The sequence below is a fragment of the Anoplopoma fimbria genome, chromosome 1 (genome assembly GCF_027596085.1).
Source record: "Anoplopoma fimbria isolate UVic2021 breed Golden Eagle Sablefish chromosome 1, Afim_UVic_2022, whole genome shotgun sequence".
Classification (NCBI taxonomy): Eukaryota; Metazoa; Chordata; class Actinopteri; order Perciformes; family Anoplopomatidae; genus Anoplopoma; species Anoplopoma fimbria.
This window is the reverse complement of record NC_072449.1, coordinates 16290657-16523440: the sequence shown is the minus strand read 5'-3', so window position 1 is coordinate 16523440 and position 232784 is coordinate 16290657. Positions and strand designations below refer to the sequence as shown.

Below are 232784 nucleotides of genomic sequence, written 5' to 3'. Positions count from 1 at the left end.
TTCCTGAGTCACAGTGGCCTACATACAAATGCACAGACACACACAAATAATGCAACCCCCATCAATCAATCAATCAATTAATCTGCACTCCATCTGTACTCTATATTGAGTCTGCTCAGCTAGAAACCCGAGAGGAACACACACATACACACACTCCCATCAGTAATCCATCAACGGAACAATCAGTGTCAAGGTTTTGTCAGACTTTTGGATGAGGATGGAGGAGGCTTTTTGCAGTTCGGGGTGACTGAAGTCGCTTTTAACAGCCTGTATTGCCTCATAAAGAAATGTATTTTTGGGGGTCAGATCGGGGGCAATAACCTGCACTCATGCACACATTCTTGTGAGAGAGCTCACCCTTAATGTGCACACAAACACATACTCCTGCCAACACATACAGAGGCACTGTGGTGGTCATTGTGTGTTGTCTGGTTAATTCCATCAGCTATTCACCAGAGTAACAGTGGGCAAATTCATGACTGTTCTACACAAACAATCAACAACACACACTACAGTGGCACACACACACACACGCACACGCACACACACACACACACACACACACGTCAACACACACTGCAGAGCTCCTTTCTTTAATGTGCCATGTCTTTGAAGATAAGGAGGGAGTGGTTCATTACATTATCAGGGCAAAAATGACTTCACTTGATTTCACCTTCCATCATTCATAGGCAACCACAGGGAGAGAGGGAGAAAGGGGAAGGGCAAAGGGTGAGGACAGAGGTGGGGAGACAAAATGAGAGGAAAAGTGGCTGAGGAGTGCTTGTGCATGAGAAGAGAAGGTGGGGAGGGGGGGAGAGAGAGATATGAAGTGAGAGTAAGAAAAAAGACAGAAAAGAAGATGGCGAGAAAGCGAGACGGTCGGTGAGAAGCAGAGGGGGAAAGTCACAATGAAAAAAAGATGGGATATGGGGATGTTAATTATGAGGCAAAGAGAAATATATATCCAGTATATTGAAGGTCATGTTAAAGGGAAAGAGCTCCGCTGGTGTAGTGGTAGCTGATGCAGGTCTCTCTGTACCGCAGAAAAGTGGTTCCTGTTTTGTAACACAATCAACACACATATCTTACAGTGATTCTGACGCATACATTTACAGTAATGTACCTGTACGAGAAGGGAACAAGATAGCAGTTGGAGTTGGTGGATGCGATGTAAAATCTATATCAAGATAAATGCTTCCGATAGGTTTGTCCTGTTCAATTACACTATGACAAGTTTAAAGTACCGGGCTGTTGGCTGATTTGTCTTCAAAAGCTCTAAACCCTGTATGTGTCATAATTCATATTTGATGGATGGATGGATGGATGGATGGATGGATGAGTATATAGATTAGATAGCAAGATAGATAGATAATCACATTGCAAATCAATTCTGTGGAGAAATGCACTGCCTCTTTTCAGCCTCATTAAAGGCATCTTTAATTCAAGCCACATAAAACAAATATATGCGAGACAAACCAGCTCAATATGTAAGCAGATGTGCTGAGACACAGACAAAACACTAAAGGGGCTCTATGTGTCGCTCTGGGAGAGGAATTATTAGTATCCAACAGCCAAATACTGTGGTGCTGTGGGCTGAGTGTTTTGAGTGTGCCAGCCACATTGGCGGGGGGGGGGGGGGGTTATCAAATATATTCAGTTTTTATTCTTGGAAGTATTTTTTTTAAATTTTGGCAGCTGACAAATGAGATCTTACAACTTTAATATGACCGGAGTGGTGCATCATCACACACAGTGGGACAGGGCAAACCATAGTGGTCTCTGCAGCCTCAATTATGAAAAGGTGTGTATGTGTGTTTTACAGACATGATATGACATGTTCAGGGCCGGTCTGTGTGTAAAAAAAAAAAAAAAAAAAAAAAAAAAACAGAGCATAACTGGCACTGGGGGGAATATATGGTAATTAAGAGAAAACTGTGCAGAGGTTCACAGCAGGGTAATTGGCTCTCGTGCATCTATTTCAGGACAACACACACACACACACACACACACACACACTCATGCAACTTAAAACACATCCTCTTGCACACACACACACACACACACACACACACACACACACACTAGTGCCAAACAAGCTATAGGGGACTGTGGTCCTTTCTCAGCCCATACAGAATCAATAAGTCGGTATGAGACACGGCTCTGCCAGCATGTCTCCTCAGTGTGTTTGTAGCTTTTGTCAGCTCATCCTTTGATGAAAACATGTGACCCTGGACGGACTGAAGGTCTTCCCTCTAGAAAAAAAAGCATCACAACGTGGAGAAACGAAAGCTTTTGTTTTGCAGTGTGCGGGACTTTTGTCTGTATGCTACATAACACATGCACACGCCTGTGCACTACAACGTCTGGGTTAGTTATACTATAACGTTGCTGCTATAAGTTAATACTGCTAATGTACATATTTAAAGTTATTTATATTAGAAATACAACACTATAATATAATAGTGACATTGTGTGGCGCTTTGTACAAAAACGTCTCGTGTTAGCCCACCTAGCGCGTTCTAGCTAACGTTAGTTGACGTTTGACGGCTCGCGCTACAAACGTTATGGATTCACATTGATGTCACTAGGTTACCGTTACTGACCAACCTAGCTAGCAACCGTTGCTAACGTTGGCTCGCGAGTATATATATATTCTTCCCCCTTTAACGCCCCGCAGCCTCAGACGGCTCACTGTATGGTCAACGTCCACATCTAGTGTTACTGTTATCTGTCTGTCATTGTCTGTACAGCCCCAGCTAGAAGACATAACGGACTCTGGAAATCACTCACCTTCCTCGGCGGCGGCTGCATTTTGGAGTATTGACATGAATGTTATTTCCCTTGCGAGAAGTATTATAATTCCAAGTGGAAATCCCCCCCAAAAAAAAAAAAAAAAAAAAAAAAAAAAAAAAATCAGTGTGGGACTAATATATTTTGTCTCCTCAAACAAACAAAACATTAAAAAAAAAAAAATCCTCCCCTTCAGACCGACAGGGGGGAAAAGACAGGGAGTTAAATTTGTACTCCGGCGGCCATGATTGATGATAAATGGCTAGTTTGTTACAGCGCTGGAGCTACGAGGAGAGGCTGAGCACGCTTGTGTTGGCTGCTGCCACTACTAGAGAGGACTAGTGTGTACTGTACTGTGTGGGGAAGCAGGAGGGCAGACAGGCGGGGAAGAAAAAACAGAGGGAAGGGATGATGGAGGGGGCGGGGGGTATTAACGAGGAACCCCTTCAGCGCGGCAGCTCAACGGCTCCCCAACGTGGCGAAGCGCGGGACAGCGGCCTGTACGCGGTGGAAACACAGCGAGCAGAAAGACGTCTTTTTTATTGTTCTGCCGTCGAGAGTAACCAAATGTTTCAAACCACATAAAGGGACAAGGGAGGGGGTAAATACTGAGTGGGACTTGTTGTCCTCTGGGGCATTAGGGGGGGGGGGGCTCCATCCGGCTCAGGGAGAGGAGACTGACAGTGAGAGGAGCCTGCGTCCGGCAGACCTGCATAGCAACAAGAAGCCGCAGTCGATCATGGAGAAATCGATGGCGGTGTAGGATGAAAAACTGTGGGAAAAAAAGAAAATAACAAAGACACACATGGAAGAAGAAATAAAACAATAAAAGATCACATTTAAACGCTTGATTGTTAATAATGATAATTAAATTATGCAATACTAAATAATAAATGATTGTGCAATACTATAACTATAATTATTCTGTCTGTATTTCTAAGATTCTTTTTATTATTATTATTATTTTAGTTATTGTGGATTTTTTTTTTCTTACTTACTTACTTATTTAAAATACTTGTTTGTTTTTTCTACTATGTACCTTGTTTGCACTATATCTATGCTGCTGTAATCCTGTAAATTTCCCCGCTGCGGGACTAATATAGGATTATTTTATTTTATATTATCTTAAATATATATCATTTTCTGCCTTTACTCCGAATTCAACTGAAATTAGCATAGGCTCTTAGGCATTATGGTACACATAAACAAATAAACAAATATTTATAAAATATAATGCATTCGCAAAAGGTTATTTACTGTTGGCTATTTTGTGATATCATTCAGTATACTGTTATTTGAGGACTTACTGTGAGCTACGGGGAGTAGACAGGTTGAAATGGGGTCATGGGGTTCATTGGAAGTGGATGCTGAGGGAACAATTACAAGGATACATCACAATAGAGGGTGTATGAATCCCTAGAAAAGAGTTGCGTGTAGCCTTCATGTGTATGTGTGGGACGTGTGGTTCTGGATAGATGATATAATATAAAACAATAATATCAAACTACAAAAGATTGTTATATGGTTTTACAAATTAGAAAAGTGAGTGGAACAAATATATGACTCTCTGGAAGCATTTATTTTGGCTAGATAGAAGACAAGGAGCAGGTCAGTCAAGGACTGTATTTCATGCTTTCTACGTGCCATGGTCAAGGTTAAGGCTAAGGGCCATGTAATCATTAATACACAAAGTTTCTGGAGCAGGTAAGACATTAAGTACTCTTTCTCACCTCTCCTCTCAGTATAACACTTAAACTAACACACATATCCACACCCATGCACACACACGATCGCAGTCAGGGAAACCAAACACATGTATTCACACCCACACGCATAACTTTCTGACAGTGGCACAGAAAAAAAATGTCTGACAGTCATTGTTGGATCATTTTGTATTGGTTAGGATCCTGCCAGGATGCCTATGGTTTATGATTTATCTTATGTTTCTGTGTCGGAAGAGCTTCTATATTTCTTCAGGCATACTAAGGTAAGACATTTTACTGTAAAAACAGTCAAGTACTTGAATTAAAAGTACAAGAAGCAAGAACTGGTTGATTCACTCATTGCATATTTGCCTGAAATGTGAAAAATCACATTTAATCTTTGGAATTGTTTGTATATTGCTGTTGTGAATGTCAGGCCAACTATATTTCCATGGGGACCCAAAGGACCAAATATTTATATTGTTTATGCATGGAAGGAGATCCCTACTTGCAAAATATTTATGCTAACAGCTGTGTGTTTTTTTGTGATTTACCTGTTCTAAAATTGCTTTTGTTTTTAGTATTGGTGTTCAAAAAAGGGAGAGAAAATAACAGCTAATTGTAATAAGATTTTTTTTTTAATTCCTATGCCTTATTAAAGCTAGGTAACAAAGTAAATAAAACAGGTTAATGTTGATAGCCTAAGTATATAGGTCCATACTGTAGATCAGTGATGATTACATTTAATAGTCTCAACAGGACTGAGAATTATCTCTTTTTTTCTTCTTTTAAAGTATACCATAATGTTTTTCTTTAGTTTACCAAACTGAAATCAATATTTGGACAGGTTAGAACAAGGTGTTGTCAGCTTTGTCCTATTCACTGTCCATTTGACTAACACACAATTAACATCTGAGCCCCGGGCTCAACCGCTCTCGACCGGCGTGCAGGCCGGAGCTTGTCTGACAGGCACACACCTCCACAGGTTATTCACCCACTGAAGTATCTTAGGCATGCATTCAGCCTGAAACAACACATTCACACATACACAGTACTTCTGCTCGCAAGAATGAGGATCCCACAGAATGGTCAGCACATGTCTTTGAGAGGCAGTAGCGTTCGTTAAGTGTGAGTAAATTTATAAGTTTTAGGGGCTTTGTTTCCAAGGAAGAAGGATTTATTGTATATTTCCTGGGATGAAATGTGGTTATTTTTGTAAAGCCATTTTAACAAAAAAGTATACAGATTGTAGATAAAGCAATGTAGTGGACTACAAAAGGGGCCACTCTGTCTCAAGTCAGTTAAATCAGTTAAATCCAACCCAGAGCTGTTTTGAAGAGAAAAAGGAAGTGAAGACATCTAAGGGTACAGAGCGAGCAAGACGCATCGTTTTTTATAAAGAAAAAAACGATGTCAGAGAGAGAAGAATAAAAGAGTAGGTTAAGTCATCAGTCAGCTACTCTCTGATTTACATGCAAGTTTTTAAGGCACCACTTCCATCTTATTGCATGACTATGTTTTTAGATTTATACAGAAAGGGGAAATGAACTGAGGTTAACAATGTGCACGCCAGTGAGTAAAACATAAAGAAAGGTCTTAACATGTTCTCTAAACAAGGTTCGGTTTGAGTTTAAAGGTTTTTCTTCTGTCTCTCCCTCTCTCTGCCGTGAGGTTTTGGAAAACATTTGCATGCAAAAGTGCCAGAAAGAGTGTTGTTTTTCTGCCTGAAAACACAGCTGCTCTTAAAGTTTTGTAAAAAAAGTTGTCACCACAAAGGTCCGTGTGAATCTTTGTGTGAATCTTCTGCAGCTCAAACATGTTAAAATATATATATTTTTTTCTTTTGAGGGAGAGAGGAGAGGAAATACGGTTAGACAGATAAGTATTTAAATAATCTCCTGAGACAAGGTGTCAACATGTCTCTTTGGGCCAGGTGGTGGAACAGGTATAACTTGTAACACACATATACAGTACCACCCAATATAACACCCATAAGACACACATATTCACTCACACACTTCCACCAGAAGGATATAATCATGATTTAAGGGGTGGCCACCATTTAAGTATCCTCTTCTCATCTCTCTTCTTCTCTCATTTCCTCAACCACCCACTCAGAAAGAAAAAGGCGATTAAAGGACGTCAGCATTAAAGTGATTTACATTCTGTAAATTGCACAATGACTTTAAAATGGGATGACTCAAGCTAAAAGCATGATTGTGTAAATGTATTGCGAAATGACAATGGACCAGCTGATTATGCATGAGCTCTGCATGCCAAAGCGATAGACTTGGGGCATCCTACAATGTAATCTAGGTTGACGTCACTTTCTCCCAATTATATTCATTTCCTGTACCTCCCCACCCTCTATTTCTGTGTATATGATAACTTAAAGTGAAATGCTTCCAGGCTCAAAAGCAACATATTCATAATCCATTCCTTTTCCCTCAGGTGTTTTCACAACCGAGATGGCCTTCTTTGACAACAACATGACCAGCCCTACCAACGTCAGCGCCTTCTACTGCCTCTTTAAAGAAGACTTTAAATATATCCTCCTCCCTGTCAGCTATGCCCTGGTTTTTGTGATTGGCCTGGCGCTGAACGCCACAGCGTTGTATGTGATTGTGTTCCGCACTAAGCGCTGGAAGCCCTCCACTATCTACATGTTCAACCTGACCATGTGCGACACTCTGTACGTCCTCACTCTGCCCTTCCTCATCTACTACTACGCGGATGAGAATGACTGGCCCTTCAGCGAGCCGTTCTGCAAGCTCATACGCTTCCTGTTTTACACCAACTTATATGGTACGGAGATGGCATGGCACAGACTCATACAATACAACAATACAGAGAGTTTGATATATGATATGTTCCTGTTAAGGCAGCATGATATACCACAACACGATACAACATTATACAAATAGAAAAAAAAGAGTATATTGTATATTTATCACTCTGCCAGGTTCAATTCTGTTCCTGTGCTGTATCAGTCTGCATCGCTTCGTAGGCATCTGCTATCCGGTCCGCTCCCTCTACTGGGTCAGCGCTCGTCGGGCCAAACTGGTGTCTGTGGCAGTCTGGGCCTGTGTTTTACTCTGCCAGGCACCTATTCTCTACTTTTCAAGAATAAGGTGAATTAAATTTGTATATTTGTCTGTCCCCTCCTTCTTTTCCCTTTATTACTCCCATACTAGTCTCTACCAAGTCACACCAAGGAACCTATCTTAGGTTGCCTTAATGGGACACACTTAAATGAACACTCCTTACATTTCTCTATGATTCAGTGCCAAACAAGTCAGCACTAACATTTAATAATCCTCAACAACTGTAATCTCCTTTTCAGGGATAGGGAGAATGCGCGCATCTGTTACGACACAACTAGCCCAGAGCTCTTTGATGACTTCCTGGTGTACAGCTCAGCCGTGTCAGTGCTCATGTTCGCCCTGCCCTTCATGGTGGTGATGGTGTGCTATGGCCTCATGGTGCGGAAGCTTCTGGAGCCTGGCTGGGGGTCCGAGGGGGGCCAGAGCGGGGGCATGTCGGCCCAACGGACCAAGCAGAAGTCGGTTAAGATGATCATCGTTGTGCTGGCAACGTTCATGCTCTGTTTCCTGCCCTTCCACCTCACCAGGAGCCTTTACTATTCTTTCAGATACCTAAGGCAGGTGGATCCATCACAGGTGAGGACAAACACTTTTATAATAAATGTGTTCTGATAACTTTAAGAGCTCGGTGTTTCACATTTTTTAAATGTTCACCAGATCAGCTGTCAGTTGCTGGAGGCCTCCAGTGTGGCCTACAAGGTGACCCGACCTTTGGCCAGTGCCAACAGCTGTGTGGACCCCATCCTTTACTTCCTGGCTGGGCAGGACGTCCGCAGTAGCCTCTCCAAGAAGATCAGGTCCACTTCATCGAGACCAAAAAGAGTGAGAAAACGCTTGACAACTCAACTCTGATCCAATACCTGAAACTACTTAGGTTTGGTTCAAATGATAAAGTTTGTGGGGACAAGTTCAGTAGTTATTGCTGGTCTCTTGTGGGAGATGTGACAAACCAACACTGACAGACGCTGCATTCAGATCTCCATCTTTGACCAGTAAAACTGCATGTTCAGATTTGACCAAATTAAATGTGGTCAATACAGTTATGACTGAAAAATCATGTAGCACATTTCTAACTTAAGGCATTAATGGTCATAAAAGGATTTTAATTTGTTTTGTTATGTTTGAACAGTTCAAATGTATGGAAATAACTAATTTACATAGTGCTCAATAGATATGGCTTTTGTTAATGATTCTCCTTGACTCTATTGCTGCAACTGATGTTTGTACAGGAACAAGTGGGTTTTCCTAAACTCACCGGACTTTCTGTATATCAGACAGACCGAGGAGGGTAAACTTGACCACTTTGTGGCCTTTACGACTTATGTTGAATGTGCTGCAGCAGTGTATTTGTGTGTATCACTGTGTGGTAAAAAATGTGAAGGAACTTAATTTTTTTTAGAATAAACATGTATAAATGTTAACAAAATTGTTGGGGTGTTACATTTTTATCATTTTCATGTACTTTATTATATTTGTTTAATGCCATAATTTGTATCAAGTGGCTGTAAAATGAGACTCACTATAGTTCTGTGAGACATTTTCTGAGAAGAGCAGCTGTAGAAAAGTGAATGTTTTCCTTTAATTTCTGTTTATTGATTCTCTCTTATAGGTAGGGTCTGATTATACAGCTTTAGCAGGGCATTTGAAACCAGTAAGTTGGTCATGAGTTTGGAAAGAGTTAACTGTGATTTTATGGGTTATTAACCTTAGTTGTAGTGTAGCTGAGCCACTTGGTAAATGTCATTGGTAGTGGCTCCACTTGATTTACGTTATCTGTCGTCATTTTATCAAATGTACACCAGACACCACTAGAGGGCGACACTGTCAAACAAACAAGCCAGTCCTCTACTTATGCTGCTTTTAGTTTCAACAACTTCTTTGGATTTGTTCCCCAGATGTTCACTCACACATTCACAAACAACAGCAGACAAACGGCAAAAATCTACATCATATAAACAGCAAGACAGCATTTAAAATACACTTCTTTATTTCAAGAGTAAAAACATCATACAGAAAAATGTAATATTATAAATGCAACCTACAAAGTTGATGAGATGAATTTTTCCTTCTTACCAGCAAAACTTCAGCTTGAAAACATTTAATAATAATCCTAATAATAGTAATAAAAACAGATAAAAAGAAAATGTGTAACTGCTGCAACCAATAAATATCCATATTGTTTTCCCTGTAACTTAACAAGAAATATGAATATGAGTAGATAAATATAGTAAACTCTTTAAAACCCATGAGGATGTAAACTGAAGCCAAGTGAGCTGCATGACTTTGAGGCATCTCAACCACTAATCCACTGCAGCCACTGGTTGGGTTATTTAATTAAACTGTAAAAACTAAAAATGTGTGTGTGTGTGTGTGTGTGTGTGTGTGTGTGTGTGTGTGTGTGTGTGTGTGTGTGTGTGTGTGTGTGTGTGTGTGTGTGTGTGTGTGTGTGTGTGTGTATGTATTTATGTGGGAGTGGTTCCTTACAGTTATGGAGATTGCATAGCTGGAGTCTGGATATGTGTACTTGTGTGTTTAGGTTTATAAATAAAACACAAATGTTGCACTCAAATGGAAAAAAACAACAACATATATTGTGTTGAGTTTAACCAGAATCAGTTTATATTTATGATGGTGTGAGTAGGTGTTTCCTACTTTTATTAAAAAAGAAAAGTAGAGTACAAGTGTCACTTATTGGTGCAGTGTAGTTGTCTTTCACTTCATACAAACTGTATGCTAAAATTATAAAAGCCAGAACTGTTTTTTATACACCCACCCATATTTACATATGTACATTAATTTACACGGTCTATTCTACAAAAGTGATATCTACCCATCTAACTCCTCCACCCCAGGACCCAAATGACAATTGGAGTCTCTAACTGCCTTTAGGATGCAGTGGTATAAAAAACACGTTTTGACCCCTGATCACCTACTTGGATATTGCTTAATGGTTGCAAATGTTAATATTAATGCTGACTGTGGGTAGGTGTACATCACTGAGTGAATGTTTCTTAAACTCTCAAAGGTTCAATGAGCTCAGTGAGTGGATGTTCTGTTAAGACATTCAACATATTCAAGGTTTAGAACCCTAATTCACCTGCAAATGTGAGCAGAAAAGATGAGCTGGATAACTTAACTTGTAAAAAATATTTAAAACAACAAAATGAGATGGAATTTGATAACATTTAGTCCTCCTAAAATATATATTATACTAGTACTGCTGTACTTCTAAATCAAGTGTCTTGTGACCAAAATCATGTAGGTTTTTATTTTAGTCAAACAAGATTTTCTCAGACTGGTAAAGACAACTTTGATACTTTTAGTTCATATGGCACTTGATCACAGACAACTTGGTTTGACATTTCCTCTTTTTTTCGTACCCGTGTTTGTTTCAGTAGCACTGCTGTTTGAGCTTTTTGAGCTACTGGAGTATGTGTTCACCTATGTGTGTGTTTTACCCCTGTTTTTTTTTTACATGGGAGCACAAATATAGGGGCTGAGAATGCACTTTTTTTATGATCCAAACTTCTCTTCTTTGTTTTCTCCCTCCCTCTGTCACAAAGTTATACTCTTCACTCTCTTTGTGTATTGGGCTAGTGGAGCAGCTGTGAATGGAGTTGAACTTCTACGATGTTACAACTGAAACATCTGTAAAGTACAATATTGTTTTTATGTGATAATAAATACAGTTATATTCCTCTCATCGCATAATAGAGACATCTTCCTCCAGCACGAGGTGGTCCTGGTGGTTTCATGGTGTCAGTCTTCTAGAAAACCCCTCCTTGCCAGCTGTCAAGTTCATGTCAAGGTCATATTCAGCTGGGTAGCGTTATAATACAGTCTCTCTGTCTCTTCACCTGAATGAGAGAGTCAAAATGTCAAGGACGTAGCAGGATGAGGACATGAAGGACAGATGGAAGAAGGAATTAAAACAATTTTCCAGATTTCAAAGAATGAAAGAAGTTGTGACAAATAAATAGCTTTTGAGCCTTTTCTTAAGATACTTAACTCATTATTCTGCATTTGGGCTGATTTCAAAGCATAAAGCAATGTCTACTTGAGGTATTTTTTTGTATAGGACATGAAGGAAATTAATCCAACAGATAGTTTTCACAGCAGGCAGGGCCACATGGTTACTGTAATAACATGTGTTTGAGCAGGCAATAGGAAAGAAGAAGAAGAAAAAGCTCATTACCCAAATCATTTTAGAGACACTCGAAACTGATTTAAACTGATCATACTTTATATAATATCCTTTCCCAGTCAAAAAGACCACATAATTCAGTCCTGGCCAGAAGAATGTAGCTTTAACTAAGAATAGTTAAGGAGGAATGAAATGGAAATGGGGAGGAGAGAGGTAATTACAGGGAGTGACGGGATAGAAGCAAAGAGAGAGCGCAACATTTGTGTTGCAGGTTTTACCTCCTGATGCCAGATGTTGAAGACAAGCAGAATGGTTTCCCTACGAACAGGGAGTTGCGTTGCTCCTGGGATGATGTCTTGGTTTCCACGGTGACAGGCTTCTGCTCAGGGATCTGAGCGACTTGAAACCTGGCGGTAAAGAAATGATCACCGTTACATTCATGGCAATCATGGAATCGGTAAGTAAGTAAGTAAGTAAGTAAGTAAGTAAGTAAGTAAGTAAGTAAGTAAGTAAGTAAGTAAGTAAGTACTTTAAGTAAAAGGAGCAATACCACAGTTTCAAAAATACAACATTGCAAGCAAAAGTCCTGAATTAAGAGGTGAACGTATAGAAGGGATAACCAAAAAATGTACATAAAGTATGATAAGTAAAAGTACTGATCATGCAACAGAAGCGCCCCTGTCATAACAATACAATGATATAGTTTGTAATAATTCAGCTCTAACTACTCATACTGAACTAATAGCCTACTGTATTTGATCTAGGTGGAGCTCATTTTAAGTATTTCTACACTTAAATCTACAACAATACATCATATTTTATCAAATTATCATATCTTGTGTAGGTTAAATCTATATCCACAAGGTAATTAATAACTAGCACTCAAATTTTTTTGTTAAAAGCTTCTCTGAAATGTAGTAAAGTTGCAGTAAAAAGTAGCAGAAAAAGTGAAAAATATTTGCATTGCATTCCTAATTTGTCATGTCAGATGTGTGTTGAGTATTCAACAATATGGACGTGTCTCACCTCCCCACAGATAAAACTATCAGCTCTCCGTCCTTCTTCTCCTTCACTTCGCTCCCTTCCATCTTTTCCTGTACAGTATTTGGCACAACATCTTGCGTGTGGTGGGTGTCTACAAACACCCCCCCAAGCAGCGGCCTCTTCTGCTGGTCGTTGGATTTGTTCAGGCAGGGAAGGATCAGGCTCTGGGGAGGCTTCAGGGGATCTCTGAGAGAATCCAGGGGAGGTATGAGGACAGGGGGCCATTTCCTCTGGGCGCAGCGGGTGCAGCGGTAGCCGTGTTTGGGGGCCAGGCCGGAGAGGCCAGAGATAGTGTGGAGGTGGGACTGATGGGGGCACAGCCTGGGGAGGGAGCGAAAAGGGGACAGAGGAGACAGCATCGGGAACCTGGGAGGAAGGGCAGGAGAGGATGAGGAGGAATTATGATCAGTTACATTATTGAACTTTAACCAACTTTAAAAAAAGTGGTTGCTATGTCAGTAAATGTCATTTATACTTGATGTCCATTCAGTGAACAGTATAATATTAATCTGATATTACCTATACTTCCATGAATTTCTGTACACATATGCACAAAAACAAAAAATGTCGGTCTTTCACTTACAAAGACCACGTCAATAAAGGTATGGGTTTAGAATATATTATTACATATTATAGATGAAGGAGAGCCAAGTTGATGTAGGCGGTGGGGATGGGGGCGGAAGGGATGGGGGTCAATCCATGAGTTTTTGTGTTTTTTTTGTGTTTTTAAGTAATTAAGCATAATGCTAAGATAAGTGAGTCTTTTAAGTTAGAAAACCTCAAAAAGATTACCTTCATCTCCACCTTTGTTTGTGAGTGTGTAAATGGAAAATCAATTAATAATTGAAATCTAAAGTTGTATCTCTTTGCACCCAGGCCTCTTTAGTGTTTGCCTTTCCATTGTTCTTTTTTTGCAGAGAAAAGCACGGCAAAAGAGGTGAATGCAGCTGTGTGTCCCTCTGTTTTACTAGTATGACCTGTAGTGACCCCCTACAGAACCTCCCACCACACACACACACACACACACACACACACACACACACACACACACACACACACACACACACACACACACACACACACACACACACACACACACACACACACACACACACACACACACACACACACACACACACACAGAGGATCTGAAAGCTGTCCAGATTTTGGTGTGCATATTGTGTGTGCGTGTCAGAATGTTCTCGAATCTAAAGCTCACATGTTACAGCTGCACACTGCCAGAGGCCCCTGAGACCTCTCACTATTGTAGATGTATGTACATACATACTGGAGTGTAAAGGATTAAATTACCATCTATATGATACTGTTAGAGGGACAATTTTGAGTATGAAGATTACGTCTCTGTCCTCAGCTGATTAAGGAAAGCCCAGTGGTGTAGACTGTGGTATAAAGCAGCATGTTGCTGGATTTGTTAGATTAGCTTGGGCACTTTAACGGCCGCAGATTCCAACCAAAATTCCAACCACAACTACAGTTTGGTTATGTTAACGGTGGCTTCAAGCCATGTGACAGCCAATAACCTTAGTGACAGATTGGCTGTGAAAGCGTCATGACTGAAGAGACAGCGGTTTACAAACGTGTCAGACATTCACTTCAGACATGCGGGAGTGAGTCATTGCCAAAGAATCAGACCACTCCAGAGCTGCACTGAGGAAATGTAGACTACATATGTTCCGCTTTGAGAGTAGCTTCCTTTGTTTTTTGTTGTAAAAAAACCAAAACAGAAGTTAAAGTTATAGAACCTGTTTGCAAAGGAAAATGTTACAAAGTGTTATATCAAGTGGCTCTACTGGGAGCTTGAGTCAAGTCATAATATTTTCTTTTAGAAACACCTTTAAAACTTTAAAGATGTTTCTGAATCTATAGGTTTATTTCATTATTCAGCTTTTTGCTTAAATTTCTGTAACTTTTGGCAAGGTTTTCTCTCTTTCTCTGCCTCAACATCCTGCCTTAAACACACATCACACACACACACACACACACACACACACACACACACACACACACACACACACACACACACACACACACACACACACACACACACACACACACACACGTTCAGGACATTGATTTGGTTATTAGAGCCTCTTGTCAGGAGCCTCCTTCCAAAACTGACTGAGCAAAAGTAGACCTTGAAGGAACAGTATATATACTGTATATTGTGTGTTAGAGTGTGTGGTCTCCTACTTGATTGATGAGCCTTTGCTCATGGCCAACTGTTTGCTCTCGTACTCCAGCAGCAATTCTTCCAGTGCAGCAGCATTTTCTGAAACACACAGAAAAATTCAGATGAGACTCAATAATGCGACAGTGCCAGTGAATTCAGTAAATAAGAATAATCAGACTTGTCTTCTGGAATGTCTATAAATAACATTGAGCTTTTTGCTTATTGGTGATTGATTGGAAAAAAATTACTTCCCTGGGAAAAGTTCAAAATACATTAACTTCTTTCACAGTTTGTTCTACTTTTCATTCTTAAGGAAATTTGAATTCCCTTTCAAAAGCAACCAATGTCTCTTTCAACTGTGCTGTGTTTGCATTTCTAACATCAACCATGTAGGATGGAGATAAGGACTGGCCAGTCTGAGCTTGCAGCAGGTTGCAAAGTGTCTGTGACATACTTTGGTGACACTGTGTTCCCCTCTAAAGCCTCAAGAAACGAAATTACTCTGACCACTAGCTTGTGAGTGATGTCACTGCTGGTAAACACCTACCTTTCTTCTCAGTGATGAGGCGAACCAGAACACTGATGGTGTCTTCATTCAGGTCGTCAGATATGTAGGGACAATTGTTACCTAAAGCACACAGAAAGACGATGTATATTGCATTTTAGTATATTGACATACGTTATGACATTCATACATATAAGACAAATACAAAAACAATGTCTATATTAACAAGCGAAATCATCTTAATATGTATTGCACTGTACAAAGTATATTGTGTTTTCCATATCAGAGAGTCAACATAAATGCCTGAATACCATATTTCGGTCACATGATGACAACTGAGCCATTTCCATGACAACCAAGAGAACTCTATCAGGTGATGAGGAACGTGAGATGCAGTTAAAATCTAGTAAGCGTGTTACATCTCGAAAATCTCAGTTTTGTTTCTCTTTGTTCTCAATAAATGCAAGTGCATTTATTGAGAACAAAATATACAATACAATATACAATAATATGAATTTAAGATTGCTTTGTCAAACTTTATTGGAGAAAATGTGTCACACATATTTGTTATATTTTGGAATATATTCTTGAAGAAGAATGGCATGTATTTCAAACTATTCACCCATATTCGCATATAAAACTTGAACATATAAACTTGTATTTATGTATACTTCAATGTACTCTATGTTCCTCTTGTCAGGGCTACTTATATGTTAAGATAGAATTAACACAAACAACGGATGGATTTGCTTTAAATGACCCTTTCAACAGAGTGAGACAGAGTGAGCAAAGTTCACACACATGTGCACACACGACGGGACTGATAGAGATGAATGTGGATGACTGAACAGAAAAGAATAGATATGCCTCCATGGAGACGACCCCCCCACCATCCCATAATAGCACAGCACAGTGAGGCAGCTGAGAGGACAGCAATGAAGGGCACAGGGGGCCCAGAATAGCTCACTCAGCGATCACAATCCATTCAGCAATGTTGAAGCACACGGGGCTCTATTTGTGTGTGTGTGAGCGTGTGTGTGAGCGTGTGTGTGAAAGTGTGTGTGTGTGTGTGTGTGTGTGTGTGTGTGTGTGTGTGTGTGTGTGTGTGTGTGTGTGTGTGTGTGTGTGTGTGTGTGCAGTTGTGTGTCACAGAGCAAAATGTGACTGTTGCCCTTGCCACATTTGTGTCTATGTGTCTTCTTGCATAAGCAGTCAGAGGCTGTTGTTAGGTTATAACAATAGCTGTGTCTCCACAGTGGCTGTTGCTATGCGAGGATAACGGCATCCATTTCACAGTGTGGCATTCATTCTCTTCTATATATTCATTCAACAGAGTCAGACCCATGCATTCAGTGTTTCAGTGTCAGCACCATTAAGTCACCAGTCAGTCACCTTGTATCTCAGATGAGTTTCAGTTTGTTCAGTTTGAAGTTGAAGCTTCAAAATTAAATAAGAGAAACAGTTTAAATTCTGTAGCCCTGTAGCGCTAACAAGGCTGAAAGTGAAAACTGTAGCAACTAAACTCTACTTTTTACTCTGCCCTTGTGGCTGAGCAGGCTGAGTAATCACAAAGTTGCAGATTGGGCTCACGACATTATTTGTCCTCTCTGTTTCTCCCCTTCAGCTTCCCTGTCACTTTGCACTGCCATAAGTCAAACTTTTCTCTGTCTGCAGCTCTGCGTAGTCAGAGTTACCTCTGCAGCGTCTGATTTCAGCTCTGCCAGGTCAAGCTTGCCCTCGCTGTAATTCATCCCCATGGGTGTTCCCCCTGAGCGGAGATGGTGAAAAAAAGTGCTGGGGTAAGAAGTTTAGCTCTAACGTTAGCCCAGTCGGGACTACTGCAGGTGGACAGATAGACAGCACCCTGCAACACTGATAGTTACATAACCACAACAGAGGGGAAGATGGAGAGAGGTATATTTTTCTCATGCAGCATCCAAAGCCACCTGTTGCCGTCTGATCATCCTCTTATTCTTCACCTTTTTACCTCCTTATATTACTCTCGTTCTGTCGTCTCTACTAACTTTATTTTGCTTATGCTCCCCTCTCTCGTCCTCTATCGGTCTCACTCACACATGCAGACTAGTTCATCACTGCACCACTGCATCATCTCTCCTCAAAGCTGTACAGGAGGAGAGAAAGAGGGATGCTGAGAATGAAAGGGGTTATAAGGTGTCACTCTATTGTTATCTGTATAATATTCTAAATTAAAATGCTTCATTTTGAATTAATCAATCATTCAGTCAAACTCACATTGAGACATAACTTTTCATGCTAAATGGTTTCATTTAGATAACACATAGTTATTTTAAGTAGAAGACCCTGAGAAGCTCTAGAAATTGACATAGCAGATTAAAAAAAAGGGATATAAAAAGAGGAAGAAGACGAACATCGCAGATAGAAACAAGGAGAGGAGAGATGAGTAAGAAAGAAGAGACATAAAACAAGAGGTGAGTACTCGATTGAATTATTGATCTTGCTGAGAAAGGAGAGATGAGTGGATAGTGTCATGTTCATATGAGTGGGGTAGGAGGTTGTTAGGAGCCAAGAAATCGAATGAATGGAGAGTAGACGGATAAAGAGAACTGAGGGGGAGTGGGGGTTCAGGGAGTTTCCCAGTGGGCGCAGGGACTTGTTAAGTTTCACAACAAAGTGCTCGGAGAGGAAGAGACCAAGTCAAAGCTGCAAACAGAAGGCAGTGATCTTTGACAGAAAGACTGTTGCTATGACCTCTCGGAGGCCCGAACTCACAGCTTCACAACCCTCCTCTTTGTAGCAAAAAGGCACAAAGTACAAAGCAGGTTCAGTCAACTACGGGTGAACAGAGATGAAACGAATCCCAAGTAAAGGATATTTTGATATTTGCATCTGTGAAAAACATTTCTGAACGAAACTTTTTAATCCTAATGATGTGATACTATACATTATCATAAGCAGCAGGTGTTTCGCAAATGCAAACAGTATCTTGACGTGGGAAGTGACAACAGAAAGTCTGATCTGTTGAGGCGGTAGCTGTGCTCTGAAGCTCCTGATGCCTGGCACAATGTATGGCTACTTGGCTGTCACCCAGCTTTCCTCTGAGCCTCGCACCATCAGGTGATTGAGGGGAAAGCCGGCTTAGCCTTTCAATCTGTTTAAATGCTTATACACTAAATGACAGTAACTGATACACAGACAGTAGCACAATAGTAAGGAAAATAACGTTTGAAAGTGTAATTTATTGGTTGTTTAGTGTGATGAGATCGTTATGTAGCCTCTACAAGGCAATGGTTGTTTAAAGGAATACACTTATGTGCTTTATTACCGAGAGTAAGATGATAAGATGGATATCTATTTCCAAACAATAAAGCAAGGGGAAATATTATCCTGGCTCTGTCCAATAATTACAAAATACACCAACCAGCATCTGTTAAACTCACAAATTAAAACGTAATATCTTATTTGTTTAATTTGTGTGAAAATGTCAATTAATTGTTTAACATGTTAAAAATCAAGCTTCAGAGGTTCTGTTAGGCAGCTCTTATAATTTTCTAATGGACAGAGTTAAGCTAGCTGTGTCCTCCTGTATCCAGTTTCTCTGTAAACTAAGCTAAGCTAACCGGCTGCTGGTGGCTGCATGTCTAATGAACAGATATGAAAGTGGTATCCATCTAATCTTACGCTCTGTAGGAAAGCAAAAAAGCACATTTCCCAAACAAACTATTGCTTTAAGCTATGTCTACTTTTTGCATGAGGCAACCAAGTGAATACAATAGTTTTCAACGTTTGCGAAATTGAATGAAACCTCTCTGACTCACATTTTAAGTTTGTGCAACTGTAAATGATTCCAAATGCCTCACTGCAGTCAGTTTATCAAAATGTCACATGATCGATGTGGAAACGTACCAGGAACACTTCCCCCCCAAAAAAGCTGCTTGAATCAATGCTATAGTAGATGATGTACACCATGTCAATTGAGGGTTTAGTTGGTATTCAAGCCTGAGAACCACACAGGTATAGTACATCACATGCAATAGACACTTAAAGGAAACATGGGTGTACTTGAAACATTGTGTGCACAGCAATGCAGGTCTATACAGAGAGTATCGATGTGTCCGCTTTGATATCAAGATTATACCCTACAAACACAGAGTTTCATTTGGGTCAAAGATTGAAGCACTCCAGCTCTATGAAGAGTCCTCCAGGACAATACGACTTTACACAAGGACAGGCATAACGAGTTCTCACGTTACTCTGAGACTCTGCAAACCACTAAGAGCAGGAGTGTAACCCAACACTTGTGTCTCTCTCTTTCTTTCTCTGCGCTCTCTTAAGATTTCCATTAATTGATATCAGTCACTGTTTCGGTTAATACCACCCCCATCCTTCTGTCCCTCTCATTCCTCTGCCCTACCCCGCCTCTCTTCATACTTCTTTCTGTGTTTACCCAAGTTAGTTTCTTTCTTACGTCAGTAGGGCGAGTGAGTGGATGGGAATGCTTTTTTTTCTTCCCCTTTTCAGATAGGAAAATTACAAGGATAGCAGTGCATGCTTAGAAAAACACAGCATGCTCAAGAGTAATGACCCCTGTAAGGTCAAAGTTCAAAGAGAAAAAAAAAAAAGCCTCGTAGCCATGTAGACTTGCGTGCAGTCACATCACAGAGCTACATGGACTGTGGCTGCACACAAATACACTTCGCTTTGGGCTTGGCTTGGCTTTGACCTGACTCTTGACAACACTAAACCACATCTTGTGCATGCGTGTGTGCTAATTTGGCATTTTTATGAGCTAACTTGACAACAACCTGAACATAAATGACAAATGACAGTGTCAGTAATCATTCACTCTGCTCGCCCTACTCTCTGCTATTTTTTACTGACTTTTATTTTCTTCCTTTTCTCTTCATGTCCTGTCTTTTTGCAATAAGATAAGATAAGATAAGATAATCCTTTATTAGTCCCGCAGCGGGGAAATTTGCAGACTTACAACAGCGTAGAGTAAAGATACCTGTCATTTGATCGCTCTCACCTTCTTTCTGCGGCGTGGCAGTTTCTTCATCCCCTCCCTCTTTGTCAGCACTGCAGCGGTATCCCTTCTTCTTCAGGATGTTGCAGATGAGGATACCCAACAGGCCCATCACGCAGAAGATGGGCACCAAAGCAAACACGGCGTACTCTGCTGTCTTCTCCTCAGCGCTTCGTACCACTGTGCCATTGACCACCCCTCCTGCACCGCTGGATGGACCTTTACCCACCGTACGCACTGCTCTGACACGCAAAGATGCTGAGAGAAAGGAGAAAAAAAGATACAGAGAAAATGTAAGAGCATGGTCTTATCTACATGAAGAACAAATGATGATTGTAAATTGAATGATTGACTAGCAGCATGTGAAGTTAAACACATTTTCAGACACATACAATAGGATACTGCTTACATTTCACACACAGACTTTGGGTAGAAACGTCCACTTTGGCAGTGTCGTGAAACCTGCAAATGTAAAAAAAGAAAAAAAAAGAAAAAATGCACAATTAGGGAGATGGACGGAGAGAGAAAAAGAAAGTGGAGGACCATTCTACAATTAAAGATTGAATCAGCACTTTTAGCATGTGGCATTTAGTGTCCTATTGTGCTTGATGTCGCCTGCCCATTGTGGTGAATGACGTGGTGTGTTATGTTTCATCTTGTTTTGAAGACACAGAAAATCACAGGATTTTTTAATTTAGAACCAAAAATGTTTTTACAAGGTGCATGTTCGAACAAAACATTTTCAAGCCAACAGTTTCATTTAATTGTGGGTAGATCAACAAGCAGACAGGTAGGTCTTACCCAGTCAGACAGGCCCCGCAGACAGCATCTGAGATCCCAGTGCCAGGGGTTGCAACCTTACGGCTGAGGATCTTGCAGGATGCGTGTGGGCGGCAAAGCTCAGAGTCAAATGTGTCTGAAAAGCTTCCAGGTGGGCACAACTGACATTGTACTTCCTCTGTTGGACTTTGGATCTGCTCACAAGCCTGGAGTGACAGAGAACACTTCTAAACTCAAGAATATTACGTAAAAGCACAGAATGAAGCATCCCTCTAAAGTTGTCTAAGGGTTTCTGTGTTAACTGGAATTAAAACAAGACATCTTTATTCTTACACTTAAATAGCTTCATTGACTTTTCCAAAAAGAATAAATACAGGTATGCAAGTAATGAATGTTAGTTTTGTTTTGTCAGTAATAGCATGTGATCTACTAAAACTTCATAAATACAACCTGCAACAAAAGAGAAACATGACACACCTTGATAAAAATCCCCCCTTTGTCATACACATTTTCCATCACTAAAGATTGATTTATGGAGGCAAATAACTTGGTTTACTTTGAATGTGGTGACTCTAAACAGAAATTATAAGGTAAGACAGGAAAATAAAATCTCTGGTTGGGGGCTTTATAAAGTTAATAGGTAGGTGATGGAAATTAACCACAGTGATCATTACATATATATTGCTATATAACTATACATACATACATTCAACATTTGGCTGTAGCTGACATGACACAACTCATTTGCACTCTCTATACTTTACTTACTTTACTTAACACTGAATCCCTTGATAGCAACAGATATGTTAACAGCAGAGATATGTTGTGACAAAAATGTCCCTCAAAGTGGGTTGAGTTGTTATGAATCATTTTATTTCAGTTTGTAGTCTCACCTTTGAAGGCTCCTGGCCAGCAGGGCATTGCAGACACACACATCCTTCCCCCCACCGACACTGCACTGCTGCAGTCCCACCACAGCCAAACACCTGGAGCGCACGTGCACACACATGCTCATGAGTCAGTGGAGGTTTGCAGTAAAACTGAGTGCACACACTTACTAAATCATGAAGCACACATGCCACCTGGTCTATAAGGAAACACAACCTTTTTTCTTTTTTTGCATAAACACACAGGTGCACATATTTACCGTGAGAAGGACGAGAGCTGAGCAGCAGAGGTGGTTCCTCATCTTCTTCAATGTATTCTACTATGTTCATATGATCTAAAGAAGAGAGATGACAGGAACATATTAGAGACTTTATTCCATTTTAAAACATGGTCCGGTTCGTATAAACATGGGTTTTAAAGTGCATTATAAAAATCAACCTTGTCCCCTCAGTCAAACACAAATGTGCCCTTTCTTTCAACATCATTTATTGACCTCTTAAGGACGTAGGAATATTTTATAGCCCTGTACGTATGACATATAACAATATGACATACCATAAAACAACATAATAGATGACATTACAATACTTCTGCCACGCCGACACACGGTGCATAAGCATGCACACTCACACTTTGCCACACACGCTCACAAAAACACCTGAGTCATTTTTTGCAACACATTCAAAGTGCAGGGACTCGAGTGGCAGAGAGGTAAGGAGCAGCTGTAAATGCTGTAAATAACATTTAACATGAATCAGATTCTTTTTATGGACAGGAATGAATGAACCAGGGCTTTTCTGTGGCTATTTTGGGGCAGTAGGCACTCGCATACATATTTAAAGAAATGATTCATGCAAACATATTCATTTGCCAACTCATGCCTACTTTTTCAATGCTTGAATGCTTGCTGCTCCTGGTATGAGTATAACTGGTCATTAGGGTAGGTCCAAAAAACGTTTTTTTAATTTATGAATGTAATCAAAACTAAGTGATATAATGATAGAGTTAACAGACACATGAAGAGATGAGGATGATTGTACTGCTTCATTTTGCAGTGTTATTGGAAATAAATCTGAGGAAAACCTCAAATTTGAGTCAGATTGTATGACAGCAATGCAATGTTGGTCGGCAAGGTATTTATCACTGCCCCTTAACTGATGCTTTAATATAACTTCATGGACAAAGATAAAATCCAACCTGAGGTCCCCTATCAATGACAAATACTTGGGTCCATTTATAACAGTCTGACACTTGTACTGTCTCACCTTCACATTTGAGTTTACATAATTGCTTAATGTAACATGCCAAAATCATGTAGTGTCAACATATGATATTTTGTTACATTAAAAGGCAGCAGAGCAGTCAGCAGGTTGGCCAACATACATGCGGAAATATAAGATACAATTTCCTAATCTCCATTTCCAAGACAGACAATCCAGAATCCTAAAAAAATCACGTTATAACAATTTCTCAAACTGCTGTGACATAAAAATTATTATCTGAAATCCCTTCTTCCAATGGGTGCCCTACAACATCCTATTAATAAAGCAACCGTCAAAATACATGTAACCAAGACCATTATTATCAGAGAGGCAACAATGTAGCTGACAGATTGGTTGGACCCAATTTGGCTTGTAAGAATCAAACATAGTAAAACAGCTACTGACCCAAATGAAAACATAAGAAGCATTTGGAACATATGAAACAAAAGAGAAGATAGGAGAAAATAACACACAATGATGGAGAAAGACATTATGGCTAAGGCAGAGTTAAAGAAAGTAAGAATACAAGACAGAACAAGAAAATGGTAAAGAGAGGAGAAAGACAGAGCAGCATACTTACCCCAGACTTGCAGCTGATTGGCACAGTTGCCTTGGCAACTCAGCGTGGATGCTGTATATGCTGCTAGAAATGCTGAGTCAGGACCAAACTCAAATCTTTCTTTCTCACAGCTGTCTACACAAACACTTTATAAAAGTCCTATTTGGTGCCACTTGGACACTCGCAACTTACTACTGGACTTCACTACTGGACTTCACAGCTACAAAAGTAAAATAAAAAAATCAGAAATTACATAAAGTTCTAAATGAAAACAGAGTTAACACTAAAATGCAACTTGAGAAGTCAGAAGAGTCACACAAAACTCAAGTCCAGTGTAGCTGAATGGAGAGTTAAATGTACCTGCCTGTGTCTTATACTGTCACTCTGACCACAGACACACCCCTGACATCCTTGGGACATGCCCATTGTATCACAGCTAAAGTAGCATGTGTGTGTGTGTGTGTGTGTGTGTGTGTGTGTGTGTGTGTGTGTGTGTGTGTGTGTGTGTGTGTGTGTGTGTGTGTGTGTGTGTGTGTGTGTGTGTGTGTGTGTGTGTGTGTGTGTGTGTTGTAAGTGTGCGTGACAAGTGAGGCCACTTTTAATGCACCTCATGACTACGCAGCAAAAAATAATGTGTTAAACATTAGTTAGCAAGAAATCAACGCGTCTCCACTCTAACCCATTCATTCTCTTTCATAAGTGTGGTCAGCACACAAAGACACACAGAGCATGCACCTATGCAGCATGTCACATAATTTTTCACACTTTATTTGCGCACTAATTTATACTTCTTTATGCAGGTAACACACATACAAACATACGTACACACACAAACACATCTGGAATGCCATAACATCCAGCCAACACCAAGCTGTGCCTTACACAAACAAGAAAAAAAATAAAAATAACTAGTTTATGATTTTGGTACAGCAAGGCCCTCATGCCAATGACAGGCTACTGAAGCATAATTTCAGGGAGGAGGAGAAAGATAAAGCAAGGACAGAAAAAACACTAGTTTGAAAAAACACTAGTTTGAAAAAACGACTTGAGGGACTGAGGGACCGATAGAGCTGTAGAGGAGGAGAAGAGAGAGAAGGACAGAAAGAGGACAAAGTAGTAGGGAGTGCTAAATACTTAAAAACTTCAGCCGGATAGCATGATACAGTATATATAGAAGCATTTATTAAAATGCCATACAGAACAGAGCAAGAGGCTAATTACATGGCATACACGCGCTCATTCATATGCACTTATGCAAACACACACAAGCACAAACAAGAAAAAAATTATCAATAAAACGACAATGATAGAGAGAGCAAAACTAAAATGGGACCTACAATTAAGTATCACTGTTTTTGGAAAGTGTCAAGTAACAAATTGGACGGGGTTAGAGGGCTAGAGGAATGTTGGTTTTCCCAGAGGACCTCTCTTGACCTCCAGGATTGCAGTGACTGAAACCAAACTCAAAGTCCATCAGAGCAAGGTGAAACTGATTTGTGCATGTTAATCCAAAGTCATTATCATACAGCACACTGACTTCACAATTGGCCTGTTTGAAAAGGCTTTCACATTCCAGTATGGGCCACAAAAAAAAAGCAAAATTGTACCCCAATAAGAGTAATTGTAGACCAGCAGAATTTCCCAACCATTTCCCCTGTCTGCAATCCACAGGTAAAACCAGTAATCTTATGCAAAGCGACACATATAGTGAAATGTGTTGGGGTTTTTTTTTAAATGCATGTGAAAGCAGGTCCAAAAAAGTTTGTTCAAACATGCCAGCTCCCTGACCGCTGCTCTCAGAAGTTAGCAGTTCACAACCAGTATTGTCTGCGTGTGATGCATTTGCATTTAAATCCAATTTGTTTGAGGTTTTGCCCACAAACCCACTACAGAAGTGACCGCCACACGTGGAACTACCACTGGACCTACATGGCACATGACCACCCCAGTCCGCATTCAAACACCCATCCTTCTCTACCACCAGAGATAAAATGCTGCTCGGACAAACAGCAGAGCAGAATTCTTCTTAATCTTTTAATAGTTCCACATTTTGGAAATTAAGTTTTATTGTTAAATGTAAAGATTGTGACCACTCATCTGAAGCTGCAGCAAGAAGCCAGTTAGCTTAGCTTAGCATAAAGACTGAAAACGGGGGAAAGAGCAAGCTTCGTTCTGTCCAAAGGTAACAAAATCCACCTACCAGACATTTAGGCCCAATAAACAGACACACACATAAAATCACAAAAAATACTTATAATTAAATTTGCCTTAGAGGTGCTGGTAAGCAGATTTTATTACGTTTAGACAGAGCCAGGCTGGCTGTTTTCTAGTGTTTGTGCAAAGCTAACTATCTGCTGGAGATTACTCTCAGCAAGAAAGTGAATAAGTGTATCTACAAAATATCTCCTTATTCTTCAGTTTATAATCCCTCCATTCACCATAGTTCATAACTATCCAACAGCATCTCTAAATTGCATTAAATCATTTCCCTTTCTGGAAATGTCTGCAAGACCTTTTGTCTGAGCTCATGGCAAAATTTAGCCCAAATTGACCTTTCTGATTAAGTCTGAGCACTTAATCTTTATCTAGTGCGAGTGATGTTGAGTAATGGCATCATGTTGTGGCTTGGATGTGTTTTATAATGGAACAGGCAAGCGTTACCCTATACTGTAGTACTCTTGCGCTGTCAAATCCTTTGGTTTGGAGGCTGCAGTCAGAATAATGTGTGGGAAGAAGCAGTAGAGCTAGACAGAAAGAAAGGACGAGAGACAAACAAAAGAACAAGAACAAAGGGAGAGAAACAGGAAAATCAGACTATAACAGGATATTAACACCTCTCAGAATATCCCAGCGTACACAAAAAGAAGCCCAAAGACACCAACACCCACGATACTTTCGTCATTTTATGTGAAAACAACAAAACAGGTTTAAAAATTCTAAAACACCTCAAAGGAAAGGATGAAGAGCGTGACGACTGTTCCAAAACTCTAAAACAGTAATTACCCAAAAGCCTCGTTGCTGTTGTTTGACACATTCAAATAACAAGTCGCGACAACATCAGATGACCAGTCACATCTTCTGTTTTGTTCAGGGGACCTAAAAATAGCAATAATAAAGAAGTAATGGCAAAGGCTTGACAAAAACACGGACACTGTTCTGTGCTGTGGTGGTTTTTGGGCCGAGGACCGGAGCTAATGTGTTGTAGAGCTTTTTCTGGCTCCTTGATGTCATGTAGAGAAATCCTACTGGATGAAGCTCTGAACGAAGGAAGGAACCACAAAAGAGGAAACACAAGAATGAGTGGGAGTCCTCTCCTTGTGTGAGGTGACTGAGCAGCAGGAAGGATAAAGTGTGAAGTGGGGTCAAGCTGTCACATTATTGGCTTCTAAACAATGAGATGTGTTTATTGAAGTACACATGAATCTGGTTAGACATGACACTCGCTATCTTAGTGTCAACTATACAGGCACAAAAACGCATGTCAATAAATACGGATCGGACCAAAATTTAAAGCTTCACCAAACAAAGTCTGATCAGGAAACGGTGAGTAATGAGCCATCTGCTGAGTCAGCAGCTTTAATGATGCATCTCAAGTAAGGGTATTCCAGATTAGCAGTGGTCTCTCTTCATCTATCAAATAAAGGCTTTTTTAACTGATCTCTTTGCAGAATAATAGTTTATGATATTTGGGCATTATACAATACAGTTGATAGGAAACATTTAAGGCCTTAGCCTTAAAATGAACATTTAGGAATGTATTTCCATGTGCATGATATGCCACCTGTCAATTTTGATACCTGTAAAAACTCCTTTCACTTCACCATTGCCCTTTAAAGAGAGGTTCAGTAAGCCAACCCAGATGTATTATGGGAATACAGCCAACCTGTTTTCACTCCCAATGCATCAAGTTAACTTGGTCAGTGTCTCTCACAGAGCATATATGACCTTCTCAATTCCTAGAAGTTTACATTAATCTTATCACAGCAGATATTTGGGAGTGACAATGACAATCTGCTGACGCTTTATTTTGACCAGGTTAAGCCAGACCAGCTCAAGTTTACAGTATTTTTGCCACACAGAAGTAAACACTACTGACTTCCTGTGTCCCGGAAATATTTGACTAGTATGAATAATGATGACAGTGCACAGAATCCGCATATCTTTGTCACTTGCTCAGTAGGTGGGGTGATGCAACGTCAGAGGAGAGAGAAGCTCAAAGGATTATTTTCTTCTCTGCAGGTTGAGAAACAACCCGATCATAAACCTTTAAAAGGCCATTAGATTATCTCAGAAATGCAAAGTCACTAAGCTCAAAACAGGGTTGTTTTTCCTATTTCCTAATAAGAGTTCTAAACCCACGGCAAAGACATTATGGTCTATGGTTTTATGCCAGAATACTACTTCCTTGTTTCAGACATTATTAAAACAGATTTATGCTCATCTTGAAAAAATAAATTAAAAAAAACACACTGAATGTTCTTTTGGTGTTTCAAAAAAGGCTGATGAAACACTTTCAGAAGGACTTCAAAAGACGTGGATTTCCCTCTCTGTCATGAAGTAAAAAGGCTTGACAAAGAAAAGTCAACCACCAAGTTCCCATGCAGATAATGGCTACCTATGAAGCCCACCAAGTCACGTAGCGTGTCCGGCCTTGGGGAACACCTCTTTATTTAACGGCCCATGTAGTGAAATACAATAGGAAAGAACTGAGACGGCACAAAAAAGGTTTAAGGTAATTATACTCCATTATCCATCAGACATTTCGTGGACTGAGAGATAATGCGCACGTGTACGACAAGGACGTGATTGGGACAACCATACCCTCTGTTTGACTTAATGGAGGTGCCCATTATCGGCAAATGAAAGGCTGATTTACGCCAACACTTTCTACGTTAGTGCTCAGACAATGTCTCATTATAGTGAGCGTGTCTGATAACTGGGCTGGTGTCGCCTCTCCAAACATCGTCTGCATTGCGTTTCTCTCGCTGTCTCTTTGTGTCCGTCATTCCTCCTCTCTGTCCTTGGGTTGACGTGATGTTCGGCCGTCACGTTTTCCAGTGGAACTTTACACCAGAAGAAACTTAACGGGCCTCTCTTGTGTCTCTACACTGTCCGTCCGATATCCACGAGATGGAACAATAAAGGTTGAAGTGACCGGAGGCTATAGAGAGGGACGCAGTAAGATGTTCAGCTTGTTTACAGCCAGAGTAACAACTCCTCAGCAACCGGAGATCCCACGATACAGAAGGTCGAGAATACAATGTTCTAATTTACAGTCACCATGAATAGGCTACATATGCATACAAAGGGAACTCTGGTAATGCTTCCTTTCCTTTTGTTCATTAGAAACAGATGCCATATCTTGTGGTTAGTCACAAATTCACACATGCTTTCGGCTCTGCCCCCACTTTTAGTTTCCCACCACTGTGTCCAACCTTCTTTCCCACCCTAAAGTCAAATTACATAAGTGAGAGACACTGATTCCGTTTGCCTCAATTTCCCTGATCATCAATTGGGCATTTTCATATTGCTAAGACTTTTTAAGTTAAAACTTTAAACTAAACAGTGTTTAAGACCATTTTGTTTTCATTAATTGCACTAATTCCAATGACAGTTTGCTATAATTTAAACCCACCAGAAGCCAACCACAAAGCTATTCTGGCTACAAAACAACCCTAAAAAGAATCTAAGGTGACAAAAGCAGAACATGGGGCAATCCAAGTTGCGAAAATGAGTGTGGGAGTAAATATTTTTAAGTCTGGTATTTTCCTCTACATCACCAGCATCATTAATGGTGGATGTAGATAAACTCTCTATGTTCACAACACCTTGAATTATAATCCACAACCCATACACATGTACCAGCTCTATATAAAAGTCAGCACACAGAAAAGCCCTATCATAAAACAATTCCCATTTCCACACACAAACATGCAGATACGCAGTGAAAACAACACTTTCAACATGTTATCTCTATTTGTCAAACACATACAGAGGATTTATATAATTACTGTTTGAGTTACTGGAAAAATCTGCTGTCTATTATATAAGGACCTGAGCTCAGGTTGAGGAAAACATTTCATCCAGTCTGTACAGATTTCATGTAGGCTATTCATACAACTTGCTTGCATTTATGAGTATTGAAAAGAGCTGTTTGTTGTTTTGATTGGAGGCTAAATTATAGATGTCCTCTCTGCTCATAGGAACAAGTCTTCACACTGTCTCCTGCTCTCAGGGAAAACTGAAGTGATAAAGAGAGTGTTGACTGTTTTCAGGGAGATGTAAACCTTTAAGAACCGTGTCTTGTTTTCAACAACTTCATTTAAGGAGTTTTACATTATAATAGCATGTATACACATACTCAAACATACCAAACTCATAAAGACATTACCCAAACCTTCTCCCTCCCTATCTCCTCTGGGACCATGAGCACACTCAGAAGGAAAGAACTATGAATTTAGGCAAAACTAGCAAGAATTGTCATTGTTTTTTTTATGTTCATATATATACAATATATATTTCTGTGTAAAAAATAGTTAACGTTTATCCTTTTTTATTCATTGTTTATTTCTCTGTTTCTGTGTACCAGTGAGCATGTGAAACCAGAGTCAAATTCCATGTATGCCTACGCTTACATGGCCAATAAAGCTGATTCTGATTCTGAATAACATTTAAGAATTATGTCTAAAGAAAAACTTGTGCAGCGGCCGTTTGCAATGTGGCCATTTGGAGCAGGCCAAATGCTTCACGTTCTCCAGAACCGATCATCGCTCGTTGACTCCAGGAAAGTGAAGAAAGAGTCTGGTTGTAAAGTTTGTAAATCTAGTTTAAAAAATGAACTTCAGTCAATTAACTGTGGCCTGTAAAGGCCCACTAAGGACAACATGCTTGACTCAGTCCGCAGAGCTCTGAAGACCCCACACTGCTGCACAGAACGCTGTTTACTTGTTTATTTAAAGTTGATCAATACTGAACAAGTCTTATGTCCAAATTGCACCAATTTTGACATTGCAACTGTGCGTGAAGTAAAGTGTGAAGTAGATGGGGTGAATGGTTCTCCAGATATGAAAATGATACTTACAAACATACACCACATACATACAGACAGACAGTCAGACAGAGATTCCTTGCTTTAAATACATTAGCTCCATTAAAAGCTTCCACTCACCATAACTGTTGCCACTATGGTATTACCAGACTACCAGCCTAGACCTGAGGTAGTCATTGCACTCTGCAAAGAAATAGTCTATTCCTGAACACTGTCAATTTTACACTTTTTTTTCAAAGTCTGAACAAACTGTCAAACTATTACTTTAATGGACGGCTGGGTCAGTGAGTCCAGGTAGTGGAGGCCAGAGTGAACAATGTGAATCTTAAACCGACCTCTGAGAATGTTAAACATGTTAACAAGTCCATATGTGTACTGAGCACACTGCAATAGTGTGTACATATGTGAAAGCATAGCTTACGATGTATGAAAGTTAAAGAAGCAGATAAGCAACTCTTCAGTTCGCCCCAAACATGCAAACCCAAGCACAGAAACACAGATACACATATATTTATGGATCTAAATGTGAGTTTTATTCAATAACTCTAACTATAAGAGTGCTGCTCCAGATTAGAGGTTTAATTTCCTGCTTTGTTGGCTACATCCTTATTACTCAGCGGTTGTTTTGAAACAGGGCATGTCTGTAGCAATCCTCACATAAGGGACTGTGTGGATTCTCTCCAAAATATGACACACACACACACACACACACACACACACACACACACACACACACACACACACACACACACACACACACACACACACACACACACACACACACACACACACACACACACACACACACACACACACACACTAGTGCCTTGTCACAAAGACATTGACACGAAAGTGTGGGATTTGTTCTGGCAACTAAAAGCCAGCGATTGGTTACTGGCGAGTTCAGCTAGCAGATTGCGGTCGTCTTGCAGATCTTTCCTCCCAGGGAGCCGGCCTGTGGGCCAGCAAATGTCTGCAGTCTCTTGTCCCTCTTTTCTTAAAGCTTATTTTTAAGACTGTGTCATTAAACAGTACACAGTGGGGGCACTCGGAGCAGTCAGAGGGGAAAGGTTATAAACTCGGTCCAAGCAGGGCGAGTTACTGAACCAAATCTCATGGAATGTGACTGAGCAACCGCTCAAGAAATAAAACACACACAGATAAAGTATGTCAGTTTAAAGTAGGAGTACTGGTGGAAGAATTCACACAATTCTAATAGTTGCAGTACACCTCCAAAAAAATACTCCAGGATGACGATGACCTTTGTAAACTTCAGAGACAAAAGATCTAAAACATCCGGGAAGTGACTCTTTTTAGACTTCCTAACTTTGAGTGAACTCAACTGATGGAAGCTATCTGCAGCATGACTTTCAGTTTGCTCAGTTTACTGTTAAGGCATGAGAGTGAAGCTGATAACTATTAAAAAGAGACAAGGGGGTTTCCTGAGGAAGAATGCATGGTGTACATTTTTGTCCTTCAAATCCTTCTATCCCATTTAAAAAAAATACTTAGAATTAAGCTTAGGTGTGTATTTTGTACATGTATATTGTAATTGTAAATTGTTTTTTGCACGCTCGTGCCAACATCTTTCCAGGTTTTCTTTTACCAGCCCCCCCTGTAATCATCCGATCCATTCTGCGTGTGCAAAGTGCTGAGCCAGCTTGGATCTGGATCTGCGGTCATTGAAGTGGGAATTTCTTTGGCACAGAGTCTCCTGGCTGACATTGGAGAGGCAGGCAGGCAGGCTGCTGTGGCACGGGGACTAAAGACTGTCTGAAGGCTTTCCCAACCACTCTGGTTGGACGGACAGATTGAGGGCCTAATTAAAGTATTTTAGCCTCCACATGCTCATACGCTCAAATAGAGTCAAGCCTGTTAAATTAAACCCATAATCCCTACATGTAAGTTTGATATCAACTCCAAACTGCAACATACACTCTTAGATATTTCTGTCATGATCCCTTATGCCTTTCTCTTTTACTGTCTGTTCCTATCTTCCTCACTCCATCTTCCTCTCTTTTCCCAATCCCTTTTGTCCCTTCTTCTATGGTCTCTTCTCTCTCCCTTTTTTTATTCCGTCATCTTTCCCAAAATGATGAATACATTCAGTGTACAATAAATGGTGGGTGGCTAGAGCATAAAGGGGGGCTTATATTTGGCTCTGGATAGTTAAGGCTAATGAATGCATTTGTGTGTGTGTAAAGTATAATTACAGATGTTAGCCCCATGAGCAGTTAACTGTAACATCATTTGAGCAGACCATATTATGGACAAAATATGACTTTCTGTCAAAATGACACAATTTATACAGCACACTAGACCTCCTTGGTGAAAATGAATCTGTGTATAAACAATTTAATGGAATTCAAACAATTATATGCCACTATGAAAGGAGGAAGAGGTGTGTAAAGAGACACACAGATGTGTTCAAAGCAGTTCAAAACATGTTAAAATCCTGTTTGGGAAAACCCATCAACTGTCACATACACAAAAACTTGTGCATAGGAAAATATAATCATGCAAACTGACCTATGTAGTTATATTTTTTCAAGCATTTTTTGACTGTAATGATACCACAGTAATGTTTTGGAGTTGTTTGAGGAAAATAAGACTGGCTGAAACCTGGTCCAACAGATGGCACCTATAAACAGAGAAGTGAGAGCAGAAGGATTCACTTAGGAGAGTGCGCAAACTTGGAAACATTGGATCAAACCATCTCCTCTCTGCTACTCTGCAACTCCACTTTTGTGATACAAAGTGCTCCGGCCAAACCAAGAGAAGCCCAGGGACAACTTGTTCCCCACCCTCACCAATTACACTGTACATATCCAGGCCCATTTACAACATATTTTTCCTATAAGAAGGGGTGAAAGAACTTGACAGGAAACAGGAAGTTTGTCTTGTCGTAAAAAAAGACAACATTAAATATTAGAAATCCTCTCTGAGCTGTATATTGAATTCTCTGTTGACACGAGCTGTGACAAGAAAATACTGATGAATAAACTTTGAATATCCTGTAAAATTCTTTCTTAAGATACCTGCATCGAAATTAAAATTAGAGACGAGCCAGTGAGACTGTACATGGCCCTCTTCTGGTGGAAGTGTGTTCGCAGTGTGATGTGTGAGAGAAAGCCTCTTGTTCATACAAGCGTGCAGGTATTTGGTCTCAGACAAAAGAAGCTCTCAGCCAAAAAATACAGACTTGTCTTTGCTCTTGTGTGTATGTGTGTATGTGTGTGTCTGTGTGTGTGTGTGTGTGTGTGTGTGTGTGTGTGTGTGTGTGTGTGTGTGTGTGTGTGTGTGTGTGTGTGTGTGTGTGTGTGTCTGTGTGTGTGCTTAGGGAGTCTCCCCTCATTGCTCAGACTGCTCATTCTGCAGAGGTACATCCTGCCAAAACTACGGCAGTATGATGCGATATAACGATGGTGATAAGACACAACTTAGATTGAGCACAGAGGCAGGGTTACAGAGAAAAGTGTGTAAGAGACACGTTAATATCAATACTGTCTACTTATAATGTGACATTTTCACAGTTTCGTCTCCTATCTTTATCTCTATGCAACATGCTTTGACAATGGGTATCTTTTTAGTTTTGCATAATATCATTTGTCTTTACTGAACTGACTTAATGTATCTCCATATGATATCATAAAAAAAATGTATACAACAAGGAAAATAAAGCAGCAGAGCCAGGACTCAGTTCACTTCATTAAGAAGAGAGGGGGGGATCATGCTACCAGTGAGGTCATCACGTACGCATGGCAGTGCGTAAAGCATGCTTCCACTCCTCATTAGACAGGACGACACACAGTGGTTCTAGTTATAATAACCATATTGAATGAATAAAAAAGGTATTCGGCTGCATAGCAGTATAACAAAAAATATTGATATATTAAATGACCAAAACCAACAGCTGGTAAAGCTTCCAAGCCATCACAGTCACCGTACGAACATCACAGCAAATCCCTAAAAGTCTGTACTTTAGTTTGATAAATCAAATAATTCAATTCAATTCAATTCAGTTTATTTTGTATAGCCCAGAATCACAAATTACAAATTTTGCCTCAGAGGGCTTTACAATCTGTGCACATGCGACATCCTCTGTCCTTCCCTCACATCGGCACAGGAAAAACTCCCCTAAAAAACCCCTTTAACAGGGAGAAAAAAGGAAGAAACCTATGGGAGAACGACAGAGGAGGGATCCTTCTCCCAGGATGGACAGAATGCAATAGATGTCATGTGTACAGAATGAACAGTATAACAGAGATACAACACATTCAATGTATATGACATAAATGATTCATATAATAAGACTACTTATAATAACAGCAGCAATTATTACAGTAGAATTATAGCCATGAAAATAGGGATAGTAATGTGACTAATAATAATAATCGAAGCAGCAGTGGGTGTCAGTCGGCCCACAGCAGGAGGCACGACCACATAAGCAGCCACAAAGGTTGCTCAGACAACTTATTCAATTTGGTCCCTTAAAATAGTTATTGTCTTGTGACATGAAACCAGCAGCAGGGACTCTGTTTGTCTCACAGCCTGTAGGTATCAGTAGGTGCCATAATAATGAACCGTTTGCGCAGACGCACTCATATGAACATAAGGACATATGTCTGATTACCGCCGTGCGTAAAGGTGGTCATGACGGTCGGACAGGCTTTGCGGCGAAAAAATGTCCAACACGAGCCGGCAATGACTGACACAACTAAACTACCGGCTGGAGCAGCCATTCAGACTCTTACTACGAGAGGAGAAGAAGAAGAAAAAAAGTTGTCGGACTTACCGGTTTGGTGAATAAAAAGTCGTTGAAATCAGTGTTCAGATAGGAGCATCATCAGTGGACCCTGTTGGCAGGTGTACTTTAAAAGAAGAATGAATGAAAACCACAAAGCCGGTAAACGAGGTTCCCCTTCTCTCTCTCTCTCTCTCTCTCTCTCTCTCTCTCTCTCTCTCTCTCTCTGTGTGTGTGTGAGCTGGCTCAGTGAGCTCACAGTGCGTCACCGCTGCAAGATGAAACTCCCGTAAGTGAGTGTGTGCGTGAGTGTGCGTGTGTGTGCGTGCGTGTGCGTAAACCCCCTCTGTGTCGGCCGCTGTCTTTCCCCAGCAGGGACTGCAGCTCTCAACCTGGAAGCTGAAGCTCATAATGGCTTTAGGTCTTCTTATAATGAGGTGCCAATACACGGCCCCAAAATGGAAACCTAAAAACGTTCAAAATTAAACAAATATTCTAAAATGATGACATCTAAACAAAAAAAAGAGAATTAATGAAATAAATAATCTTTATAAATAAAAAAGTGTTTGAATAACCACAAATACAATTTTAAATATCTTCCTTTATTGTTGGTCATTTGTATTCCAGCAGTCCCTTTTCCCTTTTGATCGCACATAATCAGTATGTGTATCTTCAAAGACTCTTCCAACCATCTGGGTGAAAATATTTGATCCTCTGCACAGTATGAAAGATTTGACCTGGTGTACAAGCTTTTGGTTTGTCAAATTAAAATAAATGTTTGTGATTATCGGTGCTGTCTGCATCAATGTACAGTTCTCCAGCACCTGTGTGGCATTAGTAGTAACTACAGTGTACCTTGTCATAGAAGGAAAAGTACAGGTGTTACTAATATCATTAACGATGGCTCTGTTCTCGTCAACTGACCCGGTGTGACACTGAGCCAGGATGCTCAATACTGGATACAGTCATCATGTATTTTATCATTTACCCCTGAGCTTTTCCTATTGTGATGTTTCAAAATGGCCCATTGTTGTACACTGAATGTTAAAGTGATGTCTACTAAATAAATAGTCAATTAAAATGTTAATTAAAGTAGTTAAACTAAGTGAGTGTGTCTGTCTGGGAGTGGAGTAATAATACTGCAGTGTGAGCCCACTATACAGGTTTTGTAGGATAATCGGTGACCTTCATAGCGGCCTGGGGAAAAAAACAAGTGACTGAGGAGTGGATCATGTGTTAGCACTATGTAAGATTTTTTTCAAAGGAGATTGTCTAATTACACCCACAAAATACTGTAAAATGTATTAAACAGTGAATGAAGGAGATTTCCACGTGCCCAAGTTCTCTAGTCAGTGCGAGTCAATGACTCACAATATCAATCAGTCATTCTGGTGACACAGATGCATCTCTGTGCTGCTGTCTTTACTGCCTCTTTCAGTCATCACACAGATCTTCACTGTTTAATGCATCATTTGAATACTGTGTGTGGATGCACTGTGTGTGTGTGTGTGTGTGTGTGTGTGTCTGTGTGTTCATGAGGGGGGAAGGAGCAACATTTGTATTTGTGTGTCCTGAATGGCCTGCATTCATACGGTTTCCCTATATATATACTGCAGGGCTATCATATCACAATACACTTCATTGTGGGTTAGTGGGCTCAAGTAATGTGAATAGTTGAGTGACACTGAAGTGTGCTGATAAAAAACCCCATAAAAAAACACAGCTGTAACTGTGTTATGGTCAGGGCTGCTGGCTGAAGGAGGGCGTCATAAGACCTGAGTCCATTGTATTTATATTTATTCAATATCCATTTATTTTTTCTGACAGTGAAGAATGGAGGGGGGGAGAGGATTTTTATTATACAGCCTGCAAAACAATGATTACAAACCATTCTTCAACAGACCGTCCTAGGCTTCTTTAAGAATCTCTGACTTTTGCTTTTAATGTTTGGTTCCACCAAGTAAAAGATACAAGTTTTTTTAACTTTATATTAAGGATTGTGTAAAGTGACTACATGAAGTTGTGAATTTTAGTTCTTTCTACCAGCAGTGACACAGTTTAATTAAAGTTTTGGCAAAAGAAGGGCTGCTACACACAATTATTTTGATTATCGAAATATTTTAAGATTTTTTTTTTCAAACAATTAATCAACTACTCAGATAACTTTAAAAAATGAAATTATATATAATAAAAAAAATTGGCAGATTAAAGCCCAAAGGGTTTAGTTTCAATTATTTAAGACAAAAAAGCTGGTACAAGTATAATTTGTCATTTAAACGGGCCAGTCTGAAGGATTTGGCTGCATCTAGCGGTGAGGTTGCAGATTGCAACCAACTGAAACTTTCTCGATGTGTGAAGCAGAATTACAATGATAGATGCAAAAAGAATGAACAGCGAATATCCCATCTAGAACCAGTGTTGGATTTTTGCTCATTCTGTGATACTCCAGAAACAAAGTGACCGGTTTAAGCTGTACAGGGCTCAGTCTAAGGTAACAAAAACACAACAATTTAGATTGTTAGGGGATCATACACACAAGAAAACATACCTGTTAATACTACATTACATTTCTGTCAATAGATCCCCCTTAATGCTACACACTGTCCCTTAAAAAAAAGTGTCATTTTAATGATTGAATCAATACATTTTCTAAATTATTGCCGATTAGTTTGCTGTTGATCAACTAATCAATTTACAATAAAATGAAAATTTAAGGCACATTGGCATTCTATGAATGCATTCCTCTGTATCCTGTTTATGTTTTGTGCACCTAAGCATCATATCCTGGTTTAAGAAACCTAAATATGATGAGTTAATCAGCAGATAATCGGTTAAACCTTAATATGATAGATTATGTAACACATTTCAATAGACCAACTCCTCACCAGTTGAAGAAAGAACGACATAAACCGGCACCAGTGAACTGATTTAATTACAAAGAGGAACCCACAGTGACAAAACGAGAACAGCTACATACAGGACGTAACTTTGATAGACTGTAACCATGACAACTGCGACCAGAGCCAGAGAAACAGAGTTGTGACCAGGTTGTTTTTCCTTCCTTTAGACAACTGTGACAACGCACACATACGTTTCAGAGCTAACATGGCCTCCAGTGAATACCTTTCAGGCCCAAACTCAATCTTGTCGTCCTGGCAACAACAGAGGCCTTCTTGTCTTCTTTTGGAAAGATCTACGACAGTTATAATTTAAACGTCACTGACAGCGCATGCCAGAAAGGAGGAGGAGGGGGAAAAAATCACAAACAAAAGCAAAACCTTACACAAATATATAAAAATATGCCATTAGATTCATATCAACAATTGAGGACCGTGGGTGCACTATTTACAGAAAAAGGCAATATATACCAATATTTACAACAATAAAGACTTCTTTCACATACGGACATGAGGAAGATACTTACAGGTTTAGTGAGAGTTACAGTGATGATAGGATGTGTTGGATGTGATGGTGAAAATTAAGTGTAAATCTTCTGGTTCATTCTCTCAATCCTGGTCAAATAAGCATCCAGATTTACTTCATATCTAAGACGCGGTGTGTTCGTGTGCATGCTTGTGTGTCTGTAAAATGAAGAGAGTATAAATAATTACACTGGGCTCAAAACCTAAAATGCAACTGCTGAAAAATACTAATTGTCCAGTCATTAATATGTATGACTGCCAAGAAATTGTTATAGTATATGCTTTTTTTTGGAGGATTTTAAAGAACATCTACTAACTTTCTGATTCAGATTTGAAAGTCATTGACTCCAAGGTTTTGGTTTCAGCCCAGGACACTAAGTAATTTAGTTTTACCCAGAACTTGAAAACACAGTGAAGTGGGGACCCACCGTTGAGAGGCTGTGACCCCGTTTTGTTTCTACACTCACAGTTTTAGAAACGCTGCTCCAAAAGCGCTGGTACCAGCAGAGATAGCACACAGATGTTCCTCCACATCATTTCTCACATAAAAAATAAGACTCCACTCGAGGAGCTATCCATCGCTCCACAGCCAGCATAGATATACAGCATTTTCATAGGTGACTTGACAGCTCTTGGCACTGAGAACACAAATATAACATTTTGTTGTGACTTATACAGAACATAAAAAAAACGTTATGTGCTACCTTAACCTTAGAGGACGTAAAAATGAATAATTAAACATTTTTGGAAATAATCTTGTTCACTTTTGTGCTTAGTGTTAGATGAGAAGATTGTGGTGTCAATCTTTTCAACAAAAAGCCCAAAAAGTGTATTTCCCAAAATGTTGAACTAGTCCTGTAACATTTGCTAAAATTGTCCAACTTTCCTCTGCTGTATTCTATACATGCTACCACAAGCTAGCTATAATTTAGCCTCAAGTTTGGGCAATAAAAAATCACAAACAATGTCCCTCTAATGCTTTTTAACTGAATAACAGAGCACTTGTGGAGGTTGCACACACACTAACACACACGCCTTTACGCTTACAGAGGCAAAGAGCTCACTAGCTGCTATCATATTAACCAACCAAATTCCCTTTACTGTTGAAGAGTTAACCTAATGCGTATGCGTATGGGAAGTGGGAAAGCTCAGGTGAGTGCCCAGATGGCTGGCAAAGTGCAATGAGGTTTTCTAGGCTTGAATGGATCAAAGACAATCACCCCAAAGGCCGACACTAACATGTGAGTGTGTGCAAGGACAAGTCAGTGTCACCGTTCACTTCCCTCAGACATCTGCTGTAGTGCGAGTGAGAGCTGACTTTCCACTATGTGTGTGTGTGTGTGTGTGTGTGTGTGTGTGTGTGTGTGTGTGTGTGTGTGTGTGTGTGTGTGTGTGTGTGTGTGTGTGTGTAGTGGCTTAACTTTTAGGCACGTTTGTGTGCTCAGCATTTGTCCTTCTGACCTACTTTGTATCTTGGGTACTCTCGTCTCACAAACACACCACATGCATCCTTTTCTCCAACAATCAATACTGAAATCAGCGTTTGTGCATTAGGGGTGTAACAAAACACTTCTGACAAAAATGCCACAATATGCACCGTGAAGCTGTCAAATAATGGAAATTTTGAGCATCTCTTGCATTCAGCGCACCAAACAGATGACTGTCGGTTCAAGATAAGGATCGAGCTACGTTCAGAAACACTAAGAGGTGAATTTTGGGATCAGTTTGCAAGAATCAGTTTAGATGATTAGACATGTTTTGTCATAACAAAAAAAAATAACTTCTAGACAATTTACTTTTTGGGTCTGTTTCTCTACATTTGGGAAGTCATACAACTCCGAAACAAGAACCTCCTATTGTGAATTGTACTGAACCATCAGTGGACTGTTTCGTTTCACCCCCGCTGTGAATATCTGTCTGCCTGAACCAAACCATGCCTAGTTATCTATTCCGCTACTCAAGTCAGGCCGGTAAGTCAGGACGCTACTCAGGCCTCCTTGTTCTTTAACTCAAAAAAACTAAAAGTGGAAACTACATCTTCTATAAATTAAGTGCTGAAAAAGAAAAGGCGCTAAAATCAAAACCATAAATACTGTACATAACCGTCGCTATCTAATACCATAGCGTCACAGAAGTCAGTAACTTCAGCTCCTGATTTCTGCAAAACAAACATGTCAAAACTCTAACACACACACACACAAGGCTTTGGCATAGTCATGTTAAGGAATACTTTTTTTTTTACTACTCCACTCCAGTAGCAGGCCTCATCTACGTTCTTTTCATTTTATACCGACAAAGAGAATTAAATAAGAAAATCTGATACAAAGTGATTATCTGTGAAAAACACACATTTCAGTTTTTTTTCACAAATATCTTCCTATTCAGTGAGAGGAGGCTGTGCATTAATGTGTGTGTGACTGTGTATGTGTGTGTGTGTCTTCCTTAATACCCTTGCCAGATATTGCACTTTAATGATAATCACTCTTCCTCTACAGGGAAAAAAAAAGTGATTTTAGCAGTCTTATAAGCAATGCTTGCGGAGATATTGTTACAACCCTTCTAGAACCAGAAATATCTGATCTAAGATCTGCCATTAGGGGTTGTTTTCCACACAACAAAAATAATTTGTCTTTGACGTCTTCAAAGCTCAGTCATCAACTGAACCTCTCTCTCTCTCAAGCTTGAGCTCCAACTGCAGAAATAAACGCAAATTCAGAATATCCATCAAACCACAGTCTGTTTGTTTTACTTAGTTTCCATTCATATATTTTTACATGACATTCACCTCTGATCATCAGGAGGCATTCTGTCTGCAGTTCAGGCTAAGATGAAGTGATGATGGAGTAAAGGGTTGATGTCCAAGTCCCCAAGAAAACAGAGAAAATTTCAAAGGACAAGCACATGCTTCACTTAGATGTCCTGTTTCAACCTCCTGTGCAATGACATTCTGTCCTCTTCTTCACAGTCTAACCATACATCCATGTGTGAAAGTTTCATTTTCCCCTTCTTGTCTTCTTCCGTCTCCTTCAGTGAAGACTTGACTTTAAAGACACTTTTTCTAGACAATATTTTCAGATGCCAAAAAAACAAAATACACAAGCACAGACACCACTCAGTGAGCAACAACGCACACCATCAGAAACATTAACACGAGAAAACTGGCTTTTGAAGTGATCATATTCATTAGTAAGTCCAGGTAGGGAGTTGGCAGCCATATTACGCACATAGAGACTGGTGGACTGAGCAGAAGACCAAAACAACAACATCAAAAAGTGAGGAGTCCGATGGGGAAAAGGCGAGGAGCTTGTGCGCCGTTTTCAGCTAGAGGGAGGTTTGGGCGGGTTGTTCAAACCAGGTGTCGATTGTCTCAGACCTTCCAGAGCAAAAGATGGTTGGTACTGTCGTCCCGTCCGACCGTTTCACTGCTATTGGTGAGTCTGAAGTCCTCATAGCCGTCGCCGCCGGAAATGACTAGATTGTTGGTTTTTGATGGGATGAGGGCGGAGGCTCGGCGCCGCGCGGAGTCACGCCTCTGGAGGTTCCCGTCCACTGTGCTGCTGCTCTGAGATTGGTTGCCTAGAAAACAGAGAAGAGGGATTAAAGGTCAAGGGAAGGCACACGTGATGATACAAATTTGATTCAGTTGTTCAATTTTTGTGCTGCAAAAGAGTGAAAATAAAAAGAAAGGGGGAAAAAAGCAATAACTACCTGTGGAGTCAGCTGTTGAAGGAGGGAAGTTCATGTCAAACCCTTCCGGTAGTTCAATTGATGTCAGGAAGCGAACGTGTCCCGTGTGTCCATGAGCTGAGCCCATTGGCACCTGAGGAACTTTCAGTGTCCCGGCCACAGTTCCTGAGCTCACTGCTGGGACCACCAGCGTAAGGACCACCCCTGTAGAAGAACACCAAGATCTTAAAAACGTACTTTCTTTTTTAATCAAAAGACTAGAAGTACCGTCCTGCAATTCCTTGTAGATGTTCCTGAGATATCACATTCACAAAAAAATGTTCCGCACATACAGACAACCTGAAAACATAAGGGCCACCGGCCACAGCTGATGCCAGCGCGGAGGCATAATAATGATAAATGTAAAATTCCTAAATTCTACAATTGCAAAAATATACACTACGTATTACATAAACATAATGTATTTTGTAATGCTTTTTTGCAATGATGTTCGCGAGTGAAACAAAACGGTACTTGAGTTTCATCATCAGCTTAATGTGTTTTTGGATGTGTTTACCTGCACTGGTGCCGATCCACAGCAGATCCTTACAGGCCAGCAATGCTGTGATTCTCAGACAGGCAGCTTTGTGCTGTCTGATAATGGCGTCTGCACCTGAATGGAGAGAAAGAAAAGAGACAATGGGATGTAGGTGAGAGGAGGGACAGTGGTGAGGATGAAGGGAGGAGTAAAGTGAGGGACAGTGGAGAGAGAGAGAGAGAGAATGAGTGAGGTGGTGATTCAAATTTAGGGAGGATAGAGAGGACAGGGAAAATATTTTGCAATGGGAATTAATACGATATAAATATGTATAAACGTTTCTGTTACTCAAAAAATCTGTATGTGCTTGTTTTCTTTGTGTGTTTACCTGCGAGCATCTTGTGCACAGCGGGCGCCACGTCCACCTCTGTCAGGCTCTCCAAGGTCTGAGCGTGGTAAAGTTTGACCTGTGCACTTCCCTGCAACGCCAACCACACACCGTGACCGTACGCCACCATGCAAGTCACGCACCGACTGCTGTCTGTGCCCACCTGGAACCAGTGCTGAGCGGGAGAGAAGACACACACAAACACTGATTGTTTTGTCTGCAATGTCGCTAATTCGTCCGTACACAAATTCGTTAACCCTTCTACCTACCTCTTGTACCAATGTAGTTGTGTTGATAATAAGCACTCTGTTCTGTGAGCCACACCAAAGCTTTCCTCCCACAGGAACCATTTTGGTGACAGGGCTACTGGGCGTGCCCAGAACCAACGTCTGAGAAGACTGAGGGTCCCAGAAACTACCTGCAGATTGAGATAAAGGGGGGGGGGGGGGGGTTATACAGAAAGAATATAAAGGATAGAGGAACATGAATAATATAAATACTTAAGTGGTTGAAGCAAGCTGAATTAACGGTAATGTCAGCACTCCCAATAGGTGCTGTACAGTAGCAGCATGTTAAATAAAAAATTTCAGATTTCAGCAACTCAGCTTCCACAGAAACACTTTTGCTCCAAACGCCATTTTACCTGCTTCTCTCTGATAGACGATCACCTCTCCATTGGCCAACGCCACAAACACTTTGTTGTCCAAATACCTGTAGGAGGAAACAAAGACAAGGAAGGATGTCAAGGGAAGCACACAATGAATGACATAACAATACTAAAAATACAATGCCTTTTTCATTTTGCAAAATCTCTACAAGAAAATATCCAGGTGGCAGAGACAGGAAAGTAGAGGCCAACAGGGGACAGACCTGACAGAACACATTGGAACCCAGCTGCATCAAATAGCTTTCCATCATTGTGGCTTAAACATTTCTTTTTGTCTAATGCAGCATAAATTCCAGTATTATTTTTTGTTTTTAAAGGAAAAGTAGCGGAAAAGAAGGGAACTCACAGTATACAGAGGATGGAGGCCGAGTGTTGCATCTTCATGCTGTTCTTACGGTTACGGATGTTGTCTGAGGACTGGTACACGTGGATGCTTGCAGGAACAGAAGCATTATAGGAGGTTAGGTGAAGAAATCAGTACACTAATAACCAAGGAAACTTTTTCTATGTGAAAACAGAAAACCACAGTTTTTGTATGTGTAGGTTTATTGTTGTGTCCATAGGAAAATGAGCCACAGGTCCATACAATCTCTGAAGTGTCATAACTTCACTTGGGTTTACTTTTAATCTGGACCGAAGGTTTATGGTGTGTATGCGAGTGAGTGTGTGCATTACACACCATCCGTCCTCTGTGCCCAGCCACACTGAGCTCTGGTAGGCCTCCGGGTCGATGCTGAGCAGGTCCTCCAGACTCGCCCTGGTGAATGAGCCCCGAGAGGAGCGGCGCATGGCGCGGCCGTCCATGGGGCTTTCTGTGTGGCCCCGCCCTCCTCCGCCAACTCCCAACATCCCGGGAGCTCCGTAAGAGCTCACCACAGGGAACTCCTGCTCCTCCTCACTGCTGGTGGTCTCTGTAGCCATCTCCTTGGAGCCTGGGCCCTCGTCATCTTAAGAGGAGGACATGAGAGTATAAGTTTGAAGTGTGAACAGTAAGTGTGTGAGTGACTGGAGTGTTTCTTTACTCACTGCCATAGCTGGATGATATGGTGGAGTGACTGGCCTGACTCTGTAGAGTAGAGGAAGGGCTGGGTGAATCCTCGTCATCCGTGTCATCACTGTCAAAAGGAACAAGCTCCGCCCCTGGTCCTGGAAACAATCAGTTCATCGTCAAAATATCTATCCAATAGAAAACTGCAGAATAATCAAGTCAATGCCGTTCCTAAAGGTTATCAATAGGATAAGATTAGGATTATACTATAGCTGCCAGTCACATTGTAATTATGGACTAACCTGTGGGTCGCTCTGTCAGCTCCACAGATGATTGACAGATAGATATATGGAGCTGCTGCTGGGTGTGACCAGGTGCTGTGGAGGCAGTGGTCAAGGTGGGCTCTGATACACGCTCCCTACGAAGTTAAGAGTCATTGGTTAATGGTACAGAATATAAATGAAGTCAGGGATAGAATCAATGAACCAGTGAGGTGCAGCTTAAGCTGGGTTTTTTTTGTGCAATTGTGTGTGTGTGTGTGTGTGTGTGTGTGTGTGCGTGCGTGCGTGCGTGCGTGTGTGCGTGTGTGCGCGCGTGTGCGCGCGCGTGCGCATCGTGTCCAGTCAGAAAATGCTCACAGTAACTTGTTGTAGCTACCAGGGAAATCCTGATTTTACTACACGTACTGTATGCTGCATAAATACTGCAGTGTGTAGTATTTCTCAGATCGCACTACTGCAGTTCCAAATACACACAGCACTGTTGTCGTCTAGCAGTGCAGCTGCGCTCCGTGCTTGATAGCATCATTCTCAACAAAATGATCATCTGATGACAGACGTGGGTGATTGATTGAGTGTAAGATATAACGCTGAAATGATTAGTCAGTGTGTGTGTACTGACCTTCCCTTGAGTCCGGGTACGGCAGCAATACATATGATCCTCGCTGAGCAGACAGCGATACAGGCCTCAACTGTGGGCTCATCTTTGATGTTCAACAGACACACCTGGACAGAGAAAAACATCATCATCATCAGTCAAGTTGTGACGGCAAAAGGCAAAATAGTTTTTTTTTCTCAACAAGAAAGCACATGGAATAATATAATAGGTTCTCACCTGTCCAACGTATCCATCACTGTTACACACCCACACCTCACAGCCACTGTCAGGACAGCTGTGGCTGGGAGAGGCACACGAAAACTGGAGACAAACAACAATGCATGAGCGTTGATAACTTTTGTACATTTGTAAAGAGGGCTTGTCTACAGGTGTGAAAGTCATTCAAATGAGATAAATCATTTATTTATACACAGATTAGACGGCAGAGACTCTGTGCTGCTCTCACCTGCATTCCACTGCGTGTCTTCATAATAGGAATAGCCTTCAGAAACTCGGGGTCCCACTGGTCCTTATTCATTGCTAAACACAACATTGACAGTTAAACAAATAAAGTAGCTTGAGGCGCAATGAATCCTAGTCAGCATCATTTACAATAAAATAATAATTGTAGTATTAAAATTATAAAAACATAGCTTTGGAAAACTGCAACAAAAATACTTTTAGTTGCTTAATGCAGCTGACCCCAGAGTTTATTGTTAACCTGAGGGACTGTACAGATTGTAAAGCGCCTTGAGGCAAAGTTGTGATAAATTGGGCTTTATAAATAAAATCAACTTGACATGTTGAAATGAAACCATTGCATCCACATGCTGCTGCTGATACCTCCTTTGTCTACTGTAGCGGACAAGCTACACTACAGTAAAAAAATATTTAACTTCTTACTCACCTAACTTCTTCTTGGCATCTTCAAAGGCCTGTTCAAAGTTGGAGCGCGTGTCAGGCGAAGAGAACTCGAAGACGAAGCTGCTCTCGGCGGAGGCTGTGGTGAACTCCAGCTTTGTGGGCAGGAAGGTCATGCTGAAGGCCAGAGACTGCTTCTCCGACAGCTCCCTGTGCACGGACGCCATCAGGTCCTTTATTACCTCGTCGAGGGACTGAGAGAGATGGAAACAACAAGAAAAAAAAAGACCATTAGAAGTTGCACCATATCATAGAACAGAAGACAATAAGACAGGTCAAAATAAATAAATAAATTCTCATTGTGTACAAAAAAAGAAAGGTAAGATACAGTAAAACATGCGGCTGCTGTTTGCATGGTTGTGTGTGTGTGTGTGTGTGTTGGTTCACACTACCTGATGTGGGAAGCTGAGGGTCTCAGACATTTTGCTGATCTGACCCAGAGTGCTGAGATCCTCGTCTAATCGACTTATCATCTTCTGGATGCTCTCCTTGTTTGTTGCCTGAGTGGAGCCTAAGCAGAATTTTTCTTTTTTTAATAAAAAAGCAATCATAATGAAAAAACTAAACATCTCAAAGAAAAGAATGGTCGTGTCTAATTTTGATAATTGATGAAAGATCTGATGAAAGATTTCCATCATCTACCTGACACACAAGGCCCTCTCTCACCTGGAGAAGCTGGGAAGCACTGTGAGAGTCATGTTCTTTGACTTCTCCAGTGCTTTCAACACCATCCAGCCCTCCCTACTGAGAGAGAAGCTGCTGGAGATGAACCTGCACCCCGACACCACTTCCTGGATCACAGACTACCTCACAGGCCGGCCACAGTACGTCAGGGTGGATGGCTGTGTCTCTGAGTCTGTGATCAGCAACACCGGCGCACCCCAAGGAACTGTACTGGCACCGTTCCTCTTCACTCTCTACACCTCGGACTTCCGCTTCAACTCTGGTTCCTGCCACCTCCAAAAGTTTTCCGATGACTCCTCCATTGTTGGATGTATCACCAGGGACAACGAGGAGGAGTACAGAGGACTGATTGAGAGCTTCATCACATGGTGCAGCAACAACCACCTGAAGCTCAACATCAGCAAGACCAAGGAGCTTGTGGTGGACTACCAGAGGAACAGAAGCCCCCTGTCCCTGTTTTCATTCAGGGAGGGGAAGTGGAGAGGGTTGAGTCCTACAAGTACCTTGGGGTGCAGATAAACAATAAACTGGACTGGACACACAACACTGATGCCCTCTACAGGAAAGGACAGAGCAGGCTGTTCTTCCTGAGGAGGCTGAGGTCCTTCAATGTGTGCAATAAACTGCTCAAGGCATTCTACCAGTCTGTGGTAGCCAGTGCCCTCTTCTTCGCTGTGGTGTGCTGGGGTGGTGGCATCAGGACTGGAGATGCCAACAAACTTAATAAGCTGGTGAGGAAAGCCAGCTCTGTGGTGGGTCTGGAGCTGGACAGTCTGGAGTCAGTGGGTGAGAGGAGGATGAAGGCCAAACTCGGAGCCATCCTGGACAATCCCTCTCACCCTCTCCATGAGGAACTGTGGCAGCTGGGCAGCTCTTTCAGCCATCGGCTGATTCTGCCAAAGAGCAGGACGGAGCGCTTCAGACGCTCATTTGTGCCCACTGCCATCAGACTGTATAACAACAGCGGAGACCACAGTCTGTCAACATGCTGACCAGGCCCCCATGTGGATATACTGTACATTTTTATTCCTGTTCTATCTTTATTTTGTTGTATAGTATGTGTATTTATTGTCTGTGTCTGTGTAGTTGTATAGTATGTGTATTTATTGTCTGTGTCTGTGTAGTTGAGCTGCTGCAACACTTGAATTTCCCCCATGGGGATCAATAAAGGAATATAATAATAAGATCATATTGATGAACAGGAACATTTATTCTTTTTTTGTTGTTGATATAAATCAATAAGAAATATCATTATGTCACCAGAGGTATTAGAGGTTACTCAGGGGCATGAGAGTCACATGAAGAAAACATTTAACTGACAGGATGCCTATGTGTTTCATAACATCAGCAGTGAAAGCTCTAAAGATGGAGTCTTACTTTTCACCACCTCCACATCCTCCAGGGGAAGCTTCCACAGGAACTTGTATTTACTGGAGGTATCAATCATACTTGCAGCGGAGTATCTGATGGAGAGAGCAGCAGAAGAAGAAGAGATAGAAAGAGAAAGTTTTATCAAACATTGTAGGAAAAGTGGCCTTTTGTACAACACCAGGGGGTTTAGAACTAAATTATGATGGTGAGTGTTTAACGTGTGCTTGTGTGTGTGTGTGTGTGTGTGTGTGTGTGTGTGTGTGTGTGTGTGTGTGTGTGTGTGTGTGTGTGTGTGTCACATACAGGCTCATGGAACTGCGTCTTAACGAGCCAGACTTTCTCTTGAGAGTGGTGCAGATGATCAGATCACTGAAGAGGAAGAGAGAACGGTCTTTCTTCCCACCAACTGTCTTCTACAGAGAGAGAAAAGAGAGAGAGGAAGAGCTCAACTAATCTTAACTTGGACTCGGAATCAGTTTTAATACAATATAATATTTATGAAACAGTCCCCGTTCAGCCTTTCTATTACTTTTGACTTCTTTTCCTTGACATGAGACCAATATAGAAACCTTGTTAGGCTACAAATATTTGTCAACTCAGAAAGTACTTCTTACCGCCTCCATGACCATTTCCTGTCTCAAGAACTTCCTCTGGGGGTTTAGAATCTAACAAAAACACACACAGAAAAAATGAGCATCACTTTAAGCAACTGTAAGGTGTTGTCACTCTTTAAGGATGGAATGAAATAGCTGTATAAAATCCATTAGCACTGGGAAACACTGTAAAAGACACAATGTGATGGGCATTTTTCCCCATTTTCTTATATCCTATGATGTTAAATGAATCAATTAATCAAGGGACAATCTGCTTATTAATCAACAATGAAAACAGTTGTGAATTTTATCTTTACAGTGATAAATATCTCACATGTTCAACTCCCTCTATGTGCGCCTCGATCTCCTGGATGACCCTGGCCTCCCTCTCTGCCTCCTCGGCAGAGCGACGGCCCTTATTGATCCTCTCAGCCAATCGCTTGATGTCTCTCTGGGCGTCCAGTAAGTATGGGTGGTCTGGGTGATCCTCTGGGGTGTGCTTGAGCAGGTCCTTGAACAAAACAAACACAAATACATTAATCTCCCCATACACGAGCTTCTCGTCACTAAACACAGGATGAGGCTACAAAACAGTATACAAAAAGTAGGCAGATACATTTTTAAATGATTCACCTTCACCAGCAGCTCATATCGAGGAATCCTCTGGACCGGTTTAATCATCAGATCCCCCAGAGCCTGTTTCTCCTTGTTCTCACGCATGTTATGCTGTAAGGGGTGAAGGCAGGAGTAGAATGGAGACAGAGGATGGATATAAGAGAGTGTGAAAGACTCATGTAAGCACAAGAAACAATATGTGTTGCAAGTCAAGTCTCCACCACAGGATGGCGTAGTGGTTGCACTCTAAAAACCCCGTCTGGCGTGGAGCTCTCTGTGGTCGAAAACTGAGAACAGGACGAGGACATGGGAGGTTTTTGTGGTGCCTGATAATATTTTCTACATCTGTGCTTCTGTCTGTTATTCCCATACATATATTTCTGGTGGCACACCACAGCACATTAAAGTGTACAACAGTGGTCTACCATATCTAACTGGACATATTGGTAAAATATTGCGGGGTTTTCAAGTCAGATTATCTGGTTGAAAGAGATGATTTAAGACAGTAATTAGTCCTTAATTATAGTTTCACACCCAGAAAGATAACATGAATAAAAATATAGATATTTACTGAAAGACAAAATAAATTTAAGTAGTTTCCTGGCATTGTGAAAACATTTAAGATCCTTCAGATCTCCTGAGCAGAGGAAACAAACCGTTCCACACAATGAATTTGACATAATCAGATTAAGAAATGAATGTATTTGCACAAAAACTTGATATTAAGCCAGTATGTCCAACACATGAATTTTCATTTTGCTCAACAGTGTAAAATCTTTTTCATAAACATTTATAAGTCAATTCAAAATATGTATCCTAACGGCCTGTAGAGCAAGAACAGTCATGTGTCCCTCTTTCCAACTCAGAAACAAGAATACCTTCTTCAACAAACTGGACTAACAAGACAGGAAGCACACACACACACACACACACACACACACACACACACACACACACACACACACACACACACACACACACACACACACACACACACACACACACACACACACACACACACACACACACACACACACACACACATATTTATTTTAACTTTTATTTTAACAAATATGCTCAACAAAGCACCTTTAAGGCTCTAAAAGCTGGTCAAAGGCTCTTCCACCAGACATGAAAATGTCTAGACTGGTTTCCAGTTTTCCAAAAAAACACATAAGAGCAGCTGCCCGGACAAAACAGGACATCCTGTGACTCAGTCCAACACTCACCTCCAGAAACTTGTGAAACGCTGGCTTGGCCTCCTTGGCAATCCTCACAGCATCTTTGGCATTGAGAAAGTTGTCGATGTACGCCGAATACATATTAGCTAGGGTCTCTTTGGAGAACTGGAGAAAAGCAGAAGAGGATATTTAAGTTAATATGTGTGCACTCCTTTTCTGCGGTCTATCTAGACCCTAACCTATCCTTTGCTATGGTTAACTTGACCCCTCTTAACTCTGGTTTAACTTCCCCTCATGCAAGCTTATCCTAAAAAGTTTTACCCATAACCCTTCTTATGACTAATCTTCTGTTTCTTTATCTACAACAGTAGATAAGTTATCCATTTTAGATAAAAAAACGAATTCTCTCTTTTGGGGGATTGGGCCATGTCTGACCTCAGCATCACTGCCCCTCTGTTAGTCGGCTTCGCTATGGAATCCAATCGCCAAAGACTTTGTATTATTCATTTCTTGTGCATTTGTAATCAATTATTGAAATCTCTCCTGATTGAAATAAATGTTAGGATTTGCTGCTTTATTCTGTTTGATTAATTTGAATATGTTGGGGGATTGGACATAAAATAAGACCTGTTATAATGAGTATTTTTTAATTCTTGTTTTTTAACTTTTTATGACAAAAATATTGATAACTAATGGCTCAAACTTGTTGAAAATAATATTCACAAGCAATATAATAAAATGTCACAAGCGTATTTACTTTCCACCAACAACAAAACCATCTTCCCATAATTCCAGGATTAATATTTCCCAGGTACATTGTTGCATTTGGTGAAACAATCAGGATAAAAAAAAAAACACAGATAAGAGGAAAATATCCCAGTACTGCCATTTTGGTTCACTTTGCGCTAAACATGTGCTGAACAGTCAACATTGAATATGTGTTGTTTTTGTTTCTGTGTAAATGACTCATAATAACAGCCAAAGAGCTGGAATGGAGAGGTTCCCTTTGTGTTTACAATTGGTTTAGGCTGGCGTTACAAACAATTAGAATAATAGTTATTTCAATCCATCAAACATACAAATAAACCCACACATATGATTAACCCTGTCCTGCTTTCTTTTTAACGATAAAGGGCAGGGCACAGAGAGAGACTGAAAATTCAAAAAACAACAAATGAAAAGGTTTTAAGATATGGACAGTGTGAACAGACATAAGGCACAGTGTGGGACCCTCTTCTGTTCCTCCATGTATTTCTCTTTTATCATCCATCTCCCAGTGTCCTTTCCTCGCTCCCTCTTGAGGAACAGTAAGAGGACAGACAAATAACATCTGAGGACAACGTGAGGATTAGTCAAAGGAGAAGAGAAAGAGAGAGAGAATAGGTATGCGCTGTTAAATATATCATCAACTGATCTAGTCTTAGCTCTGTTAATCGTTTGTCATTACAAGGCACAGACGGAGCAGGAAGAAGACAGAGTTGGTTCATCTGTGTCTAAAAACACAATCAAATCAGTTATCAGAAATACCCCCGACAAAGCCAATCTGCTTTATTCTCTAACCCTATAAACAGACAAAACATGTGCCCCGTGTGAGGCTCGAACTCACGACCTTCAGATTATGAGACTGACGCGCTGCCTACTGCGCCAACGAGGCCTGAGATTTCTTCCTGCTGCTGGAGGTTTAAAAGCCGCAGCAGAGAGAGGGGGGAGGAGTGTAAAGTTCAGAATGAGCAGCGTGGAGGACCTATCACAGCAGAGAGAGACAGGGGGGAGGGAGCGTGAGGCTCGGTATGAGCAGCGTGGAGGACCTATCACAGCAGAGAGAGACAGGAGGGAGGGAGCGTAAGACTCGGTATGAGCAGCGTGGAGGACCTATCACAGCAGAGAGAGAGACAGGGGGGAGGGAGCGTAAGACTCGGTATGAGCAGCGTGGAGGACCTATCACAGCAGAGAGAGACAGGGGGGAGGGAGCGTGAGACTCGGTATGAGCAGCGTGGAGGATCTACCCCAGCAAAGCGAAAATCTTAGTTCTCTCTCTTGCTTGAAACCAATTAATCCCAGGAGGTATGAAGTGTTATAAAAATGAGCCAAAGTAACATTTTGGTTTTTAGGAGCAGCAACTTTTCCTCAATCTACTACTTCAACTGCTTGACTTTCACTTGGAAGCTTCCTGCATTTCACACATTGTCATTGTGTGACCGTTTGTGTCTCCAGTGAGAGTTTGTGGTACTGATTAATTCATGCTGTGAGGTGCTAAGAGGGATAACAATAGCATTTACATAGCAAGAGCGTGAGGTTTTTTTCCCCATCTAAAAAAACCCCCAAAAGCTGTGGCAGCACTGCATTCTGGTCTAATGGCCTGTCTATGAAGAAACTAGATTATGTGCTTCTTCTGACTTTATGTATACTGTTATAGCCGTTACAGCTGAAAGTAGAAGCTATTTATTCTTTAATTCTCCTTCAACCTGACATTAGGACCAACACAGATTTTTTAGTGCACTATTTTTTTTAAAGTCTAGGTTGAGAGCCACCCTCGGGTCATGGGAAACTTTAAATGGGTCGACAAGAGGTCACCGGGAAAACAAAATGTTAAAAAAATGTTGCCAACTGTCTCTTAATAGAAACAGCTTCCTTTCAGTCCACTCTGCCGTCAATAATGCTTTTTAAAGACTGTTTATTCATTCAAGCTCTGGTGTAGTCGAAATACATTTTATATGTCTGTACAAGTTGCTTTAGTGCTGCACCACAGTAGATCAGAAAAGTCCACGAGAAATTCATAGAAAATGTGTGCAATCAAACTTCTTAATCAAATAATATATAAATATCCATCCATCATCCATAACCGCTTATCGCCAGACTATCGCAGGCCTGACATAGACCCACTCACATCCACACCTAGGGTCAACTGAGAGGCTTCAATTTAACCTAAGCTGCATGTCTTTGGACTATGGGAGGAAGCAGGAGAACACAGGGAGAACATGCAAACTCAAAACAGAAGGCCCGATTAGCCAGGGAATTGAACCCGGGCCCTGTTTGCTGCGAGGCGACAATGCTAGCCACCACACCAACGTGCAGCCCTAATACATAAATATTGAGTCAACTTCTACAGTCACTCAAATTTAGCCTCTGCTTTATCCCATTCTAGTATAAGGAGCAGTGGGTATTCTAAGGCAGGGGAGCAGTTTGGGGGTCTATAGCCTTGCTCAAGGGCACCTCCGTAGTCCCCAGGAGGCTAACTGACAACTGACAATCCACCGGTTCCTAAGCAAAGTCCTCCAGACTGAGAAACTACGGTCTTAAAGCATGTACTAGAACCTGTGTTAAACTTGAATGCATTTGAATAATGACTAAGAAAAAAAAGGGAAGCCCGAATTAGAAAACCGCAGTTTTACAGAGCTGAACAACAATCTGCTGTCAAACCTTATTTGAAATTCTTTCTTTAGCTTATCTTGCAGTGATAATAAAATCAAATGTACAGTGAAACTATAAAACCGTCCCAGAGAAGCAAAGTGCACTGTATCTTTTGTCAGTTGGCTTTCCACTGTAACCTGGTCTCTTTAACATCATGTAAACAAAAAACCTGATTTCCCCAGCTAGGGAATTTTTTATCTACCATGTTTAAGGGTGAACAGATTTTTAAATGGCTTTTTAGCCATGTGCAAAGAAAGTAACAGCAGAGCAGCTGGATGACAGGAGATAGCATTACATGTAGTAATGCACCCTCGTATTCTAACTAATGCCATCCAAAGTAAAGACAGAAAGGGACCTTCAGAAATGTAAATTAGCTGGTCACCCAACCTGAAATGTCCAAAAACATGAGTAGACTCATATGAAAAATATTTCTTATCAGTAAAAATAGAAGGTGAGGACACTTGTTTTAATCTCTACTCACTGATTGGATGAGGAAGTGTCCGACGGTCTGCCTATCGTGCCATTGGCTGACGCATCCGGAGACCTGCTCCAGGAAGTGCTCATGGTGTTCCAGGATCTCAGGGATCTGGTAAAACATCTCGTCCACCAGCAGAGGGTCCACTATGGAGCCGCTGTCCGGCTGCTTGAGAGGACGCAAGTAGCCCTGAGGGGACAAGGCAAACAAGTTAGATACAGACCGTTTCAAATCATTTCAACAATATATGCACAAGGTTAGCTGTGGAGGCAATGTGTTTCTAGCACTGAGAGCTATGAGAACTAATTATTGTTATGGCTCCTTAAAATGAGCTGAAATGAGTTGTATTAGTGTTAACGCTGGATTCTATTTAGATGTAACCGACAGTGATGACTGCAGACATTTTGCCACAATTTCGATGGTAATGCTGTGGTTCTTTTCACTGAGTGGGATAATATAATTATAGAAGTCAGGCATCCCTGATACCTCCAGAATTACAGTTGACGTGAACGTGGATGCTCTTACAGTATAAGCGATGTGAATAGAGTATCGGGCATATTGATGTAAATCCCTGTTTCCATCTAAAAACACATTTCATTTCTGTTGAAATATGAAATATGAATTTACACTTGAACTCACTCATCACATACTGATGGATTCTTTCTACTTACTTTTGCTGCATCATCTAACTTCTAATGGTAGTCATGCCAATAGCATCACTCAATTATATTCTTTTTCATATGACAATAAAGAAAAATTAAGAGTGAATGTTGCACAAGCTCTTATTTGAGTAAAAAGTCATTACTAAAACATTTATGTGACTCAGTTGGGAGGGATTGCACACAGAAGGCTACAACGCTACCATGCGGGCTATTATCAAATTCTATGTCCCTGCATGTTACAGTTACTACGTCTTTACTCAAGTATACTCATGTTGTCTGTTACCTGAGTTTGGTAAATACTCAGTTTACCTGTTGAAAGATGACGTGCTGAGCTTTCTTCTACTCTACTGACGTTCGTTTCTGAGGCCAACTATAATGCTTAGAGCGCCCTCTGCTGACAGGGGAGGGCTTAGCAGGAATACAAAAAAAAAAAAAAAACACATCCCAGTAAAATACCTAATAACAGAATGATACAGGTAAGTGACAAAGTAAAGTACTATGTTTTTGAGACATTCACTAAATTAAAATAATAAATAGGGTGGGGGCTAATATGTCACTGTCTTCTCAAATCCCCTGTGCCAAACTGATAGGAATTTAGAGATTCAAATAACTATCTAAAATATACTCAGTAAGATTTGACCCAGAAACTCCAGAGACTTCATGGCAAATCGGATGTTTAATCCAATTTCCAGGTTAAAACATTTGTATTGAAGACAGCTGAGAGAAAGAGGGTTTCGAGACATTTTAAAAGCAGCAGTGATTCAGCTTGATTCAACTGTCTTTCTTTTGGAAACACATTACGTGTGGGGGTTCTCTCTGGGTTCTCCGGCTTCCTCCCACAGTCCAAAGACATGCAGCTTAGGTTAACTGAAGACTCTAAATTGCCCGTAGGTGTGGATGTGAGCGTGAATGGTTGTCTGTCTATATATGTCTGCCCCGCGACAGACTGGCGACCTCTCCAGGGTGTACCCTGCCTTCGCCCATTGACAGCTGAGATCAGCTCCAGCACCCCTGCGACCCTTAACTGGATAAGCAGGTTACGGAAAATGAATGAATGAATGAATTACATACGAGCTCATTATCTTCCTGAAATTGCAAACTTTAACATTAATCTTCAGCTGGCAATGAAATGTATTGATTCTCATTAGTGAAAGTATTGTACAGTGGTGTTGTTCTTTTCCAGAGCACAGAGAGGAGAGGGTCAGGTCAGGAAGATGACAAAAGTGTGAAAGATGAGAGAGATCGCTGTGTGGGTCACCATGAGTCAGATACTGAACAAACTGATGATGTGTCACCCTTTGTGACGAGTTGAGCACAGTGTCCTATACAGACACTTCATTCACAAAGTCCACATATGATTTATCAGGATTACAAAAGAATATCAGATGTGTTTATCTTACACACAGTAAATATGATTTCCTTTTTCTTTCCTAACTAACATGTAGATTGGTCTACCTTTCACTTTATCTCAGGTGAAACACCCAGTTGGTCTATTTTTTTAATTTAATTGGGTATGTAAAAATAGTTTTGGTAGTTCTGATCATTCTAATAAATCATTCCATCCTCTACTCTTAGTAGTAGGAGTTAGGCTGAAAGAGCAATGAGTTCAGTCGGCTCAACACTGATCATGTCACATATTCATTCAAGTCAAATATTAACTCTTTTTTCGTCTCTCTTTTTGTCTCTAATAGCTCCCGAAGGAAATATATGTCTCTTTAGCTGCTAGATGCTCAATTAAATTCACCAGCTAGTCTTTACCCTTGTATGCTGTTTGTTGCTGAGCAGGTGGTGTACAGTGGGGTTTTAAGATCTCATTCGCTGAAAGCAGTTGCCTGCTATGTCTGGAAACACCAAGAGTAAACCAAAACAACAAGCTAAAAGATAAAAAAATGCTCCGTTTGGTTGCGGTGGACTGCAGACCTTGTAATTATAACAGTATGTGTGTTCTTGACAGTATGTCTGACATCTTTCACATACATGCAGACATTTGATCGATTGATATTATTATAAAAACATTGAAAAGTACAGTTCATTTTTATGAACTATGCCAGTCCAGGTATCTGGTCCTACGTCAACTGACTGTGATACAAAAGCTGAATATGTCTGTTCACAGAAACCTTCCTAAGTCCCCCGAAAATAAACTGCAAAGAGTCAGATTTCAACTTTGCCCAAGCTGCTGCAGAGCTGTCTTAGCTAAACCACATCTGAGACCCTCCTTCAGGGATCTCACTGCAGTCACCGTGGTAACACTTACTTTCCCTGTGTCGCCATGGGAACACAGCCCAGGATTATTCACTTGGTGGCCACACACACACACACACACACACACACACACACACACACACACACACACACACACACACACACACACACACACACACACACACACACACACACACACACACACACACACACACACACACACACACACACACAGAAACACATGCACAGAGAGACGCGCAGAAAAGTCAGCGTGCATGCGGGATGTGAGCGCGCAATCACACGCACATATTTCTCACAGATGTATGCGAGCACACACACGCTGTACGCCCACACACATGGTGACAGGTTATACAACAAGTAGGGAAGGTGTGGAGTGTGTGTGTGTGTGTGTGACAGAGAGAGAGAGAGAGAGAGAGAGAGAGAGAGAGAGAAAGAGGATGCAGCTAAGATTTGGGGTAAAGGTTAGTTAAGTGTTGGAAGAGATAGGTGTCAGATAAAGGTGTATGTGTGTGTGTGTGTGTGTGTGTGTGTGTGTGTGTGTGTGTGTGTGTGTGTGTGTGTGTGTGTGTGTGTGTGTGTGTGTGTGTGTGTGTAAATAATGCTGATGACAGTGAGATGTGACAGGGTTAGCAGATTAGCCCGACAGGCTGAATAGCAATAAGTGGATTACATAACACCATTGTTACCTACATTTGTTATTCACGTCCTAAGCAATCTGTGAATTCACAATGCTGTGTTTCTTTCTGTGTATGTTTGCATATGTGTGATGGTAAAACACTCAGTAAGACTCTGTGTGTTCATGTGCTATAGCTAAAGTGAGAGTGTGCAGTTGTGTGTTACCTGAATGAGACTGCGTAGCGACTCCACATATGACTGCTCTGTGTCCAAGAGGGTCATCATCACATGTTTCCTCATGTCCTGTGAAAACAGAAGACCAATCATTAAAGCATTTAGATGCATCTTATTCAGCTTTATAATGTCATTAAGATCATTCTGCTAAAGGATACACAATGTGGAGAATACTATTTTTTTCAGACACAGAAGGGCACCCACACACACACACAATCACTTAAATGCACATTTCTGTATCTCAAATGGTAATAAATGTTAATGAGTCTTAATATGAACCTGAATAAAGTCAAGTGGAATGATCCTTCTTGTAATAGTGTGTAACCTTGCTTTATTTAGGTTTGGTTAAGTTTACAGTGTGTGAGAATCAAATGTCAGGTTTTTGTGTTTCAGACATTACAGAGGTCTCACAGGTTTTATTATTCAGTATTGAATTAATGTTTTCTTTTTTATTATTTCAAATCGCACACTATTGTGGTGTCCTGGTGTCCTAGTCGATAAGATAATTTCACATAACTGCAAATTCCCTGAATCGATTCCTATTGAAACATGTGTTGCACACACAATCCTCTCTCTTCCACTTTGTGTCCTGTCTGTACATTTACAGTAACAACTATCCGACAAAATCAGTGATGATTCCTGTCGTTTATTTTTAGGCATTTTTCTTTTCTTTTTTACAAGATGCAACGACAGAAATGAGATAAGTTTCATTTAAAGTCACTTCAGAAAAAACTCCTACATCCTACATGTCCAACTTGATTTAATGAAGAAGTTTCCAAGATCCCATCATTACGGGTGATTGTTAAGTTGTAAGATTCAGGGTTTAATGTTTTGGAAGCCGCAGCCTTGATTCACTTAATAATGTGAGACTTCGATGTGTCTTCCAACTGCTGTATGAGGCTGCATGACAGCAAAATGTAAAATAACTTGCAAGACATTGGGTAGATGCATAAAAAAAAACTGAACACACCCACACACAAATACACACACACACCAACACAAACGCACGCACGCTATATGCAGGTCTCACTTCTTAAACCACATCTTAGATTTTTTTTAAATCCATTGTTGGTATAATTTGCCTAATCTTCTTGGAGAAGCAAAGTAAACACAGAGTACTTTCTGACTTTTTGGTTATACTGCTTTAAGTCCCTTCAACTGTTTGATTGAAATATTAGATCTTAAATATCATAAAGCTTTATTAAGAAGATTATTAAGAGGGGGAAAATACAAACAACACTGCAAAGATGTTACGACACTTGCATATTAAAACACACACACACACACACACACACACACACACACACACACACACACACACACACACACACACACACACACACACACACACACACACACACACACACACACACACACACACACACACACACACACACACACCAGTTTAGGGGTCACAGGGGTCAAGGAAGTCTACAGAAGCAAAATTGACTCAGCTGTTCACTCTAACAATGACTCATGATTCCTGGTCGCAAGTGAATGAGCTGCTCTGACTCACAGTGGACAAAAAGCCCAACACATTAAAGCAGAGAGGGAAAGTGGAAGAGACAAAGAAAGACAGATGAAGGGATGAGTGGGCAAAAAGAGAAAAATCTTACATAAAAAGCTTAAGTTGATTTTTAACTATAATTTAAAATGGCCCCATGGCAATAACTGACAGCTTTGTGCTACACAAGTCTTTCCCATGACTTGAGACAGGCTGTGTGTGTGTGTGTGTGTGTGTGTGTGTGTGTGTGTGTGTGTGTGTGTGTGTGTGTGTGTGTGTGTGTGTGTGTGTGTGTGTGTGTGTGTGTGTGTGTGTGTGTGTGGTAAGGGAGAGAGAGGCAGGAGAATAACAAAGGGAGTTTAAGGACCATGGAACAAGTCAGACATATTATCTCAGGGGTCTCAGGGGAGACTCCCAAAATATTCTGGTACAGAACTAAACATGACTTTTAAATATCAGACGGAGCCACAGGCAAAACCCTATGGTGCCTATGTAACCACACTGTCTGTCAGTGTCTTTCATACACACTCACACACATTTACAAAGGCCACAAAAGCACACTGAGGAGTTTTTTTTCTTCTCCAATTCCCCTGCTCCTCTCTGCCAGCACCACTGTGTCCTATAAATAACCGTAACAATAACTTCCCGGAAGGCCATTTCTAGTGTTTGGCATCTGAAGGCATCCCATGGGCGCTGTGGGGTACCACCGGAGGGTGAAAGGTGGCCTTTGGATGGAGTGCACTGACTGTGTGTGTGTGTGTGTGTGTGTGTGTGTGTGTGTGAGATACAGGGAGTGCATGCAAGTAATTGAGTGAAAAACCTGCCTTTTAAAATGAGAGAAAAACAGTGTAGTTTTTTTGTTAGTTTGACATTTACATGCCACCATCTCTTTTGTCAAATAATTATTCTTAAGATAAATAGTGTTTGCTGCTTTAGCGATTCCTCTAGTCTGCCCTGAGATATAAACATAAACAGAAGGGAGTAGACGGAATAAATACAGGGCTATACATGGCTAGAAAGGGAATGACAATACCACAGTAATCTCCCTTCATATAGGACCACTCATCTATTCAAAATAAATCTTGGCTCAGTCCCCTGATTCAGTGAGCAGCAGCTCTGCCAAAGTGTCCCGAACCACAGTTTTGCAAGTGTTGGCTAACTAGACTTTTATTGAAAGGACATCATAGTTCAGTTGCTGATCTTTCTGAGTAAATTTTACACCTGGAAATCTGAATAGACTTATTTGACATCCAGGTTCGATTCTTTTTTTGGCTAACCCCAACAGTATATAATTAAGTAATAAAATAAAAAATGTGAACAGCAAGAAACCAGAAAAGACTTAAGAAAATATTTACAATAGAAAATGTTTGATATTTAAATTTTTCTATTGTATATATAGTAATATCATTTTCATTATACAAGTAGATAAAATATAGATATTGGCATTTTATTATTAATTAACTATAATTATAGCTTAGTAGCAAATTTAAATATTGGAACCAACAAATGTTTTGTTTGATGAGTGTTTAAAATGTTTTACCATATTTGCGGCCTGTCAATTAATTTCCTAATCAAAGAAATGACTAATCATTTCAGCATTATATCTTACAATCAATCAATCACCCACATCTGTCATCAGATGATCATTTTGTTGAGAATGATGCTAGCAAGCACGGAGCGCAGCTGCACTGCTAGACGACAACAGTGCTGTGTGTATTTGGAACTGCAGTAGTGCGATCTGAGAAATACTACACACTGCAGTATTTATGCAGCATACAGTACGTGTAGTAAAATCAGGATTTCCCTGGTAGCTACAACAAGTTACTGTGAGCATTTTCTGACTGGACACGATGCGCGCACGCACGCACACACACACACACACACGCACGCACACACGCACACACACCTGCCTCCTTCTGCGTGAATGTCTCATTGAAATTAAATCTCATTTACGATGATCAAACTGATGAATGCAGATCCACTCTCTTTTTCTCCCGACTGTTGAATCATTACTTTGATGTCAACCTGACAAAAGGAGTCATCACAAGAGTGACTTGGACCCTCACAGAGCTGTTCAGATGGTAGTGATGGGAACAGGAGGACGAGGATAACTCATGTACGTGTGCGATGGTGAGATAAAACAACAGGGGAACTGTCCCTGACGACCGTAATGTTCCTCTGTTCTGTGCTGGTGGTCTTTATAAGATTACCAACACCTACACACACATCATCAGAACATGGTGAAATGCTAGTTTCGTTTTGCTAGCAGGGTTAAGATAGTAAGCTTAGATGCTGAATGGTTAATGAGTCAAGCCTCGACCACATAGTTAAAATGGATCCAGTTTAATAAAACCACAGTCACAAAATATAACCGAGGTGCAATGATGACAAAGGCTGAGTCACTGTTTGCCATCTAATCTTTCTCCCACGTCGCTCACCTACACAAGATAACTCTAATTAATTATTACAATTATTTATTATAATTATTTATTATAGCTAATGTCTTGCCTCGTCTTGCAAATACCAAAATTAGACCAAATGTGGTATTTGCAAGACGAGGCAAGTAATAAAGATGATGAAACAGGTTGTAATCTGGTCAAACCGTTGGTTGTTGACAGGTCAAAATTTTTGCCTGATTTTCTAAACCACTTTATTTGGAGGTAACATTTCAGATTAAAATGAGAGCACACATAAAAAATGTCAATAATAATACTGTAAATACTGTACGGGTACGGGTACTACAAAGCGGTTTCTAATAGTGAGGGATGCTTACAACAGACAGAATGTGTAATCATTTTACCTTCTGAAATCTAAAAATCTTGAGATCACACCTTCAAATTCATTGTAATCCAATAACTTTGATCTATTTAACCACCCAGATCTCAGGAATGATGTGGCCTGACGAGCAAGAATGTGTTTGTGTAATTTAATCAGGCCAAAACAGCCAAAGATGTGGCACAAAGAGCACAAACATGCATTGATATGTTAAGTATGGTGATTCTTTGAGTCACTTTCTCAAACGTTGCCTTTGGAACAGCAGTAAATGTGACAGAATGGATGGTTCACAAGATTCAGCCCGTCACTAATTAACACGGAGGGGATTGGACAGGAAACCCACATGTGTGTGTGAGAGATAAATGTCTGATCAAGTGTGTGAGTAGTACAGCATGTTCTCCCATGTGCCTCTGCGAGCTCTGGTGTCTCGATAATGGTGTGGACACAGGGGGTCCATAAAGCAAGTTATTCCTCACAACTGCAGCCAAACATTACAGCATGACAGCAAAGAAAACATACACCAGAGTCAGAGCGAAGATAGCTTTGTCTAATGTCATTCTGCTTAAATACTTAAGTTGTGGTTTCACGTAGCAGAGGTCAGGCTGTGTATCAACTACGTACTGTATTTCTGTCTTTGAGTGTATGTTGTTCTGTCACGCTGTACAGCTACTACTGCTGCTACCACTCAATCGCTTTCAAATTGGTTCCATCAAAGTTTTTGTTTGCCACTTTTTTTTCTCTCTGTGAGCGACAAAAAGACAGGGACACAGCTGTGAAGCATACGGTCTCGCACAAATAATGATATATTGCCAACAAAGTTATTTTTCTGCCATGTTTATTCTTGTATGTCGGTCTCTATTTTAACAGAATGTCTTAAAACATCTCATTTTGTCCTGCTCTAACTAATGCAATAAAGCCAATAGAAGAGTCAGGGAGATGTCCCTCATAGTCTGTAAACTGTCTTGAGATAAGTCGTAATTGGCCAAAATGATCAAAATCACCTGTGTGAGTTCACCAAGGGTGTGAAGGGCCTTAGTAGTTATTGTGTGTGCTGGAGGTAAGTGTTTCCCCATGTCCTGCACTGGCATCTGGCAAATGGAAGTGGATGCGAATAAATAAACTTATAAAAAAAAAAATAAGGTGGTGGAATTATCAAAAAGCTCAAACTGTAGTATCAAAATAAATGGTAAAATGAATGGTATGCACAGATGTATACAAACTGAAATTGGCAGCTTCAATAAATAAGTTGTAAAAGGAATTGTTTGTCATCTTGGGATATAAGCTTATTTGCTTTCTTGACAAGTGAGATGAGACGATAGACTGCACTCTCATGTCTGTATGCTCAATATGAAGCTGTCACTAGCTTTACTGCTGACTTAAGTCGCTTTTGGCCACTTTCCTATAATGAAAACTGAGGAGGAAATGCTGAATCTGTGACGTTATTGTTTTTTTCTTTCAATTCCTTGTATCTTCATGTGACCAATTTACTGAATAAGTACGTAAACATCAGCACAACGCATCATCAATATATAAAAAAACGGGCTTTTAGTTCCCTAAAACCTATACTGTTTGATGTCGACAAAAACACAGCTCTTTCCTCTCATCTCATCGCTGTCGTCACACCTCTCCACCCCTGCTGCCTTCATCCCAACTCCCCGACGACTGTATCCCCTGGCAACAGCCTGGCGAAAGCAGCAACAGGCAGCCTCTTAGCCCAAAGAGAAAGCCTCCTCATCACCTAGCTTTTACTCCATTCATCCAAACACCACTGTAAAACAGACTGAGTTCCACATCTGCTTCATGTTCAAGTAAATCCTTCACTTTCTGTGATTCTGGCATGCTGATGTAAGCGACAGGGTGTGGGTGTGTATGTGTGTCTCTATCATAGGCTGTTTGATCGATATGTACTCCTCAATTGTCATTTTGCATGCCACTGACTTCTCTGACCTACTCTACACTGATCAATAGTTTTGTCTCTCTTTCTCATGTGCAAACACTGGCTATTGATCCACTTCCCAACTCCTCCATCATCATCATCTTCTCTATTCCTTACCTCTAACTCTCTAATTTCTAAAGCTCCTCACATTTGTCTCACCTTACATTCACACATTCAGTTAATACAATAATATATGTTGAGGTTTGTCATTAGTCCTCGGCTGCTGCTTCTATATTTCCTTTATCAATATCACAAATGGGTCTAACAAAAGAAGCAGTATTTTGTTCTTATACTGCATTACATAGACAGCTGAACAAATTACTCGATTATTTATTTGTTCATTGACAGAAAGTGGGATTAATTAAGCAATTATTCTCTAATGTGAATATTTGCTGTTTTTCTTCAGACAACACAAAACAAACAATACGCTGTTTAAAATTGACATTGACATTTTTTAAATATTGTTTCATAGATTTTATGGACCAAAAACAGGAGGGGTCAGAAATAAGAAAGACTTGTGTCCTTGCTACGGTAACTAGTTAGCTATCATTTTCTAAATTTAGGGGGGAATTGCTTCCGAAATTTAAAAACATTGGTATCAGAAGAAAATTTAGCTCGGCATTAACATAGATTTACTTCACCCTCCCACATATAAATACACTTAAATCCTTGATGTGGATTGAAGATCTGTTTTAGTTCAGCAGATTAGCAGAACTACAGCAGTTTTATGTCTGCAGTGAGAATGAGTTTGTGCATTCATATATGGACGTAATCTGAAGCATATTTGTTGCCACTCAAGCATACATAACTCAAGGTATACTACTAACACACAAAATAAATTGCTGCTCGAGATGCCTTAAATACATTTTACACCTTAATAACTAACAGAGATATCTACGCACAGATCATCAAAACACTGGACAATGAGTGGAGACTCATGAACGAGTGCAGATGGACAGACAGTGAGACTACAAAGAGTGGTGTGAGTGTTTGTGACGGTAGGTGTTGGAGTTAATCGTGTGATTCACTCAGCTCTAATTCTGTAACAGAGAGACAGACAGAGGAGGATCTGAGGGAAAGAGACATCATCCAAGGAAGACGGACATGTTTAAACAAAGAATGAGGTTACAATTATGAAGGGGATGCACAGAAAAACAGAACAAATAAACCAAGAGTTCAAAGAGAAGCAGGATCTACTGCAGCAGACGAATAAGGAGGAGATCACAAGAACAAAAAGGAGGAGGATGGATGGAGTGAAATCTAAATTGAGTTGGAGCGGCAGGTGATGATGTCCTTGATATGCAGCAAAATCACACAAATCTTAACTGCAAAGAAAAGAAAACAAAGTCTACCTCTCCGTGGGGGCTTCCAGCACAAAGTCCATTCCCATTCAAATTCCCGCTGGAGTTCCGATTCCTGTTGTTGTGTCTGAACTGATCCACAGCATCTCTGTCCACCACCTCTTCTCCTCCTCCTCCCTCATCTCCTGTATTCTCTCCATTCTCATTCATTTCCTCCAGAGCGATGCTGAACTGGGCAAGGGTTCGAACCATCTGCAGCATACGTAGCGGTCCCTGTGCCCGAACGCACACTTACTTTGGCACATAGACACCCGCGAGACAACCAGAAAACACCTGCAGGGTTTGTTTACTCACACAAACACGGTCTTCATTTCCGCAGAGTAACGTCGGATAAAATAAAAGACGACACTTGCGGGGTCGAGGCGATCACCACCTTGTCGCTTACTAACGACACGAAACAAACATGTTCCTTTTAGTTGTTCTTTCTATCTTCTCTTCTTCTGGCAACCGATGCTTTTGAATAATTCAGTCCTTCAAAAAGCAACCTCTCGGCATGCAAATCTTCTGCTTTTCCATAAATTCAGTCTTGTGTTTCAAAGTGTGCGTCTTGTTCTGTAGCAGGTATGCTCCGCAGCACACACACGCACACATACACACACACACACACACACCGTATGTGAGAGGAAAAGGAGAACACTTCAGCATGTAAGCATGGGTGTCTGATCTGTTTCTACTGCTTGGATGATGTAAGCAAGACCTGAGCGTATGTCGAGGTGTGTGTGTCTACGGGAGAGATAAAAAGTGTGTGTGTGTGTGGGTGTTTGTGAGTGTGTCATGGCCCTCCCCCCGGGTGTGTAAAATGAGAGGCAGCAGGCAGGGCAGACGCTTACAGCGCTCAGCCCCATCCTGCTCAGCCAGACACGACCAATCCCTCCATAAGTAATCGATCGAGGCATCTGAGGGATGAAAAGAGGGAGGATGACAGAGCTATCCAATCCATCCATCCATCTCTCTCTCTCTCTAAACTAGCTTTCAAATGATCTGTCCAACATCTTCTTCATGTAACAACAGTACCAATTATTTAACGTTCTGTTCTGTGTCTGTGCAGGAACACTGAACAGCTGCAGCCCCCAGATAAACATGACAACAGTGAGCAACGATGTCATTAACTACTAATCACGCACACTGACAATGATTTTTACAAGCATGTTGCAACTTTTTTAGATGTATTTCACATTTTCCGATTTTATGGCATAAACATCAAATTCTAAGACAATCGATTAAAGGGACACTCCACCAGATTTACACACCAGGTTCAGTTTACGTGTCTTGAGATGTGAAATACAGATGTGAAAACAGTTGTTTACTGTGATATATGGCTATGGAGGGTCATCCAGGTTATATTGGCTTGGGCTCAAGACTCAAAACTTGCCAGTTTGAAAATCTGGAGGTGTGGGGTTTGAAAGAAGTTGGCATTTAGAAAGTATGCAGAGTCCAAAGAAAGACACTGTTGAGTTCCATTATGGGATTTGTTGATCGTGTTTTTGAAGCTTGACCCATACTTGGGACTAGGATCTCTCAGCCTCTTCTACTTGGATTTTTCTCTCTCTCATAAATAGTAACAGCAATGGAAAACAGAAAGGCTTCTTCTCTAAATGACTATTAAAATACATACTTATTAAGAGTAAATTAGAAATAATGTGATAATGCGATTTCATACTTTCCAGCTTCTTTTGTGCTGCTTTTCTCTCTTTAACTGGCATTTTTCATTATATGACTAAACAAACACTTAAAGGCTACTCCATTATTATGTTATAATATTGTATTGACTAAACAGACACTTAAAACACTTAAAATTGCACTTTATGAAAGTGCAATACTAAATAGCATTTTGGAAATAAATAAGATCACACTGAATTTCCATTCAAGTCATTGTGCTGTAATACAGGTAAGGATTATTTAGTTTTTTTCTTTCCTGAGCTCAGCTGTTATAGGCCATTATTTGAGTACTGGCTTCATTTATTTATATTTATATGCCTTTATTCGTTTTTGAACAAAGTTATATTTTCATCACATGGTTGTTGAACCAATTTCCACTGTCTTGCACACACTGTTACGGTCAGTTTTTCATAGAGTTTCTGTTAGCAACCGCATTACCACATAAAGTTAATGACCTAAAACATGCACAACTACCAGTATGGTCCTTTAACAATTCATTAAGTACAGGCACCCACATTAAAACGCAGCAAGCCAAGTACACACCCTTTATCATACACATGGGGAAAAAAATCTGTCATCAGAGCATAAAGACGGAAAAACTGCCCTTTTGACAAAATGGTAAAAAAGGATTAGTTGTGCGAGTGTGCACACATCAGCTGGATCTAAAATGCAGTTTTAATGAAAAAGTTTCATAAGTAGAACACGGCACAGCATGTGGGTTTGAGCAGCTTTAAAGTAACTGAGAGAAGCAACAGTGGTTTAAAAATACAGTCCACTATGCAATATCAACACAAATAACAAGCCTCATGTGTTTTGATGTCAACCAGCTCAATACAGAGTATTTCTACATTGCACACTATTATAGTTTGACCAAATAACAAGCAAACAAGAGTTTCCTGTTCAAACTAAGCACTGTATGAGGTGGCTTTTGTCCAGCGTTAAACCCAACCACACTTTCGGTCTTTCGCTCCAACTGAGATCAGTTGGTGACAACAGAAAAAGGTCACAAGGGACATTTAAAGGTCAAACTCGTGGCAGGTAATTGGCCTTTAATCCTTGTCGCCATAGAAACAACAGACGAGTTTGAAGGTCTGGTGACAGAGATCAGAGATGACAATCTCTCAGGCATGTTAGGAGTCGGGGTCGCAGAATTATTTCAATACATATACTCCGTTCTCTGGGCCATACATGTATTTATTTTCTATACCAACAAAACCACCTTTAAAACAAAATAAAGGCCACTTGAATGACACAGTAAACACTTTAAACTAACCTTCCTCTAAAGTCTGAAGCTTTAAAGTTCTGTAAAGAGTAAACAGGGAGGTGTTTTCTTTATATTTCTATTTCTATGTTCATTCGGTTGCATAACCCACCTAGTCATGCTTCACACCTCAACAATCGAGCTCTGTGGCACAGAAGAATAACCCATGGCTTTGTCTAACCTGCAAAGACAATACTTGTTAGTCGGATCATTCATTCATTGGTTTTCTACTTTTCGTGGGATTCTTTGAACATAAGAAATACCTTGAACACTATCAGACACGTCTTAAGATACACAAGAGCACACAATCGTCATCTGACCAGTTACATCAACATCCACAGCATCTTGTTTCTATAGCAACTCCAGAGTGCTTACATCCTCAGCATTTCCTGTTTAGTTTTGGATTAAAGCAGTTGCTAGATATTGCAGGAAAAACAGTTATAAAGTGTATGTGTGTGTGTGTGTGCTAACATGCAGAAAACAGTGGTCAGCCTGGGGATGGAGTGTTCTCCATGAATGAGATACCTCATAGCTGGCTGACCCAGATTTCCAAATGCTGTGCACATGCACACGCACACACACACACACACACACATTGACGGAGAATGGTACAAACTGTATGCATGTGCAGGTGTGTGATGAGAAATCTGTTTTGATCTGCATGGGCAGTCATGCGTCCATCTCTCCTGAGGTCTCTCTCTCCCACACACACACACACACACACACACACACACACACACACACACACACACACACACACACACACACACACACACACACACACACACACACACACACACACACACACACACACACACACACACACACACACACACACACGATCAGCTGCAGGTCCCCGCCTCCTTTTCTAGAAATGATTAGTGTGGTTTTTTTTGGGCAGATTGGCAGAGGCAGTGAATTATGATGAAACATAGAGGGAATAAACAAAAATGATCACAAGCCCAACTCTATTTCACAACCTGACCTTTTAGTCTACAGATCCACCAGGAAATATGATCTGTTGCTTGATTACAACCCTTCATTATCAAAAAACAAACTAAATTCCTTGCCGTTTTCATCACATTCAACAGCATTTATAAATAAAACACGCCAGGATAAAATAGTTACACCATGCCAGGTACGCATATGTGGCCGATCATGAGTGGGCTGTATTTGTAGCCGTGGTTCAACCTCTTATTTCCTCCCCACCCTGCAAATAAATGTGTGTGTGTGGTTTAATTCTTGCCCAGCCGCCCTGTCTGGCTGTCTCAGTGACTGTTACTAAGTGCTGCTAAATGACAGCTGTGACATCTGTATCACAGCCACTGAACCAAGATCCCCAAACAAAAACTGAGTCAGCCTGGAGTGAGTCTTTAGATAAACATGTAGGAGGACTGATGACACCTGTCAGCACACCCACAGCTCCACAGTTGTGTGTGTGTGTGTGTGTGTGTGTGTGTGTGTGTGTGTGTGTGTGTGTGTGTGTGTGTGTGTGTGTGTGTGTGTGTGTGTGTCAGAGAGAGAGAAACCTTAGGAGAGGTGGACACATGACTACCCAAACAGATCAAAACTGATTACTCATCACACACCTGTGCATGCATACAGCTTGTACCATCTGTGTGTGTGTGTGTGTGTGTGTGTGTGTGTGTGTGTGTGTGTGTGTGTGTGTGTGTGTGTGTGTGTGTGTGTGTGTGTGTCCAGTTTTCTATCTGCCGTTTAATCACAACAACCCTCATGAAATGACCGATATACAGGCTGTAAAAGACAAAATAAATCACATGTCATTCAGGTGTGTGTGTGTGCAGCAGGTGTGTGGAGCTCTGTTGACTCCCCATGTCAACGCTGGATAACAGGATAAAGACTGACTGATCTGGGAAAAAGATGATTCCCACTGCTACCTACAACATGAGAGATAAGCTCTGGCTCATAACACTGTGTTTTAACGAGTCTTCTCTTTTGCGTCCAGGTTCACCTAACCCTGTCTCACCCTCTCTCCAATCTATCTGCCTCTTGCTTATAATAAATACAAATGTTCATATAACGAATAAAATACTGTGTGCCGAAATATATTTCTCACGTCACATATCAATGTCTAGGATTTAAAGCTTTATCATAATTTAATGTTGTGTTTTAATGGTTTTTTTGTACCTAAATAAAGGTAACTAACAAAAGCATTTATATACCCTCCCCCACACACACACACACACACACACACACACACACACACACACACACACACACACACACACACACACACACACACACACACACACACACACACACACACACACACACACACACACACACACACACACACACACACACACACACACACACACACACACACACACACACACAATCCACAAGGGGGCAGTACTCATATTGAAAAATCATTACAGAGTTGAACAGTTTTTTTTTGTCTTCCTGCCAGAGGGTCACAGTTTAACATTTCTAAATAGGGCATTAATGGATTTAATCAGAAGCCATCTAGCATCAATAGAAGGGCCCCCCAAACTAGAATAAGGAACATTTTTAAAAAAAACATGAAATACTTGGTTTTACTTCCGTTCCGGCCAGAAGCGGCAGTCAAAAAGAGTTTAATGAGCAACGTAAACAACAAGTGGCATCTAACAGAGCTGTAGTTCTTTTTGAAACTGTAGCATCTGTGTGTAAGAGCGAGAAAGAGCACACAGGTAATCAGATATACTTGCTCTCCAAATACGCCCTTATGGGATGGTGTGGATTTGTGTGTGTGAGAGAAAGAGAGACAGAAAGAGAGAGAGAGAGACAGAGATACGTGTGCTGTGAAAAGAGTCTTTGTCCCTGAGAGGTGAGGCTGAGGCAAGGACACGATTGAGGCTTCAGCTAATATACACACGTGCACAAACACGCACATGCTGGAGGCACCCAAGAAGAATATTCTTCCGCTCTGACTCACACGCGAAGACACCTAGAACATAATCTTATATATGGACAAAACCACAAACTGAACTGACGAGGAGAAACTCCAATGCCATTAAAAATATTATAATGAAAAAATACATTTTCGACCTACTGTTTTGAAAAAAATATTCTCAGAACTAGACTATATGTTACATTAGTCTAGACTACATTTGATTTGAGGATTATTGGAAAACTATTAATGTTGTGTAAAGCTGCATTAAATGTCAGTAGATGATTAGATTTTCCAATGACTTTCAAGGCATTGGTTGACGGCCACAAAGTTTGGAGTGAGTGCTCATTTATTACACTTCGTCTCATCTTTTCAAGAAATCCATTTAAGTATGGATTTTTCCATAATGATGAGTGTGGATCAGGATGAAGATTGAAGAATTTGGGTACTTCATTTTTAAACCTTTTATAAATCTAATATCCACAAACTTTAAGGTAGTTCCAAGACAAAAATACAGACTGAAATGGACATAAATTAAAATGTCAGACATGTTTTTCAAAAAGACATTTGTGAGTTTAGTGCCCTTTTTATCTTTATCAGCATCCTCAACCAGGCAGCATAACAGGCACACAGTAGGAGGAGCCTTCAATCCTATCTCTCTACATACATGTCCTCAATTTCCGGCCCCTGACAAGCTGAAATCTCATCCACTTCCTGCCCAGCAACCTATCACACAATTCAGATTCAGGATTCAGAGATAGCCATCAGCCAGAGAGACTAGTCTTAACCCCGACACCACTCCGGAAATACCTTCTCTGTGTCTCTGTCTCTCCCGCCCAGTTTGTCCTTTATTCCACCCTCCTTCATCTCTTTTTCTCTCCCTGAGCATTTTTTGAAAATCCTCCTATCTCTCCAACACTGCCTCCCTCACAAAATCGGAATAATAAAATCCTATAAAAAATGTTTGGGGGGGATGTACTAGTTATATAGAGATCTTGAAGAGAGTGTCAGTTGTATTTCAAAGCAGGGAACTGTGTCTCATAAAAGATGCACACAGTGATAACGCTGGCTCTTCAGCAGCACTCGGACATTAATCATGCACACACACTCCCCCCCCCGAGCACACTGATATGTTTAGTACTTTGAGACAGAGTGGGAAAAAGGGAGGAGGAGGAAGGAGGAGGGAGAAATTACAAGCAGAGATGAAGAGGATGTGAAGGCAGATAGCAACAAGGGAGAAATCAAGACTGCGAGGGCACTTAGCAGACAGTTAGTCAGCGTCTTGCCCAGCAGATTGTACCGTTATAATACCACAATTTAGCTGAGACTAAACACTAAACTGTGGATTTAGCCAATCTCTCCTTCCCACTTCATACTTCACTTTCTTTCTCCCCCTTTTTCTAGTCCCTCTTCCTCCCTCTTTCTTTCCATTTCCCCTCTTTATCCTACATCCACGACATTCCTGACCCCTCGCAGCTTAAAATCCTTGCTTGTGTGTATTTTTTGTGCTTGTATAGGTCGGTCGGCTTGTAAAGCTACAATAAATGAAGCGTCTTATTCCAGCTTAAGGCAATCAAAACATGTGCCGGCCTTTTTAAAAGTGGCAGAATGGAGCTAAACCTTTCCAGGAAAATGCTGTCAGAGAATATAAAGCAGCTGGGAGTAGATTTACAATAATAAAAAAATATATATAAAAAAAAGCCATAAACACTGTAGGGTATACGTGCACCACAGGCAGCAGAAAAAGCCTGCCTGAACTCAAACAATGAGTGGTCAGAGAATAACACATCCAAACAGGGGAGTGACTGCAACAATGCACCCAAACAAAGACTGATCTCATGAGACGGTGCAAGAGGGTGGAGAAGAGGTAACAAAACCCAGACAATAAGGGCTTGAAGAAGGAGAGAGATATTGCTGTATCCTTGTAGTCTTTCTGAACACACAGGCCCCGCTCACACAAAGTCACATCACTCGCATATGGTTCAAAATCATAAGCAGCAAGTATTTCAATGGGAAAGTAAGTATAACACTGTTTTGAAAGGAGGGACAACATATCTGCTCTGGCCTTTATGGGTTAAATAGTCTCTTAAACCACTGAAAACTCCCAACATCCCAGCTGGGTGTGGTCAGGTGTGGTCCGTTGTACTTGTGACCACACCCAGCTACGATGTAGCCTTTTACTTTAGTGCCACGCTACGTTGCAGCTGCACAGGTTGTGAAAAAACGCATGCTGTCAGCGCAAGTTGGCAAGGCAGGGCAGGAATATTAGATTGCAGATACTCGGTGTAACTTTTCTTTCTCTTTGCAGCCAGAAGGGGTCAGTTTGTTTTGTCACAAAGCATGAAGCATGAAAAGAGTTGAAAATAATTTAGGTTTTCAGAAGAAGCAGAGCGGATAATTTTTCAAACTGCATGTGTTTTGATTTATTACAGTTCAGACAGAAAGCCAATTTCTCAAGAAAATCTGACAGTGTGGCCTTATAAAATGGGTGCAAATCCTCCGTATTCGCACCCATTTTATAATTCACAACTCTCTCTCATGACGCTCCCCTTTGTCTGATCTCTGCATCACACTCACATCGTTGCACACTTGCACACCTGGAGACTGAAAAGCAAAGCAGCTGCCCGCTGAGCAGCTTCTCTCATGCTGTGCTAAAGTGAATAACTTGTGCAGTGGCTGAAGGAGCTCACATAGATTTCCCCGGCAAGTTCAGGAACTCAATCCCATGTAAACCTGCTCCTCTAAAAGCGTCGGAAGAGGAAATGTTCAGTGATGAATGGTTTGATTTTAATGACTGAAAGTATAAAAGGCCTTTACAGACCAGAAAGATTGAAGTCGTCTCTTCTTTATAGTTAAATGAGAGCCTGGTGGTGATGTTGTCACACAGGCAGTGGCAGTCACCGCCTGTATGTGAACCAGCATCGATTTCCACTTTTTGTTCCTGCTGCACCCCTGCGCTTTCAGCTCTGTGATTCTTAAGATACATATGAATGATCAGCTGCTGCGCTTGTCACTTTACCCTCTAAAAGGGGCCTTAAGGATCAGTAACTGCCTAATGAATGTGCTGCAGAGCGTCTCTTTTGAGACTCTTTCAGTTTGGACAGGAAGGCAGGTGAGTTGGGGAAAGAGAGAGATGGAGAATTAAAAAGGAGATATATAGCTCGGTCTGTTGCTATGCAACACTGGTTGCCACAGAAACATCTGAATGGAAGCGAAAGCATGAATGAGAAGGAAACAACCAAGCAGCACAGGGCACCTCCTGATCAGCACCTACACAAAAAAATTTAGCCTGCAGTGTCACCCTACAGAGCTGCATCACCAGTCTCCTAGCAACAACATCTGGCATCATCATGGAGGTCCAACTGGATAACTGTCTGTGAACCACTGTTACACATCAGGCCAGAAATAGAAACATGTAACTCTCTTGTCTTCAGAGTCTCTTTACCAGAGCAGATGTAGCTAATAAAAGGTTCAGCTCAAGGCTTTTTCTTCTGTAACTGAGTGTTAAAATGTCCTCTATTTAACAAAAGGCCTTTTAGTCCACAAATGATATGCATAAGCCATTAAGCAAGGGCTGTTAGTTAGCTGACCAAATACTACAGTAAGTTCAAGAGCTGACTTTAGTTAAACACAGTTTGATTAGATACAGCCAAAAGGAGTCAATGTCAAAATAATCACTTCTCGCTAGTAGTGCATTGCAACAATGTCAAATTTCACATGTTCAGCAAGCACACAAGCCTGCATAAAGCTATGTGCTGAAAGAGTGATGTCAAACACAAGAGCTCCTCCATGCTCGTCATTCTTCTGAACAGAAGAAGACCTGATTGAGGACCACCCTCCCATGAGTTTTGCTCCCAGTGCGACAGAACTAAAAAAGGTAAACATCGTCTTTATCTCCACTACAGACACACACAACCGGATACTCCCAGGATCGTTTATAACTGCTCACATTCCACTACATCTGCACACACACACGCACGCACGCACAGAAGCCCCAGGGAGTGCTCTCTGTCATCTTTACTGTACACATTAACCACTGCTTTGTCAAAGTATTCACTAAGTGTCAAACTGAACCTTCTGACTCCCCATAAACACACTGTAGGTCCAAAAGAAGCTTGGTTTGGTTTAAGGAAACTAATAATGATCGTAACATTTATCGTGACTGTGGGATAGACATCAAGGTTATACCAACCAAACCAACACAAAGAATCAATATTTCAAACAAAAACAGGCCCTTTGGAGGTAGTTTCCTTGAAAAGACGCCGCTGATTCAACTATTCATTCCAAGTATTGTCGGTTTCCCGCAAGAACCTCATATTGCAAAATATTGATATCAGCTGCTAAATTGCTTAAAGTGGTTTTACAACTCCTGGGTGAAGCCAAACCACTGAAAACACACTATGAAATGTCAAATACACGTGGGGTCCCCTGCATTTTGAAACATAATGTGTCTGCAGAAAACGAACAATAACAATGGAGTGAGAACAAACAGCCAAGCAGAAAATAACTGCATTTGTCACATTGTAGTTGGAGTGGAAATGCTCCTTTGTTTGCTTGTACTCTAGATTAAAAACTGACTTATTTCCTAATGGCCTTACACTTCTGTGAACCATGTTTGGACTGGGATAATGTCTATGGTCTATTTGAACAGGGGTTGGCGAGCAGTGGGACATTTAGTTAATGTTTACTCATGAGTAAAGCCAGAGAGGAAGGGAAATGTTTAAAATGGTATATAGCGAGCCCTTTCCAAAAAACTGGGTGTGTACCGTCTACTGAGAAAAAAAAAGAGACAGTTTTGGACATGGAGGGGGAGGGGGGGGGGCAAAGTATGAGAGTGGGTTAAGAGAGCAAACTAAAACGGAAGATGATAGCATGAATACGAAAGAGAGCTGCCAGTGAACTTCAGGATAGCCAGAGAAAATGGGAAAAAAAAGGAGAGAAGAAAAGAGACCCCCTGTTTCAACCCGGCCTGATTCCCTCTCACTCTCTCCTTATATGGCAGTGTTGCGTGTGTGTGTATGTGTGTGTGATACGGGCTCGGTCCCAGAGTTGCTCTCAGAGGGTGCGATTAGATCAGCGAGAGCACACTGCCTAAACTCCAACTTTGGGTTCCTTTCTTTGCCATTCTTACACTGCCACCGAGTTTTACCACTTTCCAAAAATCCAGACCCATTCATCCACTCTTTAAAATATCTATGGCATTCAAAACACACTTAAATAAAGTACTTGGAATATTGTTTAATGTCAGTTGCCACGAACTGATTAATGCTGTAGATACCGTTTAGTTCATTAACATAAACTCTCTTGGTTTATGTTCTCAGTCCCTTGGGTGACAAATTATGAAACATTTCTGGTCCTGAGCATTTAAGAAAAACTACATTTTGTGAAAAGGGTGTGGAGAGGAGGAAGGGAGAGGAGGAATGAAGAAGAAAGCAAAAAGGACAAGAGATTACATCACAATCAGCTTGTTTTTGGCTACGGCTCCTCAGAGGGGACAAAAATAACCCCTGGGATCTCTGCCTCAGAATGGAAGGAATCATAAGAAGTCAGAATCCTCTCGATCATTCTTTTCCTCTCTTTTCATCTTTCCCTCCCTCCTTGTTGCACCAGACTGCTTCCCATAATTCTCTGGCCTGAGCCCAAATGACAGGAATGCAGGAATCAAGGTGGCATGTCTGCATGAACACACACACACACTAGACACAGACGCAGACAATGCATCCATCCGCACATACTGTACATGGAGGTCTGTGTACTGTACTGCGTAAATACACATATATCAGTACAGACCATAAACAGTACAGACCATAAACAGTCAGTGAAATGTGTGACTTTAAGGTCCAAAAATAGTTGGGAGTTGTGTAGACACTGTGCACTTTTATTAATCCTGTATATTTCGTTAACATGCGATATATATATATATATATTGGATTAATACAAGTTTTATTCACCCTTAAATAGAGAGAAAGGCAGCTTTACTTTGTGCAATTTTAGTTTGAACAAAAAGCAAGAAAAAGATCAATTTGAACCCATAGACAACTTAGAAGACAAGATGTAGAGGCTGTCAAAACCAGGTAGTCAACAAAATGGTTGCAGCTAAATTCAATGACAATAATTCTCTTTTCCGCTTGGAAAACACCAACCCCTCCCTTCTCTCATCTTCTCTCATTCCTCATCTTCCTACCTCTTCCCCTTATCTTGTCATTTTTCTTTCCGTCCCCATCATGTCAGTCCTATCTCACATGGAGAGGAAGAGAAACAGAGAGGGACAGAGGGGGAAATAAAAGTTTGTTTTTCTGGAGAGGACAACATTCCCAGGCCTGAACCATTCCTCTTTCTATTAATAGAGCACAGCACATACATACACACACACACACACACACACACACACACACACACACACAAACACAACACACACACACACACACACACACACACACACACACACACACACACACACACACACACACACACACACACACACACACACACACACACATCCAACCCAAACACAAGCTCTCCGATCACGATAGTAACTGTGGAAAACACAAGCACAGTCCCATATCTCTATGTTGTGGCCCTAACTGCAGGATATTGGTACAATGACCTCAGATGCAAAAGAGACAGAGAGACTGATATTAAGGCACCAGACTGACATGAGTTTGACATGATTCACACTGAGCCTCGTCCATCACTGTCATTCATTATAAGTATCAAATTGGGCCTCAAGCCTGATCTCTGATTTAGTCCCACGGACTCCCACTACACTGTGAAGGAGTCAATGTGCCACCCAAAAGGTCAGCCAGTCAGACAAAGCTCTCCCCCTCCGCTGAGGTTAAAAAAAAACTTTCTTTTTTTTCTACCCGGACTGTAGCCGGTCATTAGGAAGATAAGATCCTGTCATGTAACTAGCTGTTAACTCTCAGTTGGGTTGATACTTGTAGCAGTAAGCAGCTACAGAGGTGAAGGATGAGAGGTCAAAAAGGTCAGGTGTCGGCCCCAGAGGATGCTCTCCTCAAACTGCAATTAGGAGAGTTTTTCATGGCTCAGGGCCTGAGGGTGTTGTCAGGTTTATGATGTACTTTGTGCTCGGCGTGTCCATTTTTGCCATCCCAGTTACTTAGCAATGTGTCTTGCAGCAAAAGAAAGCACAAGGTTGTGTTTTATTCTTGGTTGAGCCGATTTGCATTTTCACTCATGCAGTATTTGTGAAATATAAGTCTTATGTGTATGTTTGGTACCTGACACTTGAATAGTATGCATTCAATGTAGGCTAAAAGAAATTGCGCTGTACAATCACACTAGCAAAATATCTCATGAAAACCTTTCAAGTGTAGCTTTAATGTATAATCTGCCATAAATGCTTAGCTGAGACTGACTAGAATGTCAGGGTTAAGAGGTTCAGAGGAAAATGTTAAAGCTGTAAAGACAATCTAAAGCTTTGCATTAACACAGTTGGGGACTCTTAACAGTGCACAACCCATTTTAGCTCAAAGTTTCCGGAGAAAAACTTCAGAATTGTGCGTAATTATAGGCTAAGTAACAACATCCACAGCTACACTCCCTTACAATACACATGATCATTATTCAAAATCTCCCCCCAAAAAATGAAGGCCGGACTCGCTACACCCAAAGATGCAGAGGTTAGGCTCTTTGTTTTATTAATGTTATCTGATTCATATTGGATAGTTTATGTTAGTTGATTGATTAGTAAAAGATAGAAGACATTTTCCAAGCATCAATAAGAAAGCAACCACAGTATTTATAAGCTACTACTTAGGAAACATTTTAAAGTGTTGAGTGAAACAGTGTTATAATAATAAGAAATCAAGAGAGCATCCCTATTAGAAGATATATGACCTGCTCCAAATTGAAAATGATAACTGCTTTACAGTTTAGCTTGTCAACATGTATGGTCCCTTTTAAACAACTGCACACCTTAGATAATGTTCTGAAAAAAATATATATTTGTGTGAAATTATATTCAAATCTGCATTATTCACGGTATTTTATCAAAACACCTGATATTAAAGGCGTAACAAAAACTAATTGCAGACATTGCTGATGATTCACTACGTGTGAATGCATGCGCGGTTTGGTGAAATCTTCTTTTCATCGAGAGGCGTTTATATTTAGGTCTGCCATGCTTACCCAAGCACACACAAGCAAATACGTATACACAACACACAACACACACACACACACACACACACACACACACACACACACACACACACACACACACACACACACACACACACAACACACACAAAGTCCAGGGAGTCTTTTATGGCTGAAGGGCTGTTCACTCTGTCAATAAGATCCAGATGTGAGCTCAGTGGGAGAGGGGATAAAAATAGAGCGAGAGAGGTGAGGGAGACAGAAAGAGAAAGACAGACACAGGGTCAGAAAGCAAGAAAGAGAGAGACTGACGTAGAAACAATGATCTCAGTGAAAAAAAGTTGGGGGCTGAACGTATGACAGAAGACAAACTGATGAGGTGAACAGAAAGGTGGGGACGAGATGTAAACTTGTTTTATTGTGCCGACATTTTTTCTCTCCTCCGTCTTCTTCTCTCAAACAGAAACGCTAGCCCCTCTGATGTCACCACATTCCTACGGCAACATACACACACACCCGTCCCACACACACGGTTGCCATGGGCGAAGAAGAATACACATAGGGGCAGCCATCATCTTTCTAAAGCCCAGAAATCTGCAGATCTATCACTATCTATTCTAAATACAGTGTTGGCTTTATAAAGTTATCTGGTCTTCTAAAGCAGCGGAGCTCCCACTGTCTTTTTGCTCTGACAAACACATTAAGGAAGATGCAGGACGGAAATGTGTGTGTATGTGTGTGTGTGTATGTGTGTGTGCGATGGTCAAAAATGCCTCCCCCAAACCCACTTCCTGCCCTGCCCTCTCAATGAAGTCAATTATGGTTCCTGCAAGAGGGATAACACAGAAGAAATAGTTCCTTAAAAGGCAGGATCCATGTTGTTTTCACCTCTGCACACATTTTTCAAATTAAAAGCCAATACCGCATGTCTTTCAAATATAAAGAATAGGTTGTTCAAGTCTGTATGAAGGAGTGCAGAGCTGAAGCCATATATTACGGGGATGGCAGTTTTGCCTTATTAGAAAGCAGTCAGTGACATAGATCACAGGCTGGGTTTCAAAGGCAAACAATAAGTTTTTTTCTTCTGAGACATAATTATGCTGCTGCAACAGCCTTTTCTTTCACATTAATGATATCATGACAGATACCTTAACTGCACTAGATAAATGTCTAAAGAAGTCAAAAAAGTCAAAAAGGTGTCCAAATATAACAGCAGATGGAGAAACAACCAGGCCAATCAGAGAAGTCATCGACAAACACAGCTTTAGAGGTTGGTCTAAGACAACTTAAAGAGATAACAGCTCTTAAATCTGCATATTTTGTTGTCAGACATGACAAACGTAAATGCTCCTAGCAACCACTACTGCATCTTCCCATAAAACCCTTCTCTGAGTAAGTTCACAGAAACGTGCTTGTCTATCTTTACAGAACTATAATTCACGCTTGGACACAGATTGAATAGTGAAGTGAAACAAACTGGCAATCAGTTCTTTATCAAGCTAAAGTGAGGTTGTTTAAATTGTTAACAGTGTCAAATGATGTAAAAATGTTGAAGAAAAGAAGATCATCATTAAAGTGATAAAAACACATTCAAAACGATGGCTACAAGAACGCACTACTCCCGCCAAGCCTCGACAAATGGTTTGAAACTTCAATGTCAGATTGTGAACTATTTTTAGGAACACAAGCTCTTCTTATCACAACTGTTTTGTCGGCTCAGCCTTCATTCACAACTTCAACCTTTCTTTTTAATACCTTGGACTTTATAAAAGCCAATCAGAAGAGCCAATCAAATGATGCAAAGCAGGCAGTTTTTCAATGTGTTGCTGAAATCGCTTCACCGGAGTTGTGAATCGTGGGTCTAAAGCTCCTTTTAAAACAGCCTGTTCAAGGCGGGAACGTCGTGCCGTTATTTTACCTTGTATAAAAAGGTACGGACACGGAATGGGGGTTTATTTACAGGTAGACAGCCAGCATGGCGGGACTACACACCCACTAGAGGCTGTTGTTGTTCTGTCTGTTTGGTTGAATGTAAGAAAACAAAGCCGGTGTAATAAGGGTTTTTCTTTACAGCAGCGTTGCAGGACCTCTGGAAAAAAGGGGCTTTTGAGAGAAAGGGAGAAAGGGGGGAATATGGTGCATATGTTGCCTGCAAATAAAAAGTTATCAATTCATGATACTTTCTCATCTCTTAATTTAGATACTTAATATACAAAGTTATTAACAATGAATAGAAAAAAGTAGGTAGTGTAGGTGTCAGACCCACCCCTATATTTTCCAAAGTCACCTGTGGTTGTTGAACTAGTGGGTTAGGACCCTGAAATTTTACCACAAGCAGGTTGTTTTAGGTCCCTAAATGGCAAAAAATCCTACTGTTTTTATTACACTGGAGATCGGTTTCCAAGATTTAGTCCTAGTCTGACAGTCTTCCGAGTAAATATGCGCTCCAGTGACGTTTAATGCGAATGGCATCTTTGTAGCGCACTGCGAGAAGCTTAAATAATTTCTCCTTTCACAATAACATTTCAGAACCACACAATTGAAATGCCAACTGGTGAATAAAATGTTTGAACGGGGAAAAAGTCGAGGCCCTGTTGAAAATAAGAAGCCTATTGAGGAGTGAAGAAAGACTACATTGTTTTGGGAAAGACAGGCCCGATTACCCACAAAACCTCTAGCTGTCATTGGGTGATGGTAGCTCTGTGTGAGCCCTTCAAACATACCTTCGGACACACTCACACACACACATACCGCCAATCTCCAGATAAATGGCAGTCATCATAATCAACCATCATTATTGCCATAGTGATTACTGCTGTTATATTTGGCAAGAGACAGCTGAGGGACAGCAGGTCTCACACACACACACACACACACACACACACACACACACACACACACACACACACACACACACACACACACACACACACACACACACACACACACACACACACACACACACACACACACACACACACACACACACACAAATTATGCTGAAATTTACACTGCCCAAGATCAGTTACATAAACAGTGACTGCAGATGGTGTAACCGGAAATGTTTTAATACTGTTGGTTCTGGTTCAACTATTTCAAATCAACAGCAGTTTTCATGCCAAAATTAGATGCATCTTCAACTCCATCACTCATGGTGACACATGGTTTAACTCGCAGGACTGATTCGTTTGGGATCAAATGCCAAACTAGCATTTGTGCATTCATAAATACTCTTGAAATCAGCTAGGGGGATCACTTCTTATAGCAGTGGCTCCCTGATGCCACATCTAAAGTTGACCCGGCCTCTCAGATTGCATTTGTCTATTGTTGCAAACAGTCCAACCGATCTTAACAGTTTCTAGTGGCCTGAAGAGGTGAAACTTGGAAGAACATTTTAGAAAAGTCATTTGTGTAGCAGATTTATCATTTGGGGAACAGTCAAACGCTTTTATACTCTTTTTGCAGAGAATTATATCTAAAATTTGCAGGTTACAGCCCAAAAAGATCTGAAGCAAGAGAAAAAGGATAGACTGTCTCCGTCCAAAGGAAACAAAATCCACCTGCCAGCACTTTTAAAACCAACCAGATTCTACCACGATCTCCAATCACACAACGCTGTCATATTTTCTCGTCTCTGCTGCTGTCAGTTGTCCTTTCAGTACGAACCGATGCAACCCTCCTCCAACCAATTCACCTCCAGTCTCCATCTCTGGTGCTTAGTCCTGCTCCTCATCAAATCATCGGATCTGCAGCAACTCTCTTCACCACCACCACCACCAGTGTCTTCCAGGGAGAATATTCCTGATCTAACCACAGCATCACTACCCCCTTTTAAAATACTACGACATGGAGTCCATTACCCCAAACTCTTCACTATTCATCTCATCATGTGTGTGTAAAAAAGAATTGTTTCACTCTAAATGAAGTCTCTCTGGATTTAAATAGCTTGTTTATTTAATCTGTGTAAAAACAAAGTGCAATTTACAATCCAATGCAAAACACACCTCTTAAATCCACCCCGTTTCCAAGAACCTTAACCTTATTAAGTTTATAGAGGCTTTAAAACCTCTATTAGAGAAACACTTTCAAACTCACCCTTATAAACGCAGTGATACTTTTGCTCTTTGCCACATGCAAACAATACAAAGCATTAGCAGAAAACATGGGGAACTGATATGTGTGACATTGTAACGGCTTCTTATCACACATTTTCTCACAGTCACTGAAACCAAGTTTAATTCACACACACGCACTGATTAAACACCAAAACATATTTCTGTGACACAAATGTTTGTATACACAATTGTGAAATTCAGTTTTCAAATAAAATAATCCCAGAAGGAATCATTTCACAATGTTTAAAGGGTCAAAAGCCCAAAATGTTGGGACCACGAATTAATTTGACATTGACGGTGATAGTTCTGTTTTTATGAGCTTGTCAAACTCTTAAATCTATCTGTTAGCAAAACAACGGCACATATACGAGGAGTGACGAAGGGAAAGTGAAGGTGAGAGTCAGACAGTGAGAGAGACAGAAAAAGAAAGAAGGAAGACAGAGTTTAAAGCCGCTTCATATTTTCAAAAATATTATTTGGCATCCCTCCCATGCCTCTGTCTACATCTGTATTTATCCCATTCACAATCTTACAGCAGCACACACACACATACAAGTTTTCTCGGTTGAGGTAAGGTCAACATATTTTCAGGCTGACTCATAGTTTTGTGAAAACTCATCGAGTCGGGACAAAATGTTTTACTTAAGTACAAAGGTCGGCAGCGGCGGCCAGAGTGATCAAGCCTCTCAACACTCACCTGTGAGAGGTGCAGGGAAGGGAAACGGGTCGCTCTTTTGGACTTTTTGGAATTTCAAAACAAAGACTAAATATATTCTACGTACTGATTGATGATTTGTATAATACATAATGTTTACAAAAGGAAATTAGGGCTCTATTATTAAATGATCTGCTTTAATCTTACAATAATAATACAATAATTTATTCCATCAAATGATCTTCAAAGCAGACACACATGTAGGTTTCTAGTGTCAAAAAGAAACAACGATTTTCTCTGTAACATGTACATAAGACCTATAAAGGGTTACAATTATAATAAATCCTATAGCCATGTATTTACAACGACAATTAACAGCTCGTAAAAACAAAAATATTCAATGCCAACAGGCTGCCATGTGGAGATCTTGTCACTCCCCAGCACTGTTCCAAGATTAGGTACATTTGCAAACTGTGGGATTGACTAGAAGAAAAGAGAATACAATCTTTGCCTCAATATTCTGTCATCAATGGCGAGTGCATTCTCAACACTAGCACAAGAAAGAAAAGCCTTAAAAGGCAGCGTAAATAAAGAAATGAACTGCAAATATGCAAAAGTTAGCTTGTGAACAGTGTATAGTATGCCGTGTTGCTCCCCAATAAATTGCAGTGAGGTGTAGAGGGGAATTATGAACAAAGCTGTACAAATATACTGACTAGTCATGCCAAAACGTCTGTACAGTGATTAAAGTATATCGCACATTGCTTTGAACTCAAGCATTAATTTTGCCTACATAAACACACACATTACGATTTTCCTGGAAGTGAACTACTACCTGTAAAAGTTCTGCGCTTTTCTTATTTTGTTCAGGCATGGTGGCGGCTGCTGATAATTCTTTTATACTAAAGTCTCATAATTTACTGCTTCTGGAAATACGCCATCCACCACTTTCTGTGGAGAACCAGACACAGAAAGTATATATGAACAAAGGAAACAGTAAATTTGGTTTAGGTTTTAGTCTTCAGTCATCTCATTTGACATCCATACATGTGCAGGGGTCAAACCAAGAATAATTTCATTTCTAAACCATTCTAAAACCTACTTTGGACAAATGCATTGCTGCATTGATGTATTTCATTTTCTCCTCTGCTTATCCTGAGAATGGTTTGAAAAACTGGACACCAATGAGACTAAATTCCTACAGCAAAAGCACAATCTGAACCAAAGGGGTAGGTCAACTTGACATAGCCCTGGTGATGTCATCTGCATACTGTGGATGATGTAATGACGCCATGGATGTGCATCATGATGAAATCCACATGAGAGGGGTGATGTCACTGTCAAGCTAACAAAATGGCAGCAGAGCTAAACATTACAAGGTTTATCTAACCTCACAAAATACATACACGAGTGAAATTTGTTTTTAACATTTTTTACTTAAGTTGAAATAAAAAAAAAAGGGCAACCCAGGGTCTTTTCGATCTTTCTTTCTTCAAACATATCAAGACTAATGTGAGTAAAACGAACCGACGTGACTTAAACTGCATCCCATACAAACACACAGAGGACCAACACCACCTGCCTGTGAGGCTGCTTTGTCCTTAGCTGCTCCCGTCTCTCTTTTCCAAACGTCCTCCTCTCCCTGGGCCTTAATCCGGGATCCCAGCAGCCACTCGGGAACAACGCTCCGACTTTTCCAGTTTCTCCCGTTCCCATTTTGACGAGACTTTCTCAGCTGGCAGCTAGAGCATGATCCAAATCGGCGGACTGATGCCATAAGGCAGATGAAGGAGAGGGTGAGAGGAAGACAAGGACGGAAACAAAGATGGGAGGAAGAAGCCGAGTGTTTCTACTGTCATGTTTCTCTGGATGACAAAAGACAAGTGAGAGAATAGGACTCAGCAGCCCAGCAACCCACAGTTAGACCTAGGCCTAAACCCTGTATACGAGTGTGTCTGTGTGTCCGACCACGCTTTAAACTATGCTATGCTACACGTTGCACTGGTGACAGTTGTACCATTGTGTGAGTTACAAGGGGAGACGCACTCAACACGTAGATATGCGCATACACAAAACCATACCAGCATATGTATGAATAATAATGTGACTTTAGGCTGTCCACTATGTCCACTGCTTTTTTGAGTGTGTTCATTACAAAGTTATGGCATCTGACTAATACTATTTGAAAAAATATTTTTCTTTGGTTATCCAAAAACCAACAGTTTTGATTGTCTAGTACCCTGTTTGATTGGGGTTTTTTTTTACATTGAAAGCAATCAAAATACAATATGCTGATCGCAATGAATGCCCTGACTGATCGACAATACACACGGCAGAGTACATCAAACAGTAATCCGTTGACTGGTTGACAAAGTGAACTGTGATAAGAAGTTGTTGTTGGGCATCCAAATACTGGACTTTGCGGTAAAAGATATAAAATAAAAAGTAAAAGTTGCTGTTTACAACCCGAATCACTCCTTCATGGTCCACAAATTCACAATTTCAGAGGCAAGTCTGAATGGTAAGTATTTCATTAGCTTTATAAAAAGATTAGCATTTCTGCACAGCTAGACATCTTTCACTGGCTAACAGCTGGCAATTAGTTTGTTAGGGTGGTGTAGGATGACAATAATGCAGTTAATTGCCATTTCTAACTTCTCTCTTTACCTTGCACAAACATAATAAGTCTGGTGCTCACCAGACTATTAAATTAAATGCTGACAGGAAAATCTAATGGACCCAATCTGTGAGTTGTTATCCCTTGACTTCTTCTATGTATCTGTAATGGATCTTTTGTGGCACGATAAGTATTTTGTGGCATTTTAACAGTAGCTTTTTTTGTTCTTCTTTCCTGTTTTCGAAGAAACCAATTAGCACCCGCTGTAATTTAAACCTGTGGGGATTCCACTAAGAACATGGCAGCCAACAGTGCATCCTTGCATTAGGTGAATCATCAACGAAGCTCTCAAATTAGACATCTTTGTGGCCACGTGGACTATAGATGTATGACCTGGACAGTAATCTACAAGAAAGACTCTGAGGTAAACCCTGCCAAAGATATACCCAGCTGTGCATTTATGACACACACCAACGGTTTTCAACAGATGACCCTATTTTCAAAGAAGCGTATAAACCTAGCCCCATTATTCATCAGACATTATTTATGTAATACACACACACAGAAACACACACATACATTTTAGTATGCAGAAATCTGCCTGTGCACACAAAAAAAAGCTGAAATGGCAGCTGTGCTAGAAAGTGCTGTTTCAGAGGAGGCTTTCCTTACATAAGCAAACTGCTCTGTAATTACACTGGGTGGATCCACACAGACTGAGAGAGTTAGAAAGAGCCAGTCTGGAGGGGAGCGACTGGGACAAGAGATGAGGATAACAAAGAGGCAAAGGAGGTTGAATAAGAACCCACTCCTCACAGGTTTTAACTGTCATGCCTTTCCACTGGCGAGCTACACTATCCTTAAAAGGGAAAGTTAAAGATTATCAAAGCATTGCAACTGTCACCAACCAAGGGCAAGGACATCCAGAACAGCTTTCCCACAGAGTTGTTTTCCCACTGTGAGAAACCAGATGGAGTCTCAGGTCTCATGTGATTTGTTTTGCAGTGACACTACATCTCAGTTGAGTTGAGCACTTAGTTCCACATTTAGAGAAATATGCTACATTTCTCTCTTGATAAGAGTTAGATGAAAAGATAGATACGACTCATACCTATACGTATGCTATGTACTTTAACTGGAGTCGGCAGCTGATTAGCTTAGCTTAGCACAAAGACTGAAAAAGGGATAAACTCTTAGCCTGGCTCTGTACAAAAAGGTAACAAAACAAGCCACCAAGCATGTCTAAAGCTCAAAGTGTAAAAAATACATTTTGACATTTTACAGGGGGTTATGGCTGGCCTTTTTCTTAAGCAGGCTGCAGGAACTTACTGTTCGTAACCCCTGTAAATCCAAATTTTTCTTCGTCTTTACCCTTTCGTTTTTGTATAGATTAAACACAAACAAGGCATAACGTATAAATAAGTTAGATTTCGAGTTGCTTGTAAGTGGATTTTGATACATTTGTACAGAGCTAGGCTAGCTGTTCCCCGTCGTTTCCAGTCTTTATGCTAAGCTAAACAAACCAGCTGCATATTTACGGCACTGACACAAGAGCGGTAAGCATGTCTTATACTTCTACAATGGACAGATGGAGCGGCTGAGAGTGAAAAGTGTGTTACAAGAAACAACATACTGGACTCTTCCTCAGCAAGGAGCTTTTGATTTCCACTTGCTGCACAAATGTTAACAACAAACAAACCATTGGTTAGAGCTTTCTATAAAATAACTTCAGCGTCTCTAAAATTGCCCCCAAATCAAACCAAATAGGTCTATTATTAAATAACCACACACACTAACTCATACAGGAATGCTAGGAACACAAAACATTTTTGTTGTGCCTGCCCCAAAAGCAATATTGTGTGTGAGAGAGACAGAGAGACAGGCAAAATATTTTTCATGTGAGTAGAGGACAAGATGGCTGGAGGAAGGAGACGTTCTCTCTCCAAAGTTCTCTGCTCAAAATGACAAACGCTTGAAAAGTTCAATCTGCTCAACCATTAAGATCTACACATCATCACATTTTCTAAACAGAATCACACCATACTCCCAGTAAAATGATCCATCAAGCTTTAAGGTACAGTTTTCTACCTCCACTGGCGTAAGGAAATTCAAAATGTCTATAATCAGAGGTAGCCAATGTGTCACTGAAGCCACAGATATCACCAGTGTGGCCTTTTGATCTTCTGATTCATCCCACCACTTCCTTCTCACCTGCTTAGTCATGGCGACCTTCAACCAGAACAAACCACAACCTCATCCTTTCATCTCACCTTCCCCTTTATCTCGCTCAGCATCCTTCACTTTTTGGACGTCACTATACCCGGAATGACCTTTGCATGTTAGAAAAGAACCCCTAACACCTACACTGTGTCCTTTATGTGTGTGTCCATGCAGTGTGTCCTTTAACTTTACTTTTAAGTCTGTGTTCAAAGGAGCAGGTTATTGGATAAGCTCCTACCCCTCCATTGATCACAAAATGATGTTTGATGATGCAATTTGATTACAGAATAGAGGTCCATTAGCAGCCCTGAAAGACATTTTATTCTATTTGAGAGGGATGATATATTTAAGACATTTTAATTTCTCCTGTACAGTAAAAGCTCCTTTTGATTACTTTCTGTATTATTATATTGAGCCTATGCCTTTTCTGCACATGCCCAACCAAAGCATGATTTTGTGTAGCTAGCAGTTTTCCCCTCAATGTGATTTAACCAATGATGTAAGTAATTCACCAAATAATGAAATCACTGGATTGTTTAACTGAGATTGCCTAAACACATCCATATTCTAAAAAGGCTATTTTAGCACCTCAGTAAGTATTTAAAAACTGTAAGTCAAATGCAAGTCAGCTCACTGCTTCAGTATTTCTAACTTTACTGCTCCTCTCCGGCCCAGCTACATCTGGAGAGGGGTGGGGGTTGTAACAGGGTGGTGAAAGAAAGAGGACCAGGCAGGGAGAAATTATTTGATTCTATGTGGGTGGCCTGATAAAACAAAGTCAGTCATAAATCGGGAGATATAAACACTTTTGCTTTTAGACCTAATCCATGCAGAGCATAGCACAAACCAACCTGTCTGTCTCCTTCCTTTCTCTATGGATTTCGGTTTCCCGTTCTTATTTTATGAAAATCCTTTTTTATGAAAGAAGAAAGAGTGTGGTATGTAGACAGCTGCCATTGCTCACGTCAAGGATATGCAAGAAGCACATAAAATATTACTATGGCTGGGTGTCTTTTTTACCATCAATTGGTAATTAATGAGTGACCAGATTCTTATTCACTTCATTTATTGTTGATGTTAATTTTGAGTAAATTTGAATACTTTAGTAAATCAAAACATATAAAAATGGCCAATGATATTTAGATTTTTGTAAATATGAACTACCTCTGTTTCAACTAAAAAACAGCCTTTTTCCCCCATCGTCTCCCATTACCTCTCATTCCCTAACTCCCCCTCCTTCAGCCACCGTTTCATTCTTCAGCTCTCTCTCAGTTCTATTTTGATCCTGTAACCTCTTTTTAAGCCAGCAATCGTTTACTTCCAGCTCTCTCTCTCTCTCTCTCTCTCTACCTCTCTCTACCTCTACCTCTCTCTCTCACTCTCTCGCTCTCTCTACCTGACATTTGGCACCGCAGCCTGCCTCACACCAGGACAAATTTTATGACCTCACTTCGCTGCAATGTTCCAGAGACACAAGAAAGACAGCAAAGAGCAGAATAAGAGAACATGGAGGACTGCTGGAGAATTAAGACACGTGGAGATGGGGCATGAGCTGAAAATGCTACATGCTGATAGTCTTATAAGTTAAAATGAATGACTGATTTTGATGTCAGACTGCGTGCACTGTGCTGAGGGTGAAACAAGCCACGCTCCAGTCTCCAGAAAAGGAAAAAAAAAAAAACTCTCCCTTTCTCACCGTCTTTCTTTCCTCCTTCCATTCTTTCTCAGAACTTGTCTGTGCTCCATTTTAGCTTGGCAAGATTGTTATTACATTCAGTCCAAATCTCTCTCTCACACACACACACACACACACACACACACACACACACACACACACACACACACACACACACACACACACACACACACACACACACACACACACACACACACACACACACACACTCACACTCACACTCACACTCACACACACAGCATCTCTGTGCACCAGAGCTGCAGGGCAGTGCTCTAAACACAATGTGTTGGCAAAACTCTGGGCTCCAAGCGTTTAAACAAGCCATTGATATATTCCAGGCAAACAACATTCTCACACACACACACACACACACACACACACACACACACACACACACACACACACACACACACACACACACACACACACACACACACACACACACACAGAAAGAAAGAAGAGGAAAGAGGAAACCAGTTTATAACACACACACACACACGCTGGCCGGTAATTCTGGACATCATCAAACACTTCAGTAACCACAACAACTTCCCATTTCCCTAAACCCATTTCCTGCCTAGTGAGGTTACTCGCCAGCTACTGCTACTGTCTCTACGGCAACAAAGGAAGGACAATAGGCCAAAGGATTAAACAATCAAAAACTAATAAATACCAGGGCAATAGATGGAAATAATATAAGTCAAGATCAATGTGTTATGACCTGAGCTCAGGATGGTAATCCCAATGTTGCTTTTACTTTCTCCACACCTATTCAGAATCACACCCATGACTGTATAATAACTTTGACTTCAGGCAAAGACCCCCAGGAGAGGTAATGTGTGTACGGCAATGAATAACACGGACATTGAAACACACAGATGGACACATGTAATTCCCACAGTGCACTGTTACACAAGCCAACCTGCTACAGTTAACAAACCTTACAAAATAAGAGTGCATGCATTCAGCTGTATTTAGGTTTTTACATTAGTTTAGGTTTATAAAAATGTTCGAGCAAATTGTAAGTTTATCATATACTTCTTATTCTACCTAGCGGTGGTTTAAACCACATTCATTTATTCTAAGTTATTGTTCAGTATAATCTTCATTGATTTTTGGTCAGAGCCCAATCAGTTAACCTGTATTGCTATGATAGAACAAGCCAGAAGCCTCCCAGTGTTTAGACACCACTGAGTGAATTCAGCATCAAATACACATCCACACACACTGTGTTTGGGTGAACTGTTTATTATATTCACTCTCTATGATTCTGGCGGAGAGACAATCGATATAGGATGAAACAAATAAATGAAAACAGACACACACACAGCAGGCCTCGGTGCACTCCTTAATGCCCTTTGTCTGGGATTTGTTTAATCAAACTAATAACATCCTCTGATGTTTGTTTAACACTGTTCAGCCTTTAATGGCTTCTGTATTTTAGTACTGCTTCTAAATGCACTCTGAAATTTACCATATGGGTCCTGATTCACTTCACTTCATAAAAAGCACAGCTATGAAACCATAAACACAAGCCAACTATACAGGAAAACAGTATGGGCTGTTCCAAGTTGGTATCACATCTAAACCCATTTATCTTCCATTATTACAATAGAAAATCCAGTTTTCCCACCATATTTGAGACATAAAAAAACTGCAAATCGCTTACACCCCCTTTCTCTCTCACTCAACTACAAACCAAATTTTAAAACCATGAATCATCAGAACTTAAAGCGACTAGCAACAAGAAAGCATTGAGCATGCCAGTTCTGAACTTGCACACACGCACACGCACATGCACATGCACACACACACACACACACACACACACACAAACACAAAGCGTTGAAAAAGTTTTGTTTTTAAAGTTGACTCACCACTCTGGGCTTGGTCGTCTGTGGAGTAGCTGTGGATGCTGTGTCCTCTCTGCTCTTCTTCTGTGGTCCAGCTTCTGTAATTCCACTGGTGCTGGTCTCGCTGGGCCCCTCCGAAGCCAACACTGACCCTTCTGCTTCATCCTTAGCTGCTGGAGGAGGACCCGGACCCTCAGCAGTGCTCAGTTCTAGAATATATTTCTGGGTCACATCCTCCAGAGATGGGGCCTCGTCTCCTGGAGGTTTACTTGAGGTCGGAGTCTCTGCAGTGGGTGGGACTGAGAGAGAGTCCACTTCCTTCAGTGGCTGGAGTTGCGGAGGTGGGGGGATGGGGAGGAAGGTGGCAGGTTCGCTGGCATGGCGGACATGCTTGGATCTCGTTTTGGGTTTGGATTGCATTTGGGGAAGGGGAGGGGTTAAGTCGGGCTGTTCACTGATGTCCTCCTGCTCCTCTGAACCCACTTCTGAGGGCTCAAATGGGTCCTCGTGAGGGAAAAAATGAGCCAGCCTATTTGGACGCTTCCTCGTGGGCCGACGAACCAGTCTGGGAGACAGAACCTCAGCCAGCTTGAGGTTGAAGTTAAACTTCTGCACCTCTGTCTCTTCTTCACCTTGGTCTATTACATCATCATCGTCCTCATCATGCTTGTCAGAGTGAGGGATGCTTTCAGACCGGGAACGGGCTTTGACTTTTTTTATGTCCGGCTGTGTCAGCAATGCGTGTTCAGGCTTCCCTTCTGGCTCCCACAGTTTCTCTCTCTGCACACTCAGGATTGGCTCACTGCTGGAAGGTGGAATCTGACCGGGTTGATCCGGCTCACTGATTGGCTCAGTGCTGCCAGTCTGACCTTTGAATTGGGGGTCAGTATGGGAAAGTAAAGGGGCATCGCTACGGCGACTGGGGTCACTGAACGACTTCTTCTTGGGAGCTTTGCCATTGCCGTGGTCATCCATCATCAGCCTGTCCATTGCACCTGGCTCAGCTACAATGCTCCTGATCACCCCACTGTAGTCATGAACGGCATCATCCCGGAGCCCGCTATCACTGTAAACTGACAAGTCACTGGCCGCACTGCCCTTATATTCAGACAAAGTGGCCACAGCGGAGGCATCTGGATCACCACCTCCACCTTTGACAGAGAGGGATCCCAACAGGTTGCTGTCGACCGAGGAAAAATTGTTATTCCCTTCTTCTGTCACAGAACAGTGCCGCTGAGGCATGGGGTCACTGAGAGAGCGGTAGACTGTGGACTCCCCATTTCCAACAGCTGCTATTGTTGACTCTGCATTACTGCCATTACTGGAATCAGAGCCTGCGTTGTTAATACCAGACGGGGAGAACTTGCGCCTTCGACGGATAGAACTGGGTGTCGCAGGGGCTTCAAGTCCTCCTCCTGTGGTGCCAGCTGATCTTTGCGACACAGCGCTGTTGGTGTTGATCTCCTCACTGGCAGTGTTGACATTATTTATACCAGCAGTGCTGCTCAGCTCCATGATGATACTGTCACTCTCGGCCATGCGGGCAGGGTGAGGCAAGGAGGGAGGTACGGTGACTTCGTTGAGACGATTTGTACAATTCACGCTGTTCTCTGTCATCTCTTGTCTTTCCTGCTTAAACTCCTCGGGCTGATGGAGAGCCGATTGCTTCCATACGGTCACAGGTTGACCTAGCACATCCTTAGCAATTCTTGACCCCAAATTAACCCCTGCTGAGCCCAGGAATGACCTTTCAGAGGGGTCGCTGGGGCCCGTCTCCGGCTCTGTTACAATCCCTTCATCTGTTAAACTCGACTCATGCCCCGAAAGTTCATCCACAGAGCGGTCGTAGAACATGCTTTCCTCCGAGTCGCCCTTCAGCAAGGCTCTCTCCGTCTCTCTGCTCTGTCTCTTTGTCTTCTCCCTGTACTCTGTGCCCCTGCTGTTTAGCTTCTCCAAGTGCATACTTTGTCCATCCCTCTCACTCCTCTCCCTCTCCCTGTTTTCACTCTCCCTCTCATGTTTATCCCTGTCTTTTGTGTTCTTAAACTCAGCCTCTTGATCCGTCCTTGCCGGATCTTCAGCACACCCTCCTGCTTTCTCCTTTTCCTCATTTGTTTTCTTGACCTGGAAACACTCATCTTCCAAATCATCGTCAGTTCTCCTTACGTCTACATCATCATCTACTCTAGTGCTCATCTGGCAGATATCTTGAATGACCTGCCTGGCTTCCTGAACATACCTCTCCTGCAATGGAGTTGGCATCCCTTCCTCGTCATCATCATCAAATCCATAATCGCTCATTCTTTGTCGTCTCCCAACCCTAAAATCACCCCCATCACTTTCTACTTCCCTCTCTGTCACCGACACCCTCCCTCCGTCACCCTCTCCATCCAAATCAAGCTGCTGCTCAGAAGAGCTCCTCTTCGTGGCGCCACCTGTCAAGTAACACCTCACTGCTGTAGTGGGTTTATCTGAATAAGTGAAGGATTTTGCACGCCTCAGGGTGGCAGTCAGGTCTTTCAGTGAGGGCCGACGACCAGAAGGTAGCAGAGTGCCGCCGTGATTTCGTGAGCCCATCCTGTACACTGGGGACCCCTCCGAGGCCCCAGATTTGTCTCCGCTTGTTTTCCGCACCTTGAGCTCTGACAGGTCAGATTTCAGGAAGCTTAAGAGGGACATAGTTTCTGAGGTGATATCAGGGTTGGACATGGATATTTTGTTTTTATTATTATCATCCACCCCATCCCCACTTTTTGTTCTGCTCAATTGCGTAGTCACACCACTCCTAATTCCTGCCGATGCTCCACCTTCTCTGGCAAGTACACTAGATAAGGGTGTGACTGTAGGCACAATCTTGGGGCGCACCCGTGCAGGGGTATGAGAGAAGTTATCCCCATGGCCAAAGCTTGGGGAGCGGTACATGGTAAAATTCCCATGGTATGTTTTACTCAGCATGGACAAGGATGCAGTTCTGCTAGTGTTGCCTCCTTTTCCACTTGTGTTAAGAAACACATTTGCTGCACGGTTGGCGCAGCCAGCCTGGTCTTCCTCCTTCAGTGTCTCAGTGCTGGAGTATCGACTGCTGCTACGTGAACCACCGGGACTAGAAACAAAAGGGGGAATATTGACCTTTGACACTCGTGATACACCAGGAAGTGTGGTGGAGGTCACAGGTGAGGCGATGCGCTCCCATTGCTGCACCCTGGCTCTGTTGCTGTGGCTGCTGGGTTCTCTTGCATTGTGGCTACGAGATACTGTCCCCGGTAATTCTCCGCCTGTGTTTTGGTGGTGGTGCTTCTCTAAGTGCTCCATTGTCAAGGCCGTGTCACTGTCGCTGTCTTCTGATTCGCCGTCATGATCATCGCAATCATCACGGCCTGTTGCAAACGCAGCTCCACTGACCTTCTTCTTCTTTCTCAGCGAGCGGCGGCGCACTGCCTCTCGACTGTGGGGGCCTAAAGAACTAGGGCTGTCCTCCTCACTGCCTGAGGACCTACCGATGCCCTTAGCACCCCACCAGCCATTTTTACTGCGGGATAAATAGCTACCTCCTCTTTCAGTGGTGCCCCTTTCTCCTGCTCTGCAGGAGACGGAAGGAGCTGGGCCAGAAGGAACACTCCAACTATCTCCTCTACCTCCTCTTATTCTCCTGGTGTGCTCCTCCTCTTCGTCCCCAGAGCTAAACCTCCAGCGGGAGCTGATAGAAGAGACAACTCTTGCTGGGGCTCTTTGCTCCGTGGAGGGAGGTACAGTAGAGGAGGAGGTAATGGCTTTATCTGGACCTGGAGCAGAGGAGCGGGAGGAGGGGGTGTGGGCTGGTGCTCCAGAGGAGCTATGTGAGGAATGTAAACTATCCCTGGGCAGCCCGACCCCCTGTCTATCCCTTCTCTCCCTCACTGTCGGCCGCTGAAGAGAGGAGGAGCAGGAGGAGGTGTCCAAGCTCTCTGATCGACTCCAAGACGAAGTAGCAGGGGGTTGAAGGTCAGGGCTGGGGTCAGATGTCGGCCTTGTCGTCCTAAGGGTCTTGTGGGCAGCCTCTGACTCAGTGCTTGGACTATGAGATCTGTATGGAGATGGGTTAATCCTCTGGTAGCGACTACCCCCAGTGCAACTACGGCTGCTGCTACCGCTTTGAAAAGCGTTTATGCCAGAAACTTTGATGTTATTAGAACTTTCTATCTTTAAGTCTGCCTCCTCGTCATTCGAGTACTGCTGGTGGTCAGTTTTGGAATAAGAGTCCATACCGTGATAAAAATGATCTTTAACAGTGCTGCATTCTCTGCTTTGAGCTCCAACTATGCTTTTGTCATGCAAAGACAGGACACTTGCTTCATTAGCAGAGCTGCAAGGCGAGAGTTTGTCACTTCTATCGGAGAGAAGAGCACTCTCACTGGGGCTGAGCTCGTGTAAATGTCCTCTGCAGGCTGCTTTTAAATTCTCAGAAGAGTCAGTCTTGTGCTTTGTGCCTTGACTCTCATCGAAAAGTTGTCTAATTTTGGTGACACTGGGCCACTTGTCAGAGTGCAGGGGAATAAATTCACTGTGGTGTGTCAAGGCATAACTTCTGTGAGATTTACAGGGTGGGGGAACCCCTCTTATAGCAACATCCTCTTCCTCGTCTGTAGTCAAAGTCTTTCTAGGATCAGAGGGACATGCATTGATTTGTGAATAATCTCTCTTACCAAAGTTTCTGTCGGTTGATAAACGTGTAAAAATCCGCCTCTCACTATTCCTCTCTGAATCCGAGCCTGAAACGGAGTCAGTCTCGGAGTGAAACTTTTTCACTTTGTTGTCTGTCAGTGACTCTGCAGCAGCAGCAGTAGCAGTAGTAGTAGTAGTATATCACCATCCTGCAAACATCCACCCCCGCTGTCCTCGTGAAAAGATTTACGCGACGGTGACCAGTCTCTCGTGGAGCCCCTGGCCCGAGGAAGAGTGCTGCTTCCCGGCGTCACTGCTGCTGCGTCTCCCGGTGAGGCTCCGTGCGTCCCGGCGGAGCGGCTGCTGCTGCTAAACTTCTCAGTGAGCTGTCGGATGGATGGAGAAATAGAGGAGAGAGGCGTAGAGGAGTTTCTCTTTGGATCTGCGGTCGGGAGGCCGGCAATGGTGGTGGCAGAGATTTTGGAAACTTTTCTTGACACACTGACATTACGCGTCGCCAAGGGCTGTTCTGCCTTGCTGGGCTCCGTTGGAAGGGCGACGCCAGCTGCATCCAAATCCTCTGATTTGTGTGGTTGCTCTTCACTCCTGTTGGCGCTCCAGGACCCCAACTTTTTGAAAGAAACGCTGCGATACACAGCCACATTCTTTCTCTCTCTTGCTGCCATTGTTCATGTCTTTTCTTTGTTAGATTTCACGCACACATTTTAACAACTCCACGGGTATAACAGATCCAAGCACCTTTTTGGAGTTGTGGTCCATTTCCCCCCACCACACACACCCCTCCACCACCTCTCCATGTAGCCTAACGGCGTGAATACCCAACCACAACAATCCACTCTTTAAAAAACGAAACTGTGAGGCAACACTGTAACGAGGTGAATAAAGTGATAACTCACTAACACTTAGTAAGTAGGCGAGTGCTGCTCTGTTATCAAAACTTACATGTTGTCGATTCCCGAAACCGCATCCGCGCAAGGAGGAAAGCGCTACTTTTGTTTGCCCAAACTTTCACAACCTGTTCACAAACACAAATATCCATTGTTAATCCCTTTACTATTTCCAAACTTTACCCCCTTTCCAGGTTAAGCAGGCTTGCACAGGCCCGACGCATCATCCACTGCTAATTCCCCCCAAAAAAACGTTTGTGGATTCCTTATTTTGGCATGATTTGGTTTTCCGTGACTTATGTTGTTTTTTGCATGTTAATGCCTGAGATAGGGCAGTGGGGGTGGGCGGGACTAGGGGTAGAGGGGCTGTCATAGCCCCCTCGGGGATTGAGAGGAAAAGCTTTTTTTTCCCTTCTTTTTTTTTGATAAAGGCCAGATACTGTGGAAAAAAATATAATTACAAGACCTTTCCTTGCAAAAAAGACAGTAGCATTGTCAGGGGTATTAGACACAAAACGCACTCAGGCAAACATTTTTGTAAATATCAATAGAAACATTATGCAAACACAAACACTATGCATTTCCAAGATACAGTATAAACTCAGTATTTCTGTCTCTTTAGAGTGAAACGCTCACAGAGGAAGCCAGAGAGGGATCCACTTTATGTCCATACTACATTGGCAAGTGCATGTTGTACCAATAGCTCAATACCAGGTTGTGTTATGATGATGTTAGTGTATTAGAGTGTCAGCATTTAAGGGGAGGGGAGAAAAACAAAGAAAGAAAGTTTTCAGTCATGCCCAGTAAACCCTCTGTGGTGCTTCCCGTGAGGCTGTCTGGTTACCAGTTCCTTTTGTCCCAGAGAGGAATTCTGTGTCACTTTCCCTCAGAGAGGAGCAGATGTTAACTGCAGCGCCCTCCAGAGTCTGACCTGTTAAATGCCAGGTCACTGGTGGTAGATAAGGGACCTTTGCTGACCTCCCTACACAATTTTAAAAGAGATTTATTCAACATTCTGTACACTAATATAGCAGCAAACAACTATTTGCAATGTAAAGACATAGTGGAGTAAATTCTACCTTAGCAGAGAATAAAGTGGCTTTCCCTCTTTGTGTGTGTGCATGCTTGTAAGTTCATGGTTCGTGCATGTGAGCGTGCACCACTGGTTTTGCACTGCTCTCATATGGGGATTACAGCTGTAAATGCTGTCCTGAACAATAGTATCGTCGTAGTAGTAGCACCCTCAACCCGGTTCCTCCTTAGGTAAACACCATAAGCTCTGTCAGCACTTTGGCCTTTGTTAGCGCTGTTATCATCATTAGCCGTGAGCTTCTGGCTTGCCTTCAGCCATGTTGAGAGCCGTTGAGAGGTAATCAAAATGATCCAATTAATATATCGTAAAACTTAATATTACTACATTTTCAGAGTTTTCGTTTGGATGCTCATATTCAAGTTTGGGGATAGTTCATTTTTTCCCAATAAATTCCAAGGTGATTTCTACTAGACATGTTACCAGGTAGAATTGTGTTATCCTCTAAATTGGATAAGTCGACTTGTGTCAGGAAATGTGATGGTTGCAGTCCAGGAAGATGTGAGTAGGTTAAAGAGCAACCAACACAAAGTTCATGTTGTGAAAAAGATAATATTGACAATATAGTCACTGAATGAAGAAGTAGAAGACATTCATGACAGGTTGAGTGACTTTTTTAATGGCTGTTTTTCAGTTACATTACAACAACATCCATAACATCCATAACAGTTACACAAGCAACTATCTATATATAAACATAAATGTTACTTTTTCATCAGCAAAATTGTATCGATATAACAAAATAAAATTTCTTGATACTACTCTGTGGTACAATATTTTACAAAAATAAGAATTCTTCTAAATAATACTGATTGACAGAACTACGTTGGCTGAATCTCTTTAAACTGACCACACACGTGTTTCAGATAGACATGGAGAAAATAATAAGACATTCAAATATTCAACTTAACAGACAATCATACATACAACAACAAAAACTATGCATTCACATTTTGCTGAAGGCAGGAGCACAACATACTGTATATTACTACATTACTAAATATACACGTTGTACACACACACACACACACACACACATACATTAAGAAGAGCCCAACATTTTAAGCACATGACCTCATATTGTGGTCAAAATTCTACTTGCATTTGAAATGCATGACATTAAATGTTCACATTTAACCAATATACACAACATTTCTTCCCTCATGGGTTCAAAACTCAAACCATAGTTGCATGTTTTAATCATATGTTTAAAGCTGCCTACAGGTTGTCAGTTACAGTGGCTTCAGAGCGATTCAAAGCTTGTTGGCAAATTAAATGTATTAAAAAAAACTGTGTTTACGATTACTTTAGTGATATAAGTTTCATTTTTATATCAAATTGTCAAATCAGAGAGGGCTACATGAGTGCCTGATCCTAAGCTGGGACATATATTCAAAATATCCATTGTTTTCTTCACAGTGTTGACATATTACCAATTCACAATCTCAGTAACTCAGTTACTTTTTTATAACTCCATTAGAAATAGGAAGTACAAGTTTATACTGTGCACATTTAGACTGTAATCTTTCCAGTGAGAGCTATCAAAACAGTACTAAGTACTAAACAATTAATATGTGCTCTAGACTACCTCTTTAAAAACACAGAGACCCTTTGCATAAATGTCTCTATCCCCTATTATTTAATCTATTATCTTTATAACATCAAACTTCAATCAGCAGAGGTAATTTCTTGGAACAGAAATCCTTATTTCATGGGAAGGATCATACACTAACAGGAAGTGGAAAACTGCAGGCTGAGCCTAAATGTAACCCTGCCCTAAAGTCCATATATAGCATTTTTCCTTTCCTCTAAGTATCTCATGCATCAGATAACAACTCTTAAACGTATAAACATTGGTAAATACTTTTCAATGGATTCCCTTTGCTCACTGGATAAATGAAAGAACCGTAGACTGATGGCTTATTTTCGTGTGGTATGAGGTGGATATTTAAGTTGTTTTGGCATCAGTTTCTCTCTGATTGTAGTAGCTGGGATCTTGTCCTTACTGGTTAACATTTTAACAGTTGTACCAGTTTTAAAAGGAACATAGCCAGCATTTCAGTGCAGTAGGGTTGCAGCAGTGGGGTGCACTCACCATCCAGTGGTGAAAACATGCAACACCAAGTCTTACAACATTTAGGGCAGAGACCGTAGAACTCTTCATATGAAAGTGTAATACTCCATATAAAAATGCACATTTCCCCACACAAGTGCTTCATGCAATTCATACATGTAGTCATAAACATTAACAATTGCTTTGAGCATTTTACATGGCTTTACGCCATAGTGGCATTTATTCCATAAAATAAATATATGGATCTTTCTTTTTCTCTTTCAAAATTCCTTTTTACACCTCCACATCAAACATATCACAAAATCAACTTTCACCTTTAGTTCTCACAAAATCAACTTTCACCTTTAGTTCTAACCGCAGAGGCCTGCTAAAGTGGAAGACACTCTTCGTTACTTAATAATGTTAGAGCATTATCATTATATCTTTATCTCTCATACTGCAGCTCACAGTGTGAACCAAAAAAAATACATAAAGGTTTCTCCTTTACTACCCAGCGCACAGCAGAGACTGAAAGAAAACAGTTATGGGGAAATGGGGACAATGCAGGACATGAATGCCCTTGTCTGCTGACGGCATGTATAGTATATGTACAGCTCTCTGGATTCTCAATTAGAAGTGCCCCAAATGCCTGAATTCCCCAGAGAAATATTTGCTCTTTCTCAGTCTTTGTCTATCTTTCATATTGCAAAACCTTCATTTTACTTTTCAGAAGTCCTCTTGACATCTTAGTACAGCTAGATAATTTGTAGACCCTCTTAGGAAGATTCGGTTCTTCGTTTGCTGTGAGTAGTAGGTAAAAGCATTAAGGACTTACATTAGAACATGCACAAGGAAACTCAGCAACCAATACATGTAGCCTCCTAGGATCCACCACTGGTGTAGCAACTAGATTTGAAGAAATACTGTTGCAGGACTTGATCTTCTGTCGGCTCACACACTGGTGCCCTTGTCCCTGAGTGTGGTGACTCTGAGCACAAACCTTCTGGTGCTCTGGCGGTAGCGTGGCTGGGTGAAGTAGAACAGAATAGGGTCCAGGAAGCTGTTCATGCTGGCAAACGGCCTGGTGCTTTTATAGATGATGGAGAACAAGTTCCTTGTCTCGCAGGGCGCACCGGGCAGAGTACGCACCACCAGGTACATGGTCTTGGTGAGGTGGAATGGCAGGAAGCTTATACAGAACACTGCCGCCACCACGATGATCATCCTCACCGCCTTGTCCCGTTTCTCCCCGGTTGCCATGGAGACACCCTGGTAGGACACCGGACGGCAGAGGATGTGGGCCATCCGACAGTAGCACAGCATCACGCCCATGAAAGGCAGCAAGAAGCCGAGGCAGGTCAGAGCCATGCCGTACGGGTAGTAGTTTAACGAATTAGTTGGCGTACTTAAATCATAACACACTGTGCGGTTTCGCTGGATTCCTGTCGCAGCGAAGTGGAAAGTCGGCGCGCACAGGACGAGGATCACCAACCACACGCCTCCGCAGATACACCACGCCAACTTGCGACCACCTTGCTTCGGCCACATGGCCATTGGATGGCAAATGCCCACATAGCGCTGCACACTGATGCAGGTGAGGAAGAGGATGCTGCCATGCAGATTACTAAAACAGCAAAATGAGAAAGGAAAAATACTGTTTAGTCAAATCTTATTAAGACCATTATTTTGTATTATTGTGAGTAGGACCACGTCCTCTTATTAAACTGAAAAGTTTGGAAATTATGGAATACTTTTAACGCACAGATGTATACAGAGATTATAAACCAATATATTGAGTATCTCACCTGTAGAACTGAAACCTGACCAGTTTACAGGTAAACTCCCCAAAGGGCCAGTAGTCATGACTGCCGTAGTTGTAGATGAGCAAGGGAAGTGACATCACATACAGGAAGTCAGCTATGGCTAAGTTGAGCATATAGATGTTGTTTTTGGACAGATTGGGCCGAGTCCTCCATATCTTCAGTATGACGGCAGTGTTAAGAGGGAGTCCAAGCAAGAAGACCAAAGTGTACACAGCAGGGAGTAATATACGTTTAAAGTCTTCCTTATAGGTGCAGCGAAGGCCGCCTGACACGCCGATGCTGCTGACGTTGCCGATGAAGCTGTCTGCTGCGTACGCCTCTGTAGGCCATGCGCTGGAAGAGAAGGAGTCCGAAGAGAAGGTTTTTGAGACGAAGGTTTCCGTTGGGAAGGACAGTGGCATCTTCACTTCCTAGAGGAGACAGAGAGAGACATGAGGGGGTCGTTACTTTGATCAAAATGTCAGTGTGATATTGACTGTATGCACAGATTAATGTGATTTTGACGATCTATTGGAAATATTAAAATTTACAAGAGATATTCCCACTTAAAATAAACTTCTAGATTTGTATGGATGTTACAGTCCACACAGTAGTACCAACCCGAATAATACACATGTTTTACCTCAAATAAATTACACCTAAAGGATTACTTTCAGTGTATTTAACAAGTACAATGCGGATCAACATTATTAAATTGAAAGATGTACTGCAGCAGATGCTTTTAAATACAGCTTAAATCAAATCAGCAAACATAAAGATAAGATAAGATAATCCTTTATTAGTCCCCCAGTGGGGAAATTTACAAAGTTAAACAGATTTAGTACAAAGCAGTTATCTATATATATTGAACATGCCTGTATATGCATTCAAAATGAATGTTTTTTTGAGTTCTTCAGTGCCCATGTGATATATTCAAGTTTAAGTAAACACAGGCAGAGAGATAAATTCTCCACCAGAGGGCACAAGAGAACACTATTTATTTAATTTATGCCATCCACTTCTTCAACATCAGAGGGAAGCAGTCACTTCTGAGCCCTATAGACACAATATTATTTAACTAGAATGTAGGTATATAAGCAGTAGCAATGAAAAGTAGTTATAGTATATAAAGTATGTAAAGTAGTTCATGTGGTAAAAGTAGTCAATGTAAAGAACGAACCCTTCATAGAGTTAAATTATTGCTGCATTAATATTTGGGAATTTCATTGTTGCAGCTATAAAGCATGTAATGTCAACTCTGATTACTTTATATGCTGTTCAAAAGTGTGACCAGTGTTTGCCATAAGGGGTTGCAAGATAAATCTGAGGGGTCACAAGGTGATGAAAAGGAAAACTGAGCTACTTGTGATTTACTGAATGATTTTATCTCCCCGGGCCTCTAAACAATATTCTATATACTATATATGATATAAAATAAAATAAACACTCTTTTGGTGAACTCATCCCGACTGGCAGACATATGCAAGCTGTGACGAAGGGTCGCGATAAAACATTGTTTCTTTTAAATGGGTAACAAGCTAAACACTTAAAATAATCATTATATATCGGGTCACCGTAAAATCTTGATCTGCAAAATAAAGTATTGTACTATTGTACCAGTACATTATAACTGCTTTTTTTAGTACTTAATCACTTTGCACCTGTGATAGTTATTACAAGGTGGTCACTAGGTATTTAGCAGTGGTAAGCAAGTTACTATAAAACTGCCTGAAAATAGATAATGGCCCATCCAGCCCATTGGAGTAAAAAATGTAATCCTTCCAACACTTAATAACAAGTGGAAGCTGGACAGCTGCACATTTTGAAATGAAAACCACTGCAGACTGTCTGGTCTAACACTCACAACTCCCACTGTCTGGAACAGACTGTCATACACAGAGATTAATCAAGAGTCGTATTTACTGCTCTCACCACCAGCATCAATCATGTGCATTTGTTTCCTGGCAGCATGTGGGCGAGTAAGTGATTGTCTTACGCCATTTCCTCTATAGGCTTGTTAGACTGTGATGCATTCACAACTAACTCCTATGTGTGCGTAACAGTGCGTACCTGTGCGGTGTCTTGTTTAAATGCTTAGAATTGTCTTAGTTAGTTAGCTTCTTTATGTGGGTGCTTGCGTTTGTTGTAAGCAACGGTGACGCATGATTTCATAATTCCTGGCAGAGTAAATGAAGGAGAGGAGGAGGGTGAGGGAGCAGAGTGCCAGCAGACCATAAAACGTTTCACTACGGTGAGCCAATGAGCAGGCAGAGAGGAATAAAAACGGTTTTGGAGAGTGCACTGCAGTCAGCTTTATTTGCAGATGATTCATTCACAGTGTGGTTCAGATTTTTTGATTTGACGTCCAGCCTGTCTCAAGAAATCTTAAAGCCCAGCGACGTCATGACAGCCACTGAAAGCAATAAGCTCTCTGAAGACACTGCACTTAAGAAAGTGATTTCTGATTAACTCCATAAATGCAACATTTTTTTATGATGTAAGGGGGCTCTTGTTTTGATTGAAGGTGCCTCTTATGGTCAGCTTTTCATGATCAGGCCTGCCTTTAGTGGACTACCCATGCAGGAAAATCAACTTATAGATTCAATCGCAATTCTCTTTTGAAAGAATATGTCTTGATTCAAAAGTTAATGATCTGATATTTATACCTGTTCCTATACCTGTAGGGCTGAACCAATTGGATGGTGAAACCTAACAGCCGTGAACATGTGCGTCGTGTTTACATGCTAAGCTAGGCTACTTCCTTGAGTTTTGGGAGGAGGACCGGCAGAAACAGAGATACAATACCAGCCAAATGTTTTTGTTTTATTTTTGCAGACAGTGATGCACACACCCTACAATGAAACCAAAACTAAAGTTATGGACTTATGGAGGAAGGCGGGAAGGATAATGGTAACATGCTGCTACAGGCACACTTTTGTTTCTTATTCTATTGGTTCTTTGCATTGCTGGGAAATATGTTGGCAAATGTAACCTTCCAGGTGACACATCTTTTTTTGTTGTTACTACTATTGTATTAATAAAAGATAATGGAAGTTAATTCATTGGTTCATTTTAATTGTACAAATACGCTATGTTTTAAGTACTCACACAGTAACAGAAAATAAATAATGTATAGAAACACAAATGAAGTTGTGTCACTTTGTATTTGGTTGTATTCATAGTGTTGGCATGCATGCAGCATGTATGCAAGTCAAGTGTCAAAGAGCAGGCAGCGACATGAAACCAAACATGTTATTCAATTTACCAAAGAACTAAACTGGTCAATGGCAGCTTTCCTTAAGTTTCCTAATATGGAGTATTTCTACGAGACCTGGCAAGGAAATTGTTGTTCCACAAAGCAAAGCAGTTATAACAGCTGAGATCCGGTGCAGCTCAGATTCCCATATTGAATATCTGCCCCTCATTATCTACACTGTGGTGCAGATTATCATATATCACTGAAGGGAGATATTGTTCATCTACAAACAATAAACTGTTGAGTCTTAATTCCTTTTTTTAAATGAATGAGGGAGAAGAGGCAAACAGAAATGTAAACCTGCCTACTGAGATATCTTATTTTTAGAATATATTTTTAGAAGAATTAAGTTTAAAACATGTTATGAGAGTAACACGTGCAAAATGTTATTAAAAACTGTAATAAAAAAATGATCACATGGTTAATCCCTAATGGGTTTAAATGGAAATATTCACTGGAAGAAAAGAAATATACACCCCAGATTCACCTTTCCCTTTCAATAACTGCAACATATTGTTTATGTGTGGCTTTAATGATAACTGAATATATGTCAGTGCTCCTAAAATATGAGCTGTGTAAGTATGCGTGTGTTTGATATGGTCATGTTTCCCATTTTCACTCGAGAGAGCAAACAGTAATCACAGCCCTTCAAGTGGCCATATCCGCACTGTGTGTGTGCGTGTGTTTGTGTGTGCCTCTGATGGCTTCTGGGTGAAGTGTTTGCCCACAGCTACCCTCCAGGCCGAATCCTTTTCCTTATCAGCATTTATCTTAGTTTAATAGCAGTATTATAGGGGAACAATTTAAAAACACAACAGGAAAGAAACACAGGTTTGGACTATTTTTTTGATTTAGAGACAATATTCTCAAAAGATAAAAATGAAAGTTGTAATGAAGTCATTTCAAGTCACATGTTTACTGCATCGCGACACTAACAGCAAACACTTATTAAGCATTGCTCATCAACCTTTGCAGGAATTAATTTAGCTTTATCACAATGGGTGTGAAAGCGTCCTCTACTTTTGCTCTATGACTCAGTGCAGCTCTTTCTGCCCACACAGTTGTAGTATCTTTGGCAAGCTCCTTGAAACTTGTCCATACATCTTCTCTTCAAACTTTAACTGTTGAAAAACACTGGAATGTATTCTGGAAGCTGTTAGTTACTCCACCTCGACGGGAAAATCCTGTCATGTTGTTCTATTAAAAATATAAATGTTTTTATTCTCAATTAAGCATTGAAACATAATCAGTATAAATAACATCAACTCAAATTATAAATGGATAAAGCGGAGCTCTAGTAGTAAGACACCATTTACACTGGTCTTAGAAGGAAAAGCCCTTTAAATGCTCAATTATGTTGAACACAACTACTGCAGATTAAAGATTACCTACACTGCCCTGCACCAACTATAGCCATTCATCCGATACCTGGGTTAAAGCCAACACCGCATTTTTCATGCTGTGTCCACTAGTACATGTTATAATCTGCAGAAATTCTCTTGCCCTTAAATGCATAATAATATACGCGCCCATTGCAAAAAAAAAAAAACCTGGAGAATGCGGGCATCGATCCCGCTACTTCTCGCTTGCGCCTGCTATGTTCTGCCTGTTCCGCCAAAGTCAGCCCAAAGTAAGCCCAAAATGAGCCAATCACGTTCTTCCTTTTGGAAAGTAAGCCCAAAGTAAGCCCAAAATGAGCCAATCACGTTCTTCCTTTTGGAAAGTAAGCCCAAAGTAAGCCCAAAATGAGCCAATCACGTTCTTCCTTTTGGAAAGTAAGTAATATACGCGCCCATTGCAAAAAAAAAAAAAACCTGGAGAATGCGGGCATCGATCCCGCTACTTCTCGCATGCTAAGCGAGCGCTCTACCATTTGAGCTAATTCCCCGCTCTTGTCGTACGTGCTAACACATTATTAATAGAGAAGTACCCACCTACAATGATGTCTACGAGGTTAATGTTACCGGTCTAATGTTACCATGCTATGACATGGACGCTCACGCGCTCTGCATACTGTTTATCGGTCACTCTCTCTTTCACACATGCTTTGACTAGAGATATGCTGCTGCACACTGTAGCCTCAGGCCTGCCGAAAGGCAGAGCTGAGGGTGACGCAAAATTATTTATATACCACCATTGCAAGAATGTGAAGGTAACTCAGGACGAATATAGGAGATTAACACCTCAACATAACCCAGACAGGATCATAAATCAAACACCATGTATCAAGTTTTAATGATTGATCAGCATGTAGATTTGGTAACGTCAGGACCTTTGAGCCCTGTAAAAGGTAACATGAGTCAGCTGAGGGTATGCACAACAATTTTCGATTAATCCACTATATACTGAATAGCACTAAACAACAAATAGACACAGTGAGTGACTAGCAGTTGAACATAGTGGAGCATTTAACAGCTAAATTGAGAGATGCTGGTAGTGGAGACCGAAAGACAATAAAAGAGAATGAATATTGGACTTTCATTTATCTGGTGGAATCTAACACAGCTCACAACTATACTTTTAAAGACCCCAAGATGACATCATTAAATTGCTTGTTTTGTCGAGTGGACAGCCTCAAACCAAAAATAATAAATGAACAGATTGTAAAACAGCAAACGTTTTAGCTTGATGTGAACTATTAATTGACTTGTTTGAGTACTAAATGTTATCATTAAACAATAAGTAATTTTGCTACTACTACTTTTTTTATTAAAAATATACAAATATGACTAAGTGCAATAATTACAAAACTGTTCAAACAAGGCACCCCTACCGTACACAATACACACCCTCAGATATGCAATAACCTGGATTCTCTCACTGTGGCAGTGACTCTTCTATCTGCCTGGTCGGATTAGGAGATGTTGCCATCTATGTAAATTAATGGAGCCGGAAATGTGTGACTGGCAGATAAGGAAACATAACAACAATACTGTATTCTGTACACACAGACAGCCTCTGTCGCTGTTATAAACACACAGATGAATAGAAGAAATGTTGAGTTGAGGAGAGAGATAGAAGGGAACGATTCACCTCTCGTTACTTCTGTGATCTCTGTACTGTCCTTGCCCATGCTAAGCAATGATTCATGCTCGCTGATACTCATTCTTTGCTACAATACAGCAAACACTCATTTACTGACATGCAAACACACACACAGGGACATGTGTTTACACACTGACACTTTGGCTGTAATGTCTTTAAAAAACAGCCCACCATACGAAAAAGGAAGGAAACAAAAGTCAGTGTCACACAGGGTGACAGACTGCAGACACACACAAGCAGTCAAGCACCCAGCCACAAGCACACACACACACACACACACACGAAAACCGACTCAAATTCAGCAGTAAAGCACATTAATCTTCCTTTACAGACAATTACAGATACATGGAGTCGCATGAACCAAACATGTTTGCACACGTCATCACACAAACACAAACATCCTCTTTACTGAGATAAAGAACATTATTACCTTTTCCCAACATAGACAGATGCAGCTGCAGTGGATAAACACAAACACACACATACACACACATCATTGCATGCTGCAGATGCCACAGCTATTTGTCTTAATTAGGGAAAAACACTTTACTAATTATCTTAGCTAATATGTTGCAGGCTAAAACAAGACGATCAATCGTGAGGACAGGCACTGTGTGTGGCCATTACACAGGAGACATTTAAAACTAATCAGCTGCACCATAAATAGACACATGGGTGTTGAAGGAGGTTGTGTGCAACAGAAACACACGCCCACACGCCCACACAGCCACATGCACAAACACAGTGGAGAAAAAAACAAGTGCTTGTTGCATGGGCCCCGGCCACATTTCAACTAATCCTCAACATTCTTGGACCTGCTTTCTCTGGAAAATGATGTGTGATCACTGAGTGTTTGATTTACACACAAGAAGTGTATACATTTTAGGTACAAATATGGAGTGAAGAATTTAGCATTAATCCCATAAATAATTCCATCCTGGCAAAGCCAAACCAACAGCCAGTCACTTTTAGTCCACTGAAAAAGTAGAGATGGACACGAGTTCCTTCTAAGGTGGTGTGTATCACACACATGGCTGCAAGGTGACAGTACAAAGCTCTCCGTTGGTAATAATTTGTCCTAACTTGTAGGTAAAAACATGTTGGTTCTTGACGCTGTGAGGATTTGGACTGAGGATTTCATCAGACATGTAAAGACTGATAGGCAGGCTGGTCTCTGTGTGACTCTCGTCAAGCTGTTGCCACAGACAGCGGGAAGAGGGAAGTGAATGCAGCTCTGATGAAACAAATAAAAGAAAGAGCCAGAAGAGTAGAGCATCGGGCACTGAAACCTTCTAGGTTCCTTCTTACATGATCATGAGACTCAGTTGGGGTTGTGTTTCACTTCAATCACTCTTTCTGAGAAAAATCTGACATAAATTGTAAGTCGACTTTTTCATTCATATGATAAGTGCATTCGTGAACCCCCGACTGCCATTAATGAGCACAATGCCAGACCTGCTTAAATCACTGAACAAATAAAGAGACTTCCAAAAAACAACACTGGTTAGAAATGTATGCAAAAGGTTTTTTGGGTTCATACACACAACATACACACATGCATAAACACAGATGCAACAACAGCAAGACAAACAGGTGACCTGGACATTTCTTTTCTTATTTTCTTTACACATCTCTATCATTATAATAATAAGAGCTTACTGATTATGCACACATATCCCAGCGACACACAAATATTTTCCACTTTTGTTGTCGCCCAGGCACATATTTTTGCTCTGGAATGGTTATTGTTGTAGATTGTTTTTAATGTTGATAGAAAAACATGTTTTCCCAAACATAAGCTGCTGTAACAGCTTGATACACACCTTTGGTGACGCAAAAAGCTTCCCAAAAGCTCAACAGAGTGGCAAGTAGCTGTTATCTCGTGCCCTTTTGGTGGATGTTGTCATGGGTTTGTGGTGCAGAGGCCATGTGAATGCAGCTCTGGTAAAAGCAGAGCCAGTAAGCAATAAAGACGGGACAAACAAATGTCTTTACTGACTGCTTCCCCGATGCAGCTCTGATCTTTAAATCCTACTCAGACCAGAGAAGTCAGATTTATCTTGGGTCATTCACATTAAATTACCAATTTTAAGGAGACGCTTGGCTGGCATGCTTGGCTTGGCTGTCTCTGATCTTTAAATTATTTACTCTGGGAGATAGTACTGTAAACAACTTTGGCCGTGTTTCTCTATCTCTGTCTGTGTATCTATTGACCGGTGCTACTTTAGGCTGCTCACAGGCAGACTGACAAAACACCTACAGAAGCCTGCCCATCGCCTGGCAGAAAGGAATCTCCACTAAAAACACGGTCACTATGTCTATCGGCGAGTGTGCCAAATCTTATCACTTGACAGCCCATCCTAAAATTCCCGGTAATTACGTTGGCGATCTGGCAACTTATTTCGGTAGAGTTCGGTAAAAAGTTTTGTGATATGAGTTTACCGCAAAAATCTCACATCACTATTTTTTATACTGGTGTCATCAACAGCAGAAATGACATGTGCAACAACTAACAGGGAGCAATGATATGCTTGTAGTACTAAAACAAATAACCAAATGACAGGACTTAATTAGAAGCAAGTCATATTTTCAAGCAATAATGCAAAAGAAAAGACAAATTTACAACTTCTCAGCAATGAGGATTTGCTGTTTCTCTTTTTCTCTCTCTTTTGTGACATTACACTGCATATTCAGAGGTCTTAGACCGCTGGTTGGACAAATCACCACATTAGAAGAAGTCACCTTTGCCCTGGGAAACTGGGATGGCTATTTTTCACCACTTTCTCCCAAAACAATTATTAAAGTAATTGAGGAATGTATGAGTTAGTGGGAGCATTATGCTTACAGCTATCCTTTTGTCACCTACAAAGCCTGTTTTGATTTCATTAAGCTTCTTCCTGTCTCTGAATGTTCTCAGTGACTATAAACTTAATCTCTTGCTGCATTAAGATATCAATGTGAGCCCAGTGTTGTGAAACGTTGCACTGGGTATTCTCACATGGTTGATGCAGAAATTAAGGTTGGTCTGTTGAAAAACACTGCTCGTTGTCATAACAATCCAGTCATAATGGAGTTGCTGGAAAAAAAAAAAGGCATTTATCAAAGCCATTTATCTTGAAAAACAGAATGTCTTGATGTCTGTTCTGTTGTTCTTATTGCTCCTAGCTGTAATGGTCTTGTAAAATATGCATACAATGGTCCACTTCGATTTAACATGAAAAGACGAACAAATGTTTCAATATTCGCAAATATGTACAAACTTCTGCAAACAAGAGATTATTTCAATTTCTACGTGTTTTCTAAAGCTGAAAAACCAACAACAAATTCATGGGAACAGTGGAAGTTTCCCACAATGATTTTTATGGCCTCGTTTTGTGGCTCGCGACTAATAACTCATTTGTCTTCATTTTTACTGTGATGGTTCTGCAAAAGCAAAGCTTCACAAATATTTTCACCTAGTATGTGCACAGTCAAAACCTAGGGTGCCCTGAGGCAAGCAACTGTGCAGCTTGTATCAGGTTAATGCCTGAGGGCAACATGGTTCTGCTTTATTTGATTTCCCTGATTTGGAATGAGCAAGATCGAGATCACTGAAAAAAAGAAAAAAGGAAAGCAGCAAATCTGATGTCATCACAACGAGATTTTATCAGAAATACAAGACACAAATCTTCCTCTGCCACAACAGATAGATATATCCCAGGGTTAGTGGGTTTGTGGAACGTCTCAGTGACTTGTTTTAGTACCAGAAGCATCCTATTGTTGTTGTGTGTGATGTGGTTCATTCCAGTCAGTGTCAGTTTTCCTCTTGCAGAAACATTTCTTAAATCACAACAAAACTATAAAACTGTACAAAGAATATAATTTAGCAAAAGAGGCAATATTAATGTAAACAAAACAAAAAAAACACTTACCCCGATTGACGGCAAAACAAATAAATAGCTGGCAACATCAACAGGTTGACTCCATGGTATGTTACAGGACTGGTCCTGCTGCTCTCCTCTCTGGAACGACAAAGACAAGTTAACGTGTGGGGGAAGGACACCGTGTGTGGAAAACAAGTGTAAATAAATCACAATCAACACATGCAAAGCTGGTTTTCTTTTTTAATCATAAACACCGATTAATCGTGTTGTTTAAACTCTGTGTTTCTCTATTTGCAGACCTACCTGCCGGGAAGTCGCTCCGGTTCCTGCGCTCTCACTTCACTCTCTGTTACTGCCGCTGCTGCTGCTGCTGCTGCGGCACGGCACGGCACGGCACGGCACAACGGCGCACGCTTCGACGGGGCCACGCACGCGCAATGAGACTTGCACCACATAACCTGGGAGAAGAAAAAACGTGTTTGTGTCATCATCGGCTTGCTGGTTGATGTACTTACAGCGAAACGAAAGCACAATAATAGTAGCAAGTTGTGCAGGGGAAACTTTCGTGGCTTATAGGAGGAATCTCTCCTACAGAAACCTTCAAATCAAACACAAAAGGCATATAACTAACTGAAAGTATACAGCAACAATATTAAGTTATGCCAATTTGCTTATTAACTCACATGTTGAATTCAAGGCTTTAAAGAAACTTCAACAAGTATCCTAGTGTTAAATTAATACTTTGAAAAGTTTTTAACCCCTTTGGTAAGTAGTCTTTTTTATAAACATGGCCGGTGTTAAGGATTTCATTGAAAAAGGATCATGAAATTAAATCATGACACCAACTGGCATGGTGTGTATGTAACGGCTTGCTGCTCATTGACATTATGCAACTTCTGGTCAACATCACTGACAGTGATAGAGCTGCTGCCTCTTCTCATTTGGGATTTTATGATACTGCTATTGTTCTCGTATTTGATTTGGGAGCATTGCCGTTTCCTGCTCAGCATCCGGTCTCCATCACAGTATAGGCTGTAGAACCATCTGATAAGATGGAGCTACTAGCCACACAACAGAGACACACATTTGAGAAATCACAACACAACTTTATTTAGCTGTTCCTTTGAGCATCAAAAAGCAATAATTACTGAGTGATACACCCATAAAGAGGCTGTGTTGAACGGAAAGGGTTGTCAGTGCTGCCTCAGGTATTTATTTCCCTTCAAATTTGCATTAGCCTTCCTTTACAAGGTTAGAGTGTTTTGAAAAAATATAACTGGATATGTGTGGCGTGTTTTAGATATTTAACTTTTGAGTAACCATGTTATTGTAGTGGTAAAGTAGAGAATATAGCTGGTAGGTCTAAGAACAGCCAACAGCGTATTACTGAAATAGTGGCTGTGTTTTGGATCCCATAGAGATTAAGAGACTAAGGTCTGAAGGAAACCACTGTTATCCCAAGTATGTGCCTTAAAATAATATGAAAAATTGTTGTAGGCCTAGGCTATTGTCTTTGTATTCTTGCTTTTTCTTCAGTTTTGTATCCAGTCACTTACACTGAATCTGCCTAACTGTTTATTATTAACAAACTATCAGATGTAAGTCTACTAGTCAGTTTGTTCTCATTGTCCCTGAGCTACCCTCCTCTTTGTTTTATTTCTTATTGAGTTTGATTATGAATGATTGATTTGTCACATGCAAAGCTCAGGGCAGTAACACTGTGGTTAAGACATTCCTGAACAGAGAGTGACAGATAATAAAACATTAATGTGGATTGAATCCAGTGTTAATTATGAACCCCCCCGGAAATTCCAGTTTCGAGTTTTTGTGTTTATAAGCTTGAAGCCAACCTAGTGTTAACTGGATTTAAACACTACTGGGACTGTGAGGAAAACAAGATGATTTATAATCTGTCAGATGCTTGTACAGAATAAATAAACAACAAGAAGTTGGCTACCATTATCCTCGACCACACACTGACATAACTTCACAATAACTGGTTGCTTTGCAAAATGAAAACTAAAACATCTGCACTTAGAAATACTCTGAACTTTGAACTGATGTTGCACTTAAGTCCTTCACAGGTATAGAAATAAAATATGGATTTTATGGCCAACTGCAGCAAACATGAAGCATGTAGGACAACTGATAGAGAAAATAAATAAATGCAAGAGGAACAAGTCCCTTAAAATATTACATTTCTAAACAGACACCTGGCTGACCTCATTTTCTTTGTAAGTCATGTTGAAACAAAGACATGTGCAGACAGGGAAGTAAGTTAATTTCCCTTCAGAAACTAGTTGCCCAAAGCTTAATCATCAAATTTCGTAATCATTATTGAGTATCCGAAGAGCCTCTCTGATCCAAACAGGTCATTTTAGGCCACCACCCTTAATTTTCATCTGCAATAGCCTGGCTTGAAACGCTTGAACATCAAACACAAGTCACACTTACACACTGAATCTGGACTGGATCTTTATTGAGCCAAAGAAAAAAATGACCTCAGTAGTCTTTCAGTGTGCTGCAAAATATAAACCTGGAACATTTCAGACATGAAAGTTACATTACACTGCAGCAATATGAATCTTGTTTTAGACGCATTTCTGAGTCACACCAAAATATTTTTATTTAAAATGTAATTCTGCAACGCTCACCCGACAACTGTCCAGTGATAGTTTCACCCGAAGATGATCCAGTCCTTGTGTGGGGTTTCCCACAAAAAAGACTTTTCCTGGCAAATTTTCCAATGACCCTAAAGCTTGTGTACACCACTTGAGCTAAAGTCTTCATTTCAAACTTTCTCACGCTATCAGAAGCCTGTAAATGCCCTCAGAATTCTCCCTGAAACAACTGTCACAAGACAAAGCTTAATGTTGTGTGACTATGTGTCCATGCACAGTATGCCCAGTACTATTTAAGACAGTCGTCTCCAACAGGATGTTATGATTTGCCTGTTGTCTGTTTAAAGAGCTGTGTGTATTTTGTTTCTGTAAGTTGAATATTCCTGCGATGACAGCTTAAACATCTATACACTGCACTGGACCTGGTATAGTTTTGAACTAGTTCTTATTTAAGATGAACCACAATAAATCCAGAGGGGAAATGACACAAAAATGATTTCAAGATAGTGTCAGAACCTTTCAGTTCTTATAAGATGTAAATTTGCAGGATGTGGTGTTCCTTTCTTCTTATTATCAGATATAGGAAGCAAAAAGCTGACTCTACTGTCTGTACTATGGGAAAATAGAAGTGTACAAAGGATAAAAAATAAAATAAATTGTTATTTATTAAAGGTGATTGTCACATGTTCTCTATTGGGAAGTAAAGATTGTATAAAGATATGCTTTTGGCTCTACAACAAAAACAATACTTACAGTAATCACAAAAAATCATGCACAAATGAAAAGAAAAAAAATATGCTGTGGTTTCATTTAAACACCATATTTTAAATGGTTGCAGCAGAGACAAAGCTGCAGATAGGAGCAATAGAACCTGCACCACTGTATTCATTCATATTAGCCCCGTTTGATATATGCTTTTACATATATGAACATGCCTACATCTGAAAATTGTTTGTCTTTAAATAGAGACTTTTGAATTAAGAAATAACATCTTTCCTCTTATGAAGGAACGGTTGAATTTAGAAGCAATGAACAACACCTTTTCTCAAAGAGCTGCTCTAGCACTTCATCCCATATTTATCTCTTGTTGTAACAGTGACTGTTGTTCCACAGATGTTATATAGTCTTGCTTTTGGCGCATTTCTTGTATAAAAAGTGTTATTTAAATAGTTTTGATTGATGGATCGATCATATTGTGTCATTGATTAGAGCTCAGGTAGCCTGCAGGCGTGTGGGATTGGAAGCGTAGGGAATAAACCAGATAAGACTAATTAACAGGGAAATGGCAGTACAAGCACTTAGCACGGCAATCAAATTGTAACATAAATTTCTCTGTTATCCGACTAGAAAAATACTTATTTGAACATGCACAAAGGTTTAATATATTAAATTAACATATTAACATTTTTCTGATTACTGTCAAATCAGACTGCCTCTTACAGCCTGCATTCTAACCAGCAATCAATTATTATACATGATAAAGATATGAGACTGTGTGCGTTTGGTGGGGCATTGTGCATAAAAGAGGTGCGTCAGTGTTTGTTCAGTAATGCGTTTATACGTATGAATGGTAGTTGGTGTTGCTCAACCCAGTCGGATGTCTGCTGATGGATGTAGGGAGAAGTGAAAGACTGAGTGTTCTTTGCCGTCGGCCTTTTACGGCCACAGAGGAAATAATGTTTTCCTGGTTCTTCTATTTGAACTTTTATTTTAACTTTAACTTAACAGTGTCGGTGTCCTCACATCAACCTGTTCCTGAAAACGGGACAAAGGGATGTGAAGACTACAACACTTAAATGTGTCGTTAAAGGAGGATTCTAAAAGATGATTTACGTTTCACTACTTAATAATTTTTGGCCATAAAGTCATTACTGTGATGGGGCTCGGACATGCTTGTTCTTGCTCTGTTGCAGGTTAACATTGGTTAACATTTCACTCACCAACACCTCCAGTCATTATAAACGTGGTCACCTCAGTCTCTTCAAAGACACTCTCTGTTGAGAAGACTGAAGTCATGTCTATTAAATATTGTATTTCTAAACAACCTTTATTTGCACTGGTTAATAGGGAGTCATAACTCATACATACCGAAAACGGTTTAAAATCATGCATGATTTACCTTTACATTTGCGTCCTTTTGAAAATGGATCAACTGAGAATAAAGTTTATTCTTGAACTTTAAAAACACCTAATCTCAACCTAAATGATAAACTAATCACCATCTATGAAGCTACTCTAGCTTCCCGTTTGTCACCCTGAGCCATATACTTTCAGGGGAATATGTGTAGGAACTCTGTTAAGGTGAGGCTCAGATTTCTTTGTTGTGGTATTTTATTAATTTCCATGGAAGGAGTTGTTGTGCAATCACTCCCATAAATACAAAATAAACAGGTTCACTTTAGGATAACATGACACGTCGTTCAGATAAGATTAAGTAAACATTTATATTGGCTTTTTCTCTGTATACTGGGATGAATTCCAGAGGGTAGCTGTTATAACATTTGTTAGATTTTGGCAAGAAAATTGGCAATAAATTGGCAATATATTCTGAACAAGAAAAAGGTCAAACACACATCTTCCTTTTATAGGAAAATTTTAATAGTTATTCAATGTTCTACATTTTACAGTAAATATACAATTACAAACTTGGCTTAGTTATAGTACTAGATCACTAACTGATCTTTAAAAAAAAAACCTCAACAAAATAAAATAAAATCATAAAAAAAAAAATGATAACAAAAATTAAAAACAGATTTACACTTCATATCACAAGCCTGACGCTGGTCCTTCACTCTGGACCACATAGCTAACATACAGTTCACTTCTCTCAACGCTGAACAGACGTTGGGCTTCAGTTTTAAACACAACCTTACGGTAACAGATATACCATAGCATGTGCAAACTGGGTACCAAACTAAAACTTCCAAAGATGGGGTTGTTCCTAATACTCGTTCCGGGGGGTGGGGGATACAAGTATGGGTTTTTTTTTTCGTTGGAAGACAAGGAATTTCCACTTTTTGCATCACATTTAGTGTCAAATTAAACGAAGAGATATCTCTGACAAATTCAAATGAAAAAGCTGCAGCAGAACATCGAAGACATTTAAGAGCCTACTATTCACTGTGATAGTAGTGTTTAATTTATACTTGTGAAATAAAAACTAAGACTTAGCAACTGCAAGGCAAAAAAAAAAAAAAAAAAAAAAAAAAGAGAGAGGAGAGGGAAGATGGAGGAGGGGAAGGGTGTTATGAATGGTTCTGGTTGCATTAAAGTTACCACCTTGCAACGTTTAAAAATGTCAGCGAGGACAGAGTGACGGAGGAAAACAAAAAAAAAGACCCATGATCAAGACAACTTTGCACCCCCCCCCCTTCCCCTCCCCCTAACATCAGTGTCCAACTGACCATTTTAACTTAAGTGCAAATTAAAATAAATGAGAAGCAAGGAATGAGGTGAAATGAGGGAGCAGTTTCACCACCTTGAAAAACAAAAATCGCTCTGTGGAAGTCGTTTCCTTCTACGATCCCAATGCTCTGTGGGTCTGCCTCTCTACTGAGCCTCCACATTTAAAACAGGAATTACAGTTAAGAGCATTGGTCCACAGCCCAAGACAAGAACAACACTCTCTTATTAGCAATCAAATAAAACCTTATTTGTTGTCTAAAACTGTCTGGGGGAAAAAAAGGACATTTAATTCTGAAAAGAAAGAAATATCGATACTCAAAGATCTGACGTCCAATTATGATTCTTAGATGTAAATGACACCCATAAATTATGAATTTTAAGTGTTGGCTCAAAGCCTTGAACCAGTGATGCCACTTCCAGACTTTGTCGCGGGCGACATCTAGTGTTTAAATTGGCTCAGTGGAGATTTCACCATCACCAAAAACTACAATAGAGCATGGTCATTAGTGACACCAATTTAAAGACTATCATACAATTCAGTATGACTGCTACTGAGACAGGATGGTGAGGGTTGCAGAGGTCAGACTGATAGCACATCAAGGCTAAAAAACACAGAGCAGAGGTTTAAAGGAGCATGAGAGGGAGCAGAACGTATGATCTGACATCATGTTGCATCCCTGAATGAAATAAAAACGGAACGGTTGAATGGTTTGAGGGATGCAAAATGGCCTCTGAAGTGAAAATAGGATAAACAGAGAGGATAGAGTAAGATAGAAGTGAGAAAAGCAATACGCATTAACAACAATGTGAGGAATAGGACAGCAATAGGAAAACACAGATTCACAGGAAGCTAGACATAACAAGGACTCAGAGCTCACCAGTTACTTAGGAGAAGAAACTAATATTTACTTAACTGTCGTGGAATATGGCACAGCACAAAGGGGCATGGAGGCTGAGGGTTTTCATTTGTCATTCATTACATCTTTGAAACCACAGAAAAGAAACAGACAGCAAAGATGGCCTCCAAAAGCATCAAGGTGACCTTGTTTAATTCAACAACAAAAAGCTATCCATTTCAGTTCTGTCATTAATCCCTTGCTTTCTCAAGGTCTGTAAATTCAGGCAACAATTAAAAACGGGGGATTTGGTGACGAGAATCTCCACAAGTTTGTTGTCAGACCTCGTGTTAACTTCTCCCCCGTTTCAGAGACAGATATGTAGAGGACAGAGATGCAGAAGAGGTAAAAATATATAGATATTAAAAGCACAAACAGTAGCTGCCACACTGATGCAACCATGCTTAGCTAGAAATACATTACTGTACCAGTTGCTGTATAAATATACTGCATTTTTTTTTTTTTAAACTTAGAGATCCAATGCTATAGTGAAATACACCTGAATAGTATGCATACCCATTACGCTCAATTGACCAGAGGGAAAGAAGAAAGAAAAAAAACCATAAGACTTAATTGAGAAATATTGACAGAAGTAGTGGCTGGTTAAATAAATCCTAATGACGAGGAACACTACTGCTGTCGCAAGAAAACTAATTTATGTATTCTTTTCAATTGAATTGGCTTGAATTCAAATGTAAAAGATCCTTACGTGGTGGGAACACTTTATGACCCAATAATATTTAACCACTTTCTCTTCTAAAATACAAGGTTTGTTTCAAAAATAAGGCTCAAAGATCGACGGTTTTCATCCGACAGCGGCTTTATGCAATATTTTCTTGAGAATTAACCTACTAGTGTACAAACATCTGGACTAAGAATACCTCAAACATTCAACCTTATTGTTTTATATTTAATTACAATATAAATTGCTTCTTCCACCCTCCTGCACTACAAAGCCTAGGTACCTGTTACTTAGCATTATAGTCAAGTTTTTTGTTTTTTTTGTCTTATGTTGTGCAATATTTCCTCACAAAGTTATTCAATACCCAAATTTTTGATATGTTCTACTTCACTTCTTAGCAGTAACTGTAACAAGTATTGAATGGAGGCTGCATACAGAGCCTGTAATCCATATTTAAAGATTACAATGATAAGCATTTAAAAAAAAAAAAATCAATTCAAAACGCTGATAATTACTGTATGTTAACAGCTGGAGGCATTCCCTCTTATTTTATTGCAATATCAAACCACTTCATCTATATACCTGCACAGTAAATGCTTTTTGTAATACAAATCTGTACTCTACTGATCATGAAGTCGTTTTAGCAGTCATTTTTTTTGTGTAAATCCTGAAATAATAAAATATTTATGACCTAAGTATTACCTAAATATTAAACCCCACCACCACCACTACCTGTTATGTTTGTAGTGTTAAGATGGGTCATCATACTGCCTTTGCACATAACTGCCTTTACATGTATGAGCATAAAAAGGTAACAGAAAATGGCTGTATATGTCTTAACGGCTCAGATCGTATCCTCATCTGATGACCATCAAGGTTATGCTGGACTTTTTAAAATGAGATCTACGTTTAAAATGCAGTCAGTCAAAGCAGATATGTTTCCTTTTCAGTAATGTGAACAAACAAAAAAAATAAGAGAACAAAACAGATTCATCTTTTACATGAAACTGCTTAAAAGTCTCAAAAGTCAACAGGACTGAAAACTAAGTGACACTGCATCATCATGGCTCTGCACAGAACACTAAAACCAGCACCTTTCGGACTACAGTCCTCTTGCAATTTCGCATTGTAATTCCCACAAAGTTAAAATGTTGACCCAAATTCAGAGAACAACAAATCATCACCATGACACGGACCGGCCAGGCGAACACACGTCAATGCTCTCTCTCTGATTGGCCAACATGTCTTCCTAAATGTGGTGCACAACCACGAGTCATTGGTTTGGTCGTTTCAGCACTCGCACAACTGTGGAATGGACTTGTGGATTGAACTCTATCCATCTACCAGCACCCATGTATTTGACTGGTCCATTATTAACTGTATGCTCAAGAGTCTGTGTTTCTTTTTGTTGAGTGTTTGGTTATAAAGTCCTTGCCTGGAATAAGGAAGGGAGGAGGAGGCCAAGTAATCACAGTGAGGAATCAATGTACAATACATGTAGTGCAAAACGGCCGAGTGTTTCTGTGGTCTCTTGCAGGTGAGATGTAAGAAACTCAAATGTCTTGTACCTTGAAATGAATGGACCGGACTGTGAATATGTGATCTCCTCCTCCTCCCTCCCTGTTGTCTGATCTCCCCGTCTTGTCCCGCTCTCCTCTCTTTGCGCCAACACAATCCCTTTAAACTCCTCTTCCGCTGTCTGCCATGCACACCCCTAGAAATCCACGTCATGTATGTGTGTGTTTGCTTCTGTGTGTGTTGATCAGTAACAACATAACTGGAAGGTATTGTGCAGTAAGTGCCACCAAGTGATCATGTGTTTTTCGACACACCACAGGAGCCCCTGTGTGTGTTTGTCTATGTGTTTGTGCGGGTGTGAGAAAGTGAGCATGACCACCCACGCTGTTGACACAGTTATTATAAATATTCTTACATTTTCTTAATGCATTGACCTACGCTAGGGTTAAGATTCCGATAGTGTCACAACATACTAGCCTGCATAGTATGTAGCATAAAGTAAGTGATGTGTTTTTTTTTTTAGTGTGTACTATGCAAACGTGGACACAGTGGGACACGCAGCAGGATGGGTAATGGTCATTAAGTGCTCTGCTCATAGCACTCACATGGAGATGTAACGACAGGGATGATGGACTGACTACTGCCAGACAGACAGCTACGCGCTGGAAGACAACTGAGATTAAACTGAAAAAGAAACAAAGTGGATAAAAAGGCTAAAAGAGGAAGGAAGAACAAAGGTAGAAAAAAAAAAATAGTAATTCTGTTGAATGTGGTCAAAAGAAAGATTAAAAAAAAAATGAAAACCCAGAAAACTAAATTGCTCATAATGTTAAAACCCTGTGCTGATATCTAGTCGTTAGAACTTTGGCAGCATAAGTCAATAAGTCTTTGTAGTGACTGATGGAGATGATAATGAGGAATAAGTGCCCAATATATTCCAGCCAACTGAGCAGCAGCAGGAAGGACCACACACACCAGCACAACACAGAAACAGGAGCAACTGACACCCGTGATTGGTCAAGAGTCCTTCTGGAGTTCCAATGACAGACACATTAAAAAAACAAACAAAAAAACAGTTTGAGGAGTTAAAATAAAAAATAAAAAATAACCATAAAAAATAAGGTAATGACTGGTTGGCAAATGAACAGAGAAAAATAAAAGCAGCTTTTGTAAAAACGTTAGAGAATGTCGCATACTAACAATAACAATAATAGTAAAGTGGCTGTTGCACTTTAGTTTTTGTTCTTGCAGACAGGTGCCAAGTTCCCATGGTTACCATTGGGAGCCCGTGTAAGATTTGAGCAGTTGCATACGATGGTGGACTCCAGATCTGGTGGGAAAGAAGAGCAGAGGTACACCTTAGTGATTGATTTTTAAGGCTGCCTCATACCTCCGAGGAAAAGAGGGAATAAGAAATGTGAGGCTTCAGAGTTTGTTCAAGTCGAAAAAAAGCAATGAAAAGGATGACGGGGGGGCACTCACATGATGGGTGGGCTCTACCAGTGGGGCGGTACGTAGCTGTACCCAGGTGTCCCTTGGGGCCTGTAGGTTGGCACAGTAACTGGGTGTCCTCCGATCTGGGCGTGCTGGGGCGTTGTCAACAGGGTCCCTGCAGGAAGTAAACAACATATTAATGAGATTTGGTCAATTTGGAATCCATCTGATAAACACCATGGAGGTTTGGTTTGTTGGTGTGGTCATTGTTAATGATGACTTTCAGGTTATGTCAGCATGTTGATGTGATGCCTTATTAAAATTCATTCAAGCATGTTGGTATATTTTAACAGGTTTTCCACTATGTTAGCAGCTGTGGCAGTTCACCCCAGGTCTAAATGAAACTAACCACTTACCTACTCTCCCTTGATCATATAAAATTGAATAATTAAACAACAAAATGGATCTAAGAAATCAGTCTATTTTCATAACTGATTACTCCAATGATCTCAATACATTTTTGTTTTAGGACATGTCAATAAATCGCAAAAAAAATGCTCAAAATAAGTTAGCAGGGCCCTTTAAAGTTATTTTGTCCTATGAACTGCCCAAAGCCCAAACATATTCACTTTTCTATCTTAGAAGATGATTAAACCCAGCAAATATTCACATTTGATATTCTCAAACAAAATAATCAAATTGATGATCAAAATACTTTACCTTTGGCCATTTAATTTTCTGTCTATAAGATAATTATATAATTGTTCTATATATTTATTTTCAGCTTGAATTTATACCATGCTGTTTTAGGATATATAGACCTGGCCCAGCCAAGCACATTCAATATATTGGATATGCAAATATGCCAAAACAAAAGAGAACTCTTAAAAAAACACTTCCACACACACATTTGGTGTCGGTGGTTCTCGTCTTACCTGCACTCATGGCCATGGTTGTCCCAGCTACCATCCCCATGGCAGCCATGCCGTTGTTGCGGGGAGAGGGTACAGGGACGGGGGCGGGGTAGAGGGCTGTGGAGGGGATGCTGTTAGGCTGCACCACGGTGGTGTGATGGATCACATGTGGCTGAGCCGCATAGACTGGCTGGGTGTAGTACGCTCCCTGTGAGGATGAACACAGGAAAGGGTCGGTGAAGCTGATGGTGTGCATTTGTGCATGACAAAAAAAATATATAATAACATTTAAATGTTTTATCCATTTGAAGGAACTCAAGGAAGAAGGTTGAACTACTCTGTCAGAGACAGAACGTCTTCCTTTTTACACCAACATCCATTTAACCATTGAAAAGACCAAATTACAAAAGAACAAAATAATGGCTTTGCTGTTGACTTGTGACGGTGTAAGTGCATCTCTAACAAAGCAACGGCTTAAATCTGTTAAATCTGTTAAATCAGTTTAATTTGCTCAATCACCAGGGAACTTCTGTGGAATTAACTTTTAGGTCCCAGTTTTGATTGAGAGTTTAACTTCTGGAGCTCATTGTGACTTTCTAACTCTTTGGTATGAACCATATTAACAGTCCCACAAACAAAACAAAACAACCAATCACCTAGATTCAAAGAATTCTCTTTTCAGTCTGCACATCCACACACGTTTTAAACTGAAACTCAGAACTATGAAGTTGCATTTGTATTATTGCTTCACTTAATTGTACTAATATACTGTAGAGTATCAACTCACCAGATTAAACACAACACAACTGATCAAGAGTAGTAGTAGAGGTAATGTTAGTTGTAATATCAGTGTCCTCACCTGTGCGTATATGTTCTGCTGAGGGTAGGCACTGCGGATGGGGTACATGGCTGTTGGGTATGGGGTGGGGGTGGGGGTGTAGGGAGGGGGGGCTCCATTCGACTGATTGGGCGGCACTTTGTACGGGGTGCCTGCTGAAGTATATCCTACAAACAGGCCCAAGGAAAAGATCAAAAAGAAGGAGTTAACATACTTCATCAATCAATTGTCTCATGATTAAGAGCAGGTTGATCATTTTCCTCTAACAAACAAGTAGTCATGTGATATAATGTTTACGAAAAAATATTGTTGTAGCAGCTTCAAGTTATGACAATTCACCATGTATCCACTAAAACTTAACTGATCAGTTGGATGTCATAAATGGACAAAATATATAAATCAAAATACTCTATTGCTGGCTCTCTGCAACCTCAAATGACTGTGTTTTATGAAAACTTATATTACTGTATTATTATTATTATTATAAATAAACCCTGAATAACCGCAGGGTTGGATACATAATAGACCAAACCATAGTAATCATTAGTTGCAGCCTTATTCAGATGTTTCCTCTTTTGCATTTACTACATAATCCACCAGATGGGGGAGTGGTGCCGTCTTTTAAAGGGACTTGAGTCTCAAAATGCTGCCAATGATTTTGTGTGACTTAAAAGCCTCATTTAGCAAACGTTATCACAATGTTTTAAGATGATATTACTGTGTTGCCTACTGCAAGATTGTAGTCAATGTAAAGGGAGCATAATCACCTCTTTTTTTTTAAATGGACAACATACAGTCAAGCAACCTACCAACCTTAGTGTCACACAGGATTTAAGTGAAACCACCATTGAATAGTACTCTTTTGGCATTACATCAAAAGGTTGTAAAGCACAAGACGCACTGTAGGATAGCGAAGGCATCTGGCTCAGACCACTGCAGCGATGTCTGCTGTTATGTGGGCTCTGTGGGGTGCAGTACTGCTGAGCCGCCACATGGAGGAGCCTGAAGGTCAAACATGCTACTAGCTAGTTGCTGCCGTGGAGCTTATGAAAGCCCTTCGCTCACACAAGGACAAGGGAACAAAGAGATGCTGGAGCTGCTATGTGTGTCTGAAAGTGTGTGTGCATGCATTTTTTTCTCACACACACACACACACACACACACACACACACACACACACACACACACACACACACACACACACACACACACACACACACACACACACACACACACACACACACACACACACACACACACACACACACACACACACACACACACACCATTAGAGGACAATAGTGTGTGACAATTACACAAAAAAACCCTGCTGATAGAAAACGGTTTGTCTATTCAATGGTCGTGAGAAATAATGACATTGTCAAAGACATGTTTTTAGAGCAAAGCTGGCTTGTCTGGAAGTTGATGTTTGTCTGGGACACAAAATCCAAAAGACTCAATTCACCATACATTAAGCGCTGCAGAATGCATGGAATTAAATGTGCTGTTGAATATTACCACTGCTGATATAAAAATATAAAAAAAAACACCTAAATAATTAGGTTCTTTTGTTGGAAGGAAGCTGGGTGAGGGTTTGCTAAAGCATACCTGATATTTTGTTAGACTTCCGAAAGATAAAAACCAAACTGGGGGAGGGGACGTGAGGAGAGGGGCTTCAAAAGCAGCCCGGATGAAATCTACAAACACACCCTGCCTTGGTAAGATACTTAAAATTCAGGAGAATAATAGGGGAAACAATTTGAGTAGCTGTTCCCCTCCTGTTCAGAAAATAGTATCTTTTGTTGATTGATAGTAATTAATACTTTTGAAATATAGGTTTTATATTGAGATGACGCTTTCCAAGCCACACTTAACTGATATAATACCAGTGGTTCAAAAAGGAGTTTATTGTTCTTTTCCTTATTGTTATCAATTTACCATCCCCCTGTCTAGAACCACCTCAATGTCACTTAACCGTTTCTGAGTTTGACATTATATAAGCAAATCTTTTTCTCCCCAGCAACGTGCTAGAAAATAATTTGTTGTTTTGTGCTTTCAAATCGTAAATTCATTACCTGCCTAAAGCAAATTCATAAAACCTAAATAACTGTTTTGTCAAACAAGAAAAAGAGCCTTCCTATAAATCTTTTAGGAGACAATAGAGACGAAGAGACAGGAGATAATCAATCTGTGGTCCCTTAAAACTAATAAGAAAAGAAATCATACTGATATTGCTTTCAAACACGCTAATTATTCAGTTATCGATTGCCAAAATGTTATTTGCCAATTAAAGTCACTACTAAATAGACGTTTCATTTAATACACAAGCTTGATCTTTAACAGCTCCAGAGGGATTGTATTGGACTCAGTCTGTGTCTCTATGGTGAACAGTTCAAGAGCCCGCCACACTAAACTAACCTTATCTATATCTATACAGACACACCATATCTGGAGAGCACTGAGACAACTGTTTTGCCCATCTGCTGTGGGGACCAGACACCGAGCCCCAGCAGAGCACGTATCTGCTGCTATATGGCGATCAGCAGCTGTTAGCGGCTAGCTTCCCACTCCTTCACCATCAATGCTCTTTAGGCTGAGACCACCTCTTAATCCATACTGCCTTCACAGTGCCTGTGGATCAGCAGTAAGATCATCGGATTTCAAATGTAAGTGTGGCATGTAAATGTGTAATTTATTCAACAAATGAAGTGTTTTCCCAGCCTTAACCTAAACACTGACTTACACACATTTCACTTTTCAGTGACTTTTTTTTTTTTTTTTTAAACCTTACCCCAGAGTTTATAAACTGTTAAAGCATTCCTCTTTGCAAACAGTCTTTATTTCATTTGATAGTGAAACTGCTTATAGTGATCACATCTGTCTTGGTCAAATTGATCACTATAAGTGGATGATTATTAAAACCATTATCTTTAATCTTTTTAATATGAAATGATTAAACGGACAGGCTCGCTATTTACTTTCATTTTATTGACTCTTTTGAAATACAGTATAGCTGTAAAGTGCAGTATGTAAATTATAGCTTATTGTAGGCCCGCTCAGGGGGGGAATTACTTGACTGTGCATTATCAATCCATTTGAGGAGGGCGGCTTCAACCACAGATGATTTCCCCACCATCACCAGCAGACATGACTACATCTCGTCGTTCGAGTGGACTACACAAAGTATCCTGAGGAACGCCAAGTTTGTGTCATTTTGGGGGGTTTGTCATAAACTTTGGAGTCATTGGAGTCAAGTAAAAGAAAAAGATTTATGAAAAGTCACATAAACACTGTAAGAGGAACACTTGATTGCTACAAGCAAATTATTTAAACAGTATTTGTATAGGAATGATTCCATCCCTAGGGTTTTTGACCCATTCAAGCGGTTAATCACGGTTACCATGATAACTACAAGCGGCTTCCACTGTATTTTTAATTTACATCTATAACAGTATTTTATTGTTGTTGACCAAATTAAATTTGATGTTTAATTCTCAATGGGAGCGACATAATTACCCTCTAAGCTTTTTATGGCTCTGGTTGCACATTTGTTTATATTGAAGGATTCTTTCCACATGTTTCAACTCGTTTAATTTTGCTCTGTAGTTTTTACTTTTTTGTATTATGCAAATAATGACTCAAATGGGCAAAAGTATCATATTTACTCAACAAAAAGCAGACGGAATAAAACACATATCCTACATAGTAGTAGTTAAAAACATGATAATGATGTTTAATCATCTGCATGTACCAATCTGTGTGACAATATATATATTTTTTTAACCATTGCATTAATTGACACCCGTTTAACAAAAAAAATTGTATTGAAAAGCAATTTCTCCTGAGATATTACGTTGTTAAACATAAACAAAGTCATCGAATGGTGTTTGTGTGTGTGTGTTAGAGTTAGGGCTCACCTGGTGGATACCCAGGACTTCCTGTTTGATAGAGGTTGGGTGTATAGGTGGGAGCCGTGGCAGGATACCCTGCTGGATAGCCTGAAGAACATCACAGACAAGAGAGAAAATATCAGAAACCATATCTTAACAAACAGAGGGGGCCACAGATGTACACAACAAAGACACAGACACAGACACAGACACAGACACACACACAGGTAGGGCAGAACAGTATTTGGTTTAGAACAGGATGTGAACAGATGGCGCTCATTACAAAAAATTTCTGCACCAATAACATAGTCGGCTGAATGCATCTTACATACAGACGAGACACACTTGCCAATATGGCGTGGGAGGAGATAAATTCTGCAACACATTGGTAATGCAGGCAGGCACGTGTGTGTGTGGAGTGGGGGGGGGCACACACACAAAATTACACGTCGAGCAAACAAAGCAGATTTTGGCCAAAGAAAAAGCTTTCACTGATAAAAAAAAAAAAAAAAAAAGGTGCGAGTTCGAACAGAGCGAGACAAAGAGAGAGGGAGAGAGGGAGGGAGGGAGGAGAAACGCAGGAGAGTTAAGAGATGGTACGGTAAGTGCTGCTCACTGCTGCTATTATTGGCAGTCAATCTCACAGACTCTGTTCTGTGGCCTTGAGCCTTGGCTATAACTGGCTTTGGCTGCTGTAGGGTGGGCCAGTCAGATGTAACAGGTTTAATAAATAGCGGCATCAATCTACACTGCAGCTGAAGGTTGTGATGGTAAATCAATCTTTGCTCAGCTTTAATACATTTTTAATAAAAGATAACGCGAATGAAAACTAAATTAATGTGGCTTTTTGACGACATAAATTCTCAAGTTAAATTCATTGTGGCTGATCAAATGATTGGTCAACAAACAGAAAATCAGTAGACAACAATTTTAATACCTGCCAGATATAAGTGATATGTCAACTCAAAAATAAACAAACATCCTCTTATTTCTGCTTCTCTAACTTCAGCTTTTGCGGCTTTTCTATGTTTTACGCAGCACTGCATGGTTCAAGAGATTTTGAACACAATGACTGGGGAATTGTTCATTTGCATTGATTCAGAACCTTTCCTTAAAATGATACAATAAACAGACCAGATGTCACATTCCTATAAATGCACACAGAACTATTAGGATTAACAAAATGTTTAAGTTTGATACTTAAGAGCTAAAGGGAGGAACGAGTATGACGACTCATCCCCACATTCAAATATTCGTATTTGCTCTAAATAATTAAATAAAATGAGTAACTCTATAAGTTGAATTAAACTTGTTTGCAAACGTACTATACTTACCTCTTTTTTTTTTTACTTAATAAAGTATTTTTCACAATGTCATAAATTAACCTGAGTAACATAAAAAATCTCAAAACCCAGTTTGCAAACAAACCTAATAATCTAAAAATGCAATGCTACTCAAAATTGAGATTTACCTAAAGACTAAAATATCCAATCAACCAGGTAATTTAGTCTATTCCTAAAAGGGATTTTGTTAATAAAACTGTGACCACAATGAAACACAACAATGCTTCCTATAGCCTTTCCCTGTTGCATTATTCCTGGTGATGTCTTCTGGTCACATTGAGTGTGTAGTTAAGATTAAGGGGCTCATTTTCTTATATTCATAAAAGGTCATTTGATTTGAGTAAGATTTGAACATAAGGAAATGGACTTTCATGGACAGTTTTACCATTTAAATGAGTTTGTGTTGAGTGTTTTCGCACCAATGAACACACATGAGAAGGACTGCTTACTAACTAAAGCTCATGTAGAAAAGACTTATGTCTCAGAAAATAATCCCTGATTAATAATCCCTGATTATGTGTTTGTCTTCACATGAACTCATAACTGGAAGCTACAACAGTACTCTCATTTTAATGCATCAAATCGATTTAAATGTGCGTGAAACTTGCTGGTGAATACCTAATCTAAACATGTATCATTGCTGCAGGCAACTTTGATTTGCAGTTCAAACTCTTCAAAAAGATGGAGAGAAGGGAACTGAAATGTCATAATGGAGCAGCCAAATTGCTCCAGCTTCATGTTCCTGCTCCACGTTAAAAAGATGTCAAATAGTCACTGAACAACTATTAGGAGCATCATCTCGTTCACTTACTGAAAACTCAGCGGCAGCATTGCTTGTCACTTGCAGCCATCCTTAAAAACATATAGACGGTATAGAGGTAGTGTGTGTGTGTGTGTGTGTGTGTGTGTGTGTGTGTGTGTGTGTGTGTGTGTGTGTGTGTGTGTGTGTGTCTTACCTGCAAAGGCCATGTTCTTAGGGTTTCCATATGGAGTGCCAGGCTGAACAGGGCTGTAGACTGGATTCATAGCTGCAGCTAACCTGTTCTTACTGAGAAAGAGAGAAAAAGTGGCAGAGAGGGCAGGGGGATAAGAGAAGAAAGAAGAAAAATGGAGGAAAGAGAGGGAGAGACGTAAGCCGTGAAAATTGGAAAGAAAATTGTTACGATTACCAAGCATACGAACACACGCACAGAAATCCCGAACTCTGATTCTTAAGGCGACATCCAGCTGAGGGATTTTGCCAGCATGTAACAAAATAAAAAAATAAAAATCACGCTCCGTGATATCTCACAGTCAAGTAGGCTCAATGTGAGTATGTATTTAAAAAAAAAAATGAGGCACAAGTACTGATAGAAATTCACAAGTACGCATGGATCCACTTTAAATAATGGTTTGGTTTTGCTGTGTGGCATTAAATACAGCTTTGCCAAATGTTGCACATCTGCCCTTATTTTCACTACTGCACCTAACAAGGCAGGGCGAGCTCTACCAGACTGGTTTCCACAACAGGATTGTGGCCGCTGAACATTTAAGTTGCTGGCAATGGTTGGGGTGAAGGTGACCAGTATCGGGGCCATTTATTCTACATCTCCCATAAAGGCATCCTTCTCCCCAGTGTAGATGAAAATACCTCAAGTCCTCCAAGTTTCAACTTACCTGGCCAAGGAGAATATGGGCATGGGAAATTGTATACATGTTTGTGTGTGAGTGTGTGTGCATGCGTGCCCCGTACCTCTTGTGCGTGTCTGGTTGATACATGAAACTGAATTTGTCTGTGGGATGCCCGCTCGCCATTCTTGCTGTATGCAAATGAGGAAGGAGTGGAAGTGGATATGCAAATCTGAAATTAAAACAGCGAGAGGTCATGATTACAACGAACACAGGAAAAGGAAAAAACTAAACAAAAAAAACAAAACAAATAGCTAAAAAGCAAGCACCAGTGCCACAGCAAATGGTTAGTGACGCAGCAGGGGAGACAGTGATTTATGTGAGTTTTTACTGAGTGTTTGTGGTGACTTGCTGTGTCTTTAACCACCAATATGCCCAAATTCATAAATGTGCCAAATGCATAATAGTGTATGGATGATAAAATGTATGTAAATATTGAGTGAAATGGGCTGAGCTTGCTTCTATTTTAAAATCTCTTATAGCATCAGATGTCCATGTGCGTACATGAGTTGTTTTTAGCAGTACTGGCTTATAAAAACAGCCTTGAGGAAACATTCCATCAGTCCCACGTATGTATATCCTATATGATGTGTGTAATACAAAGTGGAGGCATGAGTATGGTTGTGTTTATATATATATATATATCTATCGATATATGTGACGTGCTGTACACAACATCCAATACAAGCAGCAAAGCAAACATTAAGACAGCCAAATGAAAAAAAGCACAACACACCCAGTGAGTGGGCAAGTGACGGAGAACAAAATATAGTACAAAAAGGTCGGAGTCTTGCGCTGAGCCATGAGTAAGCATGAGCCAGTAAGCATGAGCCAGAGCCACAAAAGCATCACACAAACAAAGAGCGGAACAGCTGAGGAATAAATTAAGAAAGGAAAGGTGTGTGTGTGTGTGTGTGTGTGTGTGTGTGTGTGTGTGTGTGTGTGTGTGTGTGTGTGTGTGTGTGTGTGTGTGTGTGTGTGTGTGTGTGTGTGTGTGTGTGTGTGTGTGTGTGTGTGCTATTTGAGCTCCTGTGTATTTTGTGTTGGTTTGTACTTTTGTTCACAGAGATGGGAGCCTGTACTTGGCAGGGACCAGGCCGGTTCTGTCTGGTTTTCAGTGTGGCTCTGTCGTTTGCTTTGTACAAGAATGCATGAAATATGATGTGGCAAGCTCTCTCCACACAGCGCATCACCTATTCATCATGAACAGACTATCAATAATTTCGCCAACTTCCTGTAGATTTGTGAATTGGATTGTACCGAAAGACGAACTTAAATCCGACCGATCCGTCCGGGGCTTGTGCTTCATGGCCAGTTAACGAATCCTTCAGGTGATTAAAGCTTAACTGTCATAATTCCCCGGGCATGCACGGTACTGTGGGGATGCCAAAAGGCACCAAGTGACACTTCACATTATGTGAGGAAGCATTTCAGCGCTCCATCCAGGAACATTGACGTCAAAACGCCAAGAGGCACTCTGAAAGTGAATGCCAGCACAAACATGAGTGCAGTTTCTTTTGAGCCATTTTGGGCACAAATTCCTTAAAAATCACACACACATGCATGCATGGCCCAAAAAAATATCAACAACATTAACCTGTGCATGTTTGTGGGTGGGTTTAAAACAACAAGAGTAGTAATATGTCAATTACCCAGATTCATATCTCATAACAAAACAATTTGCCAGAGGAATTGATGAATCTATTGTCGTACATCACATAGTAACAATCTCATTAATCTAAGGCATCTCCTATGATTTCCTTCCTCTGGGACAACACTGGCCCCCCCTTTCATTGCTTTCAATTTTTCTTCATCCTTTAATTTATCATTTCTCTACCTCACTTAATCAGTGTCTCTACCTGCAAATGTTTGATTAAAAAAAGATTAACGCAAAATGCAAGATTATTTGAAGTGTACCGCACTGCAATTTTTTTTAGAAGAAACAGAAATCTGCTTAACTGGATTACCTCAAAAATGCAACTCTGATTCCTCCCCCCCCAAGTGTCTTCCAAGACAAGTGTGCAAGTTTTAAAATCCAACACAGTTCATCTAAAATGATCTGTACAGATGACTGTAAGTCTAGAGCAACCCTAGCGGCACGAATGTCTGTCCAAATTCATGGCGAACCATCCCAAAGGTGTTGGGACAATTCACTCAAAACCACAAATGCTAACCTGTTAATCCATATCGTCTTATCTTATCAGGCAATTATCGTAGAAAATCATCAAATCAAAGTTACAGCAAACCATGTACGAGCTTAATCTCGTGGCTATTCAAGTACCCACGTTGTAATGTTCATTTAAATGTGTAGATGGAGAGAACAATGCCCATTAACACATGGACAGGTGGCTAAGCTAACCCTGAGGTCTAGTGCTGCAAACACAACACATACCCAATTACTGTGCCTGGGTAGAGAAAGACGTGTGTGTTCATCATTTCAGCCTGATATGCAGAGAGTGTGTGTGTGTGTGTGTGTGTGTGTGTGTGTGTGTGTGTGTGTGTGTGTGTGTGTGTGTGTGTGTGTGTGTGTGTGTGTGTGTGTGTGTAAATGTGACGAAAAGTGAATGGGTGCGAACAAGAGGGGCACCACAATGGGTCTAATGAAGGTTTCTGAGGAACAGAGGAAGGCAGACATAGATGTGATGAGTGGGAGTGTCTGTACACAACTCCCTTTGTGTTCAGGGGGAGGGGATGGTGAGGAGCTTCAGGCTCTCTGTTCCTTAAAAAAAAAAAGCCTCTCTCTGGGCAGAAGACCCTCTGTTCCACAGACCACTTTCTATGATTGTTAATGACCATTCTTAAGAGACTCACCATAGAAAAGACATTTATCTGTGGAACAGTGTAACGGGGGCAGAGATGTTCAAGCGTCTTCATGGCTAAGGATTTGTGGTACGCGAGGCATAATTCATTAAGAAAAGAACTAAAAATGACACGCTATTGTTGGTTGCCTGAAAACATCAATAACACATCCACGTAGCTCAGAGAGACACCAGCAAACAGCAACTGCAGCTGGGCACTCAGAGCCAAGGGTTTGGGTGCTCACAATGAAATCTAATGAGTTTGTTGTACTACATTTCTTCCTTTACAAAAAAGAACAATCTGCCTTTTCTGTAATTGTGCCATCCATACTGGAGTCAGACAACATCGGTTGCCATGTTGGTATACGGCTGCAAATAATTATTGTCATGTCTATATTTTTTTTCAATGAATCTACATCATCTACATTTTCAAAATCTTGATTTCCCAGAACCCTTCAAATGTCTTGTTTTGTCCAAACATCAATTGAACGTTGTAATTTGTCGTTAAAAAAAAAAAAAAAAAAAAAAGGTAGTAAATCCTCACAACTAAGAAGCTGGGACCGGGGAATGTGGGGAAATACTTTGATAATTACTAGATAATCACAATACTGATGATGAAACTATAAAAAAATAATGATCAGATAAAAAAATCTGGAATTATTATTAACTCAAACATTGAAAAGATAATGTTAATGTTTTTGCCACGATACATTAGAAAATATAAGCATACCGTAAATCATCAAATTTGCCAAATTGAGACAAAGTAGTTCAAGTAGCAGAATTGGTAGAAAGCCGTCACTGTGAAGAAGCTGCAGAGCTGCAGGTACAAGACGTTCTGTCTTGCCAGTAGCCACTGACGACTAACTAATCAAAAACTGTTAGTGTGAATCTATATTTGTACTTTTTTTCCAATTCTTTTATTTTTCCCAGCCACATTACATTTCACCACGCACACACGTTGTGACTGTCTGTTGGCTTCTTTTTGCAAAACCAGATTCAGTCTTTACGCTCCTCTCTCCTTGATACAAACACATCAGGCTTCAAAGACAGCAGGGATAGCTGCAGTGTAACATTCCTCCATCAGTCAAAGGGCTGCAGATGATGAAACTCCATGTGACATGAAACGTTTTCACTCATCTGCCGACTGCTTTGACGCCTTTCGGTAGCTTATGACAATCAAACCAGTGACCATGCTACCACATGTCTGGCCCTATAACAGCCTGCCATCATCAACAAGAAATTGGAGCTCACTTATTTTTTTCACTCAGTTACCTGTCCATCTATGACACTGCGAGGATGAAAAACATTTCAGAAAATTGGAAATCGCACAGAAAACTGACATTGCTACACAACAGCCAAAAAATGGTGTGCACTGTATAGTGGATGTTGTTGTCCAAATACACTGTCCAAATATCAAAGTACACATTTCATTCAAGAATAACTCTTGTAATAATTTTTTTTTTGTTATGAGAGGTCTCAACATAAAACCATAACATAAGAAAAGGAAATATTAAAGGATACCATATCACTGAACATAATGAAAATCATTGTTAGTTGCTGCCAAGATGTTGTTTTCCATAAAAACATCAGTAAATTGTATAGGTTATATCCCATCAAACAGTCAAAAGACCAAAGATATTAATATCACTATCATAAATCCTAAAAACAAGAGCATCAAATTCACCCTTTTGAGAAGGTGGAAGCAGAATACATTTGGCATTATTGTTCGATGAATGTCTGAAACAATTAAGGGATTAACACAATAGTTGCCAATTGCTGTCGACACACTCATTGTGAGCTAAACTGCAACATCAATACTCATCACAGTGTATCGGGAGCGTGTGCTCCGTCTAGTTTACTAACTCACACACGCTGACATTATTAAGAAGACCTTCCAGCTCCATGGCTTAATCAGTTATTTTTCAGGACTTTGTTAAGCTTAAACTCTATTAGCGGGACTTCATTTTGGGTTGAGCAAACAAACTATAGCCTCAAGGCCTGGCTACGAAAACACAGCTCGTCATAGCCTGCATGCCAACAGAGCTGCTGTGTATATCTTTAAAATGTTTTGAGTGAGCTCAGTAATGTGCTAGTCAAGTCTTGCCTCGTTTCAGATCTTCAAAGATTATGCCCACATTTTTAATTTGTGTATGTTAATATAAAATGTGTGTGTTGCAAAACAATAACCTTGGTTCCAGTCCATAAAATGGAGATTCCTGGAGCCTAGAAGAGGTAATAATGAGGGAGGAGGATTGGGAAAGAATAAACCTCTCCCTCACTTACTCAAACACACACAAAGAGCTACCATTCCTAGAGAACATGTACAATACAACACAACCCCCACACCGAGTCCATCCTCCCACATAATACCTCACCAGGCATCTACTCTTTAAAGCAACAAATCAGAACCAGTGGGCGTCATCACACTTCAGCGCAGGAGAGAATAGAGCTGAACAGCTTCTTTTTTTTTTTTTTTTTTTTTTTAAATCCTCAAGAAGGCGGCGTTTCACTTGGGTCATATGAATAGGAAACAGAGGAATAGAAATCATAAGAAGATAAAATGCTGAGTGTAATGCAGTGAATTTATATATTTTTTTTATTCTTGGGGACCAATTATTATTCCAAATACCTACCTTCATAATGAGTCAGCAATTTAATATGTAAAACAGGCAGTTTCCTATTTATTGATTTTATTCTACAGCATATTATTTTATTTGATCAATGTACCGTTAAGCTGAAACGATGAGTAATCTGGAATTCTTTTTAACCAACAATGCAAAAGATGCACCAGTTCACGCTTCTTAAATGTGAATGTTTTGTTTATTTTTTTTTGTCTCCTATGATAATCAACAAAAACTAAGCCATTTTAAAATATTATCTTGGGGTTGTGGGGTTATTTTGTCCTGACATTTTATTTATTTTTATTTAGATTATTCAAGGAAATAGCAGGTATGTTATTGGTAATGAAAACGATTGCAAGTCTCAGCCTTTCTGTACTACCGATAATTGACAATCAACCAGAAAGCTGCGTTAAAGCCCCTGAAAACTTGGTGTGACATTTTAAGTATCTCTTTTTTAAATTATTCAATATATTGTGCTCCTTAAGTTCTTAATGGCTTTTGAAATAGCATCAATCCTCTCTACAGCACGATATCTACTTAAACACAGGCTCAAGGGACGGACCGACTAACAGTGCCTGCTATCACAGTCAGAACTGACATCCATAATCAAGTCAGGGACCAGATCCATCTTGCTACAGTGCGCAAAGGCAGTGCGATGGAATCAGAAATCCCCCCCCCTTCCTTCAACACAATCAGACCTGCCCTGCAGCAACAAGCTCCAAACAGCCCTGGGCTATTTTAAATCTAGGACAGCACTATACACATGGGGACAGCATCTCCCCTCTTCTCTGTGTCGGCTTCCTCCTACTCTGTTCTCCTCTCCAAAACCATTTCATCAGTCACACACCTCATGGGTCTGCATCTCTGGATTATGTGACCATATTGCGCAAGCCCGCTGAAAATGGAAATGTTACCATGAAATAAATACCCTTTAACATTATCCATTTATTGAGATTTCTACGCCTGCTGTGGTCCTGGGGTACTAACACACATATAGGAAGAGACCAATGTTATAGAATGGAATATTTTCTAAAAAAGGTATTGACACTGAGGTCTGCATTTGGTTATTTTGCTATGATACAGTTTAAAATGTATGATTTCATGATGCAAAAAAAAAAATCTTAAACTCACCATTTCTGGTGATAAACGTAACTAGTGTCACCTTCACTGAGGTTAAAAAGGAACATATGGTGGTGAAAGAGTTGGCCCCAACAAAGAATCCTTTTAAAAAACATCAAGTAATTTGGCTTTTAATGAGTTCTCAGAGCAACTAGGGAATATAACATCAATAGTAGGCCTGAACAATACTGGAAAGTCTACAGCCATGTTAGTCGACTAGCGAGCCTGAAACACCCATACACACACCAGACAACAAAACTGTTAGATGAAGATAAAAGTTTGCCAAGAGACATCTATAGGTACCAGGTTACCGTGAGCGAAAGTTAAAATCATTAATTCAGAAGTGCGATAAAATAATGCAAAAACTCTTGTGAATTTTTAAAGGGCACTTGAAGGCATCATGTACATATTTCGCATACGGGTTGATGGTATGAATCTTCCTTTTTGGACCTACCTCTCCACTAAATTAGTTGGAAACATCTATAATAAATGGAATATGTTGAAGACTAACATATGGTAGTACATATCTGGCTCCAGAAAACCCAAAGCCCCAACAAGACTTGTTCTCTTCCACAATTTAGCTGCAAGTGAATTAAGCAATGTTGATTGCCTACATGGTAGGAGAGTTATTAAAAGCTACTGTATTATTAAAGAAAAGGCTGACTCTGGTATGCCTGTACGTGCCGTGGAATAAATGCATCCTCAACACTGTGTAAACACTTCTGTAATAATGGAAAAAGGAAGGCACTGGTGTATCCTGCATATTGCCGTAATGAGGGAATAACGAGCTGCTGTCCGAGAACAATGTTCACATTTGGTCTTGAGTTTGATGTTGAATAAAAAAAAAATATTTTAAACATGTCTAACATTGCTTTGTAAAAAAATAAAGACAATGCGGTATGGTTGCAAAATATATATATATCGATATGTTTGAATAACATTATATGTGTGATATGGAAAATAACCAAATCGTATAGAGATATTCCTTGCGCATTTAAGTTCTTTATTTATTGATTAATAGCAGGACTTGTTTACATACAGGACACACACGCACGCGCACACGCACACCAGTTAAACTTCACATTGATGTATAAAGAGATGTCACTCCAAAAGCTACCGAGTGGAACATGAGGCACTCAGTAAGTTGTGCTTAGACCAGGCCTGCGCTAAAAATATGAAAAGATTTGAATGTGGGCATAAAATGTCTCCTTTAAGACCACTGCTGCCAAGGTTTGACTGATAATGTTTAACTCAAAGCCAGCCAAGTGTATTTTTCTTCATGTACAGGGCTGTCACCTCACACTACCCAATTTGTTTACTTTTTTCCAGCTGATATATGAAATCATTTTTTTCCCCCCTTCTTCCACTTGTCAGGCATTATCCCTTGGGTTTAATTAGATACACGTTCATTCAACACACTGCTTCTGGACTACAGCATGACCTTAAACTATTGATCATGACTGTAGTTATCAGTAATGAAACAACAGCGTGCAGCGCAGACACATATGTTGCCTATGTCAGTGTGTATACAGTGGTAGACCCCCTGATATGATTGACAGCTGATTGCATTACAACTTTGGCCCCAGGGATCAGTTCAACCTTTTATCCTTGTCCTGTATTCCCTTTGACAGTCCTCACCTGCCACTGAACACATACTTAGATCAAAGATCACCATGCAATGATGCATCAATGCTTGTCAGGGATCTGTTCTGATAATGAATAAACAATGACTTGTAATCAGATTAGAGCTGCAATGGATGGTGTATTAATCAAATAGCCAATCAATAGATAATTTATTTCCAACTATCTTGATAGTCAATAGTTTAAGTCAATTTTCAAGCAAAAATGGTAAATTATTATTATTATCCTTTTCAAATGTGAGCATTTGCTGATTTCACTTGTCTTTAATCTTGTAAAATTAATATATTTGGGTTTTGGAGAAGTTGATATTATTAGTTAACTAGTCATCAATTAATAAAAAACATAATTGGATATTTAAAGAGTATGCATATAAGAATTAGAGACCAAGTTTAAGTCATATATTGGAATTATATAAATTATTTATATTATGAAACTCGATGGTATTTTAATATGGCAAACTTATCGTCAAACATCACTGACTTTCCAGCCAATCCAACCACATAATTGTTTGTATTTGGTATTCTCTTAAAATGTTGGTCATCATGTCAAGGGACTGTGGGCTGGAAGGCTGAAACTGGAAACTGCCATCTGTTAGCATCTTGTTCACTGATCTCTGATGAGAAACGTATTAAGTGGCTCAAACCACACGGGACTAAAGAGCTAGAAAAAGGGCCCGTTTTAGAACCACTGACTCTTGTAACATTAAATGACTCCAGCTTTCTATAGTCTGACAGTTTTACAGCTGCATTGTACAGCCCACCATTGATACACTCAGACGGCGCTCATCGCATGCCAAAACATCCTTTCCTTTGTTCCTTGCAAACATGGTTAAAATTCCATCAATATACTGTAATTTCTGTGTGGATTTCTCAAGGATGACCATTGTCCCTGCATTTAATATGCCTTCATCAGGGGGAAAGTTGTTCAGCCTCATGAAGTTAACATTTTTAAACAAACCACATCACTGAATGTCTAACATACATGGAGCCTTTTGCATGTAGCTCTGGTGAGGAACAAGAACAGTAGTATCTCAGAAATCCTTTTCTACAGATAAGGTATTTTTTTGAATTATAGAGGATTAGTAGTCAATGAATAAAGCAGTTAACCCCCCCAAAAGAGATGATGACAAAGATTCATTTCACTGATATGACTAGTCATGAGAGAAGAAAAATACGCCCTTAAGCATTTTCTGTAACCCTTTCTCGTTTGAACTATGTGAGGCTGCGTTTAGTTTTTGTATTCTGTGTCAGTGAGTTCATCGGTTGCCTGTTAAGACTCAGGAATGACTTCTAGCATTGAATGATTAGTTGATCAAAAGAAAATCAATAAAGAAGAAATTTTGAGCACGATTAATTGTTTGTTCTTTACCAAGCAAAAAATACCAAACAATCTTAAATACTGTTCTCTTATTAATTGTCAATTTTCTTTTTACAAAAAAACCCCAATCTTTTCGTCAGGTATAGTTGGTCAAACAAAACCAGAAACTTGAAGGTGTCATTTTTGGATTTTTAAGACCTTGTATTGGACATTTTACACTGTATTCCAAAGTTTCGTAGAGTGACCAATATTTGTCTGATCAAAAGAAAAAATTGAGCAGCAAATTAATAAATACCAATCATAATCATTAGTTTTTTTATTTTGCCATTGTACTACTTATTAACAGTAGAGGGGGTCTGAACATCAGGAACCACATGTTTATTATAAACCTAATAATAAATGATCTGCATAGACTGAGTGAAAGTGCTCCATCTAAATCCAGTATGCAAATATTTACACTATGCAGAAAGATGTTAAACTTATTTTTTAAACAACGTTACAAACAGCACAGATGCAACACAAAACTCCTTTAAAAAAAGACAAATAAGTTACCCTCTTATTCATATTGCTGGTTGTTGCCTGGAGGATGAAGCCCTGCATGCAGGCGTCTGTATTTACCACATCAATGTTTATTATATCGTCATATCCACCAGAGTATGGCATGCAACTTATTGGCAGTACACCGCATTCCTTAGACAGCAAAGCCACGCCAAACAGCAGTGGTTGGACAAAAAAAAAAATGGTCACACACACACACATTCAAACAAGCTTAAGACACCATTTTGAAAAATCCACCGATTTCTAGATAACAACTCCGAGATGCCATCTTGCCAATTATCACCAGATTAGCCACCGTTAGCATGGCTTTCCCCCCCGAGGAGGCCCCCCGGTGCAGGATTCTAAGATGCGCACACACACACACACATTACTATCGTTAGCTTAGCTTAGCCTGCTAGCTTAAAAAAAAGAACGCGTAGCATCCTCGCATCCCCACGCTGTGTTCACAATGCTAATTAGCGAGCTAGCTGAGTAGAGACAATAAAAAAAAAAAAAAAACTCTCGCGGTGAGTCAGGCCGGACTGCACCGTTATAACAGCGGCTGCATGTACACCACGTAGGCGCAATCCATTCATTAAAAAAAAAAAAAAAAAAAAAAAAAAAAAAAAAAACCCGTAATACCGAAACGATCACTACCGTAGGGCTCCGCTATGTGAGCTAGCTCCTTTAGCTTAGCATGCTAGTTCCCCCACGGAGGACAATTGAAGGGAAGCGGAGCGGAGGAGGAGGAAGGGAGAGAGAGAGAAGAAAAAAAAAAAAAAAAAAGGACACATGGACATTCCTGCCCTCCATTATTATTATTACACATCGGAGCAGACTTACCAAAAGCCACTGGGTCGAACAAATACAAAAGATTCCCCCGTGTGTGTTGTGCGTGTGTTGCGTGATGTCTCCCGTGCGTTCTGCTCTGCCTGCGGTCGGTGCGGACTGGCTCTGACTACGGCAGCGTTTTCCGTCGGACCAGTGGCGCAGAGAAGACAGCTTTCACCCGAAGAGACGGCCACCGTGTGGGGGATGGGGATGCATTGCCGGGAGGGGGAAAGAGAGGAAGGGAGGGATGCAGGGATGTAAGGAGAGAGGAGGAGGAGGAGGAGGGGGGGGGGGTCTGACCCACCGATAATATCATTTATTTTGATTATAATATAGTATATAATACAGTTCAGACTTTTAACTCATGGAGAAATCCTTGCCTTTTCACATTGGACATATAATACTGGTCTTACTCTTTCGTTTTGTTTGGTTTATACTATGTTATCTTATATTGGTTTACTATTTTATGTTGATCTTATTTATTTTGTTCGTTTATTTGATTGTCACTTGTTATTTCATTTTTATTTCTTAGTTTAGTTTTTATCCTAACGATTTGTTTTTAATGTTTCATCTATTGCCTTGTCTGTCGAAGCACTTTGTAAACCTTGGTTTTTTTTAAAAAGGTGCTATGTAAATAAAGTTATTATTATTATTATCAATACTAGAGGATTTATTTATAAGGGTTAGTGCGACTATTCAATGCTGTTCTACTATTATAGATGGTGTAGGTGAAGGGAGGCGGTCTAATTGACAGGCTATTGTATAATAACACTGTTACTTCTTTGTTCCGTTTTGTGCGTGTTCGCACTTAAATGATTGAGTCTGTGGTTTGTTGTTTTGTTGACATATTACACATATGTTGTTGCGTATGATTATGAGCAAGTAATATCAGTGTATGTTTACAAAAGACTGCTGATATGTGGGGTATTGGAAAGAAAAAACACACATTTCCAGGCAGGAAAGTGTCTGTTATGTGGTCAGCAGCACTGTGGCGGTGAGACGGTACTGCAGCATGGCTGGAAGTTCACGTTCACTAATTCAAACAAGAGGCTTTTTTTTTTTTTTTGCTTCATATATATATATATATATATAAGAACGACCTTCACAGCAAGGCAACGCCACCCAGTGGTGACGAGTTGCATTGCACCACGATGGCTTCATTTTCAAAACACACACGTCCTGAAACCCTCCCTGCCTTTTTGCATTTACTGCATATTGAAATTCTGTTTTTGCTTGAATGCAATTTATTTGATATCGTATTTTATCTATATTATTTAAGAAATCCGTTTTATTGTTGGCACCTACAGCTTGAAAAAAGAAAGTCTTGTGTGAATGATTGCTGCAGTTCGTTTAATGCACTTCATTGACCACTGCGGGTACACATGGTAAAAAAATAATAACCAACAAATAAATACGACTGAAGCTGGATTATCTGCAGAGCAAATATCAACACAAACAGCATCAGAAATCCCAAATAATAGTGACCCCCTTGTATATTTCTGCAACTGAGTTTAACCTTTATCGACCAAACTACACTATAGGAGCACGAGATTTAGCTCAAACCTGGTCTGTGAAACTACAAATAAACTAGGACTACAGTTCCCATCTGCCATTGCGCAAATAAAGAGCCGCATACATGCACACACACAACTCGAGGGCTTTTATAAAAGAGATAAATATCTCAATATCAGAAACACAACGGCAATATATGACGCTACCGACAAATTTGGCCGTGAGAGCAGAAAAAGCCACGCGAGTCTTTGCGTGATTTCACGCTTCCGGAAGTTAGAATGGCATGAGAAAGAAAGAGCTGTCCGAGGTGCTGACACAGTGAGTAGCTTAGTGCATGTTCTGCTTCAAACAACATGCCTCTATTTACTTAGTGTTGGACTTTTGACAGTGATTTATTATCTAAGGTAGTTTGTAACCTAACATCTGAATTTGAACTGAATAATTGTGAGGCAATACTGAATGTGCTAGACACCAGATCTATCCTTAAACTTTTTTCTGCAGCCTCATATTCTGCACCCCCTTATTCTCAGGCTCACTTTGTTCTGTGGAAATACATTTTGATCTTTGATTTCTGTTTTTTTATATAGTCAAAAAATCGGGAAGATGGAAGAACCTCAAGAGTCATCGTCCTGTACCTCCAATGCCAACAACTCCAGCAGCAGCCCCCCGTGTAGTAAACCTGGCAGTACTCCGCAAAGTAATGGTGTCCCCGAGTGCCGGACCCTGCTGCGGGTGCCTGAGTCACACGGACTCCAGCTGCTGAGCGTGCTCAGATCGTTCAGGGAGCAAGGCTTGATGTTTGACTTCACCATTAAGGTTCAGGAACACAGTTTTCCCTGCCATCGCTGTGTCCTTGCTGCATGCAGTGATTTCTTCAGGTAGTCTATCTATCTGTCTAGCTACCTACCTACCTACCTACCTACCTACCTACCTACCTACCTACCTACCTACCTACCCATCCATCCATCCACCCACCCATCCATCCATCTATCTATCTATCTATCTATCTATCTATCTATCTATCTATCTATCTATCTATCTATCTATCTATCTATCTATCTATCTATCTATCTATTGATCACTATAGTAACTGTTGTGTCTTTAGGGCCATGTTCGAGGTGGATATGAGAGAGCGTGGTGATGGTTCGGTGACTCTGGGTAACCAGTCTACGGTGGCAGTGGGTTCTTTCCTGGACTTTGCCTATTCTGGAGAGACACTCATCACTGATGGCAATGTAGACATGCTGTTTCAGCTTGCCTCTTTTCTGCAGGTAGAAATACAACCATTCTTTCTTTCTTCCTCAAAACATACAGTTGTTTTGCCAGGTTTGTGCCATAACCAGTGCCTCTTCATCTGGCTTAGGGTGTTACTGTACAAGAACTTGATATTTGGACAATATTACATTTCTTACTGCACGATTATCGTCCCTAAAATAATTCAGGATAACAATATTCACATTATTTATGGAAAATATTATTATTTTTAAAAATCAAAGTCAATAGTGTTTTTTGGCGAATTCAAAACACTCTAAATGCGAGTTTAGGGAGATGGTACATGAGTCTGTTACCATAGCTGCATAAATAAAATGATTTAAGAGGTAATGGATTACTTACATGATATGATCATATCATCAAATACTTCAATTTTAAATGTTAAGGTTATTGTAAATACCGGTATATCGCGACAACCAGTGACTGTAAAGCACAGGGGTAAACTATAAAATGAATGATGGCTGAATTATTTTCCAACAACCCCATGGATGTCTTCACTTCAAGGGACTGTGTGGGCATGTACAGACTGTATTTCACTAGCATTTGTTGCAGAAATTAGCATTAGACAACCAAAAACTTTATTTTTTTTGATGGTATATGAACATTGGTGACCTCATGTAATTTTTTATTTAAGTTTCAACCCAAGCAGATATCAAATCAAGCTATTAAAATAAATGTGTGGGTGTACAGGGTCGTCATTCAACTAGCATAACAGACAGAGTCAAATAATTCAAAGTATAACAGTTATTAAAGACATTGTTGCTTAATAATGTACTTGTCACACTTTGTTTAAATATGTACTGTATCTGTCCTCAGGTGTCAGTCTTGTCCCAAGCATGCAGCAACTTCCTGATAGGAACCATGGATCTTACTAACTGTCTGTCCCTCGTCTCCCTCGCTGAGGGCTACGGCTCTGCCTCCCTCCTCAAAAGTTCCAACGAGTTTGTGGTTCAGAACTTCTCGGACCTTTCCAAAACCCAGGACTTTCTGGATATGCAGGTGCTGCTTAAGATCTGACAAGATGAGGATGATTGTAGATTATTTGTCAATGAATTCATACATTCCTTTAAATAGTTGTACTAGGAATGCAGAGTCTACATTCTGTCTGAGCATTGGCTTAAAACAGTTTTTTCTCATTCTCAGTAAGTAACATGACATCTCCAAATCATATTTCATAACCAGCCATCTGTAACTCTTTGTGATTCATAATGTGATGATGTATCCATGTTAAAGAAGCAGGCTGAGATAAAGGACATCATCCTTTTTTTTAATGGCTTTTAAAAAAAGATATAGCGATAACATTTGTCAGTATGTTTCAGCCATCTTAGCCTTTGTTGAATCTTCCACATGCTAAGGAAAAGGGCTATGATTTAGAAAGATGTAGGAATAGAAAGAAAAAAGTATTTAAAGGGTTTTAAATGATTTGTGGTACAATTGTGGTACTGTGTGCAAAATTCATCTTATTTCTACACAAGGGCATAACATTGTACCCACAAAAGTCTGGCCCTGAAGGGTAGAACCTTTCTTAGTTATAAAAGTGTAAAAAGTGATTTTGATTTGACTAGTGATCTTATTATCATTCTGCCTACATCAAAAAGCCTGAACTCAGTCAGTATTAACTATTTAATTTGCTTCTTATAGGTGAATGTGTTGGAGGCATGCCTGAGCTCAGATGCTCTAAACGTGCCCAGTGAGGAGACCGTGGTGATGTCACTTCTTAGATGGACCCGCCATGATCTCTCAGGAAGAAAAAAACTGTTGCCGGGCTTGTTATCTCTAACCAGACTCCACCATGTACCTGCACCTGTACTAAAGGTATGAGCGCTCTGCATCAGCAGGATTTTATGATGTGGTCTTGTGATCGTCTCAACCTTCCTGTGTTCCCCCTCACCTTTTGTCTCTCAGACTCTGCGTGACTCAGACGCCCTCCTCTGCGATGGTAAGTCGTGTCTCCCCCTGCTCTCAGAGGCTCTTAGCAGGCAGGATCAGTACAGCGGCCTGCTCTCTGACGCCAGACCAGCCACCACACAGAGCTACATCTACATCCACAAGACGGAGGAGAACGGAGAGATCCGCCACACCTTCTGCTACTGTCTGGAAACAGACCAGTGGAAAGAGCTGGGAGCAGGGCACGGAGAGGGGGACGCCGCTATGCCAGACCCACCGGGATCCTGTCTGACTAGCTTTGCTGAGAAGGTACGTTTTCAGGATTGAACTTCGAGTCCTGCTGCTGTTTAGAGCATTGGTTCCCCACAGTTTATTACAAGTTATAGCTTTGGTGTGGGCACGGGTGTGAGTTTTCTTCCCCAGATTGTTTCGTTTGAAAGTGTTTTACAGACCTCAAGGTTGTAAAAGTAAGCCGGTAAAAGTATTATTTCACAAGAAATAAAAAACAGTGAAGGAAAAGTTAGAAAAAACAACCTATTTTTTAAAACACTCTTATTCCTTTAATCATCTTTTAACCCTTGAGTTTATCGTTGGACCCCTTGAGCAGTCCCGAACTCCAGGTTATGAATCACTGGTTTAGAGAACAGATGTAAACGGAAGAGCATAATTGTTAAATTTGACATCAAACAAATGGGGCCATGATTATTATTTTTCGTTTAGAATATATATCATGCTTTTTAATCATTCTCTCAGTTATAGCTTGAATACATTCACCAACGTATCGTCTTTCCACTGGATCTAAGATGTTTTTGACAGGCGGTTGCCGGGGGAACTGCTGCCGGGCAATACGTCTCCATGTGGCCGAGTCGTTCCATGACGCCACGGACGAGGTTTGGTGTTTCTGTCCCGTGACCCTGACCTGCACGCGTGCTCCTGCAATGCAAAAGCCCAGAACCACTCACGCAGCTGTGACCTGCCTGGACCGATTGTATGTCATTGGAGGGCGGACCAAGGGATCAAGAGGGGGAGCCCCCAGTCTGCTGGAGGTAACAGTGTTTCCTTTATATATAACTGGGTTAAGATGTCCTTTCATTACTAGACTATAAAGTGTGGATTTTTTTTCTGTGCAGTACAAGTGCGGTTCTTTTTCATCATGTATTCTAGGTGGAGTATTATAACCCTCTAATCCAAGCCTGGTGCTCAGTCAACCCGCTTCCCACTGCCATCTTCTACCCTGAGGCCAGTGCTTGTGAAAGTGTTATCTATACACTGGGCTCAATGGTGGAGATCACAGACTCCTTCAACCCCTCACTGGACTGCTTCTTCCGCTACGATGCCCAGCATGACCAGTGGAGCCGCCTGGTGGCAGAGTTTGGCCAGTTCTTCCACGCTACCCTGGTCAAGGCAGTGTCAATTAACAATACACTGCACCTCTGTGACCTGTCCACTTACAAGGTGAGTAATCAGATGGACGCTGATGAGTGAATGAGTTGTCAGTCATTGGATTGTAATCAGAAAGCATTACAAAAGGATTATGTTGTTTAAGGCTTCTCAGCAGGTTTATTGTTAGTTCAAAATACTCCTAATTCTCTACATCCAGGTCTACAGTTTTTGTCCGGAGACCTGCGTGTGGAAGGGTCAAGGGTCATTTGAGTGCGCTGGGTTCAATGCTGGAGCGGTTGGTATGAGAGACAAAATCTACATCCTGGGTGGAGACTATTCACCTGATGAGATCACCGATGAAGTTCAGGTAGGAGAAACTTTTCATCCAGAGAAGCTACTTTGACTTTAATTGGTCAAGGTGGTGTTCCAACTTTTTCATGAGCTAAATGTTGAGGCCACTTGATCGCAAAATGTCTCTTTACTTTTAAGAAGTCTTGAAGACGTGATCAAAGCTCACCACAAAATACATTAGCATTAAAATGATAACATTGCAAAGACAAACGGAGGGTATTCATCGTCTAAGATCTGTTTGTTTTCTTGTGGCCTGTACAGGTGTTCCACAGTGGGAGAAGTCAATGGGAGGAAGTGGCTCCCATGCCTAGAGCACTCACCGAGTTCCACTGCCAGCTAATCAGCTTCAACAGATACAAAGACCCATGGGGCGACGCTGCATGATACACAGCAGACACACACTCATGAAAACATGTGAGTGGATATACATGTGTGCGTTACATGTGTCACTGACGTAAGCAAGTACTCCCTTGAGGCTTTCAAACTTCTGTGCATGACAGACAGCTGACTGAGAGAATGACATTCTTTGACTATCACCGCATCACTCACACATCGTCATAACACGAGCGCACCTTTAGCCAGATATTTTTTTACAGTTTTTTTATTTAAAGACTTTATCCTTAACTGTGTATCTGTGAAGCACCTGCTGTCACAGGATTTCTGTTGTGGCATTCAAAATCTGGTCTCTCCCATGGAGGAACCCTATAGAGCAGACGACTATTTTAGAAATCCTATTTTAGTAACTGAATATTTTTTTTCTGCTTTGTATGACAAGGAGAATTTCCCAAAGAAGAACTCACAGTATCTGTACATTTATCAGTTATATAAGACTTTTGAGGCTCCGTTAACACAGCCTTCAGGAGGAATCCAGTGTCCTGTTCCTGCATTTGTGGATTTGGGCATCATGAATGGTTAAAAGGATCTTGTTTTGGCTAAATTACACAAACACCTATAAGTATCTTTCACCTAACTGTGCTTTACGAGATGGTAGAGATTAGAAAACACACAGTATGTTGTAATATTTTTAGAAATGGTCCTATTTATGGGTCTGTCATACAGCATAACATCATTCGGACTCCTTATTTTCCTGATTTTTCTTTTTAAATGTTTCTTCTTCTTTGTTTTTAGCTTATGAAGACCTTCATATATTTATTACACTATTTAAAACACCACTTAAAAAAATAAATGGCAATACTGTGTAAATGATCAGGTTAGATTTTCATTTTAAATTAATTGCATTTATTCTGTTTCAGACAGTCATGTATCCAGGCATACCCTGTTTCTCCTCTCATGATATATAATTCTACATGTGATCCATCCACAAATCACCTGATAATCTTCAGTAACTGCTTGTTTGATTAAATGTGCTACAATCCCAGAGAAACACTCTGTAGCTTCAAAGAACACAATCACTTATAGTTTCGGAAAGCAGGAGGAGAAAAATATGGGCTTCACGGCGTAAATCATGAATGCAAAGTACATGTGTGTTATGAAACAAAAAATGAATCCAAGAAATGAAAAATGGTTTAATGGCAAGAAATGAACATAAACATAATGCTTCATTATTTGTGTTGATGTCTTCTTTGAGTACATATAGTTTCTACATTGATACATTCATCACATAGTAAAAACAGAACAATAGACTCAAAAGCATTGTTAATTGTATCATTGTTACATGAATGACACGTGGGATACTGCATGTACTACTGTTTATGTGACATTACTGTGACTAATAGCTGAAGCTTTAAAACCTTTATTTATTTTTATTCACCCTCCCATCTCTACCGTGACGTCCCGTTTGGCTCTTGCCAAAAATTCAAGAACATTTTCAAAAAACATTTCAATACAAATTCTGATCCAAGACTAGTTTGTCATTCACACAATCTACCCTGTCTGTAGCATCACATGATTTTAGACCTTATATGACTACAAGCTCTGGACCAGACTTAACAAAAAGAATGAAAAGATGTAAACACTGTCTGAAGAATAATCAATCAGCACCGAATTATCATTATCAGCACATTAATCATGCTGGCTTCCTTCCACACACATCTCTCCATCTCCTCAGCCTCTCGTTCATCTCGTCTCTTGTTGTTGCTCCATGGTTTAGTCCTGGTAAGTTTTCACCAGCAGCCACATCAGCAGCACAGTCATTAAGACGATCATGAAGTTGAGTAACAGCTCCTTTACCGAGCGGTCCATGGTGGTAATCGCACCCAGAAGAGGAGGAGGGGAGGAAAGAAGGAGACAAGTACGAAGGAGGCAGATGTTGGGTGTTTTTAAAGAGCCTGGGCTGGTCCTGGACCTGAGAGGCCATAGAGAGATATAAGGAATGAAATATACATATAGTATGACAAGGGCAAATAATGTGGTGGTAAAAAATTATATATATATATATATATATATATATATATATAGTGTATGTGTATATGTGTCGTCAGTGGCACATGTGCTGTGTTTTGCGTGTGCATGTTTGTCGCCTCTGTTATCATAGATTAGAGGGCTCAGCCACTTCTTAGGTGGGTCATTACATCTGTTCACAGTTACCATCACTCAGCAGGGAGAGGGCCAACAATATCCCTTCATATACACACGTGGGATGCCGCACTCACCAGTAAAGCATACTTAATGATACACTATCATACATGTGATTAGGTTTAGAAAGTACTGTATAGGGAAGTTATTAATGAATGAAAACATAGATACAAACCCCTTTGCACCCATTGCATTTTCCTTTCTTAGTTGTCAATTGCAGAATTTTTTTATTCAGAATAATAACACAAAATCAGATGTTGCCAGTGAGCTGTTACCTTCTTTTGGCAGCGTTCTCACTATGAGCAGGAGGAGGAGAAAGCAGACGTACCAGTAGTACTTGACCTCCGATAGCTTGTCTTCCTACTGAAATTCTACTGTGGCACTTCTTCTCCGTAGCATCTATTAGCAGCTGATCTTCTTGCCGTCGTCCAGCTCTCTGCGGTCGCCAGGGGAAGGGCCCGCTCCTAAAGTAGTCAACCTAGCAGACCGCCCATGTTTCACATACACCCAAACTGATGTCACGCACTAACTAAACAACCAATAGAGTGTCTTATATTCTACAATCTCATCCTCTGGTGTTTTCCATTTATAACCATATAGAGTCTCCCTCATACAGAGTGCTATTTATAAAACATTATTGCAGATACTAAGAGGATTACAGTTGTTCCAAACACAATACCCATGTCTTTTAGCGGATAAAGGAAACTGTAACAGTATCACTCCGTATCTGGGTGTGAGTTATCCAGAACAGTAACAGAGCGACCTCTCCAAAATGCAACATTGGGGGAGTATAGATTTAAATCCAGCTGAGACCACAGTTCATAATGCTGTCTGGCCAACCAAAGAGGAAAAAGGAAAGGTTTTCCTCTGTTAGTTTTTGAGATACTGTGAAACATATAATCATGCCACTGCACTTGAGTAACTTTCAATATTCTCTGTGACTGCTGCATGACACCTACCAGCCATGAAAGACAATATCAGGCTGTGTAGTGCCTGTGGCAGTGCTGCATAGTGGCTGGCACCCTTCCTTAAACAGATTTTCTCAAAGGTTCGACAAACGCAGGCAGCTGAGCTAAATCAGATTCTGCTCCCCTTAGTGAAGTGCAGACAGGTTGAGGGGCAGTGAGGCACCTATAAACTGGTAAAAGAAGATTATTTGAATTTTACTATTATCTCTATATTATAAAATGTTCTCTAACCAAATCAAACTTGGACGAATGAATCGAGTTGGTTGAAATAATTTAGGGAAATACGCTTGTAGATGAAAAGATTGTTACCAGTCTTGTGTATGTATGGCCTGTGGGTGACAGAAGAGAAAGAAGAGAGGAGTGAGGCATGCTATGGAGAGCGGAAACCTTTTTGTTGAGACTGTCATCGACAATGACGGATCAGATTCAATTAGTATTTTTGTTTTGTTTTTGTCATTCTATTCTTTGACCTAAATTAACTCAAACCTACTAAGCTACCAGAACTGACTGTGCTGTGACATTAAACAACTGAGATACAATGTGTTAATTAGTGAACAGATGTTGCTACCTTTGGACTAATCCAGGCTATCTGCTTCCAGTCTTTATGCTAAACTAAGATAAGTGATGAGTGTTGACAATCCTCTCATCTAATTCATCCACCAGAAAACAAAAAAGTGTGCCAAAACAATTCCTTTAAATAGATGTTGATTGCAAACAGTTTTTCTCACTCTTGTGGCAATGTGTAACCATTGTTCTTTTACATTCTATTCTCGTGCTAAGAAAGGGATTTTGACAGTTCAACACAGTGAACTTCTCAGTTCATCTCACACTTGACAGCTGCTTAAAACTGTGTTATCTCTGATCTAATGTTAAACCCCCCTGACACACCTTCTCCCGTACACATAGAGGGGTCACAGCAGGACAAAGTGTGTTCGAGCTTGGCTCCCTTGAAGTTTTCCATCACAGGATTCCAAAGTCTTTCCCAGAGGATTTAACAGATCTAAACGTCTGCCATTTTATTACCCCTGCTGCCCTGCCAACATCGTCCACACCAATAGCTATTTGACCCAGGGATTCCCATTGTCATGGAGATCCAGCGCTGTGGTGATTGAATAAAGCAGGGCGAGGTGTGCAGGCATCTCGGTGCGGAGTGGACCATGGCCCATTCTGACAGCTGTGTGTGTTTAAGATAGAAAAGCACTGGCAGGGTTACCTTCTATTTCAGTGGAAGGACGGAGGGATGTCAACAAGGCCTCAGAGACACCATTCCACACAGTATTTGTGTGGGTGTACGTGCATGCAATAAAAATGTTTTTTTATGAGCGAAGTTTGGTGTCAATTGCATGGTTGTCAGCTTTGAATGTTGTGGCAAAAAAAGGACAATTCAAATCAAATCATCAATAATATCAAAAATATCAACAACCAGTTCATGCTAGGAGACAATTAGCTTATCATAAAGATGGGCAGCAACAGGAATACAGCTAGCCAAAAGATCAACAGGTTGTAGCATGTTTAATCGATAAAAAAATGAACATGATGAGGTTTTGCTTTCAGTCTCTATGCTAAGCTACACGCCTGCTGACTGTAGCTTCAAATCTAGTGTACAGACACGGGTGTGGTAATAACCCTTAACATAAGATCAATTCAATATAAACCGAATAAATTCATCAAATGATTACGTAGGGAGTCATTCAAGGCTCATTACAATACGCTAACCTCTGCTCTCATTATTAAGCAAGAGCCAAGAGGTGATTAGCTTGAAGGCTCTGTTGAAAGCTAATCACCTCACTGATGGAATCTTTGTATGTTGTTTCATCTTCAAAAAGAACAGCAAATTGTAATAATATCAAATTGGAGTTTTGTCTCCGGCCCTTTTGCAATGTAAGCTAAGCTAATCGGCTGCTGGCTCTAGCTTTATATTTAGTGGTATCCGTTTTCTCATCTAAATGGGCAAGAGGGCAAGTAAACATATTTTTGAAGATGTCAAACTTTTCCTTTAATTTTGAAGCTTGAGTGCTGGTATTTCTATAATAAATGGTAGTTCAAAAGTCATGAATTACCACATTGGCTAGGATTTGCAAGCTAAAAGATATAAGATACATATACAAGAAACTATTATTTTACTTCTGCTGTAATTTCAAAAGCACATATATAATGTATTTGTCTGTACTCTGCCTGCAGTCTCCAGCTAATGAGAATAGAAAGATGCCAGCAACAGGAGTTTGGCCTCTGGCTACTGGCCCTGCAAAGGGTAATGGCATGCCTCTGGGTACACAAGTGGTTCCACTCTAGTTCTCACCATTACCCTGTTTTTTCAGAATTTGGTGAAGCAGCTCTTGAACACGAACAAGGAAAATATAATCCTAATCTCTGAAATGTATTGTTGAAATTAGATTTATAGCAACATACAGTCCTTCTGGAAACAGCAGTTTAGAAACAAATCTCTCTAAAAAGTCTATGATCTTTATTAGCAGATGGATCGTTCATCTGCTTCTTAGTGGAGTTTGTGGTGAGATTATTATTTCAACTTCTGTTACCAATGTCAAAAAATCCCGTTGAACCTCAGCTTTTAAGTCAGCTTGCATGATGAATTCTTAAGTGTTGTGAAGAAGTGGACATTTTCAAGTACAAGTAACTACTCCATGTGCTGAGAAAAATTGTCATCAGACTAAGAATTGATTGATGTCTTTTGAATCAAACCTCCTTTCCTCTGTGTTATTATTATTATCGTGTACACTGGAAAAAAAAGTGTGTGTTATTCCCCAACAAATGTACCTGACTGAAATCTCTGGGCATCATCCAACACATAAAAAGGAGAAAAAACAATTTTATATTCTTTATTTATTAGACTGTTTTGTAAAAAACAAAATGCAGTGTTGTTATGGTGTTGGAGAGGACAGCCACAGTCTCCTGTCTGATCAGCTGTTGTTTTGTAGACTAAACTGAGCATACTGATAAGACCACGAAGGGTTCCCACTGGCCAGAGTTCAGCCTGGCGCTGTAATTACTGAGATGGCTGAGGACAGGTGAGGGCCTCATTACACAACACACCCGTGTATAATCACACACACTGACGCACGAAAGTTTCATGCTCCCAAACACGTACATGCATGCTGGAACACATGCTCACACCCAAAGGGGCTGTAGAGTCATTAATCTGGCTGTAGAGGAATTGAAATGCAGGATCTGAGCTAATTGGCTCCTTTGAGGAGAATGCAGACAGAGAGCAGCAACCAGGGCAGAAAAAAACAAAAAACAAACAGAATACATCAATTACATGAGAATGACTGCTTGTATCTGATCAGCATCTGGCCTGATGTGTAGGGTGTTGTGTTTTGTTTAAAAGGATTCTTTAGAATTAGCCAGCTAGCCTATTGTGATAATACTCTTTCATTCTCGGGTAATACAAGATTATCCTCAGTTGCCAGAACTTGAGTCCAGTCTGATGATGGATGAATGAAAATGGATGAAAATGGAATGCAAAACAGTCTCCCTGAGATAGTCATCCTGTATACTTACATTTTTTCCCCATAGTATCAAGTTAGCAGGGCCTATAAAAGGATCCCTGGAGCATTTTTGTCTGTCTTTTGTTTGGAGATTAGGAAGGCATGCAGCATGGATTTGCCATCAGGGTTCCGGTCCTATATAATGGAGCAGCAGATAAAAAATAATGGATGTCAGTAAGATTTGGATACCAAGTGAAAAATGGGTGGCTTAAAAGAGAAAAGAGAAGGGCTGCTTACACCAAAATAGCAAGAAATATCCAATCATTAGCTTGAGACTATATATATTCAGCAACAGAACAATATGTCCCTATATATTATAGCCTAAACAAGGAAATATATACCAGTATTTGAGTATTAGGCTACCCATGCAAAGTACAAACAGTAATGTCACTGGACATACTACAGAGTAACAAAAATAGACTTTATTTTCCTAAGATAAGATCATTCTTTATTTGACCCACAGCCGGGAAATTTGCAGGATTAGAGCATCAAAGTGGATAGTGCAAACAAACAAATAAGAGACATAAGTAGAAAAAAGATCAAAACAAGTATAATAAATAAGTAATCACGCAGTAAAGCAAAAATAAATAAGTAAAGAACCTTAAAAAAACAACAATAACTAAAATATTATATAAACAGACTGAATTATTGTTTATATAATCTTGGTTGTTTGCTCTCACATTACAGAAGGGCACACAACCAGGGGGAAATGTAGAGTGAAAATGATGTTGAACAAACATTTTACACTGTTGTTAATGGTATTAGTTCCCATTCTGCTTTTTTCTGCTTTGACATGTCAACATATCTGCTCTGAAAAGTGTTTTAAAGGAGCGATGAATGATATGAAATCACACGCAGGAGCTGTGCATGGTGGCGCTGCTCTCCTCGGATGAGAAGCGTCGGGAACGTTTCAGTCTTTTGACGCTCGTTGCACCCGGACAAAATACAACGACGTACCATGGATGCTAGTGTGGAAAACAACGTGAAAGCCGTCAGAAGGAGTAAAGAGGACAGAAAAGTTTTTCGTAAACAGCTAAAAGCCAGTCACACTTTGCTCAAACATGAAGGCATCAGTACAGCACCGCAGCCTACCAAGGTAACAGAAAACACACGTTTATAAACAGGAAGTGGATGAATGAAAGAGTGCACGCTAGTAGCTGGCCCGCTGATTATCAGGTATTACTTAAATACTAGCCTGTATCTCCAGTCTAACAGTCTTGTTACAACAAAGTATATGTTTACATACAATCAGATAAAGATAAACATAAAATCAGACAAAGACAAAAACATAAAACATTGTTTATTAAGGTGTATGTTGGATGATGCTGAGGTGTTTATCAGACTGACAGTGATATCTCAGACAGTGATTCGCCTGTTTTGGATGTCATCTTTGAAAATATGGTCTGAAAGTGAAAAGGATACAGCATATATAACAAAATGATTTGTTATATATGACAAAATGATTTGTTATATATGGGCTCTCCCCAACATCCACAGTGACCTCTGCATGTACTAGTAGAAATGCTATAATAAACCTTTTACTTTGTATTGCCCACTATGCTTCTCTCACCTATGCACCTCTCTGGATACAATCAGATGCATAATGCATGAATAAGGCAGGTTATAAAACATAACAAAAATATTAACCACTCCAGACAAACATAGTTTCAACAGTATGGGTCAACACAAATATTTTTTTTCAAGACGCACTAAGTTAAAAACATGTATAAACAATAGAAATTACTTGGCTTCTTTTAAAACCTATTCCTTCTGAGAGAGAAAAAAAAAAAGAATACAAATAATATAAACCTCAAAATCAACCTGTCAACCTCTGTCTTTTTCTACAGAGTTTGGTGGTGGCTAATGGTGGCCTGGGGAACGGTGTCAGTCGAGAGGAGCTGTCTGCAGCCCTGAAAGAGATGGGAGAGCTGGAGACACTGATCATGCCCCCAAACAAGCCTTACGCCTTTGTCACCTACAGGTACAGGTGCTCGGCGGACAATACTATAATAATGCACCAGGAAGTTGTTTTCAACCTCTCTGGAAGATTTTGGTTTAAAACTCACACCGTGGTTTTTTTGGTCATTTTTTTTTCCAGATCTGAAGAGAGTGCTCGGAAAGCCCACATCAACCTCAACGGGGAAAAGCTTCAATGCGGAGAGAACAGCGTAACACTCTACCTCAGTTATGTCAACTCAGGTACTTGCCTTAAACATTGACAACTACAGAAACAAGCATAAATTACTGTCAGATCTGCTCTAGTCATTTGAAGCATTCTTCACAACATATTTGAACAGTAAGTTGGATAGCTGAAGACAACCATTTGTTTTGTTTGTGTGCTTTATGCTCTGGATATCAGGCCCAATAAGAAACATACTTCTGTAGCCAGTAGTGTGATCCTCGCTGTATTTTCTGTTTATATCTATGTAGTAACCTGTGAAGAGAAAGTGTCGGTTCCTTTGCCTGATGGATTAGTCTTGGTAGAGGATTTTGTATCACCGGAAGAAGAGGCTCTGCTGCTCGCTGCTATAGACTGGTCGTCTACTAATGATGATGTCACTGGTGAGGGGCTGCATCATTTTCTTTGTCTGTTTGTGTTTGATTCTCAAGTTCTGGCTTAAGTTACTATGTAGCACTACTCATGATCACCCAGGAACTTGATTAAATCTTGTCATAAACCTGAGAATTAGTCAGATGACAGAGCCTTGATTAATTTAGTATAATGTATCATTTTAATGTACAAAACAATTTTATAAGATTCGGATAATAAATACAAGCATTTTAACCTTATTTGCTCCCTTTACTCTAATGCCTTTTAGCTCAAAAAGCTCTCAAGCACAGAAGAGTTAAACATTATGGGTTTGAATTTCGCTACGACAACAACAACGTGGATAAGGACAAGCCATTAGCTGCAGGTAAGCATCCCTTTAAAAAAATAAATCTTAATATTTAAATCTAAAGAATTTTTACTGTTTTGACCATTATTTCTATCACTTAAAATTTAAATGTTCTCACTGATAACAATGTCCTCAACTTTTTTTTCAAACCAAACACTTCTGATTGTCAATCATATAATTATTATCTATTGATATTCTATTGCTCTGTTGGTAAATTTAAAAATCACAGTATGCAGTAAGACATCTCTATTATTTTTCACCTATAACTCATGTATTGGATAGTGTGCCACAAGATGGTACATTTTGATTGGTTCTGCGTGTGTGTGTGTGTGTGTGTGTGTCAAGGTATTCCTCAGGAGTGTCTACCTGTTCTGGAGCGGTGTGTGAAGAACAAACACATCGACATCCTGCCAGACCAGCTGACTGTCAACCAGTATGAGTCTGGACAGGGTGAGCTTTTTCAGTCGTGTCCTAATGATGACTGACGAGTATCTTATCACAAACTGAGATACGTTTCAGAGTTTATTATGTAAATATGGCTGACCACATGTAGAGAAAATTTCTGCTATACAAAGCACAGAAAAAATATATATGTTATTACAATCAAATGGTTTATATCAATGAATAAAACACCAAAATATCAATGTTTCCACCTTGGTAAAGTTCAGGAATGGAAACCCTGATTCTCTGGTTGATAAATCAATACTTAATCAAAACTATATTATCTGTTGAGCTGCAGGGATATAAAACAGACATGGGGTGGCAAAGGGGGCCATTGCAGAGAACTTTGAGAACCATAGAAATGTAAAAATACAGATGTTTGTAGGTTTCTCTTTTAGATGTTTGTAGGTTCATCAATTTGAGATGCTGCATCTGCACTCTATGTGGTGTGGACGTCAAGTAAAGGCTTGTGGAAAACTAACTGGGTTTCCAGAACCTCTGGTTATTAAAAACCACTCAGTAAAATGTTCTAACAAAATCTATGCACAAATTTGAAATGTATTGATTTATACCACAAGGGGGCAGCAGAACCTTTCCAAATGTCATTGATGAGGGACAAGTTTATAGCTCCCTTCAGCTGTCTGTTAAAAGACTTACATTACTGGCAAACACGCTAGAGCCTTATAAACGTTAAAGGAATGATAATAATAAAATAATTAATTATGCTTATTTTTGAAGCTCAAGCACATCAGGTCAAATTTAGTGAGAAATGTCCAAATGATTTGAGTGTCATGCTTCACTAACATCAATAAACATAAACATCAGAAACCAAAAAAAAACCAAGTTGAAACAGAGCACTTTTATATTTTAAAGAACTGTGATATATTTTGAGTCGTATACCTTTTTAAAATTCTACATGTACATTTTATAATATTTGCAGGCATTCCTCCTCACGTGGACACTCACTCTGCTTTTGAGGACACCATCATGTCGCTGAGCCTGGGAGCCAAGGTGAGAAGTCAATCCATCATTTTGTGATATTTAAACTTGATTCGCAAACTCCAGCTAACAGTGTCCAGAGCTCTACTCAGCACAGTCCTTTGGGTTGGTAATTTACCCAAACATACGATTCATCTATCAGCTTTTGGAGACGGTATCGACCACTGGAGCTCAACGGTGCATTCATCAATAATTCAAAAGAAAGTTACGCGTTTCAAGATAAACAATGTTGGTTTAAAAAACAGTTTTCACATTTTAGATTAAGACACTGATGCAAAGTTAAAAAGTGGGTGTGAATGGAAATATAATCCTTTGTTTGGACGCCTTATTGTGTTGGGGTTTGATCAATCACATTAACCGTCACTTCACTGACCAGTGTGATTCATCCGTCTCAGGGGGCACCACTGTCAGAGATGAGTGTGTGTAACAGTATGTCTGGATTCTGTGTCCTTGTGATTTTACTGAGAACATTGTGTCACCTTGCTTGCAACATCTCCGTCATAATCTCCTGCTCACTGTGGCCTTCAATTGATACAGAATCAAGTTAATGACTCTTTCAAAGGTGTCTCCCTCGTTGTAGGACATTTTGTGAACAATTCATGAACAGAAGAAAAACAGATTTTACTTTTAGATGACACACACACACACACACACACACACACACACACACACACACACACACAGACAGACAGACAGACAGACGTGTTTGTAGTTCTGTGTGATCTTTGTCCTAGCTGTTCAGTGGAGATTTTTAAGCAACAAAAAGTGTACAGTTGACATGGTATATCAGATGCATAGGACAAAATATCGATAAGAAAGGTGTCTTCACAATGAATAGATGCTAGATTTGTCCTAATAAACATGTGACCAATAAGGTCCCTATGTAGACTTCACCTTATTTAACTCCTAGGGTGAGCTCTGACATTAATAGCTAAACATGTATGTAATTGCAATATTTACAACACAAAACTATCAATTACATATCAATCAGTAGAAATCTTTCAATATCTCTAATCACAATAGCAAGATTCTATGAATATTGTGATCTAACGATTATAGAGAATATAAAAAGCAAGATATTTCAAAGACTATTCAGAAATATGACACAACAGGGGTTAGCTTTTAATACAAAGGGAGGACTCACCATTATTCAACAAACAAGTTAATAATACAATGCAAAAAAAATAAAACGCGGGTACACATGGTTAATCCAACGTCCTGGAGATTTTGAGTGAAAGTTTTATTCAGTCTGGTTTTGTTAATGTTTCTTTAATCTGTGGGTGTTACAAGTTAATCCAACTGTGATGCAATTCTTCAGTGCAACGTCGTATGTCCCTATTAGATGTCCGTTTACAGGTTTATTGAGCTTGTTAGTGTTTTCAGAGAGAGAGGGGAAATAAAGTGATGTCTGTAAGTGTGTGTGTGTAGGTGCATGTGAGAATGATTGATGAATAGTCTTGTAGTAAAGCCTAGCTGCCTGCATCACCACTGATTTATTCACATTCCAGCAGTTTCATTGATTGGCCAATACTCCTCAGATGGGAACAGCACAGTCCTGCCTGTTGTGCGTGCGTGTGTGTGTGCGTGTGAAAGATTTCAGTTGTGGTTACAGAGAGAGTTCAGATGATTTGCTGGTGTTGCATGTTCATAGCTCTCTCACAATCATACACAAACACTTATCTGTATCCCCCCCTTCACCCCCCTCAATCACACACACATACACAAACACACAAACACACATCTACTTCACAAAATCCAATTTTCCTGCTGTCTGAAGTCGGAGCGCTGCAGTTTGAAATTGCGTAGATGTAATTTCCCAGCAGAGCTCATGCTGTTATGCGCTGTAAGGAAACATCAGGATCAAACACCAACGCTGGGGTGGAGATGCTTCTGCTGGTTGTTAGTGAGTAAGCAGGAAGTGTGTGTGTGTGCGTGTGTGTTTTCTACCGTGGGTGACTTGGCTAAAAACTGATGAGTAAAAGGAAAGAAGGATTTATGTTTGGACTTTTTTTTCATTACTTTATTCATTGACAATACAGTTTTTTGGTATTGTTATTATAGTTGTTAGTTTAATAAGAAAACATTTACAGTTAAACCAGCATTTGTTCAATAACTCATTCAGCACAGTAATACTGCATGAAGAATACGAATTAAAATTTAGTTTGCTATATAAATACTGGATTACTGAAAAGTCAGTGTATGTGAATATGATACCATTTGTCACAAACCAAACAGCTGTAAAACAACGTGGCCTTATTTTGATACACAAGAAAATTATCAAAACTAATTAAAACTACTAATTAAATCTGGCTATTTCCTTTTTGGAGAAAATAAGTAAGAATTACTTAGAATTCGATGAAGCGGTTTTTCAATACTTGAAAATAAGTAAATGATTTAATAGGTACTAAAAGTATTAAGGCTTGATAGTGATTTTAAGCAGTGACATGGTTGTAGCAGCTACAGAATAATAAGGAGGGGGGCATCGATCGGTCGGTATAGGTGCTAATACTGACCTCATTAAGCGGAAATCGGACATAAACCGTGATGTAACCAATCCTTTGTCATTGTCATTATAAAATACAGGTTTTCCTCTGAGTGATTTCCTAAGTGTTCCTATGATTGGTCTAAATGTTCTTATTTTAAATGCAGACGGTGATGGAGTTTCGTCATCCCGACGGTCGTCTCGTTGCTGTGGTGTTGCCAGGACGGAGCCTCCTGGTGATGAAGGGAGAGAGCAGATACCTCTGGACACATGGGTGAGCTGGACTCTTGTCAGATGGATCAGTCTCCCCCGCTGGGAGTCAGTTTATCTCCACGTGAGCAGGGCTCAAAACTACCTTAAAGTTGACAAGGGTGGCGAGCCTGGCAACCAGGCATCACCTTTGGTTGCCATTACTAAAAGTATGGTCACCTTATATTTTTTAGTAGTTAAGATAATAATAATGACAGTAAATGTGACATGTACATGTTGTGTGTATTGTACATGCTTTGTAGTATAATTTTCGGTCTAGCTCAAAATGCAGAGATTCTTCACCCCCAAGAAATTTTTCCCTCAGGTTCATCTTGTTCTTTGTCAGTTCAATCAGATTGCAAACTCATTTTTGATGTTGACAGGTTAAACAACAGTCAAACAACTTAATTTGTTTCTGCATTGTCTCTAAAACAGATGCCTGTGCGCACGTGAATTAACGCACAGTTGTCTTATTCTGTTTCTGACTGTAACAGCCAAACTTGCACCCAAGAACAGATACATTTAGTATTTGTTGCATAAGTGATATTTAAATATTGCTGTTTGCTTGTCAGTTATGTCAAAAAGCCAAAGACTAGTTGACAATTTCTCAAAATGGTTGCCATTGGCAACCTGGCAACCCGTACTTTTAAGCCCTGATGAGCTTTAGGTCCATTAACGGATGAGTGACAGGTCTTTTCTTCTTCTATCTCATTGTAGTCGAGCATAGAAAAACAGAATGTATTGATGTTCCTCTGGGCTTCAATAAAGTCTGTGTTTTTTTTCTTCTCCCACTTTTGAATCACTTCACAAATTAAAGTAAAACCAATGACAGATAGTAACTCAGGGTTTGGTCACATCCACATCTTATTGCATTCACATAAAGTCCACCAACTTCGGTTTGTCAACCACTACTACAACTGTCTTTTATATTCTCTCAGGATAACTCCTCGGAAGTTTGACACGGTGCCAGCCTGCGACCCACAATCCCCGGCTCACACAACGCCTGACCTCAGTACTTACAGCAATCTCACTTTGAGCAAGAGGGGAACACGCACTTCTTTCACTTTCCGCAAAATCAGACATGAACCCTGCGACTGCGGTGAGAATCTTGCAAGCGCACAATAAAACACATAGTGTGTTTGATAACAGAAGACTAAATCACCACCATTATTCCAGAGATGTCAGACAATCCATTTTTAGAGTAAGATTTTAGGGCAAAAACCTCTTGAGGCTAAATTCTGCCCTGAACATCACCACCTGTATGAAATATGCCTGATGGACCTATTTCTTCCTCTCCTTCCCTCCCCCTCTCTCTCTCTCCCTCTCCAGCCTTCCCCTCTGCCTGTGACAGCCAGGGAGCTCCCTCACCACCGTCTCCCCCCTCACTACCCTGTTGCCATGCCGACGCAGCCCTTCTGGAGGAGGAGTATGTGCACCGGGTGTACGACGCCATTGCCTCACACTTCAGCAGCACTCGCCACTCCCCTTGGCCCCGTGTTTGCCACTTCCTGTCATCGCTCCCACCTGGCAGCGTGCTGGCCGATGTGGGCTGTGGAAACGGGAAATACCTGGGTGTCAACCCGGAGGTGATTGCAGTGAGTGTCATCATGTATTACCATAATGTCCATAATTCTGTGATACTTCAGTGATCCCCTAGGAGAAATTTATTTTTCCATTCTGTTTTTATTGCAACTGCTTCTTAGATTATCCCCACTGTAAAATTTCACACAACAGAATCATTACATAGCTACAGGCGCCGTTTCACATACAGTCAGCAAATCAGTTGCAGCAAACGCATGAGGTAGAACTCCTCTGCTGCTACTTCACAGATACAATTATGGGCTCCGATAGATTCAGGAGGGCAAGGTGGCAGAGGTCTTCTCTTGACCAGTTTGATGGAGATGAGCCTGACTCAATAACCCAAACAACCATAGATCATAATGTTACTTGAACAAGGCCACAAGGCTAGTCTTTTTTTTTCAAACCACACTTAAACGCAAACGTTGACACATTCGTACATGAAGGAAGGTCTGCTACAAGAAGTTGGCTCTTGCTCTCTTTATATTAAATATATATACATATTGCAAAATATAGATCTGAAAAAAAATCTGTTTCAGAGTTGCATGATTACACAAGAAGCAGCTGTTTCTTATTTACCTCCTTTTGGGTGTCTGGCTGGTCATGTGGTTTCTACAGCAAGCCATATTGTTCACATGAAGGGAAATATCTGTAATACCTAAGAACGTAGTTTGTTTTTAAATTTAAACATCATCGTCTCATTTAAAATTAGCTGGATAAACCAAAATAATACATCTGAGGAATCAGGACGATTTCCTCGGTGCTGAGGCCTGTGTTGCTCTTACTCTGATTTCTGTTTGTTGTCATTGTTCGTATTAGCTCAGTTTCCATGGCAATATCCTACATTTTCTGTTTACGTATGCACACTGGCATATTCATGTTTGGGATTTGGAGGTGCGTGTAAGCAGCTTATCCTGACTCAGACCGTAACCGTGATAAATCATTACTGAGGACACCGTAATCATGCAGGTTGTCACACGCACGCACGCACGCACGCACGCACACACACACACACACACACACACACACACACACACACACACACCAAGTTAAACATTCTGTTTTTCACTCTTAAACTCCATCTTTACTTTCTTTTTGTCTTCTCTATGCTCCCCCTCTTCCCTTATCTCTCGTTCTCTCCAGTTGCAGATTAATACTGTTAACATGCCGGTTTTTAATTGAAATAAAGAAGCTTGACATTTCTTTGCTTGCATGTCAGTGAGGAATTAAGCGTGCTTGTAGTTTTTCTCACCATCTCTGATCACCTCTGTCTCTTTTGGGAGGAGGAGATTAGAAGCTTGATTGATTTGCTCCCTGAGACAAATGTGTTAAAAAATAATCCTTCCTCATTCAATCCCCTTCTTTTCTTTTCTTTTTCTTCTTTCTTTTAATTTCTTTCCAGTTTCCCTACTCTTTACTTTGCTCCACTTACTGCATTTCTGTTACTCTCTCTTCTTCTTTAACTGCAATCCATTTCCCCTTTTCTCTCTTATTAATCTAGTCAATGTCTCATCTAATTGGCTTAAGGAAGAAATAAAGCATGTTCCTGCTGCTTTCTGTGTGATTTTTGTATAACTATTAAAAGGTTGAAATACTGAAAATAATCATTTGACCCGTTGTCTTGTTTGGACCTTATACATTTTGAGACCTCTCTGTTGTACTCTACCTGTGTTCCTGTTTGTGATTGATTTTGTATGCCCATGTGTCTGTGTGTGTTTTGTCTCTTTTCAGGTTGGTTGTGACCGTAGCAGTGCTCTTGTCCAAATCTGTGCAGAGAGGGGTTTCCAGGCGTTTGTGTCTGATGCCCTCAGTGTCCCTTTGCGAACTGCCTCCTGTGATGCCTGCATCTCTATCGCTGTCATACACCACTTCTCCACGCAGGTACACACACTGGTGAAATCATCTTTTCTATACAGAAAAAAACAATAAAACAACTTTTCTGAAAGATGACCCAACACAACTACAAGCACTTCAGTAAATTGTGTATCAGTCACATATTTTTAGACTGTGGGGACTGATGAAAGATTTTAAGGATCTAAGGAACTGTATCACAGTTTCAAAAGAAAAGTTTTCAAGTTTTGGCTCCTGGGACATTGATCCAAATCTGGGGCAAATCCCATGGCACTTAATGTCACTGAAATTGGCATTGTTGTCATATTCTTAATATAGTAAATTATTTGTAGAACTATTATTATAAATATATACAGAGATATTTATTTAATTAGCATTATTATGCCTCAAATCAAGCTATTGTGTATAATTCTTTGTTAAATTGATACTGCAGCAAAGCAAACACAAATGTTATCCAATTTTCTCATCCCTGAGTTAGGGATTAATAATTAGTATGTGATAGAAATGGTCAAATAAATAGTCTGTGTTTATGTTGTAGGAGCGTCGTCTGGCAGCAGTGAGGGAGCTGGTGAGACTTTTGAAGCCTGGGGGTCGAGCTCTCATCTATGTTTGGGCTTTTGAACAAGAGTACAACAAGCAGAGGTCCAAGTACCTCAAAGAGCATCCTGAGAACCACAGCCCCACCGAAAACACACAGACAACAGGAGGCAGCCAGGAACCTCACGGGAAACCGAGTATCCATACCAGCGAACATTTAGAAGACAACTACAGTCCTGTGGACAACATACAAGATGTGACTGATGGCAAACTCAGTGTGCACACCAACCGAACAGCCTTCAACACCCAGGACCTTTTGGTTCCCTGGCATCTGAAAGAAGGGAAAAAACAAGTTGAGGGTGAACCGAGAGAGGGTGAAAAGAAGGATAGAAGGAGAGAGAAATCAAAAAAGACTTCAGGTAACACCTGCTCAGCCAATAGTTCAAGTTCCATGGCCAAAGAAGTCTGTAACCCTGACCCCAGTCCAGGTTTTCTCTCTAACATGTGTTCAGGATCAGGTCTTGACACCAGTAACGCCACTCACAGCCCAGACTCTCAACCCAGTGCAAGTGGCGACACTACTCAGACCTCCAGTGCTGATCTAAAGTCGGGGTCTGAGAACAGTCCCGCGCCCGTTTTCCACCGCTATTACCACGTGTTCCAGCAGGGGGAACTGGAGCAGCTGTGTGGTCAGGAGGCTGGAGTCAAAGTGCAGAGCAGTTACCATGACCAGGGAAACTGGTGTGTTATTTTAGTGAAGGACTCGGCGAGATGAACTGACACGCTCATGATTCATAATAATTTAGCAACAGATACATATTTGAACAAGAGAGTTAATGCAATTTAAACAAAGACTAAAATACAGGATCCTTTATTTGTACAAATGCAGAAAAATGAACAGACAAGTCAAATAAATGTAAAGATTTTACAAAATGCCTGCTTCTGTTGTGCTCTTTGTTCTTGCATCATTCACCAGAAAGCTTTGACACTTACATGGCCCAAATAATCCTGCAGTTTGCTATTGCTGAATATAATTGCAGCTAACTGGAACGAACTATGGAGGTATTTTGTTGAAAAGCACAGGTTGTAAACATACTCTGGTTCTGTTTAACCCAAAAGGTACAAGCAAGGCTCTTCCACAGTTAATGCACTGTACAGTGGATTGCCACCAAATAATCTTTATATCACTACTTTATTTCTTCCACTGCCTTTGACCTCAGTGTCTGCCCTGAATTCACTGAGCTGGAACTAAGCTGTAAACAGCGTGTGCCCGACCTTTTCAAGTTAAAGGGCCAATGTGCAACGTGGCATTTCAGACTCGGGGGTATTTGTTCACATTCAAGAAGCAGAATTTATATAAAATGTTTTCTTTTAAAATGTGTCCGACAAAGGAAGCACCTCATGTGATAGATTATTGTACCAGCCCTTTATTTTTGTACATTGATTCATAAAGTTACTGTGCAGTACTTCATCAAAGGTTTTTTTTATCACCGTACTTGTAAATGCATTTTGCATAAATAGAGTCAGTCATATTAAGTAGGTGTTAACTAAAATGAAAAGGGCCTACAGATTTAAAGTTAAAACACATTTTAACTTAAAATGTGGAAGCAGAGTTTATTCTTTGATATTCGATTAGGATTAAATCTATTTGAAATAACAACATTGTGTTGGATCAACTGATATTGTATACTGTATTTCAATTTAGATTTGGTGTAATGTAGCGCACACACACACTTTCACACTATATCCTATTACCAAGACAAGTTTTACCAGACCACCGTGAAGATACAATGAATTGTAGAATAATGGGTTTTAGAAGTGCTTTTATTTGTTGTGGCCCCTCTGTGGCAGGTTAGTAATTGAATCCTCCGGGACCCACACAAACAAACACGGTGGTGCCGAGGCAAGAGATGGTTTGGTGTCTTTTATTGACCGTGGTGTATTGATTAAGGTGAGGCTGACTGGTCTGTGTGTGTGATAGAGATAATTTATAGTTTCACGCACAATAGTGTGTGTGTGTGTGTGTATGTGTGTAGTAGTGTTATTGTTCGTGTATTGTTGTTGTGGAATCTGTTGACATTTGGAGTGATAATTAGAAATTAAAGGTATCCCTCCCACAGGTAAAGCACATTGATTTAAACGGCTACAAGACATTTAAAATCTTAAGCTCACAGAAGGCTAGAGACATTTATACTAAAATAATAGTAATACTTCCTTCCCTGATGCATTGGTGATATGTATGATTGTGCAGCGCTAAAAGAATTGTAAAAGCATTACAACAGATGTGTTTTATTTACTGCCAAAAGTATGTAGGAACCCACAGGATATGATATTTTAGAAAGTATTTTGCTTTTTCAAGTGTGCTCAAAACAAACTGTTTTTTTTTTTTGTTTGATGACGAAGAACTTGACTGGCCTCCACCCAACATCTTTGGTTCAAACTGGGACAACGAGAGTTGGGGCTATTATGTAATATTTTATGTTCTTCAATCTTGTAATTTTATTATAACTACTAGGCTATTTCTGTCTCAGCATATACATTTTTTTTTACAACATAGTTTGTCCATCCATTAATATCCCCTGAGATTATTTTCTGTTAAAGGAGGTTTTGTGTAGTTTTTAAGGGTCTAATTGAGGATAAAGGGTGTCTTGTTTGGTATGCTGGTTCTACAGATTGCAGCGCTCTCTGAGGCAAATTTGTGATTTTCGGCTATAAAAACTGGAATGACTTCACATAGATAGGTGTAGTGTTTCCTTATTAATAGCTATATATGTAAAGGCCGTAGCACAATTTCCTTAACATTTTACCTGGCTCATTTAGAGGCTAGACAAGCACATCCTGAGCTAAAACAGGATTTTATGTTCTGTATTAATGGGCAGAGGACAATAAGATAAGATAAGATAAGATAATCCTTTATTAGTCCCGCAGCGGGGAAATTTGCAGGCTTACAACAGCGTAGAGTAAAGTGCACACAAGAGACATAGTAGAAGAAGACAAGATAAAAAAATAAAAAATGAAAAATAAAAATAAAATAAAACAAGTATTATAAATAAGCAATAAAAGAAACAGTAGAAAAAACAACAATAACTGAAATATTATATTTACAGACAGAGAAAAAAACAACTATTTTAACTATTTTTAACTTTTTTAACTATTATTGCACAGTGTAATGTGTAATGTATTGCACAGGTTTTTATTGTCATGTTTTTATTGTCATGTGGTCATGTGGTCTGCTGGGAGCAGAGTTGGTTGTGCAACCTGACAGCAGCAGGAAGGAAGGACCTGCGGTACCTCTCCTTCACACACCGGGGGTGAAGCAGCCGGTGGCTGAAGGAGCTGCACAGAGCTGCCAGGGTGTCCTGCATGGGGTGAGAGGTGTTGTTCATCAGGGATGACAGCTTGGCCATCACCCTCCTGTCTCCCACCACCTCCACCGTATCCAGTGGACACCCCAGCACACTGCTGGCCTTCCTGACAAGCTTGTTGAGTCTCTTCTTGTCTGCTGCTGAGATGCTGCTGCTCCAGCAGACCACTGCATAAAAGATGGCTGATGCCACCACGGAGTTGAAAAAGGTCTTCAGGAGTGCTCCCTGCACTCCAAAGGACCTCAGTCTCCTCAGCAGATAACCGTCTACTATCATAGTTAACAGTGTATTTTACATATGTGACGGCAACCGGTTACACTGGTATAGATGGAACAATTGACTGGATTGTTCTAGGTATTGACAAGCACTATTACTTTTGTAGTGTTTCTAAAATTCTAAACTCAATTGGGCTCTATTTAATTTAAACATGTAACATTTCATTATAATTGCCTTTACATCACATGGGGCTTTACGACCATGTTGTTATTTATACAAGCACCTATTATCTGTGTAGATCTTGCATACACACATACACGTGATATGCGATATAAAAGTTACTGAAAAACTAAGGGGCCTAAATTTCAAAATTCAAGAAGTACTACCCTGAGCCTTCCACTTAGCACTTATTGTATTCGTATTAGTTTGTTGCACTTATTGTATTCGTTTATTGTATTCGTATTAGTTTGTTGCACTTATTGTATTCGTATCAGTTCGTTGCACTTATTGTATTCATATTAGTTTGTTGCACTTATTGTTTTCGTAGTAATTTGCTTCTGCACTATACTTTTGCTCTGGTTTATGCTTTTAGATGCTTGTTTAAGAAAGGAGATGCACTTATGACTTCTGGTGACTAGTAGTTCTCTTGAATACCTATGTTGAATACACTTATTGTAAGTCGCTTTGGATAAAAGCGTCTGCTAAATGACTGTAATGTAATGTAATGTAAATTGCTATTTTATAAAAAAACGTTTAAATGAGGAAGTAAATCATTTGAAACAATGTACAAACCAACCAAATGAGGGTTTGCCATAATATTTCCCCCTCTTCCTACAATGAATATGATAAGATGATGTTTTATGGTGCTGTGTGTGTTTTTGCACTACAAGAACCACATGTCAACGGTTGACGGAAACTGCGGCGCTTTACGACACTTAACAAAACCCATTGACGGCAGTGTCATGGCGGCGAGCGGAGTCAGTTTTGAGAGTACGGGCTACATCGAAGAAAGAAAGGATAGTAAACGACAGTCACGACAAGAGGCGATAGAAAAGGTGAGAGCTGTGAACTCTGGAGCGAACAAACACATTGTTATCTGAGGAATTCTCCTTAATGATATAAATTGGCATCGTTGTTTCTCAGTACCCATAATCCCTGAGTCTGGACTGCAGGCAGGAAATGATCACAACAAGACAAACACTGCTGGGCCAGATAGGAGACCTGCCGCTGTGTTTTGTATAGACTTTATGTCATACTCGCCAGTGTAAAGATTTGGATAGCCTCTCTGTTGTAATCACACATGTACACAGGTATTTAATTGCACGTTATCTTTTTTTGTTGCTGTGCAGCTGTGTTTACATGATACACAGAGCAGATGATGCAGACAGTGGCTGCTGTAGATGAGCACTAAAGGTTGTGATCACATTATCTGCCCCCGCTCATCTGTGCTTGAACTGGCCAAAAGCAAAGAGCTGAGCCAGGTCTGATTCATTCTGCTGCATGTGAAAAAGGAAATGGGGCTCAATGGTGACTTAAGATCTCATCACTGTCATTGACACTGCAGCCAAAGATGTAATGTGTGCAGCTTTTAAAAGTTGTTAGTTGCTCAAATCTTTTCAATTCAATATCACAAATTTGCCTCGGTAGGTTTTACAATCTGTCACTTTGGAAAGGGGAAACTCTCTAACAGGAAATGGATGGAAAAGCAACTGAGGAGGGACCCCGCTCCGAGGACGGACAGATGTGCAGTAGAATTTGTGTGTATGGAATAGACCAACATAATATTTGGAAAAATAAAAATTGGATCCAAGAGAGATCGCCAAACAACTAGAGCCTGAGGCACACTACCTCCTCTCCATAAGAGAACAGGCTGCACAAAATCATGGCGATGGGAATACTGTGTCGTTCATTTCGTATTGAGACAAATGTCTCTGTTTGTGGACTTTAATCACCACCAGTATCAATAACTTCAGCCCAAAGTCTTTGCTTTCTTCATTTTTAATAATACCTTTTTATTTCCATTGTGTCATTCAGGCCAAGCAGGAGTATGAGAAGGAAGAGAGGAGAAAGGAGCTGAAGAGGCTGAGAGGCGAGGACACTTGGATGCTCCCTGAGATCAACCAGAGGCTGCAGGAGATAGAGGAAGTAAGATTCAAAGTTTTTTTTCACTGCTCATTCAGTGTATTGTAATAACATCTAAGGGTAACTCCCAGCCAAGTCACAACTGTATTGTACCTCAAGAGTCTAGTATTGTTTAATTTTATCAAACATTAATCTACGCTTTCACTGCCTTATGATATATTGAAGCAGATATCCAGTGGCTAATCAGGAAAATCTTGAAGATTTGATCCCCGGCTCCTCCTCTCATATCAAAATGTCCTTGTGCAAGACTCTTTTCGGGCGCTTTACAGCAGCCCACTGCTCCTCATGCTTAGGATCGGTCAAATGCAGTATGTGACAATGATGTTAGGTTTTAGTTAAGTCAACAACTATGAGTGTATTCAATCATACTTCTGTGAAACACACCCCTAGATGGATACATATGGAGCAAATAAGTAATCCCTGCATACCTTCTGTTATAGAGTGCTGACTCTATGCATATATTGCGTCTTGATAAAAACATTATGCAACCAATGAAAATGAAAAACACAATTCATGGAATCTGCAGGACGGCTCTGTAAAGAGCAAGAAGAAGAAAGAGAAGAAATCTAAAAAGAAGAAGGAGAAAAAGAAGAAGGCCAAGAAGGAGAAGAAGACAGCAGAAGATGGCTCTAATGACAGCTCAGAGGTGGGTCATTATTTTATTTACCAGTTCAGGAATCCAAGTTAACACCTGAATATTTCAAGTAAATGCTACTACACAGAACATTTTTTAAATGACTCAAATTCTGCTAGATGAAATGGTGATATACATATGAATACAAGTTTTTGGCAGGTGAATATGTTTTACCAGTCTACCATTCCTAGTGAGCTGTAAAGTTTAAATTTAGAACTCCTTACAAGACTACAGAGTCTTTATTACACAGGGATGGCATTTTTATTTATTTATTTTTTACTTTAGGCCTCTTCCTGCATTTATTAACTTTCCATTCCTTTGTTTTAATGTGTTAATCTCTCGTACTGTTTTCCGTCTTCATCATCATTTTCCCCTCTCTCCCTCTCTGTATGTGTCAGGACTCGGGGGGTGAGTGGGTTGAGGCTCAAACACAAGCTGCTAAAGCCTGGAAGATTCCTGATGAGTCCAAGCCTTCAGAGAGCAGCCTCAGCCCAGCAAAGAATGTCGAGGTAACTCCCTAGCCTTGTCTCACACATACTGAATGTTTTCTTGTGTTTCTCATTGTACAACGCATAGTAAATTCAATACAAAAGGACTGTTCCTTTTTGGAGATGAATAAAGAAGATTAATAGAGCCCAAGTGTCTAGTGGTAATACTTTATCTTTTAAGGTATGAAGAGGTTTTGTACATGCATTATTTGCTTCATCTAGTTTAGTACCAAACTTACTCACTCATGACACCACCCACTAGATCTATATCTCTCTCTTTGTTTTTGTTTGACCCCCCACACTGTCTGTCTCTGTCCCATAGCGAGACGAATGGATGACCTTTGACTTCCTGGCAATGAGTACCACATCCACAACAGAGAAGAGGGCTGAGAAAGAGCGACTGAAAGAGGAGGAGAGGGCAAAGGCTCAGGCCATTGAACAGGTGTGTGTGTGTGTATATATGTGTTTTTTCCCTCCTTTCATTCTCCAATTTCTAACGTCCAATCCATCTCTACTCTGGGGAAAACCATATGGTTCCTGTGATGCATATGTTGTCCTCAGTCAGCAGATTCACATCCATCGGTTATTTTAATTCCACGTAAAATAACCTGAATGTCTGTGTGAGAGGGAGATAATGAGTGATCATATCTGCGTATGTATGGAATGCATATAATATGAAAACACTGTGGCAATCAGTCTTCTCATTTTATCGTGTGGTTACCAAGGTAACAGAGGATGCCACCTCTTGGACATCAGGATCTTGTTTTGTGTTTGTGTGTGTGTGTACTTATTGTTATCCCCAAGGCATTTTTGTCCAAACTTTTAGCATTTACTCCCCTGTTGTGGTTTTGACAGTATACAGAATTTTTTTAAGTCTATGTGTGTTTGTGGTTCCTCAGGCTGGTTTGCACAAATTGGAGCTAAACCCGTACTGGAAAGATGGAGGAAGTGGTCTGCCCCCAGAGAAGATAGCTGGTACTGCTGCTAAGAAAGGTAATAACGGAGATCTGCCGACTGTATTGAAGCATTAGGTAGCCGAACATTTACCAGTTAAGTAAAATATACTATAACGACGTTTTGGTCTCAGCACCTCAGATACAATTTCCCTTCAGACTTTGTTTATGATATTATTTTTCAATATTTAAGCAGAGAAATCCAGAAGAAAAGGCAGGGTCATCAGTGTCTCTGATTAAAATACATATCATCAGTAGACCAGAGTTGCCTCACTATTCCCCTCTTGCAAAAACAAAGAAAAAGGAAAAACAGGATGCAATTCAAATAATCTTCCTGCTCTCTACAATCACACACTGCTCATAGACTTCCATATTCTCTGACAGCACTTCACACTCTTTGCTCTACCTGTTGCTAGTTAAAAAAACAAACATTTTTATATTCAACCCAAAACTTTGAGCTTCAAAATAGATTTGCGTAATTATCTCCAACAGTCACAGTTATGCTCAAAATGAGATGAAGGTCCTTCAGCTTCTGTAAGTTGGGAACGCACAACCTCACCCATGGTCCAATTTGGAGGTCGATCCTTAAAATTGTGGGGTACAATCAAGACACGACCACATGAGAGTGTTTTGGTGTGCTGAAAGATGAGAAGAAAGGAGAATTAAATTTAAAACTCACAAAGTTACTTCAAGCAAACGCAGGTACACGTGTCTCTTATCTCTACACAGGAAGTAAAGTTCCATCTAGAGTTGGCATGGCCTCTCTGTTGTAATCTCTATTTAACAGCAAGGCACACTAAGCTGATCCCAACAGCATTGGATACTCATTGTTTTGTTCAGAAAAAAAGTAAAAAAATAAAACAACAAAAAACCTCTTCCACTGGCAGTTGTTAAATGTTCTGTTTGTGTCTAGTACCTTGAACATTATAAAACTTGTCCTTGAAGAACTTTTTTTGTTCTTTCTGGGAAGTTTTATGAGCTGTTGTAGGAGATTTATTTTTCTTTCTTTACTTTCTCTCATGTTTTTATCCAGATTTTTGTTTTATTCTCTTCTCACTCATCTCTTGTTTCTTTCCTTGAGCTGCCATTCTTCTTTCTAATTCATCAGCATGTGATTTGCCCTTTTTGAGGATCATTTTCTGGATTTGATTTATTTTTCAGATTCTCACAACACACAACTTTAACTTATGTTCTTTCCCAATTCCTCATCCTTTTGTAATTTCAATTTTTTACAACATACCAGCCTTGTTATTAGATGACGTCAGGAACTGTTGCCACTGAATTTCAAGATTCCAAGTGGCATCATCGTTTAAGTTGAGAGACAAATGACATTGTGGAAGATGTAACTTAACTGGAGGCCCTGAATTAGTTAAACGGCAGAAACAAGTTGTGTTCTTTTTTTTATGTGCGTCTTTGTAACGTTTCTTTTTTCTTCCCTTGTTCCCAGGAGGGCAAGTTGTGAACGATGCTGGTCTGGGCTGGCTGAGGAAGAGCTACCAAAGGATGAAGGAGCAGGCAGAGAGGCAGCAGCGCAGCCTCAACGATGTGGTGTCCGAGAGATACGGAGTGAGAACTGATGGCACACTGGCAGGGCTCAAATATTCACATGCACAATTTAGCAGGCACATGCAGTTACTCGAAAAAGACTCGAAGAAGATGGCGTTGCTTTATATTCACTTTATTGTAAATAGAGTTTTGGACATAAAAATATTGTTTCATAGTCGCTCTGACTTGCACGTCACAGTAAATGCACGCAGAACTCAAGGACACACACACACACACACACACACACACACACACACACACACACACACACACATACACACACACACTTACACACTTTTACTTGCTCTCTGCTGTGGGAGGAATGTGTGTCTAGATGCCTTGTTTTATTATTAATCTCTTTTTCCCTCTGACATCACAGAGACACACACACAGTGCACAGTGTCCTTTGTTATGTCACCTTCAGCAGTGTCAGCATTCGTGCCTCCAGTTGACGGCACATAAACTGTCACTGTCAGAACTGTGTGTGTGTGTGTTCGTGTGTGTGTGTGTGTGTTCGTGTGTTCTTTTTCCTTTGTCGGAGCTCAGCCAGCCACATCACTGCGCCTCATTTGTGTTTCTTCTAGCAAAGCATAGACATCTTATATGCGGTTATTGTACCTTGTAATTTACAACATGTTTTTTTGTATACATGCTTTTGTATACATTTTAGTATTTGTGTAGCACAATATTTTGATGGTGTGTGTGTATTTGTAAGATGTTGTGCAAATCCCAGGGACTTCTGTTTGCCGAAAAAAAATTGTGGAAATTACACAAAAACAGCCAAGTAGTGAAATTCAAGGACCCACTTTCACAGATTTAAGTAGACAATAACTCCTGTGGTTTTTCTCATCACATTTTTATATGATACAGGAGATTTATTTGTTTTTATCTGATGTTGTTGTCTCTACAATAGTATGTAGTAGGCGAATGAAACAATGTTGTAATAACCATATTCAATTTTTACAATAGCTAATGCTATGCGCCCAGTCATCACATCAATTTGTTTTATGACCTGGCTTTCAGGTAAGTAAGAAAGCCAGAAAAGCCACCGTTTGTTTAGCTAAACTGAGCAGACTCCTCTTAAACTACATTGCAAGCAAAATTAGAGTAGACCACACCAGAGGGCAAGCAATTGGCCTTCAATAAAGTGCCACATGTGAAAGTTTTGACATTTGTTAAGATCTGAGCTTTAAAACCTGAGATGTTGTTGAAGAATTTCAATATGTCTTGTGTTTCTTCTTTTACAGTCAATGGAGGAATTTCAGCAAAGACTTGCAGATGCTGAGATAGCCGTGTATGGACACAGCACAGGAGGAGAAGGCGACCGAACAGCAAGAGGCGGGTGGAGGAAAGGCGGGAACGAGGCGAGAGAGAGATGGAGGAAAAGAGATGAAGATGGGGCAGAGAGAGATCGGTGGAGAAGAAATGAAGGGGAGAGAGATTCATCACCCACAGACGGAGAGAGATACCATGCTGGGAGAGGGGAGGAGAGGGAGAGGGGAGGATATCGAGGCAGGGGGGAAGGGAGAGGTCGAGATGGAGACAGGTTTAGAGAGAGGGATAGAGACAGAAGAGAGAGAGATAGGGAGAGGGATGGAGGAAGAGACAGAGAAAGAGATGATGAAAGAGACAGGGAGAGGGATGGAGGAAGAGACAGAGAAAGCAATGGGGACAGAGACAGAGATGCAGATAGGGATAATGAAAGAAATAGAGAAAGTGCTACATCATCATCTGAGCAAAACTGGAGTCAACGTTCTCCTTCTCTTGGGTCACTTAAAAGCCGCTTCCTCAAACCCTCAGAGGAGGATGACCGTGGTGAAGGTGGGTTGATGTAGAGGCCTTTTCTGATACATGTTGGAATCAATTTCAACATCTATCGTCTATCAAATATCAAGTGCTCCTTTTCTTTAAAATAATCTTTAAAAGGAGAAATAACATAGGTCACCTATCTGCTCAATGTATATCTCAAATCAGGAAACGATACTTAAACTAACATGCCAAGAGTCCTCAAAGCTCTTTGTAATTTCTTTCCCGTGCAGCTCCACAGCGTCGTCCTCCTCGAGCACGGCCGTCCGCAGGATTCCTGAAACCAAGCTCTGACGATGAAGACTCTGGTCCGCATAACCGCAACATGCCAGCCTGGAAGAAGAGCGGCAATCCCGTTCGGGAATCTGCCAGCTTTGAAAAACCACAGCAGGAGAAAGAGAGGGATCATGTGAAAACTGAACCTGCTCCTCAAGATGGTCTGCATGGAGATAAAGCCGCTGCAACAACATCAAGGTTGGAAGATTTTCATGCCTTGTTTTGTTGCCTTGAAAACATTGGTTTGCTAAATAATGTCGAACTTCACCGTATTGATTGAATATTCCAATTTCTATGTGTGTTTGGGTGAACCTTATAAATGGGGAGTCCGATTATTGCCATTTCCCATTCCCGTTACTGTCCACTCAAATCACACTGGGTGTCGCAATCATGAGAGCAGTAGCTTTACTAGTAAATTCATAGAAACACGCTCTTCAAACTTCTTGGCAACAGACTTTTAAACCAATGAAATCAGTATTTTGCTTTACATCTCATAGTCTCATCGTGAAAAATGTTTTATTATTCCATTTTTCATTTGGGATTCACTACTACATAGAAATTATAGCCTGAGTATTGAACATCTTTATATCTTTCCAAACTCATATTTTCAGGCTTTTGCACATATGTTGTGGGAGTTCTTGCAGTATTTCCAATTCAAAGGCAAAAACACAGAGATAGTGACTTTCCAAGTGAAACAAAGTCATCTTTATGGAATGTGAATAAATGACTTATTCCACGTCTAAGAAAAGTACAAATAAAGTTTATTTAATCATCATGTCCTTTTGCCAGCTTATGTAGATGTTGGGTTACAAGTTTGTATCGTAATGGGTCTCACACACACACACACACACACACACACACACACACACACACACACACACACACACACACACACACACACACACACAAAAATATTAATGGAACTTCAAGACACGGCGCATAAAAGCATCAATCAGTGTAAGGTCAGGTAATGTTTTCACGTTGCCAACCTCCTCAGAGACTCTCTCCCTGTAATCCCCTCCATAAAGCATGGCTGTCTCTTCACATATGCACTTGATTAGTTTCAGGGAACCTACAAGAACTGTTGAAATCCTTATCTGCTTTTTTAACATTAGTCTTGATATTCTCAGAAAAAGTCCCCTTGGCCTCTGAACTCTGTAACTCATATGTCATCTGTACTGTTTCTGTCTTAAGAGCTGTCTGTGTGTTCAAAGCACTATTTTCAATAAAAGACATTTAGACACACATATGCTCTTAACACAGTCCTTCGTCTTTATTATGCTATATCTTCAACATACATGAATATTCTGTCTCCTCTAAAGGGACACTGAGCTGCAACAACACTAAGTGACTCAGCAACTCTGTTAAATTGCGTCAAATGATTTTAGCATATATGTTTTCCTACTTTCACGGCAACCAAACATATAGCACCGTTGTAGGCCAGATGTCGGGAGCATCGCTGCTTTGCAAAGCCATCTTAGTTGTTCTGTGTTTTGCCTCATTAGACTAAGTTGTTTGGGTAAACCAGCACAGAGAACCCCTGCAGCATGAAATGAGTCTGCGGAGTGGCAGCAGAATGAAATGAGGCTATGAGAAGTGTAATAGACTAGAACGATGCTTCTCAGACTTCAGTGCAGCTCCTCCAAGGCAGGGCTGTAATGATCTCAGGGAAAGAGCTCACAAGAAAAACAACTCGATGGTTAGATTTAAAAACTACACAAATAGGTTCCCCATTTGAGGGTTTAGGATAACTAATTGGGTAGAGTAATAGAGTCATAAAATCCTGTTCTTCAAATGGGGTTATGGGGGTGTAGGAAAAGAGATGGGGGAAGTGCTGAACAAGACACTTCATTACAAGGTTTGTGTGAATCGCTAGTATTACAATGTGGTTGTGATTGTGAAACTTGAACCATCTGGACATATGTGTTTAATTTAAAAGGTTAACAAGTTAAGGGTTGTGAATTAGCTCTGCCATAAATTGGTTGCTTATTACTTAAAATGTACATTTGTACTTCTTGGTTTTGGTGTGCCCTTCAAAATCTCCTCCTCTTGTTTTCGTAGGAGTGAGAGTGAAAGTGAGGAAGAAGAGGAGGAGCTTCCACTGCTGTCAGAGGAGGAGATGAACAAACTGGGAGCCAAACTGGTGAAGGCAGAGCTTATGGGCAACACGGTGAGTAGGTCATGTTACAGTTTCTCACGGAATCTGGCTGAATATGACACAACTGTGATTATAAGATGACTCGCCCTTTTCCAACACCTTCAAGGGGGAAAAAATGAATTTAAGATAAGAGGAGATTTGTTAGCCTTGTGCCATTTGTGAAAGTCTCCCTGAGGTACTCTCGTTCCAAGGATAAGATCTGTGAAGCTTTTTCTCTTGTGAAAGTGAAACATAAGTTACATCCATTAAAGCAGGACATAAATCCCACATTTTTGTAGCTGTTCTATCAGTCACTGTTCTGCCAGGCTCTTGCAAGTGCAATTTTTACTGGCTATTGCCATTTTTGGGTTTTTGAACTGACTTATTTCCATGTGATCTCCTGTAGGTTAAACTGGGCTAAATAAACTCTTATAGGACTGACTAACTCCCAAACACACATTCTAACTTTAAAATGAAGAAACCTTGCTAGCTCAGCCACATTAAAGCTACAAACAACCCAAAATCAACACTCCTTTGATTAAATGTTATGTACTATATGATATACCGATTCTGTCTTGTCCTTTTTTATCCATTGATCACTTTTATTATAAAGGCGTAGGATACAAGCATTTACAGATACTTATCACACATGTGTGTCACAGATCAAATTTACACTGCATTTATATTATTCTGCAGAGTTAAAAAAACAATACAAGTTTTACATTTTGCTTTTACTCATTGCAATAAAGGTATATATGATTTACTCTTGCGCGGCACATTTGCTTTGACATGGATTTGACGACATATCAGGGGATAAATTGATTTAAAGCGCTCATTGAGCTGTGCACTTAACCCCTCCATCTGTCCGTCTTCACATGTCAATGCTAAGCGTGCATAGGGATCTCTTATACAGTGTTACAGAGCTGTCTGCTACAATACACACACACACACACACACACACACACACACACACACACACACACACACACACACACACACACACACACACACACACACACACACTCTCACTTTCACACACATAATACTAAGTGTTATGAACCTTACATCCAGAATCTCCCTACACGACAAAGCAATCAAACTGATATTCCCCAACCACTTTGTGTGTGTGGGTGGGTGGGTGTGTGTGGGTGGAAGTTAAATGCCTTCAACACTTGTGCACTTGCCTTTTTTTGTCTTGGACATAAAGTAATCAATATATGCCACGGCAGTATGGCTTAAAAGGTTGTGTGTACTTCAGATGTTTTCTTAGTCTTCTGTAGTTTCAGTGTTCAGCCTCAAAGCCTTATGACGGTCGTCAAAAAACATTAGAAAAAAATGATCTAAGCTTGAATTCAGAAAATAGCCAGCTATATATTAAACCAGCTAATAAAACATTTAACAGATGTCATTTTCTGTTTACATATCTGCCAACATATACACCCATATGCCTTTTATATCATAATCCGGTAACCGCTGTAAAATAAGCCTTCCAATATAATTGTTAGGCTTTACTTTTGTAATATAATATAATATACCTGCTTTAACGTTCTCTTATTTGTTTACATGTTTACTTTTTACCATATTTTATTGTATATTTTCCCATGTGCGTCCATAAAACCTGTACACAACTATTTTGACTGATTTAAGTGTTGTGTGCTTGTGTTTGTTTCAGGCCATGGTTGAGAAGCTGAGATCACAGCTGGACGCAGCACATAAAGCCAAAGAGAGCTACGTCGCCCGAAAGACGCTACAAGAAACAGCTCAATCAAAGCAGGTCTGTAAATGCGATATGTAAGGTGTCTTGCACATTCATTGTCACAGTAATCGTAGAACTAATGTCACTCCACGAGAGTAGACAAAATATTAGAAACACGGTATAACGATGTACAATTCAACATTCAACAGCATAACCAAAAACTCTCTAAGATTGCAATGAACAGTTTCAACCAAAAAATACCTAAGTGACCCCCTTAAAATACTTGCTGTTCCATAAGAACAGTTTTGCCCTCCGCTGATATCTATACAGGGTGATTTCTCCCAGATTTACTGTATCACACACACACACACACACACACACACACACACACACACACACACACACACACACACACACACACACACACACACACACACACACACACACACACACACACAGAGAGAGATACACACTGCAGATGTTCACATGGGTAATCACATCAATTCCAAGCTGCGGGCATGGTCTACATATTTTAGAGTGTGTGTGTGTGTGTACACACACACACACACACACACACACACAAAACAATGAATTTTTCTCTGTCAGATTTACTGGCTTCTTTTTCCTATCCCATAGTCTAAATGCTAATCCAAACACTCACTTTCTAAACTTCAGACAGACAGACACACACACACACACAGCAGGTTGCAGCAGCATCCATCTCTCTCCCTGAACAGGAAGGAAAAGTGCCTCACACGCACTCGTCTTTAGATTAAACTTAACTCTCCGCTGTGACGTCTGACTGCTTTTTAAAAGGAATTTGTTTGTTTGAAGTGTCTTTGCTGCTCTGCTCTTATGTCTCGCCTCCTGTATGGAAAAATGCTCCTGTTTGGCATTTCTAGCAGCCCCTAATGGTAAACACTCTCCTACCAGGGGTTATTCAGAGTTTGCCCCCAGTGTTATGTTTCTGAGAGAACAAGAAAGAGACGGATAGGGAAGGAGACAGTAGAGATTATCTGTGCCTGTCTGCGTCTGTAGAACAGGCAATTAACAGAGAGCAATGGCAGTGCCCTGACACCTCAGCACTGCTTTATCTCCTCTCTCTATGGCGTTGCTAATGCCTACTCCGGCTTCACACACACACACACACACACACACACACACACACACACACACACACACACACACACACACACACACACACACACACACACACACATATGTGTATGCAGAAATAAATGGAGGTCTATTTCCGAGATGAGCAGAACCAAGACAACTTTATAAACACATGGAAAGCAAGCTGTGATTACTTATTTAAACTGTACAGTGTATCATCATTTGCAAGTTAGGCCAGATTTGTCCCCACGAAGACTGTCCTGTCCAAATTGAAGGACGGTGAAATCCTCAGAAACGTTTCTGTGTAAATATCATAATTCTTAGGTTTTAGTGTACTTATCAGCTGAGAGGTACTTCAGCACTAGAGATGGAGTGCTGTTGATTTGCACTCTTTAGAGATCCTTCCAATCCATCTTGTTATAGAAGACTTTTGGCCTGTCTTCACTGTTCAGTGTTTTGACTCTTGCTGCCTGTCTGGCTCATATTTTCACTACGCGTGGAGCCTTGAAAGGCCGAACTGTGTCGACCGAAGAGGGAAAATATTCTCTTCTATCATTTTGTTTCTGACAGTCCAGTTTAAATATATTGTTACTGCCTCCTATCCTCTCTGCTACTCCCACCATGTTCTTGTTTCTTGGCTGTCTGTCTCCACCTGTCAGGTCAAACTTCAGTCTTTGTACAACTCAGACTTCAGCTCCTCATAATAAGCACACTTTTTGATCTTTGAAAAACACAGACCTGTGTTGAGCGCTAAACTGGCACTGAAGCAGCAGTTTTATCAGATCATTCTACCACTGAAGTTTAAACAGAAGTCAATTATTTTAACATATTTTTAAATGTTCTCCCAACGTCATTTAAAGGTGCTCACTATAACTTCTCAAACATATGTGTTTTCACAGAGGAACAACTTAAATCTAATTCAACGCAGAACGTTTGAATAGCTTTACAAATTGTAGTAGTCTGAATTAATGTAGGTGTTCATGTAAGATCTTTTTTACTGTGATGGAGCCCTGATTATTAGTGGAATAAAAATGTAAATACAGCTTCTTCCTCTGTCCTTACTGCCCCTCTTTTCTCCTCTTGCTCCCTGACATACATCTGTTGCTATGAGTCAAACACACCACTTTGCTAAATGTTCAGTGTAGACTCGGCCTCTTTTGCTCAAGCGAACAGTGAAGCATGTGCCTCAAGCATTACACTAAGGTTGTGCATTCTCCAAAGTACAGAAATTTGAATGACAAGAAAAAGGAAAAAAAACGTATTCATGTGTTTTAGATATTGCATGTCAATTGGAATCAAAATGTTCATTTTCAAAATTAAATCAGAAGGGAAAATGACCTGGCTTTGTTTTGTTTTTTTAGGTGACAGGCCGCACCAGTGAAGACCAGGAAGTCCTGCTGTTCAGAACAGACCAATCGGGTCGCGCCTGGCCAGTCAATGCCCCCTCTGGACCCCAAGAACCACACGGAGGTCGACGGAAGAAGAAAGCGGTAAAGAGAGAGGGAGAATGACGAGTGAAATGAATGCAGAAAAAGTCAAATTGAAAAATAGAAACTAATGACTGGACGGTAGGGAGCATAAAATAATAATCTTGAACCGCGTCAGAAAGCCACGATGTAGGACAAAGACAGCGATCCTGTACATTGTTGCAACTAGAAGACAGAGGTATTAAGAAAAAGGGGGAGAAAAGAGGAGGTTTGTGTCCTGCTATTTGTTCCATGCCGTTTGGTATTCATCAGAGTGTGTAATGAGAGCAGGGCTGTCACCTGACTCTGAGTTGAAACGTGTGTATTGTAAACAAAGCGCTCCAGTTCACTCTGAGTTGTTGCTTGTTATGAATTTATGTGGCCCAGATTCTCTTACTGTCTGTCTTGCCCTCTGTATCCCTCATGATCAGTATCTCCCTTTGTCTATTTCTGTCTGTCAGAGTTCATCTCTCCAGGTTGTCATCTTCTTCTCTCCATTGTCACTTTCTCATTCCTCCTTTCAAGGCTGTGATTTTTGTATGTGATTTGAACAGCTTTTAAGATTGTGTCTTTTTTTTTTTGTTGACTTTCAGCACCCAATTTCCAGTGTGTATTCATGTTCACCGCCTCGTCTCTCCTTGCCCTATTTTCACATTCCTCTCTCTTTCCCTCTCTCATCAGGTTGAGACCCATGTTGACGGTGAGCGTGTGCGCTACTTCCAGGATGATGACAATGTGGGTCTGAAGGACATGGTGAGGAGGGAGAAGATGAGCTCTGCTCAGGATCAGAACGCCCTCTACTCTCGCATGGCTTCCAAGGTATGAAAATGTTAATTATTAACTCGTAGGAAAAAGCCTTAATAGCAAGTTCAAAAATTTTAGGGATTACCTTTTTAACCTCTTGAAAACAGACCCAGAGAAAGAGCAACATGGCAAGTTGTTTCTACTAATGGACAAGAGAGAGACTTATGACTGTGCAAGATGTAAACAATAATGGCGTCCTCCTCCACTGAGCTGTAATGTTAGCTAGCTCACTGGTTTTGGGTGAGTTAAGAGTATATAGTACAGCTGCATTCTTACTTCTGTGCAGTGATGCAGTTGGCGAGTGCTGTTCAGTACAAATCATTTTTTGGGGCGATTTTGAGCACCACAAGCTGGGTTCCATATAGTCTCATTATACAGCTGATATCTTCAACACTCAGCAACTCAAACCAAAACAATCTAGATTGATAAATTGCACTACAAAAAATAAGATTTTTTGGGGTGAACTGTTCAGATCAGTTTAGTTGTGTCCAAAATAATTAATCAATGAAGGACAGAACTGTTTGTACCTGAAGTTAGCAAACTCAAGTTAGGTGGATCAAGTTGGCTTGCATTGTCAGTTGTTGCAGTCGCTCAGAAAATATCATCATTATTCACTTAGTTTTGGAGTTATTTTGTAGTCATTGCATTTTTAATAAATAATTACTTAAATTAACTGGGATATGCAATAGACGGAAGTAGATCTTGGACTTGGAGGCAGCAGATTAGATCAGCTGTACCTGAAAACTTGTTGAAAACAACACAATGTTGCTTCTTGAATACATACTGAAGGTTGCATTGCTTGACCAATTCAATTTGACAAATGGATCACCCATCCCAACTGCATTGACATAAAAAAAAGTTAGATAAAGGCAGACAGAAATATGGCATCGTAAAGGTACAAATCTATCTAAAATCTACAAATCAATCTAGATTAATTGGAATACTTAGATTTGTATGCATTTGGTTCTGTGTTGTTATCCCTTCTTCTCCATCCACTCTCTCTGCGACTCTCTCTCCTCAACTGTGTGCTTGAAATAGACATACAGCAGCAGATGGGTAGTGGCAGGTTGTGGTGCGTGTGTCAGTCTATCAGCAGCTCTACAGACTGCACTCTTCCTCGTTCCGTCTTCTCTTTTCTTCTTGTTTACTTCTTCTCTCCCTGTAGGTAGGAATATGACAACAAGTAGTGTGGAATTCCTACTGACAAGTGTGTGTCATTGATAAACAAAAGGGGCTTGGAGGAAAAAAGGGAAAAAAAAGAAGCTCTGTCCATGTTTTCCATTTCTTCGACTTCCTCTGCCCTCACACACTCGCTCACTTCCACTCACTCACTCACTCACTTACTCATCTCACTCACTCACTCACTCACTCACTCACTCACTCACTCACTCACTCACTCACTCACTCACTCACTCACTCACTCGTATATTCATTACAAATGCAAGGGTATAAAAATACACACATACGTTCTGCACCTACAAAGAGTGTCACTAAAAATAGATCTACAGTTACCATGGCAGGGCTTCTATAAATACCAGATTTATCCATTGGTCAGAGACAAAAAGTCTGTAAGCAGACGAGCATTGTCTGGGGGTTTAGTGTAGTGTATTTTGAAATAGAATTTGAGTATAATACCAGACATGTCTACCCCTTCCACTCTCCTGCTACTTGCTGAATTCAAAATCTAGAATTTAAATTGCATCAAGAATGTGTCAATGTATCATTAGCTAAGACATGTAAAGAAAAGTAATCCTCAGCAGTGAAAGATAAGGCTGATATATGTGTATAAGAAAATAAAATGGTCTCTCTTGGACAAATGTAGCATGTGCTGCTGCACACAATCACTCCTCCAGACACACACACACACACACACACACACACACACACACACACACACACACACACACACACACACACACACACACACACACACACACACACACACACACACACACACACACACACACACACACACACACACAATATCACACACATTCCCTCCCACACTGTCACTAAACTAATCCAATTTTCACTCTCACTCACACACTCACTCCTACACAGCGAGTGATGCACACACACTTCAGCCATGCTCGCCTCTCTCTCTCTCTCTCACATGCACACGAATTCCAACCTGTTGCCCGGTCGCCATGGTGACAAGACTCAGACGTAGAAACACCAGAGTCGATACTCGGCATCCTGCCTCACAGTGTTAACACACACCAGAGACCAACTTACATGCAGGGCAGTTCAAGCACATCACACACACACACACAGACACACACACACACAGAATATGGCATGGAAACGGCACAGACGGTAATATTGCGTCAGGACCTTCATGTACTTATTAGTAAAGATACCACCAGTTTCTAAGGACAGTCGATATCTCTGCAGTAGACTTTCTCCCCTGTTTTAAGTAGTGCCAGCACTGAATGCGTTTTGTTTTAAGCCTGAAATGAAATGAAAACTACATTAAGTCACAGTATCAATAAAACCTATCCATCATTTACTGAAATACACATATTATATACTTTAAAGTGTTGATTTTTGTTGGAAAAAATGCACCAGATTTTGCAATGAATGACACTCCTGTAAAGCTCTTCTCACCATTTCTCTCTTCTTCCCTGCATCTCTTCTCCTCTCCTCTCCATCTCCTCTGTTGTCCATGTTGTCTCCACCACCACCACTTCTGCTCCACTCGACTCTCCAGATGATGGGGAAGACAGACGGAGACAACTACACCCTGGATGACATGTTTGTGTCGAGTGCAGCGCAGCGGGAGGGCGAGGGGAGGGAGGAGGAGAGGATGAGGAGCAGAGCCATCGGGGAGAGTAGGAGGCTGGCTGCCTCCATGGACAAATGCCAGCGGTGCTTCAGCAGCCAAGAGCTCCAGAAGCACCTCATAGTGGCAATAGGGAGAAAGGTGAGGGATCCTGAATACAGGATTTTTTTGCGACGTTGTTCATTGGTCGATTAATTGATTAGTTAGTCAACAATTGTATTAATCAAGGTCAGTTATCAAGCAAAAATGCAAATCATTCACTTGTTCATGCTTCTCAAATATGATCATATGCCGATTTTCTCCTTTTAAATAGGGTTGAAACAATGATTATTTACATTATTGCCTAATCGTTTGGTCTATACAATCATAGAAGAATAAGAAAACCAGAAAATATTTAGATTTTTTTTTTTTTTAAGATGGAACCAGAGAACGAATCAGAACAATCAATTCATTATTAAAATTCTTGCCAATTAATTTTCTGGCCATCAACAAATGGATGAATGGCCCAATCATTGCAGCTCTAAAAAGAAAAACTTAAGGTTCTCAGTCACATAAAAAATATCTAGATTAATGGATGTATGACTACATTTTTGTATTTATTTTCCATCTTGTGTCCAGGTGTATTTGAGCCTGCCCGCGGGGGTGTCGATGACAGAGGGTCACTGTCACATCTGTCCACTCCAGCATCACTGCTCTGCCACCGGATTGGATGAGGATGTGTGGTCGGAAATGCAGGTTAGCCAGTCAGTGCTCCAAGTCTAAAGGCTAAAATGACAACTTCCAACGTCTATGTCGTTTTATAGCAGTGGTAGATGAAATCAGAACCACATGCTGCATTCAGTTTCACTGTTTACCTCAAACAAGAATGATTCAAATGTATTCAAGTTAACCTGGGTGCTGCTTTGGTGTTCTCAGCTGTTCCGGCGTACTTTGGTGCGATTGTTTGAGTCCCAGGAGCTGGACTGTGTGTTCATGGAGACACACATGAACCCACGCAAAAGACAACACATGGTCCTGGAGTGTATCCCACTACCCCGAGAACTGGGCGATATGGCACCCATATACTTTAAGGTGTGTGTGTGTGTGTGTGTGTGTGTGTGTGTGTGTGTGTGTGTGTGTGTGTGTGTGTGTGTGTGTGTGTGTGTGTGTGTGTGTGTGTGTGTGTGTGTGTGTGTGTGTGTGTGTGTGTGTGTGTGTGTGTGTGTGTGTGTGTGTGTGTGTGTGTGTGTGACTCTCTTCATTCAAGTTTTATACTGGAAATTAATAATTGCAGGGAAAGGTTTTGAGTTGTGTGGTAATGCAGTTTTTTTTGTGTGCATTCAGAAAGCTATAATGGAATGTGATGAGGAATGGGCCATGAACAAGAAGGTCGTCGACCTCTCTTCGAAAGACATCCGCCATGCTGTATGTCCGCTTCATCTTTACTGTCTTTCTATCAGTCTGTTTGTTTTACTCCTGTCAGTTATTTCTAACATATTTCTGGTTTTGTCTGATTCTTGTACATTCCAATCCTCGTTAATTGTTTGCACTTGTTGGTTTAATGCGTCTTAGGTTCCTCGAGGTCTGCCCTATTTCGCTGTAGACTTTGGACTCCAGGGAGGGTTTGCTCATGTCATTGAAAATGAACAAAAATTCCCCCATTACTTCGGAAAGGTTTGTGTGCATTAAGATTGTTATATTTTGAACTACTGTTTTAGTTAGTAGAAGGAACTGTCTTTTAGTTCAAGGATTTTCATAAAGTGTAACTATACATGCTTGACTGTGGGTCAGAGCTAAAACTGGTTTGATAAAGGTGTGTTAATGCCTACAGTAGCTATACCTCTAGCGTCATGCCAATATTGTTTCAAATGAACATTGTAAGGATTTTATTCTTTATTTAAAAATCAAGTTTTTCTGCAACAACAAATAAATTCTTCTTAATTTCACCGCAATTTTTTGATATGACCAAATCCCTCTTTCCCCTCACAGGAAGTGGTAGGAGGCATGATGGACTTGGAGCCGCGACGTTGGAGAAAGTTGATCAGAGAGAACTTTGACGACCAGAGGAAAAAAGTCCTACAGTTCGCACAGTGGTGGAAACCCTACGACTGCACCAAGACTGACGACTAGCTGGACGCACTCTCAGAGAGGTTTACTCTTTGCTGAGTAGTGAAGATTACACGCACACACAAACACAAACACACTGTGGTGTAGACACTGTTGCACCTACGTATTCATAATTTGATGTAAAATTCCTATTTGTTACAGTTTTAATCAAATAAAAAAAATGAATGAAACAACCTTGATTCATGTATTTGTTGTTATTTGTATGTAACATAACCAAACGTTGCATCACACATGCTATGTTTATTTATGTTGAAAAGGCCCTCAAGACTGAAACACTGATATGTGTGAAGTCTTTGAAGGTATTTAAGTATTAAATAAGACTCTAGGGGTGTTATTTTTTCTTAGTTAGTTCTTTTGAAAAAATGTATATTTGCATTTCGTTCAAGTATGATCAGTTCTCTCATGCCACATGTACAGCTAGGTTGGTGGGTTGTGGAACGTCTTTGAAGAAAGTTTCCGGCGGCAAAGACCTGAATTGGAGTCGTGTCTCTGAGTCTCAGACCCTTTTTTCAGGTTTCTCTTGCCAGTACTGCCCCTCCTCGCTCTCTTGCTCTGGTATTTCATTTTTTACTCTGTGACCTCATGATCCTTTGCAGCTGTCTCTCTATTCTAAGAGGTTTCATTGTCATCACATCCACGTGTGCGAGTGTATACATGAGCAATCAGCCACCTTGCCCCGACATGTGACCTCATCTTTTTTTCAGCTATTGGCTCCTTGATTAGCTCATCACTTCAGAAACCAATCTCATTTCCAGGTGTCATCTCAGACACCATGTGGTGCATAGATGCAGCTGGTTAGTGCTGAATCTGTGTGAAGCACAAAACTCAGATTTTTGCTTTTTATTGCAGTACTTGTACATATGTGGTCACAGGGGGGGGTTCAGAATCAGGATTTTCTCACTCTTGCAGAGAGCTCCACAGGAAATACTATCTGTGGGAGTGAATTGATACAATGGATATTTACATTTTTTAGAATCATTTTATCTATAAACATAATTTGTGGTATATACTAAATCTCTCTCTCTTGGTACAATTTCATGACTTTCTGCTCCATGTAATTGGAATATATGGGAAAGTATTTCTAACCTTGATATCAGGAAGATGGATTACACTGAAGTATCTTGAACACTGCAGCCCTTTCATTTATAATTTATAATATAACATACTCCTTAGTCTGCATGGAGGAAATTAACTTCCCTGAGAAGTGACAGTTGTGAATTGTTTGTATAATAATTATTACATCATCACTTCCCTAAAACCCATTTCACTGTAAAGATCAGCAAGCCATGGCTACCACAGTATTTTTACTGCTAGGCAGTCAATAGTCTGTGGATTATTTATTGTTTATTGAATACGATGTAACCGCCAAAAATAAATCCCACCTTCAAAATGTGTATTCAAAGGTCAGATTATAATGTGATCATTCAAACTGAATCTGAAATGCAGTTTTAGTGTAACACCACAACATGCAATTTGCTGCTCTTTAACCCGATTTGTACCTTTGAAACCGTCCTTTGGGACAGTGCAGCAGCTCGTTTATATTATGCAAGTGACAGAGAGGCCCAGGTTCATGGTTAATAGCACCAGAGTGGCCTGGAGTGATATATGGTTATGGCCAATTAGATTGACTGGGGGCAGATTTATGACCGAGACAGCCATTTCTCCCCCTGTCTCTGCCGCACACGCACACACGCATATGTCCTTTCTAGACATTTTTAAGGGCATAATACAACGTCCTCTGTGTCATAAAATTCAAATTGACATGCTTGTTAACACACACACACACGCACGCACAAAAACAGAAGAACTAAAATATCTAAAATCTCAAGTGAGTGGCCCACAGCATTAAAATGCTCAAGTTTGTGTGGCAGGAGATGGATGAATCTACAATTGTGTTTTATGTTGTGAGTGTGTCTGTATGGCTTCCTGCTTATCTCTGGGGAAAACCTGGTTTTGACTCACTGGTGTGTGTCACCGTGCTGAACCTCTTATCTTCCTGCATTCCAGAAACTACAAGTTTTTTTCAGATTTTGCAGCTGAAAAACTCTGCTGAATGTGTGTGTTGGCTCCTGGCTGGTTTTGTCTATAAATGGGTTTTCTCCTTTTTACATTGATTTATTTGAAATATATGTGTTTTTGCGAGTGCATGTGTCTGTATATATATATGTGTGTTAGACGCCATGTAAGTATGCTGCAGGGTTGTAGCTGAGATTACCCTGTAAATGTGTCTGCAAAACATATTCCTCCCTTTTCTTCTCATGTACGTAGTTTAATTTACTGCAATCTTGTCAAATTCATAATCAAAAAACGTAAATATTTTAAACCTACTTTAACTCTGGCTAAGAGGTAACTAGTGTGTAATTTATTTTAATAATGATTATTTATTAAATTAAAAAAACTGCTTATTTGCATTCAAATTTAGTTTTTGATCAGTCATCCCATTATATATTAAAATAAAGGTTGGCAATGTGCACCAAATTGTATGTTACTGCAGAAAAGGTACATGGACTAATCTAAATGAATGACTATCATCATTACAAAATATTACTTACAAACACACTCATATTGACGAGCGCATGAGGGTTAACATAATACACTTTATTGTTTAATCCAGTTCAGTTGTAAGAGGCAATACCGAGGAGACTCTGGGTCGCACTGCTCCATACTTCATTTCCATGGCAATGTTATTAAAATGTGCTGCCATCCATGTTGGATGTACCTATTGAAGGAGATTACCATGATACCAGGAGGTGCCCCTTCTATTTATTCTAATTCCACGACCTGCAGTTACTGAGCTATTGCCCTGTCTGCACTCAGCTATAGATGGGTTGCTGCTAGCGGGCTTATCTTCACTGGAACAGTATTTTATTCCACTGCTGTGTTGGCTTTATTAAATGGCCACATTATTACTGATGGATGGCAGACTGATTGCTAAGAGTAAGCGACCAGATAAGGAAATAGGAAGAGAGACCCAGACAGTCGGTTAGAGTGTGTTTTGTGTGTCAGTGTGTGTGTGTGTGTGTGTGTGTGTGTGTGTGTGTGTGTGTGTGTGTGTGTGTGTGTGTGTGTGTGTGTGTGTGTGTGTGTGTGTGTGTGTGTGTGTGTGTGTGTGTGTGTGTGTGTGTGTGTGTGTGTGTGTGAGAGAAGGAGCTAAATTCTATGCAATGTATTGGGGTCATGCTTCTCCAGAAAGTCAAATGAATTAGTAGGCACCTCCAGGAAATTACACTGTGTGTGTGTGTGCTTATGTGTGCACGCACGCACACATCCATGCACTTGCGTGATGCATCATGTTTCAGTGTCTCGCTCTCTGCTTGTCCCTTTGGGGCCCTCAATGAACAGACATGCTCTGCCAATCGAGGTCAAGGTCGTGGCTGTGATTAGTGCCAGACATGAGCATCGTTCTGTTCTCTAATGGGAGGCTACAAGCGTGTGCCACTGCTGCCAGCCCCATTATCTGCCCGTGGAGCCATATTTGTCCTTGAATACCCATGTTGAACACATTTGGCACATTGCCATGAACTTATTGGCCATGACTGTTGTTTGATTATAATCAGATGTTGCTTAATTGACATTTCCAGTTAGTTAATTGAGGGACAATCACCTGTTTGTCACCGGCCAAGATGTCAACATGATAATAAACTGTATGCGACACTGTAAACATAAACCGGAACAATAGCCCAACTTTTTTCCCAACAACTAAAATTGTGTTTCTTTTATTTTTAAATTGCCCTTTTAAAACAAAGTTGATGCATCCCCACAGACATGGACGGATTAACATGTTAATTGGCCCATTATCCGCTTCGCTATCACCTGCTTCCTAAAAAGTAAAACTACACATGGCAGCTGCATTATGTGCAGAGACCATGCGACCAACCGGTAACCCTATGATGTAATCCTTTTTGACAAAGCAATCTCTAATGAAGGCCCACTTGGCTTTTTTCCTTGAGCTTTAACCATATCACACTGTCTTCATCAGCTGGTGGAGGAGTTATATCAGTTGCCATGGTGATGGATCTGTTCACATGTGAACTGTTATGATTTAAGCATGATCCATGGAAGTGTGTTCTGGATCTTGGAAACAGTATTTCTTTTTTATTTCTTTTTATGAAAACAATCCCGACTCAATGTCCACTTATTTGTTTTCTTTCTTGTGGAGCTTTCAACCATTTCATTTATGTATATGATGGAATATTGTCCATCATTCCCAATTGAGCCAAGGACAAAAATATTACAAATAAATCAGAATATAGAAACAAAATAAAATGTTATTGTAAGGCTAAATTTAAAGGATTGGATATGCAGAAAAATATTTTAGGCAGAGGTCATTTGGAGATATCACACCTCTATCTGTCTTCTCGTCCATCCATCCATCCATCCATCCATCCATCCATCCATCCACCGATTGGTTATGGTTTCATCCAACTAAAACGCCAAACTACGCGCGGACGCATACTTCGCCGCGCGCGCTCGGCGGATAGCTCTGAACCGCTCCGCGCATCACCGGCGCGTGCTGCCTTTGGCTGACAGCGCGCGCTCACTCACTCGCTCTCTTTCTCTGCGCGTTCCCCATCTCACACCCGCCACCTCCGGCCACCTCTCTGCCCGCGATCAGAGCCACGGCCACAACAACAACAACAACAACAACAACAACAACAACAAAAAGAAAGGGAGACAACACCAAGCAAGAGCAGAGCGGGGACTGAGTAGAAGTGAGAGATGGAGGGATGATGAGAGGACGGTTAGTTGGCGCACAGAAAGGAAAACCGCTGTCGCAGAGGACAAGGGGGAGGAGGAGGAGGAGAAGGGACGGAGGAGAGAGAGAGGAGCAGTCACATCTGCTGTGACTTTGGGGATTTCTCTCCGGCAAAGTGGAGAGAGAGCGAGAGAGAGAGAGAGAGAGAGAGAGAGGAGAGGAAAAGGGGGAGACGCCACATCTTCTGGATGCCCCAAAAACAACCCCCCGTGTGTGAGAGGAATGATTCACATGTGTCGGGATTACCGTGAAGGACCAACATGCCAATTTTGGCGACCTGTTTTTCCCCCCGTTTTTTCTGTTTTGCAATTTCGTCAGTAAAGGTAGGATAATGTCTGTTTTAACAGAGTTGCGTCGCAAGTCAACCCAATAAAACAAATAATAATAATAATAATAATAATAATAATAATTAAAAAAAAAAAAGCCGCCTTAAAGAAGCTTTGGCAGGGTTTCTATGTTTGTATATTCTATTTATTGTGTTTATTCTAAGCAGTGTTTGGCCTCCCGTGGAGATCTGTTTTGGGGCTAAAGGAGGATCGAGCCTCCCCCCCCTCGCCCTCCCCCTTACATAAACGTTTGCGTGCCGTTAGTCTCGTCCTCGGCAGACAGAGCTCCTCTCTCCCGCTGCACAGGCTGCAGAGTCCCGCACGCAGACAGACGCATCTCACATGCACACACACACACACACACACACACACACACACACACAGACTGAGACCGACCTGGACATTATCTCACGCGCACGCAAACGCACATCTCATATGCATACATAATTATACAAACAGACCTCCCCCCCCAATCCTCACCCACCCCAACCCCTCTCAGCCTCCACTATCTGATGACTCCCCGGCGTAGAGGTGGACGTGGTACGGAACCGACTGTAGCAGCAGCATCATCATCATCCTCAACACCATCACCACCACCACCACCCTCCTCCTCCTCCTCCTCTTCTTCCTCACTACCACCATGTCATCATCGTCGCGCAAGATCTCGTCCGAGTCGTTCAGCAGCTCGGTGGGTTCGGACTGCGGGCTCGAGAGCCCCGGTGGAGACGGAGGGGACGGCGGTCCGGAGCCGGCGGAGGAGAGCCGAGGCTGCCCCTTCTCCTCCCTCCACTCCTCCTCCCACAGAGCGGTGCTCTGGAACGGACGCAGCCCCGCCGACAGGCCGGCGTGCCCGGCGGGCGAGGAGCAGCAGCAAGGACCCGGTGCTCCCCACAAGAGGGTCACCAGGAGGAGACGGGTTAACCTGGACTCACTGGGGGAGAGCCTGAGGCGAATGACCTCACCCACGGTAGGCCTCCAGCTCAGTCTGAAGAGCTTTACTATGTCTTAACCAAATGTCATTAAATATTCCTAAAATGGAGTCATTTAGGCATCTTGCACATAACTAGCTTTCTTTAATGTTCAATAAGGGCCCCTATGGATTATATGCAATATAGCCTAACTACATGTATAGTTTTACCAGTCATTTGTAGAGCATTCTACTGAAATCAGTTCAAATGTAGGTCCAATTTGTTTGTCATTCCGTGTACAATAAGAGCTGAACATTATAGACCAAATCAATGACAATTGGTCTCCAGAAGACATTCAGTAGCCTTCTTTTTTTTGAGAGAGACAGTCAAAACGATAACCAAATAGCCAGAGGCATATATTCCATTCCACACAGCTGTCTCCAAAGTTGAGGAGGATACACAGCCTGTAAGAGCAGGAAAACACATCATTTAAGGTATTCCACCATTGTAGGCTATTGTCTGAAATCCCAGACAATGTTTTTTTCTCACATCATGGTGTGACGTTTGCTGTACTGTCTGAAAAAAAAAAGCCTCTTTTCATCCTCCAGCCTGAATCATCTGGCAGATTATATAATAAATATATTGTTGTGAGGGAGAGAGAAAGAGAGAGAGAGAGAGAGAGAGAGAAGCCCATGCTCTGTCTGTTTATATGTACAGAGTGTGACAAGCCTGTTTCTGTGTGTCTCAGTGGTATTACAGGCTCTAATGTAATAAAGCCGCTATTAGAACTGAGTCCAACTGTGATGGATGATGTGCGATTAGAGCATTTGCTATAGCATAGTCCTTTGTGATCAGTTTGAGATTTAATTGCATCTCCTGTAATGTTGCCCCTGTTATGTAGATGGACAACAATAACGTATACCAGTAAGTACCCTAGGTCAAAGTGTCAAAGAAGTCAAATTCCAATTTGCAAAAATGTGAATCTGCATCAGGAAATATTGCACTTTGCTTCAAGTTAGAATATCCAACTTAAAAGGTTATGTAATGTAATTGACTGACAGAGCAAACTTATTTATGAGCAGAGATCCCCCCACCAATATTAACAGACACCATAATCATTTCATTTGTAAATAAGCAGTAGCTAAAATGGTGTTAACCATAAAAAGTTCAAACCAAAACATATGTAGAGAAAACATGTGACATGAAAAAATCTATATAGGAGTTTTGGCCATATTTAAAACTGACTAACGCTCTGGTTTATTTATGTTGGTTCCCCACATGATAAGAGCACTGCTGGGTTTTCATCACATTGTAGGAGGTTGTGGGAATAGGTTTCTCCTAATTGCTATTGCTCAGACCCTGTGGTCCCATTCCTGGGAGAAATACTGTAGATGTTGCAGAGAAGTCGATATAGGAGAACAACCTCCCCAAAATAATTAAATTCAACAGCGCAGCTAAAAATCTGAAGTTGGTGTATATTGCAGAGGATCACTGGAAGCCAACTCCAGCTTTCAGTTGTAGGGTCTTACTGGCCCTGATCTTTAATAGATCTGTGGAAAAAAATAGGGCAAAGGGAACACTTAAAGAAATGGTTTGTATAGCACTCAATGATGATAATTCCTAGCCTTGTGGAACTGTGTTTGTGTGTCTCTTTGTAAGTATTGTTTTGTTTGCCTATAAGGTCAATAGCAGGCATCAGTTGGGCATCATGAATAGAGCCCTTTTCCCTCTTAATATGTAAGGGTCATTATGGTGTTGTGCTTTGGAAAAGGGTAATTTTCTTTTTTTTTTTTATTGTCTGAAGGGTGTTTATGTGCATGTGTGTGTCTTAGGCTGGACTCTGATAGAGCAGCTTACACTCTCTAACAAACAGCCATACAGTGGATGGCATTTTTGGCATAGTATTTTTTAAAGTTTGTCCATTATTTAAATACATTTATAGAGATGGTGCCATAAAAGAAAACAATGATAAGTAAGTAGGAACATAAACTAGCATATTAGCTAATAGACATATATATTCACTCACTCACTCACTCACTCACTCACTAACAAAACAGCACACTGTTTATTCTCTCTCACACACACTGTGGCTGCGTGCAGTGTCAGTGTCTGTTGTTGACTGCAATGGACCGTGACAGAGAGAACAGAGCAAGCTCTCTGTGGTCGTCTTCACCATGACCACACTGACCCAGAAGCAACAACACGCACACCCACAGTTGTGTTTTCATGACTTTTGGGGACATTTCATTCATTTTCTGGAGACCCTGACCACAACTGCTACCAGCCTTATCCTTACCCTAACCCTGACCTTAAAATAATCCTAACCTGACCCTAACCTTTCCAGAGGAGAATAATAATTCATAACTCCCATGGCCATTTTCTTTTTTGAAAACAACACACCAGTAGAGATTATTCAAAGTGTCATGAGCAACACGATATATAACTAAAACAATCAATATAACAAAAATGATGATACAATATTTTGTTTGTCTTCACAAACTAGTGATAATATAAAAATGTCCCCTTCATTGCAATTGAATTTTGAATTGATGAAAGTCATTTTTTGAGTCGCACGTTTTGAAAAATAACTCTGCTTGTTTGTTTATAAATCAAACTGATTTGTAATGAAAAAGTTTTTTTCTTTATTTATTGGAGCTGAGACAAGTAACAGGTTTTTTTTTAATGTAATTAGAACTACAGTAGAATTTATAGATATACATGACAAACATGCAAGTCTATGCAACGATTTGAAATCCCATTATCATGTCATTTATCAGCTTATTTATGCTACACAGGAACAACAACAACACGAGTCATTCGCTACCCGATCACTACATCCTGCCTGTTCAATCCTACTTATGTCCAAACTAGTACTACAGACCTGTGGTTAAACACTCTCAAGAAGAGTTCAAGCTCTGTTGAATAAAAATGAGTATCAAGATATGTTCAAATGTAAACTTGGTAAATTTAGTTTTGGCGAGAGACTTAAAAACAATTGTTTGAAGGATATTTTTTTTCACAGCAATGTGAAATGGATATTAGAGATGGAATTATGAGCTGTTTAACTTTTTTGGTTTTTTTTTAACACACTGGTATGTGTCTCATGCTGGAATCTTGCAGGGTCTCATCTGGTGTATGAGTTTCTATTTTCTTTAGGGGTGGGGGCAGCGTTCAAACTGTGCTGAAGCACCAGTACCCTCTGCACTGTGACCATAGACCACACAGGTTCATGCTTTTGGAAATTTGGAGGAGAAAGTAGCAATAAAATGAGGAAAGGAATCCGTCACACAGACACACAGGAGAGTCAGGTTCACATAGAGTAGAGAAGAGTGTGAGTGAACCTCATTGGGAAAGAAAGTAATGCAGAGCAACAGAGCAAGTGGAATGGAGTGCGTATTGGTGAGATACTGCTCCCCTCCCAAGGTAAAGAAACAGAGCAAACAAATGAGACAGAGTGGTTTGGATAAAGACCACAGGGAAAAAGAGAAGGACAAGGAGGAGGGAAGAATATGTCTTAAAAGAAAGAGAAAGTTTGAGTTTAAACTCCAAACCTAAAATTTACTTGGCGACTTTCTTTTGAAGGAACATTTTGTTTTACTAATCTTTCCTTACATGCCATTTATCCTGTCTACACACAAAATGATAACATTATATTTTAAAATATTTATTCAGTTACACGAAATAATTAAATTTATAATAAAAAAAATATTATATAATAATTCTGTTTTACCATATTAAGTTTAATTGAATCTTCTAAGTGTAGGCTAGATATTGTAGTCTTTTCTTGACAACCAGGCGATTGGCTAGCTGTTAGCCTTTTAGGCAGGTTTGTGAGTGAGATTATTGTGTGATGAGGTATGGAATTGTGTGTGCAGTAAACATGCCAGGGATTGCAACAATGTAGACTGATGACGATGTATGTGTACAGTATGTTTGCACATGTATGCATGTGTGGCTGATAACAGTTAGTGCTTGTGTGTTTGGTCATGTTGTAGGAATCTTGTGTGCCCACACTATAATGTGCTTGTTCTGTGGTAAATGAGTAGCAGAATGAAGGATACAGTAAGAGGAGATTGAGGAAAAAAACCATTTTTGTACACAGGCAATAGAGAGGTGACAGGGAGTTTTTCCTCACAAATAGACTGTGAAAATATGGCCCACTGGGTATTTTTGTAGCTATCAGTGCCCATCTTGCTCCTGTTGTTGCTAAGTTGACATATGGCTCACTGTAGCTTATAGTGAAAAAGTATTTTTGTATCAGCGGATATGGACATTAATACAAGCTCCAGACATTTGTAATATCGATTGGTTATGTACAATATAACGTCTAATTATTATTTAACCTGCTAGTGAAATAACAATATTCACCTTTTAAAACACCTGCTGACTAATATGTAGACTTTTTTTTCTCTGACTGCTCACACACTGTCACTTTATCTACAACCTCTCCCTCTCTGTTTCTTTATACACACACACACACACACACACACACACACACACACACACACACACACACACACACACACACACACACACACACACACACACACACACACACACACACACACACACACACACACACACACACACACACACACACACAATCACTCACTCCTGTATCTGTCCGGAGGCCTCAGAATGACCTCTCCAGCTGGCACACTGTGTTCTAGTATTGTCACTACAGCATTGCATTTGAGCCGTATCTCAGATAATCACATTGGACCCGCCTCCTCTAGCTTAGGCTGTCAGTTACGCAAAATAGGCCAGCTTCACACTCACACAGGATTTGATGTGGGTGAATTATTTTTTTCCACCAGCGCTGGGCTATTAGTAGAACTTGTCTAAATGACTCTCACAAATGCAAAATGAAATTGATGACAGTTACCATAGTTTTCTCCGCATTTACGCTATGGAAGCTACTCAGCTATCCTTTAAAAATAAAATAAAAATAATATGAAATAGGTTTTTCCCAAGCACAGGTGTTACTAATAACATCAATGATGGCTCTGTTCTATTCTAGCGCCCCACTAAGCCGTGACAGTGATCCTGTGAGCCAGCATGTCCATTACCAACATCCTGAAACTAAAGCAGCTACTTGGAATTCAGCCATCATTAATTTGATTATTTACTGCTATGACTTGTCATAATGTCTCCTCTAAAAAAGACCTATTCAATTTGAACATGTCTTAGCTGCAGATAACACTTCAGATAATAGGCTACTGCACACCTGGACTCAGATGGTCCAGATGTGCATGAAGTCTGGGCGTGACTGTGTGTCATGCTGTCCTAGGCCATTACATCAATAATGGATCCACAATTATATTTACTTTAAAGTGTCCTCACCTGAGCTTTGAACACTGATATGATGTGACCTTACAACACCAAGAAATGAAGCCACCAAATTTGTGTGTAATATATTCAAATGATTTTATTGGGAATTAGTAAATATGCAGTATTGTCGCTTTAATGCATGCAAAAATGGAAACACAAATACACATAATATTTACATTTACTTATATTTTCACTTTTTCTTGCAGACACAGACTGTTCAGGATGCTCTACAGCGAACTCTACAATTCTACAGACAACAAGAGATCAGGTAAGACTGTCTTTATTTCTTGCTGTTGGTCTCTCTTGCTGGTTCTTTTTCTGTCTCCCATCCTCTTTTATCAGTCTCCACTGCGCCCTTGCTGTCTACGTGCTGTCTACCCGCTGTCTTGTCCTAGCGTCCCTATCACTCATTTTCTCCCCTTTGCCTTTATTTTTCTCACTTTTACTCTCTCTCTGTCTCTGTCTTTCTGTTTGAGTGTCTCATTCTTCCTGCCTTCCTGTCTTTTTTGGTCACACAGACAGAAAGAAACACACACACACACACACACACACACACACACACACACACACACACACACACACACACACACACACACACACACACACACACACACACACACACACACACCATCTTATATATAGAAACACTCTTTCACCTCTTGTCTCTGCCTCTCCCGCTCTGTCCCTCCCTGTCAAAACAGTAAAACGCAGTAGAGAAGATTCAGCCAGGCACAACACGTACGAACATCGTCCATGAAGCTCATACTGAATACAAATATAGAATACGCATTGGGAACTCACTAGATTTTTCTTTTTCCTTGGCTATTTTCTATTTCTGTCCTGTCAACTCTCCATCACCCCTTGGCCTTATTTTTTGTTAACTGCTCGATTTATGTGCATTGCAACTGACCGCTGGTTTACTTTAAGCAAATAATAGAATGTAACAGGATACTCTCTGAATAATTATATATATATATCATTATTATCTCAATAATGTTTAGTTCAAAAAAGCAACCTGAAAGCAAATGGCATTTCTTCTGTTAGACAGTATATGTAGTAGTGGTGCAAAGGTTAAAAATTAAGCTCTTGACTTTGGGGTCTCTGGTTTATTTTCCAGACCAAAACAAATCTGTGTGTGAAGTAAAAGAGCATCACTTGCTCCTCCTTAATTGACACTGTGGAGTTGACCTTGAAAAAATGTCCCTGCCTTTCTGTTGTCCAGCTGTTTCCCTGGATCTGCACAGTTACTAAAATGTTGAACCTACACAGGCTCATTAAAGTGTCACTAAATCACAAACATGTTTTCAGTATATTCTCACTCAATTTTTAATTTTAACTTAAATATCTATGCAGATAGATTTTTCCCACCAACCCAACACAATGTTTATTTTTTTTATGTAAAGCTCATTGCACTGGAGAATGACTTTGGAATATCTTTTCAGCTTTCAGAAAAAACTCACGCTTTCAAACCCACAACTTTCAAGAGTTTTTTTAATGGATTGACTTTGTCATGAATAATGTTTGTAGCGAACTATTACACAGTCTGATGGCTTCTGGCACAAAACACACACACAAAAAAGTCTTGTAGGGATGAGATGTGGGTTCAATGTGTTATTAGCTTATTAGCACCTATTAGCTTCTCTTATTTGCTGACGTCATCGCTAACCATGGCTTATACTAAGTGTGTTTGTTTTATGTCTTTGACAGGTGTCAGGAAGTTGGTAATGAGGAGAGGCAAAGAGAGAGGAGAGATGAAAAGTGCCCATTTCTTGAAAATTCTGGTTCAGAAGAAGATGTCCTACAAATCCTACAGTACATGGCAACCATACTGGGTAAGTACAGTAAGATGTGTGTGTCTGTGTGTCTTATTATGTGCTTTGCATTATATGTGTGTGTCTGTGTGTGATCTCCTCTGCATACCAGTTGGTGTGGTAATGAGTGTGTGTATGTATTTATTATAGTTTTCATCCTTTGTAACTGTCTGTGTTTTTTAATGGTGTTGCCCTCGATCGATTGCACTTTACTTTACTAATTTTATTATATGTCAAGACACACACACATGCATGCATTGTTTGTTTACATCTGTTCGTGGACAATTATATTTCAATCAAACAAAGCCATCCCACAGAGGCTAGTCCTCTAAAACACATTGTAGAGAGTTTTTAATGAAAAATTGAAATATGGTATCATATGATACCATTTTATGACGCTCACCTGGATGTGAGTCACGGTAGCAGCAAGCAGTAGACCAGACATCCTTCTCTAACATGCCACGTTTTCTTGCTCTTCTTGTGGGATCCCGAGGGAGCCTGTCCCAGTAGGATGTGCTCGGAATTCATCCACAGGGAGGCGTCCAGGAGGTCTTGCTGCCAATGAAGGCATCTGTGCGCAAACCACCTCAATTGACTCCTTTCAATCAGAATGAGCAATACTTCCACTCTATGTCCAAGGTCCTTCATTTGTCCTTAAGGCTGAGTCCAGACATCATGCAAAGAAAACCCTTCAGCTTCACTTTAAAAATCTAAAATCTAATTTTCAAAGAATATCCTTTTCATGTATATGTATTACTTTAATCTTGGAAATTCTTATATTATATATTTTTTTATATTAATAGTAATAGCATACAATGGCTCTATTACGTCGACATAATGCTAATTTGACATGTTTTTAAGAGCATTTTTATTATTGTGTCTTAAGAACTAGCATCACTTCTTGCATTGAATTGTTTGGAGTTTATCTGTAAGTCTACATAATTATACACTTTTAAGCCATTATTCATTTTTTTTATCAAATTATGTTTATTTTTTTGCACAAATTTGAGATTTCTTACAGTTTCCGTTCCATTTTGTGGTGTCAGGTTTTATAAATAATACATAAATATCAGTTTTCTTTTTGCTATAATCCCTTAATCCTATTTTTTCTTGAGATATTATTCAGTTGGTAGGCATGTGAGATGATTATTTTATCTAATCAATATTCATTATTTTAGCAAGGCTTTGATGTTTGATTACTTCAAACACTGTTATTTTGTGTTTGATATGCTTAATATTTTTTTAGCTGAATTTAAATCTTGGTCAAGACATTTCATGGAGCAGATGTAATGCTGGGTATCATGTAAAAGGCAGCTGTAACAGGAACATATTACACACGCTTAGGGGGATGCATTGAGAAAAATTACTGAAAAAGATTGATCCAAGATGCAAGTCTGTTTGATGTTGAATGACATGTCTTCTAAGTCATATTTCTTATGTTCATAAGTAGATTTTTTAAGTCAGGTATTCGATTGTGTGCATGTGGGCAGGTGAGGTGTATTGTTGTGTATCAGTCCATGATGTTAATAATTTGTGTCTATCCTCAAAAGAGTGATTTTCTGCATCGCTGACATCAATGTTTTGCATTCTCTCTCTCTCTCTCTCTCTCTCTCTCACAGGAATACCATTCTGTGAGCTGCGAGAGCATTTCGGAGAAGAGTTCTTCGGCCTCTGCTTTGAAGAAAATGAACGAGTGCTTCGGGCCGTAGGCGGCAACCTCCAGGACTTCTTCAATGGTTTTGACGCCATTCTGGAACACATTCGCACCTCCACGGGCCGCCGTGCCTCATCTGAGAGCCCCTCCTTCCAGTGCAAGGATCCCTACGAAGAGGAGAAAGGGAGAAGAAAATTGGATAATGTTGGAGAGCGAGGAGAAGGAGATGGAAGAGGGAAGGTGTTGCTTCTTCATTGTTTCAACCCTGCCTCTGTTGTTGGCTTGGTCATGCCAGGGTTGATCAGAGCTGTTGCCAGGCGGATCTTTCATTCAGAAGTTGAGGTGGAAGAGGTGCCACCACTAACTCCCTTATTGCCCAATGAAGACACAGAACACACAGACGGAGACTCCACAACCCCCACCCCGACTGCGTCCCCACCTGCCTCGCCCTCCTCGTCCCCGTCTCCTCCCTCTCCTTTCCAAACCGCTGTTCCCACAGTTTGCGTGTCCTTCCAGATCCAGGAGACATGCCCTCCTTCCCACTCCTCCCTCCCAAATTCTGCCTCAGTGAGCCCTGAGCGCCCCCCTCTTTCACTCTCCAACAACCCCAGTGATCTGCGCATAGGCCTGGCCACGTTTTGCCGTGCCTTTCCGTTTCACCTTGTTTTGGGGCCTCGCATGGAGCTACTGCAGCTTGGAGAAGGATTGAGGAGACAGGCTCGCATTGAGCTTCACCGGAGCGTCTTGTTCAGGGACTGTTTTGAGATTGTCTCACCCAAGATGGAGCCTTCGTTCCAGGGCATCCTGCTGAGACTTGCGTCCCCATTTACCATCCGCACCAGGCCTGATACAACGCAGTCCGGCACCAAGGAGAAGGTAAAGATCTCATTCACAACAGATGACAATGTTGCCTAAATCCAACTTTTCACCATATATTTTAGACAATTATTGCAGTTTTAGGAAGTGCTTGACCAAAACCAGTGACGAATTTGTCCCCAAAAATGTCTTTGTTACCACAGACAGTAATTAACTTTGTTGCAATAGATGACATATTCAGTTATTCAAATGGTGAGGGCCAAGGTAGTTAATATGAAAAAGGACTTAGCCACTCCATTTTTTTGATCACTGGAGAGTAGCTCCATGTCAGTCAGGCGGTTCAGTGTTTAAAGTAAACTCCACTGGCTATGTTTATTGTAATTGACTGGTATATTACCCAAATACTGTGATGTGATGCTCATTTATGTGTTTTTTAGTAGTTTTTGGACATAAAAGTCTATTGGGATAAGATACTTACCACTGGAAGGTTGGCTATGTAGATGATACATGTGAGTTCATTGTTGGGCGTCTTTTCATGGAATTGTTGGTACTAATAAAAATATGTAGTATCACCATCCTTACCCTCTAGGTCATAGTAAAATAATGTACAGTGCTAAAGTAAGCCTCATGCTGAAATCCACCTATTTTAGTTGCACAGTTATTAATTGCTCATTTGGTTTGTAACAGCACTTTTATTTGTGATATAAATATAAAAATCACCATATCTGTGCTATTATGTTATCAAATGAGAGCCTTGTGTGTCATAGTAACAAGGTGGAGTGCAAGACGGCCACATTTTCATTCAATTTCTAGTTAGTTTTATATGTTTCCATTGGATGCTAACAGACTGTTAGCATCCAAGCAGTCAAGCAGACAGTTTCTGAGTTTTGTATAGATGAACATTTAGTTGAACTTGTAGAGAGTGTAGCAGTGTTATTGGTCACTATAAAAGTTTGGGTGTACTAAGCAAAAAAAAAAAAAACGACAGAAAAATCAATCTGTCTACACTGAATGCCATTCCACTACATGTTGCATGTCACCCACAAGCCTGTGATGTTTCTACATGGGAAGAATGAGGTTTGAATTGGTTCCAATTTGCCAGGAACAATTAATCAATCAGAGTTGTATGCTATATCCAGTTCTTTACTGATTGGATGGTATCCTCAGGCTGTCAGTGTCAGCACCAAACACCCTGATGATAAATGAAACTGACAGAGAGGAGATGGCTCAGTCCAGCCACAGTGCTGTACTGGGTGTATGTATGATTGTGAATGGTGAGTTAGATACATCTTAAGTTGCACGCTCAAAAAGAAGATTACCGGTGTTTGTCTACTATTGCAGTTTTGGGTGGGAAGCTGTTGAAGGATCATGTCCCTGCAGTAAGCATCTTCTAATCTCCCCCGACCAAGAAAAACAAAACAAACAAGAAAATTAAAATTTTTTTTTAAACAATATTGATAAACAAATTTTAATTTTCTTGTTTGTTTTGTTTTTCTTGGTCGGGGGAGATTAGAAGATGCTTAAAAAATTGGTTTATCAATATTGTTTAAAGGGCTGCACGGTGGTGTAGTGGTTAGCACTGTCGCCTCAAGAGGGGCCCGGGTTCAATTCCCGGGCTAGACAACCTTCTGTGTGGAGTTTGCATGTTCTCCCTGTGTCAGCGTGGGTTCTCTCCGGGTTCTCCGGCTTCCTCCCACAGTCCAAAGACATGCAGCTTAGGTTCATTGATGACTCTGAAATTGCCCGTAGGTGTGAGTGTGAGTGTGAGTGGTTGTCTGTCTATATATGTCAGCCCTGTGATAGGCTGGCGACCTGTCCAGGGTGTACCCTGCCTTCGCCCCTTGACAGCTGGGATCGGCTCCAGCACCCCCGCGACCCTTAACTGGATAAGCGGTTACGGAAGATGGATGGAATATTGTTTAAAGGTACCTTTTGGTCACTTAGGGTATGTCAATTTAATTTTGGGGCTAAATGTTACGGGTATAAAAATACGTTTAACAGAGAGTACTCAAAGGTTCTAGTATATTGCTAGTGCAACTGATTCTGAGGCAGCTTTAGCTGAACTCAATCCCTCCCAGTTGTTTTTACTGGTTGTTGAGTCATTCGAGGAGTACTTTTTTGTGGTATCTTGTCTAGCCTGGGGCTGATTCTGTGAGGGAAACAGACAAAATAAGGATTTGTTTGAGAGTGAGCTGCACACAGTGTTAGGTCTTATGTACATGTACTGTTTGGTCTTTTCTAGGCACACCTGCTATTTTCACTCATGTAGGCAAAGCAACCCTATGAGTAAAAAGGTGGCTGAATATAAATGGTATGTGAGTTGGAGGTAGTAAAGGTAAATCATAATCCTTTCAGCTTGTCACTCAACTTGTCTTTTACTTTTTAAACATCTCTGCCGATTCACAGGGGTGTGACATGACTTACTGAATGAAGACATGGCTTGTCCAAATAGGAATATGATCTTATTTTATGTATCATACAGAGTGTCAAGATGTGAATAAATAGCACCACAGATCTGCAGCCAAAGGCAGATGGTGCAGTTAAAAGCCCTGTCATGTCATGTTTTCCTGTCAGAGCCCTGTTTGCACCAGTCTTTGCCCTGGCACGTAAATAGAACCCACAGACAGCTATCATACTCAAACGGCAAACAAACCAGTTAAAATACATTTCTTAACAACCCTGGTATAATTAGTATTTGCAGAATATGCCAAGTGATTTATTTTAGTGTGCTTCATGGTGCAAGATGATTAGGGTGGTCTGCTGCTTCATTTCAGTTCATGTCATGTCTGTGCTGCAGAGCATGTCTTATGTTCAGGATTAAAGACGGCAATGTATCTTGTAAAAATCTAGATATTGTATTTAAACATGTGCTGTAAGTCCTGGGTGTAAGGATTTAAACCATTATTTCGGGCTGTCCTATCAATAAATCTTTCTATCATTCTTGATTATTTAATAAACTGTTTCTCTATGAAGTCAGTAAATAGTGAAAATTTATAATTTATCACAGCCCAAGATGAGGTCTTCCAATGTCTTGTTTTATACATCCAACAGTCCAATCCTCAACACCCTTATGTCGACTTATTGCTGCAGCTCTCCTATTATTATGTTTTTAAAACATTTTTCAAGATGACATTACCCACAGTAGTTAATATTATTAGAAGAAGTAGCTATTATGTCATAATTTGTTAACATTTCTGTCTGAGTGAACAGCACAAAAGTGAATCATTCATATGGGCTCCTCTCATTCATGTTGTTTGCTCTGCAGTGTGAAGGCTAGGATAGTGTTTCAGCTTTGTGTACACAGAGCTCTAATCGGCTGATTTTGGACTTGTTTTGTACAAATAAACCAATCCCTTGGTTTAGTGCATTAATCTGAATAACTGACAACCAAACACAACTACGTAGGTTCACAGATCCTCCATACATCCATACATAAATACATACAGATGCACATAATAACTCATAATAACTGTCATCTACTCTCTGTCAGTGTCTCTAATATATTCACTATCATTATCTCTCCCTCTCTGCTGCTTAGTTCTATTTCTGTTTCTGCTCTAACATATTCAAAGCTTTTTGAAATGTTCCCACTTATAGATTTAGAAAGATTCTTAATTCAAAAAGTATTTATAGCTCAAAAATTGAAAATCAACAACAATAGCTCAAAAAAGTGCTTTCTCTTTCCTGGTCTTCCTCTTTCAAATTTTTAGAGCAAGAGAGACAGACATTACTTTCTTTTTGGTTCACCTTATGTCACTGTTCGGGTTACATTTTACCCACCGATCAATCACTCCCAAATATGTATTCTACTGTGACTGCTAGTAAGCTTTTACAGGTTATGATTCACCAGTATCTTATATATCTTGTATTTTCGCGGATCAGAGGAAGTGTAGTTGTAATTTGACTGTAATCCTCCATAATTCAAGAAGATGAATTTAAATTGAATCAGGTTTCTTATATAAACATTATTGTTTTATTTTATCCTAAGCACAAATTTACATGTCACAATATAGACAATTTCTTTGCTTTTGGATATATCAATCATATTTGGCACATTGTCACTGTTGCCTCACTTATATAAATAAGTATGTGTTTGTGGCTTTTAACAATGAAGAATCATAATGGTTTTTTTTATAAACCATTGATAATATTTGAGTTTTTGCCTTTATAGATGCCAGATCAATGGGGCTGGCAATGTACTTGAATTACTGACAGGATGTTCAGTCACAGCATTGTATTTGAGTTTGGGATTGGCTGAAGTATTAGTGTTCTGGGTCTGTGTGGTGGTGGCGTTATAATCTGTCTTTCTTATCTCTCTAGTCCATAGCCCACTGGTTAAAAAAAAAGGTAGTTCAGCACATTCATGATCGTTTCAGTGAGTCAGTGTAGCTGCCTTTTCTGTTCCCTTTTTATGTGTATCAGACCTGGATGCTGAAGTTTAAGTTAGACACTGGCTCCAAACTCCAAACAGCATCAGTTAGACACTTTAAGATGTGTGTTGCGGTATGTATTTGTAGAGTTGGGTGCGCGGACATTGTTTTACTATATTTTTGCCATATGAATCGTGTGACACCTGGGCAGAGAAGCAGAACAAAGGGGGAGAGGAAGAGAAGGATGGGCTGACATTTTCACTAGAAAGGGCAGCGAGAGAAGGCGACAGGCCAAGGTAAAGAGGCCACAAAAGAGCACTCCCCTGTGTAGCACTATGTGTGTGTATTAGAGTAGCCTGTAGTGGGTTTTCAGTTTGACTCCTTTCCTTTTATTCACCCAGGGACATGGGCTGTGCAAGAGGCATCCAAAGACCTACTGAAAAGGTCAAATCACAGCTCTCTCTTGTCTCCCTGCTTAGTGTGAGCACTGCGATCTGCACACAGGGGAGGGTACACAGGTTGCACTGTCAAAAGCTGTCCTCTAACCAGTTCATCATCTTGTTCATCATGTCTCCTTAACACCACAGTTTCCTTTATCCTTAAAGGTCCCATATTGTAGAAAGAAAGATTTCCCAGTTATTTTTTTTATTATAAAGCAGGTCTACGGGGTATATAAATACTAAGTCAGCATGGAGATACACAGACCATATTCAGAAACTGTGCTTTTAAACAAGCAGCCAGGACTTCTGTACAGTTGTGATGTCACAATTACTCAGTCACTGGTAGAAGTGTCACTAAACTGCGTTGAAGTTGACACACAAGTAAGTCCCCCGGCTGCAGTTACGCTCTGAAGAAGGCTTGATGAAAGGTTATGCTTTCGAAGCTTGGAACAGAGCTGAACTAAGCTCAGATATCAGCAAACACTTTTTGGTGGTTTGGTTATCAGACATATCAACAAGGTTATGCACTCGCTTTTTTTAAGCATGTAGAATTTAGCCTACTAAAAGACAGGAAATGTAAATGTTGATGTCATTTGTTTGGGCCAGGGCCAAGCTGTGGATGTAGACAAACTTGGATGATGATATTTTCTTTCTCTTAACAACAACAGGATGAATAAGACAGAGAATCCATGAATCACAACACCTGCCTCCACGTTAGTGTTGCCAGCGCTCTAAAAAATAAAAAGCTCCCAGACTCTTTGGGTCACAGAGTCAGAATTCTGGTTAGGATGAGTCAGTGCTTTTTTTACGGATCTAAGTGAACAATGTGTGTGGAGCTGGAGTCCTAAACCAGCAGTCTTGTCTTGACTTCAGCTGATTTTTAGTTTTTAAAAAAATGCCCTTAGTATTCAGACACAAACCCTGATCTTTTCTATGACATTGGTACCCAATGTAATATGTTATGGGAGATTGAGGAGCAGGACGATTTGTGAAGGCTAAGGAGTACTTAAAGTACTAAAATTTGCAATGTCATACTTGCATTTTCAGGGTTTCCAGAATGACGTTTTGTTGTGCATGTGTGCAGCTGCGTGTCTGAGTACAAAGACAAACTTGACATTAGCACCACCTTTGATCTGTTTCTAGATAAATCACTGCCGTGATGGTTTGTTTGTTCAGTGGAGAAAATCCTTTGAAAATCACTGACCTCTTTGTCTCTGTCTGCTACTGATACATTTACAAAACAGGGCAAATGAAAATACAATGGAGGAGGAAAAACAGGCATGGAAACAGGAATAAAACACCGGAACAAGACACAGCTATTTTAGTTTGATAGTTGAAACAAAGATAAATAGAATAGAATGTCTCACATAATTGTATTGGGGTATCTGTGACAATGGGGACGATCTATTCTTCTATTCAATTACACTTTCACGTCTGATTTCCAGTGTATACGTCATGTTCCAGCAGCATGCTGTTAGGCGGCATTGCTGAAGGTACTAACAACACATCAGCTGTCTGGAAGTTCTATGGCTGCTTGCAATATCTGCAAAGCCAATGTTTTGAGGGGTGGCAGTAGCACTGTGAAATATAACACCACCAACTTATTCAAGCACTTCCAGATGCATCCAGCAGCATTTCAGCTGCTATATTATTATAAATTTGGAATTTAAATATTTACTCTAAATGCTCACAAAGAAATGTGATTCCTGTTTCGTTTAAATCTTTTTTACCAAATTGCTGGTGCTCGATTTATTATTTTAACAAAACAAATAACTTTTCAGTGAATTCATATCTACATGTTTATTGGTTACATTTTGTTTAGCAAAGTTAGGGAAGCATTGTTAAAGTCAAGCTTGATTTTTCCTTACACATAAAAGAATGATCTCTTCCACACAGTGAGACATACAGCGTATTAATAAGACACTGGTATTGGACTGGTAGTCTGTATCAGCCGAAACCCAAAGCCCAGGTATCGGTATCGGGACAGTAAAAGAAGAGTCAGTCCATCCCTAATTTTTTTAAGGTGGAAAACATATGATGCAGAAATAGGCTATTCATTCTTTTTGCATAAAAGAGTTAAAAAAATGGTCCTCAAACATATTTGCGGCCAAATTGCTGGTGTTTGAAAGATGTATTTACAATAAAGCTGTTTGATGTCATCTCTATTAAACAGTTTTTATTCCATTAATTTCAAACAGGTCTGTTTTTCAACTTGATCCAATTTTTCAATCAGGTGCATATTAGTGCAGAAAGACATGCAGATCCAGTTTCCAATAGGATGAGTGCTAGATCAAAGAAATAGCAAAATTAATTAAAACTGATTGATCCACACACCAAGTAGCTCCTGTTAGAAGATTCTTTTTAAATGCTATGTTATTCCTATTACTTCGTGTTTTGAGCTTCCTGTTTTAATACATTTAAATTTGCCCCAAACAGTCCTATTAGTTGATTACCTGCATCCAGTGCATTTAAACATTGTCTGTTATTTTTCTATAGCTTGCATAAATCCTGCAAAATGACGCGTTTTGATCTCTGATTCTAGTCGTAAATTAATTAACCTCACAGCTGATTTTTTTTTTTCAATATGAATCAGCATTTTAAAGCTTTTGCTGACTCTTTCATCTGAAACGACAAAGTACAAGCACTTCCCATGCAAATGTGTGTGTTTTGTTTTTTGAAATGTAATGTTTATCTAGGCTACATGCTGCGTGTGAGTGTGTGCATTTCTTTTACTGTGAGAGTGGGATGTAGGAATATGACACAATATAGCCGGTGTCTGACTAGATTGGAGCATTGTGTTTGTGTGTGTGTGTGTGTGTGTGTGTGTGTGTGTGTGTGTGTGTGTGTGTGTGTGTGTGTGTGTGTGTGTGTGTGTGTGTTGGAGAGAGAGAAAGAGAGGGATGAGAGAGGCTGACTCATTAACTCTTTGCTTCTCAGTGCTTCATCATGCAAATGAGTGTGTTGACATGCCAGAGACCGCTCACAAAAGACAATCCATTAGCTGTCCGTTCCATCTCCCTCTATCCTTCTCTCCATCTTTGTCTCTTGTACATCATGTGTCTCGTTCTCCTTGTCTCTCTCTCTCTTGTCCCTCTCTGCTCACTCCCTCTTTTTTTCTTCAGCTCCTTGTTGCCTATGGTGATAGCAGCCTGAATCTGTACATTAAGATAGATCTTGTGTATGTAGAATGTGACATCACAGTGTGCCTTGCTATTTTAGGACATAAAACATTAACATAAACTTATGCTTTATAATACAAACCCTCAAACATGCATACATTCAAAACACACAAATATGCACAGAGTGACTAGGCATCAACAATAAATAGATTTGATCTGAATTTGAATTTTCAAAGCATTATTGTTGGCGCTAAATTTTGTAGTTGGACAAAAGAAACATCCATTTCCGTAACCTGCTTATCCAGTTAAGGGTCGCAGGGGTGCTGGAGCCGACGTGATAAGGTACGGATGGGTGATGAACCCATGATCTTTGGTTTACGAGACCAACGCCTTACCACTTGGCCACCACCCCCACTACAAAAGAAACATGTCAAAGCATAACAATCAGTTTCAATGCCCAGAAATATTGCATTAAAAACATTTTAACAAGTTTATCTGTAAAGAATTCTCAGAGTTACAGCTGCAGAACGTTATTTCCTTGTGGTGACAATGCAGTGGCCTTGAACAAGGGCTCGGGGTAAATGTGTAACAACCTAACGCAAAGAATAATCACTACATATTGACTAAGACACAACATACTGTTTATTCTCACAGTTTGATTTGGTTTTAGCCGGTTGCATTGAGTTTTTACTGATTCATCTTTTATCTTACTTTTACTTTTCTCCGATTTTCTTTGCCTCTATCCATCTAGCTATTTCTACTATTCTATTATTTCTCATAATCTATTTCTATTTTATTTAGCCCTCCCACCTTATTTTTATCTGTCTCCTATCTCTCCCACCCTTCCCCCTTCTTTCTGTGTGATGCTTTCTTTCCTAACCACTCATTTTGCCCTTCCTTCCTCCTTCGTCACTCACCTCCTCTTTCACTGTGCTGTAATGCCAGAGATGCAGGCAGAAGGAGAGGAGAGTGCTGAGTTAAACACAGACGCACAACTAGGCCAACGCAACTGCCTCCAGGGATGTGTGCATGTGTGTGTCCATGGATGTTTGTATCTGTGCATTAGTGTGTGTGAGAGAGTTTGTGACAGATTAAGACAGAAAATGAGAGTGACAGAGCAACATAGCACGGACACAGAGAGTAATCTGGTGAGACACCGGTATAATTATACCTACTGTACAGAATTTAAAAAAGCAACAACAGCTGTTAGATGGAAATTTCAATCTTCATTATGTAACAGAAAAGACACAATGAAACAAAAATGGCATTAATGGCAGACATCTTGCATTCAGGCAAAGTCATGCCAGTCCTGCAGGATTGCTTGATGAGTTTGCTGGTCCTGATGCTTTGATGCTGGGGCATCCCACATTTAAGGCTTTACAGTGTGTACAGGATACTGAGTCTAGACTAACATAGTGTGGTGACCTTAGCTTTAAAGCGCAAGCTATTTAAGGTTTACCTGAGCAGGCATTGTTCCAGCTGGTCCTTGTCAAGTAAAAGTGCAACTTGCAATTTTTCCTGTGAATGGCAGGTTGCAAGGCCATTCTGCACAATCTGCATTGCTGGTCATACTGCTTGTAGCAAACTGACTTGTAACAAATCATGAGCCTGTACCTGAAGCAGTCTCATCCCACAGAACATTTATTGTAATTGTGTAACCTGTATCTTGCCCAGTCTGACTATTGATGAATTAGTGTCTGCTTTTGAGTGGGTGTACTCACACAACTGTTCTTAAACTCCAAGATGGCACTATGATTACTGCATTATTGGTGTGGCAGCATGTGCAGATGTTAGGCATACAGTGCTACAGTAAAACCATGCCTACTAAACTACTGAATTAGTGTGTGTGTATGTGTGTGTGTTCTTAGTTGGTCAATCAGTAGTTCATAAAAACGGTTTCACACCAAGTTGTGTTTCAGGGGTTAAGTGTGTCTTGAACTCGGACCCTGTGGGTTGCAGGCTGCATTATGTGTTTATATGTGTGTATGTCAGTGTTTTTGAGAAACAGACAGGAAGAAGCAGTATGTGGGTCTCCCTGTTGGAAATACTGCGTTTGTGTGTGTGTGTGTGTGTGTGTGTGTGTGTAGATGTAGACTGTATGTATTATGCAGACCTAGGAGAGCCTTGTGCTATAAATAAAACAGGGCTGCAGTGTGCTCACTGGCGGAATAATCTATCTGACACTATGGAGAAAGAGAGAGAGAGAAGTAATTGAAGAGACAGAGAGAAGAGCATAGAGAGAAAAGGAGCGACAGGCAGGAATGAAAGACAGGTGAACATGGGGAGAGAAAGAGAAACTAAAGAAAAAAAGGAAAAGGAACAGGGGCAAAGACTAAGCAGGAGCTAGAGTCGTATTCAAAAGGGCAGCAATGTGCAATGTCTGTTTCAATTTCTCTCTTGTACGTCTTCAGGCTGTTTGGTTTGTACTCCCCACACCTGGTGTGTGTTGTCATCATGTTTAAGGGCTCGTGTGCAAAATGTCAAGAAGCTAGTGAAACCAATTATTATTCACCAACAATTGCAGTATTTATTATGCTGGCAATAATACTGCAGTTGTTGGTAGATCTGCAGCCTTGCAAGCTGTGTTTCTTTCAAAATGAGAACGCTTCCTGACAGAAATATCGTTATTTTACTTACAAGTTGGCTTCTTGAATTGTCTTAAAGCCAATCAAATGCTTAATGTTCAAAGATGTGCCATACGTATGATATCATAGGTTGTTCAAGGACATTTGGATAGATTGTGTGTCAAACCAGTGACATTATAATGATGATAGGATTGTCTTCCTAATAACTAGATCACCAGTTAACCCAGTTTTTACAGGCTCTTCCCATGCAGGTCAGCCTACATTATACATTAGACCTTGCCATGCTAAATGAAATTTACTATCAAATAAATCAGTTGTTGCTGAAATTATAATCTCTGTTGTATGTACAACATAATGTTGTATATACAGTGGGGCAAAAAAGTATTTAGTCAGCCACCAATTGTGCAAGTTCTCCCACTTAAAAAGATGAGAGAGGCCTGTAATTTTCATCATAGGTATACCTAAACTATGAGAGACAAAATGAGAAAAAAATTCCTGAAAATCACATTGTCTGATTTTTAAAGAATATATTTGCAAATTATGGTGGAAAATAAGTATTTGGTCAATAACAAAAGTTCATCCCAATACTTTGTTATATACCCTTTGTTGGCAATGACAGAGGTCAAACGTTTTCTGTAAGTCTTCACAAGCTTTTCACACACTGTTGCTGGTATTTTGGCCCATTCCTCCATGCAGATCTCCTCTAGAGCAGTGATGTTTTGGGGCTGTCGCTGGGCAACACGGACTTTCAACTCCCTCCACAGATTTTCTATGGGGTTGAGATCTGGAGACTGGCTAGGCCACTCCAGGACCTTGAAATGCTTCTTACGAAGCCACTCCTTCGTTGCCCGGGCGGTGTGTTTGGGATCATTGTCATGCTGAAAGACCCAGCCACGTTTCATCTTCAATGCCCTTGCTGATGGAAGGAGGTTTTCACTCAAAATCTCACGATACATGGCCCCATTCATTCTTTCCTTTACACGGATCAGTCGTCCTGGTCCCCTTGCAGAAAAACAGCCCCAAAGCATGATGTTTCCACCCCCATGCTTCACAGTAGGTATGGTGTTCTTTGGATGCAACTCGGCATTCTTTCTCCTCCAAACACGACGAGTTGAGTTTTTACCAAAAAGTTCTATTTTGGTTTCATCTGACCATATGACATTCTCCCAATCCTCTTCTGGATCATCCAAATGCTCTCTAGCAAACTTCAGACGGGCCTGGACATGTACTGGCTTAAGCAGGGGGACACGTCTGGCACTGCAGGATTTGAGTCCCTGGCGGCGTAGTGTGTTACTGATGGTAGCCTTTGTTACTTTGGTCCCAGCTCTCTGCAGGTCATTCACTAGGTCCCCCGTGTGGTTCTGGGATTTTTGTTCACCTTGTGATCATTTTGGCCCCACGGGGTGAGATCTTGCGTGGAGCCCCAGATCGAGGGAGATTATCAGTGGTCTTGTATGTCTTCCATTTTCTAATAATTGCTCCCACAGTTGATTTCTTCACACCAAGCTGCTTACCTATTGCAGATTCAGTCTTCCCAGCCTGGTGCAGGTCTACAATTTTGTTTCTGGTGTCCTTTGACAGCTCTTTGGTCTTGGCCATAGTGGAGTTTGGAGTGTGACTGTTTGAGGTTGTGGACAGGTGTCTTTTATACTGATAACAAGTTCAAACAGGTGCCATTAATACAGGTAACGAGTGGAGGACAGAGGAGCCTCTTAAAGAAGAAGTTACAGGTCTGTGAGAGCCAGAAATCTTGCTTGTTTGTAGGTGACCAAATACTTATTTTACCGAGGAAATGACCAATTAATTCATTAAAAATCCTACAAAGTGATTTCCTGGATTCTCCCCATTCTGTCTCTCATAGTTGAAGTGTACCTATGATGAAAATTACAGGCGTCTCTCATCTTTTTAAGTGGGAGAACTTGCACAATTGGTGGCTGACTAAATACTTTTTTGCCCCACTGTACTTGTGGTTAAGTATGTATGTGTGTGTGTGTGTGTGTATGTGCATACGTATGTATGCAGTCAGGTAAGCATAGAAAGGCACGTTTTTTGAATATGTTCATCATTTGTACGTTCGTTAATGCATTTCCGAAGCTAAAGGAGCACATTGGTTTGAGAAAAATGATTATCAGGTGGACATGACATCCATAGTAGTGAGAGGCTAATAACGAAAATCAATCTGTTTTCCATGACCCCTTCTCCTCTGGCTCAGTGTATTTCTGCAAAATGTGCATATAATCAGGATTGTCTATAAGGTTTTCCCTTCCCCTTAGCCTTGACAAAAAGCCTAACTGTCTTAACTATTTCCTTTCCCATTTGATTGCTCTGCCAGGTTATGGAGTTGAAGGGTCAGATGATCCATGTGCCCGAGTCCTGCTCCCTGATGTTTCTGGGTTCGCCACGTGTTGATAAATTGGAGGAGCTCATGGGCAGGGGCCTCCACTTGTCAGATATCCCTATCCATGATGCCACGCGGGACGTTATCCTGGTTGGGGAGCAGGCCAAGGCCCAGGATGGCCTGAAGAAGAGAATGGACAAACTTAAGGTAGAGTGGTTAATTATGGATCTAGTCATATTTAGTGTGCAGGATACTTAGAAAATGTCAGTTTATTTGACCACTTTTCCGAGCAAAAAATAAGCTTATGAATAGCCATACAGATGTTTTGCTTTTTTGTGGCTTCGTGTTAAAAGACACTTACTTTCCACCTTCTGGAATAAATGTAAACTCTTTAACTTTACAGTAGGCTGATCACATAGGAACTCACTTGTGTCACGGCATAAGTAGTATTGGTAAAATGATTTGTTGTTAGGTATAGTTGTTTAATTACTACTAAGCCTTACCAGCAACAAAAAGGCCACAACTAACACTAAATGCCTTTGGGTGCAAATAACAAGAAGGGATGCAGGCCTTACCTGAATCCCAGTGAGCTATAACCACCTTCGCCATGTGGTAGGGGGCCCCGTGCAATTCCCCTTTTTTTGTTGCTGCATTTAGGTTAATAATAGACGCAGATAGAAACTAAACCAAAATACTTCAAGGATCATCCAGTGTCTCAAAAACAAGGCCTATTGCTGTCAGCAGCACGCCACTTTTTACTTCCTTACTGTCTCTCTAGAGCCTGCCATGACATGCTCCTATTAAATAAGACCCGCCATCTTGTCTATTAGCAACCAATCAAATTAACAAATTACGTGTTGAAATAGGGAAAATACAAAAATATATTCTGTATGTTTGGTAGGTCTTTATTTCTGTTTTCCATCATGCGAGTTGCGAGACAACTCACTGAAGCGAACTTGTTTAATCCAATACTTTGGCTGTGCTGACTGATTCATAATGGTTGGAAGAACGTGGCTCCTGGGACTTGTTCTTATAATTTGCTTTCAAAGTACCCTTGAACAAGTCACTGAGTTTTGACCCAATCCTATGCGTCTGCTCACTGCAACACTCTCTCAAAACAACTTCTCCCTCAGGCCACAGTTATAAATAGCTATATCTTAGTTTGACTTGCTCGCTTGAACAATGGTATAGCACTGCATCAGACAGATTTGGCATTATGAAGCTCGCCCACGGACACAATTACTCATATGCAGATACACAAAATCAAAAATAAATCAAATGAATACACAAATACATTTACATGCACCAGCAGTTTTTAATTTTGTGCAGTACTCCCACATCCCAGAATCATTGGCACCAGTGCCTTCTTCAAAGCAAAGCACACAGAACAATACCTCCCAATTTCCTTCTCTTTTCTCCTCTACCAGGCCACATTAGAGCGGACTCACCAGGCACTGGAGGAGGAAAAGAGGAGAACCGTGGATCTCCTTTATTCCATATTTCCAGGTGATGTGGCGCAGAAACTGTGGCAGGGTCAGCCAGTGCCCGCTCGCAAATTCGATGATGTGACCATGCTGTTCTCAGACATCGTGGGATTTACTGCTGTGTGTGCCCAGTGTACACCTATGCAGGTCATCTCCATGCTGAACGAGCTTTACACACGCTTTGACTACCAGTGTGGCATTCTGGATGTTTATAAGGTCAGTAGAAAGAAATACACACACATTTTTCATTATGTGATGCCGTAATATCTGTTGGGACGGGGCATAATTCTTTTGGGGAGTTTTCTAAACTGTGAAACAATGGGATATCAGTTAAGGGATTGTTAAACATTGTCATGGCTTTATTGGTTTACATGCACACCTGAGGTCATGTGAGGTCATCGCAAAAGATAAATTGTTCTCCAGGAAGTGACAGTTTCCCAGGAACTTAGAGCCCTTCCTTCCATGAAGTCTTTAAAGTTTACAGTGTCTTTCTCTGTGTACTGGATATATATGTGTTTGTGTGGGCATGTTTTACCTGTATTGTGGGGACATAAATCTGATTACTCAGTTGTCACACTGTGACAGCGTGCCTCTTTTGGGGCGGGGGGTCAAAATAGGGACTATTGCACGTCCCCATAACTCAAAGGGGGAAGACTTGGTTTAAGGTTAGTCAGGTTAGGTTTAGGTTAAGGTTAGGGAAAGTATTATGATCAGGCTAGTAGTGGTTAGGGTTACATTCTCCATTGAATGTAAGTCAATTTAATGCCCCCAAAAGTCATGAAAACTGAACCGTGTGTGTGCATGTCTATGTGTGTGTGTACTGTTTGTTGATTAATGGCCAGTCTGTGGGAGCTTAACAAAGATGTGTCACTATTGCCCATCTGACAGTCAGGCTTTGAGCCTACAGTCTTCATTCTAGTCGGCCCTCTCCCCCTCCCCCATCCTTACTGACTATCATCACATCAGTATTTCTCTTCATTTTGACTCTTTCCATCCTTTGCTTCTCCCCATCATCACCATTGCCATCATATTTGCTCTCTCTCTCATTGCCTCAGTCCCTGTGACAACGACATATACTTGCTACTTTCCAATAAAAAAACGTGCTTTTCCTGTGTGTTATATCTCAGAAATGTCACATGTCAGATTACTGAAGATAGGAAGAAGAGATACAGAGAGGAAGGCAGAGATATTTGGTGTATTAAAGAGGGGTTATGTGTATAGCATTTAAAGAACGAGTGTGTATGTGTAAAAGAGAAAGCAGGAACAGGAGGATAAGCTGAAGAGATTGAGGGATGCATATGTCGCCATTGTCATGGTTACTGTCGAAATGATTGTGCTGGTGGCAGGCCTCAATAAATCCTAGTTTTCTTTCTCCTCTTGTGCCATCTATATTTTTTTCTCTATAAGGACCACGTCAACTGCTTTGACACATAGCTCACTCCTTCAATTGGAAATATGGCAACAAAACCCTGAAAACGACACTCCTTGATGGCTTTATTAACGTGTGTTTAGAATTTGGCTTTTGGAAGTAATTCAAGGAACACTTGTTATGACTGTACTTCAATCTCTGGCATAGTAAGCTTAAACATTGAACTAGGAATGACTTGACTTCTGTTTGCAGCTGTCGTGTATATGGAATGAGCTCATAACAGCAAATGAATACCTTACTGCGTGTGGGAAACACTGCACTGTTGCTTAAGAGATCAAGTGAGATGTTTATTCATTGGCTATACATACAATAATGTAATGAATTTCATTATACATAGATAACGATGGCACCGAATTAATCCAAGCATTTCTACATACCAACCCATTACCATTTCACAGTTCTCTGGTCTGATACATCACAGCCTAAACAGTACAAACAAACAAAAACATTTTTTTGTTTGTTTGTACTGTTTAGGCTGTGATGATGTTTAGACTGTTTAGACTATTTATTTTTTCTTAGTGATTTTATAAAAATAATAAATCTTTATAACAATGGATTACAGCATTTTTTCCATTTAGTAGACTTAAATTAGCTTTGAGCTAACTCTGGCACTGCACAATTTGTCAAGCATTTATATTTGATATTCTTCATGGTTTCTTACAACTATAATACAATTGAACTATTTGTAATGCCTTTTATATATACTGTTAAAACACTTAATTAAAAAAAGAAATTCTGATCGTATTTCAGTGATCTTCAGATGGATGCCATGGTGTCAAGAATTTATAGAAATGCTTGTTTTTTGGTTTTCTCAGCCTCAGACTGGGTCAGAAGCGATGCAAGGTGCTGTAAGTGGCTTTGCCGAGATCCTTCTCCAAATGCTAACCAACTCTTATTGTGAATAATTCAGGCCAAGAGTGGGAAACAGACGGATACTGTAGTTCTAATATTTCAAGAGGGATGAAGGAGTTCTTTTAATTTACTACTCATTGGAGATGTTATGAGTGGTTGAATGGAGGGCTACTTGGTCTCACACATCAGCTCAGCCACACTTATTCATTTCAGTTTCTGATCCTCCTCCACTGTTTCTCATACAGATCGAAACAATAGGCGATGCTTACTGTGTGGCAGGAGGACTTCACAAGAAGGTTGATAGTCATGCAAAGCCAATCGCACACATGGCTCTGAAGATGATGGAACTTTCTGAAGAAGTGCTGACACCAGATGGGAAACCTATCAAGGTGAGTTTTTAATTTTTTGTAACACCAATCCACTGCTGGCACACAGAATCTGGCCTAATTATCCTAAATTGTTGCTATTTTATTTATGATAATGACTTGTTATTCATACTTTAACTCTGTGTGCCATTTTATATTTAGTCTATTTTATTTTACATGTGTAAATTTATTCCGTTTGTCGGCCATTCATTTATATTTGGTGCAGAACTCTGCCACCAACTGAACTTCAATGAGCTATATGGCTTGTTGATGCCTCTATGTTTTGCATGTTGAGTCTGTCCCAGAGTCTGTCATGTCTTGCATGACAAAATCCAGAAAACGTTAAGTCCTATAATCAATCATTAGTTTTCTTTTTAATGCACAAATATCACATTTCCTGTAGTTTGAAGGTACGTGAGAATTGCTGCGTAACAGAGAATAGTAATGAATCTTTGGTGCTGATGGTTCAGGGGAGTGTATTTTTATGAAAATGTAGCAAGAGACATAGTGCACCTTAATAGTGTGTATCTGTGTTTGAGTTATGCCTATTCTCTCCCAGCAAGCTGCATATGTCATTCAGCTCAAGACACTGTAGTTTAACTGTAAGAGTGTTTCTCCTGAAATTGATATGACACCGGTGATGAGATAGAGAAAAGACGTATCACTGCTTCTTTTCTTCTTTCACATAAACAATCTTAAGCAGAGTACTGACAGGCATGCAGAGAGTACACAAACCTTTAACAGCCAAGTTAGATTTTTGCTCCTGCTCCATTTTCTCATAGAATTAACATTAATAAGCGACAGTTGATATGACCTACCACTGGTGACGTGTCATTTTAACTGCTGAAAGCAAGTCAGTGCTGGCTAAAGATGAGAAGCTGCTTCCTGAATGTTTTGTGCACTGATCTTTGCCAATAAGAAAGAGAGAAGAGAAATAATTGACTTGTTGCCATCTGAGATTAACAATTTGTTTCCAACCCAGGTGGAATAAAGTCCATCGCTAGTGCAACAAAATTATTCTTCACATTCACACACTTAAAGTTTTACTCTGAATTGCAGTGAAATGCTTCCCTGTAGAGCTTCCCTCTTTAGTGTCCATGAATGTTTTTTAATGTAGATGCATTTGAGTTTACAGTTGGAGATGATTATATGTGCCTGTGTGTGCTGTGTGGGTGTATGCCTGTGATGTTTTGTTCTATTTATGTGCCATATGCTTCATTTTGGTTTTCAACTGTCTTTGCTCTAATCTTCTCCCTCGCCATACCTCTTTATTTCTCTCTCTGTCCTCCTTCATTATGTCCTCTTTTCCCATTTTTTAGATGTGATTACTGTGTATTCACCTTACACAACCTCCCAGACGCTGCTTGATTGACATTATTGCAGGACAATTTTTTTTTCCAAATGGGTTATTCGTTTATTTAGTTTATGTTACAAATGTAACAAAATGTGCATTTTACCATTTTAAGTTCCTTTTTCGTTTGTGTTTTTTACCCACAGTTATTTTTTGCATATTTGCTAGAGAACATTTAAAATGGTTACGTTGCTAGAGGAAAAGCATGTGTCCCATGTATCAACTACAGCAACATGACATACACTTTCACACACTGTGAAAAAAAGAAGTGTTATGTAGAGCATATTAGTTGCAATTGTTTCTGTGATAGTTTATCCGCCTTCTGAATCCATATTGTGTGTCCATGTGGAACTGCATTCAACATGTTTTAATGGAGTTGCAAGCTTCTCTTTTACAGAAAAAAAGATGACTATATTAAGTAGGGGGGGAAGGAAAGGATTCAACTCTGGGAATAGAGTTCAAACCTCTCATGTTAATTTAGTAGAATGAAAAGGGAACACAGGATATGATTTATTTATGTCTATCCTCGTTCCAGTCTCTGTCAAGGTCAACCATTACCCTACGATGTCTTTGGTTTGCTTTGGCTTGGGTACTAACTTGCAATGTCATTAATAGTCATTACATATGAGGCATTTTTTTTCTGGTTTCATCAGTGAAACAGAATTAACACATGAAGCAAAGCAATGAATAAAGAGATTTAGGACATTGTCATTGTTATCATGATCTGTCTTTCCTTTTACTAATGGGATAATGCTGCTGATTTTCTATTTTTACTTCTGTTTGAGTAACATTTCAGGAAATGACTGAGCCTTTAAATGTTTTTTATACTCAGACGCATTAAATGGCCTTTGGGTTGACTGCCACGGACATGTATGTATTTTCGGGCAGCTAGAACAGCGGGTAGAGTAGGTCGTCCTTTTATCACATCGTTGGTGGTGAAATTTCATTGATGTCCTGTATGTATATGTTGTAATTAAGTTTAAGTTTAATTTTTCTTCATTTGTGCTAATGTGTCGGCAATAAGAAAAGTATAGAATAACGGCAGAGTTATCCTTTACAACTTGATTTGAAAATATTCAATCTGTATCTACTTTTGAGAAGAATTAGCTACATTTCTTTATATTTTGCAATTGAGCGCATTTGATTTGACCTTGTTTAAAAAATACGCACTGAGAATGACGCACATACAAAACGTGTATGTGAGAGATATGCTAAGACAGATAGCAGCGTATAACAGACAGGACACTGTTCTGTTTTCTTCTGTGGTCCCAACATTGTCAATTTGTTTCGAAATAGAAAGGCCTTGCCAAGAATTTTTGGCCTGCTCTCTTGCTCATCCACTCCTCTCTCTCTCTCTCTCTCTCTCTCTCTATTTCTTCTTCCCCTCTTTTTGATTATCCCTCCATCCTCTCTAGTTCCCTTACTTCTCCTCTGCAACCTCTCTCTAACTCATTCCTTTCATTTTCCACTTTAGTTTCCTACTTGCTTTTCCTCTCAGATTTTTTTTTGTTCCGCTTTTCTACAATTTTCCCTCTCTGTTGTGCTCTCCTCTTTTTTTTTTATCCCTCCTCACTTCATTTTGGTATAAAGGCCAGTTATAGAGATATTCAACACTTCAGCATGATAAATGCTGTTCAGTGAGTGCACTCAACTCTAGCCAATGTTGCACTGTTATGCAAACTAGCATGAGAGCTGTGAGAAAACGTTTCGTGAGAGAGAAATGGAGAGTGATCAAGGGACAGAGAGAGACATTTATTCAAGGGAGATATCAAGAGAGAAACACATATAGAAATCAAACAAACAAAGATGTTTTCAGCTTAATTACTGGTTCAATTTCAGGCCTGTGGCATGATCCTCTTGCATGTGTGTGCTTGTTGGTATGAGTGGGTGAGTGGGTGTGGATATCAGGGATGTAGTGCTTATCTTGTCACTGCTAATATTGTTAAAATGTGTTCATGTGGGCTTATTTCCGATGATCATACATTATACCAGCAGTATCTGAGCAATAGTAATTAAGAAATGGTCAGGGACCTGTCATGCCAACCAAAAGTGGCTGCTTTCTCCTGACCAGATGTTCACCTTGCGGTTGCCATTGCCTCCTGGTCTGCAGTACAAAGATTTTCAACTAATCAATTAAGCGACTGATTGTTCAATACTAAAAGCCATCAAAATGTTTCCTCAGATAAAAGACTGCTTGCATGTGTAATGGTTAGTGTAGAGCAGCTTAAGCCCACTCAGTTGTCAGCTTATTAGGTGCACCTAGATAAAACTAATGCAGTCCAGTATTAACAGTGTTGCAATGAATCCCCCATCATGAAGGTTATAATGTTTTTGTCAACCTCCTCTATACCAATGAGGATGGGCTAAAGTACAATTCCACCTCTCTTTGTAATACAATACAGATGAACAGCACCACAAACTACATCCTCCAAAATTAGTATGAAGTTGAATCAACACCTCTCTATATATTATAACGTTCATGACTGTAAGATTTATTGTTTCTGACTGGATTAGATGAAGATTTACTTAATAAACTTGCAACTGATTGTAACGATGTTGACTCTATAACAACGCCGTCTCTGTACCCATCTGTCAGCTTGGCCGAAATCTACATCGTGATTGGTCGTCTTTGCTGCTGTGCCATTTGCTCATTGGCTCACCGACGGCCATGTGCTATGGATGCTGACTCATAGCGAAAAAGAGGGGGAAGAGAGTGCGAGTGTTACTTTGTCTGTGTTTTAAGACCAAAATGTAAAGAGGACAAGTGCATGGCCATCTGTAAGCAAAAATAGGTCACACTAGTGCAACTACAAACCTCTCTCTCCCTCTCTCTCTCGCGCGCTCTCTCTCTCTCTCTCTCTCTCTCTCTCTCTCTCACACCTCTTTCTGTCTTGCTGTCTTTTTCTCTCCTCCTGTGCTGTCAAGGTTTTGCCATCTAATTATAAATTTATTTGTGTGCCTCTCTCTCTCTCCATTGTCTTTCTTTCCGTCTGTCTTTGCTCTTTATACATCACTACCCCCATCGCCTGTTGTTGCCATGACTACCTCGCAGTGTGCTGACATGCACGGATACCTAGAGGATGAGTTGCTCAAGTAGATCATTAGAAATCTACTGTGTTCCACTAGCTTTTGTGTGTGTTTGTGTGTGTGTGTGATGTATGTGCATGTGTGCTCTATGTGTGATAACTTGTTGTTTCCAAATGGAGGAAATCCATAGCTGGTCGAGTGGCCATGAAGTGGTGTGGTCAAATTGGAATGATGGCTAGATAGCTTTCACTCTGCCTCCAACCATTTATAGATTCATAGCTCAGCCTGATTATAATATGAGCACCATGAGATGGAGGCAATTATTTATTTGATTAATTTTCCTCCCTCACTCTTGCTATTTTAAGATTTTCATCAAACATTCTGCCACAAGATATCAGATTAGATGAAAACAGCTACAATAATATGGATGGATGATTGCTAGAGTACAAGTTGCAGTTAGTGGATCAAGGCACACATAGCATTTCTAGTTCAAAACAACATGGCCTCACAAAGGCCAAATTAATCATCAAGTTGGAATCAGTGAATGTTTAGCAACTTTGTTGATAAGTTAATCAACTAATCATTTAATCTCTAGATCTTGTTTTGTTGATGAGCAATTAAGCTGCATGCAAACACTGTAGACAAATGAATAGGGAGAGTGGAGGAAAAGTAATGTAGACACAGGCTTGAAAATACAGTAACAGCAGCAGCATAACTTCCATTTTCAGGTCAAGTGCATGTCAAGGAATGTGTGAGAACCACAATTACCGCAATTTAAACTCTACACTTTTGAAATCCTGCTGTTGTTTTAATCTTTCTCCCATTTATAATCTTTCTTCTCCCACCCTTCTTTTCTTTTAGCTAAGGATAGGTATCCACACAGGTTCGGTGTTGGCAGGCGTGGTCGGGGTTAAAATGCCACGTTACTGCCTGTTTGGGAACAATGTGACACTGGCCAGCAAGTTTGAATCGGGGAGCCACCCAAGGTGTATCAATGTTAGTCCCACAACTTACCAGTAAGTAACGGCACTGTACATAAACACAAACAGATGTGCATGTACACAAACATATATGCAATCTTGTTTTCAACCATGTTGCCTAGGTGTGCAGCGGATCATAAAACTCACTTTTAGGAACCTATCACTAATCAGTCACAAAAATCATTTCAACCGCTCTGAAGTCAGTGTAAACCGTCAAAAACTCACTAAATAATGTTATCCTTTTACTTTGTTATGGTAGTTTATGGTGTTTTTTTCTTAATAAAAACACTAAATTCATATGATAAGGAAATAAATATTGTATTTTAATGGTTTAAATAAATCTTGTCAAGTAATCATTTTCAATTAACTGAACCTGAATGCATCATAATGTAACTGAACGGAACCTTGGTCCGTTAGCAGTTGGCGATGCTGCTATCTGTACTAGCTCTCCTCCTGTCAATTTAAACACGCACTGGTTGTTTACAATGAAACATGAGATCGGCAAAGAGAAATAATTACTTTTGATTTCCTAATTACATTTTTCACATAATATCAGCTGATAACGACAGTCAGTAAAACTTTATTTATCACTGTGATGGTTAATGCTAAACTGCGTAATTAAACCACGGTTCACGTGTGTGCCGAACCGTGAAGGGGGATCCTTTTGGATCACAGATCAACAGTGGTCCGTTACACCACTAATGGCGCCATGCCAATAAATGCTTTTTAATGGTACTTTACGAGATATTCTCTTTTTCTCTCAACAGGTTGCTGAAAGACGACCGTTCTTTTTCATTTGTCCCTCGCTCCCGGCTGGAGCTCCCAGAGAATTTTCCCAAAGAGATCACAGGGACATGTTATTTCCTGGAGGCGGGAACATCTCACAGCCATGCCTCATTGACCAGCTCTCGCTCCGCCCCCCCGGCCTCTATGAGGAAAGTCTCCTACAGCATTGGGACCATGTTTCTAAGAGAAACAAGTTTGTAGGTCCCACACACAGACTAGGATACAAAGGTATTCATTGTGTGAGAGGCTGGATTTGAACCTGTGGAACATGCAGGATATGGATCACATGGATCTTGGGATATGCAATATATTCTATTAAAACTTGGATTCAGACCTGTGAGATGGCCTATATGAATGAAACTTTAAAATAATGCTCTCATTATCGCTGAAAAAGAACAACATGCCCTCATTTTCTCTGAGCGATGGAGATATGGTTCAAAAGACTTGAGGATCAGCTACTGTGCTAGTCTCACATGGACCCTTCCCTAAGGAAGTGTGCTGATTGGGTCAATTAGCAGAGAAACCTTAATATAAAACATAGTGATCAAGCTGGATTCCTCAGCTCTGTACCTGGTTTCTAGTTCCCTACAGTGTTCCTCTCTCACAAACTGTACCCTGACGTGACGTCCAGAGGAAACAATGCTAGGAGAACCTGGGGAGAGACCATTTACTTGACCATTGTTGCACTCATTAGTAACTGAGAAGTGCAAACAGAACCAATCCACTTTCCATTAACAAAGTGGATGCAGAGGAATCAAGATGTAAGGACTCAAAGAAGATGGCAACATCGTCACAAATGTTTGCTGTGCATCATGGCCTCTTGTACACAGAAGACCACTACTGAGGACAATACAGCTCCACTTCCAACTGTCCCTAAATCATGTCATGCTTAACCAAACATATTTCAAACATCTGCTGCTTGTTATATCCACCTGACATTCTAGGATCAGTTTGTAGGTGTGGGGAGCGAGGATTGAGAGGCATAAACAAGATTAGGTTTGAAAAGGGGTCATCAAAAGACAAATGCCAAAAACACTAGTACTAAGCTGATGTTGGAACCCTTTCTGCTTCTAACCCACAGCAAACTGTAATCAACAACAATCCAGCCATTTCATTGCAGGTAATATGTTTAGGACTGAAAATTATTCCCAGCTCAGTGCCTTTTTACTGCTCAAGTCAGGACAAGTACAGGATGGGTTAATTTTGAATATTTGAAAAGAAAAAAAGACACAAGGAGCGCTTTATTTATCTTGTGTTTCTACTTATTTTAAGACATTTTCAACGACACTTTATATACACTGGAGGGTCCGAGATTTAAATGAGGGAATGACATGTGCCAAAGGTTACGAGCCACTTTTGGAGTCCCGACTGGTTGTGTCTTT

The 232784-nt window shown here is 40.3% G+C and overlaps 10 protein-coding genes and 1 non-coding gene across 12 annotated transcripts; 5 read left to right on the top strand and 6 right to left on the bottom strand.

Moving 5' to 3' along the window:
- Window positions 1-6961: 6961 nt before the first annotated feature.
- LOC129094662 (P2Y purinoceptor 2-like) lies at window positions 6962-8976 on the top strand. Its single transcript, XM_054602926.1, has 4 exons — window positions 6962-7298; window positions 7456-7624; window positions 7837-8173; window positions 8255-8976. The coding sequence occupies exons 1-4, from the start codon at window positions 6962-6964 to the stop codon at window positions 8447-8449; spliced, it is 1038 nt and encodes a 345-aa protein (XP_054458901.1). The 3' UTR covers window positions 8450-8976.
- A 3039-nt stretch (window positions 8977-12015) lies between these two features.
- relt (RELT TNF receptor) lies at window positions 12016-22483 on the bottom strand. The gene is made up of 9 exons (XM_054602948.1): window positions 22414-22483; window positions 22160-22252; window positions 21288-21472; window positions 20896-20948; window positions 20490-20744; window positions 15524-15604; window positions 14997-15075; window positions 12768-13151; window positions 12016-12148 (listed from the first exon to the last, which is right to left on the bottom strand). The coding sequence occupies exons 1-9, from the start codon at window positions 22453-22455 to the stop codon at window positions 12016-12018; spliced, it is 1305 nt and encodes a 434-aa protein (XP_054458923.1). The 5' UTR covers window positions 22456-22483.
- A 16198-nt stretch (window positions 22484-38681) lies between these two features.
- LOC129097858 (rho guanine nucleotide exchange factor 17-like) lies at window positions 38682-99822 on the bottom strand. The gene is given in 25 exon segments (XM_054606783.1): window positions 38682-42765; window positions 42898-43080; window positions 43433-43528; window positions 43782-43956; window positions 44051-44199; window positions 44425-44492; window positions 44795-44881; window positions 45128-45395; window positions 45475-45594; window positions 45739-45854; window positions 46337-46440; window positions 46550-46633; window positions 46779-46852; window positions 47220-47427; window positions 47626-47744; window positions 49295-49380; window positions 49592-49701; window positions 49903-49953; window positions 50216-50392; window positions 50515-50607; window positions 51726-51842; window positions 55570-55752; window positions 59289-59366; window positions 93988-98802; window positions 98805-99822. Coding segments are annotated over 25 exon segments (8256 nt in total). The 5' UTR covers window positions 99291-99822; the 3' UTR covers window positions 38682-42556.
- On the bottom strand, window positions 53259-53331 carry trnam-cau (transfer RNA methionine (anticodon CAU)). Its single transcript has one exon. It is a non-coding gene; the product is annotated as a tRNA-Met (tRNA).
- Window positions 99823-101209: 1387 nt separating the features above from the next.
- Window positions 101210-114979, bottom strand: LOC129092149 (P2Y purinoceptor 3). The gene is made up of 4 exons (XM_054599972.1): window positions 114925-114979; window positions 114670-114759; window positions 104461-104888; window positions 101210-104279 (listed from the first exon to the last, which is right to left on the bottom strand). The coding sequence occupies exons 3-4, from the start codon at window positions 104877-104879 to the stop codon at window positions 103607-103609; spliced, it is 1092 nt and encodes a 363-aa protein (XP_054455947.1). The 5' UTR covers window positions 104880-104888; window positions 114670-114759; window positions 114925-114979; the 3' UTR covers window positions 101210-103606.
- A 5648-nt stretch (window positions 114980-120627) lies between these two features.
- fam168a (family with sequence similarity 168 member A) lies at window positions 120628-144933 on the bottom strand. 2 transcript variants are annotated; one of them, XM_054602862.1, is made up of 8 exons: window positions 144707-144933; window positions 133895-134002; window positions 133119-133210; window positions 130847-130927; window positions 126951-127096; window positions 126113-126299; window positions 125226-125352; window positions 120628-125073 (listed from the first exon to the last, which is right to left on the bottom strand). In XM_054602862.1, the coding sequence occupies exons 2-7, from the start codon at window positions 133954-133956 to the stop codon at window positions 125240-125242; spliced, it is 681 nt and encodes a 226-aa protein (XP_054458837.1). In that variant the 5' UTR covers window positions 133957-134002; window positions 144707-144933; the 3' UTR covers window positions 120628-125073; window positions 125226-125239. The 2 variants fall into 2 exon arrangements, with proteins under 2 accessions (XP_054458837.1, XP_054458846.1); XM_054602871.1 differs by lacking the exon at window positions 133895-134002.
- A 2378-nt stretch (window positions 144934-147311) lies between these two features.
- kbtbd3 (kelch repeat and BTB (POZ) domain containing 3) lies at window positions 147312-151666 on the top strand. The gene is made up of 8 exons (XM_054603639.1): window positions 147312-147477; window positions 148295-148477; window positions 149120-149284; window positions 149384-149674; window positions 150169-150411; window positions 150530-150820; window positions 150966-151115; window positions 151361-151666. Exons 1-8 carry the CDS (start codon window positions 147316-147318, stop codon window positions 151481-151483), a joined length of 1608 nt encoding a protein of 535 aa, XP_054459614.1. The 5' UTR covers window positions 147312-147315; the 3' UTR covers window positions 151484-151666.
- Window positions 151667-153205: 1539 nt separating this feature from the next.
- LOC129096513 (sarcolipin) lies at window positions 153206-153301 on the bottom strand. Its single transcript, XM_054605320.1, has one exon. It carries the CDS (start codon window positions 153299-153301, stop codon window positions 153206-153208), a length of 96 nt encoding a protein of 31 aa, XP_054461295.1.
- Window positions 153302-159024: 5723 nt separating this feature from the next.
- Window positions 159025-170040, top strand: alkbh8 (alkB homolog 8, tRNA methyltransferase). Its single transcript, XM_054600808.1, has 12 exons — window positions 159025-159204; window positions 159956-160089; window positions 160207-160307; window positions 160539-160670; window positions 160928-161023; window positions 161351-161455; window positions 162387-162457; window positions 165095-165201; window positions 166115-166275; window positions 166506-166771; window positions 168486-168635; window positions 169144-170040. The coding sequence occupies exons 1-12, from the start codon at window positions 159067-159069 to the stop codon at window positions 169915-169917; spliced, it is 2235 nt and encodes a 744-aa protein (XP_054456783.1). The 5' UTR covers window positions 159025-159066; the 3' UTR covers window positions 169918-170040.
- A 3613-nt stretch (window positions 170041-173653) lies between these two features.
- On the top strand, window positions 173654-192797 carry cwf19l2 (CWF19 like cell cycle control factor 2). Its single transcript, XM_054597065.1, has 19 exons — window positions 173654-173778; window positions 174758-174868; window positions 175392-175511; window positions 175898-176008; window positions 176310-176429; window positions 176887-176980; window positions 178388-178506; window positions 179733-180306; window positions 180525-180765; window positions 182629-182737; window positions 184377-184478; window positions 186878-187006; window positions 187664-187801; window positions 190497-190709; window positions 191187-191303; window positions 191484-191639; window positions 191892-191972; window positions 192120-192221; window positions 192537-192797. The coding sequence occupies exons 1-19, from the start codon at window positions 173686-173688 to the stop codon at window positions 192675-192677; spliced, it is 2871 nt and encodes a 956-aa protein (XP_054453040.1). The 5' UTR covers window positions 173654-173685; the 3' UTR covers window positions 192678-192797.
- Window positions 192798-198396: 5599 nt separating this feature from the next.
- On the top strand, window positions 198397-231603 carry gucy1a2 (guanylate cyclase 1, soluble, alpha 2). Its single transcript, XM_054603063.1, has 9 exons — window positions 198397-198723; window positions 204202-204263; window positions 205703-205827; window positions 207426-208336; window positions 221123-221335; window positions 222556-222828; window positions 225139-225282; window positions 230498-230652; window positions 231384-231603. The coding sequence occupies exons 1-9, from the start codon at window positions 198397-198399 to the stop codon at window positions 231601-231603; spliced, it is 2430 nt and encodes an 809-aa protein (XP_054459038.1).
- Window positions 231604-232784: the final 1181 nt, after the last annotated feature.

What these genes read in the sequence shown, in the direction of transcription:
- LOC129094662 (XM_054602926.1), top strand. Translation starts at nt 6,962, where the DNA reads ATGGCCTTCTTTGACAACAACATGACCAGCCCTACCAACGTCAGCGCC. An exon ending in GTTTTACACCAACTTATATG is followed by an intron (nt 7,299 to 7,455) that starts GTACGGAGATGG and finishes TCACTCTGCCAG; the next exon opens with GTTCAATTCTGTTCCTGTGC. An exon ending in GGCAGGTGGATCCATCACAG is followed by an intron (nt 8,174 to 8,254) that starts GTGAGGACAAAC and finishes AATGTTCACCAG; the next exon opens with ATCAGCTGTCAGTTGCTGGA.
- relt (XM_054602948.1), bottom strand. Translation starts at nt 22,455, where the DNA reads ATGAGGAACCACCTCTGCTGCTCAGCTCTCGTCCTTCTCACG. An exon ending in TGCGGGGCCTGTCTGACTGG is followed by an intron (nt 20,949 to 21,287) that starts GTAAGACCTACC and finishes TTACATTTGCAG; the next exon opens with GTTTCACGACACTGCCAAAG. An exon ending in CCAAAGTCTGTGTGTGAAAT is followed by an intron (nt 20,745 to 20,895) that starts GTAAGCAGTATC and finishes CCTTTCTCTCAG; the next exon opens with CATCTTTGCGTGTCAGAGCA.
- LOC129092149 (XM_054599972.1), bottom strand. Translation starts at nt 104,879, where the DNA reads ATGCCACTGTCCTTCCCAACGGAAACCTTCGTCTCAAAAACCTTCTCT. An exon ending in GTCAGGTTTCAGTTCTACAG is followed by an intron (nt 104,280 to 104,460) that starts GTGAGATACTCA and finishes TTGCTGTTTTAG; the next exon opens with TAATCTGCATGGCAGCATCC.
- fam168a (XM_054602862.1), bottom strand. Translation starts at nt 133,956, where the DNA reads ATGGCGAGCGGGCATCCCACAGACAAATTCAGTTTCATGTATCAACCA. An exon ending in TAAGAACATGGCCTTTGCAG is followed by an intron (nt 130,928 to 133,118) that starts GTAAGACACACA and finishes GATGTTCTTCAG; the next exon opens with GCTATCCAGCAGGGTATCCT. An exon ending in AAGTCCTGGGTATCCACCAG is followed by an intron (nt 127,097 to 130,846) that starts GTGAGCCCTAAC and finishes GCCTGTTTGTAG; the next exon opens with GATATACTTCAGCAGGCACC.
- kbtbd3 (XM_054603639.1), top strand. Translation starts at nt 147,316, where the DNA reads ATGTTCGAGGTGGATATGAGAGAGCGTGGTGATGGTTCGGTGACTCTG. An exon ending in AGCTTGCCTCTTTTCTGCAG is followed by an intron (nt 147,478 to 148,294) that starts GTAGAAATACAA and finishes ATCTGTCCTCAG; the next exon opens with GTGTCAGTCTTGTCCCAAGC. An exon ending in TGACTAGCTTTGCTGAGAAG is followed by an intron (nt 149,675 to 150,168) that starts GTACGTTTTCAG and finishes ACTGGATCTAAG; the next exon opens with ATGTTTTTGACAGGCGGTTG.
- LOC129096513 (XM_054605320.1), bottom strand. Translation starts at nt 153,301, where the DNA reads ATGGACCGCTCGGTAAAGGAGCTGTTACTCAACTTCATGATCGTCTTA.
- alkbh8 (XM_054600808.1), top strand. Translation starts at nt 159,067, where the DNA reads ATGGATGCTAGTGTGGAAAACAACGTGAAAGCCGTCAGAAGGAGTAAA. An exon ending in CCTCAGTTATGTCAACTCAG is followed by an intron (nt 160,308 to 160,538) that starts GTACTTGCCTTA and finishes ATATCTATGTAG; the next exon opens with TAACCTGTGAAGAGAAAGTG. An exon ending in ACATGAACCCTGCGACTGCG is followed by an intron (nt 166,276 to 166,505) that starts GTGAGAATCTTG and finishes CTCCCTCTCCAG; the next exon opens with CCTTCCCCTCTGCCTGTGAC.
- cwf19l2 (XM_054597065.1), top strand. Translation starts at nt 173,686, where the DNA reads ATGGCGGCGAGCGGAGTCAGTTTTGAGAGTACGGGCTACATCGAAGAA. An exon ending in TGGTGTCCGAGAGATACGGA is followed by an intron (nt 178,507 to 179,732) that starts GTGAGAACTGAT and finishes CTTCTTTTACAG; the next exon opens with TCAATGGAGGAATTTCAGCA. An exon ending in CGAAAGACATCCGCCATGCT is followed by an intron (nt 191,973 to 192,119) that starts GTATGTCCGCTT and finishes AATGCGTCTTAG; the next exon opens with GTTCCTCGAGGTCTGCCCTA.
- gucy1a2 (XM_054603063.1), top strand. Translation starts at nt 198,397, where the DNA reads ATGTCATCATCGTCGCGCAAGATCTCGTCCGAGTCGTTCAGCAGCTCG. An exon ending in TACAGACAACAAGAGATCAG is followed by an intron (nt 204,264 to 205,702) that starts GTAAGACTGTCT and finishes TGTCTTTGACAG; the next exon opens with GTGTCAGGAAGTTGGTAATG. An exon ending in AGAGAATGGACAAACTTAAG is followed by an intron (nt 221,336 to 222,555) that starts GTAGAGTGGTTA and finishes CTCCTCTACCAG; the next exon opens with GCCACATTAGAGCGGACTCA.